This window comes from Cheilinus undulatus, linkage group 9, assembly GCF_018320785.1.
Source record: "Cheilinus undulatus linkage group 9, ASM1832078v1, whole genome shotgun sequence".
In the NCBI taxonomy this organism is placed as follows: domain Eukaryota; kingdom Metazoa; phylum Chordata; class Actinopteri; order Labriformes; family Labridae; genus Cheilinus; species Cheilinus undulatus.
In genome coordinates, this window is record NC_054873.1 from 37000177 (window position 1) to 37288534 (window position 288358).

Genomic DNA, 288358 nt, shown 5'->3' on the forward strand with positions numbered 1-288358 from the left:
TAAAAATAGAAAAATAAACTTATGACTGAATGAAAAGTCAATTAAAATATCTATGGGTAATGGCAAAAAATTGAAATATTTGACATTCTCAGCTTATCTACAGCGTGCCTAAAACCAAAATATAGCGTACCACTGAAAAGATAAAAAAATATTAATGTGTTAATTTCAGACTTTAATATCATTGTGATTAAGTCAACACTGCTGGCAGCCTTATTTACAGAGACTATATAATCTCTTTAAATTGCAATTACCAATAACATAATCTGTTTTTAAACCTATGAATAAGATACAGATTCAGGTCATGTCAACTGCAGCATGATATGAATAGCTGCATGTTTAGATGTCATTTCTTGTAACTGTGATCATAAAAAGCCTAATTTTGAGTTTCTGATTGGTCCCAGATAAAACTGTTGGTATTCTTTTAATTAACATTTTGATACTTTAAGAAATTGAACATGACAGACTCTCCATCGGCTTTGTTTGACTGTACGCTCTGTATATTTGTTTCATAAAATAATTCATGATTAAAATCATTCATGAATAAAATGTTTACCCTTTGATATTTATTATAATTTAATATTGACAGCTGCAAACAGTTTCTACAAACTGTACACTCTATGAATGAATAAATGATTCACTAGAAAGTAGGAACTGAAACAGCAAAAACATCTTGTATAATTATGGATTAGGCATTTTGCCCATTCTTTAATACAATTTTAAAGACTTTGGTTATTAAAAATCAGTAGCTCATGCTGTTTTAAATTTATTTACTTTCTTACTTTGTCCATTCATTTTAAGTCAATAAGAATCACTTAACTAATCTGATTGCTTATACATTTTTGACTAAGTTCATACCCACTTCTCCTATCATGTAGATTTGAAATTGAAAGTAAGTCAATGCACAAGGCAGCAACATTTACAGTCACTGAGGCAGACTTTATGAATATTTGTTTTATCCCTAGAGTTGTAATTGCTGATTATTAAACTCCAATACTGAGAAAACTGCAATGCCATAATTCATATTGCAAATAATAATAATTATGTAATGATTTAATAAATTGTTAGTATGTAGGTGCAACAATCCACCACATGAGGGAGCTATGCACATTCTTTAACAGCTTCCTCCACGTACAACTATAGCACTGTTTAATAGAAGTGGATTAAACCTTTCTCACTTTGAATACAAACTGCAGGGATTTTACTTTTTATTTGACTGTTTGGTTACAAACATGCAGAAGCCTGTAGTATCTGTTCTCATTTATTAAAGTATCAAAACAGTTTCCCTCACTATGCCTCAGTCGGCTGTGCCTTGAATAATGTCTCTGATTCTCTGTGTGTCCGCCTGCAGTGTTTCATTGTGAGGGTTGATCATCAGTGCAGCTTGATAATCCTGCAGCCCTGAAAAACATGTGACAGATAGATCAGCTGGCAGCACAGAGAAGATGTAGATATTCTAACTCTGTATAACACACAAGGCAAAAAGTGTTAACTCTCTACTGACATGTCTTATCTTTAAAATCCATATTTAGTATCGCAATCTACTGCTGTTCTGACCTTCTGTATAGAGCTGCAGCTGGCAGAAAGCAGACCCTCTGCGGACATGAGCTCTGGCTCTGGCTGCTGCGTTGGCAGCAACAGGTGGACTCAACAGATCCAGGGCCTGCAGAAACACAGGGTGTGTATTTATCATTTATAAAGAAGAAGAAACTGTGAAACAGATACCTCCAGAATTAAATATTAAAGGGAAATATGTAGAGTTTTCAAAATAAAATGTCCACATTAATCCAAAATGACAGCCTCTGAGCTACATAGTACAGTGCTGGGAAAAGCTCCCTTTCTGATTCCTGAGTTTTTTGCACATTTATCACACTTAAATGTTTCAGATCATCAAACCAAGAAAACCCAAGTAAGAAGAGTGTTTGAATGATTATTTAATTTTTTAAGGGGGGAAACATCCAAACCTATCTGGCCCTGTGTGAAGAACATATCCTGTCAAAGACTGATATATAATGGAGGATAAACTGCTGCTGCAAGTGCCTAAGTAAGTTGCTGTGTAATCAGGAAGACAACTTTTAACAGCTTTTCTTCCTCATAAAATGAAATTCATCCATGGAACAATAATGGACGTCTACAGTTTACATCTTAAGGGGTGCAGTTCTTTATTTAACAGAGTCCTCGATTCAAAACAAGAAATAAGAAGCGGAGGAGGGCAGAACTGAGCATTGCATCTCTAATTGTCTTCTTTTGTTCTTGTTTTGATTGAGAATTTACAGTCTGTGTGTTTAACAGTTTATTCTGCAAATGTTTCTACATTAGAAGCTAAATGGATCTAAAGTGATATCGTGATAGTGTAGGGTGTAGCTTTATTTAAACAGCAGCATGCACAGTCATGCAGATGACCACAGACAGAGTGAATCTACAGACCTGAGAAGAGTCCTCAATGGCTTTGTGAAGGTTCCTTAACTTGAGATGACATGCAGCTCTGTTTGAATACAGTGCTGAGATCTTTCTGTTGAGCCTGATAGCCAAGCTGTAGGCATTTACTGCCCCCAGGTAGTCTCCAGCTGCAAAACATTTGCTGTAACAAAAAGTCTGTGTATTTATGTCCTGGCTCAGGAAAATTAAAGCACTGATAAATAAATGTGAGAGCAGACTTACTTACTCTCCTTTTTCCTTTAACCAGGCAGGGTTCCTCTGCTCTTCCTTCAGATCCTTCAGCTCTTCTACATCTGCATTCACTGCTCGCCTCGCTTCAGCTTGTCTTTGGAGCCACTGGTTGGTTCAAAGATGAGACAAAAAGTCCATGTGAGGGCTGATTTATTTACAAAGCACATGATGACAGCCCTTTGTTTAGTGAAATGCTATTTTTGGAGAATGCTGTATATTTGGAAAACGTCTTCACCATCCTTTCATGTAGTAAAGCTACAAGCATAACTCCCCTGTGTATTTCTCAGAGAATAAAGACCAGCAGAATCAGTACCCTATCTCATCATAATTCATTAATTTGAATAGGTACTGATGTCACTTGACTCTGGCATCAGGTTGTTAGGTTTTAACAAATCAAAATATGAGAAGTGCATTGCAACACTTAGACCTCAGATATAAACACTAAAAGTGTTGCTGGATATCCATCCATACAGTCTCGCCCCATATCTGTGTCTCTGTCCTCAGCTGCTAACATAGAAAGTCTAGTTATTGAACTTATTGAAAAAAATGGACAAATGATTCACACAGACTCTTCTCATTTTGATTAAACATGAAATGCTTTTAAAAGCAGCTGATACATCACTCCCTTCAAAGCCACCAGGCTACACAGACAAACTGCATTTATTCTTCCTTACAAAACAGTTGCTTTGATTAGTGAGTTAGTCATGTGGTTTGTTTGTTACTGCAACAACCCTCATGTTAAACCAACTCATAGACTGCAGTTTAACCTTGACACGCATGATGGATTGGCCAGATTCCATGTCTGTCATCAGGCAGATCCATCTTGCAAAGTTCCAGTCTAAAACGATTGTGCCAGGTCTGGAAAGGGACCTAACCAATCAGCATCATTTGAGGAGAATGAGGCATAGCTACAGGTGGGGTTTAGCTGTACTAAAAGCAGATAGCGACAGCTGCTGCAGGTGTAGTGTTAGCCTGGATGTAGCTATAGTGGCATCAGTTTAATGAAAACTGGACCACATTTCTTCAATAAAGAAAGGGCAAAGAAAAGCACTGATAGATTATAATGCCGTAAAAGATCTTTTCGCTCTTCTCTTAAACTGCTTTGACATGAGTTTGTGTTAGTCAAGGGCCCGGTTTAGCTGTACTGTAAGCTGTTATACAATGACTGCTGATGGTGCAATGATAAGCTTGAATGTAGAAACAGGATGGCTAGATAAGACTTTCCACTACTGTAGATATGTAAACATCAACAAAGCAAAGTTCTGGCTGTGACTTTCCCTATTTTAGAAATTCAGAGAGTCCAAGGTGCTTGAAAATGGTCCAAAGTGAGAAAAACTCACAGTTCAAATCAATACCTATGTTTTTAGGTGGTGTATTCATGCATTGTTTTGAAAAGATGGAGAATAATATAAGCACTGTGATGTCTCCAGAGGTTTACAATACAGCCCATTTCGTGGCTGCTGACTGATGCAATCTTGAATAATTCTGAAACTTTTTCTTCCTGTTAGACATATTATAAAAATGTGGCAGAGGTTTAAAAATGACTGAAGGAGCCACAGGTCAACAGAGCTTTCAGCATTCATTCTTTTTGCTGTTCAATAATTTCATTTGTTTTCTTTTAAACCCCAGGGTCCTAGAAGTGAAAATTAAGAGTTAACCAATGGACTGTACAAGATCAAACCTATATGTCCTTTTAATGATATGCTAATTGTGTAGCTTCAAGATATGAGCTTGCAGATTGCAGAGAACCCTCTCACCTCTTCCTCTTCTTGCTGCCTCGACTCTCTGAGGGCTGTTGGGAAAACTCGAGGAGTGAACCTGACTTGAATGTTTCCAGCACTTCTTGGAGCAGGCAGGTCTACTTGTTTTTTCTTGCTGTTCCCCATTTTTTTATCTGTTGGATCTAAATGCAGAACATGTTCATTAATGTCCTCAAGTCTAAGAAAGGCATAAGAGGAAACTTGAACATGTTTGAAATTACTTACTCTGTTTGGCCTTTCCTCTACTTGAGCATCCCTTTCCCTGCTTGTTTGTCACAGCTGGCCCTTTGTTTTGATTTTCTCTCTGATTTTGAAGTTTTAGGCGGGCTTCTTCTTCTTCTTCTAACTTTTGTTTCTGTCTCAGCTGCCATGCTGCCAGCTCAGCTGTGGTTTTCTCTCGCTCCATCTCTTTCATTTTCTCAATACTTTCTCTTTCCTCCTTTTCAAGCTGAAAACAAATGAAACATTCTTCATTAAAGTCCTTGTAGATCTGATAGCAGACTTATAAGGTTAATTTTGGAATGGGTGCTGAGATTCATCAAATGTAAGTGGTACCACTATGTTACCGTCATCATTGTCTGCAGTGTATATTTTTTCTCTGCATTCTTCTGTTCAGCCTTGGATTTGGACTCTGAGGAAAGCTTTTGCTGGTATTTCAACAGAGCTCTTTCTCTTATCTCCTTCTTTGTTTCCTTATTATCTGAAAAACAATGATTTATTATGGTAGATTGGTACGACACAAAGGTTAAGGATACTTAATCATTTATAATAATCATTTAATCATTTATAATAGACTGGAAGTGCAGTCATAAAACAAGTTCAAAAGCTTGACAACATAACAGATGCTACCTTGCTTTTAGCTGAAATTACAATGATGATTTAAAAAACAATGAAATCTCCGAAGGTGACACCACCAAAAAGACAACTAAAGTTCATTTAAAATGGACTGAGGCTACAAATTCTTTTTGGAAACCAAGGATGCCTTGCCCTGCAGACTAAAGAGGAGAGGGACCATCCAGCTTGTCATCAACACACAGTTCAGAAGCCTGCATCTCTAATGGTATGGCTGTACTAGTGCCTGTGATGTGGGCAGCTTACACATCTGGAAAGGTACTATCAATGCTGAGAAGTTCATAGGTTTTAGAGCAACATATGCTCCCATTCAGACAACGTCTCTTTCAAGGGAAGGCCTTTCATATTTCAGCAAGACAATGCTAAACCATGTCTGAATCCATAAAAACAGTGAAGCTTTGCAGTAGAAGAGTCCGGGTGCTGAACTGGCCTGTCTGCAGTCCAGACCTTTCACAAATACAAAACATTTGCAGCATCATAAAACAAAATTATCAGCAAAGAAGAGCCAGGACAGACTGCTGTTAAAAGATGAGGGTATCCAATGGTAAACATGGCCCTGTCCCTACTTTTTTGAGATACACTGCTGCCAGCAAATTCAACATGAGCTAATATTTTTCATTGAATGGTAAAATGCTTCATTGTTTTGTTTATGTTATAATGTAAATGCATATATGGTTTATGAGATTTAGAAATCAGTGCACTCTGATTTTATTTACATTTTATACATAGTGGTGGCCCAATTTTGGGGGAAATTGGGGTTTTATTTACCCCTCGTTACACCACATAAGGTGTGTGAAATGAGTTCCTTACACTTCTGGTCACAAGTTGGGGTACTTTTGTCCAGTTTGAAGGAGAGAGTGGCGGCACTCATGGAGGTATTACTGTTTCTTTAAAGATCGGCCTTTCCCATTTACCACCATTCATTTTAGATGAAATGTTTTTACCCAGAAAAGAGGGAGGGGGATGGCATTGTTTGGCCAAAGTACCCAGGTGGGTTAGTCTTATAAATGCTCATATCAGTTCTTTAACTGCCAATGAGACAATTTATGTGTTTTTTGTTTCTAAATGTATTGCTCTGAAAGATAAGCCATATTTAAGATATGGTTTAAAACTTCTTTTTTTTTTTGATTATGTGGCTCAGATTAATTTTCCAATTATTTATATGTAAATGCTTATATTTGTTTTATATGGGCTACAGGCAGTAAAAAACAGCAATTCTCACTTAAGCAGTTATTCATATTGCTGTATTAATGTATATGCACTGTACATGGCCTGAACTGCCCTAGAACATGAAAAAAAGATGTTCATAGACACGGTCAACAAATAAGACAATAACATGGTCAGCTGGATGCTTTTACCTGTAACTATCATCAGATCCTCCCACACTTTATGGGTTTTCTTTGGCAAACTGATCACTGCTGCTCCATTTCCAACCTTTGCTGTGCTTCTACCTTCATCCACAGGTTCAAAAAGGAAGGCCTCAAATAAATAAGGTGGGTAATGCACCTGCAAGACAGGAAAAGTGGGTAACAAGGGCAAAGGAAGAACAATAGTTGCATGTTAGTTTTTGTATCATTTCTTTTTTAAATTCTATTTGCAAGTTCTTTGAGTTTATAAAGAACTACGGCTTTGGGACAGACAGCCTTTCAGGGGTGGCTTTAACCAAAAGGGTCCCTCATAAGCCCTGGTTCTCCTTTGGCTGCTCACAAACAGGATGCTTTGAACACGAACTAATGCTGCAGCCCACAAAAGTGAGGGTGTCTACTTTATCTTGGTAGTTCCTCTCCAGCATTCAGACCAATTTCCAGACAAAGGCCAATCTAGACTTGAGCCAGCAACCCTCCAGTTCCAGACATAAACCTTACTGCTGCCCCTGTTTCCTTAACTATCACTACTGATTTTCTGTTCTACCTTTAACTGGCATTTTAATGTTTAAATTGGGGTTTATAGTAATTCTATTCATTTCTTATTATTATGACTTTCTCATTGCTATCTCAATTTAATTAACAACGAATTATTATTATTTTTTTAAGCATTTGTATCTAATTCTATGGTTAAAAAAAACGTATTTTTATTTTACTTTAACATTGCTTATTTAATTTTATTATATGTGTCTTGATTCACATTTTTACGTTAGCATATTTCGCTGATTGTCCCTTATATTATTATTTAACCAATATCTATAATGATATATTGTTAAATTCATATTAGTGTACGTTATAGTCTTGAATCCTGATTTAATAGTCTGTCTTATCGTCTAACACGCTTTTCATTGACGTGTTACTGACAACACACACCAAAACGTGTGGACTGAATATGCTGGCATTTGTCTTTGCTGGCTTATCACACCGAAATAAGAAAAATACCAAACCCCACACAAAAATCATGTAGGCTACTTCATCTTGTTAAAAGCAGCATATTGTAGATTAACAAAAAGGTGACGTAAAGGCCAAAGCAATGCTGAAAGTACGTCCGGGTTACTTTTATTATGACGTTTAAGTCCGTAGTATCCATTAAACTGACCTTTATATACTCGTCTGTAGAAAAGATGTCCACCTTGCTGAGTGTAGCTCCTTTTAAAGGCACACTGATGTAAACCATCGTCTCTGTCTGAGTCCAGGAATAGTCTGTCACTAACAAAGGCATCTTCGTCACAGCTAACCAGCTTTAGCTAACCTGCTTTCACTAACAGTTGTGCTAACTGCTATTCTGAAAAAGTGGTTCAAACTTCACTTTCTACTACTTCCTTCTAAGTATCGATATATTCGGGATAAAAACAAACTTGTCATAAAAAGGGTGGACGAAAAATGGCGTCCTGGAGCATGGCGTCTTGTTGCTATGGTGACCACACAGCTTCAGTGCTGCCTTCAGGCGTTATGGGAAAATAGACTTCCAGTGTTGTGTTTAATGACGTTGTAATAGGGAGGGGATGGAAAGAAACTTTTAAAATTTACTCAAGTTATTATAATTAAGTAGCTTTTTGTGCACTTGAACTTTTTGAGTATTTTTCAAAATAAGTAATTTTACTTTACGATGCGCTCAGTTTTTTTGTAATGCTGCTGCCTGATGCTACAGTTGAAAACATTTAATTGTCATTATTCTACATTCAGTACCCATAACAACGTGAAAACTAGAAATTTCTGAAAATATATTGAAAATAGAAAGCTGAAATATCACACTGACAAGTATTCAGACCCTTAAAATGCACTTGAAATGTAGCAGGTTCCTCCTATTTCTCTTGATCTTTGCTGAGATGTTTCTACACTTTGATGTAGTCCACCTGTGGTAAATCAAACTGATTGGACATGATTTGAAAAGGCACACACCTCACTATAGAAGACCTCACAGCTGACAATGCAGAGCAAAAAAAACATGCCATGAAGTCAAACTGCCTGCAGAGCTCCCAGACAGGATTGCTGACAGGCACAGATCTGAGGAAGTCTACAAAATTGTTTTTGCTGCTCTGAAGGCTCCCACGAGCACAGTGGCCACCATTATTTCTCCAGTGGAAGAAGTTTGGCACAACCAGGACTCTTCCAAGAGTTAGTTGCCTGGCCTAACTGAGCAATCAGGGGTGAAGGAGAGGTCAAGAACCTGATGATCACTGAGCTCCAGAGATCCTGTATGGAGATGGAACAAAGTTGCAGAAGAACAACCAGCACTGCAGCTCTCCACTGATATGGGCTTAAGGAAAAAAATCAAGACACTTTTTTCTGAGGTTGAACCAGCTTCCTTTGATAATGCAGTTTGACAAAAAATAATTGCAGTGCAGGATTTATTGATAGGATTGTAGGGATTATAATAAATTTGCAAGCAAACACAGATTTGCAATAAATAAAGAGTGTGCAAATAAAACTGACCAGAAAGAGAAATTAAATCACATGATGCCTGAATACAACAATGAAAAACAGGGAAAACTGTGGGGTTGCAGTCTTCATACATTAGTGCCTCCACATTTATGTAGGCTTTCGGAATATTATCACCAGTTGTACACACCGTATAATTCAAGCTTTGTTAAGTCAAAATGATCTTAAACACTCTCCATTTTAAATTAATACTTAACTCAACTGAACTACACATTTCATTGCTCAACTTCTGTACAATGAATGCCTTCTTTCATCCTGGCTTTGACCTGACAATTGAAGTCAGAGTTACCTTTATCAGAGTATGACAAAGATAACAGCAAGGCCACTGATGGTAACATAATAGCCATGATTGCTGTAAAACCTTTCTATTCTCACTCACTGGCTGGATTCTACTGTCGACTCTGGTTTTATATCCTTAACAACAGCCTGTAAAAGTATGAAAACCCTTTGAAGTGTCTGACATGTTGTTCTTTCTAAGGCTTTTAGCAACATAGTTTATCTCACAGGAGAGTTTGTCATGTGAGATAAACCTTTAAACTTAGCCAGCACTGTAACTACTTTTCATAGCAGAAGAGCAGCATGTTTTAACACGAGAACATAATTTTATGGTCTTTCAAAGCCTGAATGAGTCAATAAACTGAAGCGGACTCCACTGTGTTCCTGATTTTTACCACAGCCGGCTGTATCAGTGAACACCAATGAAACACAGAAGCTGTGAATTTTAGTCTCTCTCACTTATTTGGGGTAAGCTGACAATACAGCAAAACCAGAAATAGTGTCAGTCATTGAGAGAGGGATGGTGGATTCATTTTTCTTCTCATTTTGCTGATGGACCACAAGGACTTGTAAAAGCCAAGCATAGAAAAAGCCCCCCCTCCTGAAAGTTCTGAATTTCTTGGAAATTTCCTTTCCAAAATCCACTGAGATTCTGTAAAATTTCAAAGAAATTACCTAGAATTTCTTTGAAATTCTTTATTCATATTTTTTAAAGTGTTTCATAAAAAGTACTTCAAAATTTCCACAAATATTCCTGAATGTTTCAGTAAAACTTTATCATTAAAGCCGAAACACCCCAATAAAAAATTCTCCAAAATATCAATGAAAAAAAATGACCTAACATTTCTATGAAAATTCTTGGATTTACTTTTAAAGTATTTCATACAATTTTCCCCAGAAGAATCCATTTTAATTTTTCTAAAATTCTCAAGCAAATTCCCCATATTTTGAAGCAAATTCCCACTATATCACAACTACATTTCCCCATATTCTTTGAAAATTTTGAAGAGTTCCTCCAAACATCTTAAAAAATTCCCTGACATTTCCATAAAAATCTAGAAAATTTCCAATATTTTTCAAATAATTTCCCCCAAATTTCAAGTTAAATAATAAAAATGTAAAAGTAAATTACCCCCAAACACCACAAATCAATTCAATATCAATATTTACAAACTTCCCTTGCAAATGCCTGTTAATTTCCAAAATCCCCCAGGTATCCAAACCAATTTTACAGAATCCCATCAAACTGCCAAAAAATTAAAAATAAATAAATAAATAAATAAAAATAAAGCAAATTTTCCCCCCATCTTCTGATCAAACTCTCCAAAATGTGCTAACATTCCCCCAAAATTCCATTGAAAAGGCAGGGCATTTTTTTTTAACAATTTTTTATTATTTTCAAAAAAAGTTCATAATAAGGATATACTTAGTGTTGTGTCCCATTAGAAGACAGTATACCGTACACATACAGCAATATTGAACCAAGGGTAAATGAGTAACAGGCCAAAATAAAGCATGGAAAATCGAGATAAGTCTGTCCCTCTGTTCTCAATCATTACAACATAAGTACACATAGAAGAAAGATAAAATACAATACACCCCATCCAACCCATACCCACCCACCCCACCCCAAGGACCGCCAAGGACCCCAAGGACCCCAAGGATGGACCAAAAAAAGTAATAAAGCTGTTCATAGTAAGGCCTTAAGAGTCCTTATAGTATCAAACTAAAATGTTACATTATCAGGTTTAGCATGGTGCATTTCTGCTGCCCAGCATTCCATGTTTGCAATATCAATAAAATCCAACAACCATTTCTGCACCGATAATAAATGGGGGGTTTCCATCTACATGCTATAAGTCTTTTGGCAGTGGTGAGGCCAGCTAAAAGGACACGCTTCTGTTTAATTGAAAGCTCTAAGCTAGAGCTGTCATTAAGCAGAAGAACATCTGGTGAGAATGGAACGTGTTTGGCCAAAATACGTGATAGAATATCACAAACTCCCTTCCAGAAATCTGCAACCCCTGGGCACTCCCAAACCATATGTAGAAAGGTGCCAATAGATTTAGGGCTTTTGTTTTATAGAGAGTGCGAGGAGTATAATATGTGCGATGGATAAAGTTAAAATGAATAACTTGGTGGTTAGGATTTCTGGAAGATAGGGTGGTGTTTTGCCCGATTGAATTCCAGTTACAAACAGTAGATGGTAGGTCCTTCATCCATGCATTGTAAAGAGATAGGAGATTAGCAGTAGCTCCCAGTAAAGTAGCATAAAAGGAAGAAACTATGCTGTTGGGTTTAGGCAGCATAAGTGAAAAGGATGGGCAGTCAGTGAGCTGTCCCAGGGAACACCATCGGTGTGCATTGCTGTGCGCAGCTGAAGGTAGAAAAAGAAAGAAGTTCCTGGTAGATTAAAGAGATTCTGAATTTCTTGGAATGAACGTAAGCCCCCGACCCCGAAAATATCACACAGAGTATACACCCCCGTCTTGCTCCAAGTGGGGAATGAAACTGGGTGTCCTCTTCCTTTTAGAGAATAGTTATGGAACGTGGGCGAATAAAGAAACCATTTTGATGTAATATTGCACAAAGTATTTGTATGCTGCCAAACAGAGAGAAGCTCAGTAATGATGCTGCCAAACTTAGCTCTTGCTTGATTAAGAGAAATGTTGGAATATATTAAGTCCTGCAGTGTATGTGGATGGAAGATGTTTTGCTCAGTTGGGCGCCAACAAACTAAAACAGAAGGGTCCAACCACTTAGAGAGAGGGCGTAAAAGGCACGACATTTTAAAGAAAATTCCCCATAATATCCAAACAAATTCCTCAACATTTCAATGAAAATTTCAAATAAAATTCTGCCATTTCAAGCGAATTATTAGCACTTAGATTGACATTCTGTACAATCCTCTATAGAATTCTGATAGCAGAAATTATTATATGTTTTGGGAAGCTAAAATGTAATGTCCTCATATGTACATGCAGGGTCTTAGGAGGATATTGGAACATTAAAAAGTGTTTAAAAAGGTTTTCAAACTCCTGAAATGTTGCTGTCTGTTGAAGAGTTTTAGTCTGTTCTCTGTATATGGCTGGATGGTGAGACAGAATATTCAGATATCATGAATGACTCTCTTCAAATTGTCTGCAGCCACTGCAAATAGAAAAACACCTCATGATCTTTGGTGTATATTCCACTGAGACACTTCAGAATTACACCTAAATTGGTAATTAAAGACACCTGTCGCCTCTGTTATTCTTTGGTGTCTATTTAAAGGTTCATTATGTCTTTCTATTTTTTTCATTGTTAAACTATCTGTTTGGTTATTGAGGCACTAAAATCACTTGTTCCAGTCATGAAAAATGTCATGTTCACATCAAAGTTTCACGTGAGATTTATAAGATCTCCATGGGCAAAGTCCAACATTGTGTAACCCGTCCAATGACATCCATAATAAGTGGATTTTATCAGTCTTCCAGCTGCATCACATGACTTCCCAGTAACAGACTAGGATCATAAAAGGCCCTTACATTTGCAGACTGGGCCTGGAGGTCTGCAAAAGCTGGAGTGGTCTTAACAAGGATTCTATGTAACTGGAAAGGAGCTACAACATGTTATGGTGCCATAAATGAAAGATTCAGCTCAAACAGGCAGGTCAGACAGACAAGTTTGACCAAAAAGTTAGCTTTCTTAGGGCCAGTTTATACTTACACAACCATTTAATTAAAACATGTATGTAAGTACTGCACAGTCACAGTGATTTAATGGTTACTTGATCAGTAATTTTTGCACTACACCACTACACACCATCAGCCTACATAGCATTCTTTATTTCCTTCTTTTGTTGCCCCTCACTTGGATTATTTAGTACTCTGAATCTTTTTCTTTTTTCCATTTAATTTGTGATGCAGTGTAGATGTCAGATTCGGTCCTGCCTTTCAACTTTGACCTTTTCCACTCTCACTACCACAAGTGGATGATGGGAGAACATATTTTTGCTAAAACAAGTTTGGTCTGAAAGGTTTTGCCTTTAAATTAATCTAATTTAATTTAATTTGATTTAATAATTTAATTTAACCAGGTTAGTCCCATTACTATCAACATTTTGGCAGCAACACATAATTTCAATGACACATGCACTCAAACTCATACAATATAATTTTTTAAACAAAAAATCACTGAATAATAGTAGTTTGGGAATTTTTATTCTTTTTTTTCCAAGTTTTTTTTTTTAAATAAGTGGAACAGTGAATCATTCTGAGTGGATATACTGCCCATAGTTGGGCAGCATTTGTGGCATTTTTTTCAAACTCCAGATGGCCAGCCTGTCTCTGGACTCCCCACATGCTGGATGACTTAATGTGGCTCAGGATGTGACCTTAAGTTACCTTCTTTATTCAGTACAGTGAAGTTGACGTGGTCTGAAAGCCAATATCTGATGAAGTATGAACATTGAAATCTATCAGCCTGAATAAAAGCCATTTTGGACGAAGCGTATAGATTCAACATAGACAGGGGAAGTTTGTCCTTTTTTCAAATTTCTGACTCATGCAGACAGTCATTAGAGTGATAGTTTTATAATCAGTCATGTTGTTATCGTAACTTAGATTTATAATGATCTCTACGTCTGATCTTGCGTAACTTAAAACAAGAGTAAAGGTCCTGAATTGTTTCCTGGAACCAATCACATTTTTAATTCCTCAGTCTGGACATACAGCATACAACTGTCATTGTGACTAAATATGAACTTAGGGGTTAAAAAATGACTGGGTCACACTAAACCAGTTCTTATAGCAAGTCAGAGTGTTTTGAATACCAGGAAGTCATTTGCACCGTATTTCCATTCAAATCCGCTGTATCATCTCCCTTGGACTGCTGTCAAAGTGCAAGATAACGTGAAACTCCTTCTGTCTGAGAGTGGGGGCAGAGAGGAGGAGCAGGATTGATATAGAGATAAGAAGATGAAGAAACCGTCAGGGTTAAGGGCTGCAGATGGATTTAATCTTTGATGACTCCTCTCTCCTCCAGTTCATGATGATTGTGCTTTACTGCTGAGTGATCATAAAATCACACTCATAAGACTGTAGGATTATGGAAAACTGCCCCTCTGTTAATGTTTAACTCGGATGGAACATCAGATAAATCATTGTGAAGATAAGGCAACAGCAATACTGTGATCAATAAAGAGATGCAACTCAAGCAAACAGATTAAGCTCAGTAATGAAGATTTATTCAGACAGCCTCTAGTTTTTGCTTTCATTTGGGACAATTTTAAACAGAGCTGTACAAAATGTTTATGCAAGTTTCTTCTTTTCTTGTTTTACAACCAACACTGTTGCTGCCAATAAAAGCGAATGTAAATAGTAAGTCTCTTTGTGTGAGTTCATATGAGCTCAAATAAAGAATATATTTCAGTGACAGGCACTTTTCTCAAACAAACAAAATCATTTTAATGTAAATCTGGTAGAAGATAGGAGCTGTGTTCTCCCGCTGATCATCTGTTTGGTCATATGTTCAAGTGGCGCTTACCACTGGCAGCTTGTACTCTGGGTGTATTTAGTTTCACACAGCCTTTACAAACAGAGATGGACACAGTCACATTTCACACCATTCTGGGGACCATTGTTACTGTTCAGGTTGACCAATCATTTATCAATCCATCCAAGCATCTGTCAAGCATCCATCCATCCATCTATTCAATCATCCATCCATCCATCCATCCATCCATCCATCCATCCATCCATCAGTCCATCCATCCATCATCCATCCATCCATCCATCCATCCATCAGTCCATCCATCCATCATCCATCCATCCATCTATCCGTCCATCCATCCATCCATCCATCCATCCATCCATCCGTCCATCCATCCATCCATCCATCCATCTATCCGTCCATCCATGCATCCATCCATCCATCCATCTATCCGTCCATCCATCCATCCATCCATCCATCCATCCATCCATCCATCCATCCATCTATCCGTCCATCCATCCATCCATCCATCCGTCCATCCATCCATCCATCCATCCATCCATCCATCCATCCATCCACCCATCCAACATCCATCCATCCATCCATCCATCCATCCATCCGTCTATCCAAGCATCCATGCATCCATCCATCCGTCCATCCATCCCACATCCATCCATCCATCCATCCATCCAAGCATCCATCCATCCATCCATCCATCCATCCATCCATCCATCTGTCTATCCAAGCATCCATGCATCCGTCCATCCGTCCATCCATTTATCCACCATCCATCCATCCATCCATCCATCCATCCATCTATCCATTCATCCATCCATCCATCCATCCATCCATCCATCCATCCATCCATCCATCCATCTATCCATCCATCCATCCATCCGTTCATCCATCCATCCATCCATCCATCTATCCATCCATCCAAGCATCCATCCATCCAGATGGGAAACTTTTTCAGGTTTGTTGTGAGGGGAGACTGGAAATACATTTAGGGTTTCACCAGTTAAAACAAAACTTCCTCCTGAAAAGACAAGGTTAGAAAAGCTTGAAGAAGCACTCACATTCTAGTCACGAGTAACAGCTCCAGACATTTTAAGTTTTAGGCAGTTGACAGCCCCAGACTGATTCAACCTCTGGTTATATTAATCATAGCAACAGCAAAGCCATATTTACAGACCTTATTTACAAAATATTTTCTCTGCAAATGACTGCATAACAGCTCATAACAGCAGCGTCATTAGGAGTGCATCTTTAGACTATAAACACAGAATTGTCTATAGTACTGAGAGTCAGCGGACCATGATGCACCTGCTGCACTTGTTCATGAATGACAACCTGATATTATCTCTACTGTCAACAATCAGATCAAAGCTTTGAATGCTACAGTTGTGGATATACATAAACATGGACTACTAAGAATCACTCCTACTGTGGATTATTTAAGCAGCTTTTACTGCAACAGGCTACAAACTTCATTGCAAATTTGCACTCGTGGCCTCTAAAGTTTTTTTGTAATAAACAGAGCTGTAAGAGACATGCATTTAGCAGAGAGGAGGAACAGATGTGCAGGGATTTCTGACGTTCACATCATTTTATATGAGATAGCATCAGTTTGTCATCAGAGAGTCCGCAGTGTTGTTCTCACACTTTACAGGTTCACTGAATTACAAAAGCACAGATGCATTTTTTTCACTGCAATGCTGTGCATAATAGACTTCCCAATTCTCTATCATCGATATAAGCTCATCGTCTGGAGAGATGTCAGAATGATGGCCTTGCTGCTCTCACTGAAGCGCTGGCTTGAGCTGTTGGGGGTTCAGTACCTTGCTCAAGGGCACTTCAACAGTACTCAGGAAGTGACCTGGTACCTCTCCAGCTAGCAGGACAGTCCAGGTATGGTCTGACTGGGACTTGAACCGGCGACCCTCCGATTCCCAGCATAAGTCCTTACACACTACATGCGCCACTGCCTCCCCTTTCCATGTTAATCTGTCTGACAGGATGATCAGACATCGTTGACTTCTTTTGTGTTGAAAACATTTCAAATGCCAAAACACTTCAGTGTGTGTGGGTGTGTGCAACAATGGAGTTGTTTCTCACTGAAGAAAGTTAACAAGACAACTAGTGAGTGGGCAAATAATTACATCTCATCAATGAACTTCATCCATCTATCAGCCATAAGAATTCAGTTTGCTTGCTTCAGTTTATTTACAGACATGGGGTTGTCCTAGTTTTGTTAAATTCAGGAGTGAGCTTATGATTTTGTGAACACTGATAGGACATATCTTCATTAAACACTTGCTTATATGAATAACCTATGAAACTCTTTGACATCTGAGGTCATTAAACCAAACCCTAAAGGCTGTAAACAAAGATGATGCTGTAAACAAAGATGATGACTCAAGAAAATGAGTGCTGGTAAAATATTGATATGTAAAACTTTATCTATAAAGCAAACAGATTCTATTGCAGTTCAAATTGCTTTACAGTAGAGTACAAAAGTGACTGACTAAAAGGTAAAATGGTGAAAGGATTAGAGACTACTGCACACTAACATTAATTTAATAAAATAATTCAAAAGATGAATGATCGAAAAAGTGACAATTAAAATAAAAACAGAGATAAAGGACAAAGCAATAAACAAAATAATTATTAAAATAAGAAACATTAAAATGAAAAAAAAAAAACAATATAATAAAATTTAAATAAAAAAGGATAAAAGACTAAAAGAATCCTAAATAATTTAAAGCCTGTTAAATTGGAGATCAAAAGAGTGGATGACCATAACTAGTCAAAAACATAATCCAAAAAACTAAATTAAATTTAAAATTAAATTGCAAAAACAGCAAGAAATAGAATAGAAAATAACAATGACTGTGATATTACTAATACTCACATAAAAAAAAAAAATTCTAGCCTCCGTTTAAAAATCTTGAGAAAAAATAATCTAAAAAAGTACACTTCTGAGGAATTACAGAAAGGAAATTACTCAGATGACTATAATAATAATAAAAACCTAGGGTCTCATTCTGAAGAAGTTCCATTTCCCCATTTTAACAGATTCAGTTTTGTTTCCCCCAGGTGGACCACTGTTAACAATCTCACTGTTAATGTGTCACCTGCTCAGTAAGTGGGTGGAGAAGTGGCCACATATAGACAGTCACCTTCCACCCTCCTGCACTCTGTCTCAGTGTGGGTCTCTTACCAGGCAGACAACATGGGAAAAGGGGGGTTCTTTATCAGCAAAGCTACTGGGGTAGTTTGCATCATCCTGGGTATTGGGGCTGTGTCTACCATCATTGCTCTGGCTGTCGTTTACTCCCAGGAAAAAGCTAAAAATAATGAAGTCTCACCAACTAACGAAGGAACCACATCCAAGCCCCCTGTCACTACACCTACTCCGTCCAATGAGCCCTGGGACAAATATCGTCTACCCAAGAGCCTGGTGCCCGATCACTATAACCTCACCCTGTGGCCACGACTCACACCTGACAAGATATCTGGACTCTACATCTTTACTGGTAAGATCTCATATGTCATATACTCTAATATCTTCTTGTATGCATAGACCAGGTACTGGGTGCAAAATCCTGTCATTCTTGTTGAACATTAATTACAGGCAGCAGGACTTCAGAGGCACAGCACTGAGAGGGATGGAGATAGAGAGTGATATGGTTGATGAATAACGGCTTCAGCTGTAAATTATAAAACAATCTCTACAAACAAACAACAAAATGTGTGCAATGACTGAATATCTCACTCATCAAGGAGAAAGTGGACGAATCCCAGTCTGTCTACACTTGGACACATTTGAAGAGTTTAACATTTAATGGTCAAAGTATGCAGGAGCTTCAGATTTGTCTGTATACCCTCAAAATAAAAGAGAATTAGCTTAAGGGTGCTTCAAACCATCTTTATTCTTCAATGAAGGGGAAAGAATTCTGTTAATCTTAATATCTTATTTTGCATACAAGAGAGATTAAATCTTGAAAGTTTGAACCTTAGGTAATATGACGCAGATCCTGACTGTCCTTTTCTGAAATCACTTTGAGCTAACGTAGCACACTTGAAGGTTTTTTTTTTTTTTTTTTTTTTTTTTGGTAAATTTGGTTCACTTTAAAAAGGCTGCAATAAACAGTATGTGAAAAATGTCATTGTCAACAAACTTTGTAAAACACCTGTTTTCAAACAGTTGAAAGTTTTAAAAAATAATTGTACACAAATTATTTGAGAATGGAGTTAAGTTAACCCAACATAAATAATGGTAAAAAAAAAAAGTGTAAGTACCTTCAACTTAACAAGTACCTTTTTACAGTTGCATAAACTTTTGATGTAATCAGTTGCCTCTGATTGTTTTAGTTCTATCAACTCGTAGGGAATTACAGAGTCTCTTTAACATTTTAAGTCAAGTCTACTCCAAAAAACTGAGTTTTCCACCTTTCAAAAACTTTGATATAATCTTTTTAAACTAAGAAAATAGAGGATTTTCAATTTGTTTGTTTTTACAGTGGGTCTTGATATGTTTAATTCTGTTGTTTGTAAGGTTAAATAATCAAAATATCTTTTTCAGTGAATCAGAGTGTAAATATACTTTAGCTTACTGTCTTGTTGTGCTGTTGAACTCAGGTGACCTTGTTTGAATTTGAATAGCACCAGCCTCGCCTTGGGTGGGGTGATAGATGGTTCACACACATGTGCCCCGTGGTTGATTGTCCAGTAAAAACAGCTTTTTCATGATGTCCGAATAAACTTTTTCTTATGTTATATAACCTAGACTAGCTGGGAGATTTTATATGTTTTAGTTCAATCAAATACAAGTTAGCAGCAGAAGTTGTGTTGATTAGCGTGGTAGTTTAAACTTAAAAATGATGTTCTTTGCAAAAACAAGAGGTATTGGAGCAATGACACAACCAAAAGGAGACTTTTAAGTCATCTTTACCACAATTTAATCATGAATTATTGTCCAAAAGTTCTTAAAGTTCAAGTTTTTTGGCAAAATGTGTATCAGCTTTAATATGAAAGTTACACTCACTGTTGCAAACATTGAATCCTGCAGCCCTGCACATGCAAATAGAAATGATTCAATTGCAAATTTGAGGAGAAGGATTTCTGACCAAGCTCTTTAAATTTATGAGTTATCATTTCAAAAGATTAAATTTCCTCTTATTTTAATTTCATCATTTTGCTCTTGGCAAAATAATTTGAGTGTGTAAGTCTTAATTTTTATCACTCTGCGAGTCTTTGCAATGGAAATAGGAGGGCCTGTTTTTCCAGGATACTGTAAATCACCTCATATGACATCTACCTGCCATAGATATATAAACGCATGAAAAGAGAAACAGTAAATCTAGTCAATAATGGTTTTGTATTCTTTCAAAGGAAATAAAGAAGCATCAATAAAAAATTTCCCTCTGCTTCATGATTAATCGTGGAGTCTTACATGGACTTTAAATCTTGCTTTGTTTCACCTGGCCACAAGGCTCAATTTTTAGGAGCTTACATCTTTGTTTTTGTGATTGCTCTTAGAATGAGTTCTGTTCTGGTGTTTCAGGTGAATCAAGTGTGGAGTTCAGGTGCGTTGAGGACACTGACCTTATTCTCATCCACTCCAACAAGCTGAACTACACCGAACTCTCAAATGGCTTCTTCGCAACTCTCAAATCAGTCAGCGGAGGCCCAGCCCCCTCAATCAAGTCTACCTGGGTCAAGGCTGAGACACAGTACCTTGTCGTACAGCTGGATGGTAAACTGAAAAAGGACCACTCGTACCAACTCTACACTGAATTCACAGGAGAGCTGGCCGATGACCTGGGAGGTTTCTACAGGAGTGAATATTGGGAGAATGGAGTGAAAAAGTACGTATAAGAGTCACTTTGGAAAATGACTACACATTTCTATGGTGAAAAAAGTATGAGAAAGATGTGTCAGAACCTCTGAAACCCAATGCCAATAGAAGCTGAAGGTTGGAGAAGAAGAAAGCTCTGCCAAGTGTAGTTAATGAAATAATTATCCTTTGGTTAAAGCAACCAAAAACAAAAATCAGAAAAAGGACAAACACAGGTTCTTATATACATGAAATAATCATTTAATGCATTTCAAATGCAAACACACATGAGAACTTGTAAAAGTCAAACAATAAGGAAATCTTAATTGACTTGAAGTCTCACAAAGAACTTTTAACTTCATCTGCTGGCTTAAAGTTCTGCTATGTTTACATTTTTATGCCCAACACGTATGCACTAGGAAAACATTTGGTCTAGGCATAGAGTAGAAAATGGATACACACTGGCATTAAATTTAAAAAATATTGTGGTACTGTCATGTAATTCTAACACACCTCATATCCAATTGAATGGAGAATATGGTAACGGAAGACTGAGGTCTCATGCTGTTGAGTTAAACATTGGATCTTTTCTTTTATTGAGCTTTCTGACTTTTCTGGATGTGTAATATGTAAAAAAAAAAAAAAACTAGCAGGTCTGTCTCACCTTTGCACAAAGTTTTCCCTTTAGCAAAAATCTTTGCTCCATTATTTTGTCTTTAATAGAACCTCCTGAGACCTGAGCTTTTGTTTAGAATACAGTTGTAGTTTCGCTCTCTTGTTTAAGATAAAAACGACCTGATCAGTTTAAATCTTCAGTCTTGTCTTTAAACAGGAAGTAAGTCTTTTACCTTAAAGCCCACTCATCTCCTAAAGGCCCTGTTTCTGCAGAAAATACAACACAGCCACAAAAAGTGTCAGTCAGAAAAGAGAGGGACGATGGAGTTGTTTCTTTCTTGACATTTACCACTAGGACTTGTTAAGGCCAAACAAGAACAATATTTCCATTGAAAGTTCTGAATTTCTTTGGAATTTTCCTTTCCACAATCCACACAAGTTCTCCAAAATTAAAAAAAAACAATCACTAAATTTTTTGTGAAAGTTCTTTAATATTGTTTTAAAGCATTCCTTAGTACCATTTTATAAATATTCCAATAAGTTTCAGTGAAACTTTATAGTAAAAGCCTTGATATTCCAATAAGAATTTCCCTGACACATCAATATCAATTCCTGAAAAATTTTAAGCAAACTCTTCCATTTTTCCAAAGAAAATTCTCAATAGTTTACAAATACATTACCCAAAATTCCATAAAAATAGTGGGAAAATTCCTACAAACACTTTAAAGCAAGTTCCCCCTTAAACTTAAGTCAAATAAAAAACTCACATGCAAATGCCTGAAAAATTCCTAACAAATTCCCCCAGTATACCAAACAAATTTTCTGAATTGCCATTAAAATGCCAAAAAAAGAAAATTCCCCCCCTCAATTCCAATAAACCCCCCCCCCCAAAATATACAAACATATCCCCAAAATTTCCATGAAAATTCCTGAAAATTTCAAAGACATTCAGTAGACATTCTCACAATTATCTCAAAAATTCTAATAAGAAAAAGCATTGCTATGTTGTAGGAAAACCAAAATGTGATCGTATGTTCATGCAGGGTCCTAGGAGGTTTAACAACATAAAGTACTAACACTGAGAGAATCCAAGCATTTAAAACACATCGGTTAGAAATCTGCATACATTTACTAATGGAGCTACATATGGACATCCTTTCAGGGTTGTTGCTACGACTCAGATGCAGCCAACAGATGCCAGGAAAGCTTTCCCGTGCTTCGATGAGCCGGCTATGAAAGCTATTTTCCACATCACTCTGCGCCACGACCCGAGCACTGTAGCTCTGTCCAACGGGGAGGAAAAAGGTAAGAGTTATTAAATCAACCAGGCAGCTTCACTTTACTGAAGAATTTTAAATGGATTTTGAATGAGATTAAAGTGAACAGAGGGTGGGATAAAGTGACCAAAAATCACACTGGAATCTGGGATAAAACATTTTTTAAACTTGTTGAAAGGTACAGAGTTGCAAATCTTTTTCTACAGAATCAACCAGCGAGACCATCAATGATGTGGAAGTGAAGAAGACAGCCTTTGAGCCAACTGAGAAGATGTCCACCTACCTGTTAGCGTTCATCGTCAGTGACTTTGACTTCATTAATGAGACCATAGATGGAGTCTTGGTAAGTGGCTCCACCGCCATCTGCCTGAGCCATCAGGCTTTCTCAGATTTATTGCACTTTAAGTGAGAAGAGCTGAAGAACTGTGAGTTTATTGCAGTAGGGACATATTGACATTAACGTCAACAGGCTTATAGACTTCAGAGCCCAACAATTATTAACCACGTTGTTTCAGTTAAATGAGCAAGCTACACTTCCTAAACTGAATACTGCTCAATCTGTCACAATACAGCCTCTTTAGAAAACGTGTAAATAAGCACGTATTTTTTAACAACAAAGCTTTGCTGCATTGATTTGACTGATGACATAACCTGATATCAAAATGCCACATAGCGCTCATCTCTCACATTTGAAGGCTTTTTTCCTGCCCCAAAATTTTGTGCAGAATACACTCTGATCAGAGAGGGAATGGGACAGCAAGCTGGTTTAAGACACCTTGAAAATCCTATTTCAGAAGCTGCTGATCTTCTGGGATTTTCATGCACAACCATCTCTAGATTTTTCAGAGAATGGTCTGAAGGGAGAAAATATCAAGTTAGCATCAGTTAGAGATCAGAGGAGAATGACCAGATTGGTTCTAGCTGATGGAAAGTCTAAAAACCTGCAGAATGCAGAAGATCATATTTGATTATGAAACCTTGAAGCACATGGAGTCCTCTCCTGTAAGCTAAAACCAGGAAACTGAGGCTACAACTTACACAGACTCACCAAAATTGGACAATAAGATTGGAAAATATCACCTGGTCTGATAAGTCTTGATTTCTGCTGCGACATAAGATAGTAGGATCAGAATTTGGTAACAAAAATGCCATGAAAACCAACAACCAACAACAAATCACCAAAAACCCTGGCCTGTTCAAAGTCTATTTAAATCCCCTTTTTCTCCATTCTGAATATCAGTTTGAACTTCTTTACTGTGGTTAGAGGTCTAAATGCATTGGTGATCTGCTGATTCAATTTGTCGTTTAACAGGTGTACCCAATAAAGTGATCATTAAGTGTACAATGTCATACAAGTGATGCCATGAATTTATCGAGCGCTGTTTGGCAGGAGTGATGTACTGAAAGTATAACTAACATCATGTTTGTATTGCTTTTTTAGATCCGTATCTTTGCCCGCAAGCCTGCAATCGCCGCTGGTCAAGGACAGTACGCCCTCAACAAAACTGGACCCATCCTGAAGTTCTTTGAGAACTATTACAGCTCCAAATACCCTCTGCCAAAGTCTGGTAAGTCTACTTTACGATATGTAGTTTATGTAGTAAGTTTAAGTGCTTACCTCAACTTAAACTGATGTGAGGTTTTGTTCTCATTTGGCTATTTGACACTATAAGAGGCTGAAAAACCTTTAACCTGTCTGCGCAATAGACCCTTTAACACAATACAATGTTGTTTTGTCTCTGATGTAGTGCTTTATTTCCCCTTCCCTTTTCAGAACATCCTTTTTGAAACTAAAGTTCTGTTCTCAGTTTGAACTCAATGTGACAAAACTCATCTGATTTGACAGTCCCCATCCAGCTCTCATTGGCTGTGGCCTTTATTCGTGCTCTAAGATCAAACCCAGCCATAAAAAATTATGTAGACTTCAGTAAGACACTGACAGCCACTCCTATGGAAACATCCACCTCAGCCATTTTGAACGTTGTACAAATTGCTCACCCTTCCTCCTGTTTGATGGGTTTATAGATAGAAGGCTTATCTGAGAATCACATGAATGCTGTTTTATATTTTATCATGGCTTTTTGAGAACAGGATCTGAGAAGACCTACTGGACTAACAATAATTAACAAATACAACTTGATGACAGGACTGATATAAGACAAACAAGACAGGGAAATTTAACAACAGTGCCTTTAAAGATTCACATATTCCTAAACCAAATCTCCTGGACCACATGCTATAATACGATTGTAGAATTTGCGTTATGGATGGATTTTAATTTTAATTTTAAAGTCAAAGTTTGGATTTTTTTTGTACTCAATAAAATGAACAAATAAGTGAGATATTTATGATAATGATCTCCTAATAGCCTGACTGAAACATGAGGCTGACAAAGACGTCTGATATTTTTGATGGAGGTAAAAACATTTTTGAAAAAATTGAAGTCCAAGTTAATTTCACAGAGGTATCATTATCTCTATGAAGCAGCCTCAAAACACAGGAAAACAATAATTGTGGAGAAATAAAAGGAACACATTAGCATTGCATCAGTAATGTACAATCATGGAATTCTGCCAACAGAAAAGTATCAGGAAACTTTTGCAGCTAAAATGCTGGTTTTCTAAACAGACTATTAGAGAAACTTCAGCTGATTTGAGGAGTTAAAACAAAGATCCTTGCATGAACACATTATTAAAGACCGGTTCCGTCATCAATTATGGGAAAAAAAAATGCATGAAGCCACCCAGAATGGCAGCTGAGAGAACTATTTAGCATTTGACACCCCATACTCTTCTCGGTCTTCACCAACTGGTCCAAACAGTTTTGACTACAGAAGCCAAAATGGCAGCATAGTCAAGGCCTCAAAACACAAGTCCACAAAGTAATGGCTAATGTCATGGTGGCTACATTCTTTCCATATGTACAGCTTATGTTTGAAACTGGTGCAGAATTAGGACAGTAAATGTAAGTCAAGAGTTTTAAACTCAGATAATGTGTCTTCTTGTGCAGATCAGATTGCTCTACCTGATTTCAATGCCGGAGCCATGGAGAACTGGGGTCTGATCACATACAGGGAGACAGCGCTGCTCTATGATGAAGAGTTCTCATCTAACTCCAACAAGGAGAGGATCGCCACCATCATCGCTCATGAACTGGCTCACATGGTGAGGCTTTAGCAGTGCAAACCTAATCACATCACAATGTTGATTTTATTGTGTCAACTTTTTAAACTCCAGCTAGATCCTTTTTTGGTTTAAAACATGAAAAAAGACACTTGGAGATGATCCTGTATAACACTGAAGAAAAAGCATGTTAAGCTGTGTTTTATGGACCAAAAGATCATAAAGGTTTTAAGTATGTCTTTAAGACAAATCTTTAAAGGCAGGTCAGTGTCAGCGCTTGTAAAAGCAGAGCCTCATCAATAAACCAATCATATCCTGTTCATATAGAGTTCTAAGTTAAAGGTCAAGCCCTAAATAGAAAATTCCTGTCAGATCTCATTACATTTGGCATCAACTACAATCATAGAGTAGTCGAGTCACTTATCTCTCAAAACCAAATTTATGTCAGTTTGGACATTTTTAAGGTTCTGCTCCACTTGGCATTGGTTTAGCTGAATCAAAACATCTTTAAAATCTGTGACACGGATTCCTGTGAATGTCTAAGACAGAAAACTGCTGTAGTTCTTTTGAAATTGAGGGGAAAGTAACTGAACTCTCAGTACTTTCAGCTCAATGACATTTAAAGCTACAATATGTTACTTTTTTTTACTCAAATGTCTATGAAAAAGACTACTCCTATGTAATTTATATATTTTGAGTTCTTAATTTCTCTCATTTATAAGTAACTGTTTTCATAAACTGAGAAATTCATACTTTTATAACTATAAAGGGACATGTCTTTTTACAGAGGCTGCCACTGATTGTGAGTTCAGTAGCCAAAGCTCAGTGCCTTCTGTTTTGATTGAGAGCCCCCTGGTGGCAGAATTTTACATAATGAGCATTTAAAAAGAAGTCACTAATATAAAAGGTTTTTGAATATACCTTTACTGAATCTTGTTGCAGCGCACTCAAAGCATTGCCTTAATTGTGGTTTATGTTGTGATTCTGCAGGTTTTTAACCTAAAAAGTTATTTTATCTTCTAATACAATCAACATTCTTTTTCTCTGCACCATTCCTCCTAGTGGTTTGGTAACCTGGTGACCCTGAGGTGGTGGAACGACCTGTGGCTGAATGAAGGCTTTGCATCCTACGTCGAGTACCTTGGAGCAGATGAAGCTGAACCTGACTGGAACGTGGTAAGGCTTTCTCTCTCACCTTATGGCCTTGATAAGGAGTGATATAAAGGGTGATCATAGAAGGAAAGCTCTAATGTTGTTTTATTTGTATCTGACAGAAAGACCTCATCGTACTCAATGACGTCCACAGGGTGTTTGCCGTTGATGCCCTAGCGTCCTCCCACCCTCTGTCCTCAAAAGAAGAGGACATCCAGAAACCAGAACAGATCAGTGAGCTTTTCGATGCCATCTCATACAGCAAGGTAACCAAATCTTCTCTTGGCTTAAAAGCATTTGATCGCTTTCCCCAACTTGGATCCAAACATGAATCCTTCCCTCATTTACAGGGAGCGTCTGTCCTGAGGATGCTGTCTGATTTCCTGACAGAAGAAGTCTTCACAACGGGACTTAAGGTAGGACTGGCTGCATGAAATCATTAGATGTGAAATATCCCCTTTAACTGTTAAAAGCGCTGAACTTTGTCAGTCTCTTTGTCAGGTTTGAGTTATTATGTATTAACTAGCAGTCCAATCACTCCATTTCCAGGCTCAATTTTTCAAAAGTTTCCTCTGAATCAGCTATGCTCAATTTAGTCTACTCTTGACTCAGTTATTTTGTGCATATTGTTTTTTTTCTTTCATGAGTAGAACAAGAGAGCTAAGTTTGTCAGTTGCACCCATGAAAAATGTGCAGAACCTTCTCTGCCAATGCCAAACAGTGTATTCTGCCATTGGCTCTTGTCTTGAGCTCCTGCTACCCCTGGCTGCATGATTGTTATGTTCAGCCATGAGTCCATATTCTGCCTGTGGCAATTGGATTGTTGGGTCAAAGTGTGGAGAAGATGCAGAGGAAGCTATAGAGTGCTGCACTAATAGAGTAAGATCTTCTGGTGGAGACGGTGTGATGTGTGGGGCAGCATCTCCCTGATGGGAAAAATAAGGTTTCATCATTGGAGGCAATCTTAATGCAGAAAGATATCAAGAATAGATTTAGCAACCAGTAGCAATCCCATATCTCCACAGTCTGGGGCTGAACTCTATCCTCCAAGATGACAACGCTCACCCCCAGAGCGGTTTATCAGAGACTACCGCTACAATTTGGTAATTGAGAGGCAGGAATGGCCTGCCAGCAGTCCTGACCTCAACCCCACTGAACACTTGTGGGATCCGCTTGAGCATGCTGTTCGTGCCAGAGTGACCAACATAATCAAATTGGTCGACTTGTGACAAATGCTGGTTGAAAAATGGGATGCCATCCCACAGCAGTGTGTGACCAGGCTGGTGACCAGCATGAGTAGGAGGTGCCATGCTGTTGTGACTATGCATGGTTCTTCCACACGCTACTGAGGCTCCTATTTGTTAGATAGATACAGTCTTAGATTGCCAATATGTCTTGTTTCTTCAGACTTCAATCATCCAATCCACCAAACACCAAACAAGAGTCAATGGCAGAATAAGCTGTTCGGCATTGGCAGAGGAGATCTGGCAAATTTTTCATGGGTGCACCCCACTTTGTCAGCTTTGCTGCTCATCCCACAAATACATGACCCAACAAATGTGGCACCATTTAAAAGTGAAAGTAACAGGATTTCCAATGGAAGCATAGTTACAACAAAGAAATGATCTACCAAACACAAATTTTCTTACTTTTTGTGCTAAGTTTATATAACTATAGCTCACTACCTTGCAACCTCTCATCTTGATAATTCGGCTTTGGTTGCAGTTTGAAGTACGTCTAGCTAAATATTGTACTACTAGAAGTCTGTATTCACAATAATTTTAAGAAAAACATCATGAGCTGTTTAGTCCTAAACCATATGAAGGTACACATGATGGGTGGCTGCAACAGTTTGCAGCTCTGTATTGTGAGCTGTAGAGTCCTTTGTCTGGCTGGGGCTTGGATAAATCCTTAAAAACCCAGTCATTGTGTTTAACAGGCTAGTGGGAGCTGTTGTTTTCTTTTATATAAAAAACTTGGAAAAAAATCACAGAGGTCAACAATTTTATTACAAACAGTTGACCTCAAACTGATATCTTTTGTTTGTTTGTCTACCTGTAGAGCTACCTGGCTGAGTTTCAGTTTGGGAATGCAGTCTACACAGATCTTTGGGACCATCTGCAAAAGGTATGGCTCTCTCTTGACATCCATCAGATGTGCACCGATGTTTTTCTCTAAAATAGTGCCTCAAGAGCCTCAACCATCTTCTTAATGAAATATCCTTTCCCAAATTTCAGACATTTTTCAGCCCCTCAAATTCTGAAATAATGTTGTAGTTTGAAGATTAGATGGAACAAAGTTTGAACAACAAAGAGAGAGGAATGTTTAAAAAAACCCTCATCATTACAGAAGATCTATGAGGACATGCATGCATTCATGTTAAAAGAGTGGTTGTTTACTAGAAATCTTAAAAATCTATATATTGTCATGGGAAAGTCAGCGCTGTTACAGTATACCAGAAAAACAAGATAAAGATGTTGAGATTTTGGGAAAACAAAATTTTCTCATTATTCTGACTTAATGGAATACATCAAATGTACACCTATGCCCCCTTAGCACTTACATCTTACACTTTTTGCCAAAAATTCGTTACCCCATTACAGTGTGGAAATTTTATAGCTTTTAAAATGGATTTAGATTGTTATGGGACAAGCAACTTTGTTATCCTGAGAGAATGAGAATATTGAGTCAAAATTTTGGAAAAACTCCTAAATTTACTTGTTATCATGAGAAAATTGACAACACATAAAATGTGTAGATGAACTTAGGGCTTCTGGCACAGTTATGACCCAGTGAAAACAGCTCCATGACTCACTCATGGGTCTCGCCTCACCACTTGAGAACCACTGATCGAAAGGATTTTCCGTATTTTCCAGCCAATTGTGACTGTTTTTACTTTTTCTCTGCACCCATAGGCTGTAGTTGCCAGCAGTGTTTCACTTCCTAGCACCGTCCATGAAATCATGAACACCTGGGTGCTGCAGATGGGCTTCCCTGTGGTTACCATAAATACCACCACTGGATCTGTAACCCAGAAGCACTTCCTCTTGGATCCAGACTCCACGGTCACCACTCCATCTATCTACAAGTATGCACTATTCTCTAGAAAAACCTCTAATCATGATTATTTCTCTCTTTTTTTAAGCTGGTCTCTAGTTTTACAGCTTCTGTTTATTATTCTAAAAAGCCTCTTCTTTTACTAAAATGATGCATTTGAAAGTCTATGACTGATACACACAAAAAATACAAAGACTAAACTTAATATAGATTTAAGAATGAATTCATTTATCCCACAGCTATGAATGGATTGTTCCAATCAAGTGGATGAAGACTGGAGCTCACCAGGAACCCATATGGCTCGAAGAGAAAACACGTAAGATAAACAAAAAATATGGGAACTTTTTTAAATTATGAATGCAATCTATTGATACAGTGTCATTGATTGGTACTTTGGGGGGCAACACAAAGTTGTTTATGACCAAACATGATGATCAGGACAAGACAAATTATTTTACTTTAAGAACGTTCTTTGTTTACATTTTCTATAAATCATTCTTGTCTTAAGTTAAGGTGACACTATGTAACTTTATCACCTTAAAACAGCCCTTTGAAAGTCAATCTAATGGTACAAGAACAGAACACACCTGCATACAGCTCCGTTGGCCTGTTATAGAGACAATGATATCAAGATCTTTGAGATGAACACATTATACTCATAGATCTTCAATACAAGTCATGCAAACAAAATGAATGCAAACCAGCTGCTCAGCACTTGGAGTCTAAGACAAACTTCCCTAAGCCATATAGTGTGTTATATCTTGTTGTGTCTTTTGTTTTCAGCTTGTATAGACTTCAATCTTAACACATCTTAAAAGGTTTTGAACTGGAAAAACCACTTTGACTCTAAAATACAATTCTTGTTTGCACTGAGAGGTCTCGTCAAAAAAAAAAAAAAAAGCAAAAACTGAGTTAATTTTATAAATCTAAAACTTAACTAAGAAAAATAATAAAGTTTAAATAGCTTAAATCATACATCTTAATAACTTTTAACCTTTTTACTATGTGTTTTAATGAATAACTTTTCTTCTGTAGAGACATTTGAAGATATGAAAGTGACAGAATCAGACTGGGTGCTTGCAAACCACAACGTGTCTGGTTACTACAGAGTCAACTATGATGAAGACAACTGGGAAAGGCTCCTCGCAAGTCTGAGCAACGGCCATGAGGTGAGGCACAGCTGTCCGATTCTTGCATAGACCTTGATGATCTCTGCTTTCCTATGAAAAAAAGTCATACTTGTTTAAGTCATGGTAACAGTGATGTTTTTGTTTATTTTAGATTTTTCCAGTGATCAACAGAGCTCAGTTGATTGATGATGCTTTTAACTTGGCCAGGTGAGCTTCACAGTACAGTGCATATAAAATCTACAGAAATCACCTTTAAATTCTTTTCGTACATTAAAACCTATTAGATTTCCTTTGACCAACAAACATAGCAGTTGTTTTTATTCTTAATGACAGCTACTCAACATGTTTGGACAACATATGCTAAAAGTGTTATTCAGAACATACTAAAATTAGAGATTTGATCCAATCTATGAGTGAAATATTAGCAGTTTACTTAAACTATTTGGCCTTGAGTTTCCTGATGTGTAGAAAAAAATACGGGTGCACTTACACTTGGTAATCTGTTCTGTGCTTGAGCCCCAAGGCCAGTTAGCTTTACCAGTGTGAGTGCTCCCTACAGTGCTCAGGCACGGTACATGTCCCTGGCCCCAGCATGGACAGAGGTAGTGGTCTTTGGCATGGTACCATTGACATGTTATTGATATGAATGTCAGAGTAGCCCATTATAGAGAGCCAGGAGTCTGTACATGACCAAAATGACTGAAAATGAGTCGCAGAGTGATTAAGCTGCTCTCATGATGTCTGTGTGTTTCTCCATTGTGCTAACTTCAACTTACCTGGGCCAAGAGTGAGTGAGCCCTGTGCCAACTAGAATTTAAGCTTCAGTCAAACTTAATTTAAGTTGTTGTAGGCAGCTATGGTATATCTTTTACATTGAAAAACAGGTTTAAAATTAAACAGGATTATAAAATCATTGTTATCATATGGTGCTTGTAGCATTATGTAGATGCTGTCTAGTCATTTAACCTCTAACTTTCAGAAATTCAAGAACTGTTTTTTCCCCTTGTTAATTTATCAGTGATGATGTTTGTGTAAAACAGTATTAATTTTGGCAGGTGTTTTATCTTCAATCTTAGTCTAAACCTTTAAAGCTTTATTTAAGTGTAGTCACATTTTAGTTGTGTTTAACATTTATAACTAAAACATAGTTTTAGTCAAGTCAAATTCAAAACTCTTTGTCCAGTCTAAGCCAATAAAAGTCCTCTTATTTCAAGAGAGTCTGCCTGCAGACCACAGATCTTAGACACCCCCTCTTGCAGACCAATAATGTGAGACTCTGCTTCTGTCAGAATGAAAAAATGCTAAAACTTTCAAAATAAAATCAGATTAAACTTCCTGTTTGGGTTGATTTAAGGATTAAGGTAAGGGTTGAGATACCAAAAGTTAAAAACCTTACCTGCACTTTAACGCAGGTAATGTCATGAAGCTAATGAAGCTATGTTAGCTATGTAAGCTAAGTAAGGTACGAAAGTAATGTAGCAAAGTAGCTACCATAGCTAAAGGTAAAGCTAACAAAGCTATGCTAGCTTATTCTACATTTGCTAAAGCCAGACCCGTTTTAGCAGAAGTAATGCAAACAGTGGCTGGTTTTAGCTTAGTTAGCTCTAGCTAAAGCTAATATAGCTACATTGACTTATGTAGTAGTGTTAACTACATAGCTAGTGTAGCTACATAAACCTTAGCTTAAGCTAGAGAAGCTAAAGCAAGCCACCATTTGTATACCTAAAATTTACACAAGTCGATACATAATTTAATGTTGCAGTAGATGTCTAAACTTTTTTTTCTGTTTTCTGTTATAAATTGTGCCTAGTCTGTAATGTTTTCAATGTTTTTATTTCATGATTGTAACTGCCAGTCTTTGTTTATGAAGAAAGATGAGTTAAAAAGAAAATTCTAAAATGTTGTACCAGCAAATTACATCACCTCTGTTCTGACATCTAACAGTGGTCTGCAAAAGTCTGAGATTCACAGCCAGACTCTTCTGTTACATTTTAGTCTTTACTTTTATTTCCTTTTAACTAATCAAATGATCTTAATGATAAAATGTGTAAAAAATAAAATAGGGGCTCATATTCATGCACTATCAGTACTTGAAGTGACCTATACGCTGATGAAAATACTGTCATACTTTACGGGCACAGCGGAGAAATATCTTGAATTTTGAAAGTCCAGCATTCCAGCAGTAACATGTTAGTCTTGTTTTAGTCCAATTGATGAAAATTAAACTACGTTTTGTCAGAGTTTTAAATAATCAAATATCAATTTTAAACAATTTTAGTCATAGTTTTAATGGACAAAATCAACACTGGTGTAAAACATTTAGAATACACCTTAATTCTCCTATTTTTTTAATTCCAAAGGGCAAAGATCATTCCTACAGTGCTGGCCCTCAGAACCACAAAGTACCTGATCTATGAGAGGGAATACATGCCATGGGACTCTGCTCTGGACAACCTGGACTTCTTCTACCTCATGTTTGACCGCAGTGAGGTTTATGGTGTCATGCAGGTGTGTAATCATCAAAAGAGCCAAAACATACATAGTTTCATTATTTTAGTCTCCTTGGGATTTTTACATTTCCTCATCTCTGTCGTTGTTATTTTTCAGGAATATCTGAAGAAACAGGTCGCTCCTCTGTTTAACTACTATAAGATCCAGACTGAGAACTGGAAAGAAGTCCCTGAGGGACACATGGACCAGTGAGTAGACCTGACTTCTCATATTCTCAAACTTTTAGTGTCAGTGCAGCCAGATTTCATCAATTTTGTAGCCCTATTAGGATTTTTAAGTCAATGCTCATGGTTGATACATGTTGAGTCTTTGTAAATATGATGAAGAGTCTGGTCTAAACCTGCTCTATTTGTAAAGTGTCTCATGATGACATTGATTATGAATTGGCGCTCACCAAGGGAAAATGGTTGACTGACTGAGAGTAACACTATATTATTGTTAGAGCACTGATCTGGTAAAAATCAATGCCTAGTTTAAAATATTTTTATGCTTAGCATAGCTAGACATAGCTGCTTTGTGAGCTAAACTTTAGCTCCATTAACTATTGCAAGTTAGCTTTAGCATTGTGGGCTTTAGCAAACATAGCTAACTACGCTGCTAGTCACGCAGATAATGAAGACATGTAGCTTATGTAGCTGCTTAGTGAGCTTATCTTTAGCTCTGTACGCTATGTATCTTTGTTATCTACGTAGCTTATGCAGCTGACGGAGCTACATAAGCAGTGCTGGCTGCATTAGAATGTTTTTATTGGGGACAAGCTCTTTCCTGTAAGCAGACTGTTTGATTGGCTCTTAAAGTTTTATAGTTAGGTTTACCCTTACCTTTAGCCTTAGTTTAGCACATATTTCTGTGCTGGGATATACAGCGTCTCACATTTATACGGTCTGTGTGAGCAGCCATCAGAAATGAACAGTCTGCAGCCAGACAGTCTGCAAAATGTTCTGCAAATCATAAATTTCAACCCTTTTGGAAGTGACAGAAGTCACATTTGCCTTCACGACATAATGTAGCCTAATACAAAGCAAATCCCATGAAAACATCAAACCATTTTTTAACATGACTTAAGAATGTGTGCAAGATTTACTCTGTAATAAATAAATAGAACTGCTGATGAACTATTTTTGTCAATAGGGTGGAGAAGAAAGCAGATCTGAATCACATTCATTGTTAAAGATCCAACAGAAATGTCTCAAAGATCTATCAGTAGATCATGATCTACAGAACCTCTGCTGTACAACAAAAGCACTGTTCGAACAGCCCTTCATTGGCCCTCTTTTAACACTCATTTGTCCTGTTTCCCTTTGTCAAGGTATAACGAGGTGAATGCTATCAGCCTGGCTTGCAGGTCAGGTCTCGGGGAATGCCAGACTCTTACCAAGACATGGTTCAAGCAATGGATGGACACAGGGATCAACCCGTGAGTGTATACAGCAGTCCAACTAAATGTATTCACATGGTGGCAGATAGTCTGTGATGAAGTGCTTAGGATAGGAAGTTTCACTGCTCTTTCAAAGTCCTATTGTGTTTGAATGTTATCTAAAGGTTAGGGATCTGATAAAACACAAGGACACCGCTTGATTTATGGTATGGATTATGGATGAGTATCTCAAGCTGCTTAGTTTTAGCAGAAATCAGCTGATAATTCATGTTAATAACACATATTAAGTTTCCCAATTACTGGCCGTCACAAGCATTATAACAGCGAGGCTTTTTATTGGTAAAATCATTACTAGCTGGAGTTTCGCCAAGGTTTAATTCCAAGCTAGAAGTTATTTCAAGAAGTGAGTGGTTTAATGCCGAGTGTCTCTTTTTACATAAAATTGCATTTGCAAGTGCTGATCAGTCAGGAGGCAGAGAAATTACTTAGCATAAGCTTAGCATTACTTTACATTAGAAGAAAGGAAAATGACCACCATGTAAATAATGTCAGTGTTTACTTTTCCACTATTTTGATTATTTTTCTTTTCCATCATGATTTTGTTGACTATATGTTGTTGTTCTTCAGGATCCACCCCAACCTGCGTTCCACTGTGTACTGTAATGCCATTGCAGCAGGTGGTGCTGCAGAGTGGGAGTTTGCTTGGAAACAGTTTAAGGACGTTAGTATTGCTATTGAAGCTGACAAACTCCGCTATGCCCTGTCGTGCACAAAGCAGCCCTGGCTTCTTACTAGGTCTGTTGATACCACAGTGTAGTACAAAAATGACTGATAACTACTCACCAGTAAATGCTCACATACTACTTCTGATGTTCTTTCAGGTATCTGGAGTACACTCTGGATCCCAACAAGATCCGAAAGCAGGATGCCACTTCCACAATTGTCTACATTGCTGGTAATGTGATTGGCCAGCCTCTGGCGTGGGACTTTGTCAGGGCTCACTGGACATATATTTTCACACAGTGAGTATGATCTGAAGCATTAACTACTGCTAATTCCCCATTACATGTAAGGAGAGGCATGAGAAAAATCGTTATTCAGGCTTTTTAAAGTGAACAAAGTCTACTTTGCATCATGATTTAATGACCACATTACGAGAGTTCATGAGGATATTAAACTTTTGTGATCAAAAGTTACATGCTGTTTTACGTAACATCTCTCTTAGACCTTTGATTTTCACATGATGAGAAGTTACGTAAGAATGCCATAAAATCCCATAATGGCAGGCAGTTTTACAGTCAAGCCTTTTATCAGTGACAGCTTTTATTGACATAGCACTCCAGACCCTTGGCCTTACACTGATAAACTCTGACAGACAGATCATGACATGAGGTCATGGGTATAAATACAGCTGAATATAGCTGTAAAATCAGGTAAAAGTAACAAGTGGATGGATGGGTGGATTAAAGGATGGATGCAGGCCCGCTCCGCAGAGAGACTCATCTCCTGGGGAAGGCGTAATTGTAACAAAGAATTGCTTCTTTTATATGCAACTATCTTGGGCTAAATTACAGATACAGATATATTGTATTTATTTAGGAAACAGGAAATAATGTGAGAGATGAGGTACTGAATAGTAAAAACATTGGCCAAACTACCAAGGTCCAGAGTAGTTTTCATGAGAGATCCCCAGATTAAACTCAATCTTTTATAAAGGCTAACAATCCATTGAAACAAAAGGTGTTCTGCCTTAAGGCTCATTTATGTTTGATCTAATAAATATGGAGCCAGTCTGTACTATGTGTTCACTTCCCCATTATTTTGCAGGCTTTCTCAAAGCTTAAAGATATGAATAAAACATTGCAACACCACTGGCAATCATGGGGGCAGTGTTAAGTCGTGTAACTAACGTCAAATCACAGCAGCAAACACAACACAGAAGAATACTTTGTCTAAACTTTATGTGGAAACATATTAATGCTTTCAATATTTACAACCAAAAATCCTGTTTTGTGTGTGAGCACTGAGGACAGCCGAGCAGACACGAGCAAACTTGTGACACAATATGGAGAAATAGCTAATCAAAGGAGGAAGTAATAAAACAACACAGACATGGCAACAAAAGGAAACGGCAGCGCTGGCAAACCATGTAAACTGAGTGTTTAACAACATGCACTGTAAAACAGACCACAGATAAATGGACCGAAATGGCAACTGTACTTAGCATGTAGCTAACGGCTAACTGCAGTGACTTCTACAATCTAAAGTCACATTTGACATTTGACATTTGACAGATTTGACATTTTGAGTGAGGAGACTAGGCCGAGATTCTGATAGTTGATGAACAGAATCTGTTAGTGTGGGGTGTGCTGAGTTGATCCTCTGGGTCTACACCATACACTGTACAAAGAAAAGGGGAAAATCAGTCATTGTTTGTAACCATGTATGGGGTCTCACCTTGAAAAAATCAGTTAAGATTTTAGAAATCTTTATGTGTGTAGCAGGCGTTAGAACAGCTGGGCAGAGTTCAGGTGAAGCAGCAGACAAGGAGAGATGGAGGTTATTTTGAGAGCCCCATCCGTGCACATATGCATGTCAATATCCACACCGACGTAACTAATGCGATGTATTAATAGTGACTGTTGTATTGTTTAAAAGATGCAGATCTGTATTTTTATGTAAAGGGAGCATTATTGAACCTTCAGCTGATCTATTTATCATGAAAATTGTCCTAATGTGTGCTATCCTTTACTTACAGATACGGTGGTGGATCATTCTCTTTCTCCAACCTCATTAACGGAGTCACAGAGCGCTTTTCAACTGAGTTTGAACTTCAACAGGTATGAGTTTTTTCCAGAATTTATTTTAGAATTCTTTATGTGTATCAAGTTTTACCCCCCGAGGATGTCATACATTTACTTAAGCTGGCATTTATTTGTATTTTAGGACAGTCTGTCAAGATTTGGTTAATTTTCTTATGCTACACACAAGGATGTCACAAGGATTTCTGGGCCCCATGAAAATATATAACTCTACTGCACTTTAAATGTAACAAAAACAAAATATGTTAAACTTTGTGAAGTGGTGCCTGCAGAAGTGCATATACTCAGCTGATTTAATGTCCTTCTGCAACCTCCATTTGCATTGCTAGATATCCCATAGAACCACAGAATGTGACCCACACTATTCTACATCTGATTGGCTTATCCTTATATTCTTACCAAACCAGTTAGCAACAGACAGAGGAAGGTGGGCCATGCCTTTTCCATCCTGTGCCAAAAAATCTACGTCTGAATGATGTCATCAGCAGATCATTACCATTGACTACCTGTAAAAAAACCACAGGTTTCCCATAAACATTTCTTTATGGAACCTTTGGCAATAAATCCTCCTATAAATGTTTGCAGGATAACTCAAGCAATTCTCAAGATGTTTTTAACCGATTGCTTTAATACAGCTTCACATAAATTTGACTTAAAGAATCCACTTATTTGTCTTGAGTACATTTACAACATGGGTTCATCTGAAACACTTTCCTAGTCTTTGTTCACTGGATAGCCTGGGCATTTAGCCATTTTTAAACACAGCATTTTTTACAGAAAGTAATAAGGATGAGTTTTTTACTGTCCATGTATATCAGGGGTGTCAAACTCATGGCCCAAGGGCCAAATCCAGCCCATGGTACAGTTAAACATGGCTCGCACAATCATATCATGTTTTTAATTTAACTGGCCTTATCATGAGGTCTGCAGATTTCCTGTATATAAAAATGTAAACTTAACCTTGATGATTAAAATATCCTTGTCAAGTCATACAAAGTTGAAAAAGCGAAGTTAAAATTAAAAAGATTAGAGTCAAGAATTTGGGAAAATATGTTAATTTCAGTTCATAATTTCAATTTTACATCTCACAGTTATGATCTAAACTTGTTATTTGGGCATTTTTTCATATTTTTGACCTTTGAAATGAACAGTTTTGACTTTTTTCCCATATTTTGACCCTTTAGATTCACAATTTTACATTTGAAGTCTGGTTTTGACATTTAAAAATCATGATATTATTATTACATCTCACATTTTTACCTTTTCAACCACTAACTTTGAATTTGTTCCCATATTATGACTTTTTAAATTTAAAATTTGAACTGATGATTTTGACCTTTATCTATTTATAAAATATACTTTTTATTTCGTATTTGCCTTTTAAAAAGATTATTTTGACTTTTAATTTTGTGTTTTGACCTTATGAACGAACAAGTTGGACTTCTTACCTCAGATTTTAAGCCTTTTATCTTTTTATTTTTAGTTCTTTTTAATCTCAACCATTTCTCATTGGTGATAAATAGTTTTTTATTTAAATAATGCATTAATGGTGAAAAAGAGGTTGACAGTTAATGGTTAAATGTTGACCCCATTAGGATCTCAGGTTAGACCTAGATTCAGAATCTGGCCCCCTTGAGTTTGACACCCCTGCTGTATATAAAGCAGTCTCAGGTGTTTTATATTCCTAAAGTTAATATACTCTACTCCTAGGTAATGTAAAATTTAAAATCTTCTTGGGCCATCCTGTGACCACTGCCTTTTTTTGTTCTGACAGCTTCAGCAGTTCAAAGAGGATCATGCAGAAACTGGTTTCGGCTCAGGGACCCTGGCAGTGGACCAGTCCATCGAGAGAACCACTGCCAACATAAAATGGATCAAAGAGAACAAAGACAGCGTAATGAAGTGGTTCGAGGATGAAGTTAAACCCTGATGATGCCATACATGACTGCAGCTCTGTAATTTCTTGTATGTAACATAATTTCAGATAATTGTTTTTTTTTAACACAAAAAGTGTGTTTTTTTTAGGGGGAAATGGAAAATTGCACTGAGTAAAAGTTTCTTACATAATTTCATTAACAGTGGCCCAAAATGGTAATCTTAACACTAATACCTATAAAGATGCATCTAAGCTTCTTACATAGAAAATGTTGATATTTAAGATTAAATGGCCATAGAGAACAGATGAAGCTTGTTTATTTTTGTTTATCCCAGTTTATGTACAAACTTTCTCCTCTGTAATCATCAACTATATTTGTCCTGTTTATGAAAAAAATTCAATCCAAATGACCTTGTTATTAAGTTGTCAAACCACGATCATAATCACTCTGGGTAGACAATAACACTCATGCCCTTTTGCCTTTCATATAAATAAGAAAACATTCCAATCCACATCATTTATCTACCTTACTTTATATGCTCACCCAGTGGTAATTTGTGTTTAAAACCAAAAAAATTCATGGTTTATCTATATTGTTAATAAATGTATATTTTATTTATTGCTCAGATTCACCAAAAAGTTATATTTGTCATGTTATGAATTCTGCCTATTATGGGCGTGCCAATTCTGTCAGGATCCTCCAGGTAAATTAATCTTTGGCCTTATCTTCTGAAGTATTGATTTGTAGTTTATATATATGTGCAATGTTCAACATTTCTTCAACTATGTCAACAGGACATTTAGCCCATTTGAAAATACAGCTTTAAGTCATTATACTCTATTCTGTGAACAAAATAAACATACCGGTTAAAAATGTTGTCTAAAGGTTTGTCTGAATTTATGTTATCTTTTCTGCAGGATGGAGGTTAACATCACACCGTCTGAACACAGTCCCAGATTTTAAATATTATTCCTGCACCAAATGACTTTTCAGTAGATCTTAGAAATGTTGAAGTCCCTATAAAGTGCTAAAAAAAAACATCTTTATTTTAGGTTTTTGTATGACAGGTCACTGTGTTATGAACCACCAGACCAAATTTCAGTCATGAAAAAACATCTCTTAGTTTACAAAATTAAACTTCAAAATCATGAAAAATAAGGCAGTCAAATCTGCTCTAGAATGGTGTTGGCATGTGTTGAATGAGTTGAAGCCACGCCCACTCACAAGAAATAAGATCCTCTCCTATTTAGAATAAATATTCTGATAGGAGTAGCTGCCTGGCTCTGTGTTAAAGTGGAGAGACAGACGCTGAGGATAAAAATATTTGTTTTCCGGCACAAATCTCTCCGTTACGATACTCTAAATGAGCCATGGTTAGAAAGTGCCGCTCTGTTTCCACTTCCTGTTGGCTGCAGCAGGTGCTCAGTCTTTAGGGATCCAGCTTCATGAGCTCCAAATATATTCATATGTCCCTTATTTGGCATAAAAAGTTTGCAGCCCTAGCCAGAGGTCCACCAAAGATGCTCCAGCATCCCAGTTGAGAAAAGCTGTCCTATGTGAATATAATGTGAAATAATGATTTATCAAAAAGTAAGGGAATGAGTGTTTGTTTTAAGCCCTGTGTTTATGGGATTATGGTTCCTATGTTATGCATAGAGACAAAGGGGAACTGCAGAGCTTTTGCTTTGCTCTGAAAATTGGCTTTGAGTCTCATAGTAGGCCTTCGGCATATATAACAAAAAACAAATATTCTGCCCTTCACCTGTCTTTTGTAAAATGCTGTATGCCTCACAACATTTATAGTCTCTGGGTGTACAGTGCTGCATCATGGGGCCACAAAAAGAAATTTAAAAACACATGAAAAACAGTCGTTGACATCTATCAGTTTGGAAAGGGTTACAAAGCCATTTTAAGGCTGTGAGACTCCACTGAAACATGATGAGAGCCATAATCCATAAGCGGAGAAAACTTGCAACAGTGGTGACCATCCACAGGAGCAGCCAGCCTAGTAAAATTACTCCAAGAGTGCATCAACGACTCAGCCAGGAGGTCACAAAAAAACCACAGAACAACATCTAAAGGCCTGCAGACCTTACCTGACTCAGTGCTCATGATTCAACAATAATGACTGGAGACTGGGCAAAAATGGCATCCATGGGAGAGTTCCAAGGCCAAAACCACTGCTGACCAACAAGAACAAAAGACTCGTTTCACATTTGACTAAACACATCTTGATGATCCTCAAGGCTTTTGAGGAAATATTATCTAGACTGAGACAAAAGTTGAACTTTTTGGAGGGTTAAATCTGGTGTAAAACTAACAAAGCGTTTTCTAAAATACCCAAAAACTCTCCAATGTGGTTAAATAAAAACATTATGCAAAGAAGAGTGGGCACTGATGTGAATGATACAGTGTCAGTTTTTTTTTCAAATGCTTTCTTGCAACTGTTGCCACCAAGGGTGTCCCAACCAACTAGGTAGCCATTTGTCATGTTCCAGGTTTTGATTTATTATGTCCATTGATCCACTTTCTATACCGCTTATGTCGTTGGGGGTCGCAGGGGGGCTGGAGCCTATCCCAGCAGTCACTGGGTGAGAGGTGGGGTACACCCCTTACTGGTCGCCAGCCAATCACAGGGCTGACATATAGAGACAGACAACTGGGCACACTCACATTCACACCCACAGTCAATTTTAGAGTCACCAATTAACCTGATGAGTTTTTGGTGGTGGGAGGAAGTCGGAGTACCCAGAGAGAACCCACACGTGCACGGGGAGAACATGCAAAATCCGCATGGAAAGGTATTAATGAGTGTTGGCATTTGTTCCTTTTCCCCTGTGTTTCATGTCTAGTTTAACTACCTGTGTTTGTATTTGTTTCCCTGCTCCCCTCCTAGTGTTACTTATGTTTTGGATATCTTCCACTTTCTCTAGTGTTCTTGTGCATTGTGAAGTTTCCTGTTTTATTTTGTAGTTTCATTCCCTTGTGTGTGTGTGTGTGTGTGTGATTCTAGTTTTCTTCCTGCCTGAGTTTCCCTCCATGTTGTTTACCCTCACTAGTTTCGTCCCGTTAGTCACACCTGTCTCTGTCTGCAATCACTCCCTGTGTATTTAGGTTCAGTGTTTCTCCCTGTGTTGTGTCAGTTCATTGTTTGTTGTCTGCATTGCTGTTAGTCCTCCTTGTGTTTTCTGAGACCTTTGTTACCTGCTTTATTTTTTGTGTAAAGTAAGTTTTGTCAAAGATTTTCCTGGATTTTTGTTAATTTTTCTGAATTTGGGTCCTCGTTTGGAGTTTTTCACCACACCTGACACCATAATTATATATAGCCTTAAATTTTTATATATGGGACAGTTAGGTTTGGTGGCCCTTTTCTCCCTAAAATAATTTAAATCATCATTTAAAAACTGCATTTTTTATTTAATCATTATCTTTATTTATTTCCAAAATTAGTTTTATGATCTGAAACATTTTAATATGGCGAATATGAAAGAAAGAAATCAAGAAGAAAAATACTTTTTTATGGCACTCTATGTCATCAAACACTAGTGTAGATTTGCAGAGTAGCACTTGTTTAGACTAAAACGATTGCATGTAAACATCAACTGCGATTCAGAGCAATGTACAATCACTTCTTTCAGTGTAGAAGCCTTTCCACGGAAGAGTATTAGGGCCACTGAAAAAAAAAATTGAGACAAATTTTTTTTTCACTTGTGAGAAAAAAGTCAGAATTCTTAGGTTAAAGTCAGAATTCTGAAAAAAATAAAAATAAAGACAGAATTCTGAGAAAAAGGTCAGAATTCTGAGATTAAAGTCAGAATTCTGAGTTTAAAGTCAGAATTCTGAGATTAAAGTCAGAATTCTGAGAAAAAGGTCAGAATTTTGAGAAAAAAGTCAGAATTCTGAGAAAAGTCAGAATTCTGAGATTGAAGTCAGAATTCTGAGTTTAAAGTCAGAATTCTGAGAAAAAAGTCAGAATTCTGAGATTGAAGTCAGAATTCTGAGAAAAGTCAGAATTCTGAGTTTAAAGTCAGAATTCTGAGAAAAGTCAGAATTCTGAGATTGAAGTCAGAATTCTGAGTTTAAAGTCAGAATTCTGAGATTAAAGTCAGAATTCTGAGACGTGTCAGAATTCTGAGATTAAAGTCAGAATTCTGAGATTAAAGTCAGAATTCTAAGAAAAGTCAGAATTCTGAGATTGAAGTCAGAATTCTGAGTTTAAAGTCAGAATTCTGAGATTAAAGTCAGAATTCTGAGAAAAAAAGTCAGAATTCTGACTTTTTTCTTCAAATGAAAAAAAAAAAGTCTCAATTTTTTTTTCAGAATTCTGACTTTTTTCTCAAAATTCGGACCTTTTTCTCAGAATCCTGACCTTTTTCTCAGAATTCTGACTTTAATCTCAGAATTCTGACTTTAAACTCAGAATTCTGACTTTAATCTCAGAATTCTGACCTTTTTCTCAGAATTCTGACTTTAATTTTTTTTTTCAGAATTCTGACTTTAATCTCAGATCTCTGACTTTAAACTCAGAATTCTGACTTTAATCTCAGAATTCTGACTTTTTTTCTCAGAATTCTGACTTTAAACTCAGAATTCTGACTTTAATCTCAGCATTCTGACTTTTTTCTCAGAATTCTGACTTTAATCTCAGCATTCTGACTTTAAACTCAGAATTCTGACTTTAATCTCAGAATTCTGACTTTTTTTCTCAGAATTCTGACTTTAAACTCAGAATTCTGACTTTAATCTCAGCATTCTGACTTTTTTCTTAAAATTCTGACCTTAATCTCAGAATTCTGACTTTTTTCTTCAAATGAAAAAAAAAAAGTCTCAATTTTTTTTTCAGAATTCTGACTTTTTTCTCAAAATTCGGACCTTTTTCTCAGAATCCTGACCTTTTTCTCAGAATTCTGACTTTAATCTCAGAATTCTGACTTTAAACTCAGAATTCTGACTTTAATCTCAGAATTCTGACCTTTTTCTCAGAATTCTGACTTTAATTTTTTTTTTCAGAATTCTGACTTTAATCTCAGATCTCTGACTTTAAACTCAGAATTCTGACTTTAATCTCAGAATTCTGACTTTTTTTCTCAGAATTCTGACTTTAAACTCAGAATTCTGACTTTAATCTCAGCATTCTGACTTTTTTCTCAGAATTCTGACTTTAATCTCAGCATTCTGACTTTAAACTCAGAATTCTGACTTTAATCTCAGAATTCTGACTTTTTTTCTCAGAATTCTGACTTTAAACTCAGAATTCTGACTTTAATCTCAGAATTCTGACCTTTTTCTCAGAATTCTGACTTTAATTTTTTTTTTCAGAATTCTGACTTTAATCTCAGATCTCTGACTTTAAACTCAGAATTCTGACTTTAATCTCAGAATTCTGACTTTTTTTCTCAGAATTCTGACTTTAAACTCAGAATTCTGACTTTAATCTCAGCATTCTGACTTTTTTCTCAGAATTCTGACTTTAATCTCAGCATTCTGACTTTAAACTCAGAATTCTGACTTTAATCTCAGAATTCTGACTTTTTTTCTCAGAATTCTGACTTTAAACTCAGAATTCTGACTTTAATCTCAGCATTCTGACTTTTTTCTTAAAATTCTGACCTTAATCTCAGAATTCTGACTTTTTTCTTCAAATGAAAAAAAAAAAGTCTCAATTTTTTTTTCAGAATTCTGACTTTTTTCTCAAAATTCGGACCTTTTTCTCAGAATCCTGACCTTTTTCTCAGAATTCTGACTTTAATCTCAGAATTCTGACTTTAAACTCAGAATTCTGACTTTAATCTCAGAATTCTGACCTTTTTCTCAGAATTCTGACTTTAATTTTTTTTTTCAGAATTCTGACTTTAATCTCAGATCTCTGACTTTAAACTCAGAATTCTGACTTTAATCTCAGAATTCTGACTTTTTTTCTCAGAATTCTGACTTTAAACTCAGAATTCTGACTTTAATCTCAGCATTCTGACTTTTTTCTCAGAATTCTGACTTTAATCTCAGCATTCTGACTTTAAACTCAGAATTCTGACTTTAATCTCAGAATTCTGACTTTTTTTCTCAGAATTCTGACTTTAAACTCAGAATTCTGACTTTAATCTCAGCATTCTGACTTTTTTCTCAGAATTCTGACTTTAATCTCAGCATTCTGACTTTTTTCTTAAAATTCTGACCTTAATCTCAGAATTCTGACTTTTTTCTCACAAGTGAAAAAAAAAAATTTTCGTCTCAATTTTTTTTTTTCAGTGGCCCCAATACTCTTCCGTACTTTCCATTAGTCTGGGAAGGGAAGAAAAGATTTACTCGTGAACACCGAGACAAAGACAATAAAATCTTTCCGTCATAGTCCAGTGAATACTGCAACATACAACACTTTATAACAGTTATGAAAACATTCACTAAATCTTGAGTAAATAATCCATCAGTTTATTGACTCAGATGGTTATCAACGATTCCCAGCCACGCCGTTCTCATGACAGCTCTTCCGCCTTAATATATCATCCATTTTTTCTACCAGTGAGAGGACTCCTATACTGGACAAGTATTTATAGGCTGGAAATCCCCCTGTCTGTTTTGATACTTGAGAAGACTTGAGAAGACTCTCAGCACAGAGCCACTATTAGTGTAGTCATGGCGCTAAAATGCATAGTCAGCAAGCTGTGTATTCTGGGTATAATATTAGCCATAGCCTCGGTTGTAACAATCGTCACGTTGTGGACTCTTGCCCTGACAAAACGAGACAAGGACCCTTGGGACAGGTAGGACACTATTTAAGTGCTGGGCACTTTTGCAGCTTTGTAGAATGATGACATATAAACTATGGTGTGGTGAAAATTGCAACCGGGGGGCTAAGTGGTATGAGTGAGTTCCAGGAGGTTATTCTTTGTAAAAAGTGGAACTGATGGAGAGGAATATGTCACTCTCTCTCTTTTCAAACATGTTATCAATGGCACTTAAAATCCTTACACTCTGTGTTTTTTAAGGGTTTCATCATGAACTTCACATGTAAAATGAACTTGTTGTGGATTGAATGGGAAAGTAAAGGAACAATAAACATGCCCAGAATTGATAACAAAGGGGGCAGATGACTCCTGACTTGTCCACTGAGCTGTCTGTGAGTGTTTTTAAGGTGAAATGACACATAAGGAGCAGTGGTGTGGCTGCTGGGGATGTTGCAGTTTCTTAATCAAGTGTGCTGAAAGGGAGAATAAAGCATGCAGTTAATGAGTTTTAAGACATGAATGGAATACCTGTGGATCTTAATAGGATTCATTACTGACTAATGCATTAATGCCGACAACTTTTGTAAAAACATATATACAAGTTATGTGCAACTCTATAACTCTGACCTGGGAACAGTAAATATGAAATGAATTATTATGTCACAAATAAGTCATAAATACTACTACAGCTCCCTGTGTTTTCCAACTAAAGTTACTTTCACTTGAAATAAATCAAAAACTGGATGAAAATGAAAATGAAAAAGCATTAGCAAAGATGTTCAGACATAAAATTTATATTTATGATGTTTCAGGGAGAATTTAATTATAGTTAAAATGATTAACAAAGTCAGAAAGTTTCCTTTTAGTTTGAAGTACTTCATTTTTTTTTTAATTACAGGATTCTTCTTGTTTCTTGTATATTTATTTTTAGATAAACACAAATACAGTGCTCTATCACACACCATAAACACAGTGAATTTTACCATAGATTTCATCAAAATGGGGCTGCACGGTGGCGCAAGGGTTAGCGCTGTTGCCTCACAGCAAGAGGATTCCTGGTTTGCTTCGTGGTCAGGGCCTTTCTGTGTGGAGTTTGCATGTTCTCCCTATGCATGTGTGAGTTCTCTCTGGGTACTCTGGCTTCCCCCACTGCCAAAGACATGATTGTTAGGTTAACTGGTTAATCACCCAAAATTAGCTGTAGATGTGAGCATGCCTGGTTGTCTGTCTCTATATGGCAACCCTGTGATTGACTGGTGACCAGTCCAGGGTGGATCCCGCCTCTCACCAATTGCCAGTTGGAAGAGGCTACAAGCTCTAAAGAGCATGGATTATACCGCTTGAATTTACATTCATTCACGTTGCCACATTATTAGGTACACCTGTTCAATTGCTTATAGATAGATAGATAGATAGATAGATAGATTAAAAACAAGTCAGCCAATCACATGGATCATATGGCAGCAACTCAATGCATTAAGGAATGTTGATGTGGTCAAAATGACTTGCTGAAGTTCAAACTGAGCATCAGAATGGAGAAGAAAAGGAGATTTAAATTACTTTGAGAGTGCAACAAAGATTTAAGGCAGTTCTGAAGGCAAAAGGGGTCTTAACAAGGTGTACCTAATAAAGTGGCCAGTGAGTGTATGTCTATGACTAGTCATAATGTAGCACATTTGTTTCAATATACAAATACAGTTTAATTATGATGAAATCTTTAATGGGGCCCTGGTTTGACTGACAATCCCTGAGGGTATTCTGAAACTTAAAAAAGTCGTTTTTCTTCTTTGTCTACAAGGGACACAACATTTTTAGAGCAAATTGATTTTGCATAAATGGCTTTGTAGAACGGTGTTACTTTGCTTCTACTCTGCTTCTCCTATAAATATATGAATATTGAAGGTCTTGAATAAACAAACTCAACTCATGATTATATTTAGTTATTTATCTTTGTGTTTATTCTCCTCAGTTATCGTCTTCCTGCTGATTTGGTCCCTGACTCCTACAACATCACCTTGTGGCCTCGTCTAAGCCCTGACCCAATTACCGGCCTTTATATTTTTACAGGTGAACAGACTTCTCCTTCATCACATCTGCACAGTAGCTGCAGTCTTTTTTTATGCATCTCAGACTTCTTCAAAGTCACAGGTGATGACCACTCGACAGGACTTAAAAACAAAAGGCAGCTACAATAAGGGAATAAATTCTGTAGAAATCAAGCATGTCAATTTGTTTTTTAACACATTTTTATAACAACAATTCATCCAAAGCCTTACCAATCATTGAAAAAGGTCAGCTCCCTTCAGGTCCAGTTCAGAAGCCTTAAGAGCAGTCGGAACAAAACTTTTAAAATACTGAATTATGCCACAAGATGGCGCTACTACAAGCTTGAGTGCAGCCAAGTTTGCAGTCACTCAGGACAGAGGGTCATAGTTTTACTGAACATGGACTGATTGAAAAAACCTTTCATGATGGTAAGTAGATGATAACTTTTAGATGAAACACTGAAATGTTTATGGGTTTTAGTTTTGGCATGATTACGGTCAAAATAAGAACCTCCATGTTTTTCACATTATTCATGTATTAAAGGGTTAAGGCATGGATAAACATTTTCTTCAGTCATGAGCGTAGGACCTCCAAGACTAGTTTAAGAGTCACTAGCTTATGACTAACACTGAACTCTCAAGCAATTGTTACTCAGTTTTTCAAAGATTGGTGAACCTCTGCCTACTTTGAATTCTGAGAGACCCTGCCTTTCAAAAATGCTCCTTTTACACCCAGTCATGTTACTGACCTGCCAACTGAGCTTGATAGTTGAAAAATCTTGTTCTTGATAGTTCCACTTTTATTCCAGCCCTTTGTTGCCCCTACCCTTTTTTGAGATGTGTTTGTATCATCTATTTCAAAATGAGTATAGATTTTTCTTGAAAAGGTAAAATGTCTCAGTTTCAACATCTGGTATGTTGTTCATGTTCTACCATGAATAAAATAACTAATTTATTTATGAAATTTGCAAATCCTTCCATTCTGTATTCATATAGAGATTACAAAATGCTCTAACTTTTTTTGGAATTGGGGATGTAATTACTTTCACGGTTTTTACTTTCACTGGGACTATAAATCCATTTCAAATGTGGCTGTCATGGTTGGCAATTAAGTAGATTTCTTTTTTTTCTTTTTTACTAAATGCTGCCAAGTGCTTTACTCATGGATGGATGGGTGGATGGACAAACGGATGGGTGATTGAATGGATGGATGATAGATGGATGGCTGACTGAATGGATGGATGGATGACTGAATAGATGGATGGATGAATGGATTGATGGATGGATGGAAAGATGAAAGGATGAATGGATGGATGGAAAGATGGATAATTGAATAGATGGATAGATGAATGGATGGTTAGATGGATAGATGATTAAATGGTTGATTGATTGAATGGATGGATGGATGGATGGATGGTTGGGTGGATGGATGGATGATTTGATGGATGGATGGATGGATGACTGGATGGATGACTGAATGGATGGATGGATGACTGAATAGATGGATGGATGACTGGATGGATGACTGGATGGATAGATGGATGACTGAATAGATGGATGGATGACTGGATGGATGACTGAATGGATGGATGGATGACTGAATAGATGGATGGATGGATGACTGGATGGATGACTGAATGGATGGATGGATGATTGAATAGATGGATGGATAGATGACTGAATAGATGGATGGATGGATGACTGAATAGATGGATGGATGGATGACTGAATAGATGGATGGATGGATGACTGAATAGATGGATGGATGGATGGATGGATGATTGAATGGATGGATGAAAGGATGCATGGATGGATGATAGATGGATGGATGGCTGGTTGGATGGATGGATGGATGGATATACATTTTCTAGTCTTCATGTCCTTTCAATCTGTGTTTTTTTCAGGCCATTCCACTGTGAACTTTCAGTGTGTGGATGCGACAGATCTGATCCTGATTCACTCCAACAAACTCAACTACACAAAGCTGGAGAACAAATACATCGCCAGGCTCAATGCTGCAGGTACAGAAGACATAGAAGACATGCTTAAACTAGACAATGAAACCCTTCTTACAAATTGATAGTATTTTTTATTTTTTGTCCCCTTTTCTTTTCATTTTCATTTGTTTTAGTTGTCCTGAGAAATTTGGTAACTACAGATGTGGTATTGTTTTTCAAATGAAACTCAGACATTGCAATCGTATGGGTTGTCGAGTCCTCTCTGATATTTTTAACATTTGTAATTGCTAATTATTTTCATTTAACTTTCTTGTTCAATTCAATTTCAAAGAAATCCTAAATGGGCTTATCTTAACATAGTTGCTGAAAACAATATTTTTTTAATATAATGTGGATGTGTTACTTTTGAATTGAACCAATCTCCACAAAAACACCAATAATTTTGATTATTAGTTCAACTAAAATGATCATATGTAAGACAAACCCTCACACTGCAGCAGCATTTGATGATTCAGACGTGCTGTTGGATGTCAAACACCAGCATCTGAAAGCAACTGAAACTAAAATGTCAAAGGTTATTGTGTACCTTTTCTGTGCAATCTTTCGAACCAATGTTTCTTCCCTAGATGGAGGATCTGCTCCCACCATTGAGAAGACCCGGCTGCAGCCTGAGACCCAGTTTCTGGTGATCCACCTGAGTGATAAATTAACTCCAAACCAGACGTACGAGCTGTACACAGAGTTCACTGGAGAGCTAGCAGATGATCTGGCAGGTTTTTACCGGAGCGAATATGAGGAAGATGGAGTCCGAAAGTACATTCTCTGTTAACCTTTTTCTTAAACTTTTCTTTAAATTTGTCCTTCAAGAGTATTATTTGGATTTATTTAAAGTATTTAATTTGTTTTCAGGGTTGTTGCTACCTCTCAGATGCATCCAACTCATGCCAGAAAAACATTCCCTTGTTTCGATGAGCCGGCGATGAAAGCAGTTTTCCACATAACTCTCATCCACCCTGTTGGCACTGTGGCCCTGTCAAATGGCATGGAAATAAGTGGGTACAAACAAAATTGAGCTTATATAAGGTGTTGTCATACAATGCACAAAACTGCCCAAAAAAATCCACTGAAAACCCAAAGCAGAGTATGTGTGAATGCAAGATCATGGGTTGAATTAACATTTAAACTCTGCAAGAAATAATTAGGAAGAATTACCTGGGCTCAATCCTTGCAGACTCAGGCATAGTACAGTACATAACCTGACACACCAGATAGACTCTCAATTATCCATATATTTCACATTCATCTTGGAAACCTCGATACAAGCATTTGGGAAGGGCAGGACTTTTCAAAAAATTATCAAAAGTGATTGGACGAATGTTCTGTCCGTCACATTCATTCAAGACCATTCTGGGACAAAACAAATTGAAGTGGTAGGCATGTGCAGCTCTGGTAGAAACCTGAGTTTATGAATGGTGCTGCTTATTGTAAAACTTATGAGCCAAAACAACTTTCAGTGTGGCTCTAAGCTCTTGTTTTAATAAAGAAATGTGGCCCAGTTCTGAATATACTGCCACTATACAACCCAAGTGGTTGCCGTAGTTGCCCCTTCTCTTTCTTTAACTTTAAACCAGTTATACTCATACTTCCAGCTACTGCATTGGACTGAGTACATGAGCAAATTTGCTCTAGCATGGCATGATTTTACAGTTCAGGCCTTAGATTAGTGCGGACTTTCTCCCACAGCACAGCAAATTTCCATCCCGTATCTACCTGCATCTCTCAGTTGTTACCAGCCTTTTACTGACTAGACAGACCTAAAATTCTGCCTTCTATGAATTTTCACTCCCTCAAGAGACAAACTCTACTGCTGCCCTCTCTTTCTCATCACATCCTGCATTCACCTGCCACCTCCTGCTTTCTGCTTTTGGATTTTATTGCCTAAAAATGATTGGCTTTGAATAAACTAGCTTTTAAATGACAGCACTATTATAGAGCAGCGATCACAATACACACAACAACCTACAATAAAACTCAGAAGAAAGACAGCTTTGAATCCATAGTTCTGTTAAAACGTTGCTGATGACATGCAAAGGACTTGTTTATTTTGGTATCTCTGTGCTGAATAAGAAAACTAATAAAAAAATATATATATTTGCTAACTCTAAAAAGTCTTATATGTTGATCTGAAACTAGAATGGCTTTACAGTCATATGATTTCAGATAAATTAGCAACATGTTATATGCTCAAAAATTTCATACTGCTTTGATTTGTGAATAAAACAAATACTTTCTGTGATCAAGGATATAAATGCAAGTCACAGAAAAATAATACAGTATCAAACTTCCACAAAATAAAGTGCTTTCAAAATGTCTGTTAAAATAGTTGTTATAGTTAAATTGACATCAGGTGTATTTATCTGTATATTTGTTCCTCTCAGGTATTGTTAACACCACTATAGATGGAGGAGCAGTGACACAGACAACATTTGAGCCCACAGAGAAAATGTCCAGCTATCTGCTAGCCATCATCGTCTCTGACTACATGCACATCAACGATACACAAGGAGACACTCTGGTAACTATCTTAGCACTGATAGCACTGATATTTAATTTAGATTACATTTATACAGTAGTGCCCAAAGTCTCTAGAGAACATGTTTTTATGTTAATCCAAATATAATGTACTACCACATTTAACTGAAAACAAACATACAGACTGAAGAAACTTTTTGTAGGAGCATTCCTTCAGAATGTCAAAAATGCCATCCTAGAGCTGTAGGCAGTCACTTAAATCTAAAGTGAAAGACAGGAGATGTTCTCTGGTTCAATAAAGGGTTTAAAGACAAAAAATAAAATATACACCATGACATAGTATGTGCTCCCCTGCTGCAAGCAGCTCTCGCTCTCATCTCTACATCCAAGCCTGTGATGTCACTCAGTCTTAAAGGGAACACGCCACTTGAAACCTACATATTCTCAACATTCGTACGAATACTCCCAAGCAACTCTCTGTAAAACTTAAGAACGACAAAATTTAAACGCTTAATAAATTTGGCCTTAGGTTGTGGCTCTTACACTTTTTTCAGGTAACAAAGCCAAAACACTACAGAACTCAGCCAAAGCTGAATAAAGTTCATGTAAAAATGGTTTACCCCCTGGGACGTGTTACCCTTTTACTGATTTATAAAACAATCCTGGTCAATATAATGTGACTATGTTGACAAAATAACACATAAAAATGTGTAAATGTCAAAGTGATAACAGATTTCTTAAACTTAAGTATGCAATGTAAAGGCTTATAAGGGACTTCATGGTCAAGTGGAAGAAAGTTCTTTGGTCTAATGAGACCAAAATTGTACATCAGACAAGATGTTATGTTTGGCTAAGACCAAACACTGCACGTCACCACAAACACACCATCCCTACTGTGAAGCACCATGGTGGCAGCATCATACTGTGGGGATGCTTCTCAGCAGCTGACCCTGGAAGGCTTGTAAAAGTAGGGGGTTAATGTGGCAAAATATAGGGAAATCCTGGAAAATAATCTTATTCAATCTGCAAAAGAAGAACAGCTTGGGAGAAGATTTATTTTCCAGCAAGCTAATGACCTAAGCATACAGGGAAAGCTACACAGAAATAATAACTTTATAATAATAACTTTATTTGTATAGCACTTTTAAAAACATGGGTTTACAAAGTGCTTTGACAAGTGCAGAATATGCATGAATATGGATAAGATAATAATTCATCAAGATCAATATACATCAAAACCTAGACGTCATGTGATGCCATGCAAACTAAGACATCACAGATATCAATCAGAGTGCAGACATGAAGCCATTCTACACAACTAAGACATCATGAACATCTTCAGGATGCAGGCAAGACACAGACACCAAGTACCATAAAAAAATAGGAACCCAGGCAATGCAGGAACCCAGCTACACAGGCTGAGACAGAGAGGACCAGAATTAAAACATGAGAAATTAAAAGAGAAACAAGGAGGAATAAAAACAAAACAGGAGATGAATGAGAAAAAGCAGTAAAATGTAAATAAGAGGGCAAAAACAGACAGTAAAGCAAGGTAAAACCAGCTGTAAAACTGTAAAAGCAGTAAAATTGATACATATTATAACAGAGCCTGACAACACGGCCTGACTATGTTTCAAGGACTACAAGGTGAATGTCCTGGAGTGGCTTAGTGAAAGCCCTGATCTCAATCCAGAAGAGAAGTTTTAGTTGGACTTGAAAAGGGTTGTTCACGCCCGACCCCTGTGCAACCTGACAGAGCTTGAGCAGTCTTACAAAGATGAATGAATTAAAACTGCAGTCTCCAGATGTGAAAGCCTGATTGAAACCCAACCATGCATACTCAGTGCTGTGATTGGATCCAAATGTGGATCTACTGAATACTGACTTGATGGGTGTGAATATTTATGCACTCACCTATTTAACATTACTTTTTTATTGGATTGGCATTACTTTGTAGACTTCTGGTTTCACACTAATGCATGTTATTGTAAGAAAATATTACTGTCCAGAAAGCTAAATTATACTGACCATGATTGATTTATGAAATCAATAAAAGAGTAAAATATCTAAGGGGGTGAATACTTGTTAATGGCATCTTAAGTACTCAAATACTCAGCAGAACCTGCTCATCACCTCCTAGAAATACAGAAATAAAAAAAACCCTGAATGCATGATACTCAATGGTTTTTGCTGTTTTCAATTCAGATCCGTATCTGGGCTCGCAGGACGGCCATCGAGCAGGGGCAGGGGGACTACGCCCTCAATGTGACTGGACCCATACTGGACTTTTTCCAGTCGTACTATAACATCTCCTATCCACTCAAAAAGTCAGGTGAGCTGCTCCTGTCATCATTAGGGATCTCTTTAACCTGACATGCCAGATGGATGTGTGTCACACATGTGTTTCACACATCCATCTGGGAAAAGCTTCTGGGAAAAGCTTCTGGGAAAGCTTCAATAGGAAACGTCTGAGAAAAGGTAGAGGCTTTAAAAAAAAAAACCCGGAGTGTGATTGGACGAACGTTCTGTCTGTCACATCTCGGGCCAGTCAGAGCAACAAAACACGTGACATAGCCACTATCTAGCTGCTTGTGCGCAACTACTGAGGAATAACGCAAAACATGGCGTCTATAGACATGTAAGTATTCAACTTTTGTCATTTTTGAAAAGAAAACAACTCTGTTGCTGTTCGTTGTTCTCCTTTTAATGAAGAAATGTCAAGTTCTGATAAAACTGGCGCTTTAGCAGCATCCATGCTAATTTCTTCCTCCATAACTGCACCAGCTCTTGCTGCTGCTTGTTTACGTCATGACTCTGCTGCGCCTGAAAGTACTGCCCCTTGTCGCTGATTGGTCCTTTCAATTTGTAACCGGGCCTGAACGGTTCAGATGGGAGCTTTGCAAGATGGATTTGCCAGTGAGAAACAAGGAAACAGGCGTATCCAACTGCTTTGCAAGGTTAGGATCTCTTCAGATGTTGCACGGATATGATGCTCTAGCTTGTGCTGCTAATAATTTGTGTTGTGCCGATGTCACAGTTTTTTGTACACAGAGGCTGTTACTGTTCAAATACCTGCATAAAATCAAGGAAACTGCACTGCACAAACTCACCTTTAAGCAAGTTTCTGTTGTTGATTTATAAGGCCTGCATTGCAAGTAATCTGCCATTGTGGCAAGCAGAATGTACTTTTTGGGTATCTTTTAATATTAGGTGATACATACACTATATTGCCAAAAGTATTCACTCACTCATCCAAATAATTGAAGTCAGGTGTTCCAATCACTTCCATGGCCACAGGTGTATAAAATCAAACACCTAGGCATGCAGACTGTTTCTACAAACATCTGTGAAAGAATGGGCCACTCTCAGGAGCTCAGTGAATTCCAGCGTGGTACTGTGATAGGATGCCACCTGTGCAACAAGTCCAGTTGTGAAATTTCCACGCTCCTAAATATTCCACAGTCAACTGTCAGTGGAAGTGGAAGCGATTGGGAATGACAGTGACTCAGCCACGAAGTGGTGGGCCACGTAAAAATTATGGAGCAGGGTCAGCAGATGCTGAGGCGCATAGTGCGCAGAGGTTGCCAACTTTCTGTCAGCAGACCTCCACACTTCATGTGGCCTTCATATTAGCTCAAGAACAGTGCATAGAGAGCTTCATGGAATGGGTTTCCATGGCCGAGCAGCTGCATCCAAGCCATATATCACCAAGTGCAATGCAAAGCATTGGATGCAGTGGTGTAAAGCGTAGAGCAGTGGAGAGGCGTTCTCTGGAGTGACAAATCGCGCTTCTCCATCTGGCAATCTGATGGATGAGTTGGGGTTTGGCGGTTGCCAGGAGAACGGTACTTGTCTGACTGCATTGTGCCAAGTGTAAAGTTTGGTGGAGGGGGGATTATGGTGTGGGCTTGTTTTTCAGGAGCTGGGCTTGGCCCCTTAGTTCCAGTGAAAGGAACTCTGAATGCTTCAGCATACCAAGAGATTTTGGACAATTCCATGCTCCCAGCTTTGTGGGAACAGTTTGGGGATGGTCCCTTCCTGTTCCAACATGACTGTGCACCAGTGCACAAAGCAAGGTCCATAAAGACATGGATGAGAGAGTTTGGTGTAGATGAACTTGACTGACCTGCACAGAGTCCTGGCCTCAACCTAATAGAAGAACACCTTTGGGGTGAATTAGAGTGGAGACTGAGAGCCAGGCCTTCTCGTCCAACATCAGTGTGGGACCTCACAAATGCGCTTCTGGAAGAGTGGTCAAAATTCCCATAAACACACTCCTAAACTGTGTGGAAAACCTTCCCAGAAAAGTTGAAGCTTTTATAGCTGCAACGGGTGGACCAACGTCATATTAAACCCTATGGATTAAGAGTGGGATGTCACTTTGACATCATATGCGAGTCAAGGCAGGTGAGCGAATACTTTTGGCAATATAGTGTATAATTTAAAGACATTTAGCAGTCAAATTTTGCGTACCCCCTGGATTACAGTATATCTCCACAGCTCGCCTGTTCCTGTGACATCCTGCTCAGGGTGGGACACTCAAAACTTGGGAACCTGTTGTCTGTTTTTTACAACTATTTTAAACATTGTTTCTCCTGTCCAAAATTGTCAACATTATTCTGTAATGAAGAACCTAGCAAAAATTGGAGTGGAAATCTCAAGGTTTAGCATTTCAGTTGATTTTAACTCCCAAAGCATAATTTTAACTCCTTTCAGAGTTTAAATTCTTCAATCTTGGAGTTATTTGACAATGTTGTTTCATTCAATGCTAGTCCAATTCGTAGAGAGTCAACTCAACCCACTGCCATTTTTATATCTGGGGGAATATGTGGGCAGCATTTCCCTATTGTGTTCTTGAGTAGAGAGTTTAGTTTCTGGAGGAATGTTGTTTTTGATGTTGAATGTGTTTGCACAATATGTGAAGTTATCTACTGAGATAGGGACTTCCTGCCTTTGGAAATACATGAGTTTCAGTTCAGGATGGTGGGATAACCCTTGTCAGAGAGTGTCCTATAGCCATAAATTCTGCTCTTGGCTTCTTACTTGCAGAGGACACCCTACCTTACAACAGATGTTAAACACAATGGGGCAATCTAATAGTGCCTATTTTGAAGCCATGAAAGAAATTGCACTGATGAGATGCAGACGCTTGAACGGCCAGGATTGTTGCAAGCCAAAAAATAATATCTTTTTTTTTTCCACAGGACAAGTAGCACATCAGAGACTGTGTGCTAAGATCACAACACCTCCATGATAGAGTGATAAAGAAAATACAATTTTCAGGCCCAGGACTCATTTGGGCAGAGACATGAGGCGAAATGCACATGATGATGATGATTTTGTGTGCATGTGAACTTTTCACATGCTCTGTGGATAAGACACTATCTATTCGTTGTTTTTACAGCTAAAAGCCATGCTAATACATTCCAAAGCCTTAATTTAACTCAGACCCAGTGAGAATTATATAAACTCAGAAAAAGTGTTAGATTTAACATTACGGGTTTTGAATTGACACAGATGATTTTCTGGCTACAAAAGGAAATTTCAAATTTCTATTGTAAGCCCCTTCAATATGTGGTAAACCTATTTTCTTCGTCACAGATCAAATTGCTTTGCCAGACTTCTATTTTGGTGCAATGGAGAACTGGGGTTTGGTGACATACAGAGAGACCCATCTTCTCTACAGCCCTGTGACTTCCTCCAACGGGAATAAAGAGACCACTGCCACTATTATTGCCCATGAACTCGCACACATGGTGAAATTATGATTAATTTTTTTTTCAAAACTCTTTCACCTACCTTTTAGTTACTTAGTCTTATAACCAATGGATTCTCTGTTGCAGTGGTTTGGTAACCTGGTGACCCTGCGCTGGTGGAACGAGGTGTGGCTGAACGAGGGCTTTGCTTCATATGTGTCCTACCTGGGAGCAGATTTTGCTGAGGAGAAATGGAACATAGTGAGAATTAACTTTTCTTTTCATTTGGGCTTAATACTGAAAACTTAAACCACATATTCGACATGCATAAGTTTTAGAGCTTCCCCTGTAGATTATTGCAGCCACATCTTCACTGATGCCACCATTCCAAGTTTGTCCACAAAAATAGCTTGTTTTTATTCCTCTAACAGGTTCACAGTGTTAGAAAAAAAAGAAAATAAATAAAATAGTCATTCATCAGAAGTGTGGAGCTGCTGGCCAACCTCTGCAAGGTTGTTGTTATGTTATTTAGGACTTGGGTGTTTCCATTAAGTTTCATGAAGGTATGGGAGCATATGCTGGTTTTACACTTCAGCACATCAAGCTTGGTCCTGTACTGCTCTGGCCTCTTGATGGCCATCATCCAGGCCTGCTCCAGACATATCCATGGTCTATCTCTCCAGGTACTGTCCCGGCTGCCCCCTCGTTGATGCATGCAGTCGCCATAGCATCTGGACCAGCCCAGTTGGTTTTATCCCGTACAGATGTTTTTCGCTGTGTTCCCTTGAAAAGCTGCTCAGCTAACAATGAGAACAACTTTTTTCATTTAGAAACAATGTAATATTATTATTATTATTATTATTATTATTATTATATCTATGACTGATGTTTTCATTAGACTGTGCCTGCTAGCTGCAAAAGAACCACTTTTAATGGACAAACTCAGATTTGGGACATTTTCCTGCCAAGGGTTCATTGCAGCTTCTACTACCAGTTTTGTAGCGGCTGGCTAAAGCTGCCTTCAAGAGCAGTTTGGTAATATTTCTGTTTGTCATGTAGGACCTAGAATGCTAGGATTTGGGTTAAAAAACTTTTAGATACAGCTGGTTTGTTGTGTCTGTGTTTTCTCCAGAAAGATTTGATAGTACTTGATGATGTACAAAAGGTGATGGCAGTGGACGCCTTGGCTTCCTCTCATCCTCTGTCCTCTAAAGAAGACAGCATCATCCTGCCAAACCAGATCACTGAACAGTTTGATACCATCTCATACAGCAAGGTAAACAACACCTACTAGTCTTACTATAGGATACATGACAGCAAACAAAGCATTGTTGAGTGATGGTTCATGTTGTAATAGATATAAAGTTAACGCTTTCCTTTCTATCTTTGGCGCAGGGTGCAGCAGTACTCAGGATGGTATCTGATTTCCTCTCAGAGCCTGTTTTTGTCCAAGGACTAAATGTGAGTTTTTAAACTCAGCTGTGTGCTTCCCCCATTGGCATGAAACATGTTTTGTTTTTATTCCAGAAGCAGCTTCTTAAACTGAGGATCTTTAAAATGCCTGCATGTCTGTTACAAATCAGTATTATAAATGAGCTACATTTTCAGAATTTCAAACTTTTTCACAAAATCCTGTGTTTATCAAACTGACACTTAAGTCTATATGGATCTTCATTTCATTAAGTGAATGACTGTATTTTGATTGTATTTCTATATGCAACTAAACCACCTTGTTGAGCTAGTGCCTGTTAAAAGTATTCTCCCCTTTGAATGTTTTACTTTCTTATTGATTTCATAAATCAATCATGATCAATATAATTGGACTTTTTTGACAGAAAAAAACGAATATGTTAAAGTGAAAAACAGATTTCTACAAAGTAATAGTAACTTGTCTCCACTTGATCATGGAGTCTCCCATATGCCTTTTGGTGAACTCTGTTAAGATCAGTGTTAATTTTGTCAACTAAAACTATGACTTACAAGGTTCATCAAGAGTCTTTTTTCAATAAGGAAGGCTAGACAATGACTAGTCAAAGGTAGATCTTCAATGACTAAAACTGACCAAGGGTAAGTTTAGTTTTCATCAAAACTAGACTAAGATGTAATTTAGTTTTTGTCGGACATTCAAAATCCATGATATTTCTTCACTGGGTAAATCTTTCAAAATACAATCATCTGTAGCTATTCTACCTCAGCTTTAGACGGCAGGGAGCCCAGGTTTGGAAGGGTTCATAGAACACACTAACATGACATGGTGCCAGATTCGGGCAAGAGAATAAATGTTTGTACAAAAAGTTAAGACTGAAATGTGAGGACTTTTTATGGACTTAAACTAGACTAAAATGTTTTTGAGTTTTCATCGACTAAAACTAAAGTAAAACTATGAAGGGTAGAAATGATGAAAATGAGACTAAAACTTAAATGTTTTTAATCTAAAGACTAAAACTGAGACTAAAATTTTAAAAAAGCTGTCAAAATTAACACTGGTTAAGATTTGATGAGCTTTCTCTCTTGACTAGTGAAAAACCCAGCAATTGCTTTTGTATGTAGGGTCTCTCCCACCTTAGCTTCTGAAACTTGTCAAACATTTCTCTGAGTTGCTTAAAGTGTTCCTTTGTCTTCATGGTGTAATGGTAGCCAGGAATATTGACTAACAAATGACTGGACCTTGCAGACACCGGTGTCTCTATACTACAGTCACTTCAGACACATTCACTGCACTCATGGGATCCATCTCAGTATTTATAATCGTGAGACTACTAGCTCTTATTGGCTGGACCTCTGCTGAATTAGGTCAATCGCTTTTGGGGGTGGGGGGGGGGGGTTATAATATGCAGTCACTTATTTACATGACATATTTTTTGATAAGTTTACATACATTTATAGAAATATGTTTTCACTTTGAGATTAGTAGATTTTTTTTTAATAAAAAGACAAATTATACAGACCATGATTAATTTATAAAATCAAAAAAGGGCAGCCATCCAAGGGGATGAATATTCTTCTTGGACACAGTAAATTACCATATTTCCTCTGGAAATGCTACTATGTTTTTGTTTTTGTCTTTAGAGTTACCTCAATCACTTTTCCTATGGTAACACTGTGGGGGATGACCTGTGGGACCATCTACAAAAGGTAAGATGAAGAAGGTCCTTTTTTCCACTTAAGTATTAAACTAAAGCTTACAGAGTGCATTGGTACAGCTCATCAATTAGTTATTAAACAGTAGCATGAAGAAATTGTCATTTTTAATCCAGATCCTCTTACTCAAGAGACATAGACTGGTAATAAGCAGGCCTAAGTAAATTTGTACCAACAGATTGAGCCTCTGCTTATGTTTTCTCCCAGTTCAATTAAACGCTGCATGTGCTAATATAAGTTAGTTTTTTTATTGAAGCTTCACTGTCTTATGTAACAAAATTCCAGACTCATGAGTATGAATAATTTTAGGTAGACTGAGTTATTTCTTTCTGTCACCCTGTCAACAGGCTGCTGAAGCCAATGATGTGTATCTTCCTTACACAGTCAATGAAATCATGAACCACTGGGTGCTCCAAATGGGCTACCCTGTGATTACCATAAATACTAGAACAGGGAGAGTAACTCAGCAGCACTTTCTGCTGGATCCAGAGTCCTCTGTCATGGTCGAATCACCTTACAAGTACGCAACACAAACCCATCCACAGGTGTTTTTATTTTGCTTCTCCTTCACTTACCAACATAATTCAATCAAGAATGATGACATTTCTCTCCTAGCTATGAGTGGCCCATTCCTGTAAGGACGATGAAGGCTGGTGTGGTCCAACAAAAAATCTGGTGGATGAGGTCAAAGGAAGGTAATATAATACTAAGACATCCTGGTGGTTTTTGGAAATGACTAGGATTTTGAATTTGTTTAGGCAACACTTCTGACCCCAGAGAAGTCATAATATCCCCACACATGGCACTTGATCACAATTATATTAATTATGAGAAGCACTGCATTACAGGTAGATATGCTGTTTCATCCTATTTGTAATTAGTTATAAATAGAAATTATATGTATATATGAAAAAATATTATCTTTATTTTTTGAAATGTGTAAGCTAGAAATAATCAAGTAGAAACAGGGTTTACCCATATACCTGCAATCCTTTTTCTGATTATTGATATTTATATTTAATTTTTTCAGACAAGATATATGTCCATCTTAAATTATGTGCCAGCAACACCAATAACAAAGCTGGGACAATAATAAAAGACTGGAAAAGTCATAAGATGCTAAAAGAAAACATATAATTTTGTCATGTCAAATACGGATTCAGTGACAGGGCCAATTATGGCACAGGTATTCTGACAGTATGATGGCCTATTACATGCCTAATGACTAGATATCCTTCTGTCATATATGATTCTGTTATCTTTGACTGGCACTTTCTCTGTTTTCTGTCTCAGCAACTAATAGTTTTATGAGTTCCATTCTTTCCTGGGTTTTGGCCAATGTTAATGTGACCGGTTATTACCGGGTAAACTATGATGCTGCTAACTGGGAAAGACTCTTCATCCAGCTTTGTAGAAACCACCAGGTAAACACTTACACTGGCTCTGACACTTTTCATATTTTACTTTCAAATCAGTGATTGCTTGGATGAATCAGTGTTATTTTGAAGGTTGCCTCTAAAGGCCAGCTCAGACTGCACAAATTCAGCCAGACTTTGGCCTGACTGCATCTTCACAGCTCATCATCAAAGTCCGGCCTGAAAATGTTCATCGGGAACGACAATTGTAGTGTGACGTAATCAACAACGTGTCCAATATGCCCCACAACCATGCCTCAACAAGACTGTGTTGTGCATGTCAAAATTTTTCTTGTATAATGGTTTAGCTCGACACCCTGACCTGACATGACCTGTGTTCTAACCCCTACCAAAAGGAGAGCAATCTCTCCCCATCTCTGTATCATCATTTACCAGTGAAACTGTATCTTTAAGCTTGGTTACTGGGCAATTTTTTTTAAGTTATCACATTCATACCTTAAATGATGTCCATACTGTCCATACAGTCCATACAGTAGCCAGTCCATACTGTCCATCTCTTGGTACATCCAGATAAGTCCATAATTGTTACCCATAATCCATTATCCAATCCATAGTTGTTTCTTGTTTGTTTTCTTCTTTCTGGGAAAAAGACCACTAGCATCACAAAACACTTTTCTGTTGTAGCTATGATTGACATTTTTTTTACCTGCTTACCTGTGAACTTGGAGACAATGATGACGTCACATAAGACGAGCAGGGATCGCAACTGTGGTGTGGCCAGGCTGTCAGCCAAGATGGGACAAGATTTCCGTTGCATAGTCTGACATGGTGCCATCAGCCATTAGCATCTTGCTCTCTTCCTTTACAGTCGTTCCTTTATTTAAAGTTTGCATGATTGTTTGTATGATACTGATTTATATACACACACATTGTCTTGTACAGGCTATACCAGTTTTAAACAGAGCACAGCTTCTGGATGATGCCTTCAGTTTGGCAAGGTATGTCAGTTTTGTTTTTCTATCATTTACATCCTTAGCATCATATATGTCAGTGTCAAAGAATGTTTTTAACATGCTCAACAGTTGATTTTTCTCCAGTTATTGTCTGAGTCAGATATGGATCAATAGCGTACAACAGGGAGTTTTGGTGCAATGTCAAATTTTCCTTTTTTATCTCCAAAAATGGCCACTCCACTTGATTCTTGATCAATTAATTCAGTTTTTTTAATTAAATTATATTTTATCCAAGGGTTAATGATATATTCAAGTCATTATCTAATGACTTGATTGACCCTTAATAAGCCAGTTGGTTTTTCATTTCGATGCAACAAACACACTGAAAAAAGTCCTAATCTCTTCCTCTGACCAAATATGGTCATGCTGCTTTCCCTGGCATAGTTTTGATCAAATTCACAGTGTTTTTTTTTTGTCTTTGTTAATTAAAGGTTCTTTAACAGATTTTTTAAATATTACTAAGACAAACTGTCCTCAGTTTGTCTTAGTAAAAGTGTCTCTCTGTTGGGCATCTAAAGAAAAAGCCTCACAGTGGGAGCTTCTTGCAGACAAACTTGAAACACTTGGCAAAAACATGAGGAACCTTGTGCAGCTTGAACCATGTCCATGTCCATGTGCGTATATGCACAGGCACGTGTAAATACATGCATTCAAGTACACACATATGCATCAGCTTGCACCAATATGACATAAAGGAGAATCAGATTTAAGAATCAGAGACATTCATCTTCATTTTAAGGGAGGTGAAATAAATGTTATTTCTTTGAAAGCAAGCATGTCAAATTTTGGTCAGAGGGGTGGAAACTGTTTGTTTTTCTCTCTTTTTTGTAGAAAGTTGTTGTAATTACAAAATTCCCCAGAAATCCAGTCTTTTATATATAAAAAGCTACCATAAAATGACCCATCTCTAGTTAATATAAAAGAACTTTAAAAATCAAAATAAGTGCTAAAAACTCAAATGGCCATAAGATGGTCAAGGAGGTAACATTGGTTTAAAAATTTAAAATGTGTTTTCCTCTCTGTAGGGCTCAACTGGTCTCTGTCATTCACCCTCTGAGGTTTATGGGTTATATAAATTTTGATGAGGTAGATTACATACCCTGGCAGACAACTCTAAATAATCTGCACTATTACTACTTAATGTTGGACCATACTGAAGTCTATCAGCCTTTGCAGGTAAACTGAATTATCGTTTGTTTTACAGCATCTTTAAGAATATCAGCTCTTAGCTCTTTAAAAGCTCACTTCTACTCTGTTGTTTTACAAAACCTTGGTTATTTTTATGCCCTGTGGTATCCTTGAGGAGGTGTATCCTTAACTCACCTCTGTAACACTTGTAGGACTACATTAAGAAGCCTGTAGCTAAGCTCTACATGTACTTCAAAGAGATGACATCCAGCTGGACCAATGTTCCTGAGGGACACACCGACCAGTAAGTGTAATGATTTGACAAGGCGGTCTTATCCTGAGACTTCGACAAACTCTACTGACATCAAAAACATGCCAATAAAAATATTTTCTTACACAAAATGAAATGCATAGCATTAAAATGTCTAAGGAAGTGCAACAACATAGCCTCAAACACACAATCATCAAATTCTCCTACACTGTAGGTTGTTTGCGGTCACATGGTCTCGATGATGTGCAAATGCCCGGTGTGGGGCAGGAAGTGAAGAACAATGGTTAGGAATGAATGGAAACAGAAGGAAATCAGTACATTAAAGCTTTAAAAGGACCTGCATGCTGCAGGTATAATGAGTAAGATCTAAACAATACAAAAAAGTGATTTTACCAAAGGTTTACTGTTACCCTGATGTGGAGGTAATCAATATTACAATGAAATTACTCCTGCAGACCTCCTCCTGGGGGGTGAGGTTGTGGACATGCAGCAGAGTCCAGATGAAAAACCTCCTCAGTTGCAAGCTTCACAGCTTGTAGGAGACAAGGTTCAACTCCCTAGTTTAACTTAGGCTATGCCAGAACCAGGCTCTGCTGCCATGGCGCAGTCACCACAACCTCATGTAAGCCCACCAGCTGAACTTCCAGTAATGGATTCAGTCCTAGGGAGTGAGGTTTGGAGGCAGCCAAGCTGAGAAGGCTCCAGTTTGTTACAAACTCCAGTACTGCCAACATCCCTGCCAGCTGGACTTGTCCTGAAGGGTCAAGGTGGTAAGGAAGTAGCCCAGCAGACCAGATCTTCAGATCTCCCATGCTGCAGTGCAGGCAGAGGTCCCACAGACTGTATGGGTACTTCAGGGGGCGTGGAAAAACAATCGTCTGTTGCTTCGAGTCTGCAAAACAAACATGAAAATTCAGCTGTACTGTTTCTGTCATTATTTTATAAAAATAATGTCTGGATCTCTCTTTGTCAAAATAACACAGTTATGGCTTCATTGCAGTTATTTGTTTTAGTCAATTTTCTCTTAAAATGCGAATGAATGAAACGATCAACAATCTCTTTAAGGATGTGGCATGTTGTTCATAAAGGTTTAACTTGAAGGTGAAGGGTTTTAGAAACAGATTTTCATGTACATATTCAAATTCAGAGAAAACATCTAAAAACATAAAATGGTTTCACTCTATCTGTTCTGAGGTACAAGCAAAGTTTTTTGTTTTTTTTTTAAATCAGACTCACCAATGTGTCTCTTCTTACAGGTATAACCAGGTGAACGCAATCCAAATGGCCTGCAAGACTGGTGTAACAGAATGCCATAATCTTACAACCACATGGTTCAAACAATGGATGGAAAACCCACAACACAATCCGTTAGTATATTTCATAGATCATCTTATTTCCTTTTCCCAGCTTCAAGTTTGTCAGTAAATTACCATCCCCTCTCCTCAGGATCCATCCAAACCTGCGGTCAGCAGTGTACTGCAGCGCCATGGCAGCAGGGGATGAGGAAGAATGGGAGTTTGCCTGGTCCCAGTTCAAGAAAGCTACGCTAGCCAGTGAGGCCAGCAAACTCATGTCTGCACTGGCTTGTACCAACAACACGAAACTGCTGGAAAGGTGTGTGTGAAGTTCTACTGTGTTGAGTGACATGATGAATATTTTAGCTTGTGCTGAATTTGAAACCAATACCTCTTGAAAATAAAGATGTATTATTTTATCATTTAAAAAGAGAGAACAGTTATGAATGGAGAGATATCGTTGCTTTTCCCTGTAGGTATCTATCTTACACCTTAAACCCAACCATGATACGAAAACAGGACGCCTCCTCTGTCATCACATCCGTGGCCAACAACAGAATGGGCCAGAGTCTGGCCTGGGACTTTGTCAGGGATCAGTGGGAATACATGTTCACACAGTAAGTAAGACACATTTATAAAGACATAAAAATATAGTGGTTGATCAGTGTTTGATGATTATTTTTTGATGTCAAGAGGAAACCCAGAGATTAAAAAAAGGACATATAAACAGGGGCACCCCCCCCAATATTCTGCCTGCTTTTGAGTTTGTCTAGTGCTGAAATAGGGTTTGTGTGATCGCCTTCACTAACTAACAAGGAGAGACAGAGCGGGACAGAGAGGTCATGTTTAAAGTGTAATTGGTGTATGCAAGTTTTACATTTGTATGACTGTGTGTAAAACAGGAGATATTCCATCCATCCATCCATCCATCCATCCATCCATCTTCTTCCACTTATCCAAGTTCAGGTCACGGGGGCAGCAGCCTAAGCAGGGAAGCCCAGACTTCCCTCTCCCCGGCCACTTTGTCCAGCTCTTCCCCAGGGATCCCAAGGCATTCCCAGCTGGCCAGCTGGGAGTCAAAGTCTCTCAAGCATGTCCTGGGTCTTCACCAGGCCCCCAGGCTGGTGGGACCTGCCCGAAATACCTCTCCAGGGAGGCGTCCTGGAGGCATCTGGACCAGATGCCCGAGCCACCGCATCTGGCTCCTTTTAATGTTGAGGAGCAGAGGCTCTACTCCAAGTCCCTCCCCGATGGCAGAGCTTCTCACTTTATCTCTAAGGGAGAGCCCAGACATCCTGCGGTGGAAGCTCATTTCAGCCGCCTGTATCCACGATCTTGTTCTTTCGGTCACTACCCACAGCTCACCACGACAGACCGATGCAGAGACTGCATTACTGCCAACGCCGCACCGATCCAGCTGTCGATCTCCTACTCCATTCTTCCTTCACTCATGAACAAGACCCCGAGATACTTGAACTCCTCCAATTGGGGCAGGATCTCATTCCCAACCTGGAGAGAGCATTCCACTCTTTTCAGACTGAGGGCCATGGCCTCAGATTTGGAGGTGCTGATTCTCATTCCAGCCACTTCACACTTGGTTGTTCAAATGAGAGCTGAAGGTTGCGGCCTGATGAAGCCAACAGAACCACATCATCTGCAAAAAGCTGATGAGACCCAATCCTGAGGCCACCAAACTGGCCCCCCTCAACGCCCTGGCTACGCCTAGAAATTCTGTCCATAAAAGTTATGAACAGAATCGGTGATAAAGGGCAGCCCCGGCTAAGTCCTACCCTCACTGGAAACGAGTCCAACTTACTTCCAGCAATGCAGACCAAGCTCTAACACCGGTGGTACAGGGATCAAACAGCTCTTATCAGGGGGTTTGGTAACCCATGCTCCCAGAGCACCCTCCACAGGATTCCGCAAGGGACACAGTCATATGCCTTCTCCAGGTCCACAAAGCACATGTAAACTGGTTGGGCAAACTCCCATGCACCCTCCAGGACCGCACCCAGAGTGAAGAGCTGGTCCACTGTTCTACGACCAGGATGAAAACCACATTGCTCCTCCTGAATCCGAGGTTTGACTATCCGACAGACCCTCCTCTGTTACATTTCTTCCTAAAGTGAAATACCTGCTTGTACGTTTGAGGGGCTGCCTCTCACTTGGCTTCTTCAAAAATGTTCCTCACACCATGCCATTGCATATCAGGACCTTCTCTTAAAAGGAACCCTGCTGTTTCAGACTGGCAGCCAGTGTTAGGTCTGCATCTCGGAGAGACTGCACGTCTCATGCACAGAGAATTTTAAAGTTTTAGGTCTCTTCTATTTTTTATTGGCACCATGAGCAGTTATCTGTCCATCTAGACAGGAAAATGCTAAATACAGAGCCATATTTACCTTCTTGCAGCAAATATTTACGTCCACGTTGGAAGAATATGTTTGAAATCTGTTTCTTGATGAACCAGATGAAGGCTACTACTGAGATGAACTTGTCTAATCATGCAGTGTTCCTTCTTAAGGGTCGCCTTTCGGTGTAAAGCTCATAGTCTAATCACAGTAATTTGGGGTATACGTACGTCCATCTATATTTTGTTCTCTGAACAGCACACAATCCAAGGATAAAAACCCAACACAGAGGTCAAAGAGGCTGGATTACAAGCCTCCTAATATTGCATTCCCCAATATTGTAACTAAGTAACACACAATGACACTGTTTAAAATATTCTGACCGAGATTTAAGTCATGGGACATTCCCACAACATATGAGATGATCATAATTCAGAGAAGTCGTGGTGAATATCTCAAAACTATATACAAAGTAAAACTTCATTTATCATAAATCTGTAGACAAACCAAAAGGATCAGCATGATCTATGTTGAATAATCTTCTGTGGGCTCAACATCAAATAGAGGTACGCTGTATACATGTATATTTACAGATTTTCTTATTTTCTTCCCTAGAATCCTCGGCTTTTTTTTCCCAAAATGCTTGTAATGACACTGGATAGCCTGTATAAATATCTGTCGGGTATATTGTCAGCTGTAGCATGAAGAGGTGTTTCAGTCAGGGCCATCCATTGCCCCCCTCCGATGATTTATTTTAAATGAACAACATTCATAATGTGACGCTCCGAGGCCTGATGGTAAATAGCTGCTCTAGTGAAGCTGCTGAGCAGTGCTGTATAGACTGCTATTCTGTGTACTCAAGCTTGTACCGAAAAGTAGATATGGCCAGCTAAACAACTTGTTCTGCTTCAGGCTCGCTGTCAACCACTCATAGCAATCAAAATATGCCACTGTTAAATGGCACACAAAGCATTTGTTAGCTTTGGTGTTGCTCAAGGTAAGCTAAGCTAAGATTAAGTTTAGTTAATCTAGTCCCTAGTTAATTTAGTCCCTTTTTCTGGCAAACAATTGCCTTGAAAAAGGCACCCAAAGCAGGTCTGCAACTGAATCAAATCCAGTGCCATTCCTATAATAACTGGCTCACAATGCGCCATCACGCTGCACCTGTTCATGGGCGAATCACCTCTGCTCGTTTGAATGGCAACACCAAGACCAGCACAATAAACACTGCTTGCCCTAAGGTGTTCTCTCAATAACACATAAAAATTTGATTGGCTGATGACACTAACCCCAATCGTAACACCCAGCTTAAATCCAAGGCTTGAAATGCAACTACCGCTGGACCAAGCAGGGGCCAGAAGCTGTGGGCTTAGGATGTAGAACATTTCTGTTTAGTGCCACAAAGTATAACCATTCATTTTCTGAATAGAGTTGCACACAAAAAAGTAACTGATTCCACACACATTTCAGAAAAACTTTTAAATGATGGAAAAAAAAATCATTTTCATTTTTTAACAGGGCTAGCAGTGCTAGCCTTGTAAATGTATGAATGTATCAAAAAAGCAACCCTCTGTTGCATTGGTATTGTACTGCATCCTGAATGTGGAACAAGTGTAGTGATGTCAATTCTTTAAATAGTAACAACACCTTACACTACAGACTTTAAGCTGTAAGGTGTTCTAAGACACAATGTTCTGTGTTCTCAGGATAGGAATGTGCTAGCGTTATGCCTTACCACTCCTTGGTTTCTACCAAATTTGTCACAGGGTGCTAATGGAAGGACAAGTTCATGTCTTTTTGCAGTAATTGCTTTGGGCATAAAAAGAAGACAGGCTGCAGACTGTACATCTCTGACAGCCACACTCAAAGACCAGTCATCTGAGCGCCCATGCAGTAAATCACTGGTACAACATTTCCAATTATTTCTCAATGAAACTTTTTTCATAAACAAAGTCTGGCAGTAACATTCAGGAAATAACATTTCAAACATACAGACCAAAAAAACATTAAAGAAATAAAACAGACAAAAGATCAGAGATCTAATCTGGGAGTAAATTAAAAACCCATTTTGAAAGTAGTAACATGGATGGGGGCTTGCTTTAACTTCCTTAGCTTTAGCTAAAGCTAACATAGCTATGCTAGTGACGTGCAAGTTCCTATATAAGCCAATGTAGCGAAATTAGCTTTAGCAACTTGAGCTTTAGTAAACATAGCTAAAACAAACTTGCTAGGTAGAGAATGTAGCTGCGTATCTTGCATTGCGTTCCAGATTCCACATGATTTTATCATATTTATTTTTTATTGCCCAGGTATGGTGTGGGATCTTTCTCCTTTGCCTCTATTATCAGTGGGGTCACAGCAAGGTTCTCCACACCAGCCGACCTTCAACAAGTATGTAATCCATACAACTCCTTTTCAGATTGTCAAACCTCAAATCTTGTCTGAAGTGTTCTCTTCTGTTCTCTCTGCTAGCTGGAGGAGTTTGTGGACGAGCACAGTGCAGTAGGGTTTGGCACCGCCACGCAGGCTGTGAAGCAGGCTTTAGAGACGACCAAAGCCAACATCAAGTGGCTGGAACGGAACAAAGGCCGTATCCTGGACTTTCTTACTGGGTTTTCTTCTCTCGCTTTACTAGACAGCTAAGCAGATCTTATCCATATAAAGACCCAAGAAACTGGAGTTGAGTTAAGGGCTTTAGTATGGAGTCTTCTTATCATTTTGTGTAAAACTGTGAAAAACATGAAAAAATGTCATTATAGATTGTTCATGCACATATACATGGTAAAATAACGCAATATACAGGTAGCTGTCACCTAGGAAAGTAAACATCCTTAAATAAGAGGCATACAGGCCTATTAAGCATCAAAGCTAGATTTGCATTGTTTATAAATGGAAAATGCTATTCCCGGTTAGCATCAATAACAATCCAGTATGAAGAGGACAAAATGAAGATTAACTTCACAAAATCTTCCAAGCAGTGAGGAGTAAGATGATATACACAAAGGTACTTATAGAAATTGATCTTTACATGAGAAAAGGTTGAAAAAGTAGTAGGCAACTGCAGCGTGTGCTCTCAGCAGAAAGTAAAACTTAATTGAACTGCCCACAGCAAGCATACAGAACTTAAGTGCAGTATATGTTTACACCACTAGGTTTCTCTAAATGACACACAAAGAATGTGGGGTAGAACACTAACTAAATAACCTGACACACCAGATGGATTTGTTTCACACATCCATCTGGGAAAGCTTCAATAGGAAACGTTTGAAAAAAGGCAGAGGCTTTGAAAAAAACTCTGAGTATGACTGGGTGAACGTTCCGTCTGTCACATCTCAACGGGCCAATCAGAGCAACAAAACACGTGACGTAGCCGCTATCAAGCTGCGCGTGCACAGCTACTGACGAATAATGCGAAACATGGCCACTATAGACACGTAAGCACTCGACTTTTGTCGTTTTTGAAAAGAAAACAACTCACTGTTGTTCTTTGTTCTACTTTTAATGAAGAAATGTCATCAAGTTCTGATAAAACTGGTGCTTTGGCAGCATACACGCTAATCTCTTCCTCCATAACTGCACCAGCTCTTGCTGCTGCTTGTTTATGTCACGACTCTGCTGCGCCTGAAAGTACTGCCCCTCGTCGCTGATTGGTCCTTTCACTTTCTAACTGGCCCGAACAGTTCAGATGGGAGCTTTGCAAGATGGATTCACCAGTGAAAAACAAGGAAATGGGCGTATTCATCTGCTTGTCAAGGTTACTAACTAAAGGCACTTGTTGCAATTTGAGGCACAAGGCAAACACAAACACTTCTGCATCTAGTACCATGACACTTGGCCCCTGTAGTTCTCTCATTCTCTTTAATTTCTATTTTTCTTTCCCTGTTTTCTCCTTCTATGTCTTGAGCAGATTTTGAGCTGACCACTTTTTTAAATTTTAACATATTGTAATAGTCTGAGGTCTTATTGATGCTTATTGTAAATGTTTTAAAATCTTTTTTTCCACATGTTCCATTTTAATGCTTTTATGCTGTCTTTTAATGCTCATAAAGTTATAAATATTCTCCGTGAGTCTGTTAAGCACTTTCACCTGCAGGATCAGTCAAAGGTTGTTACCTTGACAATGTTGCTAATTTTTCACTCTTCTTTTTTTCAGAAGCCCTTTGCTTCATTTTTACAGTCTCACAGCACCTCTGTCTCTTAACTCCTGGGTTTACATCTGAATCTGCTCCATAGAGGCACTCATGGATTAGTCCATAGGGCAGGGGTCATCAAGTACATTTGCACAAGGGCCAGATTTAGCCTCAGCAGAAACTCTGGGGGCCAGACTTTCAAATACACAAAAATTAAATAAATATTTTGGTCTGATTGAAATATTATTGTAGTAGTAATTGTATTTTCTTTCAAAACACAGGACATTTTTAGTCAGTGCCAGTCAGATCTATCCCTATTATCTATAATGCAGCAGGCCACAAGGAGAGAATGGGCCCTCCCCATTTTTCATTTAGCTCCAATATTAACCTTTTTTCCCCTTTTTGACTCTTAACCCAATTTTGCAAAATTTTAATCCCTTTGAACCACCTTTCCTGCATGTTTTATCCCCTTTGTGCCACTCATTTTTTCAAAGCGATCAGGAAGCTTTGGGGGGCCTGATGTGGCCCCCGGGCCGCCAGTTGATGGTCAGTGCCATAGGGGGTTAGATCTTGTCCCAGTAGTAAATATAATTATCTGATAATTTCTCAGGAAAAAGGTGTTAATTGCCTAGTAATAACTCAGTAACACCAAGAATTTACTTAGTAAGTACCGTACCTAGTAAGAGGTATAATTATCTAATAATGTCTCAAGATAAGCGAGTTATTACCTAGAAACAACTTAAAATTTTACCAAGTAATAACTGTAATATTCAGTAAGTATTTATGTGATAATAACACAGTATTTACCTGATAACGACCTAGTAATATTATAGTAATCATCTAAATATCTTATGATTTATCAAGAAAAGGGAGCAATAACTTTGAATTTTACCTATTATATATATATATATATATATATATATATATATATATATATATATATATATTATCAAGTAATTCCTCAATACCGTGGCAATTCCCTGTAATCAGGTGGTATTTCATCAAGTAATTTCTTAGAAATAAGATGATCATTTTCTATATGTTGCTTAATAATACACAGTTAATTTTTTATTTCTACCCACTAAATTAAAGTGAGTCCATCCTGAATAATTTTTAAGTAACTTTTAGGTCATTTCTGAATGCCGTCATTCATAATTTCATAATTCATGAGTAATTTTTAGTTTATTTCTGCAAAACAGCACACTAAATTGAAGTGAATCTTTCTTTTATAATTTTTAGGTAATTTTCCTATGCCCTCCTTCGAAATTGTAACACAAATTTTAGATCATTTTTTAATACTTTCCTTCATAATTCACAAGGTAATTTCTGAATATTAGCCCACTAAATCAAACTGGGCCCTTCCTCCATAATTCCAAGTAATCTATGTTATTTTAAATAGTGGCCTTGTGTTAAGTTTCATAAGGCACAAAACAGGGCTGTTTCTTTTGATTATATAGAAATTTCTTTGGAATTATTGAGGAAGGGTTCAAATTACTTTAGTGGGCCATGATAATGAAATTACCTGGGAATTATCAAGTAAATTATATTGAAAATTATCATCTTAATTCCAAGAAATTACTCGGTAAAATAGCACCAAATAACCAACTTTTTTTTGGTCCCTTTTTAACTCAAGCTTTCTAAATTAGGTGATGCATCTGTACGCATCTGTAGGGCTCCCAGGTGCTTCATGCTTAAAGGGGCAATGCTCACAAAAATCCCTAGAGGCCGCAGCCACCACCGTTTCCAGGTACCTCAAATGACCATCCTAGAAAATACTAAAATATTCCTCTCAGAAATGAATTATCAGTACAGCCAATATATCATTTGTACATATCCTCAGCTTGATAGAATAAATGGTGCAATGAAAAGAAAGCTACACAGACCTACCTCAGGTGTTTTACCTCTTTTACCATCCTTATTCCTTCACTTTAAAAGGACTGAACCAGATTATATTTTTAAAACTTGATAAGAATGTGTTTTTTATTTTATTTCAAGCCCTTTGTTGTGATTGTCTCACCCTGCAAGCTGTGTTTTAATAAGATGTCAGTTCTGGTTCAGGAAAGACTTGGTGTTTTCAACAGTAATGAAAAACTTGAAAAACTTGATTGATAGCTAAATGTGTTTGGAAGTATTGGTTATCTGCAAAAATTATTCATCAAGCATTATTAATGTAAACATCACCAGAGTGAAGTCTTGGTAGCACTTTGCTGTTTTAAGTGGTTCAAATAGAGTCTTTGAGCCGCGTAAGTGCCACAGGTACCCTAAAAACACCTGAATTTTAGCTCAGGTTCCTCGATTTCTCTTGATCCGTGATGAGATGTTTTACACCCGTGTTAAGTTTAACTGACTGGATATGATTTGTGAAGGCCCACACTTCCTAGGCCTACACTAGGCCTCACAGCTGACAATGCCTATCAGAGCAAAAACCAAGCCATGAGGTCAACAGAACTGCCTGCAGAGCTCAGAGACAGGACTGTTGTCAGGCACTGATCTGGGGAAAGCTACAAAAACAATTCTGCTGCACTGAAGGTTCCAAAGAGTACGATGGCTTCCATAATTCTAAAATAGAGGAAGTTTGTCACAACCAGGACTCTTCCAAGAGCTGGTCTACCTGCTGACCTTAGAGAAGGGCCAATGGTCACTGCCTGAGCTTCAGAGATCCATGAAAAATGATTTCTCACATCCACAAATACATACAGTAAGAAACCAGACATGTTTCAAACAATCATTTTACACAGAGCTTCTTGAACTTTGCCCAGTCTCCACACCAGTTTTCTGAAGTTTTTTTTTTTTTTTTTTTAATTTTTGCTCTGATGTGCATTGTCAGCTGTAAGGTCTTCTATAGAGAGGTGTGTGCCTCCCCAAATCATACATCCATTTCCTACACCTCTAATCCTGTTCAGGGTTGTGGGGATGTGTCTACCATACCTTAAAGGGGACATTTTATGCAAAAATCACTTTTTCAGGCTTTTCTAACGCGAATATGTGTCCCTGGCCTGTCCACAATCCCCTCAAGTACCAGAATCCCCCCCCCCCCCCCGATTCACTGCTGAAAAAAGCCGTTCTCAGATTTTACATCTAGTGACCTCATCAGGGGCCTAGGCACCCACCCCCAGGTTTGGTTGGCCCTCCCCCACTTGGAGGAAAGTTCTGCCCTCCTCTACTGATCCTCTCAGCTACCAGCTAAGATGCTGGATAGCTCAGTGGGTTACCCTGTCTGGGAGATTGACGGTTCAAAGCCCATTCTAAACTTTGGAGAAAAAAAAGTGTCTGTAAGCCACAGACACAGAAACAGCTTGTTCTGAGAAGGGCTAAAACAGAGGGGTTTTTAGACATGCAAAAATCCAATACTGGAGTGTTTTTTCAGCAATAAACTTCACAGGCATGTTTTGGAGACCTCTGAGAACAATATAAACTTGTCTTAAAAGAGTAAAATATGTCCCCTTTAATTTCAATCTGAAGGAGAGCCAGTCCATATCGTCCCACTCTTGATACATCTGTATGTTTTTTATCCATAATCCAATCCATAATGGTTTCTTGTTTGCTTTCTCTTTGATGATCAGAAGACCGCAATCATCACAATAGGAGCTTCTGTTGTCGAGTGACTGACTCTTTGACTAGCTTCCATGATGACCTGTGATATTTCAGTTTTTATTTTAAGTAAACTTGCAAAAAATTATGTTCGAAGTTTGTCAGGATGGTTTATTTAAGTGTAGATTAACGGGAAATATATATATATATATATATATATTCTTTTTACTGTAGCATGAGGTGGCAACAGGGCAAAATTGATAAAAGTGAAGGGGGTCTGATGAATTTCTGAATTCTGAAGAAGTTAATCTTAATGAGCATTCTGGTTAACTCATACTAAACAAATGTGTTGAACTGTCTAAAAAAAAATGTAGACAAGTTGGTGCATCGATGAGCTCATTTTATTCGTCTGATTTGTCACATCCACAAATACATACAGTAAGAAACCAAAATGGTATCAAACAGAAACATTTTGCACACAGAATTTTTCTCCATGAACCAAAGACAGATGATCATTTTAAAAAAGAACAACAGTATTTAAACAAAGAACAGAATATGGCTTTTGTTTCTGCTTTACAGCAGGGTCTGACACACATGACAGGTCTAAATAATAAAGATAAAGACTTAATGAAAAGACAAATGCTGCAATTTCATTGCTCTTATAAGAACCATGGTCATATATTACACGCATGGTTTCGTCTCTTTAGGCCTGCTGTTTGCATTAAAACCTCAGGTTAGATATCAGTGGTCAAACACTTCTGATGAATTATGGGAATTATGATTAACATATCATACAGGCAGTGGCTTAAATGACACTTTATATCATTAACTTTGATTAAAGGGACTTGCTGACATGCTTTAACTTGATACAGCTTTAAATTGTTATTTTGCATGTGTCGTAATAAATGTGTTTCAAATCTTCACTCTAACGGTGCTTCTGTGTTTGGAAAGAGAGCTAATGGCCATGCACAACAATGAAAGCTCCTCTGGACTGCACTGCTCTGCTTCTTCTAGCAGAGGGACCTCACTTTAATTCTTCCCACAGATAACTTTGTAGAAATAATGAGTATCTTATATCAACACTGCTGATATTTAAGTTTCTTTAGCCAACATTTGATCAAATCTAAAGAAACGACAACACAGAAGAGCAGAGATGATGACATGCCCCATCAGGCAGTAACAGAATATCCTTAGTTCAAACTTAAAAAGTTTTTGGAAGACCTTCCTCCAGCTTTACAGTGGTAACACAATATCCAACCTGTTAACCCAACCATTAGTACTTGAGTGTGTCAAAGTGCTGCAGTTTTTGTGATACAAAACACAATCAGACTACTTGAAACGTACACATTATGTTAGACACATAGAAACATAGCCAAGAAGAAAACATAAGACAAACATGCAGTCATTTACACAACCAATCGCAGCACAAAACCATCTGTAATACAGTAAATACATATTCAACATCGAACTGTGCAAGAAAAACAAATGAACACACCCTCCATGCAGAAACCATTATTTGCAGTAGCTGGTTAATTGTAGGAATTTGTGATTGTGTTATCTAGGATAAAGATTTAGTGTTGGAAATGACAAAAAATGAGTGAAACAATAAAAGCAGGATTGGTCAAACTTTACAGTCACAACAACATATGTAAGCCCTGGGAGGCAAGCCAGAAGAAAAAATGATTATTAATTTGAAAAACTGGGTTTAGACTGTTTTTGTCCTTAAAATTATTACTAAAGAATGGGTTGAAAAAAGATTTCCATCAAACAAATTTCAAGAAAGTCTTGTCTTCAATTTGCAAAGCAAAAAAACAAAACAAAAACAAAAAACAGCTGGCTTCTTTCAGACATTTCTTTGAACCATGCATGGATAAAAAGACATAAGAAGATAAGCAGGTCATTTATGATTTAAGCCTCAAGCTAGCTCAAGATTTATACAAAAATAACTATTTTCTTCACTCACATCATCATCCTGTGGTTAGATAATCCAGTGCTTCTTTAAAGACTAACACGTCCTTTAACAAAATAAAAAAAGAAATATCAGACAGATGTTCAACACCAACCTTTCGTCCTCCTATAATTGCCATTAACAGTGGAGACACAAACCCCTCTGAAACCTGTACAACATGAAAATGGTAAACATGAAAGAATTAGAGCAACATTAAACATTTACAGGTGTTGGTTATTTCCATTCTTGTCTTCTTTACAAATGCAGAGTAAAATTGAAATCCATTTTCAACTGGATCTGCTTTGGCCTCTCCCTCTGCTTATGAATCCAGCTCCTCCAATCTCAGAAACTTCACTGGAGGATTTTCTCCCGCGTGTCAGGGAGTTTGAGGGCCACCAGACCGCCGCACACCAGCGCACAGAAGGAGAGAAGGATTGGGATGGCTTTGGTGATACCAACAAAGCTGGCAAAGATGGAGCTGCCAAGCACCGCCGCTAGCTTACAGAGAGCATTCAGAACGCCAAAAGCTGTGGCCCTGAGAAACAGAGACAAGATATGGCTTTAGAAAAACAAACACAGACCTGTACTCCTTGTTTCCTGTTTGAGTTTTTATCATGAGCCTCAACATTTAAAAGTTAATCAGAGTTTCACAAAGCACTACTGTTGGACGGCTGTCTTTTACCTTATGTGTTTTAATTGAATAACACAACCATATATTTATTCATTCTAAGACATTTTTTCATGTTGTTTATTTTTTATGAAATTATCGCTAATTACATGCTTGCTGTAATAATGTAATACTATCTTCCTAAGATTTTTCTTAAATTTGTTTTTTAAGAACTTTCTAAGAGAAACCTACAGGATTCATAAAACACTCTTAATCTGCTGAATTGTCCTCACCTGTGTTCTTAAGTCCGTTAATGCCAGGTGCCCCTAAGCTCCTAATTAGCATAGTGAACCACCCTTTTTATACCCATTTAAGGAAATATAAGGTCCATGTGTAAAAACAGAAGGCACACAGTAAAAGAGAGGAGAGGAGAACTCCCCACCAGCCACTGAATGGCCAGGTGCTTGATACCAGAGCCTGCTCGGGGCTCTCCTGCTCAAGTAAGTCAAAAACATGTGCAGTGGAGTTTCACTATCAGCCCAGGCCTCCCACTCATTCTACACCTCGAACAAAAGATGGCGCTGAAATCCTTTTTGTCTGTGCTCTCAAATAGCTGCTACAGCAGCCGATGGACAAAACGGCTGTTCTCTCAGAAAAACACTCCCAACAGCTGCAGCCGGCTGTGCAGGAAATAGAGCAGTGGTGTAAAGTGCTGTGGCATGATGAGTCCATGCCAATCTAGCTGCCGCCAGTTTAGGTTTGTACATAGAAAAAAAATGGGGGTGATTGTTTTGACGAAAATGTGTTTTGGGCTTTACTAATGGTGCAATTCTTAGTGTCATGAGGGGACTTTTGCTTTCGATCTGACTTGGATTGACCTTTATGAGTGCAGTTTTGACATAGCCTTAACAAAAAGTACTCTACCTTTTTGAAGCAGGATACAGTTCCACAGTCACCACCTCGATGCCGTTCCATGCCGCTACACTGACGCCACAAAACAGACATTGCAAGGCGATGATGGCTGATTGGCTAAAGCTTAGAAACAGGAAGAAGGTACAGCCTGCTGAAATGAGCATGGAGCCACCTGAGGAGATAAAAAAAAAAAAACTTCTTTAATACTGAATATTTACTGAATACTTCTTTAATACTGAATATTTGAACTTATTGATCATGTAGATTCAACAAACAATAGAAATACTCCAGGTTTAAAGTATCTTACTGTCTTCTTTGCGTCATTCTAATAGATCTTAGCAACTACTATAGTCATTTTCTTTTTAACACTAAAAGTATTTAGACAAAATAATCATAGTAATAGAACTGTGCATGAGTTAAAACTTTAAGATTAAATTAATTTGTAAATATTGGCATATCGGATATTGGCAAAACGTATTAAAAATTTATTTTTAATAGATTGTTTTCAGCCCCATGGTTTTGCCTGAATGTTTACAGAGAAGAGAAAGTGAAGAGTTGAACCTATAACCCAGCATGATGAGAAATCCCTCTGTGTTTGGGGCATCTGCTCTACCAGCTGCCCCTTACCAAGTTCCATTCTTATTTTGGTGTGGTCTTATAATGGCTACATTTTCGATGAACAGCTGTGTAAACTCACAAAAGAAACTTCCTGACTAAATATTACAGTCTGCCCTGCTCAAAGTGTTTAACCAAATCAAACTGAATATTTTCTGTAATAAAATAAGCACAAAATCTCAGACGTTACCTATGATCTTGACCCTGCCAATCTTCTCCATGAAGAGGGCCGAGATGATGTTACCTGGCAGCACAGCCAGACTGCCCAGGAAGCTGACCAGGTAAATGAGGACATCGTTCTCCTCTACAGTGTCCAGGTGGCAGCCATGTTTGTTGTGCTCAAAGGTGGTGTTCTCCATCTTACAGTCAATAAATTTCTCCTCCCATAGGTCTAAAAAAACAAAAACACACAATGACATTAGAAGAAACATGTGGTAAAGCAGTAAACTCTTAATCCATAGACCAAAAAAGATCAATAATCCAGTGAAACCTCTGCCAGTGATATATATTTTTTGAACATCTTGGTGTCTGATGATGGTCCAATGTAGTACAAAAAATATGATACGGTGAATGATGTTTATTTAAAGAATACATATTCTTTCATTGTTATTCATGTTGATTTAAAAGCTGTAAGTTTGATGTCAGGTGTGGACCAATGACAGCTATTTGGGACTTTTAAAAGCTTAAAATAAGAGGATGGAAGTAGAGAAGAGTAACCACATACCTGATGTGACGAAGATATTACCTTATTGTGCCAAAGGATGTCAGAATAAGACTGGGACAAAACCATCATTACTGATAGGCTGTATTAGCTGAAGCATAGGTATACTTCTAGTTATTCGCATTTTTCTGCCATACCATACATAATTAATTAAATTATTGTCAAAAAATGATTAATACTAACTGAGCCATACAATGGATGTTCACCATCAGGATATGTTCTTTGACTTGTGTATGACATCCCACGCCTTGCAGAGCTTACGCTCTTGCTGGCTGGATGTTATGGTTTAAAGAGTGACTGAATAACTTGGGACTTTCAGCTGAATCTGTCCTTGGTAGTGGTTCTCGAACAAATATCTCTGTTGAGGTTTTCATTAAAGACATATCTGATGATTATTTATGATATGTTAATAAAATGGATACTGGAAACGTTCAACATCTGCTATAAGGATAAAAACAGACACATTCCAGTAAAAATCAGTATGTTGCTTCTCAATACACAAAAACAAATCTTAGTATTCAGTTTCCTGGACATGAGAGTAAAGTACAACATTACAAATAAATTGCCTAAATTGCCTAAACTAGGCTGTTGAATCACATGGAAAAGGCACCCAGATGGTCCATAACTTTCTAATATTTACTTATCTCAAGTTACACTATATGGACAAAAGTATTTGGCCACACCTGTTAACTATTGAACTGGTGTTTCAGTACAAGCTGTTGCCACAGTTGTATTAAATTAAGCACCTAGCCATATAGTGTCTATTTTCAAACACTTGAGGTACAAAAAAAGGTTACTCTGAAGAGGTCAGTGACTTAAAGTGTACTGTGATGGATGCCATCTTTGCAGTAAGACAGTTTATGAAATTTTATCTCTTCTGGATATTTGACAGTTTACTGTTAATTATATCATTAGAAAGTGGAGGTGTTTAGGAATAAAAGCAACTCAGCTACAAAGTGGAAGTCCACATAAAATCACAGAGCAGGGTCAATAACTGCTAAGGCCCATGGTGCATAAAAGTCACCAACACTCTGCTGATTCCATAGTTGAAGAGTTCTGAAATTCCACTCGCATTAATGTAAGCACAAAAACTGTGCAGCAGGAGGTTCCTGGAATGGGTTACCATGGACCAGGAGTTTTCAAAGTGTGGGTAAGTGAGCCTCCCCTAGGAGAAGATTGTTTATTCCATGGACCCCGAACCCCGTTAAAAAAAAAAAAAAAAAAAGGATTAAAAAAATTTTAAACTATATTTTCAAACATTCATCTCATCTGTAAAAATTTTTATTAACATTTAATACTGCTGATACTTTGGTTTGCATGTTTCTTTAAACATCCATTTTATCCTGACAATCAGGTATTTGGTTTCAGTAATGAACTTATTGCCTGTGCCAGCTCATTTTTATGCTCTGCGCTCTAATTTAGTGGTAACCATGAGTTTGCATAAGAGCAGATCATCCTTCACCTTCAGCTCTGCCTGATACTCACTTTTGATCATTATTGGTGCCAAAAACCTGCACCTGCAGAGGCTGTTTTAGTTTTTAAGGTGCTAAATGTCTCAGTTACCTCAAGTGACCAAAATTCCTTTTTACTTCCCATCAAAAAATTCCCCTGACTTAGCGCTTTGACTCAGTATGACCCCGGGGTTTACACAGCCTTATGCTGTCATTAGCTTGTAGATCTTTGCAAATTGAATGGCATCAATGTTGAGCATGATCAGGACCACTGCAGGAAAATTCTAACTTTTATAGTAGACTCTAGTATAGTCTTTGTAGTAATCTGTCCATTTTGCCCCACACACACAGCCTTTTTTTTTTTTTTTTGCTAACAAAGTTAGCATTTGCTCTACAAATGAATTGGCGCAGATTCACACAGAAACACTGTCATAGTGAGTGGAGGCTGCTATGGCTGCATAAGGGAGTATATGTATGTGAATACATCATTACAGTTCCTGTTGGTAGCGTTCAGGCAGTTGAATACTTTTGTCCATATAGCATACCACTGGCTTTTATTCTGCCACCAGTTAGGCTGACCCACAAAATACATCATCACTGTGCAGCAGACAAGAAAACTGATTTATAGTTGATGAAAGTTTGGCACTCTTGAAGAAAATATATATTGAGGAATTGTTTATATTCACCTGTGAATCCACAGAACATTTTCACATTACTTACAGACAAACTCCAACCTGCATTAACTCTCATGTTCCATACTTGTTCTAAATTGTTTGCTCCTCATTCTCCAGCTGAACCTACCTGTGTTATAGAAGAGAGTGGAACGGATGGTGCAGTTCTCAAACACCGTGTCTGTGGACTTGATGTCCTCAAAGTGACAGTCTTCAAACAGTGAGTCCTCAAACTTCACTGACTTCATCTCTATTTTGATGAACCTATGGGTATGGGATGGGCAGCACACACACAGACCAACAGTAACAAGACTCTCCCTTGTATTGTTGTGGCAGCACAGAATCAGAATGACCTGAATGGGTTTAAAACTCAAGATGGCCACCATTGATAATGATATTATAACTAGCAATATCATGTATTCAGTGGAAGCGCTATTCACATGAATATAGAGTTAAATCCCATTCTTTGTGTTATAATGCTGCAAAAGGCATCAAAGTTAAATAATATACAGTAATGTAACATACTGTATATCTGCACTGAACATTTACTCTTGCAGGAGTGAAGTGTCCTTGAAAATACGCCCCCTCATTTTGTTACAAAACCAAGAAGCAAACCCAAGTTCTTATTCAGCTGTAGTGATGCAACCCGAGTACAAAATCATGCAAAAGATAAGAGTGTGTGTTTCTTTCATCTAACTCTGACCCTTTCATATTATGGCTTAAATGTTTTAATGTTATTGACAGAGCATTAAAATGTCACAAAAAGTCGCAGCTTAAATTGACCTGAACCTTGAGCATAGCCTTGCCCTATAAAACAGGGTTGGCATGCAACTCCCAAGTCAAGCACTGTTGCGTGACATAATCTCCCTCTTTAGTGAAGAAAAGTTAATCTCAGCAATCTCAGTGACTCATCGGCCAGAACTGACAATACTGTATATGACTCTCCAGTTCACATAACTGTTCAGGGCTTCCAGTGCTGCCACCAGTGGTCAACAACTGAGGGCACTACGTATGCTTTCATGCAAGGACACCCATAATAAGGATAAAGGGGAGAGTCTTCTGGGGTCCAGCCAAATGGGGGGCCAGTGAAGGTCAGTAAAATCATGGTCCATTTTGAAGTTAAGCTGTGACAGCTATGTTAAGATTTTAACCTGAACAATTAAACACTCATAAAAAGTGTTTTTTTTTTCTGTAGTACAATATATCATTTTTTTCCCAAATATAAACCTTTAAAATGTTCATTTTAAAAAAGAAGAACCTTTTTGTAATATTATTAATGTGGATGGGCACATTAACTAAACCATTTGGAAAGTAATGCGAATCTTCATGGCTAAGATATGATTAGCACAAACATCAGGATGCCAGACATTAAAGCAGAAGGAACTGAAATCATTTTAAGGGGAAAAATTAAGAAAAAAATTCTGCAAAGAGACAAAAAAGTTAAAAAATGGCAAAAAATTGGAAGTAAAACAAAGAAAACTCCTGCCTACTGTCCAACTTGGAGTAGAAAGTTTATTTATTTGCAAGGTTTCTGTACTAGACAATCATCAGGAAACTGTTTGCATGATGAGAGTCTAGTATCAACACACTGTGATTAAAAAATTGGTGAAAAGCAGTTAAAAAGTGGCAAAATTGGGTTAAAGGTGTAAAAAATGGACAGAAAGTGGCAAAAATTGGCAATAAGTGGAAAAAGTAACAAAAATTGGTGGCTAAAGTAGTGAAAAGAGGTTGAAAAGCAACAAAAATGGGTCCAAAAATTTGGAATCAGGTCTGAAATGAGTTGACTATTAGCCATGAGACTAGCTTCTGCTCTAAAAACATGCATTGATGTCATCAATAAACCACAACTTGGGAGGCTCCATTCTCTGGGTTTTCCAGTGGTTCAGCTAATTCTGTGGGTAGACCTGCTCTCATGTTCAGCTAACTTTACAACACTGAGCTTAAAGGAACTTAAAGTTGCTCAAACAAAAGAAGGGGGTGTATCTTTACCAACTTCACATAAAAAATACATTCTCCTGTTCATGGTATCCAGCAGTAGAGATAAGTGAAACTGTGAAGCCTTCATAAACCTCTTTTAGGTTTACTGTCTTCACAGTGTACTTCAATGGTTTCTGATCTGTCCATTAGCATATGTAATAAAGTGATTACCTGCTGACATATAGCTAATGTTCATGAATACATCACATGCAAGAGAGCACAGCATGCTGAAGACAGTTTCTGATAACACCATAAGTGAGAATGAAATGATTGACAGCTGTTATATTCATGTTCCCTGGTTTATAGAGCCTGTCTTTCTAACAGTAAGTGGAAAATAGAGCAGTCTTAATAGAATTAGGCTGAAGTCCTATGGTCATACTGCTTACTACTTCTGATTAAAACATGTGGGTGCTATTTAGCATAAGGCTGAACATGTTTAAGCTTCTGGCATTACTTCAAGAGTTTATTCAATTCAAACTTAAGACCAGGAAACAGTACAAAGGGCAGAATTAAGCTCAGATGGACTTTTATCACCTTTACTGTGATGACTTACTTGTCACGGATGTACTCCCCTTCTTTATGGATCTGGTTCTCTAATGAAAAGTTGAAATGGAAGTTCTGTACTCTTTCTCTATGGAACACCTAAGCAGAGAAAACAATATGGTTTAGGTGTTTTTGAACCACAGCTCTTCAGACTGAATTTTTCTGCAGAGCTGGAGGAATAGTGGCTCTCCTTACCTTCACCTTGGATGCATACTCCTCATACTGGAGATGTTTGATCATGTCAGGGAACCAAACAGACAGGCCATAGTAACTGTGGCAAAATGCAGATTGAGAGAACGTATGTCAATAGAGATGCCAGTGCATAAAACAACAAAAATTAAGCTACAGGCGAGGTGTAATCACTAGATATTGCTCATCAAGATAGAGTGTAGACTGTGTCATTTTAATGCTTTAAGGCTCATCATCCATTGTACTAGCAAGCTGAGACATCCTCCATGTAAATCTTAGCATACATGGGTTAACAATGCCATACTTGTATTTAGTTTTAAATTCTTCAGTTCCCTGTTACATCTGTTTGATAGAGAAGACATTGATGTGTAAACAACAGCACTGGGAGCTCACCTGAAAGCCATGCAGAACCAGATGATGGCCATGAAGAGAGTAGCAAACCTCAGCTCTGCAGACAGAAGAGACGCCACATTCCTCAACACCTGAAAAACAACATGATAATATCAGATTACAAAATCTTTTAAGTCATTTTTCCATTCAAAGGTGTATATGAAGGCCAGCTTAGTGAACTGTCGGCCTCACAATTTGATCCGACTCGATGTATAGTGATCCCGTTACGATACTGGTGTCAATTATTTGACACCAAGATGCATCACGATGGGCTTCAATTTTCTTTATAACAACACATCACTACTCTGTTCAGAAATATAACTCAGTGAACAAGAAAATCAAGTATTGGCAGAATGACTCAGTGAGCACACTTCATCAACAGAATGACAACATTTGAATTCCTCTTGTGGTCTGTTAGTCTAGGAACTCTGGATGGAAACTGGCACACAAGAAAAGAAAACAAACCCACAGCCAGCCTCCTCTGAGGCCTCAGCCCTAACCACAGTTTCAACCACTGAACCCACTCGCTGCCAGCACCACTCTGCTCCTGTGTTTAGTGTGTTTACATACCAGTTTACTGAGTGTTAGTGAGCGCACTGCCCATCGCTGTACAGCCGTCCCTGTAGCAGCCTGAATCTCAATAAACTCATCCTCTGCCGTCTTAGGAGCCTTGATGTGAGTCACCTGCAAAATAAAACCAAAAAACAAACAAGCTGATCTTTGGGGGATTTCCTGGTGCATTAATCTTAAACAGCTCCATGTGTCATAGTGGTAGTACGGGAAATAGATACAGAATTCAGAGACATCTTTTGAAGCATCATCGTAGATGGATAATATCATAAGCTTTTCACTGAATGCTGTGTTGCTAAAATAAGCCAGAAAGGAGGACAGTGCTGGATAGTTTAGACTCTTTTTTTGTTGTTAGTGTAGTATTGCTATCTGGTCTTGTGGAGTTTTTTCGTAACCTGGCGTGCCAGATGGATTTGTTTCACACTTCCATCTGGAAAAACACTCACAGACAGCATTTGGGAAAGGGCAGAGCCTTTGAAAAAAAACTCGGAGGGTGATTGGATGAACGTTCTGTCATATCTTTATGGGCCAATCAGAGCAACAAAACACGTGACGTAGCCGGTAACAAGCTGCGCCTGCACCCCTACCAAAGGAACTAAAGAACTGCATAAAAAAACATGGTGCCTGTAGACATGTCAGTACATGACTTTGTCGTTTTTGAAAAGAAAACAACTCACTGCTGTTCTTTGTTCTTCTTTTAAAAAAGAAACATCGTCAAGTTCTGATAAAACTAGCGCTTTAGCAGCATCCACGCTAATGTCTTCTGTCATAATTGCACCGGCCACTTGTTGCTAATTGCTTACGTCATGACTCCACCGTGCCCAAAAGTACTGCCCCTGATGCTGATTGGTCCTGTCACTTTCTAACCGGGCCCAAATGGTTCAGCTGGGAGCTTTGCAAGATGGATTTGCCAGTGGAAAACACGTGAACGGGCGTATCCATCTGCTTTGCAAGGTTAGTTTTTTTCGTGCAAGTTTCTCTTTTCTTTGGACCTGAGGCTGGAGCTGTGGTCTGAGGCTCCTGCTGGCACACATCTGACCTCATATGGACCAGCTTATAGTTTACCTGTGTCTCCTGAAAGCTGTTGTGTGCCTTCGCTTTACAGTGGTGCTCAAATCTCTCCTGCTCATGACTTTTGCTTTTTCTCCTGTTTTTTCATCTTAAGATTAATTGTTGCTCTCAGTCTTTTATCCTCCAGTGCCTCCTACTTCCATCCTCATGTTGAACTACACTGTCTAGCCTTCTGCTCCACCTCTACCTGTAAGTAATAAACACCTTTATCATCACCAGCTTAGCCTGCTTTTAGCTCATCACTCAAGCATATCACAAGGGTACTATCAACAGTTTAGTAATACTATATTTTAATCTGACCTGAGTTGTCAATGTAACATTACACTGTAGATGGTGCTGTTGTGCTGATTATTAGTACTATTGTAGTTTTTACTTACTCACAGCTGCAGCTGTGCTGATACTCACTGTAACAGTACCATCCTAAACTTGTTATTGCTTTTATTGTATTTTCCTTAAACCCTTTATTAGCAAATTTGATACTACACGATAATTTTGTCTAAAAAAGATCATAAAATAAGTCATTTTCCACTTTCCTGCAACCTTGATGAAAAATGTCACAGAGGAAAGGAAAGGCGTTGAGAAGAGGAAGGACAGGAAAAGAGGATCACTATAAGAGAATCTGACTGCTCTCATTCTTTGCAGATCTTTCCTTGCAGATGTTTACAATGAAAAAACTACAAATTACTATTAAAGGACCACAAAATGTGCATCTATTGTGCAGTACATTCTTTGTGTTGTTTAATGCAGCAAATGAAAGATAAAACCTTGGTGATAAAAACAATGCATTCAGGGAGTATTCAGACCCTTTGCAAAAACACTTGAGCTCAGATTCCTCCCATTTCTCTCAATCTTTGCTGGCCTTACAGCTGACAATGCATATCAGAGCAAAAACCAAGGTCAAAGGAACCGCCAGCAGAGCTCAGGGACAGGATTGCCGCAAGGTACAGATCTGGGGAAGTCTACAAAAGAAATATGTTGCACAGGAAGTTCCCAAGATCATATTAGCCCCAATAATTCTCAAAAGGAAGAAGTTTGGCACAACCAGGACTCTTCCAAGGGCTGATTTCCTGGTCAAACCGAGCAATCAGGGCATAAGGGCCTTAGTAAGAGAGGTCACCAACAACCCAGTGGACACTGTGAATAAGCTCTAGAGATCCTGTGTGGAGATGGGACAAAACTCTAGAAGGACAAACATCACTGCAGACCTCCACAGATCTTGGGTGAGTGGCTGGACAGAATCCTCTCCTCAGTGCAAAACACACAAAAGGCTGCTTGGTTTTCACATTGATGTTTTTTTCAAACTCCAAGAGGAGTGTGTGCCTTTCCAAATCATGTCCAATCATTTTAATTTACCACTGGTGGACTCCAAGCAAAGTGTAGAAACATCTAACCCAAGACTGAGAGATATAGGAGGAACCTGAGCTAAAATTCTTGTTTTGTTGCAAAGGATTTCAATACTTATATCAGTGTGATATTTCAGGGTTTTTTTTAATATGTTTGCAAAAGTTTCTAAAATTCTGTTTTCACTTTGTGAATGGGGTACTGAGTGTAGGTTAATGAGAATAAAAAAATTCAACTGTAGCATCAGGCTGCAACATAAGATCACTGAAAAAGGCGAAGTGGTCTGAATACTACTTATTTTTTCTGTCAGTTTTAATTTTTCTACTGTCTTGAGCTAGGGGTAACTGACTGCCTGTTTCGTCAGAGACTTACCTTTATTGGTATATAAAAGATTTTAACATGAACATAAACCTGGAAAAAGGAACTTGTTAGGGATTGAAAATTTAATTAGGGAACGTTAAAAAGGTTCAAATGCACTGTCCGTACATTTTTTAAAGTAAAATTAGACGTTTAGGAGAAGTAGTGGACTTCTTTTACATCACTGAGGCTGCAGGGAGAGGCTGACATACCTTAACCAAAGTGTAATGAAAGGGACATTAAGAAATGCAAGAATCACCATTAAAAAGCATGAGGGGCACTCATTTTTGACTTTGATTAATCGTGATAAATTCGATTAATCTCGACGGCCCTACTTTCTATACTTTCTTTTAGTCCTCTGGTTTGTTCTCTGAGCTGTAAATTTTATTATAATCTGTAGGTTATTTATTATTCTTTAAGCTCATCAGCAATATGTTAGGCATATTAAACTGCATATAAACACTGCAATATTACAGATAGATATTTTCTATATTGTATTTTTATTAAATGTTGTGGAAACTAGCTTATGATAACGTTTTAGCTAAAATATCTAACAGATCACACTTCAAAATGTCAGTGATTAAACTTTTGTCACAATAACATTTAATATCTCAACAAGCAACACAAATACAGTTTGGTTTATTGACTGATTGATTAGTTAAAGGTTAGGATTAGATTTTAGAAAAGGAACCTACATTATATGTGAGGGGGTATATACTGTAGTTGTCATAGAATAGCCCTTTCCATCCATGAATCATTAGTTGAATTGAATATAAAAAAACCTTTTCAGTCAGTGAGGATCCACTAGTCATGTTGATTTCTTGTTTTAGGTAAAGGTTGAGATGTGTTTTGCTTTGAATTAAGCTTACATGATGAATTGTAGGTTGTTTTTTCTTCTCTCCTTTTGTAAAGGATGGTCCATTGTATCCTGTGCTGAAGGGGCTAATAAAGGGAGCTAATTTCCTTATCTTTACGAGTGTATGAACATCTTTTATCATGGCTGACGCTTAAACACCTCCATGTCATACCAGTCAGTTTGGAACCTTCTTAACCAAAGGGGACTATTTAAATGGACCTTGCTTCTATCTTGAGAATCTAAAAGGCAGTGCATGTCATCCTATCCATGTACCTTTCTAATGTGAGCTTGATGTAAAGTAGATGGTAAAACAAAAATGTGGGCGCTGCCTTTATGTTAATGGATACTTCAGACTGAAGTGTGAACACTGCCTACACTAAAATGTTCACTGTTAATTTGAAAGCCTTGTATCTTCTCTGCTCCGTGTGTTTTAGACAGCCTCCTGCACTTACAGTAAAAACTTTCTCCGGCTGGCCCTTTGCTCTCCAGTTGGTGTCATGGACCTGCTTCAGGATCATCCACGCCTCATCATGTTTGGCATTCTGTTCAACACACCCACACAGACACGGCATCATTTGTGTTTATATAAGACAGTTCAGGTTTAATGAGCCCTCTGCATGCTCCTTACTGCATCCACACAGTCAGGATGGTTAAACATCCCTGCAGTCTCACCTCCAGGAGGAAGCGTGGACTCTCAGGCATGAAGGTTAGTCCAACCAGGGAGGCGATCGCAGGAAGAGCCGCCACAAGGACGAACACCCTCCAGCTGTGGAACTGGAACTCAGTGCCCATACTGAAGCCCCATCCTGTGGATGAAAACACAGACATATTTTCATTTTTGATAACTTACAGTCCTTTAACGTTTAAATACATTCAGTTTTTTGGGCATTTTTGTGCCTTTACTTGATAGAGGAGGATAGTGGATAGAATCAGTAACAGGGACGAGAGCGGGGGGGAGAGACATGTGATGAAGGGCCTCAGGCCGGATTTGAACCCCAGCCGTCCGCATGCATGGGGCGCGCCTTAAACCACTCGGCCACCTGCGCCCCAATACATTTAGTTTTTGCACTCAGATGTCTAAATTATTGAAGAAAGACTATGTAATATTTATTCATGTTTTTAGGTGAGCACTTGAAATATTTCTAAAAGTTTTCAAAGCCAGAGAAATCCTTCAGTTTTATTGTTGTAATGGGACTTCTCTTGTTACGTTGGCTGTCATGCCTGAGCTGGCTCAAAAGAAACAACATGGTTATCATTGCCCAGCTGGATGACATACTGCATCTTAGGGAAGCAGGAACTGTGACCCAAGCTGCCATTCTTTTGCTGTATCTCATTTATGTTTCATGCTGCTGGCCTATGACAGACCACGATTATTATCAGCCGTTTCGTTGCCTAAACCTACCCTGTAACATACAATTTCATCCTCTCATCCCTGCTTACAGAGTGGCCCCACTAGACCTTTCCAGCTAAGCCCCGTCCCCCAACCTCATGGACCAATCAGATTTCTTCCAGCTATGTAATACACTCAGATATTCCATTGCAGAACTCCACAGAAAAGCATGAGAAATTTTGATATTCCTGCAATTTTGTTTAAATTAATCTGGTTATAACTTAGAAAAATAATCAAACAATATGCATGGGGTAAAGCCAACACTGATACAAGGTATCCTGAGAGGATATGCCAATTACCAAATAAATAAATAATGAATTCAAATATTATTTACATATAAATGTACCTAGAGATGTGTTCTCAAAGGGGGTTTTTAATTATAGGTGCTGTGCTACTCTGCTGAGGGTTGCCCACATTAAGCTAATGCCTAATTTACATAAACACCAAGTATCAGCAGCTGAGATAAAGAGGTGGGGTTTAGGCCTAGCAGAAAGTTGCAGTGGACTTGAGGACTGGGAAAATGTACCTATGGGTAAATCTTAGATATAGTAGACCTGTATTCAGCACAGAATTATGCTTTACATAAAGACATGGATCTTCTGAATTAGTGGTGCAGGCACCATCCCAGTTAGCTAAGGCTTGGTGTGGTGCTTGGGACAATGTTGCTAATACAGCACAAGGCAGCAGCAGTGAACATAACTTCAGCTGCAGGGAAGAAAATCAGACAAGAGGAGGACAGCACTTAACATTTGAAAGTGAACGCTTTTCTTCAACTACTCAAAATAAACCATAACGGTTGGATTTCATAGTTCTATGTTAACAGTAGTTACAGTTGAGTTCATCAGTAAGACGAAGATGTGCTGTCTAACATTAAGAGGCTGGTGAGCCATCGCAATGACTTGATGGTGCCTTTGTTTTGTTGCTGGTGATGTCTGTCTTTTGTGGACGATGTTATTTGGCTTTTGTAAGATGCCAATTATGCTAGTGGCTAATATGCAAATAGGCTAACTGAGAGCCAATGTGAAGCTAAGTGTTGTTGTAGTTTATGTGTTAAACATAGCCAGGGTCGGTCTGTAAGCTGTAAAGGAGCTGTAAACAACTGCAATGACATCTTAAAGGTAAAACAAATTAGACTGTCAATTTCTCTGCTTTACCCAGCACCCCTCTCTCCCTCTCACCCTCTCTCTCTTTGCAGCCCCCTCACTCAATCTCCTGGTGCCCAATCACCCAATGAGGCATCATAGTTCAGACCCTGGCTAAAGAGTTGTACCATTTTAGAGCTTTTCAACATGTAGCAATGGAAGTGGAAGTGGAAGTCTATATCCAGGAATTCAGAGTATCTTCTAACTATATCCAAAGCCCCCCCTCCCAAATCTACAGAATTTATTATATACTGTCTGTAGTCTTCTTTGTACATTTTGCAGCAGAACAGTTTCACCTCATGAAAAGTCTTCTGTTCTTTCACCTCCTGACTCTGTTGGCAAAAGTAAAACAATCCCAGTATTTCACCTACAGCAGAGGAACTCTTTGGGGATTTACATTCTCACTGCCTCCTTTTGTTATTGTCTTGTTTTGCTGCTAGCAATCTCTTTAAGGTAGTGTGGAGGTGTCAAGGTGTAACATCAAGTGTTGTTTCATAAGTAGGATGTTTGAGCTTTTGTAGTTGTGTTTTCAGATAATGGTGGTTAGTGTTTTGATTATTTTGTACTGTAACACAGAGACTTATCTGTCAAATTTACCCTCACAGCACACGGTACATACCCTGTATGTGTAAAATGGTAAGGTCCCTGGTTCGCTTTCCAGTGAGTGGGGAGTTTGCATGCTCATTAAGTTAAATGGTGACTCTAAAATTGACTATGGATGTGAGCGTGCCTGGTTGTCTGTTTCTATATATAAGCCCTGCGACCAGTAAAGGGTGTACCCTGCCTCTCGCCCAATGACAGCTGGGATAGGCTCCAGCCCCCCTGTGACCCCAAATGGGATAAGATGTAGAAAATGGATGGACGTTGACTTTATGGGACTGCACAGAGAAGCTTATTCATGTCTACTACTGTTTGTTACTGACAGCCACTGAGCAGTGGTCATCAGATTTCTCTCAATATTGTTAGTGTAGAAGTTATATTATATATTATATTTCAGATATTTCAGATACTGTCATTCTACGCATTGTTTGGTGTATTAAAATCTGACCATTTCTGTCAAAAGTCTTTAAAAAATTCTATATGGCACTAGAAAGTGTCAGAAAAAAATCAACAGATCTCTCCAGTCTGCCAAGTGAAACTCCTTAAGGAAATGAATAAAGAAAAAGTCAGTATCAGATGGAGGGTTGTTATTAATTGGGATATGCTTTTAACCTCAGGTACAAAAAATATTTCAAGCATGCCGTAAAATCTAGTTTGTTGATCATGTTATTTTCTGACTTTCTTACCGTATCTGGGAATGATTCCCCAGGCAGTGAAAGATGCATAAATCCCACCAATCATCCAGAACATACAGAGCCAGGACAGATGCTCTCCTCTTTTATCCATCTGAAGAAACTCTGAGAAGTAGGAGTACACAATTGGCACTGTGCCTCCGATACTGACAGCGGAGAGAAATAAAACACAAAGACAGAGAAACAGAACAAGGTATTAACAGAAGCTCAAGCCACAATTTCATAAATACAGCCTCAAACAGTTGTTCATAACAAAGAAATTTGTTGAAATAAATGTAAGAAAAGGGGGGAGTCAGCTGCATTGAGTTGTTTCTCACCAACCACAGAAGAGAAAAAAAATGGTTTTATTCAAAAACATCTCTACTGGATCCTTTCTTCTGCAGATTTTCAAGGGGAGCTAAAAGTCATGTTGCAGGGAAATAAGCAGCATACCTATTTAAACAGATTTAGGTTCTATCTAATCAAAGTTTTGTAATTGCTGCGGTAAACTGCATCAGATAAAGGTTGTAAAACAAGCTGCAATTGCTAAAAGTAGCTCTTCAGGGGAAAAGACTATTATTTCTGATGTTTGTTTTGTCTGAATGAGAGATGTCATCCACTTTAGGCTTTTGTAGAATATATTTAATATCTACTTCTGGCATTGAAATAAAATCAAATGGGCCTTTTTGGTTTCATTTTAGCACTTTACAACCAACTACCTAGAATCCAGTGTGAATTTGTTTTTTGGTATTGAATTTAAATATTACCGATATCTCACTACTTCTCTTCTCGCTCCTGTGCAGCTTCTGTGTCTGCACGCAGCCCTGCAGTCTCATGCCCTTACATGGGCATAAAAGGAGAATTTTTTTTTAGCACACACTCTATAAGGAAAATAAGGTATAAGGAAATAAGGAAAAACATACACAAGCTTCCCGCTTACAAGCAGATGGCATTAATCGGTTTAAAAACAAGTTGAGTCTGACCTACTGTAGAAACTTTCTGAAGAACAAATTTAAAACAAATTTAAAGAAGATACTGGTGAATGAGAGAGAATCTCATTTTTGAAGCATTAGGCATTTTCACAATCTCTGACCTTGTGTGAATAGCAGAGATGGAAAGTAACTTATTACATTTTCTCAGAGTACTGTAATTGAGTAGCTTTTTGAGTATATTTTGGCATCAGTTATTTTACTTCTACTAAAGTGAGTTTGAACCAGAGTAACTGTACTTTCACTTCAGTACTTCTGTACTTTTTCACCTCTGTTGACTACACAGTAAGACGTTGATGTGGGACAACACCAGAGTACCCGGAGAGAACACACCCATACACGGGGAGAACATGCAAACTCTGCACAGAAAGGACCTGACCAGGAAGTGAAGCATGGACCTTCTTGCGGAGCAACAGGACTAACCCCTGTGCCACCGTGCAGCCCTACTTTTACTGTACTTCAGTAAATTTTAACCCTGGTAACTGTACTTTAACTTGAATACACTAGTTGTGTACTATTTCCACCTCTCAGGAAAATAGAAAGTTAACTCGATTGTGCACTGGTTAACAAAAAAGTGGTTTAGACACACCTTAGGTCACCAAGTGTCATAAACCATGTGCCATGGACTATTAAATTTCTTTTTTTTTTTTAACCTGATTGTCAGACAGCATGGAAAAGGGGATCATTTTTACATTTCTTTGAAACAGAAACCAACATTTTGATTGATCTCTTGAAATTCATCATGGTCCATTTACAGGAAAAAAAATGATTAACACAGCTGTCTTTGATGCTACTGATGCTTTGTTGGGATAGTTAGTATTCCTGCATTGACACTGGCATTTAATGATCACATTTTGTAAAACACAGCATGACATAAGAAAAAAGTAAGTGGTAGACAAGCAATTAATTTGCTATTCAATATAAATTTACAATTTTGGAAAATGTAGTCCTGTAGATGTGAGGAGAGTGATGTTATGGCTTAATTTTATTAAAAAGATTCACTCTTTTGAAATATGACCTCTTTTGAGGAATCTCCTCTGTAAGTGTTCATCGATATTAAAACAACAATCTGAGTGTGCCAACAGAAAAAGCACTTCACTTTAAGTGGATCTACTTTGAATGGGTGCAGTTATTTTTCAAAGATTATGCTGTAGTTAGGCAGTGAGTTTCAGTGCTGCTGGAGAAATCAATCCACTTGAGCAGATTTAAGACTAGTGTTTAATGATATGCTCTAAAAATACCAGAATTCCACCTAATGATATTTTAATGGGATGATATGTCTTTGTTGTTGTCAAGGGTGATAAAGGCTTTCATCACTGAGACCTGACGGACTACACACGTTTGTTTCTACATGTGACACAGATGTGTATGACACAGCACAGAGAGTGTGTGATAAATTATCTCCTTATTAGGTGAACAGTTTTGTGATGCAAACTGTGTTTCACTTCCACTGTGCTGTGCTCAGTCTGTGACCTGGTTTCTGAGTCAGCGAGGCTCCCAAGGGACCACAGTTATTCTGAGAAGGAACACTTTGCTGTATCATTGCGATGAAACACAAACAACACTCTGGATGTGCTAAGTAGGATCTGTTGGATGATTTCCATTTTGAAATGCGGCATTAATGGCTGAAAATATAGTAGGATACTTGTGAAGAGTTGAAGCAGCTGCCAATGGAAATATTAAACACAATAATGCCAGTAGAAAAAAAAAAAAAAAAAAAGCTTAATTAAACTTTAGAGTCAAGAAATCCCTATTACAGCAGGTGTGGGAGAAATGTGGGGATTTCATTGTGTAAACCAGGGATGTTTTGACTTATGGCTGATGGAGGAGAGCATCTTACGCTCTGCCCCTCCAGTTGGGAGGTTGACTCAACCGCTATAAAGGCCTATATATGATTTTCTCTTATGATAAAAGTGTTTGTGATAATGTGTGCCAAAATGTTATACTTTCATCAGCATTACCCAATGCCAGAGAGCAGTCTGAAGAAGAGGAAGAAGCCATAGCCCTGAGCGAACGATGACAGGAAGGCAAAGACACAGTTTATGGCTAATGCCACAATCAGACAGTGCCGACGACCCACTTTGTCTGCCAGACCGCCCCACAAGAACGCTCCCACCATCATGCTGAGAAAGACTACCAGACCTGCAGAGGGACAAAAAGAACAAACTTGGGTTTGCATCAGTCACATTAAATCACAAAATGATGAAACATTCATACAAACACTTCTATTGTTTATTAAAACTTTCAACATTTTGGGTGACTTAAATAAAATGATTTATTAATATCAATGATAATCAGCAGTTTTCATGCATTAACTTCATTTATAAGCCATGAACAGTGCCCTGAAATGTATTTTCCCCCTCCCTGATTTCTTATTTTTGCATATTTGTCACACTTAAATGTTTCAGATCATCAAACAAATTTTTATATTAGACAAAGATAATCTGAGTAAATACAAAATGCTGTTTTTAAGTGATAATTTACCATTCAAACCTTCCTGGCCTGAGTAAAAAAGCAATAGCCTGCCCATGTTAAATCATGAATTAACTGTGATTAACCACATGTTTTGTAAAGCAGAGTACAATTTCACTACTCACACCCAGGCTTGATTACTGCCAGATACTGGATAAAGAAATCACAAGTGACGTTGGATGAAAGATCTCAAAAAGCAACAATGCTGCCATCTAAATAAAGTTAAGAACAAAGTCTTTGACATCTATCAGAATGGAAAGGGTTATTTTGAAGGCGCTGGGACTCTTGCGAGCTATGAAACAGCTGTTATCCACAAATGGAGAAAACTTGGAGCAGAGGTGAAACTTCCCAGGAGTGCCTGACCTACAAAAATTACACCAAGGGCGCAATAACGACTAAGCCAGGAGGTCAAAAATAACCCAGATCAACAGCTAAAGACCTGCAGGCATCACCTGACTCAGTTAAGGTCAGTGTTCATGATTCAACGAGGAAGAGACTGGTGGAAAAAATGGCAAAAGGATTATCTCATAGTTCCTAAAAACCATCTTGCTGATCCCTGAGACTTTTAGGAAATATTCTGTGGACTGATGAGACAAAAGTTGAACTTTTCATATCCCATTACATCTGGCATAAGATGAGTGCAGCATTTCATCTAAAAAACATTATACCAAACAGTCAAACATCAGGATGTGGGCAAATACTTTTTCACAGCACTGTAGGTTCTTCTGTGGTTTGATTTTAATCCTTTATCTAAATAGGACAATTGACAGAGTGGGAAACTTGGGAGAGGGTTGGGAATGCAGGATAGAAGGCTTTAAAACCTGGGCGTTCCTTTTCAAGGACCAGCCTCTGTTAATGGTGTGCATAAACTAACCACTAGGCTACTGGCACCCCATGAGTTCACACTTGATCCACAACAAAGTCTGTTGCTGTGACAGGACTTTGTGGACCCAGCTTTCCCTTTGTTTTGCCCTTTTTTTAACAGCCAGGATAACTTTCCTCGGTCGCTGACAGAACACACTGCTTGTTTTTTTTTTTTACCTTGAAATTTTAAGACCTTGATGAGGATTATGTTTCTGCCCACGCCAAGTGTAACCCCAGCTGGTGCCAGCGAGTGGCCTGCTGGCACTGCTACAGTTCAGTATGCAGATGGCCATGCAACAGGGGAGAGCTGACTGTGCAACTCATCATACTGACTACTTAGAAAACGCAAGATATTCAGAGTTAACAGAACACGCACATCATTTTAAACAAATGTGCACGTGCACTTTTATTATGAAGATTTAGTCTTATAACTATGACGTGTCTATTTTTAATCTCTCTTCTCTGAAATGCTGCTCAGCTCTTTCCAAGGTCAGAGAATCGATCACTCTGACTCTGTCTGCTGACTCAGAGCACAAACAAAGGAACACAGTGTTGGAGGAATCACGGCTCTGAAACAAAGCGAGGACAGGTGGGAGAGCTGAGGAGGTGTGAGGAGAAGAGGAATGAGAGGAGAGAAACAAACTCCAGAAGAACTTCAGCTGGTTGTAAATGTGCTCACTGTTATATCAGAGGATCTGTTTGTACTGTTCATACTGTATCTGAACCTCTGTGATGTAAAGCCTCAGGCTGCTCTCTTCTTCACTCAGATTTTTTTCAAACACACCAGCTGCATTGCTCTTAACTAATTAATTGAAAATGGAATTCCTTAAAAAAAAAAAAGTTAAGGTACTTCTTATGCACTTAAATGTTTATGTTTGTTTTTCCCCTGAAAATGGTCATTACTATAACCAGTGTTAGGTAAGGTGAGGTAACTTTATTTGTGGTGCATTCATGAAGTATTCTCATCAATCTACACTCGGTATCTCATCATTGATTGGACGTGATTTTGAAAAGCACACAACTCTCTATAGAAGGCCTTACAAAAATAAAAAATAAAAATAAAAAATAAAGCTCAGAGACAGGGTTGTTGCAAGGCACAGACCTGGGAAGACTACAAATTATTTCTGTGGCACTGTAGTTGCCAAGAGCCCAGTGGTCTCCTTTATTCTCAAATGATGAAGTTTGGTGCACCCAGGACTTTAGTAAGAGAGGTAACCAAGAAACCAATGGCCACTCTGACTGAGCTCCTGAGATCCTGTGTGGAAAGGGGGCAAAGCTCCGGAAGGACAAAAATCTCTGCAGCCTCCCATCCATCTGGGTTTTTGGCAGAGTGACTAAGACGGAAGCCTCTTCTCAATGCAAAACTCCAAGTGGGCTGTCATGCATTTTGCACTGAGGACAGGCTTCTGTCTGTGGGGCAGATCCAGAGCTCATTGGAGGGAGTTTATCCCATCTGGGAACGCCTCAGAATTCACAAAAACGTCACAGCCTTGCCAATATTGACAAGAAATTACAGTATTTACAGTAGCTCTAAAACCTTCTGGAAGAGATACCTGAGTAGCTCTTATTAGACTCACTTGGCGGCAGACGTAATTGTTTGGAAACAAATTGGATAACAGCGTAGAGATGACTGCAATGGGAAGGCCTGTTTAAGTATGATTATGTATACTTTTCTTTTTTTTTTTTTTTTTTTTCTTTTAAACAGAACAGTTTTTCTCAGAAAATTGGTCACAAGTTAAAACAGATTTTTTTTTTCTGTATTTTGTCATTTTTGTATATTTTTTCTTCCTGACCAAACATGTAGTAAAATTCTGTATGGCTCAATCGTCTCAGTAATCTTCAGTGATTGGAAGTTTTCCTTTTTCTGCTCTCCTTTAGTCTTCAATGAGCTCCTTCAGTTTGTCTTACATTCATGAGAAAGTTGTTCTCCTGACAACAGAGTGAATTTTTTTCATCATTGTCATCTCAGCGTCATCAGATCCATCAGCACTGTGTCCTCAGCAAACATAAAGATGTAACATGAGCTGGGCTGGGCCACACTGTAGTCTGTGTATGAGGAGCACAGAGGAGAGCTGAGGATGATGCACAGGGAACCTCTGCTCAGGGAGGCAGAGCAGTCGTAACACCTGAAGTAGACTGCTGTGTCTGTTTGACTTAACATGCTGTAAAAAGATGATGTTCACGGCATCATTTCACGCTGTTTGTACAGATCTTTGATCATTATAATGGAAGCTAATTAAAGTAAGGCTAATTTAACTTGTGAAATATGTTAGTGGAACTGTGTGAATAAAGACAGGCTATCAACTGGAGTTTTAAAATGATGTGATTTAACTGCTGTTGTTTAATTAACTAACATATGAAAAATAAAGAAAGCATAAAGACCTTTTAGTGTTATATCACCAGTGTAGTCAATGTAGTTATTTTTTATAAGTTGACTTACACAGGATCCTCTTTTATGTCCAACCTACTCCACTTCTACACTGCCTCTACCAGTCATGTGTATACTGCATCTTACATCTGAATTGCATTAAATTTTTGAGCATCAAATGGACACAGGGGAAGCCATGATGCATATTCATGTGTAAATGCATTTGTGTAGTTAACAGCAAGTATATCTCTACCATCAGTTAAGCATCAAATATATATCCTGGCAAATATAGCAGACAGGTTTACTCATGCCTTGACATTCAATTTGGTTTGTGAATCCCTGAAAGCTATAAATCAAAAGAAATACAGAATAAATATGATGTAAATATGAAATAAAGGTAGTTTTTTAGTAAAGATACACAACTAGCTGGTGTGGATTTCTGTTTCATTCTGCAGTTTAGGACAGTTAATTCAGTGTTTCCAGTTGATTTTGAATAAAAGTTTAACTCAACATCTGGCACTACCTTTACAGTGAAATCACATTCTCCACTTTATGTGGCTCACACATTGCTGAGTAAATGACCATGTCTGCTTTCTACTTGATGTGTTTCATCTTCATACTGTCAGAAGAAAAAAGAATCAGGTTGGTTTTTGTCTTCAGGCAGCTTTATACCAACCGCAGAGAATCATCACATCCAGAACACAAGTTCTAAACTGCTGACTGTAGCACAAAACATAAAACACTCCTCACAAAGAGTCAGTAAGCTACAATAAATCATTAAAGCCCTTACCCAACATTCCCTTTTCTGCGTTGGACAGACATAGATCTTTTTCTGCAGACGGCAGAACAAAGGCGACCACGAAACATTCAACACCGTCAGCCATCAGAGCGAGACCAAGCACCATGAAGAGCGTCCACTGGAACCTGCCGTGTCCACAGTCCTCCATGATGTCCTCATACTGTTCAGATAACTCTGCAAGGTCAGAGGCTGCACTGCCGGCCGTTTGACTTTTAGTTCTTAAAGACAGAGACGGGAAAATGACCATTCACAGACATGTTAACGTGGATGCTAGGATAAAATGTGTCATCCATATCTGTGACTGAAAGAATTTAGGCTCTTCAGTTTTTATAACAGAGGGATTACATCCTCCTAACTAAAAGGTGATTTGTTTTGTCTGAGTGGGAGAAAATGGGATCTGACTGGCTAAACATCTTACAAAGTCCTTGTGCTAAGCAGGTCAGCTACTGCATTGACCTAAACTGAGCTCCCTCAACTCTGAAAATATAAGAATAATGTTGTCACTGGTACCTTTCAATGGAAAAAATGACATCTGGTGCAACTCTAAAATCATTTGAAGTTCTTGGGAGTTGAGGCAGAAATTAGCTAAACTTTTATCTAATTGGATCGTTTCTGGTGACCCCTGTGGACAAAGCTCCTGAGATCTCATGATCAAGGTTCTTATCATTTGGATATTTTGGCTCAAAGAATAGATAATTTATGTGATCAAATAAATAAAATAGAGTGTTTAGGATGGAACTTTTTCATCTTTTAGGTAGTAATGACCCTCACTGGGCTGTGAAATGCAGCTTTGATAAAAAATGTACCCTCAGTAAACATTTTATGAACAATATACACAGGATGGAGCTAAAATCAACAGCACACTAGAGTTAAATGTAGTCCTTTGACTTAAATTCATCCATGTGCATTCATGATTTTAAGTCATGTGACTGGCATGGAGGCCTGGAGTGCAAAAAGCTTTGAACAGTGGCAGCTAGCATGGACCACTATGTGGAGTATGCCAGTCCGGATTTTATAAATAACAGAGTGCAATGATTTGCAAATCTTAACCCATATTTTAAACACAATAGAACATAAACAACACATCAAATGTTGAAAGTGAGAAATTTTACCATTTCATGAAAAATATTAGCTCATTCTGAATTTGTTGGCACAGCACATCAAAAAAGTAGGGACAGGACCAAGTTTACCATTGCTTAATGTCCCATCTTCTTTTAACAACAGTCTGTAAACATCAGGGAAGTGAGGAGACCAGTTGCTGGAGTTATGGGTGAGGAATGTTGTCCCATTCTTGTCAGATTTAGGGCTATCAGTGGTCCTGGTTCTTATTTGATTGTTTTTTTGTTTTATGATTTGCAAAATGTTTTCTATTGGTGAAAGATCTGGACTGGATGAAGGCCAGTTCAGCACCTGGACACTTTGACTGTGAAGCCATGTTGTTGTGATTAATGCTGTATGCTGTATGTAATCAGGTCAGCCCTGAAAAAAGATGCAGTTTGGATGGGGACATATGTTGCTCTAAAATCTCTACATACTCTTTGGCACTGGTAGTGCCTTTCCACATGTGTAAGCTGTCCACACCATAGGCACTGGTGGAACTCCCTTCCATCAGAGAGGCTTTTGAACTGTGCGTTGATAACAAGCTGGATGGTCTCTCTCTCCTCTTTCGTTCACAGGAAACAGTGTCTGTGGCTTCCAAAAAGAATCTCAAATTTTGCTTCATCTAACCACAGAACAGTTTTCCATTTTGCCTCACTCCATTCTAAATGAGCTTTTGGAGTTTCTGGCTATTATTCACAAACAGTATTACTGCTTTTTTTTGAATGATACAGCTTAAACGTCATTTGTTGATGGGACAGTGGACTGTGTCAACAGACAGTGATTATTTGAAGTATTACTGAAACCACACAATGATTTCCAGTACAGAATCGTGCCTATTTTTAATGCAGTGCCGGCTGATGGCCCAAAGATCCCAAGCATCACATTTTGACCTTCAGCCTTGTACCTTGCACTCAGAGATTGACAATATTATGTACTAGATCATTGGTTCCCAACCTGGGGTCTAGGACCCCCCAAGGGGGGTGCAAGGCTTTATCTGCTCTGGGGCTGCTAAAATTAGATTTGCAAATACTGACTAAAATCATGATAAAGCAGTTATTAATTATTTTATACAAAGGTCTTTTGGTAAGAAAAGCATGCAAAGGCCTTTTTATGATATTAAGGAAAAATGGTTGGGAAACACTGTACTAGATGATAGGATATTCAAACTCTTTGCAATTTTATGTTGAGGAGCTTTTTTCTGAAATTGTTTCAAATTTTCAGATTCTCAAATTCTGCCTGTTTTTACTTCTGCAAGACTCTGATTCTCTAAAACGCTCCTTTTATCATACCTCACCATGTTTAATGACCTGTTGCCAGTTAACCTTTTGTAAGATGCACCTCCAGCTGTTTTCATCTCTACCACATATTTCCCAGCCTTTTGTTGCCCTGTATCTACTTTTTTGAGATGTGTTGCTGCTAACCTTTTCATGAAATGGTAAAATATCTCAGTTTCAACATCTAATAAGTTGTATATGTTCTATTATGAATCAAATATGGGTTTATGAGATTTGCATGCAAGTTTTGTCTTTTTTATTCTGTTTATATTTTCAACTAATTCCAACTTTTTTGTAATTAGCATTGTATTGAAAGCCTCTGTTTAAAGCCTTGACATGCTCAGGGTTATTGTATTCCTTCATCTGGCAAGATGTGTAGTAGGAGATCTGCAGGACTAAGCCTTTTGTGATCTCGATTGCCTCAGTGCAAGACAACTCAGTTAACCTGTTGGAAATTAACCCCTCTGTAGTGTTGGTATCATTCTCAGAGGATGTAGAAATCTCTGATAATAACTGCTGCGTGCAGATCCAGATCAAATAATGTTTAAAATGACACATGTAATGTGAATGTACTTTAAATCCGCCCAAGGAATTCTAATCAAAACTGAATAAAATCAACAGAGCTCATTTCCATCATCAAATACTACAATTCCAAAAGTTTGGATTTACAGAGACTGTTTGAATGCTCAGCCTCTGTGCTGTCTATATCAGGGTTCAGACTGCTGTCAGTACCCTCATAGTCAAAAGAACAGAGAAAAAACTTTTTTATTGAAGTGCTCAAAAAGGTTCAAAAAGGTTCAAAATCATGCATTAGGTGGGATTTCTCAGTTTGTGACATATTTACAAAAGAAAATATTCTTTAATGAACAGTATATTCTGCTTGATAGTCTTTTCTGTGTCTCACCGTGCAGCTCTCTGTGCAGCCTTCACGTCATCCGGATGTGGGATGCCCTGATACTCTCCTTCATACATCTGATCCTCTTCATCGTGTCCTTCAGTCGCATCACTAGCAGCATCCTCCTCCTGTGGAGGGTAGTCAGCCTGGTAACCGTATCCGTCATGGCCTCCGCCTTCTCCGTACGTCCCATAGCCGTCACCCCCTCCTTGATGGTATATGTTGTTCTGATAGGGGTCAGCCATCTTGGCTAACAAGGCCTGCTAGACTAACAGCTTTTCTCAGCAAGTGTTTAGTCTGTTGTTGTAGATAAATCTGAAAACTGATCCTGAACTTCTACAGGCTTTTAGTGGCAATATTTAATGATAGTGTCAACATCAGCTTCCTCTGTGCAGTATGTCTTCTTTCAGTTGCACTTTCCTAGATGAGAAAATCTGTCTCAAGCATGAGTTAGCTTCTCTGTGTCTTTAATCTTTGTCTGACTCAGTTCCTGGTCTGATTGTTGTCTGATTTGGCTGGTGGAGTCAGATCTCAGTCTTCAGATCTTTGATGTTCACGCCTGCAAAAAAAAAAAAAAAAAAAAAAAAAAAAGGCAGAATAGGGAAAAATGTAGTTAGTAAACTCTCCAAAAGAAATAGAATAGATAGTTCAGTCAGTCAGCAAAAGTTTCTAAATGTTTTTGCATCAGCAAATCACAGTTTGTGTTTAGTGGCTGGGATCAAACCTCATCAATCCTGGCAAATTAATTTTACTTGCAGAACTGAGCAATGATGAGAACCCTGAGTAAGTAGTGCTCAGACCAGGCCCAAGAAATCAACCGAACTCAAGCCTGCTCACGTTCTCTCCTTTATTGGACATATTGGCTGCACTCGATTTAAACCCAACAGTTTTAATAAATTGCCTTTTAGTTTTCAGGTTTGAAAACACAATTTTGTGTGGTTTAAATGACAGAAATCTTTCTTTGCACAGACTACAGCCTGCCTTGTTGTTCACATTGGTAAACTGAGTTGCACTAGAACAGATTATCAGCTTAGACTGAATCTTTTCCTTTTACCTTTGTGCATCATTCCTCATATCAACATGTATCCATAGAGTTGAAAGGTAGCACCACTTCTTAACAGCTTTTCTCTCTCATAATGTTGAAACATGCATATGTAAAAAAAATGTGATATGATGTGTAATAAACAAATCATTTTGAGAGCAGTTTTTTATTGAAAAGACTTATTTATTTAAGAAACCTGAGCAGCAGAGCTGGGCAGTTTGCACTGTCTGATGTTGTTCTGAAGTTAAGACAAGCAAAATATTCTAAGATTCAAAATCTAGGACAAAATAGAGTTGTGCTATCATGTCTGACAGTATAATCATGTATGTTTGACAGATGTCTGAGCGGGGATCTTGGCCCAACCCAGCTCAGTACCATGGGCTGGGTTGGGGTGGTCTCAGCCTCAGGCAGAAAACCCTCTAATGCTCTGTTTACGTTTTGCATTAATGATGCTTTTCTGGCTTTCAGATACCAGGTGATTGCACCAGAGTCCACTTTACCACATCATCAAAACTTCTTAAGGGATCACAGATTTAGCTAAGTCTGATATGAGACTAACTTGGCCATCTGTTATGCTAACAACACCCTCTGCATCATCCCCTGGCTCCTTTGCTGTGACGTGGTACCCCTCCATACTGTGTGCAGTGAAGCCACTGTAACTCCAACCAATAGGGGTGGATTAGCTAGACTTTCCAACATCATTTTTGTCTTCCCAATAATGGTTCCAATACCAGAGCACTGGGTATCAGCAGATATAGAGTACCAATCCAATACTGGTGTAAACTTTCTGGACTGGCAAAAACTGGCACAAACAAAGTTGTTTTTCCTGATAATTATTGTGTTTTACTGCAAAACACCCACATCAACACAACTCACATTCTGTCTTCCTCTCCATTATACTCTGTTAAGTTTATCTCCATAGTGATCTGCGTGTAAGCATGTACAGTTTGACACAGCATGACATGAGGATGAAACAGCCTGCCATTGGTTGACAGCCCCTCACAATGCTTTCTGAAAAAAAAAAGAAAAAAACTATATGGCTGTTAGCATTCAAGCCAGTGGCAATGCATGACCAAAAATTGATTTAAAATGGATATAAAGCCCCAAAAGTAACCCCAGTTCAAGACTTGTGAGAAATGCTTCTGTAAGGGCTAGATCTCATGGATAGCATCAAGGGAGCAGTGCAATGGCTAGCCTCAAGAGGAGAAAAGTAAGAGTCTATAATCTACGGTCAAAAATATTTAACTTTAATAATCTGTGCCACTTCTTGTGGTATACAACAACAAATTTGTGCAGAAACGCGTGTACTTGCCAATACCAATGCCCATGTTTTCAGCTGTATTGGACATATTTCAAATTCAGGAATCAGAACAAGCAGTGCTTCTTTAACAGCTTTTCTCCCTCATAATTTCATAAGTATGCTTAACAACAAAGTGCTGTACTATTTAACAAACAAATCTTGTGGTGTACTGGTTGTATTGAAATGACAACTCAATCAAAGACGACAAGTTAGGGAATTCAAGGACGAGCCTGCTTGATTAATTTGGTCTTTTATAATTATGCGGCCAGCTCCTAACCTCGCAGAGCAGATGGATACGCCCGTTTCCTTGTTTCTTACCAGCAAATCCATCTTGCAAAGCTCCCATCTGAACCGTTTGGGCCCAGTTAGAAAGTGACAGGACCAATCAGTGACAAGGGGCAGTACTTTCGGCGGAGTCATGATGTAAACAAGCAGCAACAAGAGGCTGGTGCAATTATGTCAGAAGACATTAGCGTGGATGCTGCTAAAGCACCAGTTTTATCAGAACTTGATGACATTTCTTTGTTAAAGGAAGAACGAAGAACAGCAGTGAGTTGTTTTCCTTTCAAAAACGACAAAAGTCGTGTACTGACATGTCTACAGTCGCCATGGTTCGCATTGTGCAGTTCTGTAGGGAGTTTTCTTCTTTGCTAGGGGCACAGCTCGGTAGCGGCTACATCATGTGTTTTGTTGCTCTGATTGGCCCGTAAAGATGTGACAGAGCGTTCATTTAATAACCCTCTGAGTTTTTTTCAAAGGCTCTGCCCCCCTAACACTGAGGTGCCAGGTTAGCCAGCTCCCATTTGGGAAGTTGTTTCCCTTTTCTTTGTTTTTGTTGATATTTCAAGATATAGAGAAGGCAAATCAGTACCAAGAGCCTTTTGGGAGCTGAAGGATCAGCTCTCAGCCAATTAATGGGGATCTCTGAAAGAGCAACAATTCCCATCACTCACAGTGAGGCTGGAGATACAAATAAAGCTTAGCCTAACTAGCAGAATACAGCAGATCATTTCAGTTGAAGGGACGATCTTTAAATGCGTGCCAGTATGCACTGTCTACGCAGGCAATCTGGGTAAAGGCATGTCAGATCCCTCTGGTCTGCAGTCTGAGCTATCAGATATCAAACTGTTTTCAGTACACGTTTATGTTTGTCCATACAAAGCATAAAGGGTTACCACTTGGTATTCAAATGCCCAAACTAGAAATAAACCGTTATAACTGCAAGTCAGGGCATTCAGGTGGATGCTGGGGTGTAAGGAAATAGTAGAGTACTGATGCTGGCCAGAGCTGGCAATGACAGCAGAGGGAGAGACCTTGCCGGTTGAATTGACTGCCACCTGAAAAGATATATTTGTGGGTTGTTTGTGGATAATGATGCATGTCAGTGAGTAGCTTGGATTGTCTGCCTCAGCTTGTAGACATCATTTCATTTGTGTGCAAACAGTCTGACAATTATTTTATAAATAATACATATATATATCTAATATATGGTGTATGCTTTTTCTGTCTTTTTGTACTTTCACAAGGTCACACATTTCTGTGTTTATGCAGCAATTCACAGGTAGAAAGGACATTTGTACCTTTGCTTGATCAGAAGTAAACAGACAATGAAAATCTTAATGTCTGCCTTTCACCTTGTTGGACTTGTATCAGGATCAAATGTATTATTTATTTAAAAGGCAGATTTTCCCATAGAAGAAATTTCTTGTTATGTGTAATGGTCAAAGCATCTTTCATAAGAGGAAGGAGTTGCTGTTTTACTTTGAAAATCCCTTAAGAGCCGTGCTTGCAATTTGGACTGAGCAAATTGGAGTTTTTAATTTTTTTTTGAGGAAATTAATTTCATAAGTTTAAAGATTAATCAATAGGTGCTAGAAAAACAGAAAATTAATAAAAGCAATCACCAGTTGAAGGCTTTCTCTGCAGTGCAATGCCTTACATGTAGTGTTAAAGTCTAGAAACATGGACTGGGTCCATGGGGAATTTTTATGCCAACTTTGTACTTCTGTTTTATAAGACTCTATACATGCACTCATCTCAGATCAAACGAAAACAAGGGCTTTAGTTTGAAGCACATAAATAAGAAGGGAGAAAAACTGGACATCAATAAAGCCAGGCCTTCATGCCCCATTATTTTATTCATGTTTTTTTTTCTGTTTCCCACAGCACTGCTACAAAGCAGTGTGTCTGGTGCCAATACAAGCTGAGCAGCATTTGTATGCTCTCACAGTTCTGAGTCATTACAGCAAACAAATAAAGATCTGAGGGCCAGTTTGCTTTAAAAGCCCCCTGGTAGCTTTATGGAGCTGTGATTCTAGTTTACACTCACACAAACTCACAGAGAGTAGAAATATTGTCCTGCTTTCTTTTTCAATACGCCAACTGTCCAGTTCATGGAGGTGGTGTGGTGTTTGTAGTTCTTTCTTTTTCTCATAATGTGCTGCAACATTTGCACTTAACCTAACAGCTATGAAAGCCTCTGTTCATTGTTCATGCTGGTGAAGTTTTCATTGGGCAGCTGTAAGAAAGGAGAGGCAGTTAGAAAGTGCATCACTGTTTCCACCTTAATGGCTGCAGCTGGTGCTTAGTCTTTCTTCACTTAGATCCAGCTTTGTCTTATCTCACTTTTTGTTTGCACTGTTTTGTTTGATGTTCTTGGTATTTTTCTAAATTCCTTTTTAAAAAGACAGTTTTAAACCTTTCAATGAAATTAGTGAATTTAGTGAATCTTAGGGCACTTGCCTGCAAAATCAGAAGAGTGTTGGGGTAAGGGCAGAGGGAAAAGCGATGTGTGTCCAAAGACAGCGGTTGTTTTGGTCTAAAATCTGCTCTGAATCTTGCAGTGTACGTCTTCAAGCAAACTTACATTTCTGCCAGAGAGGTGAAGTTGGTACAAGTTTTGGAAACACTTAAAAAAGTTCAGATGTGTGAGGATACAGTCCAACAATAACATTACCACAGAAGGACACACAGGTGCACACACCCACACTGTGCATACCCATGCTGTTAGAAAAATACATTATTGTGTTAGTCTGAATAAAATGGACTAAAAATGCACGTAAACATGTCAGTCTGTCTGAAATCATGCTGAACTGAAGTTCTCAGTGTTGCAGTTAGTGCAGCTGGAGGTCTCTCTGTTTGCTCAGAAGAGTCGGGTCTGCCACTGTGGCTCTTCATTTGGTCTAGTTTGGTTTCATTAAATCAGCCTGGTCTTTGCAGTTTTTAACCAGTGGGTTATACTAGGTTTGATTGAATTTTACTGTACTCTCGAATGGGAGTTCGCTCCTATTGTTAACGTAAAAGCGTCAGCACAAAGAGCATTCGCAAACAACGCATCACGACTGCATGCAGGTTTTGACTTGGAAGGTGAACAACACAAATGTTAAACATAGCATTATGTGACACACAGAAATGTGTGATTATAATTTTTGTAATTTATTTTCTGTGTTGAATTTTATGCAAAAATCTGTGAATGGTAGCATTTTTACTGTAATTTTTGTACATAGCCTGTTTTGGATGTAGTTCCTGATTATACCACTAGGGTGCTCAACCTTCCAAGGAGGCAGCTAGTGTGCTCAGCTGCCTTCGTCTTCAGATTGACAGAAGCGAGGGAAGAAAACACTACTTGTTGTCCGGCTCACTCTTTTTCCTGTTTTTCACAGGTTAGTTCACATCATAAAACACACATCAGGTCAAAATAACTTTAATAGTTGGTAAAGGTTTAAATATTGTCGATGTGTAATTTGTTCATTGTAATATCCTTGCTGCAAGATGCTAATAAGTATTAGCCTAGCATGCTACTCTTAGTTGTGAGCAGCATGGTATGACCTCTGTACCTTGTTTTAGCACTCCCTTTGTGTTCTGTGAATCTTGTAAGACTCCTTTGACATTCCTTAAAACCAGCAGAGGTCAGTATTTACCATTTGTTTTCTTTATTGGGTATCTATTTTGTGTTAAGATGGTTTATGTCAACCTAACCAGCATTCCCAGTACTTTTACGGGGTTTCCCATTATCTTAGTTGTTAGCTGATGTTAGAGATTTTTATTTTTATTGTTGCAAAACTGCATGGGAAACTTTGCATACACAATAGTACAAAATTTGGTTTCGAGAAGAAGAATACGGAAAGTTTTTGAAGAAGAGCGATAACAAAGATGCATTTTAAGTTTAACAGGAATACATTTATATGTAAGAGAAATAAAAAGACCCCACCTATGGGGCCTGTTACAATTAGTTGCACAGTTGTCTTCCTTCAGATGTCACCATAAGTCGTAGGGTGTTTATCTCATTGTACCACATGAAAAGTGAAACCTATGTACTAAAATCCACAGTATTGTTATGTTAGTTCATTTTTGCCTGTTCCCCTGGTCGGTCAAAGGTGACAAAATTTCTTTTCTGCCATTTCTTGGTTCTTTCGAATTGTCTTACTGTCACAGAAGGGTTTAAGCAGAGATAATCTAGATCTTGGCTCATCTTAATTTTGTTCAGGTGAGAAGACTTATATATATCATTCATTTTTATTTTGATAGGGGTCAATGAACTAATATCTGCCAGCCTTGCTCCTTCATTGTTCTATGTACTGACACTCAGCAAATGAACCAAAATGCAAATTGGACAGACAAAATAGGGCTACAATAATGGAAGAAAATTCTGACTAAAACCACACAACAAAAGGTGAGACTTTCAGACATAACCAGCAAACAAGCCTTTTAAATTGAGATCACATAAAAACAGATGGTGCAAAGGTCACCAAACTAGAGTAGTCAAAAAAACATATGTGCTCAGGCCTCTGACTGCTTCATGTCTGTCACAGAGGTCACTGCTCAGTCTCCACCATCTGGAAGCTTTCTTGGTGAGGGAGCAATTCGGTGTTACTGCCAAGTCATACCCAAAGATTTTATCTCCGTCTGTTACTGTATACGATAGGGGAGGATCAAAAAGGGTTCTGGACTCTGTGGTAAAAAGGTCTGACATTATATACAAAAACCTGGTGTGGTCACCTTTCTATTTCAAAGTGCATAAAAAAGCTGAATAAATATTGGTCAGCCCTTTAGAGAAAGCAGAGTAGATGGGTCATTTCTCTTTAGCAACAAGACAAGCACATTCACTTATGCAAATACTGACATACTGCTCATATACCACTCTGTTAAAATAAAGACAATGCCATGATCCCCACATAGATTTACCTTCAGCCCATTTTGACAGAGAATCCTGTGGCTGTGTCTCCCATCCCATAACTACTGAACAGACAATCTGAAGTCCTGGTAATGTAAAGGTGTACATGCAGCTGTGAACTGGAATCACTCTATGGAAGAGGGACTGAGGAAAGCACACACCCGACTGTGGCAACCCAAGGACTGCCTTCAAATGTGACCTCCAACCTCCAATTTTCACATACAGCAAATGCGCTGCAAACCGGCGGTCCCTCTCTAGTCTATCAGAGCATTTCCACAGCTGGCGCTCAAAACCAGCAGCAGTGTGTGCCTGGACCGACACTTTGTCGGCCTGCTGCAATTTTCAAATCCCAGAGGGTGCAATAACCTGAAAGTTGTGTCAAAATACTATTTTAAAACTTTTTTTTGCAGCAGAGACGTTTTGCATGCATATCATACAATCATCTATATTTTTAGAATAGTGCACAAAAAAATCATATTTTCTTCATTTTTGTATGTTTTTCTCACTGAATATTAAAATTATATTAAGATTATCATTCCTTTAATTCAACAGTACATATTCAATTTGTAAAATGAGTCAAAATCATCACAGTTTGATATTTCTTTTCAAAATTTTCCAGCCCTAGTTCAATCTATTATTGTGTTGGTTATAGTATAGAATGAACTATTGCTAATTTTTGTTGGAAACTGCATGAGATTAAGAACTTCAGATATAATTGCATATTAAATCACAATCGCAATATTGGGTAAAAAAATCGCAATAAGATTATTTTCCCAAATCATTCAGCCCTACTCTGCAGGTCAATTTTCAGTGCCGGCCGCTGTCAAACTGCATCAATGCCCATCGATCAGAAAGCTCCAGAAGAACCACTAGTTTAGACTGATGGGAAAGGGTCTAAGTTAGAAATGGGACTGAGACTTGTCAGCACTTTTCCAAGGAAAATGAAGTAGGCCATGTGGCGCAGATAGCCCAGCAGTCAGGTCCCCATGCACAAGCAGTTCTCCAAGAGGCCTTCCTGCTTGTCCTTCCTCCCTCCCTCTCTCTCTAAATACCCGCTCTAACCAGTCAGATCACAGAAACAAAGACGTAAAGCCCCAAAAGAACTCTTATAAAAAGCAGTGAGCCACACTGATGAGAGTTTCCCAGCATGCAATTCACCCCTTGCCTATCAAACACAAATATATTTCTGTCAGACACACTTTCATTATGTGTCTCATTGTCAAGCAAATGAACGGCCTTTTCCATATTTTTTGTGAACAGAATTTGATAGCTTACTTTTCCTTTAATTTTCACCACTAAAACATGGAGGTGACCAAAAAAGCTCACCTCAACGATTCAAAAGGCAGATGAATGGCCCTCCAGTGGCTTTATTCATGACTAAAACTCAAACTTTAGCCAGTTTTCAGTTCAGCCAGTTTGTCTTTGGTCCTGATGTAATACATCATCAGTTGTACATATGGGCCGAGTAGTTAAGAGTCTGAAGCATGGCATCAATAATGTACTTAAGAGTTTAATGGTGTGAGAGCAACAGTTAGACTGTAATCCCTCATTCACTGCTGTTACTGGATAGACAGACTGTATCTTTGTATCAGTACATAATTCAATCATCTACCTCATGATAAGACATCACAATGAAGGATTCTTGTCTTGTCTATATTACATATAGTTAAACAGATCACTGTGATACAGAAGAAGGTGCTCTGTTGTTCTGTCTGGTCTGCTGTGTGGTTTCTTCTTCCTCTCAGGCTTTAATAAGGGCAGATCATGACTCCATCGGGTAAACAGCAGCACAGTGTTAGTGGTTTGGGCGATGGCCGCTGGTTTTATTGCTCCATTATGTTCAATTCCAACTTACAGCTTTGTACTGCTGGTTAAGCTGCCCTGATGCCCTAATCCCCTCTGATGAACTCTGCTCAACTTTGTTGTAATATCACTCTGAGAGTTCAGAAACAGCTCAACACAAGTCAATAAAACATTATCATTGATCAAATCACTGGAATTATGTCATAAATGACAACATCATCTTGCCTCATACACACAACAAAAGACATTTCTGATTGCTGGAACATGAACTTTTTTTCCAAGTCTTTCTTTATCTGCTAAAAAACTTAAATGTACTCGTTGGTAATCCTTGTTTACAGTGATCATGTCTACAAATATCTTGCAATGCATTTACTTCTAAAATCAGTACAGACTGATTGTGTGTCTTTATGTGACTATACTATTTACTGTTGGCCCAGGCAAAGCTTATTAAAGGATCAACAAACCTACAAAAATAAACTGAGAGCTGAACCATTAGCTTTCCACAGCAAATAAATAAATAGATACATAAATGAAACAACAAGGACCCAAGATTAGTAAAATAGTTGCATGGAGACAATTAACTGCAGTTCTCAATGGGCTCATGTTTGACCTAAAAATAACTGCTACACAATGGCAGTCATAAATGTATATTATTGCTGGGCAGTGAGAGTGGTGGGTACAGAAGGACTGGGGTGTTTTCTGTGGTATAGTGTGATTATAGAAATCTTATTTCATTTAATGGTGCAGGTGCATAACCTGACATGCCAGATGGATTTGTGTCACACATCCATCTGGTAACCCTTACATAGATGGCAATTGGGAAAGGGCAAAGCCTTTGAAAAAAAAAACTCGTAGGATGACTGATGAACGCTCCGTCTGTCACATCTTTACGGGCCAATCAGAGCAACAAAACACGTGACGTCATAGCCCCAAAGGTGCGCCCCTACCAAGGAATAAACTCCATAGTGAGCTGCATAATGTGAACCATGGCAACTGTAGACATGTCAGTACACAACTTTTGTTGTTTTTGAAAACAAAACTCAACCCAATGCTGTTCTTTGTTCTTCTTTTAACAAAGAAATGTCTTCATGTTCTGATAAAACTTACGCTTTAGCAGCATCCATGCTAATGTCTTCTGCCATCATTGCACTGGCCTCTTCCCACCGCTTCCTTACGTCACGACTCTTTCACACCCGAAAGTGCTACCCCTGATTGGTCCTGTCACTTTCTAACCGGGCCCAAACAGTTCAGATGGGAGCTTTGCAAGATGGATTTGCCAGTAAGAAACATGAAAATGGGCAAATCCATCTGCTTTACAAGGTTAGCAGATGCTCATTTTGTATTAAAAAACAATTTTAGTTACAGAGCTGCTATGGGGATCAAATTGATGCATGAAACGATCTTTGCCCTTTAAAATCTAATAAGCTAAAGTGTAGATTTGTGCCTGATTTGACAAAAATTCCTTGATGGAATCCTGAAACATTTTGGTCACAGTAAGTTTTGGCTTGTGCTTCCAAAATCCAAGCAGTTCATCAATGAGCCATAGTGGACAACTTTACTAAGTTTGTAGAAAATTCCTTCAAGCCCTCTTGAGATATCGTGTTCACAAGTAAGCCCTAGTGACCTTGACTGATGACCTCAAAAATTCAAAAATATTCATCAAAGAGTTAACCTTGCGAAGCAGATGGTTTAGCCAGACTCTATGTCTGTCATCAGGCAGGTCCATCTGGCAAATCTTCAATCTGAAAAGAATGATGAAATGATACCCAGTCTAAAAACAGATCTGACCAATCAGCATCATTCGAGGAGAATGAGAGAGCAGCAACAAGTGGGGTTTTGTTATACTGAAAGAGTAGCATTTGCTGCAGCCAGTGATTAGGTTGGATGTAGCTATAGAGTAGCCACAGTTTTGTCAGAACTGGATCACATTTCTTCAGAACTGCTTCATTCTGAGTGTGTGATAGTTATTGGTGGAAGATTTGTCCTGTAAACCGGTATATATAGGACCACTGCCAGTGTAGCGATTAGCTTGGATGTAGCTTGAGCGTATGTGCAGTTTAATCAAAACTGGTACACATTTCTGTTTTTTAAACAATAGCAAAGAGCCACACTGGGAACTTCTCTCGGCAGAGAAGACGCTTTCACTCTCCTCACAACTAACCTTGGCATGAGTTACATCCATCAACAAACTCCATGTTTATAAACTACGAAAGCGCATGTCTACTGCCTCATTATGTCTTGTGTTTCTGATCGGCCCGTAATGAATGTGAGGGTGCATTTGTCCAATCATTGTCAATAAAGTAAGTTAAGTTTATGAAAATGTTTTGGATATTTAATATGTAGGTAACACAATCACATTTCAAAGTGCATTTATTTGTAAAACATAAAGTTTATCAGATTTTAAAACTTTAAAATGTCAGTTTATGAGAGAATACTATGCCAACTTCAAATATGATTCCAGTAACACATCCCAACACACCACATCTTAACTTTTTTGAAAGAGAGTTGTCAAAGAACTCTTGAAGATTTGCTAAACTGCAGCATTAGTCACGTGTAATCTGAATTTTTCTAATCAAATGTGGGTCACTTTCAATATGGCTGAAGATCACGTTGTTCTCTGCTGGCTGTTCATCATCAGTTCTGCTCATCATGAAATAATCTCTCCTCGCACCATGCTGTATCGCCTTTGTTGTGTTATTTTTACACATGTGGGTCAGTTCAGGACAGTGACCTGTTAACACTGGCGTCTGGTACAGGCCATAGTTAAACAGAAATGTGAACAGACAAAAAAAATCTGACTGACTGTGTGAATCCAGCCTATAACACTCTCATAATTTCTACTGGCAGAAGGTAACTCCACCTTTTTATGAAATTTAATGAATGTCGTATTAGATTTATCCCCTTTGTCATTATTTTGCTGAGGACAGTAGGGCTACAAATGCTACTGCCAGGTCTTTTATGTAACAGCATGAGGAATATTTTTAAATTAGAAAGTCCTTCGAAAGTAAAATATGTAGATAACAAAACAGGTATAAGTCAGCATTAGTGTATCAAAGATGCAGTCAACAAAACAAATGTTGGTGCTTTTGGCTCACAGTGGTCACATCCACTTCTTTTATGAGGTCTATGTATGATTTTTATTCTAGAAAACTCTTCTAACATTCATGAACTGCACCACAGCTACACAGATAACAGTTCTTATCTCAAATCTAGGGGAACAGAGCAGCAAATAAATAAACAAAGATCATCACTACCACAAGACACTAAAAATGTTGTGTTTGCATTTTGGTTGTTTCCATCTCTTCCAATACTTTTTCTTATATTTTGCCACTCTTTTGTTCTGTCTTTTCAAATTAATCCAAGAAAAATTGAATCTCTACTGAAAGTGATGAAACAAGAAAGGAAAAAAAGCAAATGAAGGCTAAAAGATGAACCTGATATGACTCAGCACTGTCTTGGTAGTGACTGATGGCTGAACAGCAATGAGAGCGATCCAGGGATAGGTTGTTTTGTTTGATAGCTGCCCAACAGGAAATTAGAATCTGGACAGTGTTGGGCGTCAGTCCATCTCCGTCTCATGACTGACTCAGCTTGGTCAGTCTCTTCTCTAATAAAGAGTCAGCAGGGTGTCTGCAGCTTTCAGCACATTTCTTTTCTTTCTTTTGCTAACCTGGAGGACTCTAGAGTTCATTTACAAAATGAACTGAACACATTCAACTCTTATTTTGTATATTTATGATGCTTAAAAGAGAACACTGATGTTCAAAGCAGAAAGTCACCAAGACATAAAAAAAAAAAAAAAATTTTAAATAAGACAAGGGCAGACTGTCACTGATCAGATAGATAGAGAGAGAGACTAGTTATATTCCTTTTATTCTGCGTTCAGAGGAGCTACTTAAGGTCAGCAATGGTTTTCTAAATGGCAAATGGATGCACTTATGCAGTGGCTTTCTAGTCTTCAACCACTCAAAATACTTTAAACTGAATGCAGTCCTCTTCATACTCACAGATGGCTGTGCCTTTGGGAGCCATTTGGGGTTCAGTAACTTTCCCAAGGACACTTTAACATGTGGACTGGTGTATCCAAGATTCAATAAATGCAAGAACTGCCCTCCCCCTGAGCCAGAGCTGCCCCAGAAGTGAAATATTTAGGTCTGTTCTGTTAATAACTAGAAGTGCATGTGCTGATGTACACACCAAGACATAACACTCTGGATATTTCTGCATCATGATCAGCTTCTGGTATCTGCTGATCTCTGATCTTATGGTTGTCTTTGTTGGTTCTCAGTTATGGGAATTCAAGCCTTCATCCAAACAATGACTGGACTTAGTTAAAGGTCTTAAAGAGGTGTCCCCTCTCCTCTCCTCTAAGGCATCTTTAGTTCTAAACTGGCTGCTTCTGTGTTTGAAGGAGTTAGAAATATAAGTTGAATTATTATTAATAGTACACCAGTGATCAATGCAGTCCAATAACTGTTGACCCTGTGAGAATCTGGCTCAGCTCAAACACAGAATAAACAGTAGCTTTATTCCAGCACGCTTTAGCAATGTAAGCCTGCAAAATAAGCTGATTTACTTGTGACAAATTGTCTTATGGTGTGCTGAAGAAAAATAACATTATTGTGTAGATTTGTTTAAAAAAACAGAATCTCTTGTTATTTGTTTGATACCTCTATGAAATTGCAATAGTGGCACTAAGAAGAAGAAGGGTGGGGTTGCGTTCTGTGGTACAAATGTTACAAGCAGTAGCTGACCTAATGGCCTTTGCCTTTGGATTTTAAATTCCAAAATCTAATCTGTACTATGGAGACTAAACATTTGCAAAGTTTGAATAAAATCCTTCACAGTTTTCTTGCGCTATCATGTTCACAAACAAAGGATGTACACAAGCCCCATGACCTTGATCTTTGACCTGTAGCCTCTGAAAAGTATTCAGTTAACCCTTGAGTCAGGATGAACATTTGTGAAATGTTTGAAGAAAACCCTTAAAGCATTCTAAAGATATCTAATGCACAAGAACTGCCTGCTAAGCAGGGACTGAAGATAAGGCCCATCAACAATGACCTCCAAAATCTTATTAGTTCAGTCTAGGTCCAGGGTTAGCATTCATGCACAGTTTGATGAAAAAATCTGCTAAAGTAGTTCCCAAGTAGTTCTTGAGAAATTGCATTACAATGGATGGACAGATGGATGGACTAAAGCCTGAGAACAGGTAGTCAGGGAATCCAAATCATACAGAAAAGCTTGCTGATATGTGACTGATCAGCACAGTACAAACAGAGACTACAACACTCCCATGCAAAAAAATCCAAGATCCCACAGTACAGATTCTACATTTTATCTGTAAATTGATCAGTTTGGAGAATAAGTCATGACTACACCACAGCAAGTGGAGAGAAACCTGAAGAAGCAGTTTGTATAGATAAAGGCATTGATCTACCATACATTAAACAATATGCTAAGTAACAGAGTCAATACAAACCCTACAATACAAGTACAGTTTGTGGTCAGTATTTGTTTGACTCATTAATAATAACTTATTTCTTGTATATTTATGCCTTTGGCAGTGGCTAGGCTCTACATTGGTCAAGGAATCCTCACCCAGTTGGAAAAGGTTGGCTTGTCATTGTTGGACAAGTTGTCATTTCTTGCCAAATTGTTAAATTAAAGGAGAAAGCATCCAGATGGCCCATAATCTTCTGATGTGATATGACTGCAAACTACTGCCAGCAAACGTTTTACCACTAGCTTGGTCCCGCCCACAAAACATGTCGACACTGTGCAGACACAAAATTGGTCAACAGAGATTACCCAAAGGCACAAGTATGTGTGTATTTATGTATATAAGCTACAGTATATTACTGTCTACCCTGTAATCATCATCAGTCATCAGTGTCTATCATTGCCTTGACAACATTGATATTAATTTTATTCACAACACAAACCATGCCTTATTTGGTCTTATTTGATCTTATTTCCATGAATCCATTCTCCACTTTTTCACTTGACTCTAAAGGCCTTTGTATACTGCATCCTTTTTTGGTCTGTAAATGCAGTTTGTAAAAAAAATTAGAGAACAAACAATTTATATTGCCTTAATCATGTTTGCAGACTGGCTCCAAGACTTTTGTCCATCATTGTTGTTGTTGTTGTTGTTGTTTTCGAAACAGGTTTTGTTTATTGCATTTTTATGCATCTGTCCAAGTCATTAAAAATGGGCAACTGACTATTCAGAGAAGCATGTGCAGCTTCTTTCTCTCCTGGTGTTTAAACCTCACCTTAAGCACTGTGCTTGTCCCATGTATCATATGGATATCATATTAACCATGGAATACAATAGATAAAAGCCACAAATTTGTACTCACAGCCATATTAAAAAGGCGAAATAGAAAATTTGCATGATCACCAACTTTGCACAGCGATGTGAAGCACAAGCTCAAGCTAAATAGCCATAAGAAGATCTTTATTTGGAAGGATGAACCCAGTGTTTGTAGTACGAAACCATTAGCCTTGACCTGTGAATCTTTGCATATATAGAACTAATCAGTGCTCACTCAGTGTGCAAGATATAATGTTTTTATAGGATTACAAAAATGAATAATATATCCAAAAATAGCAGCTTTAGTGACACTGTGTCACTGGTTCATGATTTTGTCATGTTATTTCACGAAAAAAGGATTGAAAATCGTTGACGTGCACTGGAACGGCAGAAAATTCAAGTTTAAAATAAAATAAACACGGAGACACTGGGACTGGCTGCTAAAAAATCTCCACTAGCCTGGACCCTCTTATGTCTGTTCAACTGTGGTCAAACCGAGTCTTCTGTTACCTCTAACATCAAGAAAGAGCGAGACATTCTTTTGTATTTAAACTCTGCTGTACAAGGATTCTTTGCCACATTACCTGTGAAATGTAGTCCTGGCCTCAGTTACATGATCTTTCTGTGAGAAACACTGATGAATTTAAACTTGTGACTGGATGGCTGACGAGTAATCTCACATATTACATCTGTTCATAGTACACTGTTATGTCGCTCATGCCCTGTCTGATTTCCTTTGAAGTTTTAAATTCCACTCTAAAAAACACAAGCCCACTTTTATTTGCTATTTCAGTCTATAAGGTAATCTCTGACTTCATTTCTGTAAAAAGGATTGAGCTCGTCAATGGTGGGTTTTTACAGCAAATAATGCTAATATGGAATCATGTCAATGATTTTTAATAGAGTTTAGTTTGAAAGAGGTATGCTTACAGGTAACAATAGGAGAGAAAATCTTAAAGGCGTACACTAGACAGATGGGACCAGTGTCTCCATTTCCAGTGACGTTCATTGACCTACATGTTTACAGCTAACAGTCTGATCGAGTGTAGAACATGTGAGAATTCTGATTCTTCTTCATTTCTCAATCATTACTGATGTCTGTGAAATTAAGAGCATTTTTTTTTGTCGCAACAACAACAGCATAATAACAGATATGCTGATGCAGACACTGAAGAGGAAGGAGGAAGGATTTGGTTACACACACACACACACAGGCTAAAATGCCTGGTTATAAATGTTTCAGTCTCATCAATATTACATAAAACTGGTTTCCTCCAGGCTAGAAGCTCTCTGCTGTTCAACCACTGCTGCCTTTAGTCTGCTGTTACATCAGGCTGCAAAAATTACAAAGAGATCAAACTCTATCAAAGCAGCTCATGAAAATATCAGTGTGAACGTTTGATCATCTCCACTGTTTCGCTGTTATTCAGGTCAGGGTGACTACTACACCCAAGAACCATCTGAAAATCCTACATCTGTCAGAGAGTGTCGTTGATTTACCTCCCCAGGTCAGCCCTGACGACTTCTGAGTCATTTCACCACATCCAGAAACACAGCGCCTAACGGGTAACACCAACAAATCCCAGCTCCAGGATCAAGACTGGGGCAGCTGCAGAAGTCATGGTTTGATAATGGTCTATGTTGGTTTGATACTGGTCTATGTTGGTTTGATACTGGTCTATGCTGGTTTGATACTGGTCTATGTTGGTTTGATACTGGTCTATGTTGGTTTGATACTGGTCTATGCTGGTTCTATACTGGTTCATGTTGGTTTGATTCTGGTCTATGTTGGTTTGATTCTTTACTTTGTTGGTTTGATACTGGTCTACACTGGTTTGATACTTGTCTATGTTTGTTTGATACTGTCCTTTTCTGATTTGCTGCTGGCCTATGTTGGTTTTATGCTGGTCTATGTTTGATTTATTCTGGTCGATGAAAATTCAAAGCATGATTTTAGATTATGAAATGTTCACCTTTAACTAATAATTAGCCTATAAACCAGATTTCCATAACCCATTCATGCTTTTAAAAATTCCAAAAGCCTCCTATTGGCAATCATAAAAAAAACAGGCAACATTATCAGTCAGGTTGATTCAGGGTGTGATGGCTCAGCTCAGACAGCAGCAACTTTCCCCAGTGACATTCTTAAATTTTTGTTTCATTATGACTCTTAATCTGAAGTGATATTTACACACAGTTCCATTACAGCTTCGGTCATTAGCCAGTTTTATTTGTGCTGCTCAATCCCTGTTGTCATGTTCTCAAACATGTATGCACATTGTAGTTGAGGGTGAAATAGTGTGTTTTTGAAGATTTTGTGGAAGGAAGAGTATGTCCATGTCATTATTCATATAGGTACACTTGTAAAAACATGATTATTATTTCATTTACTGCAGTATTGTTGCTCTGACATGATCATAGATAGAAACACTGCAGAATGTGAAAACTAAAGGTCCCACAGCCAAGCACAAACATTTCAACACATCTGTCCTGATGCTGGATCCACAGATGAACATCATGGAGGCTGTATTGTACATTCCTGCTTTACTTCTGCTGCTCCTATCCACAGAACTGGTGTATTATTCAAGAAGTCATCCGTCTACCATGAATCATTTGTTAGAACCAACGTGAGCTTTAAGACATTAGCAGCTGCGTTACATCATTCCAACCTATGATGCTACAATGGCAATTTCAAGAAACACAACCCCTAATAACACATCCAGCCCACTCACTCACCAGCCCCCAAAATAAAGCCTAAAGTCACTTAGTTTGTAGCCAGACTAAATCTTTCTCTTAAGTCTGATTTGGTTAGCTTTAGCTTGTAGTGGTGGCTAACTATGAAATGTAGTGAACAAACTAAAGGGATGAATTGCCTCAGAGGGTTATTGTATAAAGGTTTCTAATGAAATACTTATTGCTGACTGTTGACTTCACAACCCATGGAAAGAATATGTTTTACTGTGCTGACAGCATATTGTCACTTTTCCATAGATCCCACAAAGGAAAAAAAAAATCACTCCATCACACTCCATCGAGACGGTACACATACAAAAACCCCTTCCCTAAGCCAGGCATACACTGTATGATTACATGCTGATTTTGACCTGATTTTTGAGTTGCATGACTTATTTTGAAGCCAGGCCGTATTTAAGCTCAACATGAGGGCATAAGAGGCAATCATGGCCCAGTCAGATAGATTTCTGTGTGAAAGAGAAGTCTATAGTAGAGCCTTCTGCAGCTGAGACTGCAAATCTGAGCATCTGTGATGTTACATATGATCTTCACTGTTATGGATTAAGAGAGTTTTTGTTATCATGAATCAAAACTTGGTGGATTAATGTCTCATTGTTTAATTTTGGGTGGACATCTTTGCAACCTTAAATTTGTATGTCATATTTATTATTCACAAACAGAGGATTTAAACTTGCTTTGCAAAATCTCATCTGATAGCTGCAGATATGTTTCCTTATTTTGGTAGAAAAAAAATAATTTTGTGGGCATAACATTTTATTTAAACCAGGTAGAATGCCATTGCAATACAGGAAGAAAAGAATCAGGAAAACATTTCTTAGTGATAACTCAAGCAAATGATTTGGACTTTTATCCTTTTGTTGTGCATCATTTTACACAAAGCATTGCAGAAACAGCAGCTTGGCAGCCTGTTTACTCCCTTGCTCTTCAGAATTACCCTTCATCACTGAGGTTTAAGGGGTTCATACCATTTTCTCCTGTCCAAAATATGTTGATTGAAAACAGGCAATACACTGAAAAGCAGCGTATGTTAAAAATCTTACAAAGCAGAAAGCTGAACTTCTGCTGACATTTGAAATAATTCATTTCATTCCAGGGAGTGCAAAAATGCAAAATTTTTCAAATAATTTGATACTGAATGGTCATAGTCAGTATCATTTTGACACCTTTTCTTGCTTCAGAATTGACTAAAAACTTCTGACAGATGTAAAGAGTGACTAATAGCACTGATTTAAGTCAACAATGCTGACTGGTGGGCAGCAAAGAGCCAATACTTCGTCAGAGTTGTCAAGTGAAAACCCCCACTGACCTGTGTTTTTTAGTTAGTCCAACAACATTGCAGAGGACTTAACAGAGAGCACAAGCATCCAAGAGCCACCCTACTTTAAGCTATGTCTGATAACATGCCAGCATGCAGCCCAAACAGCATCACCATCTTCAACAGACTCAGGCCCTATTTATTCAAACTCCAGGTAGTGACAATGCAGATACTACTCTAGCCTATGGCCCCTTATTGCCACCACAAACCAGTTCAGTTGTGTAGGATTTATTTGTACTGTTAGCAAGCATATACAATAGCTGCTGCCAGTGTAGTGCTGAGCTTGGATATAGTTATAGTGTAGTGGCAGTTTTATTTCAAGATAGTCTGGCTGCAGGCTACAGATGTCAGATGCAGGCTCTTGCAGACAAAAATGTCTGAAACCTGACCTGCAAAACATATATACAAAACATTTAATAAAGCAGGGATAACAGTCTGCTTAACACTAATGCAGCTAAAACAGCCAAGGTTAGAGCTGACAAAGCTTCATCATCTATACTGTGTAGCTAATGCAGCTACAAAGCTAAAACAGCTGCGTTTAAAGCTTGCAAAGCTATCAAAGCCATGTTAACCACCAAAGCTGCGTAGGTAACATACATAACTAAAACTGAAGCAAACAAAGTTGCATTAGCTACATTAGACTAGCTATGCTAAAGCTAGACCCATTTTAGAGGTAGGTATGTAAAAGGTGTCACTTCATCTTCGTTGGCTTTAGCTAAAGCTAGCATTGCTACATTGGCTTAGGTAGTAACGTTTACTACAATATCAGCTAGTGAAGCTATGTTAGCTTTAGCTGAAGCTAAAAAAGCTTTAGTGAGCCACTATTTGCTCAACTACTTCTAAAACTGGTCTAGCTATAGATAGTTTAATCCCAGATTAGAAATCAAAACTTTTTTTCTTTTTAATCAGTAAAATGTTGCTTAGTCTGTAATATTAGCAGTCTGGTTATTTCAAAAGGGAACTGCCAGACTTTGTTTATATATATATCATAATCCAATAATGTTGGATAAAAATCATTAAAAAACCCTCTTAAACCTTGTATCAGCAAACTACGTCACTTATGTCCTGACAGGAGCGTCTAATGGTAGAGGTCCGAGAGAGGGGACATCTGAGATCTTTATTCTACAGCCAAACCCTTCTAGTTTAATCAGAACTAGTCTGTTGCTTTATTGAAACAAGAGTATATAGCCAAACTGAAAGTTTCTCTTGGAAGAGAAGATGATTCTGCACTTCTCCTGACTGGCCTCGACATGAGTTCTATCCACCAACAAGCTCCACTGTTTATACAGCAGATTCTGTGTGTTAGGTTACTACCAGAGAAAGATAGAAAGATCGATAGATAGAGCCGGGCATGCATACTACCTCATTTTATCTTGTAGTTCTGAAGGGCTGATAATGAGTGTGACAGACAGAACATTAGTCAAATCACCTTCCAGAATATTTTGAAAACTCCTGCCCTTCCAAAATGCTTTCTATGGTAGGTTTCCCAGGTGAATGTGAAAGATATCCAATGCTTTGGATATTTGAAACAGTCCATCTGGCATGTCAGGTTAAGGGTTTCAACATAACCAAAATCTACAGATATTACCCTCTCCAACATTAACTCAAAATTTTCAATAGAATTTGTGAGAAGTTGAATTCAGCTGGATAATGTTAAAAATCTGTTTGTTTTTATCATCCTTGAAGGGGCTTATGCATGTGGCTCATAGCTCAGCTGCTGCTAGCTTTCGCTCAGTTTGTTTTTATGATAATTTAATATCCAGACATCTGATGACCCAAATCATTCATACAGCCTTAGAAATAGAACAAAGGGCACAATTCATGGCTACATTCCCCCTGCCTGTGAACAGACACATCAGAGCAAATACTAGTGCTACACTCCTCTCCTAATGGAAGTGCAGATGCTTTTTATACTCCAACAGAGAGGCTCCATGTCCTATTTAGCAGAGAGTCTGTTTTCATGACAACCTTCTCAACCTATTGATGTTTCTTATAAACTGATGTGATAAACTGTGTGAGCGTAATGACAATAATATTCCTGCTCTGACACGTGAGAGATGTGAGGACAGGAAGCTGCAGAGAAACCTACAGAGTCATTTGGACAGGATTAATAATTTATCATGTTCCTATCTACAGCAGGAAGAGACCACACATACACAGGGTTCTCAACAGTGTTCTGTGTCCAACTGGAGCAGATGTAAGCTGCACTATGTGCTACAGCAGCAGCATTATATATGAGCTAGCAGGTGAAAAGAAGAGGCGGCTGTATTATCTTCAGAACTTATGTTATTATCATTATCATTATTGACCAATTTAGGGCAGAGGTCATGAGTAAATTAAAGAAGTTGCTCATGAAGACTTTTGAAAGAAAGACAGCAAAAAGATAGAGAGAAATACAGAGACGCGGGTCAGGGACTAGTGTTAGAGTAAAAAATGTCTTACTCTGCTGTAGGATATCAGAATAGGGACATGAAAGACATTTCTATAAAACACAACATAATAAATATAAATAATATAATTTATTAAATTTAACACAAAGTTAATACCTATCCAGCCATTCATGTGCAGGTCACATGTACTTTAAGTTGTTTATGTTAGCTCATGTCTTGTAAAGCTGTCTTATGTCCTTTCTGTTGGTTTGGTGTTATGGTTTAAAGAGTGACCGTGTTCACTGGTGACCTTCTCCAGAACCCAGCAATGATTGGCGTAGATTGCGTTGCATTTAGCTCAGTAGTCCAATATGTGAGCAGGGAAATATCATCAAACTCAAGACCGCTTTCCAGTTACTATGAGTTGGTAACGTTGGGCACTAAACGCTCCAGAATTTCCAAGTTGGAATTCTGATTTTAGGGTTCATTGGGGATGACTGGGGATTGAATAAAATTTTACTTTCTTTAGATTTTCATTAAAGACATTTCTGAAGTGATCAGATAGTCTGTTTCATATATCCATTGTATGGATATATTTATTATTAATCTGGAAATAATCCCTTAGAAAGGGTTTTGGAAGGAAGTTTTAAATAAATCTTAGAAGGTGATTGGATGAATACTCTGTCTGTCACATTCATTACGGGCCAGTCAGTACAACAAGACAAAATAAGACTGTAGATTTTGCGGCTCTGGTAGGCACCTGAGCTTGCCATGTCTATGAAGAGTGGATCTTGTTGGTGGATAAAACTCATGCCGCTGACAGTAGGGAGAAATGCCAAAAACATCTCCTAAGAAAATCTTTCTGCCTAGCTATATACTGGTATTATTCTGGCTTACAGTTCAACCAAACCCCATCAGAAACTATCACAAATGTTTGTGATATCACAAACATTTGCCAAAGAAGGTCAGGGGGATAGTCAAAACATCTTTCTTTCATGAAAAGCCTTTAGTGCTGTTCTTTGCTTTATTCAATTAAGAAATGTGGCCCAACTCTGGTAAACCTGCTGCTATACTATAGCTACATCTGAGCTACACAGGCGGTAGCCAGTGCTTCTGGATTCTAGTACAACTGAACCCTGCACTCAGCCACCGCCTTGCTCACCCCCCATGACGCTGATCTGGTCCATTTTCAGACTGAAGCTTTGCAAGATGGTTTTGCCTGATTACAGACATGAAATCTGTCCAATCATCTTCTTTATTACTATATTATATTATTATAGTAACAATAATCACCACGGACAGTGGCTGATCAACACAGACACTCTTTTAACCTTAACATCTGGCAGTATGCCTGTCCTTAATACACAAATTCCATCAAACAGATGTCTGTAGTAAATATCCTGGACATGACCACAAAATGAAGAGAGATTTTTATGCCTTGAGTTTTGATAATATAGACACTCGGTTTCTTCAAGCAAAGATGTGATTGATGATTTTCTTCATCATAAAAGGCCATGACAAAGAGTAAGGTCTAGACCTGCCCTTTTTGCAAAGTATCTTGAGTTAACTTCAGTGAATTGGTGATATTGTATAATTTATTGATTATGATGTCCTGTACACAGTAACTTTATCCATTTAGTTGAAATGTTTACCTGCCGAGCCAAGAGCACAGCACAAGAAAACTTCAGCCCATTGCTAACGTTTAGCCTATCACAGTAAACCCCAAAAAGAAAACCTGTCTTCTGCATCCAAACTCCTAATAACTGTAGAGGGCGTCCAGATGGCCCATCACTGTCTAATGTGAGCTGTGTTGAACACCTGGACACAAACAGGGATTTTCATGTGTGCAGGGGTTTAAAAGTAAACTTATCTCTTCACTGAAAACACACAAACTCAAGTACATGACCTTGGTGTCGCAGCATCTTTGCAGACATCTGGGTTTACTCAATGACATGCTTCACACTCACCCAAACACGCACAATAAAATATGGCACCCTGAAAATATTCTGAGCTCTTGTAAAGTAAATATTAAAGCAGGATACAGGTGGTTAGACTACTGACTTCTTCAAGACTTCATGACAGTTGTGGCACTTTGAAGACTGTCAAATCTGGTGCAATCTTCAATATAATGTGACTTATTTTCACTCAAAGAAGACTGTGCAATGTTGACACTCGTTTTTACATCTTTTTTTAGCAACATTTATGCATAGTTTTGTCCCTTTTGCTCACCTGAAAATACACAAAAACAAGCATATCAGCTCAGCATGGCAGCATGCTGACAGACATCTCGGTCTACTGAATGTCTCATGCCAAATTGTGAAGAAGACCGCTCAGCAACCCTCAAAGTGCCTGTGTGAAGTTAATCACAAACATACCTACTAAAACCCTATAGGTGCCCTTATACAAGAATATATAGCATGTTATGACTGAACAGGATAAAGAAAATAATCAGAATAAAACATGAAAGTGTAAGTTCCTTGAGTCCATAAACGCACTCAAATCTTCACACATTCACAAGCTACTGCTAACTTGCAACATTTTAGGCTCCATTCATAAACCACATTATCAAACACAAAACTTGTCTGTTAGTAATTGTAGCAGACATGTTTTATTGTATGTCAGGTGTTTAGGAGGTGCCTCAGGCTAAAATTGATATTTGCATAACAAATGAGGTAACATAAGACAGGAATGTCTATCCAATCAGCCAATCAGTGTTTTTCTTTTTTGAGTCGATAAAGTCATATTTGGAGATTTCTACGGAGTAGCTTTACAGAGTTGCAAAGCCTGAAACCGCTGAAGACATTTCATCAGAGTTTTGTTTGGTGTCTATAGCAGGAGCAACTAAAATGACATGATGAGGTTATGAATATAAAGACATTTAAATCAAACTATTTTTGAACATAGCATATGAAAATAATTCAGACTGGTATTTAGCTATTCTTTTCCTGCTTATGATTTAACAGTGTGTGATTCAGTATAACAGTTACCTCTTAGTCCAAGATCACATGTATCAGTTTCTGTTTCCATGTGTTCACTTTAATCATCCTTCCTATAACATTATTTTGACCACTTAACCTCTTTTCTCGTACCTTTTCTCTCTTCTTTACCTGTTTATGACATTCTCCATCACTAAATCTTCATACATTTTTCATGCCACATCATGAACATGATTTCAGATGGTAGACCTAAAATAACTGCAAACATCCTGCTGATTGATTTCATCAGTTACGGCATGTCACTCATTGATTCAGCATCTGTGACATGACCCTTTACAGATGAAACCTATCACCATCAACTCGACTTGTGTTCATGAAATCAATATGACTCACTGCTGTGCTACTTGCTCTTGTGCAGCCAGAGTTGGCATTTGATGATGCTATTGCTGCTAATTTAAGGAATCCTAGCAATGCCGCAGGCAGTGATAGCCCTCACCAGTGAGTGTATGTGTGCCTGCTCACACTGGCACATGCATGCCAGTATGCTATGATGTTTTTGGTGATGTAAAATGGCATGAAAATTTGTTCTGAAACAAAGAGCCCTCACAGTTACTAGTGCATGACTGTTTGTTTGGATTGAAAAGAATGCAACACAGCTCCTTACAGGCTCTAAAATCACTCTTTCACTACTGCAGCTCCTTACTGGCAGGCCTCTGTGCATGCACATTCAGACCTTTGAAAATAATTCAGAATGAAGCAGCATGATTGGTCTTCAACCAAACCAAAACAGCACTGGAGACTCCACTGTTCGCCTCCCTCATCTGGCTTCAAATTCAAAAACCTGTTGCTTGCCAACCAAGAGCAACAAAAACAGCTCCTCCTGAACCTAAGTTGAGAACTAGACTCATATCCTTTGTAGTCCCCTGGTACTGGACCGATACCAAATGCTAACTGATCTTCAGAATCCTTGAGAGACTTTAAGGCAAGGCTCAAGACTCGTGAAGATCTACAATCAATGCTCTTGATGCTACTGATGTGTTGGAGATGTTACTGAAGACGATGATGATGATGATGATGATGTAAATGACGATGACGCCGGGGATAATGTTGATGTGGCTTGGAACAGCTGTTCTGAACTGATGGATCAGAGCCAATCATTGGGTCCTGGGGCATTTTTTTTGGTTTAATGTTAACCAGATGTTTTTTATCATTACATTTAATGGGTTATCTTTTCTCTTAATTGTTTTAGGTCATATTCTCATTCATCACTTTAATTCATTTTCTTTTTTTGCAGACAGTCTTTTATCACAATTTATTTTTTCTTGATTTTTCAGCACTTTGGCCAATGTACTTTTTTTTAAGTTACAAAATTGTGAAAAAGTGGACTCGTCATGTCATGGCACATTTTAACTCCATGATGTATGGAACCAGACAAACATCTATATACATATATATACATATATTCTTCAGTTTTGCAGTGATAACAAGTTCATTTTGGTTGTTTTATCAATATCTTGACTTATTATCACATTATCACGTAATAACAAAGCTTATTTTCCCATGATTAATTGCTCAGTTGTCAAGAACTCTAAAAATAAACCAAAATGTGCATCACTGAAAATAGTGTAAAAAAAATGCTTCCATTTCTTTCAGGGCTTCTGTGATGCTAAATGTTTGATGTTTGTTTTGTCCTGTCTCTTTTTCAGTGACATGCTTTGTTCCACTACAGTTTATTTCATGGCATACATTTAAGTGGTTAACATTTTTTGGATGTAGGGGTTGTAATTTCTCATTAGGAGGGTGGCAGTGGGTCCTAGGTGTGAACCACTGGTGTAAAATATTCATGCTGATAACATCAGCTGGTCACTTCTGATGATGTTGATGATGACTGTAGAAAAAACTTTGCTTATACCCAGTAAGTTTGCCCCTATACCAACATTTTTGTCTAATAGGACTTGAAGCTGCTTGTTGTGACGTGAAGTTGTTTCTTCCCCTCTGGATCATTTCTGCTTCTCTTGTTTGACAATTTTTCTTTAAAACAATCAAAATGGAATTATTATAATAATAATAATAATAATTATTATTATTATTATTATTATTATTATTAAAATGTCTCTTAGAGAAGTCGTTCTTAACAGGTCTAGCCTAAGGAACCATCCACACATCCTCAATTGAAATCATGTCTCAGATCTCCCAAAAGTGTCAACCACTTCATCACTGAAACAAAAATGTTGAGGTTTGAACCTTAGATGGAAAAAATATTGAACAAAAGCAAACATGTTTAAAAAGTGCATATTTGTCACTCCTAAATGTTTCAAACCTACCTGTCCTATGTGGAAAAAATTATTACCTCATGAATCTAATGACTGGTCATGCCAGCCTTGACAGAAACAAACTACAAGCAAGTGTTTGTGATGATTGGCAGTAAGTCTTTCACCTCACTGTGGAGGACTTTTTGGTCCATTCTTCTTTGCAGAATTGTTTTAGTTCGGCCACACTGGAGGGTTTTCAAGCATGAATGGCCTGTTTAAGGTCATGCTACAACATCTCACTACATAATCTTTTTTTTTTTCTTTTAAGCCATTCAGAGGTGGTCTTGCTGGTACGTTTTAAACCATTGTCCTGCCGCTTCACTCAAGTGTGCTTGAGCTTGAGGTCATGGACTGATGGCTGGACGTTCTCCTGCAGGATTGTTTGGTAAAGAGCAGAATTCATGGGTCCATCAGTTACAGCAAATCGTTCAGGTCTTTATCAGAAAAGTAGCCCCAGACCACCAAACTACCCCCATGAGCTCACCTATGGATGCTATTTTTTCCCAGTCTCTTTCTTATTGTTGAATCATGAACACTGACCTTAACTGAGTCAAGTGAGGCCTGCTGGTCTTTAGATGATGTTCTGAACTCTTTTGTGACTGTTATGTTGTCGCGTCATGCTTTGTCAAACTGAGCATGTCTTTTATTTTATTTTATTTAGCCTTTATTTAACCAGGTTAGTCCCATTGAAATCTCTTTTTTGTCTTAACACTTAAATCTTGGTGGAGACGGCCTGAATAGCTCATAATGGAGAAAAGGAGACTCTGATCTGTCCTTCTGGATCTCTGGAGAGATGAACTGCTATGACTTATGGAATAAATAGAGCCAATACTAAGAAGCACAAGGAATTTTTTTGTAAATAGGTGAATAATTTCATGAATTTTTGACATAGAATGTTCTTTTCCCTTTTTGGTCCCAAGAGATGGGAGAACAAGTTATACAAAAAGTCTTAGTCATTATTGTTTACTGTGTGTCACACATAAAAATCTTTGAGTTTTAATTTCTGTTCAGTTTTTTTCTTCGGGTTTTATAGTCCCATAACTTTTTTTTTTAAATTCCAGTGACATTACAGTGGCACACATATTCTTAAAGCCCAGCTTGTCCTTAAAACAAAACGATGTTTAGAGCTTGACTGTGCACCACAGGGCTGATGTTTAACAAGCAAGACAAAAAGTCCAGGCAAAACAACATGGCTAAAAAATAGCTGAGAGCTCAGAGGGTCTAAAAAAAAGCGTAAAACTGATAAGGAGGTAAGATATCAATGTCATACACTCAACTTCAGAGATTTACACCCACTGCTGCACAAGCAGCTTTGCCACCGCTCAGAAATGGACAGAAAAGAGCCTGCAGACACGACAGCCTGGTTTGATCTGCTGCTGAACAATCACCTTTTGACATAAGCTTCATGTTACACAGCAGATGAGTCAACAGTAGCAGAAAAAGTCTTCAACCCTTTGTTTGAGCACTTGCGCTATTAAATGGAGTATACATATGGCCAGAGAAAGAAGTGTAACATGAGATGTGTGTCTGTGTGCATCAGTTTGTGTGCATTGCTTACATAATGCCTTTGGCGAGCAATCCCTGCTGAAAAGAGAGCTTTCGTGCATCATGCTTGTTATTAATAGATTCATGTCCCAATTCACTTTGCACCTTGCTCTTGACTCTGTACTTCCTCTTTGAGGACTAGAGTGTGAGTTTTATGGTGTGTGAAATACCGTACAGTGTGTTTAAATACAACTGTGATTAACTCCTACAGTAAAAGTTCTGATGTCTGCTCTGCTTGACTTCAGATAGAAAATGTGCCACATTCATCCTTCTATGTCTAAAACTACACTCAGAAGTACCTTTGTTGTTGTATTATTCATAAGTAGTTTACTTATCTAAGCCATAGAAGAAAAGACAAACTCTGTGTAAATGTAACATATCCAAAATCTTGCAAATGCAATCAAATAGAAGGGTAGTACTGCAGCAAAGAAATGCTATTTATGCAAAGAGTCATTTACTTTCAATGCACACCACAGATTTTTCAATGTCAAATACATAAAAAAAACAACTATAACAGTATAACAAAAACCTCCTCTTACCAAAACTGGTCCAAACTGAAATTTACATCCAATTAATGGTGTCCCAGCTTCACAAAAAAAATCCCTAAATTTTTCTCCGAAGTTCCTCCGAGTGCATGCAGACACAGAACAAGAGAGAGGGAGAGAGGGAGAAAGACAGGACTGAGGGATTAGAAGAGAAAAGGAAAGTGCCAGCCTCCCCTCTCTCTCTCTGCAGCACCCCTCCCTGCTGCCACCCACCCACCCACCACATGCACATTGGTACAGCCCGCCTCTGTACTGCAGTATGTGTAAGAACGTGCCATTCTGCTGACTGACGGGGGAGAGAGAACGTGTTGGGGCAGGGACGGGGGAGATGGGGGGATGAAAGAGACATATGGGTAGCCAATGGGAGGGGGATGGATGGGTGGAAGGAGGCAGAAAGGGAGGGAGGGATGGAGAGAGGAGGAGGTGGAGCAGGGGAGTGACAGATGTGTTGACTTAGAGAGCAGAGATGCTTGATGAGATGCTTTCTGTACAGTCCTGCAGCTTCAAACACTTATTGTGTAATGTTGACCCTCTGCATGCATCCTTTCTTTCTTTCTTTCTTTCTTTCTTTCTTTCTTTCTTTCTTTCTTTTGAAACATTTAATGTTATTCAACAGATTTATGCACTGATGAGGAAGAAAAAGCAAACAGGAGAAAGAAAGCCAGAGCTCATTGTCACCTCCTTGCTTATTTCTCTTCATAAACATCTCCCATATTTCATCAAATCTGGTCAGATTTTTGTTATAGAGGCCCTTTTGCAGAGCTAAGACCAAAAATAAACTTTAAACAAAGTGAATAATGAAAGATCAAGGATCAGATGATCCTTTGGCTTATATTCTACTGGCAAATATCTACCATAATTTAAACCCCCAAACCAGGCCCCAGAATTTTACAAACTAATAATGCAATGTGCTTCTGTACAAGGCCGCACACAAGTGGGGTGTAAAGCTTTCTAGGGCCAGCAGGAAGGCCCACTTAATCAATCTGAGTATATCTACAGCACGCACTGCAGTCAGTCTCTGGCTCTTGCCAGAAGAACTCCACCCTAATCAACTTGAGATACATGCTGAGTTTATTTTCAGCTGAGCCCACTTCAGAATGCATCAGACTCAAAAAACCAGACTGACCAAAACAGGAAGTCAAACACAGAAAGTCTCTAGTCAATTTCAGAATAAAACCCTATAGGTAAAGATTATCATTTGTTTTTCCTATCACATTATCAAATGATACAAAACAGGAAGCAAATGAGCAACAAATAAACCCCACACAGGCAGAGTAACATGTTGTGATCTCATGATTCAGCTGCTTTTGGCTGCATTTTACTAGCCTTTGCTTTGTTGTGAAACAAATCCAGAGGGCAAGAGTGGTCCACGGGCCTTTCTTAACCTTTTTTCTGTCTGGGCACTCCTAAAAACGTTGAAGTATCTTATGTCACTCGTGCAAGACAGTCTGGCTTCAGACCGTACATCTCTGACAGCCATGATCACAGACCATTCATCTGAGCCTCTGTATACCTCAGTGATAGTTTTTATTCTAATGAAATCATCACAGCTGTTGTTGTCTCTGTGGTTGGAATGTGCAGTGCTTTTCATTGACCATTGAGAAGCATCAAGTTTCCACTATGCCTGTTCTCATTGACCAATGAAAATTGTTTTTAGAGTTGTTGCCCCTTGGATGCTCGGTACCAGTGCCCTGTTCCTTATGTTTAAATTTAAAAAATGGGAGTTGGCAATCCTAAGGGTAAGAGTTTAGGTAATGGTTAGGATACCAAAAGTCAAAAAAGAAAAAAAAAGTTCAAACCTGGCCTGAAAACCCTGATTACTAAATGTTTAATGAAGCTGAGTAAACAGTCTTCTTATAATGTTAACAAAGCTAACATAACTACATAGCTAACGTAGCCAATACTAAGCTCACAAAGCAACTTTATAAGCTACGTAGATATGTTATCCACATAGCTATATGAGCTTTTAGCATTACTAAAGCTAATTTAGCTACATTGGCTTATGTAGTAATGTTACGTATGTAGCTATGTCAGCTTTAGCAAATGCTAAAGAAGTTAAAACAAGCCACAGCTTGTGTAACTACTTCTAAAACAAGTCTATACATACTTTAATCCTGGATTAGACCTGCAGTAATAGAATGAATAAAATAAATCTCAAAAGCGCTCTTGTAAATCTGTTTAAATACCTTGGATGAGAATGCACCGTGGTCGTGTGGACCTTAAAATCATGTGTGTCTCACTACGTTAATTTTTGTGCAGGGATGGCTGATCATCTGCGTGCTTATGATAATTCTTGGTTTGATAATGCTTTTAAGGTACCCCTGATAATGCCAGAAGGCTCCTCAGTTTGCCACTGCACCCCTGTTGTGAAAGGCTGGGTCAGACCACTGACAGAAAGTGCAGACACAGACTTTACAGTAAGTGCCAGAAAGTGATCTGTTTCAAGTTTGGCAAATCAGCTGACAGTCCTGGCAATCCTCATAAACAACCGCACAGGTCAGATTCATAAAGCTGTCTATAAGTGTTGTATGGTCTTGTGTTTTTTCAGGAAAAACTTAAATGTGTTCAGGCTGCAATTATCAATAACTGAGGGCATCACTGTAAGCTCATGTATGACTCCAGTAGCTTCTTATTTTTGCTAGTGTCTGATCCACTAGCTACTAGATTTTTTTATGGTAAATCCAAGATAACAACTAAAATGTAGGTCAATATCACAACTTCATTACAAGAAATGTAAATTAATGTAATGGGAATTATGTTTTTTTTTATTTTAGCCATTTCATAAATGAAAAGGCCAACAAATGATATGATGGGATTTGGTGGATTTTTTATGGTTGCCATTTTTCTGGTCAGCTGGGATATTCAGCCGGTCTTTCATTATGGATAGATCTTTTGTTTAGTGCAGACTGCTAAAGTTGGGCTAAATGAAGCACCTTTGTGTACTCATTAGTGTTATATGCTTAGAGGAATATGCACTCATAAACACAGACACGCTCACACGCAGATGTTTCCTGATGTTTCTGGTGTTAACTGAGCCTCAGGCCCAAAGAGGAAAATGAAGAATTATTTATAAGTCAATAGTGAATCATGTTTAGTGTCAGCTGTATTGTTGAGATAGGAAGAACAAAAACAAATCGTATTTCAATGGTTCATATTTTCCAGGGTTTCTGGCTTAATTAAAGTATAGTATATTAAGATACTGAAAAAAAGTTGTTCACCTTTTTTTTTAACTATGACAGAAAGAAGAACAAATGTATTTTTTACCATCCCCAGAGAGAGAACTGCAAACATGAACTACAAAAACACTCGGAGAGCGCAGACCTCCACCATTAGCCCTATCTCCCAAAAGTAACAAATCGTTTAAAAAAATTCCTGGATCCAGACGGTGATCAGGATCACTCCCAAAATTTAATCACTTATTCCTTATGCCATTTCTGACATTTCCTGAAAATTTCATCAAAATCCATCCATAACTATTTGAGTTATGTTGCTAACAAACAAATAAACTAACTAACTAACTAACTAACAAACAAACGAACAAACCCTGCTGATCACATAACCTCCTTGGTGGAGGTAATTAAGGGATTTGTAGTCATCACTGCCAAACAAGTTTTCAGTCTGGCAGCACTGACTGGGCAGGTATGCTAATATATTTTAGTGTTGCTGAAGTCAGCCTGACTAAGGGTCTTTTGCTTTATTAACAACATATATTTGGAGCCATGCTCTCATTCTGCATAGACCTAGACAAAGCCTTTGACTGTATCAGTCCACACTTAAACAAAGAGAAAAATAGAAGTAATTATGCAAAAGTTGATTAATGATTTATATAGTCAATTGTTGCATGTTTACCAGTGTTTTCAAAACGGGGTTCCTGACCCCCCATGGGGTCACCACCCTGGCACCCTCTGGTGACCGGGGTACCAGAGGGTGCCAGGGTGGTGATGGAAACTTGGAAGGAAAATGGTACAACAACTGATAATATTATTTGTGACAAAGTATTCTAAACATGTTCATAGATTATATTTCTCACTGCATATAACACTCTGCAGTCTATCTGCCAGTCCTTCAATTCAAGATCAGCCAATCAGAATCAGGCAGCTGCTATGACTGAAAGGAGCTCTACCACTGGAAACTAGCTGTCTAACTACCCCTGCTACTCCTTTAAATGCAAACAAGTCTAAGAAGAAAAAGACCATCAGGAGGCTGGACTGAGCATGTCTCAGCTGCAAAAGAAGAACAACCACAAAATGAGCATGCAAATAGAAAGTCTGGCTTTACTGCAGAGTGTAAGAATGGCTGTGGTGTGACATGTTGACCTTGATAAACGAACAAGAGGTATAAATTCTAAACAAATACTGTCGCTGTTACTTTTGATTGTTGTTAGGACAGATTCATATCTCTCTGGTTCCACTCAGTTCATACAACTCAAATCATTCAAATCCCTCCCTTTCCCAGTCTCTACTTGCATTCCCCAGGGTTCAGTCCTAGGCCACCTACTATTCATTACCTATCTACTTCCTCTTGGTCATATCTTCCATAAATTCATTAAAAAATATGTCAGACATCCATCACTACTTGGTCAAAGACCACCCCCACCAACAAAGGCACATGGTTCAAACCCGCTGACCTTAATCCCCCCGTCCACCAGAGACTCCAGTTGGTTTGATGTGTGGGTGATCCGCAGTCAGTAGATCAGGAGTAGAAAGACATACACGTCCACCCTCACACACACACACGCACACACACACATTTATAGGATAGGAAAGATGCTTAATCCCGGTGGCACACTTTGGCAGCGCAGCACAAATCTGATGGCAGAGGATTACATCAAACATGATCAGCCCGTCAGTCCACAGGCAGGAGGAACACTCTTCCCTACACTCATCCACACCACATAAAAATATCACAGCTCATTATCTCTTAACGTCTCACAGTGGCAAAAATATTATTCTAGGTTTTTAAAACGCCTGAACATGTTGACTCCACTCACTTGGAACCATTTCCTGTTGGCATGAAGGCTGATCTGTTTCTGGTTGAATGTTTGTTCAGACATCAGTCAGTGTTATCAGTGATATGAAATCATGTTTCTGGCTATAGCAGTGTTTTAAAAAAGACCATGTTTAAACTGATTGAAATGTTCTAATATCTGACACATGTAATCTTTCAGAGGCTGATAGCTCAGACCTCATTTATCATGTCATCATGTTTTATGTCCATGGATTACGTGGCTATTTTATATAATGTGCATTGTGACGACGCATGGGTATCTTCAGTGTGGCTAAGGGGATTGTTGATTCCATAATCCTTTTTGAACTGATCTAAAATTAAAAACTTGATAGCAGGAGCATATTTTTTGAAGAGCAGAAAATATTTTAAAAAGTAAAAATGCAAACATATGCACTGAAGAGATGTTTCTACTGCTCCATTGGTTTGGAGGACATGGGATGTCCAGCACAAACTTGTAAAGCAAAGGTTCCTTCAAGACAGATGTTTTTATGCACCCCAAATTTGTGATATTGGAGATTACTGTTGGGAGCTACAATTTCAAACAACTTAGACCCAAATACTTTATGTGGTTAAATGATAAAAAATTATCATATGACAGGGGAAAAAAGGATTTCAGTTACAATTTTTTTTTTCAGTTGAAAGCCAAGACTTTAAAAAACTCGAATAAAAACATCCATCTCTACAATAAACAACAAACTAACCTAAAATACCAGACTGTTTCATATCCATGGCATGTATTTCCCAGTATTTCATATCTGTTTGCACAAAAGCTCATAGACTTTCTTTGGACAGAACCTTTGAAAAGTAAAAAAAAAAAAAAAGTAACTGGGTGATGAATATTTGAGAAGGGTCCGCCTGCAAACTGCACATCTCTGACATCCTCTCCCATGATCATCATCTGAGACGCCGTATGTCTCAGAATGGAAATAAACGCTGAAACTTTCTGAATAAAGTCAGGTTAAACTTTTGTTTAGGGTTATGGTAAGGGTTAGGATGCCAAAAGCTCAAAGTTTAGAACCACAGTTCTGTTGTTGGGAGTGTATTTGCTATGTATCATATGTACCTCTGCTATAAGATGAAACACATCATCATCAGCTTATGTCTTTCTGTCAGCTACAATTTCAATATGGCCTACCTAAAAACATTTTTTCGGTTCCTACAGATGCGTCACTTTGTTAATGAACAGAGTCTTCCAAGCCTCGATACCCCTACACTAAGTCCTCTAGAGTCCTTTCTAATGAACTGTAAGAGCTCCTCTCATTTTATCTCCTCTTTCTACTGTCTTTTACATTTGCCCTACTAGTCTATATAATATTCACCACAAATGGGAAAGGGAATTTGACAGTGAATACATAGATGACGACTGGCAAGAAGCTGTTGACTGCATCAAAACTGTTTTTCCTGTAACAGAATGAGAGAAATTCAATTCAAAATCCACCATCGGTTACATACAACACTGAATATCTGAAACAAGATGGATCCAAGTTTATCTCCTTTGTGTTTGAAATTTGAAAGAAAAACAGGGGACTACATCCATCTTTTCTGGCACTCTAAATACATTTCACAGTTTTGAAACTGTGTAACTAAAGAACTTAATGGCATTTTCAAAACTGAAATAAAGAAAAACTCTGGGCTCTTCTTGTTTGGTCTTCCCTCTAAAGATCTGTAACTTCCCTCTCTTAAATTCAAACTACTGGACAAACTACTGCTTTTGGCAAGAAAATGTATTTTGTTGAAATGGATCAAAGATAGACCTCCTACTGTTACAATGTGGTGCAAAGAGAGATCTTTGAGAAGCATGTTTGTTTGTTTGTTTGTTTGTTTGTTTGTTTGTTTTGTCTTGTTTTTTTCTTGTTCTTTCTGTTATAATTCCTTTTTTTTACTATTTTCCCCCTTTTTCTCTTTTTTTTTTTCTAAGTTATTGTTACCTTTTTTTAAACTGCCTGTTTTATGTTGGCTGCTTGCTAATTGTCAGTGGGTATGTGTAACTGCTTGATACTTTGCTTTGTAAAACCTAATTTTATATATATATATATATATATATGTATGTATAAAATAAAAAAAAAAAACTCAGTGAGCAGATCTTCAACAGACTATGCTGAGTATTTCTCCCTCCATTCTCCTTAAGAAACTTCTGTCAACATTTATGGTGTAAATTTCTTTATATGGATAAAATCAAGCTAATTTTTATTTTATTCAGCTGAAATCTCCTGGACTCCTGTTACTAATTTATCTGTTACAGCCTCATATCCATCTGTCTCTGCTTCTTGCTGCCTACATGAACCGTATTTCAAGTTTTAATGTTCCTATCGTCTTTTATGTCCGTTCATGATCAATAAGCGGCAACGCAGAGATTCCAGCATTAATATACTCCCCATACACATATGATATTAAGGGAATATTAACCAAATAGCATTTTAACATTGTGTATTCTCGCGGGCCGCACAGACACACACAGCTGGAGCGCACACACAAACAGCGCTGACGCTGATCCTCCATGGTCAGACAGGAGCTTTAATGAAGGAGAAAAGAGTTTAGGTATTCTGAAACGTTTGCCCTCAAAAGACTGAAGCTTGAAGTCTGTACTACCAACATGTTAGTGTGCGCTTCAGAGTAGGTGTGTGTGAGCGTCCCGTTTGTGTGTCACCGTTAAGCAGCATGAAAGAAGACAAGGTAGAGAGGAGAGCAGTCATTGGTGCTGCGTAATAGAAGCACGAACTGTCAAACGGAAGAGGAGGAAAGGGGCAAAAAATAACAGGGGACAAGAGATCATGATGGAAAAATTAAAACCAAAGCCTGTCCAAAATCAAGAGTCCAAGTCAAGTCTCAAGTCACTGATGTGTGCGACTTAAGTGAAACTCGAGTCCAAGTTGTGGACTCAAGTCCCCATCTCTGGCCTGTAGTCTTGAAATCTCCTCTATATACCAATACTTTGAACCTGATGGCTTTATTAACCACAATAAACACTTCGATTAATGATTTGTTTGATTAAGAAATAATAATTTTTATTTACAAGGAATTGATTCAAGTATCTCAGTAAATCTCCCCTTATTTTCCTTTATTCCCTTCATAGTCCATGCAGGAGGAAACAGGAACATCTGAGTGTCCTGAGGGAGATACAGTCTGCAGATGTGCAGCAGGAGCTGAACCAGGCATTTTCAAGAGAATGACATAGAAGATGTAACTAACTGTGACCTTACACTTGTAAATTTGTAACTGCATTGTACTGGAAAAGTCACGTTGTTATAATTAACCTCTCCATGTCTCCTGCAAAGCTTGGTCCATTAAAAGATTGGCTTTACAAACAAGAGGACTGTTAGACTCTTCTTAGCTCTGATATAAATGTATGTTTCACTCTGTTAGGTGTGTCAGTGAAGCATTGCACAAGTTCAGTCAGAAAGACACCACAAAATGCCACTACTGTAACATAGTACCTCATACGACACAACTTCAACAATCCCAAAATATCCCTTTATTAACTATTAATGTTAATTAAAAGTAAAAATAGGTATTGAAAGGCAATTGAATCATAATCAAAAACTTTGACAATGATTTGTATACCAGTAATTTGACTTAAAGGACTTTTGGAGCATGCATAGCCCTTTTCTGGTTAGCCCAAAACTCAAAGCACTTTTTGGTGTCTTGCCCAAGGTCACATTGACATGTATATGGTAAGATGCTAAATGGTCTTGTATAGCACTTTTCCAGTCATCCGACAACTCAAAGCACTTTTACGCTGCAGGTCACACCTACCAGTTCACATCCATTCAGTACACATTCAGACAGTGATAGCAGAGGGCGCTGGAGAGAGGCCATCAGTATTAACTAATCCCATTCATATTCATTTACCACTGATACAGCAATGGGAGGAAATTTGGGGTAAATGTTTTGTCTACGGACTTGTGACTGAAGGCACTGGGGATTGAACTCATAATTTCTGGTTGTGAGACAACTCTACCTACTAAACCACATTCACCATGAACTTGAAGGATTGTCCCATTTTGTAGGTGAAGATTTCACCACTACCTCTTTTTACTATTCAAGGCTGGAAAACGATGGGCAGGGGCATAAGTTCAAGATGATTTAAAGAATCAAAGCAGCCCTGTATGTTGTTGACCTGCCTTTATTTTGAAATAGCCGTATCTGGAAACTGGTTATTTTTGAGTGTAGCAACTTAAAACTTAGCAACACGTGACTGTGGGAGAAGGAAACCAAGTTCTGGCCTTCTGTTTGACAATGACACCAACTGATCCACAACCACTCCAGACATGAAACAAATCGACTTGAGGTGTAAGGTCATACTACAGTACCTGGTCTTGATTTTCCGGTTTTGAAAAGTTAAGAACAAGGCCCGGATGAAATCAGGTTTCGATCTAAAACCCTATCAGCGTCCAGACTCCATCAAATCCAGCCCACAGCCTTAGAACCCTTTTATATGAAGACGTCAGAATGTGCTCTGGTTACCAAACATGTTTCATATTCTACATTCTTTTTTTTTAACTTTTAAAATGAATGTTTGTTAACTGTAGAGTATCTCCTGAAAGCAGTTATCTCCTTAGCCTTGCCTTTTTTCCATCAAATAATTATTCAGACCAACATGTATCTATAAATCCCTTTAGATATTGGTTATTTTCTTATATCTATAACAGTCCTTTAAAAGCCACTCAAAGCTTTAGTCATGAAAAACTGATGAAACTGATATTGTTTTTCAACCTGGTTGATCAGCTCGAGCCTGCAGAGGAAACACAGATTCTATTATCACGCTTTGTCTAGCTGGAGCTAAAAATGTTTGGAGACTTTTTCCTCATCAAAGAAAAGGCTCTAGATGGATGACTCTGCAGTAACTATCAAACATGGATCCAAAAGGGTTGGCATTTTGGAGACTGATCTGCCTGATCTGGCACAACACTGTAAACTAGATTGGATTAGATTGAGCAGGGCTGCCAAATTTTAGTGCCTGCCCCCTCCACAGCCTGAGTACACTGAAGGAAATACTAATTACTGAAAAAGCATTTTGACCAATTTATGACCCCGCCGGGGCTCTGCAGCTTTTCTGCATCTCATCAAACACACATAGACCTGATTTCCTTGGGACTGTCGACCTAGCTTGTTACCCTAAGACTTCAATAATGCTAATTTTATTTTGACTTCAGCAACTTTTTCTTACTTTAGAGGATTACGAGAGTGTTTCTGTCGGTTTATTTCTTTTCAGTTAGTTTAACCTTGTAAATACATTTGAGTTTAGTGAAATAGGAATAAAGTCTTTTCCTAACTTTATTTTTCATACTTGTGCTATCTGTCACATTTTATTGTACTGAATCATGGTCTGATTTTCTGGTTTCCCATTTATACCTGATAATTGTCTGCTTCGTAATGTTTTGTGAGCTGTTATCCCTCCTCAACCATGTCCACAAGACTGAAGCATTATTTATAAGCAGAAACCTGCTGGGATTTATGTGGTCAAAAGAAACCAGGATGTTGGATTTTCTCTCTGTCAGACAACAACAACCAATCAGATCTCATACTTTGGTGTCAAACAAAAGTGCATGAATATCAGCGTCACTGCAACTCATCTGTGAGCCTCAGCATCCTCCATGAGAAATTACTGATTCATGAGGTTGTGGGTCTGTGGGGAGTGAGGAGGGTAGAGGAGGAGCAGCCTGTCTCCTTCCCTCCCTTCTGCTCCTCAGTGGAGACAGGAATAGACACTGTTTCGTCAGAGAAGGAGACACCTCTCTTAAAGGAGAATTCCTGCATTTATATATCAAATTATCATTTGAGGCAAATGCATTGAGATTGTTCCTCTTCCTCTTCCTCTAATTGTTCTATTTCCACCTGACAGGTGTTGTTTGAATTGTTTAAGCCACAAGAAAATAAAATGGATCCCTTTACAGTATACTTGTCAAGTAAGGAGAAAGATTCCCTAAATAAAAGCTAAGTTAATGCTTGATTAGGAAATTAATTTGACTACTGTCCTTGTCCTAAAATACAAGCGCAAGGGAAAATCCATTTAGACTGTATGTCTTACTCCTCTGTGCTATGTGGCAGCGTGGCCCTTTCAGCTAATTAGGATGGATCCTGTTCCTGTGGACTGGATTTATTTTACAGCTCTGTCCTCTGATGTAATTTTGCCAGATATGACCGATGCTGTTTTACGTTGATATCATAACCATCGAACAATAACAATTTTGAATCACAATCTCACAATTCCCATAGTTAATCACAATTTACTTCTTTTTTTGTCTGACATTAAAATTCCTCTGTTTTGCATTTAAAACTGTTCTCATTTTGTATCGTCTTATACCTCATTCCATTTATCTTGAAGTCGGACATCAGAGGTGGGGATGACCCAAGTTGAATGCATTACAATTGCAACAAGTTGGTCACTCAGGGTATCAGGTCTGATATTTACATTATTTTTTATATCAGACATGAGACTGACGGTGCCAATCCACAACACTTATTCAAATTACGATGTTTTTGCTGGCATGTGAATGCACCGCAGTGTAGCATGCATTGTGCTGTAAACAATGCTGCTGCTAGTATAGCAGAGTGCTGTGTGATAGACAACAACTCAGTCGTCATATTTTACTCCGACATTCAAAGTAGTCAGCAGTCAGATACCAATCCAAATGCCACACGTTTGCTGACTTTGAGCGGCCTATCTGGAGAACTAGGAGAATCCCTGGTGGGCCTGGGCTGGTTTTTGGGCCAGTAGGGGCCGGTGGTAAATAGATTCTATAGGCTGCGCTCTCTCTCTTTCTCCCTTTTTCTATTCCTGTATCCCCCATCTCAGTCCGATGGCCAACCTGTGTGCTTCCGTCTGATCGGAAACACTACCATGACATATTTCTGCGTGCACCTTGTCAATGGTTAATCCCCCCATCCCAAAACGCTCAAGGTGATAATCAAGAGAGAAAGATGGATAATGACTAGAGTGGTGAAATACTGTAGCTAGATTAACAAAACTTTTCATCTACTGTCCAAGTTTATGAAAGAAATAAATGAGCTATATGGTGTCCCCGCCTATAAAACAACTTGTAAGTATACAATACAAACAGCTAAGCTCTTTGCAAATATCAGATATGTTACAAAAATTAAGTGTAAAATATCGCCATGTGTCAGTTTGCTGCTGACTGAGTGAGGAAGAGTCACCACCACTTACAAGCCATGAGAGTGGGCAGGTAGGATTCAGTCAATGTTAATGTTAAAAAGTGTGCATTATAGACCTGTTATTAATGAAAATAATTCTTAAAGATGTTTAACTTGATTTTTGTGCCAGTAGCCATCACCAGGCTCCAGTCTTGAGCTCATTGTTCAGTGTGGGAACAATTGCATATGCGGAAACTGGTTCTAGTGCCATGACTGTTTATAGATGAATGCCACAAGTAACCTTTTATGCCTTTAATGAATATATTAATAGTTAGATGTTATTATAATGAATGTACTAAATCCACAATTATAAATCCTCAGTAAACAGTTGTGAACTAAAATGGACTTGTCTGAGTCATGAAAATGAGTCCCACCGCCTGTCTGTGTCATGTGATAAATGTGAAGCACAGTAATTAGGGAAAGGTTGTATTCTCTTCTCTAATTTTAATGTTTGTTTTAACAGCAACATGAAGCAAGTGAACTCTGGCAGCCAAAAAGTCACAACAGGTGTCTGTTTTTTTTTTTCTTCAAGTGCTTTTGTTGTGTACGCCCACATCAGGAAATGTAATGCAGCATGCTTACTAAATATATTTCTTGATTAAAAACTTGACATCTATTGGATCCTGCTGCAATAGTCCCTAGATATGTCTTGTTTTGTTTAACTATTTTTTTCCTTATTTGAAGAGTTTTGTTTTCATTTTTGTAGATATTTAATTTCTATATTTTTACTATACAGTAATACTCTTTTATTCTAAATATTCAGTTTACTCTGCTGCAGTTGCTCTGTGCTTCTGTTGGTTGTTTGCAGCTGTTGCTGCTGTTTTTACAGTGCACTGCAGATTCAGATATTTAGCTTGAAAACATTCGATTTGTTGCTGCTAGCTGCTTTTGAAGCCGCAACAAAGTTTTAGTACATCTATTGGGAATAATATTAAGTTTGCATGCATTTTAAAACACTTTTGGTCTTTGAATAAGAAATGATGTTTCAAGTTACTAGAGTTGTGTGACGTTATTCATAATACCACCAAAATCAATGAAGCCATTGATTAGGATTTTTGTTTTATATCGGAATTCATATGGGGTGTCTGTACATCTGTGTTGGAATCATATCGGAACAGAAAAAAAAGAGATTGACTTGAATGCACCATTAAATTAAGGGTCATTTACTTGCTGTTGAGCTACAGAGCTGCTTTTATTTTGAAGGAAAACAAGTGAATGAGTAGCACCATTCACAGAACAAGGTCACAAAGTACTTGACAATAGTTAAAATAAATGACAACAAATCAATAATAAAGCATAAAATATGAAACAACACGGAAAAAAAACTACAAATTATCAAATCAGTGCTTTAGATGCTCAAAAGCTAATCTGAAAAGATATCTTGAGCTCAATTTTAAAAGCAACTGCCAAAGCAGCTGAGCGTTACTGAAGTGGATGAGAGTTCGGTGTCACAAATTCAAAAGCATGGTTACCTTTAATTCTTAAACAAACCTGAGGGACCCGAACCCTTCCACAAGAAAACCCTGGTCAGAACACGATCTACAGGGGATGTGGAGATGGAGGAGGTTCCTCCCTACATTTGAGTGCCTGTCCATGCAGAGATTTATAAACAAAAAGAAGGATTTCAAAATTCATTCGGACATTGGTTGGAAGCCAATGTAAGGAATATAAAATGGGAGTGATGTGATTTGTCCTGCTGGATCTAGTTAGCAATCTTGCTGCGGCATCTTGAACAAACTGTAAACGATAAAGGGAGCAGATAAAACAGGAATAATCAAGCCGGGAAGAAATAAAAACATGAATCAGCAATTCCAACTCTGCTTGAGACACAATAGGAAAACTTCAGTTAGATTGATGACTGTAATATTAATTTAAACATGGAAAAAGGAACTTGTCATGGATTGAAAAGGAAAATTAGGTGCAGATAGCGTCTGACTTGCTGCTGCAGCTGTGTGAGTTTTTAAAGTGAGACAAGACATAAGACATAAGACATAAGAATGCATTATGGACCTTAATCTCATTGTAATTAAGACATTAATGCTGTTATCATAGCTGACAGACAAAAGCAGACAACAGCGTTACTTCTCTAATGCTTAGCAATTGTGCTGTTTGACTTCTGAGAATAAGTGCAGAATGTCTACTCCAGTTTTGGGTCCAAATTAGTATACACCCAAGAGTAAGTTGATCTCCAACCATATCAGTGTGCCTAATGGACTTAGAGAAATTCTGATTTAATAAGACAAATGTGTTTTCATGAATTTTTGAAAGTTAATTTTTCTAAGTCCAGCAAAATAATGTGACATTTTCTAACTGAAAGTTAATATTCTGAGTGTCTTCGAAGCAAGCAGGCAACATTTCCAAATCAGAAATTCAACACTGGAGAACACAGGAGTTGTTTGTCTGCTGCTGCCTCAGTAGACCACATCCTAACCATGGCCATGTTCCAGTCACATTCTGCTCATAATGGAGGGAAGCTCAAAAAGAGTTACAATGGAGTACTGTTGTACAGTTTTCCATGTTTTACGTCATGAGACACAGCTAATGTAAGGACCTACTTTATGACCAATTGCTGAAATTTTGCAGCCATTTCAGCCTCTCATAACCTGTTAGAGCAATCTTGACCTATATTAGGACATTTTCTTTGAGCCATGTGGAAACAGAAAAAGAGTCCAGGTTTAAAAAAATCCAATCTTTCCTCTTAAGTTCATATGTTTGCATCTCAAAGACTATTATAAGTATCACTGTGGTTGTAAAATACCCAACAACATTACATTTCTCTTTGCTAAACAAACACCAGTCAGCCACCTTAAAGCCCATTCAACATTTACATTCATGCAGCCTCAGTCTCCTTCGGTGTTCCAGGATTTGCAGTCTTCTTTTTTCCTTCATCCCTTCACTTTCCCTCTCCCTCTCTCTCACCTCTCCATCTTTTTCAATTATGCTCCCTGCCTGCTTTCTTCCCTGCATTATAAATCCTCACATAGCACTCTGCCTCATTCCCTCCACCTCTTCTTCTCTGCTGCAGTCTGTCGTCTTGTCAGCTTGTTTAAGTTCACTTTAATTAATAATTCAGAGATTAATGAGGGAGCTCTGTGACTCAGTGGAAAATCTCTGGATCCATTGTAGAAATGAGTTTGAAGCATTCCTCAAGATGATTTATGATATCTAATCTGGTTCAATGGTTTTTGGTTTTGGTTTTTGTTCTTTTTTCCCCCCTTAAAGCATTAAGGCTGTGTGGCTGTCATGTAATCCAGGAGTGTCTCAACAATCTAACCACCTTCACAAAACCAAATCCAAAAGTAATTCAGCACATGAAAATCATCCAAAAGGAAATACCTTTCCAAGGGAAACCAATGAGAAAAGATCACAAAAACTGTGAAATCCATAGTGTGCTTTCCATATGGAGCTGTAATAGTTGCAACATTTTTGCAAATGCATAATCCACAAACATGTAAATACAAACTGCGAATGTTTACAGTTTTACAAATGCATGTAAAGAATGCAAATATGCTGTTAGTGATATCTGTTCATATATTTTTGTACTGATTGGATCATGAGCACAATTTGTATATTTGTTTAGTTATTATTTATTCATTTGTACATGCAATTTTTATATAAATATATACATGTCAATATACTGGGTTAATCACGTTTGTAATGTAAAAATGACAAAAGAATCAACAACAAAAGAAACCAAACAATATCAACAAATCCCCTTTACTGAAGAACCCATAAAACCTGACCAATGATAAGAAGTGAGCATTATTAGACATCATATGAATCCATAAGAACCCAGGTGGCACAGAAATCAGCTACATAAGCCACGACCAAGAGGACAAACTGAACGCAGTGGCCTTGATGCCCACATATTCATTACAATGATTTTTGAAGGTATCATAAAGAAATACACAACATAGAGGTATGAGAGTGAATTCAGGTAAATTAGGACACTTTCCAAATCTCTGTCCTCTATACACACTCTTACCACAAGTTTAAAGAAAAGGTTCAACAAATGATGCCTTTCTGTGACACTGGAAATCTCGGCTATCTACTTCAGGAGAGATGAAGGTTGAATTATGTTCCCAGGGGAATAAACAATGCTCTTTGTGGAAACTGGTCTGAATCTGGTGGTGGCAGCTGGATGTGTGCAACACCTTTTCTTGGACTCCAAGACAAATTTCCCCAAGAGGACAATTAAGTTTATTGTATCGTATCATATCGCTACATATTGTTATGGTGTAGTATAGTATAGTATAGTACAGTATCTTATCGTAGGGTATCGTACCGTACCATATCATATAGATTAGTACCTTAATGCATTGTATCGCATTGTATTGTATCTTATCCTGTCATATTGTATCATATAGTGCTGTATTGTAATGTATAGTATTGTATGATATGATATTCTATTGTAACTCATTGTATCATATTGTATCTTTCGTATAGTTATATATTATAGTATAGAATAGTATAATATAGCATAGTATAGTATAGTATAGTATAGTATCATATCTCATCATATTGTATTGACAGTCAGTTATTAAGGGCATTTGTTTTTCATGCATCTGCTTAAATTCAGTTCATTCAGTTCTTGAAACACAAATTTAATTGAGAATATGTTGTTGGGGTAAAACCAGGTTACTGTATTAGCTTACATACAGCAACAAGGCCAAAGCGAGAATTTCTGAAAATATGTTTGCAGTTTATAGGAGTCTGAACATAATACGAGGTTTGGAAACACTTATTTTGAGCATGCAGAACATGCATGAAGTTTTTATACAGCAAGGCTGGTCATTTTCTCCGTATTATAACCCTTTGAGCACTGCCCCGATCATCCAAAAATTCTCATCCACCTGGGACAGCATGACAACCCAATTACAATGACATAATACATAATATGGAAAACCTTTTTTTCCTGGTTTTGTTGCAGAGGGGAAGAAATATTAAGTATGCATCAAAGCATAAAGAAATTGATCTGTTTAGACACACGTATGACCTCAAAATGCGAATGAGTAAATCATAATCCACACCTCATGAGTTACCTGATCTATATCTTGGTGGATGCTTGCCCTTCCCACCTATGTGATCTGGCATCTTCAGCTCATTTCTTATGTCTTTTTTATCGTTATTATTCAGAGCATTAGAGTTGTTAAAATTTGTACATGTTGGTTGTCTTTAATTTTTGAACTTTATTGGAGAAACTTTGTTGGTCTTGTACTTTTTTGAAATCTCAACATAATTCTGTCCAAATTGTCACATGTATCCCATAAATGAATAACATTATTCTATGTAAAAAGCTGTTAAAGTGGCCCTGGTGGAGGAGGTCAGCGGTAGCAGGCAGTGGTATTATGGGTGAACCCAGCCCAAATGTTTAGTATTCTGCTTCAGTACACAGGCAAGCATATTATGTAACAGCCGGGATCAGATGGGAAAACCACTCATTTACACCATATGTCACTCACGTGACTCATTATTCAGCATTTCAGGGAAAAACGTTTGCTTTTTCCCTCTATCATGTTTGAAATTTTAACACAAAAATTAACAGGATATTATCTGATACTGCAGTGCTATTTTTCAATGCTTCAAAGCACTTTAATTTCCTGAAATGAGCAGCAATAAGCAACTGATCAATCAATTTCTCTAAGTATCTTCCTCCAGCTGAGATGCATACTGTAAGGATGAATGTTATTTGTAATGATTTTTGGTGAAAGTATGATGAGGCAGGAAATAAATGAGAGGGTTTTTACTCACCTTATCTTCTTCAGATCAGGGAAGACGGGCGGTGGGATATCCCTCTGCTCTCTCTCTTTCCTTTCTGGATGCTGGAGCACCGATGCAGAGAGGGAAAGGTAGTGGGTGGGTTGGGGTGATGCAGTCTAGACAAGGTTTGAATACTTATCAGCTCTGTGTGTTTGTGGGTCTGTTCGTGTGCATGAGCAATACCCAAGTAGGAAGTGCATACCCACCTCCCTTCACAGTACTCACAGATGTCCCTCAGGTTTACGGGCTCAACTGGCACAAAGAATAGCTGTCTGCTACTCTATTTTAAAGAAGTGGAAACATATGGGCTGAAAAGGACATCACTGGGTTGTTGTCCAACAGTTTTACCTGTGTGAGCTATAAACAGAAGCTTTAACAATGCCCGGGAATGATAGAAATCAGACATTTACGCATTTTTTGCACATGTGTTGTGGATGACTCAAGCAAAAATGACATTTATGTGTCAAAATGTATCCAACTTTAAAGTTCATTATGGAAATATGTTGAATTTAGACATTACAGTAATTAGAAGTCAAAACCTGTTGTACAGACCAGAACCTGGTTGCACCAGATAAGTTCACATCATGTTTGAATGCAGCTTTCAAAGATTAACAGTTTAAATCTCACACCTGTAGGTGTAATGTCCTCATAAAAATCAGTTATTGTGGTGGATTGTTTGAAAGGTGGGATTATTTTGAGGATGAGGGGGAGCAAAAGTTATTACTAACTGTAGTACAACCTCAGTCCCCAAAAAGTTGGGGTGATGTGTAAAATGTAAATAAAAACAGAATGCAGTGATTTTCAAACCTTAAAAACTCATATTTTATTCAGAATTGTAGATAAAAAACACATCAGATGTTGAAACTTAGACATTAACCAGGAAAAGAATAAGCTCATTTTAAATTTAATCATCCACAAAGCTGAAGCAAGGAAGATGGCATATGTGAACACAATCCAGAAATGCCAAAAGCTCATTGAAAATGGATTGAGGCAAAATGGAAAACTGCTGTGTGGTCAGATAAATCAAAATTTCTAATCCTTTTGGAAACCAAGGACACTGTATTCTGCTGACTAAAGAGGAGAGGGACCCCCCAGTTTGTCCCCCGTTTTCACATCTGGAAAGGTAATATCAAAAAGTCTGAAAAGTATATAGAGGTTTTAGAGTGACATAATATGCTCTCATCCAGACAATATGCTCCCATCTTTTAGGGAAGGCGTTGCATATTCCAAAAAGACAGTGCTAAACCACAAACTAAATCCATCACAACAGTAAGACTTCTCATTGGATGAGTCTGGATGCTGAATTGGCCTGCCTTTCACCAATAGAAAACATTTGTTGAATTGTAATATGATAAATTTGGCAAAGAAGACCCAGGACTGTTGAACAGCCAAATCCAACATCAGGCAATAATGAGACAGCATTCCTTTCCCTAAAATCCACCAAATGCTTTTCTCACCTCCCAGACATTTTCTGACCGTTGCTTAAAGAAGAAAGGGTAATAAACATTGGTAAACAGGGCCCTGTCCCTTCTTTTTTGAGATGTATTGCTGCCATCAAACACAAAATGAGCTAGTTTTTTTCATGAAATGGTAAAATGTCTCAAGTTCAGCATTGATATGTTGTTTATGTTCTATTGTGAATGAAATATGGGTTTTTCGAGATTTGAAAGTCATTACATTTTGTTTATTTACATTTTACATGGCACCTCAACTTTAAGGGAAATGGGGCTGGAGGTAGATTTTCAGAAATGTACCATAAATTGTGGTCACACATTCATTTTCCATTGGCAGAACTTATTTTATCCATCCGGTATCAGTGTAGCGTACTATTGTTTACCTTTTGCTGTCATAGAAAACTCTACCATGAGATGTCACTGTTGTTTCTTCACGCTGCTGTGGGTTTGGTTATTATTATTATTTTCCATCACCAAAACATGATGCTGAGTCATAATTTAACCAACATTTATGTCACTGAAAAAGAAATAACAGAAGTTCCTTCAGCCATTAGTCTGTTCAGATACGAATACGCAGTGTAATGAACACTTCTTTAAGAGTGTGCTTGTTACTGACTGGTCACATGAAGTTCAACAGGATTTGTGTGACAATAATTTGGTTAGTTCATGCTCTACTGGTGAACCTAACATTTCTGTGGTGCAAACAATGATTTTGATGCGTCTGTATGTGTGTGTGTGTGTGTGTGTGTGTGTGTGTGTGTGTGTGTGGGGGGGGGGGGGGGTAGGTTAGGAGAAGGCATGCACCTAACATGCACAAAGACTGGGAATCAATCCCTCAACCATTGCATTGAGGACCACATCCTCTGCCCAAGGGTGCCTGCTCTGCCCACCGAGCTACACTGGCGCCCAGGTACAATCTGACTGGTGATATCAAAAGGTTTAGTGTTCATTTCACACCCCAACTTAAAACAGAATGGACAGAGGAGTTAAAATAGCAAAATAAAATACAAATCAAAGCCAGAACAACACAAAGCTTTTAGCTGAAGGCCACAAAGTCGCTTCTACTTAACAGAGAGTGGACACATCTATCTGAAGAATAATATAATGCTTGCAAGCCAAATGTATCTCTATATTTTCTAAAGGAGAAAATCTCTGTAGGCTGAATTCACGACAACAAAAATAAATATATTTGCTAACAAGGGACATTTATGTTGTTACAACAAAATGGAAACTGGAGAGCCACCACCAGCACATAAAGGGATCTTTAATAAAGTTGGAAATGAAGTCCTGTGTGCCCTATAGTCAGGTGAATCTTTGGTTTTACCCCTGTAACTTTATCAATAACACAACCAGAGATTTTATATTAGAGATATATTGATCAGAATAAAACAGTCAGAGGTCTGAGGAAACACCAGACGGAAGACAAATTCACCACAGAGCACACCAATTTAATTATGATTATCGACTCGTGGCAAAAGAGCTTCTTTGAGGAGTTGTTTGCTGGTTATAGAATAGACTGAAATTAATACTAGTGCCTCAGTATGACCCTCAAAAGCAAAATATAAGAACATTACTGAGAAGCCTGGCAATGAAGTTATCTATAATGTCTTTAATAAATATGGCAGCTGTCAAACAAGGCAACCATGCCATAACAACCTTTTTGTACATTTTCTATATGCCTTTAGGGGGCATGTGATAACTGTGCTGTCACTGATTACTGATAGTGAAGTACTGCTGTTGACATACTTTTCTTTACAGTCGACTTTTACTTTTGAGGTGTATTTTTCACAAATGTCAGTGAATCTGTCAGATTAGCTGAGTCGCCTTGGGGACGTTCAAACTCAGAGAAACTTGTGAAGACAAGACTGAAATAAAAAGCATTTCTCTATATTAAGGCAGTGATCTTAAAAGGCACAAAATCCCCGATGCCCACATAGCTATCAGCATGAATGCCTCTTAGTTTAGTTTTTTATTAAAATGTTAAATTATGCTCATCAGATTACACAAAAAGTCATTCCTGATTACTTTTCTGATGTAAACATCTTGTTTGGTTGAACATCACCAGTAAACAGAGTCTAAAGTCTACAAACTGACTATTGTCAATCAAGACCCTCTACAATGGGAATGAGTGAGATGCTGAACATTTAGAGAGAAACACTGACATCTGTTGATAGTATTTGGCAAGTGCATCATGGAGGAGCCATAACACAGCAAGGTGTGAAAAGGCTGTCTTTAAACATCCTGACATTGTCAGGATCCATTAGACTTGGCTCATGTGTGGTTGTGCTTTCTGTTAGTCTGTAGGAACAATATTTTCATAAGTGTCTTTTAATTTTTAAGGTGAGAATCTTCTTAACAACATACATCAGCAGCTTACTGACATATTTCATCTTTGTTTTCCTTTTTTTTTGTCTTTAAATTTCTCTAAATTTTAGTGATTGCTCAACACGATGACAATAATTGCAACAAGAAAAGAAAATGAATTCAGTTGCAGTATTGTGATCAGGAGAGAAGTGCATCAGTAAAAGAAATATTAAGAGCTGTTGATAAAGTTATTTCTTAAATTGTACAAGTCGTCAACAAGTATCTAAAACACAATAACAGGTATGTCCCACTGAAGAGGCTTTAGCTTAGTTTGCATTTAAATGGCCAGCTAGGTCACAGCAGAGCATTTGAGCTTGTCTCATTTCAAAGGCTGCTGCAAATGCAGCAGACAATGTGGCCATCTTACTCTGTCCAGCATGAAATCCATTCAATGGATCCTCCATAACCCAACATATCTCAGGATTCAGGGCATTCTATTTTTTCCTGTTGTTTAATAAAGGTGTATCTATATTCGGAGTCTCATATTATAATAAATTTTAACTTAGATAGGAAAAACTGATATATTATCCTGAATGGACATGTCTGCATAGGGTCTCCATGCATCATAGACCTTTTCCACATTTTTATTCAGGCCTCTTGTGGCCCACTAAAAAGGGCTCCACTTCTGGGTCTCCACCCATCAGCTGTGAACCACCAGCCTACAGTATATCTTTGTAAATCACAGAAAGGTTTGGTTTCAGTTTTTCTTAAAATTTGTAAGACCATCCATAGGGATTAAGAACAGTGATCTATTCTCCATAAATCTACATTTATGGATGTTGTTTTTTTAAACAGATTTTTAAAGAAATGTTTGAGAATCAGGGGAATTGTAAATCAGTCTTTTGGTGCAACTGTTGAGGTTGCTGGACATAAAAAGCATTGGTTAAAAATTTAACAGTAAGGGCAGAGACGACTGGTGACTCAAACAGCGAATCCTCCAGGGGCCAGATTGTCTCATTTAAGTTTGATCTGAACAGTATACCCAGCCTCCAGAGGCTGGGCCCACTGGAGGCTGGGTCCTTTGATAGCTGTAGCCTTTATATTGAGACACACTCACTTTGAAAATTTCTCTCCAGCACACATCTGTGTATGCATACAGAGAGGCATCTATGTAGCTCTGTGTGTGCTCCAGTTGTGTCCGTGGCAAGTGATATAGTGGCTAAGATCCAGTTTACTACAATGCTATTAAATGCAACAGCTGTTTATGGACGGGATGTGGAATTATTCTAATAATAATGTAATTAAACCAAATTATTGGCCAGCTTTTTAAAAAACTGCTCAAAAAAGTAAAAGTATAAAAAACACTACTCAGTTCCAGTAATGTTTAATGAGCATACTCTACATGCAAATAGAATGCAAACAACAGACCGAATATGGAGTTCACTTTGCCCTCAACTCAATTTTATGAAAACTGAAAATATTACTGTAAGTCACCCTGCAGGTGAGGCATAACACAGGTGGGCTCCAAAGCACACCAAACCTAATCCTTCCTGACAGTTCCTGTAAAGTGAAATCCAAACCTTGTGTCTTAACACACCAGATACTGTGTGTTGGAATATGGTTGCTGTAAATGTGAAAACACAGAGATCTACATATGACTGAATTTTGGATTAAGAGCATTAGAAAGTTGATGGTTTTATTTGAGCAGGGAAGATATACAGGAGCCCATGACATCACCAGTATGGGGGATTACCCCGCCTCCCTAACACTACGATATAAAATCACCGAGCAGTTCATCTCAGTACAGTCTGCTGTTAGCTGATGTCACTGCCTTTGTCTAAAGTTAACAGCCGGCTCCATGCTGTGTTTTTGTTCAATGTGAGGTAAATATCCCAAATCTATCAGCAACACTGACTTATGCTACAGGTCATTAAAAGTATCATAACAGAGAGATTTGTACCAGAAAACAGTAAATTTAATCCCCAAACCTCTGTCTCTCTGATCTGGCCCAGAGTCAGGTAGCTGCTCTGATCAGAAGCTTTTTTTTATTATTATTATTTTTAGAAGATCGTATTTCTCATAAGTGTTTTTGGTTGGCTCATTCGGCTGACACATGCACACATAGAGCAGATGTCACTGCGACATTTTTCATGATTCTAGAGCTTAATTGTATAAATGTAGAGATGTTTGTCATGACTGAAATTTGTCCTGGTGGTTCATAATACAGTTGCCTGTCATACAACAAACCTAAAACAAATTTTTTTTAGAACTTTATAAGGGCTTTAATATTGCTTTAATGTGATACAGTGGTGTGAAAAAAGTATTTGCCCCCTTTCTGATTCCTGATTTTTTTCACATATTTATCACACTTCAATGTTTTGTATCATCAAACCAATTTTTTTATTTCACATAGACAGCCCAAGTAAATAGAAAATGCAGTGTTTGAATGATCATTTTATTTTCTAATGGGGGAAAAATCCAAACCTATCTGGCCTTATGTGAAAAAGTAATTGCCCCCTGAATCTAATAACTGGTTGTGTCACCCTTGGCAGCAAAAACTGAAATCAAGCATTTGCAATAACTGGGGATAAGTCTTTTGCATTGCTGTGGAGGAATTTTGTCCCACTCTTCTTCACAGAATTGTTTAAACTCAGCCATATTGGAGGGTTTTCCAGCATGAACTGCCCGTTTAAAGTCACACCACAGCATCTCAATTGAATTGAAGCCCGGACTTTGACTTGGCCACTCCAAAACCTTAATTTTGTTTTTCTTGAGCCTTTCAGAGGTGGACTTGCTGGTATATTTTGGGTTGTTGTCCTGCTGCATAACCCAAGAGAGCTTGAGCTTGGGGGTATGAGCTGATGGCCGGATGTTCACCTTCAGGATTTTCTGGTAGTCAGCAGAATTCATTGTTCCATCAATCACAGCAAGTGGCCCACATCCTGAAGCAGCCCCAGACCATCACACTGCCACCACCATGTTTGAGTGTTGGCATGATGTTCTTTTTATCAAATGCTGTGTTATTTTTACTTCAGATGTAACAGGCCACACACCCTCTAAAAAGCTCAACTTTTGTCTCGTCAGTCCACAGAATATTTCTCCAAAAGTCTTGGGGATCACCAAGATGTTTCTTGGCAAATGTGAGTTGAGCCTTTGTGTTCTTTTTGTCAGCAGTGGTTTTGGCCTTGGAACTCTCCCATGATGTCATTGTTGCCCAGTATCTTTCTTTATGGTTGAGTCATGAACTCTGACCTTAACCGAGGCCAGTGAGGCCTGCAGTTCTTTGTTGTTTTGGGTTGATTTGTGACCTCCTGGATGTGTCGTCGTTCACTCTTGGAGTCATTTTGATTGACCAACCGCTCCTGAGAAGGTTCACCACTGTTCCCAGTTTTCTCCATTACTGGATTAACAGCTCTGACCGTGGTTTGCTGGAGTCCCAAAGCCTTGGAAATAGCTTTGTAATCTTTTCCAGACTGATAGATTTCAATCGAGTTGTTTCTCATTTGTTCTTGAATTTCTTTGGATCGTGGCATGATGCTTTTCTTTTTGAGATCTTGTAGCCTACTTCACTTTGTCTGGCATGTTCTAGGTGATTTCTTGATTCAACAAATCTGGTGGTAATCAGGCCTGGGTGTGGACAGTCAAATTGAAGTCAGCTTTCCAAGAACTGTGGTTAATCACAGTTAACTCATGATTTAACAAGAGGGGGCAATTACTTTTTCACATAGGACCGCATAGGTTTGGATTTCTCCTTAAAAAATTAAATATTCAATCAGACACTGCATTTTCTATTTACTTGGGCTGTCTTTGTGAAATATAAAAATTGGTTTGATGACCCGAAACATTGAAGTGTGATAAATATGCAACAACATCAGGAATCAGAAAGTGGGCAAATACTTTTTCACGGCACTGTACTTTTTACCATCATTACTTCCTCTCCAGTTAAGATCCAGTATGAAACAATAAAATGTGTGATTACTGTGCCAAATGCATTAGCGGTTATAATGGAACTTTAGACAGTTCCTAAAGACAGTGAGCAATCTTTTTTACAATTTATAAAGTTTGATTGAATATTTTTAATGGCCCACTTCAACCATAGGGCATAAGTTGATTATGTTTGATATATCATGAAGAGAGTTTCTAGAATGTAGCTGTACGTTTAACTACAATGAAAACCACACATATATATCTTGTTTAATAAGTAGATAATGGAGATTAACCAGCATAACTTACCGAAACAAAACTCAGAACCACGGACAGAGTCAGCACTACAAACAACAGTGCAGCACAGAGATTCAGCACCCTGGACAGCGGCAGATAATATCATTAGTCTCACTGACACTTTCAGTCAGGGCCAAACAATTAGAGATACAATATGTGGAATTTATTTAAAAACCCACCATTTCTATAGCATCTGTATGTTTATATAAATACATGATTTTCAAGAACAACCCTCGGAGGATGAAATGGGTTTGCACCACATAAGCATGATCCATTTCCCACATCCTGTGCCCAAGTCCATATTAATTGTGCCCTAGACCACCTCTTGGTCTTAGTTCGTGTTGACACCAACCAAATGGAACTGAAGTTTAGGGTCAAGTGTAGTCTACTTGGATCTATGCCCAGATCCCTAATGTGAAACACCATTTAATGCCTTCTTGGATGACCCATTTGTCAAACTTACTAATTTTCCTCTTCTGATGGCGATGGTTATTGTAGCCTAATTGTGCAGTGTTGCCTTGTAATGTTGTGGTGGGGCCCATTGTGATACCTTTCCACTTGGCCCATCATTTTTAACGACGCCCCTGGACTCGATAACGTGAATCATGCAGCGGGTGAGAGGCGGAGGAGAGGTGGGGGCAGTGTGCAGAGATTGTGTGAGAAAGAGAGGGAGAAAGGTGTTGTAGCGCGGTGGAGACAGACAGATAAAGGCGGTATTAGACCTGTTTTTGTTCCCGTTACACCTGCGTTAGCCATGCGAATATGAACGTCACGATTTCCAACACACGGCTTTAAATATTCGGGTTGTCATGTCCTCCTCCTCACAGCGGAGACCACAGACTGACGAGCATCGGTGGAGCTCCCGGTAACAGAAGGCTATCATCATGTCTCCTCCTCAGTCAACCCGCCGCCTCCTGCTGACGGCAACGACACTAAAAAGAGGTAAATAAACGCGGAGTAAGGCCCGGAGGAGGTGTCGGTGTCTCCGGTGTTCAGTAGTCCGGTAGATGTGGAGGCAGTCACGGCATGTTGATAACGAGCTGTGTCGTGTTAACGTAGCTAATATTAGGGGCATTGTCAGGGGAGAGATAATAGACTAACATCATGAAAACAAGGGCTAGCTTCTGTGCTGGAGTGGGCTACTGAGGTAGCCTTGTCTGTGGAATATTCCAGATAAAAGGTGATACAGTGACAGAAAGCCATGTGTGTTAGCCTAATGTACCTATTTTATCAAAATATCTAAGGCAGTGGCTCTAGAGTCAAAGAGATTCGCTTCAATGACATTAAATAAAATCTGTTAAAATCTGTTGCACAGTTGAACTAAGACAAAATATCAGGTACATAAAAAACAAAGAGGACGTTTTTTTCTCACATTTGAGAGGAAAAGTCAAATTTGATGTTTTCTTTTTAAATAACTTGTTAATGTTATTTTATCATAAATAATATTAGTAAAAGTAGAATAGCTTAGCTAATTGTGGAAGATTATGCCAGACTCTAATTAAATGATAATAATAAACTTAAATGCATGTGTATAACAGCTATTTTTCTCATTTCAGTCAGCCATTTATTGAAGCTTATTCATTTGAATAAACAGTAAAAATGATAATGGATAATTAGGAAATTTCCACTATAATATTCATTTTGAAAGAATAATCTTGAGTACCTTGGAAAACCTGGTTTTATACCAGGATCCAGATTCACACAAAGAGCTGCTGCCTCAATCTAGATGACTTTATTGTTGCTTCAAGCCTACTTCAGGGCTGACCAAATTCCCTGCTTGGTGATGGGTTAGCACAGATTGGTGCCAGGTTTGCTTGGACAGACACCAACATCACAACCCTCTATTTCAGCTGCTAAGTGTCTTACCATCTGTCTCAAACGAGTGGCAGTTTCACTGAATCTATCGAGCCAAACGTTTGCTGGAATCTGGCTAGCCACTCTTATATGAACACAAAATGGACAGAGTTTCTGTGATTTATTCAGTAAAGATAATGAGACACCAAAATAACTCAGTGCATATCTTTAAAAAGCAAAGGTTTATGCTTTAAAAGGTCTGTGCTTGAAAAGAGGCCTACAGTGAGGGATTTATATTACAACATCGGGACTACAAGAAAATCTTCAATGTAAACAAGTTAAACAGTTTTAAATAGTGAAAATCAATTTCTGTCTATACTCAAGTTACAATATTAAATATAAAATTTACACTACAATCCCCAATGAGTTATAAGATCTCTTAGCCATTTAAATGTATTTCAACCAAATTTTACTCTTAAATTTTAGTTGAGCTTAAAACTTAACAGTTTTCAGTTCAATTACTGTGGAAAATTTTCAATACTTCAATATTTGTTTATGTCATACTCAAAATAACATGTTTCTGTATTTTTCATAAAGCTACATGTTCAGCACTCAGAAAACCCTGTATGCTCAGAATACCATCCACTACAAACTATGATCGCTCACTGCAGGCGGGACTTGTCTAACTGAGTCGGTTACTTCTCTCATGGTGCAGAAGTGTCTAATGCCCAAGGGCATTCTGGGAAAACTGCAGATTAAGGAATGATTGTCAAATAGTTTGAGTGCAACAACTAAGAAATACCCAAAGCTGACTGATTTCTGTTTACTTTACGATGATTTTAAAAAAAACAACAACCTGCAACTGTTCGGTCTAAAGCCCAGTTTAGACCAAAGATTTGTCATCCGTCATAATTTGTAACAGCATGCTGAATCCCCCTGGCTCCCACTGCTGCAACTGATGATGCATCATTTCCATGGCAATGACTCACAGCAGCAACCTATTATAGGCCTACTTTAAAATGATTTATTTCTGAAATTACTGTACAATAAATCTGTCTCTACAAGGTCAGTACTGCACGTTCACTGTTTTCATGTGTTTTTGTCATCATGATCATACCTAAAACTTAAAAAGTAATCACAGCAGCAAATATTTCACGGCACATTAAAACAAAAATCCTTTGCTAGCTCAGTCTTGTCATACCGAAGATATCTGCTGAGAATAACTATATTTCCACGGACAGATTCAGCTCCTACAGCCTTGAATTTCTTATGTATTATCTCATAGTGCCACATACTGTCCGTGCACTGCTGGAAAAACAAGAGCTTTACAATGTAATCTATTTCACCTTTTTTAAGTTATTTGCCTAAGTTTTACTCAGGAACCTCAGCCTATCAGCCGTGCAATTAAGCCTGATGTGCAGCTGATGGAGGAGACAGGAGTTTATGGGCCGAACTGTTGTAGCATGGCAGCGAAATTTCACAACACATATAAACACAAAAATGCTTTGCTATATTATTAATGTTATAACGAAGACATCAGCGGAGAACAATTTATTTTCCGTTGACAAAAGTAGCCCCTACAGCCTGGAATTTTTCATGGATTATCTCATAAAGTGCAGTGCGCCTTGCTTATTTATTTATGTCATTTTATTTATTTGTGTTTGCACAAGAAGGAATTACAATTGATATACACAGATTTCCAAAGTAAAGTACATGAGTGAATTTGTGCAGGTGAAGGAAGGTAACCTGAGAAGGGATAATAATTAAACCTCATTAGTCATGCATTAATCGTTACATAGTAATGATAGAAAACTTAAAGCAAACAAGTACACAGTAGCGAGAAAGACAAAATATCAGGTATGTAGGAAAGGGAAATTGGGCAAAGTACAAGCCATTAGATTTTTTTTCCCCAGCACTGCTTACAAACAAAGCTGGATAAGGAAAAAGATATTTTTATTTCTCCTATTCACTTAGCCTATATCTACATATATTATATGTATATTGGATATTATTGTATTTATTTTTTTTATTTTTCAGTTTTTATACGTTAACCCCAGTCCGTCCGCTCTCCTGTCCCCTCCATCAGTTGTGTTCAAGCATGATGGAGGACACAGGAGTTTGATGGGCTTAAATTTCCATGTGAAAAATTTAAAATGATAGATGTAATATTAATAATTATAATATCTTGGATTTAAATAGCACCTTTTAAGGAACCCAAGGACATTTTACAAGAACACATAACAGACATGGACAGACTCTGTGAGGGATAGGATGAGTGTAAGGGTTGGTTTAGTAAAGACTGTAGGCTGTGGTGAACAGGTGGTGATGTTTTTTTTTGAAAATGTCCAAAGATGGGGCGCTACTGATGTCTGCAGGCAGAGTGTTCCAGAGGGTGGGAGCTGCAGTGCTGAAGGCTGTCACCATAGGTTTGGAGTTTTGTTTTGGGAATGGAAAGCAGGCTAGTGTTTGAGGACCAGAGGTTCCATTTCCATGAAACAGATAAATGTGAAAAAGGGAATAAAGTAGAAATATAGTTTTGAAAAGACTCTCCTTTTTCCAGCTGTGCCTGCAAGCAGGACGTGCTGTATGTGATAGTACATGAGAAATTAGAAGCTGTAAAAGCTAAATTTATCAGTAGAAAACTAATCATTCTTAGCCGATATCTTCGTTATAACAAGACTGATCCAGCAAAGCATTTTCTTGTTTAGTCTATATGAAATCACTGCCACACTTTAATGTTGATGACAAGTGATTGTCTTGATGATAAAAAAAAAAGATATCATAATTTCCCAGATTAATTGCATGACTTTATCTAAAAAGAAATGGCATTTATAGCCCTCAAAATGAGATTTATATTTCCTCTTTTCACATTTATGTGCTTGTAACTTTCTAAAATCTGCTGTCTGCAACTTGTCAAGTTGAATAGCTGGCGATTGCATAAGATGGTTTGATTCTGCTGCAACTCTCGCCAGTGATGTTCCTAAACCGTCTCGTTGCAAATCTTTGATCTAAACTGGACAGTAAAAGACTGAAAGGAACACTTTGCCCAGAAAGTCTTTTTCCACAGAGTTTATTTGCTTTTTCTTGTGATGTCAAGGATTTGCCCAACAGTCAGGACTTTTCTAAGTGAGTTTATAACTTCATTCAAGGGTCAAAAGTGTCTAATGCCCAAAGGCAGTCTTGGAAAACTACAGATTAAGGGATTATTGTCAAATAGTTTGAGTAAAATGTCAAAAATATATTTAAAATGACTGAATAATGTTTCTTTAAACTAAACTAAATATATTAATTCAACCCAGAAAAATAGAGTAGCTGTTCTGGATTTCTCTGTCAACACAATTAGAACCTTCTACTGTTTGATCTTACAGTCTAGATGTTTATAGGCTTTACCATTCTGGCTTGTGTTAAAGACATATCTCTTTCAAATGTGACAAAAATGGACCAGATTCTGCTTTTTACTCATTTGGTACCATGAAATGGAGCAGAACTTTTTGTCTAAACACACCCAAAGACTGAGCTGAAATCAGTTGAGAAAATAACACCATATCTCCAGGTCTGTTCCTCTCCTAGCCTCTGTCTGTCTTTGACCTCTGCAGACTCTGCTGTGCCATCCTGATGCATCAGTCCAGCCACCATGCAGTGCTCCTGGAAGTCCATAATGCTGCTAGCATTAGCATCCATCGCCATCCAGTATACAGCTATCCGCACCTTTTCCACCAAGCCTCTGAGCCTGCTGTATTCTGTCGGTCTGGCGACTACGAGCCATGCAGTCAACTGCAGCCTCAAAAATCCCACTAAACTCGTGCGACTCCGACAGACACCAGAGGGTTCAGACCAAGGCTGTAATGAGACCAGGACACCTTCCTCCTCTTCCTCTTCCTCTTCCTCCTCTGACTCCAAAAATGCCAAGAAGAGGACACACATACTCATTTTGGCAACAACACGGAGTGGATCCTCCTTTGTGGGCCAGCTATTCAACCAACACCCTGAGGTAAGAATGATTTTTTTCATATCACGTCATTATTTTTAATCAAATAAATACATATTTGAAATAACATCAGGAATAAAGTTTGGCATTTTGATATTACTGAACTTGATCAAGACTTTTTCTGTTACTTGTCAGTAACTTCAGCATTAATTAACATTCAAGTATGTGTGAGGATGCATTGCTTTGACTTCCACAGTAATCATTACTGATTTTCTCTAACACTCTGAGATCAAATCGTTAAGATTTAATGTCTAAATGTAGAATGGAATCTGCTGAAGCCATGTGATTCCCTTGACAAAACAGACTTTGCTTTATTGTGATGATGTACAGAATATCAGTGCTAAATATAATCTTCACAATTGTCACTGGCAGAAATGTTCAAGCACGTTGTTTGAGATTTATTCATTAGCAGCTATTGAGCCAGATAGACAGTTTTAGACCACTAAATCATTTGGACAATGCAAGGTTACACTAATGTGGTTTAATTTTTTTTTTCACATACATCTGAACTTTGAGCATTAATTTACTTATGGTATTTAAAAGTTCAGCATTGTAAATGACGTACCTGGGTTCAGGTTTGTGCTGTTGCCTCATTGCAAGAGGGCTTTTTTTACTCAGTTTTTGACATGAAATTATTACTTTTTCAGAGATTAATTGTTTCAATTTGTTTGTGAATTGTTCTCCTTAATTGTTTTTTAAATATTTTTCCTGTCCCAGGTATTTTACCTATTCGAGCCTCTGTACCATGTCCAGTTGGCTCTGCTTCCTCGACTCTCACAGAGCAAGAACCTTGCTGAGAGGAGGGTGATGCTGGGTGCAGCGAGAGAGCTGCTGAGGTCTCTGTACCACTGTCACCTCAGCAGTCTGGAGAGTTACATACGACCTCGTCCCACAAACCACTCAACTGACAAGCTGTTCAGACGAGGAGCCAGTATGTGGCACATCTTTAATACACATTATGATATTTATACTGCAGAGGTTTGGGTGTTGAGTAGATGTATTACATCTTTATATTCTGTGTCTTGCTTTAAGGCCGGTCTCTGTGTTCCCCCCCTGTATGTGAGGCTCACCTGAGCCAGGAGGCTCAGAGTTTGGTGCTTGCTGATGAGGGGGAGTGTGTGAGGAGGTGTGGACCACTCAACCTGTCACTGGCTGCTGAAGTCTGTAGCACAAAGCGCCACGCAGCCATCAAGACCGTCAGGATTCCCCAAATCAGTGACCTCAGAGCACTGATCCAAGACCCTAGACTCAACCTGAAGGTAGAAATCAAAAGTGATATTTTTATTACATTCATTCAAGAGTTAACTTAAGTTTCCCACTAGTGCTGCATGATTTGGTAATAATGAGGGATTGCGATTATTCCGGACAATATTGCGATTTGCAACTGCAATTACAGTATAGCACATAAATGAGTCTGTTTGACCCCCAATGGGGTATGTGGTATAGAAGATGGGTGGATGGATGAGTCAAGAAAATGCAGAGGATAATGATAGTTTTTGAAATGTGTTTTTCTCAACTCAAAACATAGTAAGTAGTATAAATGATACAAAGCCTTAAGTTTTTAAAGTACTGCTTTTCAAAATAACTCAGTATTTTCCAAAATGTATATACAGTTGTATTTGAGAAGGCTCCCCTCTAAAGATGCTCCCTAGGCTAGTCAAGCAGCATGAGTTGACTTTCTAGGCAGTGCATGGCTAGAAAACCCCATATGAACAGATACATTTATGACAATGAGTATTGAACACAAAAAAATGAGTTCAAAAGCAATGCAGGTGCAACATGCTTTATGCTATAAAGGAGGAGGCTGGGGTGGAGGAGGTGGAGCTTTGCCAAGAGCAGTAGCATGATGCATCAGCTTTAATACAAGTAGGGATTAGTGAGAAATACGCAGTGTTGGGGGTAACGCGTTACAAAGTAACTCGTCAGAGTACTCAAATTACTTTTTTGTTGTAATAAGTAATGTAAAGCGTTAGTTTTACAATGCAAGTAATCCCATTATTAGCTACATTTTCATAAAAGTAATCCGTTACTGAAAGAAAAATCCCAAATTTCCTCTCTCTTCCGTGGCTTCAAAAAGAGAGAAAGAAGAAAGGAAGCTCCTTGAAGCATCTGCTGTGTTTGTCCTTCTTTCTTCCTGTAGTCACGTTGGCATGTAGTGCCATGTCAGCGGAAGGTAAACATTCTGTGCCATTTCGCGCACATTGTTAGCTTGTTGAACAAGCGAGATGACAGAGAGGACAGCAGGCCACTGTGGAATCATCACCATTATGATAGATTTTTGGATAGAAGAGACAAAAACAGCATCCTGGTGAAACATACGTTTAAAAGCTCTGTTTGCTTTCATCATCAAATTACTTTTCTCAGTATGTAACGCAGTAATCTAACGAGTTAGTTTCAAAAGTAACGCTCCCCAACACTGGAAATACGTCACATTTAATTACACCAGTGTGTTGACAGAAAAAGCTGGGATTGGTTGTAGGAGCTAGAAGCAAATTAGGATGAGCTGACCGTCAGCTGATCACAGCTGGATATATGACTCTTGCATGGAGTAACGCTAATCTTCATTTTTTTTGTTTGAAGAAATTAAAAGTAAGTGCAATCGTGGCACCAATGTTAACTTTTTCTGTAAGTATTTTTGTCTACCTTTCAAGTTCAAAATACAAAATACAAAAATAATCGCAGCCTTTCATTGCATTATGTAATAGCACAGCCTGACATGGTGATTGTGATTGTGATTAGCTAAATTGTGCAGCAATATTTCCCACTCTTGCATTGGGGACAAGGGAGCAGACTTAAGATTTTGGTTACTCAATAAGGGGGAAAAAACTCATTCTTTGTGTGTTTCTTGTTTTATGTTTGGCTTTCATACAAAGCTTTGAGTGTTTCCTTGCATTTTGGTTTAGCATTGCATCTTAGTGTCACTGTCAGCCACCAGGAATTTTGTGTTCTCTGCAGAGGACTTAAGGTTATCAATTTTTTAAATGTATTAAAAAGACATTTCTATCTGTGAGACAAGTGATTGACAAGAATATTGACTAAATAAATAATAGATTATATGGCTTGACAGAAAATCTTTGGTGCCACGGGTCTATAGGGAGATTCCGTGATTGACAGTTTTCTGCCTTTGTGGCAGCAGGATGAATCCTCCTGTGGAGTTCAGGCACTGGTGATGGTGATGATGACCAGAGTGATGCTGGGAACAGTTAGATGAAGATTTTGTGAAGACTGGGCATTGACAGGGAGGTAGAGGTAACAGCAGCAGCATGATGGAACTACAAAGACCAGCTGATGAGACAGCGAGCTGTCTGATTACAGCCTCAGACAATGACAGCGGGGAGTGTGAGTTAGCATGCAGGAAGGAAGGAGTGAAAATAATTAACAACTGTGAATGCAAACTATTGTCTTTCTGACTGAAATTATTGTAGAGCTTCATTGTTTTATTATCAGACATCCAATTCCTCTGTGTTTCATGTCGTCAAGCCATTGCTTTATGTACTGAACTAAACTGGATGAAGGAGTGCACTAAAGGAAGTAGCAGCTGGAAGCCCTGACTGAGGGTGTCAAAGAGACATAATTTTTGAATGTTAAACTGCTTTATCTGTTGTGTTTCAGCCTGTCTTTTTAGATTTATTTTGGGGCTTTTTTAAGTATTTTATTTGAGATACAGGACAGTGAATATGGTAGGAAAATAGGAGAAAGACTGGCAAAAGACGTAGGAAAGGAGCTGAGGGTCAAAGTTGAAACTGATGCTCAACCTTATCACCGGGCCAAACAACACCCAAATCTTTCTGCTTTTCAATACAAGTTTTTTGCTTGTTTGTTTGTTTTTTGAAGAGGATGAGACCTCTACAGATGATTCAGCTACTAATGGTGGGTGTATCAGTACTGCAGATTACTTTACAAAGTGCTATTTTTGTATCAAGTACATGCACAACATATGGATACTAAATGAGTAATTTAAATGAACACCTATCAATGCTCCTCTTACAGTCATTTCTGCCATTATTGTGTCAAAACAGTGCTGCACTGTTTCAATGTCAGATATAAAAAAAACAGGCACACAGCAACACCCACGAGTGCACACAAACAGACTCACAACACCCCCAGTCCTCAGTTCTGTGCCAAATTACAGTGAGAATGACAACACACTGCTGTGTGGTGTTTGTTCCCACAAAAAAACCAAGACAAGTAAACATTTCTAACATGTTTCAACTTCTCATGTTAAAGCTAAAAGAAGATTTATACAGTATGATGTTGTTACAAACAAGTCTAACCTACACCACTCTGTCTTTGTCTGTTACAGGAGAGTTTAGTTAACTGTGATACACTTTTTTTAAAGCTTAGTTTAATTTCACTAGCCACACCCAAGCTCGAATATATCCAGACCTGCTGAGTTTCACTGTTAAAGTGGGCCACAAATCAACACATAAAATAAACACATCATACTGCAATCTAAAGAAATTCAAGAACAGATGAGAAACAAAGTCAATGACATCTGTCAGACTGGAAAGGGTTACGAAGCCATTTCTAAGGCTTCGGGACTCACGCTAACCCTGGTGAGAGCCAATATTCATAAATAGAGAAGACTTTCAACCCTGGTGGTGAACCTTCTCAGGACTGGCCGGCCTACCAAAATGACTCCAATGACTGCACTGATGACTCATTCAGGAGGTCTCCAAAGAACCCAGAACAACATCTAAAGACCTGCAGGACTCACTTGACTCAGTGGAGGTCAGTGTTAATAATTCAGAATGAGACAGAAACTGGGCAAAAATGGCATCTGTGGGAGAGTTCCAAGGCTAAAACCACTGCTGAGCTAAAAGAAGACACCATTTGCCAAAAAACATCTTGATGATCCCCAAGACTTTTGGAATATGTTTTGTGGACTGATGAGACAAAGGTTTAACTTGCTGGAGGGTGTGCACCCCGTTACATCTGGCGGAAAACTAACCCAACATTTTATAAAGAGGACCTCATACCAACAGGTTACCATTATGGTGGTAGTGGGATGGTCTAGGGCTGTTTTGCAGCTTCATGTCCTGGACAAGTTACAGATGGAACCATGAATTCTGCTGTCTACCAGAAAATCCTGAAGGTGAATTTTCAGCCAACATGCCGGCTTATCCATCCAATGGATAAAAAAATGAATGTTTTGGAGTGGCCTCATCAAAGTCTGGTCTTAAATTTGTTTGAGATGCTGTGGAATGACTTTAAACAGGCCATTCATGGCCATTTCCTGGCTAATTAAGATAATTCAGCAAAGAAGACTGGGCCAAAATTCCTCCACAGCAATGTGGAAGACCCATTGCCAACTGCTTGCAGTTGTTGCCACCAAGTGGCACAACCGGTTGTTAGGTTAAGAGGGAAATTACTTTTTCACTTAGGGCCAGGTACGTTCGGATGGCTCTTTCACCTTGATAAAAAAAAAACTGCTCTTTGTATTTACTTGGGTTTCCTTTTCTTTGTCTATTAAATTTGATGATCTGAAACATGTAAGTGTGACAAATATGCAAAAAAAAAAAAAAAAGGCTGGCAGAAAATACTTTAAAACAGCACTGAAATTATGGTTTCAAGTCCTTTGAATTTACCTGAGGTTTTCTTTCTTTTTTTTTTTTTTTTTCTTCTTTTTGAATGGGTTCCACATTATTTTGGTGGTAAGTGCTTTTTGTGCTGCTTTAAACACTCATTTGACTGCCTTTTATTATAACTGATTTTTCTTTCAGCTTTTCTCAACTCAAATGTTAATTGAAAGCAGTAGATAGATTAATGCAATAATTGAACTGAAGAAATCATTAGTTACAGTGTATAAAATAAATCAAAGTAATTTCCACATTATTACTAAATTACAAGCCTGCTGTCAAATAATACATTAAGAGCTAGTGAAATGATGAAATAAGATGAAATGGCAAAACAAGCATTTTTTTTTTTTTTTTACTTTTAACATGAATGAAACTTAAATAAACCTTAATTAATAGTTGAAAGTAAATATCCCAGTGTCATTTATTAGTCATGGAAATGTGCTAACAGTAGATATATAATCATTGCACACAGCTCTCTACTATGAAAGTACTGTACATAAACTGCTTTTCAAAGTTAAAAGTATTGGTATTTGTACCTGAGACACAGGCCCTGTATTTACATGGTATTGGATCAAGACAAAATTTTGCAACATTGCACACCACTCTATCAAGTGCTGTTTAATTTTGGCCTTCGTTACTGTTGCTCAAGTTGATGCTCCCTTAACTCTGTCTTTAGTTACAAACCTGTTTGGATCTTCTTGAGCGGGGGCTACATTGATTAAGTTTTAGCAGGCTACAGTTTTCTGTCTTTATTACATGTTTGCAAAAACATGTATGCCGACAGTGGATGTGGAAGCAGTGAAAATTTTGGGGGAGGGGCAGTCATGCAGATGTAGAGTTTAGTTAAATTTCACAAACATATTACGTATTTATATAAATCAGGTCCAACATTGAAATATTATCATAATTTCTCTGTAAATGTACTCCTTCAATAACAGCTCTTGTTTAGTTTTTGGCACTACAGATACATTCAGGCATGATAACCAGATACAGTGAGCAGCATATTATTTCAGAGTGACTGGTTATTGTATTGACAGATCAGTGTGGAGTCAGGTGGTCGTATTTGACAGCTCACCAGTCGCTGAGCTCATGGTGGACTGGATGATGAATGGTTGGACGAACAATCAATAGGGTTTTAAATTGATGTTGACTGAGCATGCAATGAACTCGGTCCCTTTAGGGATACTATGAACACATGTTCAGACACATGGGTGCATAATCCAACCAACACATCTTTGCAGAGCTGTGTTGTGTCTGTAGCCTCTGATAGGTGTGATTGCATTAGTCAGGCCACGCTGTGCAGCATGGTATATACAGCACAGAGAGCATTTTACAGACACATTTGACAGGATAAAGGATAACCTGATATTTCTCTTCAACATTGCATTTTGCTTCACATAGCCATAAACAAACTCATTGCAAACCTTTGGGACATGGACACAGTGGGTTGCAGATGACAGAAATGTTTATAGGAAGCTAAAATATAAGAATCTGTAGCACTGATGTTAAAACAAATATAAGATCTTTCTGGAAATGTTCAGTCTTAGAAAAAACTAGGATAATTGCGGCCCAGAATGTCTGCTTTTTAATCAATAAACCTCTCACCTCACTGCCAACTCAGCCAGTCAATCATCAATCACACCTTTTATACTCAATTTAGATACTTCATTCTATACCCTCTTCAAAACTATTTATTTCACTTCAGTGAAGGTTGTTCAAAGTTTAGTCACTGTGTATTTAAAGCTTGGAGAGTGGTAACAGGAAAGAGCACATATTGAAAGATTCATTTCTGCAGTTAATTTTACACTCTGTGACTTCCCTTAAATTACAAAATGCTGAGAATATATTTAAAAAGATTTGTCTGACTCAGTTGTTTGATTTTCTTAATAATAAGCTTTGTGGAAACTCAAAGCTATCTGGAAACAATGGTAATTTAAATGATTCATTTTAAACTTGATAAACTCCATCTGTTAAATTCTAGATAACAAATCAACTTTATGGAAACTAATTTTCCAAATGAACATGGTTTTATTTCAATTAATTACTCAGTAAATTCGAGCCTTCCTCTTGGTTCAGAAGCTGTATAGCTATGATTCGGCTGCACAAAATTCTCATCCTGCACTAGAGAGGCTAGTTTGACCTCTCCAGGAGTTGTGGCTGGATTATATGTAAAAACTATAATACAGGGCCTTTTAAACAGAGGCTTAGCAGATATAACATATATCCTAACCACAACTAGCACTGATGAATGACTTTCTAAAACTCAAGTAAAGTCAAACTACCTCTTGGTTTGTTCTTCACAGCTCTGTGTTCACATTGATGGAATGGCAGTTCTTTCGGCTTGTTCATACTTGATTTTTTTCCCACATGAACCCCTCTCTCTAGTTAAACCTGGTTCATACTTCTGTATCAAATCTAAGCTGTTGCCATGCTGTAGTACCTTTGTAAGAACCACAAACTTGTCAGTTGGTGTGTATGAATCATTCTGCAATCCCCCGCTGAAATGCTTCCTGGCAGGGTGATTTTTATGCTTGTTTGTGTTACAAAACATGGCAACTAAAACTGAGGGTTGCAAGCAGTTGGAGAAATGTAATGCAGTAGTTGATCTTACTGCAATTATTGCACAGAATAAAAGAGAGGAGACATCGTAGGGAGATGGAAGCTCCAGCCACTGAATCAGCTGAGGCAAAGGATGGGGGATTTTTTTGCACTTGTTTGGCCAGTGAATGAGACATGAATGAGGACATGCAATTTTGACTAGTTGTATTGCCATTTGCAGCCATTTATCTCACCTTAGAGTACACACAGTATTCCTGCAGACCTTAGACACTGGCACTCACACAGTGCTACCCAGCGGACCAATCACAAGGCTTGCAATCTCTATCGATTCAATGTATTTTTGAGGAGCAGGTGTATGTCAGCTACCTGCATAGGCCCCTGTATAGAGTTCAGGGACACACAGACCTGCGGCATATGCCATGGTATATACTATGACATATGGTACAGCAAAGCTTATAAGATGAAGTGAAAATCAGGCTTTAGCCCTGCCAAGGTTAGAAATTTGCACCAAACTGATACAAATCTGGATTTTATGGCTTTTAATTAGCTCAAACTGACATCTGCCTTGAAAAATCTTTTCTGAAAAGGTGGGGCATATGTGACGTAGAAACAGACCATCAGTAGGTTTCTATGTCACAAACTCCATATAAAAGGTAGAGCGTTACCGCCTCTAACTGACTTTACCATTCAAAGACCACTCCCATCCTCTCCTGCCTGCACCTGCACTATCTCGGCTCCAAGAGCTCCGGCTATCATAACGCCGCTGCTGGAGCTAATGGACTGAACAGGTAGTGCACAGAACCACCACGGTCCACCACAACACTATACCCTGCATCTGGGGGGACTCTAGAGGGGAAAACTCCTCCACTTTAAAAGATCGCTATGAAGCAGCAGTGCTGTCTGTATCTCTCTCTGACAAGGGGACGTCACTGTCACTCCCGCTTCATCTGGAAAGCCCCGTCCTTTTCCCCTCCCTCCTCTCAGAACCAAACTGTTCACTTACTGTGCATTTTTTGAATTACAGAGGTGGGCGAAGTTGGCTCTGAGCTGGGGGTTCACTTACACTTTAATGCTCAGATTCAAGCGTAGTTTAATGCTGAAAATACTTAACCAATGAGCCGCTTTGTTAAAAGTCAGAACCCATACTTTTTTGATCTGTTTGCAAGGCAAGTAAAGCAAACAATTTTTCAAGTGCTTGTTTTCAATTGAAGTTGGGGATGTATTACCATCAGGAAATTCTTAATAGGCTTTTGCTACACTGCCATTCAACAATCTTGCACCATCATATTTTTTAACATTTGAATTAAAAATTCAAAATTTTGCTTGAAACAACACCTTCACATCCATTCTGTACCTGCCATATTACTGCTACAGATATCACTGCAGCAATAATTCTAATGTTTTCCATCAGTAGTGCTGTTAGTTCTGGTGAAATATTTACACTTATGGAGGTGTTTAAAGAATTTAAGAGACATCTGCACTGATGCTGATATTTTGAAAACCCTAACTTATTGCTGAATATATTTTATTTTTCTTTATTATCATCAGGTGGTGCAGCTCGTCCGTGATCCACGTGGCATCCTCGCATCACGTATCGAAACATTTCGAGATACTTACCGTCTGTGGCGTCTGTGGAGAGCAACCGGACATAGACCTCACAATCTGGACCTTGGACAGATCAACTCAGTGTGCGAGGACTTCCTAAGGTCTGTGTCCACAGGGCTGTCTCACCCGGCCTGGCTCAGAGGGAGGTACATGCTGCTGAGGTGAGAACAGCAGGGATCATCTTTGAAAGCGGTTTGCTTTTGCAGGTTTAGTCCAAGATCTCACTTCTGATGTATAGTGTCATGATGAAGTGATTATGGGTACCATTTAGAAAACAAACCAAACTATTAACGGGGAAGGAAAGGCGAGTTGAATAGCGGAATTTTGAACTTAAACTGAAAGACACTTTATCATCAGTTCTAATTGCAGGCATTTTACTGTAAAGGGATGCAGATCCTAATAGGAAGAACTAATGATTGGAGGCTCTCAAATCAATGAAGTGTGTAGTACTTCCATGGTAGAATATCAAGATAGGATAGAGATATTGAATAATGCTTAATAAAATTAATCCTTATTCTGTGAAAGAGAGATATGAGATATCTTCCATTCTGAAATGCAGCAGCAGTAAAATCCTTCTGATAGTTTTTGATTGACTGAAAGCAAAAAGCATAGAGCTATGACATTTTGCTACACTGAGGGACTCGCTGATACTGTATGTGAGGATTCAGCAAGACAGTGGAGGGCAAAGTAAAAAAAATTATGTCAAATATACAGACGACAGCAAGTTTAACTACAGGCACTGCAGCTTCTAACACAAGCAAACAATGTGTCCTAGATTTTGTAGGCTTTACTCTAAATGTAAGATAGCTAATCAGTAATCATGTTAAAGACACAGATCTGGAGGACAATTTCTTTGATTTGCTAAACTTTAGTGGACATGTTTGTGAAACACACTTCCCTCCTCATGACACACAGACACTATCTGATCTGCAGTGCAATTTGCAAAAAAATCTAACCCTCTATGCATTCATTGTGAATTAAATGGTTTTGCTGTCTCATTTGCACAGATTTAGTATTATGCAAAACATGTGTAATCTTGTTGAGAAATCTGGCCATGAATGTTGTTCAAATACAGAAAAATATTGTTCCAAGAGATTCATCTACTGTTTATGAGAATATGCCATTCTTTACTGTTTTCCAAATCTCATTACAAACTTTCCTGCCACTGTCTTTTGCCCTTCTGTTAATATTCAGCACATAATGTCACCAATTATCTTGTACATAAATATGTGTTTTTTATACTTTTTTCTACCTTTGTATATTATTTATATATCTTTCTAATTTTCTACCTCTGTACTTAGCTAAGCTAAGAACTATTTGCCTATTTCCTTGTTTTGTTACCTACCCTTGTTGTGAATGTATGTTATAGAACAGCTGAAACTTGAATTTCCTTTGGGATCAATAAAGTGTCAGTTAGGGTTGTTACGATTCCAATACCAGTATCGGAAATACGTCCTATACTGTTTAAAATACAGGTATTGGTATCAGCTAGTACACAAGTTTATGCCCCGACCCAATACCATTTGGTTTAGCTTTATATTTTGCTTTGTTTAGCCGTGCTAAATGTTAGTGCTATAAACTGGAAATCAGTTCTTCTTTGCTGATGGAAAGCACGTCATGCACGGGCTACTGTTTTCAGAGCAGTGTAGAATAACCAGAGGACACACTGCAGCAGAAAAGATTAGTGGCTTTGTGACAGTTTTTCTCTGAATGTGACTGTTACAACACCTTCCAGACCGGTGCTATCACACACAACAAAAAGTGACACAGTTTATCAAAATTCAAATAACTTTTGAACCATAAATAGTTGCTTCTTACTTGTTTTTCTTCTTTAGGCTGGCCGTTGTGTCGTCCCTTTGATGCTGTTGATGCCTTTGAATCCCTTTGGTAGCATTTTCAGATGTTGTGTGACTTTTGGGGACTTTAATGATTAAATCCACACCAGTAAACCCGATATTGAACGTCTTTTTATCCACTTTAATTGAATTACGATCATTTATTACCTCTAGCCCGAATCCTAACTGTCTGGGTCTGTCAGCCAGTTGCAGGCTGTTCCGTAATCATGCCATGGTGCCTGAGTAGAGCATAAGAGAGAGAGAGAGAGAGAGAGAGAACCTGTGATGCAGCCCCCTGTATTGTTATTTTAATATTTAGGCGTAAAACTCAATAATCAGCAAAAAAAAAAAAAAAAAAACAACTTCAGGGTCACAGAGATGCTGTACATTATGATTTGATTTGTTGAGCCATGCTCTGAGTCAAATGTAGATCTAAAATAATTTGCTAGTCTGAACAGTCAGTCCAGAAAGTTCACAACAGTATCGGATCAGTACTCGGTATTGGCTGATATCCAAACACCTCGGTATTGGTATCGTATCAGGCAGGAAAAATGGTATCAGAACATCCCTAGTGTCTATCTAATCTAATCTAATCTAACCTAAAAATGTTCATCAGTCATGGGGTTAAGGAGGTTCCACAGCTTCAAATGGATAGCAGACTATCAAATGTCTTTTTAATAACAATAAAGGTGAGGCTCTAGGATGTCTGCTGAAAAAAACTCAATTAACAGATGTCTGCTAATCATGTGAATCAATTGTGATAGAAACAGGGTTAATGTAAGGCACAAATCCCTAGTTCTGGCTTAGTGGGGCGATTAGACACACCACTTACCTGTGACGGCAGCACCATCATACAGTCTATGCTGTTTTTGTAGATTATATTACTAGTCATTGCATATTTGCTTGCTATGCTTCCTGTGTGCTTCAGCTCTGGGTTGCACCAGCAGTGTGTAAATTCAAACGTAGCCTAGTGTGAACCTAAGTTCTTACTTAAGACAGAGTTTACGCTCTACTAGCGTTAAAGGTGTTGCACCAGCTGATAGTTTCAACAGAGGCTTAAGGTATAACTTCAGTCTTACTCCCCTCCTACTAGGTGTAAAGCACTTTGCAAAACATGGCTGTGATATTTTGGTGTCAGGAGTGTGTTCTCCATGGTCAGTAACACCATTGTTTTCAAGTAGCTGAGGTAATTTCCACTGACCACGTTAAATTATCCTGCATTATTAGTGACAGGACAGGTGTTGAAAATTAACACTTTGCAATAAACACTTAACAGCAGTGCATTTGGGTCCTGTGCATGGTTAAATGCAATGGCATCAGTGTTACTGTGTGTCCATGTTAAATAAATATTTAATATAATAACAAAGTACACCAGGACCCTGTGTTCCCAATTTATAAAAGCATGTCCTATTGTCTTATTTTTGGGAGACAGGAGAAGGAGAGCTAGAAAGACACTGCTCCCCACTGCCACCTTCTTTGCTCTGCTCCACATTTCTTTTGTTTTAATCTATAATTAATGAACTCATTCACAATTCAATTCATGCTTGTTTATTCAAACTTTGATGTAAATAGGTTAACTATATATTTGCAGCTACTCCATGTTCCCTACTGCCACTGGCTTTGAGTCAGCCCTGACATATGGAGGCTCATCTGGGAAATCAGGTAGTGGAGCCTGCTTTGGTTTGGGATTAGAGACACCTTGCCCAGGTGTATTCAGTCCATGATGACAGCCACAACTGGCACCTGAAACACAGAAACACAACGGGCTATTACACAACCAGCAGGGTTGTCACAGCTAAAACTAAACTAAGTTAGTATGTTATCAGTAGTTTATATAGCTTATATAGCGTGAGACAGTGACGTATCTAATTGGCTGCTATTATTGAAGTTAACAGCTTTGTTTTTACTACAGAGGATTTGAAAGGGGAAGTCGTCTTCTGAAACCACATGCGATGAGGTAACTAAAGCTGGCACCATTTAAGTTACTGGCCTCCAGATCAGCCAATAGAAAATATCAAATGCAGTAGCAAGGTTTCAACCTGTAGAGGGCAGTCACAACGCTTAATCTAACATAACGTATAGTTAAAATACCTAGTGTTTTAATCTTAATTGGCAACTATTTAACCCAGTACTAAATACCCATATACAAAGTTTAATGTACCTGGATGTTTGTAGGTTCCAAGTAATGTTATGTAAATGTTCTTTGACCCCTCCTTGTCCTTGTTCAGGTACGAAGACCTGGCTAGGTTTCCTCTCCAGAAGACCCGAGAGCTCTACAGCTTCCTGGGCCTGGATTTGGACCACAGTGTTGAGGACTGGATCATCAACAACACCCGGGGGAGCAGCGACCTGTCATCACGGCAGAAGTTCACCACAGTTCGGGACTCTGCTGCTAATGCAGAGAACTGGAGGGTGAAGCTGTCCTTCGACATGGTCGTATACACTCAGACCGCCTGTCAGCCTCTGCTGGAGCGCCTCGGATACAAGAGAGTGTTCCACCCCAGAGAACTGAGAAACCTCTCGCACTCTTTGGTGGAGGACAGGACGTTCTTTCCATATCTTTAAACAACTGATGATTTACATACATCCAGGACAGGCTTTAGAAAACCATCCATCAAGACAGTATTATAATTTGTGAAGCACAGATTACATAATCAGAGCTGTCTCACTGGCTGATCTGGATATTCTCACTATGGCTGTGTTAAAGAAGACCTGTGACCATCCATCTGTTTAAAACCTACAGTTCTGTAAGATAATCTGATATTATTATCATTTCACTGTTATTTCATCAATCTATCTATCTATCTATCTATCTATCTATCTATCTATCTATCTATCTATCTATCTATCTATCTATCTATCTATCTATCTATCTATCTATCTATCTCCTTTTCCACATATAATTTCTCATATATAAACAACATAATGGCAGTGCATAAATAGAACCTAGTACATTAAGATTTCACTATATTACTATCAACTTCATCAGATGGTTTCCTTTATTTTTAAAACAATGGGTTTCATATTTTGGGATTTGCTGTAAGTAACCAAGACATTTTTGAATAATTCCAGCCTGCAGAGGCAGAGCACGCTGTGATGGCAGCAGTGTAATTTTGTAGGGTAAAGGCATAAAATTGCCACCAACAAGTTCAAGTTATGGATTCATTAGGTTTCCAACCTGTAGAGAAACAATCACAATAGAGATTTATCACTTTGTTAAAGATGATGATGCAGAACTCTCTTCAAGGTCACCAGACTCGATTAACAAAAGTTTTCCCAGATCACAGGAGTTGGTGTTCTCTTTGAGCCTTTACTTTGTGGGTGTTTTTAGGATATACTGGCTCAAACTTACTATTGTATTTATTTAGCAAAGTCATCTCCTAACAGAAACAGTGTAACTCATTGCAGAGGTAGACCAGAAGCAAATGCCAGTTATGATTACAGCAAAGACCTGTGCAGCTTGCTGATATAATTTTTCAATCATTTTCACAGGGTCTGGGTTTTACAGATTCCACTAGTGCTTAAGTCCTGCTGAACAATACATATAAACTGCTACATAGGTGTAATGATAAGAGAATAGCAGGACCAGAGGATTTTTTTAATCCATTAACTCAAATGAATTACACATAACGAAACTTAATTTCAACTGCAGCTTGTACATATTTATTTACATAATGTTTTACTTGTGAATACAAAGTGAAGATGGTCATTATATGTTTTTGTCCAGATGCAAAACTGCAAGAAAACCACATGCAGAGAGTTGACATTTTAAGAGTATGTATATATATGTCTTTGCTCACAGTCTGAAACTACATGAATTTATGACTATTTGTTACTTAAACTCAATCTCATCCTTGGTAGACAATAAACATTATAAAGTCAAATCATGTTAACTTGTCATTTTTTTCAGACTTATGTTTGAGCTATTAATACATCTGCAACTTCTTTCCTTAAATATTTCAGACATTAGGTCTTAAAAAGACTAGACACAGAGAAGGCAGCTCTTTAAAATTATTCCACATAATAGATGCAGCAACACTAAAATCAGTAGAAGCCCATTCAGTCCTAAACCTTGGTGATTTTAAAATGATCAAGTTTTGAGATCTGGTTGTGTGGAGAGAGGTCAAGTAAGGGGGACGTTTGCTAATGAGTGCCCGAAACAAAATGCTGTGCTGCTTCCTGCATTGCCCCAAAGAGGGCCAGTCAACAGAACAACACAAGTACAAAATCTATTGCCAGAGCACTGTGATAAGTAGCATCCTGTGGCTTTAAGACAGAAGCTAACCTTTCAAAGCAGATGGATTCGCCTGTTTCCAAGTTTCTTACTGGCAAATCCATCTCGCAAAGCTCCCATCTGAACCGTTTGGGCCCTGTTAGAAAGTGACAGGACCAATCGGCATCGAGGGGCAGTGCTTTCGGGCACAGCAGAGTCATGACGTATGCAAGCAACAAGAAGAGGCCACAAGTTTGGCGGAAGACAAGCTGTCTTTAGCTGTATCCATTAGCATGGATGCAGCTAAAGCGTCAGTTTTATCAGAACTTGACGACATTTCTTTGTTAAAAGAAAAACAAAGAACAGCATCGAGTTGTTCTCTTTTCAAAAATGACAAAAGTCTTGTTCTAACATGTCTACAGTCGCCATGGTTCGCATTATGTAGCTATCTATGGAGTTCATTCGTTGATAGCGGCGCACCTCGGTTTGGGGCTATGACATCATGTTTTATTGCTCTGATTGGCCCGTAAAGATCTGACAGACAAAACGTTCATCCAACCACTATCCGAGTTTTTTTTCAAAGGCTCTGCCCTTTCCTAAATGCCATCTATCGAAGGTTTTCAATTTCCACATGGCTGTGTGAAACAAATCTATCTGGCATGTCAGGTTAACAGAAGCAGTTGCATGAGAATAAATTGTCTCCATTGTCTTAAACAGGTGAAATAGTTGCTGGACAATCTTTTTCTGTTTCTCACTTTTAGGCATGACTCCTACTTCTTTTCCTGTGAAGAAAACCAAGCGGAGGTCTTATTTACCTAAATAAATTTTAAAGGTGACCTAAAAGACAAATCCTGATCTAACCAGATACCCAGGTATTTAACCGTTTAATGCTAACATCTAATGTGATCAACACAGTGTCAATGTTTTGTCAAAGTAGTATAATAATAATAATAATAATAATGATAACAATAATAATATTAGTTAGATGACCAAAACATTTCTTGTTTTTGCATCATTTTAATGGCCAGTGCCACTAAGAATTAAAGTTTTGTTGTTGTTTGAGCTTTATTGTGAGAAAGGCTACATGCTTATCATGATAATTATAAATTGCAATTTTAACCTTTTAAAGGGGATACAGGAACATTTATGTCATGTTCAAACCAGTGCTGAACCATTTGTGAAAATAATCTAATTGCACCCCCCCCCAAATATAGCGATTAAATATGGGATTACTTTTAGGTTTGTCATCTTATATATTTTTCAACAAACAAGAAATACATCATTCAATATAGAACACAGAATAAACTTAAGCTGGACAATTTATGAAAAGTATATTGAACTGTGATTATTTTGGCTCAGATTACAAACTTGATATAAACTGCTATACTGACAGGATGATAATTTATATGTCATTCTCATTTTGATTAAATAAAATATACATTAAAAAGAAAAGCAAAATTTTTGTACACCAATTTCAAAGAAAGACACTTGAATACTTGCATATAAGCTTAAAATCTCTGCTGCGAACAAATGCATTAAACTGGTATTTTTACACATTTCAGGTTAAAGAAAAATTGCAACTTCTGCGATTTGTAAATTGCAGCAGGAAATATTGCGATTTAATCTAAATTTGCGATTAATTTTCTAGTCCTAGTTCAAACTCCTAACCCTAGTCAGGAGTAAAGGGCTGACCAAAAAATGCTAGGGCTAGATTTTCTTCCCAGTCTAGCACTTTCAGAACCTCATGGATCAACTATCAATCACACACAGAGAAATCTAAAGCTTTTCTGTTAAGTTTTCACCAATAAAGGCAGTGAAAAAGACTGCTGACATCTAATGCAATAGGCTACATACTGTATAATGTTTCCATAGATTGGTTATATTCTGTATACTTTATGCAGACCTAGAACACTTGGCAGACTTCAAGCCAGGCTTCCCAGGGTTAGTGTATTTTAACTGAACACTTTAAAAATAACATATAATTCAAAACAGAACTCAAAGTTGACCCTATTTTAAAAGTTTTTTGGGGCTTTTATTTAAATAAGGCAGCTGAAGGGAGACAGGAAATGTGGGGAGAGGGCGCGGGGAAGGCATGCACCAAACCGCATCCAGGCCAGGAATCAATAAGCTGACACAAAGATAAAAAAATGATGTTCATTTCAAAAATCGTATCAAAGTTCATGATTTTGCAGATATCTTCAAACGTGCTATTAATCTAAATCTCCATAACTACTGAATAAACAGACTTGTGCATTTGCAGTCTATCATCACACCAACCTTTCTGTCAGTAAAAATCAAACAGAAAACATCTCCTAAGAACATAAATGCAAACAAAGATTTGTTAATCAACTCTGAGGACTTTTCAAGGACTGAATTTCACGCTTTTAAGATATTTTAAGACTTATTGAATGGTGTAAACAAAACAGTGGTATTAAAAACAGTCACTTTAGTTTGTTTGCAAAAGTACTCACAGAAATCCTTAAATGGGAAGTGTTATTAAGTGATTCTAAGAAGTGAGTACTCCTCTCTGTCACCCTCCCCCATTAGTCTTCCTACCTCTTCCAATGTTAACAAAACCTGAGCGAAAATGGCAGAAGCACAGCTCTAAGTGTAACTACACAGAATGGAAACTACACTTGCTTACATAGAAACACCATGTGAACATAGATGCATAAAATTTGACGGACTTAAGCATCACTGAAAAACCGCAGAAAACAAAATAACGCAATCTTTCCTCTTTCAGATGGTTGTAAATTATCTCATGCATTGCTTTGAGACCAGACCTTAAACACTGCTTTGACCTTTCTTTTTTTCCCCTAATGAAATAGCTTATTCTGCAAAGAGACTGAACAAAACAAAATACTAACAACACATCTCAGCATAGAGATGACTCACTTCATCTCATTGTGTCCACACACCTTCTTGGACAAACCAAGGAGATCTTTAGCGTACTTCTCTTCGATTGATTCCCTGACAGAAACCACCAGAGGAAATTACTCAAATTAATACATTTTCACAGAAAAAGCAGCTACACTATGTGGACAAAGATTTTGGCCATACATGCTAATAGCCATATGCAAACATTTGTCAGCTGAAGGTGATATTATGACATAGTTGAAGCGTTTAGGAACAACAGCAACTCAGTCACGAAGAGGGCGACCTCAAATATCATAGAGTGGGGTTGATGATTTCTAAGTGCGTAAAAGTCTAGGGCCCTATGAAATCCGTTTTATTTTTTTCCCAAATTCCATTTTTTTTTTTTTTCAAATTCTGTTTTTTCCATTTAAATGTTTTTGGAATTCCGTTTTTTAACATTTCCACTAATTTTACCATAAAAAGAGTGTCATGTTTGTGTAGATGAATAAAATGTTCACTAATTAAATAGAAATCACCTTAAACTTAATGAAAAAGGGCCACAGTTGGCCCAGGAGCCATTGTTTGGATAACCCTGATATACCCTGATATAAAATAATGTAACAGTCAGATGTTTTCAGCATCTCTCCTCATCTCCCTCCATACATTGCTGTATGTCCGTCTGCCTCATATCAGACCGCTACGTTAATGTAGACATGTATTGGCTCGTTAAGCAACCAAAGGGAACTACAGTATTTACGGGAGAAATTATTAAGCTAATTGATACTCGAATGTAATATCATTGACAACGGGACTTCATAAAATCACGAGTCTGTCTGACTCAAGTTTGAAGCCTTCGAGAGCAGGTGAGCAGGTATCCAAGTTATGGCTTCACTGTGTGCCTCGCGCACAGACACCCCTCATTCTCTCCATGACTCTCTGGTGTGGTGAAGTAAAGTTACTTGAAGCATGGATGAGTTTTAGTGAAGGTGCAACATTATGTCACACGGTACTGCCCGTGTTGAGCTATGTGATGTTTGCCGGTGTTTGGTGCAGCTACTTTGACATGCTGTTATTGTTTAGGAGGGGGCGGGGTGAGTGTTTGTGAAGTGAGGCATAAGTTGTGCCAACCTTTAGTGATCCCCCAGAACAAATTCCCCAGATAAATGTTCCTCTTTCTAAAAACACAGCATTTTAGTCAAATTCATTTAATTTCTGCGATTTCCATGTTAAATAGTAGGTTCCGTTTTTATTTGCCAATTCCACGATTCCGTCCATGATTCCGTTAACATGGAAATCATAGGGCCCTAGTAGCCTACTCCCTTAGATGTAGTGGTTACTGGTGGTCAACCAATCTACTTTGATTTTCAGCAGAGGATGCAACCTGCTGAAAATAATTTCCTTGTCTGGTATCTGTGCTGTCTCGCGTTTGTTCATACTGCTCTCCTGAACAACTTCCTCCCAAATCCACGGACACACCTTGGTTATATCCAAACTACTCTTAACCTAATAAAACCTTACACTTACTTTTATTATGTCTCTGCAAAGTTTGCAGATCATGTTCCTTAATATTTACCTTTTATTTCATGTAAACTGTGTATCTGCCTATCACCTACAACCTATTTTAAATACTGCAATACAAACAAAGTTCATTTGTGTCTGTTATCAAAATGAAGAAAGCCACAAGAGCTTAAAAGCTGAACTTTGCTACTATATCTCTCTAGCCCTAAACTACACTGTGCTGACAGATCTTTGTAGTTCATAGATGACAACAACTACCATAAAGGGAACATAACAGATCTAATGCGCAAATCAACTTAAATTCAAACAACTTTACAAAGCCCACTAGGGCCAGATGATCTGTGTTGTGTCGTGTTTCTAGAATATAATATTAAGGTTGTCAGCTGTTCAGTCATTTGATATTTTTTATAACGGATGTTTTAAAATGATCAAATCACTGTTATTTTATTGATTAATAGAAGTGAAGGGTACAAAAGGCACAAAAGCTTCAAAAACAGAAAACTACAATATTTTCATAAAACTGGTGGGTTGGACGAGAATAAATAAATCAAAAATTGAAAAAGAAAACCATCTTTCACGCTAAATTGTTCAAATATGTTGATGTCATTTGGGTTTTCTTGCATTTTTTTTAATCAAAACTAACAAATAACATAATATTGAGTGTCTAGGACATTTTTTCCTTTGCTTTTGTAGTCAAACACTTTCATTCTCATTAGAATCAGATCTAGGTTCAACAGTCTTGCATTATGTTACCTTGTTTTCATGAATTCCTCCACCTCCTTGTACGTCCTCCTGCCATCATTGAGATACTGAATGATAGCATCATAGCCACCAGTGCTGGTCAGGTCATTTAGAGGCGCCAGTAGCCAAGTGGATGCTCCATGCACAAAGGCTGTTGTCCTTGAAGCAGGCAGTGCAGGTTCAGAACTAACCTGAGGCTCCTGTCTCATATGTAATTCCCCACTGTCTCTCTCCCCATAGTTTCCAACTCTATCAACTGTCATTATTTGTAAAAAGACATAAAAGCCCTAAAAAAAAAAAATTACAAATGCGGCCTGGAGATAAAGTACCTCACCCCTTTGGATATTTTAACCTTTTATTGATTTTCTAAATCAATCACTACCTCTTGTATGTCAAAGTGAAAACAGATTTCTACAAAGTAATGTCAATTAATTAAAAAGTATGTAAAATAAGTTACTTTATAAATATTCATCTCCTTCAAGTCAGTATTTAGATGCACCTTTGGCTGCAATCACAGCACTGAGTCTGTAGGAATAGGTCTCAATCAGGTTTACACATCTGGACACTGCGATTTCACTCCATTCTTCTTTGTAAAACTACTCGTTGCCACTATCCAATAAAACACTGGCCAGAGAAAAACCCAGGTATCAGTTGTTGTATGCAGAGTCTCTCGCATCTCAGCTGCTAAAGCTTGTAACTCCTTCAGAGTAATCATAGGTGTCTTGGTGGCCTCTTTCACTAGTCTCCTCCTTGCATGGTCACTCGGTTTGTGAGGACGGCCTGATCTAAGCAGATTTACACATGTGCCATATTCCTTTCATGTCTTGATGATAGATTTGACTGAACTCCAGGAATGTGCAGTGCCTTGGAAATTTTTGTATCCATCCCCTGACCTATACTTTTCAATAAGCTTTTCTTTGAGTGTTCTTTCGTCTTCATGGTATAACGGTAGCCAGAGTTACTGCTAAATCAGTGACTGGACCTTCCAGACACAGGTGTTTATACTACACTGAGACCCATTTACTGCCCTCAGGTGATCCACATTTCACTTTTTTTCAGGACTACTAGCACTAATTGGCTGGACCTCTATTGAATTAGGTCAGTCACTTTAAAGGGGGTGAATATTTATGCAGTCACTTATTTTAGATTATATATTTTAATTAATTGACATCACTTTGTAGGAATCAGTTTTCACTTTGACTTCTTTAGTCAAAAAAGCCTAATTCAATTGATCATGCATGGTTGATTTATGAAGTCATTAAAAGGGTAAACCTCCAAGGTTTAAGTACGTTTTATATGTACTATACATGATCTTTGATACAAATAATACCATTGCAAGACTGCGACCTGACAGACATCAGTTAAACTTTAATACCACTTTTCTAACACCCAGTCTTTTACTAAAAGCCAAGTGGTCTCTGTTTTAATTTGTGTTACCCTCAGTTCACACTTCAAATTTCTAAATCAGCCATATGCACTAATACATAACCATACACTTTGACATTAGCATGGTAAACATGGAGTGTAATTGATGGTTGCACATAACTTCTCCATAATTAAGGTAAGCACTGTAGAAAAACAAATAATCACCTTAACCATGTAGATGTTGAAATCAGCAGGTAAAAAATGTTGTACTCCTTAAAGTACTGTCATTCTATTCTTGTTTTTTTGGGTCTGTAGTACATTTACTGAATTTCATAGCTTGTCGTGTTATGGTACTGGACAACTGTGAAAGTAGGCTATTGCACTAAAACAATTACAGTTGGTTAACTCGATTATCAGTCAGCTTTAGTCTCATTTCTTTAGAAAAGACTTAGAAAACTATTAAAAAAACATGTGAATCTACTGCTGTGGTTCATAGTATGAGTTGAGTGTATTACACCCCTACATTTTATGCTACTTTAAACTTCTACATCACTACATTTAAAGGGGATATTATACCTTTACTCTCATACATTGATTTTGTACATTTTTTTTTTAGTTACTTTGCATTACCTGAGATTCTGTGCCAAAATAAGTTTTAAGTTTTAACATTGAGTAATGTTTAATTTCGATCCCACAGCGAGATGGAGCATCTAACTTGGCAAAACACAACCTCCTTACAACAGAATCTGTAAGACAGAAATCTTTTTTTTCTTTTTACAAAATTGAGGGGAGAAATGATTTTATCTCTCTGAAAACAGGAGTTGAAACTTACCCAGAAGAAATCCTTGAAATGAAGATTTTTCATAGTTAAAGTCAATGGTGAAGTAAACAATGTTAAATAGGTCTGTCGGCTGACTGACAATGACTGAAGTTGACCGTTAAACTCCGTGCATGTTGAAGTCACAGCTTCAGCTGAGCTCAGCAAGTGGGAGGTCACGTCATCAGCGCTCACGTTCAGGTTGAGGGTGCGTTGCTACCCCCTAGTGCTCATTGGTAGTACCAGGGTTTGATATTAACTTTTTTGCTCACCAGCCATGATGGCTAGTGGTTCTGCAAACTTACTAGCCACTCAGTATTTCTACTAGCCACAACTTTGGTGTTTGGTAACTCTGAGCTATATGCCAAATTTGGTACAAAGGGTATGATATGACACACCTGCTCTACTTTCCCTCACCAATATGATAAATATCAGCTCTCCTCTTAATAAAGCACTGCTCCCTGTACATATGAAACAGCACACTACTGAGATATGGGTCAGACTGTTAGAGACAGTCATCTAAGAGTCAAAACTCTCAGATTTTTATTTTCTTAATCGGTGTCAAGTTTATGCTAAAATTAAAATACTGTTAACTGGCTGTTTATTAGAAAAAGCTACAGCGGATTACAAGAACATCTCTAATTTTCACTCTGACAAATCTTCACCAGAGAATATTAAGTGTCCAACTTCTCCTGTCCTCTGCTCTATACTGTATGGAGGAAATGTTTTCGTATATGTGTCTAATACTAATTAAAATATCTCTTCAAATAATAGATGACTTACATTTGGTGGTGAAGCTCACATTTGGAGAACATTAAACGACGGATGTATAAGAAGAAAAAAAAAATCACTGTTTAGTTGAATTCTCTTGGACTCCTAAGTGATCAGTTACAGATGGGTGTCAATGTCAAGCCCTGGGTAGTACCCGCGTCATAATTATGTTTAAGTTGTGGCCCACCTTTATCAGACTGGAGTGTTATCATCAGGATCCAGAAATGTGAATGGCCCAGTTTTAATTTGGAGGGATCAGATTCCAAGTGAAATGAGCCATTTAAACTGTCTTAACATAAAAAACAGGCCTCTTTGGCCTGTAGTGAGAATGCATTCTATTTTCTTCATCCAGATAGTGATATATTAAAAAAAAAAAATAATAATAATAATAAAAAAAAAAAAAAGCGTTTTGTATCTGGCCCTATCAGAATTATAAGAGGTCATTAAGGTATATTTGCTATTCATCAAAATAGGAGCTGAATTATATACTGTTCCTCCATCAAATGATCAGGGTACTAAAGTATAATTAGTTTTTCTGTCAAAACCAATCAACAAAAAAACGAAAAATGGCACCCTTTTTCCTTTTCAACCAAAAATGAAAAAAAAAATTTTTTCTATCTGAACAAAAAACAAAAAACCAAAAAAAACAAAATCCTACTTTTTGTTTTTCTTTATGTTTAATAGAGGGTCCAGAGGAAAGAAAAAGACATCTGAGGCGTACAGCAAATGTAGAATGATTTTATTTTCTAATAAAAAATGCGGGTTTATTTAAACATTCCATTTACAAAATTCGCACAAATGCAAACAGAGTTTGGTCGTCAATTCATCACATTATAAGGGACAGGATAGTCACCTACATTTATGCTATAATAAACTGTTTACAGACCTTTTTGCACCTTTTTGTAGCTTGTGTCAAATCAAAGATGCATTAGCTATTACCAGAGGGCAGAGAGAGTCCATCAAATACTTTTTTTTTTTTTTTGTATTTTTTCATCTAATCAAGACACTGTGGCTGTATAAACAAACTACACACTGAAAAAGAGACACATCAGCATCCCAGTGAAGTGTTTAAAGACAGCCAACAAAGATCAGTTTAATACTGAGTCAACTTAAAGAGAAAAAGTAACACTTTAATTCAGAGGCTGATCAATTTGTAAGAGACTTTTAACTCTCAGAACTGTGTTTATGAGAAACTACTCCAACAGGGAAATCTACAAAATGTTTTACCCAAAACTACAGAAAACAATAAATCAAGGTATAAAACAGAAAGTCTTACTATGATCAAAAGCAAAAATAATTACTCATGCTAGTTTAACTCAAGATCTTTTGTTTCATTTTATTGGTTGAACAATCCTCATTAAAGATTTATTAGAACTATTGAACTAAACTGTTGCTATGTGGGGTTGCTAAATTCATACTGTAGGGTTGCCAGTTTGTTGGGCTCATTCAGCAAAATATGTGAAAATAAATCACTGATCTCAATTTTATCTGGCAATCCCACCGATTTAGTGTTTCACTGAATTTGCCATTCTCAACAGCCAATAATTAACCCTCTTACGACCAGCAGTAAAGCCAGAGAAACTAGTGTAAATATGCAGGAGTGCACAGAGAAACCAAACAGAATAAACAGCCAGCCCTTCCCAGTGTAAATTTCACTCTGCCTTTGCCAGCATGAAAATAATTTCACACTGAGACATGCAAAACTCAGGATGCATGTTTTCACAGCATTCTTTTTCGCTCTCTCTTCTGGACAGATTTCTGCAAAAACATAGTAAGAATGATGAACACATGTGATTTTACCAGAATGAAAAGTAAACTGTAATGCAGTTCACTTACTGTCATTAACAAAGAGATATTTAGCAGATAATCCATAATTCTTGTTAAATGGGTTGATGGTTGTTTTCAAACCTTTGATGCTCTAAAGATAAAAGGTTTTGGTTTTACTGCGCAAGCAGAAACATTTTTTGCACAAGAAGAACATGCTTTTTTGTGTTTGTGTGTACACTTGCTCATAATCATGAACCACTGATTGCAGGAGACATACAGTAGCCACTTGGTTTCAGAAGTGAGGCAAACACAGACATATTCTCTTTCTAATGCTCAGCAGACAAGGACTATTCACTTTAGTCATCTCAGGTAACATTTTATAAGTGACTTTAACCTCCGAAGACCCTGCATGTACATATGAGGACTTTATTTCCAACAGTAAAGTAATAACTTCTGCAATTACAAGTTTTTGGATAATTGTCAGGAATGTCCACTGAAGTTTGAGTAATTTGCTTATAATATTGGGAGAATTTGCTTGGAAATTTTCATGAAAATTTTTAAGGGGTGTATTTGAATATCTGAGGGAATCGCTAGGAAATTTTCAAATATTTTCATGGAATTTTTGGGGATATTATTGTACATTATGTAGAGTTTTATTCTAAAGCTGGGGTTTAATTTGCTAAAAAAAAAAAAAATACAATTTTTAATGGGAATTTAGAGATTTTGTTTGGATTTGGGGGGGGATTTGTTTGGAAACTGTTAGCCATCTGAGTGTAAATTTAGGAAATGCAATTGTAATTGTTGGGAATTAAATAGGGAATTCTGGAGTGGGGGTGTACTGCAATCTTTTGACATTTCAGGGAATTTGTTTGGATGTTTTGGGGAATTTTCCATCATTTACAAGGAGTTTGGTGGACTGTGTATCTTAACCCCTTAAAGCCTGTTGTATCATATTTGATACACACTTTTATGATACCTCTATCCAATCAATATGACCAACAAATTACTAAAAAAAAAATCTGAATACAATCTGATAAATGATAAAAAATGCCCTCAAGTGGATCATCAGTTACCAAAAACACCTAATGTATCAAATGAGATACAAATAGATATATATATAATTATTATTATTATTATTATTATATATATTATTTATAAATGAATACGATATTTGGTAAAGACAACTTCCAAGAAATTCTGAATTTTTACAGGAAATTTTGTTCATGCTTCATCTAAACAAGTCCTTGTGGTCATCATCAAAATAACAAGAAACATGACTACACTCTTCCTCTCTCAATGACTGCCACCATTTCTTCCTGACTGAAATCACCCAGCTACTGATCACTTGGCCGAAACAGCTAACACAGATGCTCAAAAACTTATCCAGTGGTCTATTTTCTGCAGAAACAGGACCTTCAGTAGATTTGCAGACATCATTTGTGGACAAACCATATACCTATTCTAAGACAAGCTGCGGTTTTTAACTTATCAAGTCTTACTAATCCTAAGTGAGATAAACTAAAAATGCCGTCTAAACAAAAGCTCATGCCTCAGCAGGTTAATATAGGGATGTACCTATACATCAGTTTAACATCAGGATCAGGCAGATATCTGCCCTGTTAACAATCATCGGCCATCAGTAAATAATGTGGCATGAAGAAATATCAGTAGCCTTATTTATCAGTTGTCTCACCTCAATTTAATGCTAGCATCTAACACACCTAACTGCTCACTGCTGATTTTTTGTTAGGAAGAAGAAGTGTGTTCTGGTTTTGTGGTCAAACACGAGAGAGCATGTTGGCACACTGGAAGTCTTAGATTTAAAGGTGTAATGAAAAAACATTAATATCTACAATCGGCTTAATTTTTTCTTTTCAATATTAACATCAGCCCTAATTTTCACAAATGTTCCCCTTTTTATTTAAGGTCACAGTCACTAGTTTCAAGTCATCTTAAGCACAGCATGATGTTTATTTTAAAGTTATAATCCCAAGCAATAGAGAAAGGTTTGCTGTGGGAAATGGCTACCTTTCTGGTATACAGCTACGTACTAATGCTACTTTTGGAAAGGGGTAGAAGCACAACAATTTGGATTAACCCTCATTTACAAACAGTCATTTCTGGATCTGCATATCCAGGGTGGAAACAATGAAATTGCCAACCTTTAAACAACTGAGTGACATCACAGTGACTTCCTGCCCTTCCTATGGGAAGTATATGAAGAGATTTTTTGGTTGCTTAAAGGTCACATATTTTACCCCTTTAAGACAAGTTTATATTGGTCTCAGAGGTCCCCAAAACATGCCTGTGAAGTTTGTTGCTGAAGAAACACTCCAGTATTAGATGTTTGTATGTCTAAAAACCCCTCTGTTTCAGCCCTGCTCAGAACAAGTTGTTTCTGTGTGTGTGTGGCTTTAAATGTTACTGAGCTGTCTGACTCCACGCCTGACTCCATCCCTCTTAGAAAATGGATGTGGCTTAATACAGTGGTTCCCAGCCTGGGGTCCGGGCACCCCTAGGGGGGCGCCAAAGATCTCGGGGGGGGGGGGCGTTACCCTGTCTGCTCTGACGTTGTCAAAATTAGATGTACATACATACATTTTTTTTTAAACCATGATTAGAAACAATGTATTAAGGCCAACCTAAAAGTTGAAAAAATGAAGAGAATCTGTCAATTTTTGTGCGGAAACATCAACATTTTGGAAAAAAAAAAAACCCTCAGTTTTAGAGATTATAAAGTCGCATATTTACAGGAAATAAAACCACATTCTGCTGGTAAAAACTTTTGCTACAACTCGTAAAATATCCCTAAATCATCTTAAATTTCACTTGTTTTCTTTCAGTCTGTTCTGGAGCTTACAGGTAGTGGATTCAGTTTAACTGATCGACACATGAACAAGGGAGGAGAGGAGTGATGTTATTATACAGTCAAATATAGCATACAGTAACTTGTTCAAAATATAATAAAAATAAGTTTACATTATTAAACTTCCAATTAGACATGCTTCTTCTTCTCATCATGTCTTCTAAATATTCACATCTTTTGCTTTTTGAAGACATATTTTCCTCATAAATAATACATTTTTAGATGAAATTTCAGTGGAAATGACGAAAAATTACAAAATGTTTTTGAATTGCCTCTGAGGATTATTCCAGATTGTAATGGACCTCAATGGAAAAATAAAAGTTTAACTGAAGGTGTTAACTGGAAACAGCTTTCTCTCTTTTAAGCCACCAGACTCCAATTACAAAAATTTCACCCTGCAAAACAGGAGATGCTGGTTTGCCTCAATTATTTTTTTGTACATGTGTTAATTTGCAGCTTTGGTAGTCTACAAGGTTTATTCAGGACCTACAAATTATTTTTGTAACACTAAATGACTAAAAGTCAGAGGTTTACAGCAAAAATGCTCCCTGATTCGATAAATAATTGGGGTTTTTGTGTCTGGTATCTTCATACTTTCATCTATAACTCTCCTAAGACCAATCAGCATCAAACTGTGTTCAATTAGGCATTTAGTTTTACTTCAAGTTTTAATATACGCAGCTATTTTTGTAAATTGTCTTAACTTTTACATCTTAAGGAACTGAAGACAACATCTCAGAGTTACGGATGAGCAGACACCTGCAGCTACCCGTTAAACCTCCACTTTTCAAACAAGCTTAAATTGATATTTTAGAATTTAAATATTCAGCTTTAATGTGCCTACGCCCTGTTCTTGCATTAATGCTGTAATGTTGCATCATCATCAGCCATGCCCCTTCAGTAGCAGATTTCCACTGACATCTCCCTGCTTTTGTGTCTTTGCTGCTGCATGAGAGTGCGCCGCTTCAGTCTGAAGATCTGTGATGAAAATCCGTTCTGAGCTTTCAAGACATTTTGCTCTTGTTTGCATCACTCACACACCCACACAAACACACTCACACAAACAATCCCACTGTCCATCAGTCGGCTTTGTCTTTCTTCCTCGGTGTGACTTTACTCGCCACCGCAGATCCTACAGCTCCAACGCCTCCTGTTACCATGGAGACGCTTCCTTTGACCAATCCTGCACTGGCTGCTGGAACGCTGGTAACAGCTGTCTTGGTGAGCTCGAAACTTTTTGTTCCTACCCATGCGACGCCCCCCAGGGTTGCACCAACGACGTTTCGAGTCATGCTGAACAGGCCGCCGCCCATTCTCCACATGACTCCTGCTTCTTGGACGGGGTGATCTTTATTTGTGTCTGAGGAAGGCAGAGTTTAAGACAGAGAGTTTAAAGGTCTATTACGTTTAACTCCAGTTCCAAAAAAGTTAGGGCGCTGTGTAAGATGTAAATAAAAGCAGAATGCAATGATTTTACCATTTCATGAAAAATATTTGTTCATTTTGAATTTTAAGGCACATATGGCTTATTCTCTACATGATACAGCTTTTACTTGCATTAATGGATGGCACAGAGGACTGTGTTGTTAGACAATGATTTCTTGAAGTGTTCCTGAGCCCATACAGTGATTTCCAGTGCAGAATCTGTTTTTACTGCAGTGCCTCTTGATGGTAGAAAGATCATGAGCATCCAATATTGACCTTTGGCCTGGTCCCTTGAGCACAAAGATTTCTCCACATTCTCTCAATCTCTGATAATATCATGTACTGCAGAAGATGGGATATTTAAAGTCTTTGCAATTTTATGTTGAGGAGTTTTTCTGAAATAGTTCCACAGTTTAAACACTTTTTTTTTTGCAGACTGGTGAACCTCTGTCCATCTTTACCTCTGCCTCCCTAAAATGCTCCTTTTAAGCAGTCATGTTTGTGACCTGTTGCCAGTCATAACCTGCACAATGCTCCTGCAGTGGTTTTCCAATAGTACCACTTGTTTTTTCCAACCATTTCGCTGCCCTGTCCTTTCTTGTTGAGATGTGTTGCTGCTATCAAAATCAAATGAGCCAATATTTTTCATGATATGGTAAAATGTCCCAGTTTCATCATCTGATATCTTGTTCATGTGTAATTGTGAATAAATTATGGGTTGATGAGATCTCACAATCATTGCATTCTTTTTTTAATCTAAATTTTACACAGAACCCCAACTTTTTTGGGATAGGAGTTGTACAATTTTGCACTGAAATGTCTACATTAACTCAAAACCTGAGAAATTTCATGTTTTTCCATTCAATCACCAAAATGATTCCAACAGTAAACCAGGAGAATTCTTAATTTTCATACTTGAAACTTGGCCGCCACCATGACAGAGCTGCCATGACAGATACTACATGCTTATTATTGACATCCAACTTATTCTTAGCCCCAATAGTACTTCCAGTGCCTTTTGTCAATCAGGTGTTTTCCATTGTAACGAGACATTAAACCTTATTATTAAAGCAATTCAGAGATAAACATGTATTTACACCCTCTGTTACACCTCTAACCAGATAATGTCATTCTTATTCTACTATTTTCAATTGAGAAATGAGAGGAAAATATGGAGAAAGTACCTCAGATAACCTACACAGGTACCATCAGTTAAATTCATTGGCTTAAAATCAGTATTTATGAGGACTGAACAAGTTGAGAAAATAATCTAACTGCGATAACTCATTCTATATTTTAACCAAAACAATAATATAAATAAATAGATAATAGATAAATTAAACTAGGGATGAAAGATTTGAAAAATTATCTAATTGGGATTTTTAGCTCATATAGCAACTTTGATATCGATTGCTATACTGAAGGAATAGTACATTTTTGAATGTTATTCTCATTTTGATTGAGAAAATCATATTCATGATCAGGAAAAGTTGAAATTTAGGAAACTATTTTGAAAAAAAAGAAACTTTTATGTATGCATAATGTGTAGAACATGAAATCTCTGCTGCAAAAATGGTATCAAAATTGGTATTTTGACACACACATTTCAGGATAAAAAATTATATATTGCACTGTCTGCGATTTGAAAACTGCACCAGGCCATATTGCGATTTAATCTAATTTGTGATCAGCCCTAGTATTTGCTTTGTAATAAGGGCGATTGCTATTTGTTAAAGTGCATGAGACACAGCCTTAGATAAAGCAGATATAAAGCTCTGTCAGAGCCTTATCATTTCTCTCTTTAGTTTGTTGATGCTCTGAAACTCTTTTCACAAACTAGTCCCTCTTTCAATATGCGTTTTTACCAATGTCCATGATTTATGTGGTCTCTTTAGGTTGGTAAATCTGAAATTCTGTATTAATTTATGTAGAGTCACATTCCTGATGCATTTAGTCTTTGAAGAGCATGTTTAAAACACTGCAGCTGTTAAAGACACAAATTTAGTTTAATCTTATTATTAGTACAACCATGAAGACAGCAACAGCTACCAAACCATGGACATTTCAGAAGATATAACTTGCATATTACAGCTTATAACATTAAGCTTTATGTTTGATTTAGAAAATGAAGGCGTATTTACAAAATTGAGGGTGAATCCCTTTAAAACAACAGCATTTGGTGGTTAGCCACTGAGAGACATGTCTGTTTTATCACCTGAAGTTCCACCCATAATCATATTTACAGTAGAGTGTCTATGAAAAGTGTTAAGAAGTCTCCTTCTGTTGTGTTACTATTAATGATTTCTGCTGCTTGCAGTATGTGTGAAAAAGATTTATTTTCTGAAATCAGTTCTTTGTTGTGTTGCTGAGCTCCCCTGTGATGCATAATTCCATTCCCCGACCCCTTCACAACGTGGCCCCATTAGACATGTCCTAGTTGAGTAGAGACAGGCTGTTCAGCTCCACCCATCTTCAATGTTTTTTTTTGTTTTGTTTTGTTTTTAAAGAGGAGTCTTTCAGCACAAACCACAATCATACAGAGTATTTATGAAATAGCCTGAGTAAAACTTAAATGTCTTATTTTCAAGGATAACCCTAACCCCCTAACCCTTCCATCATTCGCCTTTTAAAGAAACCAGTAGATTGTGCTGATGAGAAGACAAATATTTTAGATCACAAGGATATTTTTCATTTAATGGCACTAGCCACTCTAGCTGCTTTTGTCTCATTTATAAACACAAATCAGCAACACAATTATACACATACACACAACAAAGCCATAACTTAATATCTTAGCATCACTTCATCCTCTTGTCTAAACGTGATCAGTCAAACAACAGCTAAACAACTAAGCTTCATACTTAATAATGGTAGTGCATAAACATATGTGTTCTGTCTAGGGCTGACACCTTCCAGTCAGTTGGTGATTGAGCTCCTATCCCCCCAAAATGTTGTTGGTCAGAAATTTTCCCTGTTAATGTACCAGCAGTGTTAATTACTGTCACGTGAGAAGATTACATTTTTGTCTAATGTATCTCTGAGCCTTTTGCTCAACAGCAGCCTGCTAAGAGGTACAGTCACTATCAAACTATAGTGCCTTTTCAAGTGTTACTTTTCCAGACTCTCTTCCTCTCCAGTTCTCTTCCTTCAGAGTTGAAAGGGAGCTACTGTATAGCAGGGTCAGTTTATAATCCATGTGACTAAAGGCACCAATCCTATTAAATGCTTGGATTATCTTTAAGTCACAGTGATGGAAGTGAAACAGCTCTCCAAAGATGCAACTAAAATTCTTGAAGTCGGTTTTCACACAACTAGATGCTAGTACTATCAGATAGTGAGCATTCTGAAGAGCTGTACAGTGTACTGTGTCTTTTATTCCTGTTATAAGTTTGCAGAGCTTCAGATTTAAGAATCAATTGGTAGGGTTAATACATTCAAAGAAGGGCTGGGCAATATGGGTTAAAAATAAATCTCAGATTTTGCCACATTAAACCCAGTTTACAATTTTAATCAATTTCACTTCCTGCTCTAAAAGGAGAACAAAGACATGACTGTTGAATGAGTTTCATTCTGATGCTGTCTTTCCTGTAGTCAACCAAGCAAAGCCTGAGGGGAGAGGTGAAGGAAATCCAGAGAAGATACAGATTTTCATTTTTTAAAATCTAGATCATCCTCGATTAAACATGAAATTAATTATTATCAACAATCTAAAGGTAGGTGTAAAGAGGGATGCAACTGTCTGGACACTGACAAAAAAGAGTTAACATTTTTGGTAGAGCAAAAGACCTTACCATGTTGTTTTTCCCAGCATGTACTGCTGCAATGTAACACTTTGTTTTTATGGCAGTAATCATAGAGTAATGTAATTCTTTTAAAATAATGCTACACAACACTGATCTCATTTGGTTCCTCACCATTCGATTGTTCTTCCTGAAGGTCAGGAGGTATTTCCTCCTCTTCTCTGTTTTCACAGATGTGGTGGTTGTTACATTCAGCAGAAGGTGAGTTGCTCTCCTCCTCCATCTCCTGCTGTGAGGTCATCACCTGAAAGACAGCACAGGACCACTGAAATAACATTGAACATACATTTATACATAGAAAAGAATGGATCCAATTGACCTGGCAAAGTCAACGTGTGCTCAGATTTCTGGATAAGAACTGTAAGACGACTTAGTAAAGTACAACTGCACCGAAAAAAAAAACGAACCATCATTATCTCAGGAAGTATTCTCATTGTTATCGTCATCATGTTCAGGGCTATAAGCAGGAATGCTGTTAAGAAACAATGTTTTATGTGTTCTGGATACAAGCTTTAAATAATGGGAATATTTCAAATTTTGTTCAACCATTGAGCACTCAATCAGAAAATTAAAAAGCAATGGATGAATATACTGATGAAATTTAGGCATCAAGTAAAGAAAAAACATACAAGACAAAGAAAGACTCTTGTGGGCAGTCCTGTGTCAGTTTATTTTACCGTATTATAAATGTTAGACTCAGAATCGATTGGTCACTGAAAATCTACTGCCAACTGTCCTGTAAAGCATAGATTTTTTTGTTTGTTGTAAATCACTGTAAAGCTATCTGTGTTCTTGTTTTCTGTTCAAAGTGTTTTGAGTCTTGGTGAGGTTAATTGAAAAAGTGTTTTGAAAATGCAGCAGTGTGAGACTTCCTGGCCACTGTAGGTTTTAGGGAGTCAAACCAGGAACAACCTACAGGGCAAAAACTTTTCCAAGGACCCCCACATAACCCTCGCGCTGATTAAACATATGTTAACTGCCATTTTCTTTGCCTTGTCGTCAGAAAAAAATCTTTTGTTTAATCTTTAAACTCTGCATGCTTTGTGATCAGATGACACTTTAGCTTGGCGGGCTTCATGGCTTCATTTGCAAAAGCAGACACAAAAACACATTTTGGTCTTCCGCTCTTCGCTGTTCTCAATAAAACCAAACTCCAGATAGCTGTCATCATATTCTCTCAGTTTAGCTGGTTTGAGCCTAGCATCGCTCGATGAAGTGAGCACGCTTAAATATTTATCCATTGTTGCTAGCTGTACTAGCACAACAAATGTGTCCTGAGCAAAGTGACTGAAAGGCAAGGAGTGATATAGTTAGCCTAGGTAATATGTCACAATCATATCTGAGTTTTTATTGGCCCAAAGATGATGTGGAGTCATTGGTTCAGTATGGTTGTTTTATGGCGCTGTGGTCCCTATATGTATTTAATTGCTTTTTAATGACACGACATTTAATAATTTATTTTGAATTAATTCACAGACCCCCAAACTGTGGCTCGTGGACCCCCAGGGGTCCCTGGACCCCAGTTTGAGAACCACTGTCCTAAAGGAAATGCAACACTTTTTTAATCATTTGAAATGCATGTACAAAGTAGTAATCATTGTGACCTCAGTATCAATAAATTCATTCATGATTATGATTTTTGCCATAATCGAGCACCCCTACTATTCAACTGGTGAACAGATAAGCATTCTTCATCCCCTATCTTTATTGGTATCAGTATCAGACTTGCATGATACTGATAGCACTGATGACTGTACAGTAGTAATCATCCATGGTTAAAAATGATGATGTGTTATTTGCTGTATAGGTAGCATGAATAATTATAACTGATAGAGAAGAACAATATCATCAGCATATGTGCAGATACTGACTAATAAAGTAAATTATCAGAACTGGAAGATATGAAAAATTTCTGCAGATATTTACAACCAATACATCAGCTGTAAATGTGGACTGTCAGAATAAAGAGTTAGTGGACCAACAGCAGGTTGTTTTCTTAGTTCATCCTTAACATTAAAGTGTGTTCAAAGGACTGAAATTTGTTAAGATGTTCAATCTTAAACTTTAAATTGTGTGTTTTTAGAACTGAACTACATTTAAATATCGGTAGAGAATACTGATTAGTAAACATCAGCATATTGGATATTGGCAAAATCCAATATATTACTGTATATTATGCATCTCTAATAATTGATTATCTATTTCATTTAATGCTGAATCAACATAATTATAGCAAAATATGAAAACATAGAACTTCCTTCATAAAAAGTCCTTCCTATCCATTTGGGAAAAAAAGTGCTTAGGTCTCTGACAGTGTGTCTTAAGCATTTTAAAACTAGAAATAAAGGGTTGGTTATTCGAAAGTAGCTAAATCTTTTCAAAATAATTTGAATGAAGTAGCAAAGAAATAACGGGGACGATACAACTAAATTAAAAAGGTCCGATAACTCCCAGGGAAAGATGCGATCAATTCATCAATTGTTTGTCTTCCAATTATTTTATTAGCTATCTCAAAAAGAGGATAAATCATCCATATCACTGGCGTAGCTTCTGTCCGTCATTTTAGAAACCTGCCTTAAATTAATAAGGTTTATTAAAGCAAAAAAAGTGAAATCCTGTAGAATTTTCCAGTAATGGTGAGGTAGAATCTAATTGTCCATACGCAGGTCTGTGATGATGATAACGGTAGCTCGCTTTAGCCCATCAAACACACGTAAGCTAGGCTACACACAAACACAGACGTAAACAAAACGGCACCGATAAAACACGTGCACGGTTATGGAAAAGGGAAAAGTCTCTGACCTTCATCCTGTAAAAGTATCGACGTTAAAACTGCGTCTTTCTGGATGTTTTTATCGGTCCGTCTTTTGTTGTTTTGCTGTCAACCTCAAAGCGGAAGTGACGTCGTGTTGTTTACTGTGTGCCTGCGGCTGTAATGGCAGCGCGCGGCCGCACACTGTCAGCAGAGATGAAGTGGAGAGAGGAGTCCCGGAGGTATTCAGTTATTATAAGGAGTTCATCACGTTTATCGATAGATAATATTTATAACTGCGAGATTATGACACATTAAGCTTACTGGAAAAGTGAACTGCTGATTGATTCATCTCATACAATTTATGCTTTGGAATTTATAGACATTTAAATGTCTATAAATGAGAAAATTTTCTCATCGATTTAATGGTACCCATTTGTTATTGTCTCAGACATGGTATTTCATTCTAAATTTGAATCATTTTTTTTATTTCACCTCCTTATTTTAATCAATTATTTTTGCAAGAAAATGTGATTTTTAAAAAACCGCCCACAGGGTATGAGCCATTAAATCATCAGCCCTGGAAAATCAAGCCCATTCAGCTTTTGTCTTCTCTCTGTCTCATTATCTCTTTGGTCTAGATTTTGTTTGATTTTCTTTGTAATGGCTTCATGTCATTGAATATGACATTATGACATTTCCTCTGAAGATCTCCAAAAATAAAATTAATGATAAGATGGCCTTTAACGCTGCTATTTTGAGGTCATTTGGAATACAGCTGTTTCCTTCAGTATGTTTGAGGATGATTCTAATTAGTAGCCTACTTTTTACCTAAAGACATGGTTTAAACTAATTTAGCCAACAGAAAGACATTAAAAAGAGAACTTTGATAGCTGTGGAGAAACACTTTGAAAAGATTTTTAAAAGGCTCTCTGGGCCATACTGTACTTTCTATTATCTCACAATATGGTTTTATGCTTTCACAATGAAAATAGCTACATCATTTTAGAAAGGAATTTTTAAATGTTAAAAAATCATCTGAACAGCTGGCACAATTAGACTATAGTTTCATTAAAAATTCTTGTTTATTCCTATTTGTTCAATGTCAGTGATTAACTTTGGTCTAAAAAGATTTTCAAGAAACAAAAAAGGGGTTAATTCTTGTTGTTCAAAATAGAAAAAATAAACTTGAAATACTGAGTGATTTTATTTTTCGTGGTCAAAAACTAAAAGTTTGAAAGCGGTTTCATTTTAATTTTCCATTTGAAAAAAAAGGGAAACAAAAAAGGTCAGTGTGTCTATATTGTAAGACCAGATGTCACAGAAAGTGCTAAATGTGTGGGTGTCACAAACTTTTACTTTGAAAGTAATCAAATACAATCCATTTAGCATTCTTACCCCTTCAATGGCTCATATCTCCTTCACACAGCTGTAGGGTTGAAAAGTTTTTAAAGATAATTTACACAGTATTCATAGTGCATTTACCCATGATGCAGTGGATGCAGAAACCATATACATGCTCTCTTTTTACTTAAATGTTAATCTTGGAAAGTTGAGAGTGTATATTCAGAGTTATGTGATGCCTAAAGCAAATAAACAGCTCACACCATGTAGGACTCCAGTGTCCACCTATTAAATCCACTTAGGTCATGTTTCAAGCACAACTGTTCTTTCTGAGGCTATACCTGATGCACTGTGGGTGGGCACTGCACTTGACCCAGCATAAGCATCCACATAAAATCAAATGGCATTACTGTGTCATTTATTTTAATTGAGCAATTTTATACCAGGTACTGAGGCACCATTTGAGTTTTAAAATCATTTTTTGAAGATCTTTCTCCTGGCTATGAAGTCACATCATCGCATGTTAAAACACGGATTTTGCAGCAGGGATAAACATGATTACAGCCCCTGGTGTTGTGAGATTTGTGGTGGAGAACCCAGGATGCGGAGGCGGAGTAGCAGTTTTAACTGTTTTATTTGCACAGGTAAGCAATCAGGGAATGAGAGTCCAAGAGTCCGTAGTGAGAGAGTGCTGGAGCTGGCTGCAGTGAGCGGGGAGTGAGGCACTGGAAGAAAAAGGAGGAGGCACGTTAGAATAGGTCACCTAAACACAAGCACTGGAAATAACTCAAGAGATCTAACAATAAACGCTGAAGACTTCTCAGAAGGTTTCTCGAGAGAACGTGTGAGCCTGGAGCAGAGGTTTACCGCGAGGGAAGGTAGTCAAAACTCAGGCGCTGGTGGAGAGCTGCAGCCGGTCTTAAGTAGTCCCTCCTGATGAGAACTCGCTGCAGGTGTGATCTCTCCACAGCACCGGGGGGGGGGAGGGGTGATTGCCTCAGGGAACGCAAAGTGAAGTTATCAGCCAGCAGAAGTGACTCCGGAAACCGGAAGTTACCACAATAAATCAAAAAAGTACAAAATAAAACACCACAGTACCCCCCTCTCAATGGACACCTCCTGGCGTCCTGCCGGGTTTATCCGGATGCTCCCTATAGAAGTCGTCCAGGAGGCTGTGGTCCAGGATCAGACTCCTGGAGATCCATGACCGTTCTTCTGGATCGTACCCCTCCCAGTCCACCAGAAACTGGTACCCGCGACCCCGTGGTCGCACGTCCAGAATCTTGGAGACGGTGAAGGCCGGATGGTTGTCAATGATCCGGGGGGGTGGAGGGGTGACAGCTGGAGGGCTCAGATCACTGGAAGCAACAGGTTTCAACAGGGACACGTGGAATGTGGGATGGATCTTCATGGCCTCAGGGAGCTTAAGCCGGACGGCGGAGGGGTTGATGACCTTGGTGATCTTGAAGGGTCCCACGAAGCGAGGAGTCAGTTTCCGAGATTCCGTCTCAAGGGGTAGATCCTTGGAGGAAAGCCAGACTTTCTGACCAGGACGATATTCAGGGGCGGGGTTGCGATGAGTGTCAGCCAGACGTTTATTGCGCTCAGCCGTGCGTGAGAGCGCTGCTCGTGCCGTCCTCCAGACCTCTCTTACGCGCCTGAGATGCTCCTGCACAGACTGGACGGACACAGAGGCTTCCTGCTCTGGAAACAGGGGGGGCTGGTACCCAAAGCAGCACATGAACGGGGACATACCAGTGGCAGCGCAGGTAAGGGAGTTGTGTGCATACTCGACCCAGGGGAGATGCGAGCTCCAGGTGACCGGGTGATGAGCGGCCACGCAGCGCAGGGCCGCCTCCAGGCTCTGATTGGCCCGCTCAGTCTGGCCGTTGCTCTGAGGGTGGTAACCCGAAGACAGACTGACTGTTGCGCCGAGCTCCTTACAAAACTCCTTCCAAACACGTGAAACAAACTGGGGTCCTCTGTCTGAAACGAGGTCACAGGGGATACCATGGAGTCTGACAACATGAAGGACCAACAGATGAGCTGTTTCCAGGGCAGTGGGGAGTTTGGGGAGAGGGATATAATGGACGCTCTTGGAGAATCGATCGATTATGGTGAGGATGACTGTGTTTCCATGTGAAGGAGGTAAACCAGTGACGAAGTCCAAGGCTATATGGGACCAGGGACGGTTAGGGGTGGATAGGGGGCGCAACAAGCCAGCCGGAGGCTGATGGGATGATTTACCTCGGGCACAGACTGCGCAGGCCGCCACAAACTCACGGGTGTCCTTAGTCATGCCAGGCCACCAGAAGCTTTGCTGGAGAAAGCCGAGAGTTCTCTGAAAACCAGGATGGCAGGTGAGTTTGGAGGAGTGGGCCCACTGGAGCACAGGAGAGCGGACTGAGTCCGGGACGAAGAGGCGATTAGGAGGTCCGGTACCAGGGTCGGGCTGGAGTCTCTGAGAGTCTCTGATTGTCTGCTCGATTTCCTAAACAGCTACACCAACAATACATTCGGGGGAAAGAATCCGATCCGGTTCTGGAACATCACGAGAGGGAGACTCAACACGAGATAGGGCATCTGGCTTAGTGTTCCGGGAACCAGGGCGGTACGAGAGGGTGAAATGAAACCTGCTGAGGAACAAGGCCCACCGGGCCTGACGAGAGTTGAGGCGTCGAGCAGAGCGAAGATAGGCAAGGTTCTTGTGGTCGGTCCAGATAATGAAGGGGTGTTTCGTGCCCTCCAACCAGTGCCTCCACTCCTGTAGAGCCCACACTACAGCCAGCAACTTTCCCACGTCGTAATTTCTCTCAGCAGGAGACAAACGGCGAGAGAAAAAGGCACAGGGATGCAGCTTTTGGGTCTCCGGATCTCTCTGGGACAACACGGCTCCTGCACCTGTCTCGGATGCGTCCACCTCCACTACAAACTGAAGGGATGAGTCCGGATGTTTGAGGACAGGTGCAGAGGTAAAAAGAGTCTTGAGCCGTGTGAACGCTGCTGCCGCCTCTGGAGACCACCGGTAGGGGGAGTTAGGGGAGGTGAGCCTTGTGAGAGGGGCTGCTACCCTGCTATAATCACAAATGAACCTCCTGTAAAAGTTGGCAAAGCCCAGAAACCTCTGAAGCTCCTTGTGGTTGGTAGGGATGGACCAATCTGTCACTGCCTTGATTTTGGCGGGGTCTGGCTGTAACTGGCCCTGAGCGATGATGAACCCTAAGATGCTAACTGAGTCAGAGTGGAACTCACATTTTTCGGGTTTCACATACAAACTGTTTTCTAACAGTCTCTGGAGAACTAGGCGGACATGTTGCTGGTGTTGCTCAAGGGAGTGGGAAAAGATAAGTATATCATCAAGATACACAAATACAAACCTATTGATCATGTCCCTGAGCACATCGTTAATAAGGGCCTGGAAAACAGCTGGGGCATTAGTAAGACCAAAGGGCATGACCAAATACTCAAAATGTCCCATGGGGGTCTTGAAAGCTATCTTCCACTCGTCCCCCTCTCTGATCCTAACAAGGTGGTAAGCGTTCCTGAGATCTAGTTTGGAGAAAACTTTTGCGGAACAAAGAGGCTCAAAAGAAGGATCTATAAGGGGAAGCGGATACTTGTTCTTTATGGTGGTATCATTAAGTCCCCTGAAGTCTATACACGGGCGGAGTGTAGTGTCTTTCTTCTTGACAAAGAAGAACCCTGCCCCTAGTGGAGACGAGGAGGGACGAATGAGACCGGAGGCTAAGTAGTTGTGAATGTACGTCTCCATGGCTTCTTTCTCAGGGACGGAGAGGTTGTAGAGGCGGCTACTAGGTAGGGAGGCGCCAGGGATTAAATCAATCGCACAGTCGTACGGGCGGTGCGGAGGGAGAGAAACAGCTAGCTCCTTGCTGAAGACGGGAGCGAGATCGTGGTACTCAGAGGAACAATTAGTTAAATCCGGAGGAGAGGGAGTGACTGAGGGAGGGTGAACAGGAGGATTGGCGGAACGTAAGCAGTGGGAGTGATAATGAATGCTCCAGTTAGAGATGGTAGCAGTTTTCCAATTGATTTGGGGGTTATGGAGCTGTAACCATGGGAGACCTAATACCACCGGTGCGTGAGGGGATGGAATAACAAAAGGCTGAAGGCTTTCGCGATGATTACCGGAGATGATTAGGGTGATGGGAACAGTACGATGAGTAACCTTAGCGATAAGTCTGCCGTCAAGGGCCGTGGCGGTTTTGGGGACGGATAAGGGCTCTAAGGGGAGGTGAAGCTGCTGCGCGAGGCTGTCTTGAATAAAGTTGTCGTCTGCCCCTGAATCAATGAGGGCCTGAATGGGCACCGAGTCGTGTTCCCACAATAAGCTAGCTGGGACTGCTAAACGTAGGGGAGGGCCAGGAAGGGAATTGGTCTGGCTCACTTGTGTGCCCTGATTCACGAGTGAGCCCCAGTCTTTTAACAGTTCCGGACAGGAGGCGAGGAAATGACCAGCTAGACCACAATAAATGCAAAGCTTGAGACTAAATCTCCTCTGGCGTTCACCGGGGGTTAAACGGGCTCTACCAAGTTGCATGGGTTCTTCATGGGAGGACGAGGGGACATCTACAGGAGGTCTAGGTGTGACAGGAGGCTGATAAGCTGTCTGACCAGAGGGGGGAGCCGTGGTCCGTGATCTAAGGCTTCTAGCCTGGCTCTTCTCCCTGTGTCTTTCCCTCAAACGATTATCAATGCGTATAGCCAATGAAATGAGGCCCTCAAGAGAATCTGGTTCGTCTCTGGAAGCTAGTTCATCTTTTAATTCCTCTGAAAGGCTTCTGAGGAAGATCCCCTTGAGTTCAGTTTCCCCCCACCCGCTCTCAGAAGCTGCAATACGAAAATCCATAGAAAAATCTGCCACTGACCTAGAACCCTGTGAAAGGGAAAACAAACGCTTGGCTGCCTCTTGGCCCTGGAGGGGGTGATCAAATATGCGGCACAACTCACTGGAAAACTCAGAATATGATGCTAACACAGGGGATTCCCGCTCCCAAATAGCAGTGGCCCAACGGGAGGCTTGACCACGTAACAAATTTATCACAAACGCTATCTTAGCCCTGTCTGTGGGATAGCTAAGGGGTTGCTGATCAAAAACCAATGAGCAACGTAACAAAAATCCTTGAGCTTTTCCTATTTCTCCAGAAAAGAAATCTGGGTGGGGGACCTGAGGCTCTCTAAGGAGGTGGTGGGGGGGGGGGGGAGGTGTGGGATCAACTAAAGGTGGCTGATTGCTGTCAGGTGCAGGCTCTGGTGGTGAAGGCTGAGGCTGATTGGCAGTGAGTAATTGATTGGAGATACTGGAGACCTGGGTGCTGAGGGATTGTAATGATTGTATGATACCTTTTAACATGGTCTCATGTTGTCCGAGGCGTTGTCCTTGGTGAGATATTGCAGTCTTTATTGAGTCCGGGTCCGCTGGGTCCATTTCTGGCCTGAGTTTTTCTGTCGTGTGATTTGTGGTGGAGAACCCAGGATGCGGAGGCGGAGTAGCAGTTTTAACTGTTTTATTTGCACAGGTAAGCAATCAGGGAATGAGAGTCCAAGAATCCGGAGTGAGAGAGTGCTGGAGCTGGCTGCAGTGAGCGGGGAGTGAGGCACTGGAAGAAAAAGGAGGAGGCACATTAGAAAAGGTCACCAAAACACAAGCACTGGAAATAACTCAAGAGATCTAACAATAAACGCTGAAGACTTCTCAGAAGGTTTCTCGAGAGAACGTGTGAGCCTAGAGCAGAGGTTTACCGTGAGGAAAGGTAGTCAAAACTCAGGCACTGGTGGAGAGCTGCAGCCGGTCTTAAGTAGTCCCTCCTGATGAGAACTCGCTGCAGGTGTGATCTCTCCACAGCACCGGGGGGGGAGGGGTGATTGCCTCAGGGAACACAAAGTAAGGTTATCAGCCAGCAGAAGTGACTCCGGAAACTGGAAGTTACCACAATAAATCAAAAAAGTACAAAGTAAAACACCACACCTGGTACAAACTCTAGTTTATGTCACTGTAGATGGCTGAGTACGGGAAATAAATTCTAACTCATCTGTTAATGCTTTAAAAATGTGAAACCGGGGAATACAGTACCTATGAAAAGTATTCACCCCCTTTAATGTTTTACACTTTTAGGGATTTTATGGATCATGATTAATATAATTTGGTTATTTTGACACAAAAAAATACAGAAAATCTCTTTAATGTCAAAGTGAAAATGGATTTCTACTAAGTAATGTCAATTAAACAAAAATATGTAAGGAGAAATAAAAGACTGTATTTGTTCACCCCCTTTCCATCCATACATTTTCTATACTGCTTATCCCGTTGGGGGTCACGTGGGGGCTGGAGCCTCTCCCAGCTGTCATTGGGCGAGAGGCGGGGTACACCTTGGACTGGTCGCCAGTCAATCGCAGGGCTGCAAATAGAGACAGACAACCAGGCACGCTCACATTCACGCCTACAGCCAATTTAGAGTGATCAATCAACCTAATGAGGATGTTTTTGGTGGTGGGAGGAAGCCAGAGTACCCAGAGAGAACCCACACATGCATGGGGAGAACATGCAAACCCCACACAGAAAGGCCCAGACTGGGACACGAACCAGGGACCTTCTTGCTGTGGGGTAGCAGTGCTAATCCCTGTGCCGCTGTGCAGCCCCCCCACCTTTAAAGTGACTGACCTAATTCAACAGAGGTCCTGCCAATTGGTGCTAGTAGTCTCACAATTAGTGAAATGGGGATCACCTCGGTGCAGTGAATGTGTCTCAAGTGACTGTAGTATAAAGACCCCCATGTCAGGAAGGTTCAGTCACTGTTAATCAGTATTCCTGGCTACCATTACTCCAAGTACTTTTCACATAGGGCCAAATAGGTTTGGATTGTTTTTCCCTTAATACATAAAATCGTCATTTAGAAACTGCTTTTTTTTCTCCTCTTGTGTTGTCTTTGTGAGATATTAAAATTGGTTTGATGATCCGAAACATTTAAGTGTGATAAATATGCAAAAAAATTAGGCCTTAGAAAAGGGGGAAATACTTTTTCACAGCACTGTAGCTGTTTGTCAGGAGGCTAAAGAACTTCTCAGCTCCACCTCCTAGTTTGTTATTACATTGGCTTAATATCAAGCTATCAGTCTACAGAAATTTAGCCCACAAAGGCAATCAAATTTTTTACTTCTGATAATCTGTTTTTGACCATGACCATATTTCACTTTTTATTTAAAGGAAAACCTAATTATCAGTCATTTTTCAAATTCTAATGTGTTTCCAAAAAATTGATTTTCTAACCAATTACCCAAAGAGACACAGAATAAAAACATCTGGTTCTAACAGAGCTACACAGCTGCAAAGAAACTGCAGATCATGAACTTTGCTGAAAGGAAATGGAAAGCATCTTGCAAGAAGACAGTTCAAACTGTTTTCCCCTCTGGGAACCTTCAAAACAGACCTCGTTTCATTCACCAGTACAACTTCTATTCCAGATTTTACAGCTCAGCTTCATCAACAAGGGAATGAAAACTGACACAAACCAAAAGTACCTCAAAGAGCTTTGAAAAAAAGTTAGTACAGATTTAGCATTGCTATGTATCAGTACTTTCAGTCGACTTCATAACCAGCTAAAATTCTTCTCCACAGCTCTGAATTTGGTGAACTTAATTCTTTTAATGCATTTTCTTTTATGACTTTTAAACAGTTGCTTGTTTTCTGAATTGCAGTCCTTGCCACTTTTATTTCTGTGGCATCATAATTGTTCACATGCAGTTAAACAAAGGTTTAAAGAATGAATGAGTTATGTAAATCTGGTGAGGCTATTCCTTTCTCAAGCCAATATCTCAGTCTGCCAGCCTGAAACTCAACCTTATTAGTGACATAGTATTCAGGAAGAGATTTTCAGGAACATCTGTGGTGATCCGGCCAGTCAGCGTTAGGGTTACTTCCCTGTGAGGATAATAAAGTGGTCCAGATTACCTGTATTCACTAGTGTAAACTGAACATGACTTGTGTCCTCACAGTTTTGCGGTTGTTGTTGGAAAAGCTGAGTTACAGTATGTGAACACAAACACCACTTCCTTCTGTTTCCTGTGAGAACTGACCTTTGACCCATACATCTTGCTCCCAGCATCGAGCCCGACACATGGTCTCCCTTGGGAGCCCGACAGCATGTGCTCTACAAGGTCCCTGCTTTCCTTTGCTTGATTCTCTGTATATTTTTTAACTCTTAACGTCTAAAAATACACCAGAGTGCGGATGTTGCTGCTGTGTTACATAAGCTTGTGGGATTGAAGTGTCAGGAATAAGAGGTTGTACAGAAAGTTTCTGGATCTCAGTTCTCCCAGAGTAAACAATCATGGAAGAAAGGACAGTTTCCTGGAACGGCTTCACAGAGAAAAAAATCTACACAGAATTAACTTCAAGCTTTGTGTTTTGGCCACTTTTTAACTTGAGTAAAAATGTCACAGGTTTCCTGCTGTAAAAGCTGACAGCACTGATGTCTGCAAATCAAAGTCTATTTAGCCTTTATTCAGAAGGTGTCAAAGCAAGATGATCATTCCCACAGCATTAAAATCGTCTCTCTTTCCACACTTAAAACAAACACTAGACTATAGTAACATTAAAGGACAAAGTGTCTCTGTTATTCACATTCTTCTCAACTAATCTCAGGAATGTGAATACATTTCAACCGGCCAGCCGAAACTCAAGATAAGTGAGCCCAAGTTATTTATAAAGCAGTTTTCTCATACATAGACCAAAAGTTCTTCAAATGAATGAAGTTTAACAGAGAGAAGAGGTGGCTGACTGAACGGCAAAATATATACTACAAGTAGTATAACAGACAAGATATCACAGCCTCGCAGTTATTTGACTCTGCAAGGTGTAGGTATTTGGAATCTATCTGTATGTAAGGACTTCCAAAATTCAATGACCTCAAGTCCAAGTGTAGGTTCGTGCTAACCTTGAAAAGCAGATGGATTCACCTGTTTCCATGTTTCTCACCGGTGAATTCGTCTTGCAAAGCTCCCATCTGAACAGATCGCTCACTATAAGAAAGTGACAGGAGTAAGAGACAGTACTTTTGGGCAGTACTTTTGAGTCGTGACGTAAGCAAGCAACGAGAAGAGGCAATTATGCTGCTATGGCGTCAGTTTTATCAGAACTTGACGACATTTCTTTAAGAGAAGAACAAAGAACAGCAGTGAGTTGTTTTCTTTTCAAAAAAAGAAAAGTCGTGTTGACATGTCTACTGTGGTTAGCATTATGCAGTTCTATATGGAATTTACTCCTCGATAGCAGCACACACTTACAACGTCACATGTTTTGTTGCCCGTAAAGATGTGACAGACATCCACATCCAATCACCCTTCGAGTTTCTTTCAAAATGCTCTACCCTTGGGAGGTTTTTCCAGATGGATGTGTAAAACAAATCTGGTGTGTCTGGTTAGGTTTGTGCCATTTTTTTGAATAAGAATTGGACAAACCCTGTGTGATGTCAGCCTTCTGCTTACAATAGGCGGACTCAAACAGTTCTTGAAGCCAATCTGTGGCGGCTTCCATATTGAAATTGCCGTCTCAACCAAACTTTGGATCAACCTAACGGCCTGCCCACTATAATCTAAACCACTGTGCTACAAAAAAGTTCACCCCCATACAGTGAGAGCACAGTAAGACACAAGCTAATGAGATGTTTGTTTTTTTGAACTAGGCTGTAAAGCAGTTTATTTCTAGTGTTAAAATGGGCTTTTTAACAGGTGTTCAGATGGGACTTCCAGTCTTCCTGCAGCCAGCCTCAAGTGGACACTCGTGGTATTGCAATTTTTTGCACTTCTGCATTGGCTTCATTTTTCAGGTCCGGAGGCTGCCGCTTGCTTTGAAGACATCCCTCAAAGCAATTTTGAGCGACTGTATCAAGTTCACAAGCAAGGGATACACATGGGGCCTAATAGGGGTGATTCTTGAATCAACTTTAGGGTTGCTCAGCTCCTTAAGACACGGGGGCATGCAGACATTTTTGCAATTGTTCAAAACAGTGAAATCACAAGTGATATTTTCCTATTTGCATCATTTATCAAATTAACAATGTGGGTTTCACTACACAAAATCTGTACACTTATAATGAAATATGCAGTGGTTCATCATCATTATCATATATAATTAAAAAAATCTGGTTCAACGAAGGTCTAGTGCTGATACTTTTTGGGGTGCTGAGATTAAATCTACAGGTGCTTCAGCATCCCTAAAAGGGTTGAGAATTGCCTGTGGGGACAAATGACTTTCAAATTGAAACGGCTCCTTTCCATATAAGTTTGGATATTTCTGATTATTATATTTCTATTCCTGAGCATTCATATTCACAATGGGTCAGACATACTGAAGGACAACCTATGCCTCATACTGTCTCAGCCTCTGACTGTGCCAGTGCAAAGGCTTTATATCACTGAAATCCCAAAATCAGGTAGAAAAAAAATACAGTAAAATTCACAGAACAATGATTCCTGCATAAACAAACAGAAACATTCATAACAGTTTTTAAGATGAAACAACATCAAAAATTCCCCACCACAGACTGTATTTTAAAGATGGACAGAGAAATGTTTAGAGATATACCTGCTTACAGACTACAATGTAGCTGAGGTCATTAATGCTGCCTACTCCATGATAACAAATGGATTAAACTTTTCATTTAAGATTCACCTCAAATATATTCCTGTCAAACAACAATTCTGTCATCAAAGCTATTAATGATGAAATATGATATGGAGTGTATGCTTTAGGAGTAGTTTTGCTTTAATTGGTTGTTAAAAACCTTACCAATATTCCAACTTTATGGGGTTTGTTTTATCACGTACACATATGTCAAATGGTCCCACATGACTACAGCCCATGGGAGTCTTAATCCTGCTTCCGCTGCATTTCTGATCATTACTGCCTGCTCCCGCCATTGACCCTTGCCAGCACCCTCAACAGGTCTGTCCAGTCCTCTGAAAATCAATGTTAAATATGCAGAATAACAGACTGTGTGTTTAGTTAAAGGAATGTTAATAAGATAAGACAAGATATGATAAGGCTTTGAGGTCCCCAGAGGGGAAATTCTGGCATTGAAGCAACACAAGGGAATAGCAGTGATGTGACATGACATAATATAATGCAAAAGGAGCAACATGTTATAAAGATAATATATAGGTATGTGGACAAGGTAGTTTCAAATGGTCTTACGGATATTTTTTTTAGTAGTACAAGTAAAAGTAACATTAATGTGTTTACTTGTGCACCACCTTGACAAAGTTGGTGTGTTTTCCCCCCAAGTAACAACGTAATGGCTCAGCAGCTCTGCATGCCAGTGCATATTTGTGGTGATTGGCCTCCAACATAGAAAGAAAGCATTAAAGCTGGGCATTTAGACTTTTTTTTTTTTTTTTTTTTACAAAGTTTTTAAGCTCACACTTTATTGTGGAAATTTATCAAACCACTGTTTGGCTGAATGGAGACAGACACATATTCAAACATGTTAATGCAGCACCGCCACCCACAACCAGCAAATAACAGCAAATAAACCAGAATTTCTTACACCGATGTGTGACACATCTCCTGTATTCTCTTGTTTAATGTGAGCATAGAGAAGTGCTTTAAAGAAAGCTTACTTTGATCAGGGATTGTGGAGCAGGTGTTAAGGTTGTGGTGTGGTGGACCCAAAATGCAGACCAGATGAAAAAGGGTTAACAGATTTATTCAAATGTGCTCAGGAAGGAGGGGGGAATCCAGGAGTCTGGGTGAGTGAGGGTTTGAGAGCAGAGGTCACATTAACCGAATATTCTCCGTCATTGACAGATTTTTTTAATGGATGACGAAGAATTTTGGAGGCTGTCCGTCATTTTGATGGACTGGAATGATGAGATGAGCCTGCTTTTCACCGCACACACAGAGCCAGAGGCATAGACCTTTTCCATTTTGCACACATGGACTATCAAGGAGGTTATTTAATCTATTAAAAATTCTTGTAGCCAGTGGGCTCTATCACTGACCTCGACACTGTAGATAAGTGAAAGTGCGTCAGTTCTCCATGCTGACAGCGCACTAAAAGGCTACTGCAGGTGTCTCAGCCACGGAGGGATACAGGTCAGTGTGCAGAGTGTTAAGGCCTTTGCACAATGAGTCATTCCATGCTGTTCTAATCATGTCTGCACACTGATGCCTTCACTCTCTGTTTGAGAGTGAAGGCCGTCTCCTCTCCAGCACTGTGCTGGAGTGATTGTGCGTTCCATTTCATCTTGAACTCGGATATTCTGAGCTGCTAGTTGGACATGTCTTTAAAAATGCACCATGAACTTGCAGTTCTGACTTAGAAAGTTAGAATAACCCCAGTACCTCCAGTTATGAGGTTCTAGCAAATGGAAGGTGTTCAACTCAGGTAAGATGTCATTCCCAGCTCTGAAATCCAAGGTAAATGGAATGCAGCATGAGCGTATGCGTTGTACAGGGAAAGTGATGTAATGGGGTATGAGGTGATGATGGGGGAAACTGAAGCAAAAGGCAAAAGAATTTTGGACTTTATTGAAAACCTGTACATATTATTGATTTTTTTATGGCACCAGATTCAAATTGCAGCAATGGTGTGGCAGTAGTAAGCAGTCGTAGTTTATACACACATACAAACACCCATACCTCCACACACATACAAATACATAGCATAGTATAGAGGTAAGATACAGACACTCATTACAAAGCTTTCCTTAAAAATATTTTGACTGAGCGAAGTATTAGTGCAACACTGTCTCCTGGCAACAAGCAAACCTTATATTATGATGTCTCATGATTCAGGTGCTCTGTGACTGCAGTGAATTAAATATGCATGTTAAATCATACAGCTATACAGTCTGTGCTGAAGTTAAGAGTGGAGACATGACTCAGTCTGCATAATCCCATATTGAACTATATCTGAACTGAAGACCATGTTTTATGTCGTGATATTAAGAGGTGTCTTTGATACGATTACCTTGATAGTTATATTTAACAACCTCACAGAAAATACACTCTAAGTTTAGAGACAAACTCTTTTTGTCTGCTGACACTTCTCAGGTTTCAGAACTCGTCATTGAACCTGATGATCATTAGCACTTTTAATGCTAGAGACAAAAATGTAGGAGGGGGGTCCCGTTGACAAAAACAGGCTTAAAAATGTGTGCTACTTAGCTAGCAGTAAGTAAGAACATGCCAGCAGAAAACAATGTAAACAGACTGGTTTAATCCCACTCCCCAGGTCAGATTTAGTTCTTTGTGTGTTGTAGTACAAACTAGAGGCTAGGGGCTCTGGGTTGTTCAACAGCTATAACAAGGCTTCCTCTTGTGAACATTAAATACTAATCTTTAGTTTGACACATGAATCTTCCTGGACAGAAACCTCTGAAGGACTTTACCTGCAGTTTTAATAGAAACATTTTTTAGAGTCGAATATTGCTAATTACATGTTGATTGCAGCAGAATGTGACCCCTCATATGTCTAACATGTTGCAATGAGATCAACAGCAATGACAAAATGTTTTTTATAAGGTGATGCTGTTATGTTGTTAATGTATAAACCCTGATCTCTTGATGTGGAAGAAAAAAAAGTTGCTTTAAATTTTGACTGGGTCAAAAGCTACACTGCAAAAAAAATTTGGGGATTTGCTTTAAAAAATTTCTTCAACTCATTGCAACCAATTGATTTGTTTATTCAACTCAAGTTAATAATTTAAACTCAAGTTAACTTCATGCAACTTGCTTATTTAAGTTGAATAAATTTGAATCAATTACATTAAACAAATTGAAGAATTTTTTAAAAGAAGTTCCACAACTTTCTTTTTTCGGTGTAGTTAAATCACACAGGAACCCTTCAGTGAAGATACTGAAGGTTCGTGTGATGGTTTGAGATGCTGGGGGCCGTGACAAAAACAACAGATTTGACAGCAGGAATGCCAGCAGACTACTGAGGTCTGTTTTAAAAAAAGTGACATTTAAAGGGTCTGTAAGAGAGGCCATTTTAGATTAATTTCTGCTAAAACCATAGACTCTAAAAAGAATTGGACAAAGCCAGTGTGAGCTGTCTGATTACAATACTCAAACAGCTTTTGAAGCCAATCCGTGGCAGCCTCCATATTGAAATCGCTGTCTCAACCGAACTTTGGATCAACCTAATGGCAGACAGAGAGCCCACCCACTGAGCTCGACTTCCTGTCAGCTAAACTATAACTAAAGCTAGCCTTCTGGTTGACAGATAGTTAGCATCTGCCTGTCAAGATATCTGTCAATCAAATGAGACCCGCTAATCAGTACACAGCGAGTTTTTTCCCCAAATATATTCGAAATAATAAAAAAAATAACCATCTACATAATTGTTTACTGATAATCAAATGAGAGCAATAAGAAACTGCTAGATTAATTTGATCACTAACTTAAATCCAATGATTCCAATGTAATGCAACAACATCTGCACTTTTATGGAGTTCAGTTTAGCTGCTTTTTCTGTTTTCTTACAGGTTTTGATGTGTTAAACCCTCATTCCTCAGAAAATTGAAACATATAACAGCCTGGCCTGTATGACAGACTAAGGAATATTTAGACCAGAGTTGTCCTCTGTGCTCTCTGGCCTGCAGAGAGTTATCAGCTGTTTCGCAAGTTCTGTAGTGAAATTCTTGGATGTAGTTGAATCCAGTGATTTGCAGACTCTAGTATGGTGATCTGTTGACTTAAGTGAAGCAGCTGTCCACTGACATCAGTCTGACCAGCTGCACCTGTAGCTCGTACGTGGTGGCTCAAACTCTAAGGATGTATCTGGCAGAGTACATAGTGCTTCTTGTCAGCTAAGCCACCTTAGAGCTGTTTAAATTGAAATAGCTCATTTAAAGGCAAAGTGGTGATTATTTCTGTCACTGCAGCAGCAGGAAGTTGGCTGAACTACAGTGCACTAGAAGGAAAAAAAGGGAAGTGCGCACGAAGCGCTAAAAGTGAGAACAAGATAGGGCGTGATAATGACATGAAAAATTATATTGCAGCTTCAATCTAATCAGGATCAACACATTAACACGAACAGCCCTAATATAGCATTTGTTCAGTTCCTAAATACAACACCATGTACGAACTAGTGGTTATACAGTATATCCTTCATTCTATCAACACTGAGTCAGAACAGGCACTAAATGAACAATAATTCAACCTCAGAAAGTTGAAGTTAAATGTCTGTTTTCTTTATTTCTGGTCAAGCTGGTAAACTTTTGATCATGGTGCACACACATCCTGTGGTTGGTTAACCATAGGAAAGGGGGTCTCAGGAGAGGCCCACACAGACTTCTTCACATTATGTCAGATCCCTCCTCCACTTTATGATATTATTATAGGCATGTTTGATTGATCAATATAGGATATAAATGAAGAAAATTTTTATTGGTGTACAGTGTGCTCAGGATGAATTATGACTGATTATAATAATATGACTGTTTGAGAGCTGTCCAGGCTTCATTTACACACCTTGCCTAATTGAATTATTAAATGCATGCAGGTGACAAAGAAGAGCTTAAAGTGTGACAGTAATGTCCCCTTTCCAGAAAGTGACACAGTCCTGCAGAACTGCTGCCTCAGAGCGATCTTTTGTGGTGGAGGATTTTTCCTCCCCTGAAGCAGGCTGTAGTATGGTGGTGGACTGTGGTGGTACTGAGCACTACCTGTTTGGGCGGTTGGCTCCAGCATAGGTGTTACTAAAGTCTGAGCTCTTGGAGCCGAAGCAGAGCAGGAGTAACCTTGCAAAGCAGATGGATACGCCCGTGTCCTGGTTTTTCACTGGCGAATCCATCTTGCAAAGCTCCCATCTGAACCGTTTTGCCCGTAGAGATGTGACAGACTGAACGTTCATGCAATCACACTCCAAGTTTTTTCAAATCCTCTGCCTTTTCTGGAACATTTCCTATTGAAGCTTTCTCAGATGGATGTGTGAAACAAATCCATCTGTCGTGTCAGGTTAGAGCAGGAGAGGATGGGAGTGGTCTCTGAATGGTAAGGTGGTAACATTCTACCTTTTATATAAAGTTTGTGACGTAGAATCCTAAGCCACACCTGTTCAGAAAAGATTTTTTTAAAGCAAATTTCCACTTGAGCTAATTAAAAGTCATAAAATACAGATTCTTATCAGTTTTGTGCAAATGTCAGAAATAACACCAGTCAGATACTTAAGTGTACAGCTGAAAAAAATGTTTAAGTGTTCACTACTTCGTTAATGGTGAGAGGACAAAGATGAATAAGTTTGGAGCGTCTTGTAGCCAAGCGGCAACCTCTGGTCCTAAAAAAATGAAGCCAATGCGGAAGTGCAAAAAATTGCTATACCGCTGTCCACTTGAGGCTGGCTGCAGGAAAACCAGAAGTTCTATCAGCACACATGTTAAACAGCCGGTTTTGACACACAAAATAAACTGGTTTACAGCCTGGTTCAAAACACCAAACGTGTCTCATTAGGTAGTGTCTTTTTGTGCTCCCACTGTACGGGGGGTGAATTTTTTTGTACCATGATCGTTTTGATTATATTTAGGATAAACCTCACTTCATGGTGATTGGCTCGTCTCATTTGATTGACAGATACCTTGGCAGGCAGAGGCTCCGTTCCTGTCAACTGAAATGCTAGCTAGCAGGCTGCCAGGAAGTCACGCTTAGTGGGCGGGCCGTTAGGTTGATCAAAAGTTCAGTTGAGACCGCGATTTCAATACAGAAGTATCCACGGATTGGCTTCAAAAGCCGTTTTACTCCGCCTATTGTAACCAGACGACTGATGTCACACGGGGTTTGTCCAATTCTTTCTACAGTCTATGCTTATAGCACAGCAAATATATCAAAAATAAGCAGTTTCAAATGCTTCTATACAAATTGGCTTCAATTAATCACCTCAACTGTTGTCATGGTGTAGCAGCTGCACTCTTAGGCCGGCCACCCACTACACGATTTTTAAATCTGAAAGGATTTTAAAACCTTGTGAGACCACAGACTTCAGGACAATTTCAAAAGATTTTTCATCTTTGATCATCTGAACACACACACTAGATGACTCAGCCAGACTGTCAGATCACTGGAAACCACACACCTGCCGACCTGCCAACAATCACGGTGATCACGTGACTTCAGAAAAAGAAAAAAAACAAACACGGATGTCTGTCGATACCATCTTGCTGTCCCTCTACAACAGGCTGCCCTGGCATGTGTTACAGGTGAAGCAAAAATCATAAACAAGGGACAGACTCAGGATGAAATTCTGGCTGGAATTAAGTTAAAGTTGTGTTTATGGTTGTGAGCGGTGAAAGTACAAATTATCCGGCTGTGATGCTACCCCTTCTGCTCGCTCTCATTGGTTGTTGTGGGTACTTCATCAGAGGTACTACAACCTAGAATGTTTGATATTTACGATTCAGGATTTTAGAGGCTACAACGCAATTTGGAGCAGTAAAACAATCCTGTTGACACCACACACGAGGACTATTCAGGCAAACAGTCGTTTGCGACGAGGCTCCTCTCAGGATACACCCCCATGATCATCAGAGAAAGCAAATCTTGCCCCAAACTGGGCTTAAATTCCTGTAGTGTGTGGCCGGCCTTAATCTGATGAATTTCTCTGGCAGAAACCTTCCTCATTATGCCTTTATCTGCATGAACCCGTCTGTACTCTGAATCAGCCACAAATGTCTTCACAGTTTGATGATGCTGCTTAAGTTTTCCTGAAATATCTAAGTTTTTATACCTTGTCCAAGGCATTGCACTATTTGACGCTTTTCGGCAGCAGAGAGAGCCTTTATCTTTCCCGTATTGCTTGAAACCTGTGGCCTGTTTAATAATGTGGAACGTCCCTCTTCAGTTGTTTTCCTTTAATTGGACTCACCTGGCTAATAATCACAGATGTCTGAGATTGATTTTAGTGATCCAAAGAGCCCTGAGACACAATACAATCCATAAGTTTAATTGAATGTTCATGACACTAAAATCCAATTTGTATAATAATTTGGAATGCAGTGTAGATCACATGAATTGTGTCTATCTGTATTTCAACCACATGGAACAGGTGTCAAAATGTTCCAACCTTGCCAAGAACTACAATAATGGAAGATGACATGATTGCGTTCGTGCTGCAGAAGCTACTGATCTTAATACAGCTCTTAAAGCGAAATCTTCTGCTCTTCCACTACCACTGTGAGCAACGAATGGTTATGGAGAACAGAATACACAACAGGTTCTTAGGATCACCATGGAGTGCGACCAGAAGGGCAGCACGGAATAAAGTTTTGGGTATGAGAAAAGTCTTAGGTGAGCTTGCTCCACAATCTTCTTCTCTGGGTTTCTTGTATTTTGGTAGCGTTACAGTACCACTTACCGTACATGGCCTGGCATTTATACAGCAGTGTAAAAAAAATGCTTTTTATCATATGTTGTGTACATGGCTTTCTGGTGTTCCTGCAGCCAGTCTCCAGTGGACACTCAGCCTATTGCAATTTTTTGCACTTCCACATTGGCTTCATTTTTCAGGATTGAAGGTTGCCACTTGATTTATACATGCAGGAATTTTGTGTATGAGTAAAAGCGCTATATAAAAAATAAAATTAAATAAAAAATGTAGCATTAATTAGTTTAATAGTCATTGAGATCAACTGATCTCATGCAAGCCCTCATCAGCTGACAGCCAGCTGTTCACCCTAAGCACACTATTGGCTAATCACATTCATGCTGCCGGATTTAAACTGATCCAGCCTGGCCATGCTTTCCTGCTCCTTCTGCAACCTCTTCTTGCAATCATCCTCCACCCCAGCTCCTTCTGCATTCTGCTTCTGACTTAATCAGTGCCACTCTGTTGTCACTGATGCCTGCTCTGCTTTGGGGAGGGGGGGTTGCTGCTTTTCTCCCTGCTTCAGGCTTTCCTTATCAACATAGGAAGACTCACTCATTGTCCCATACATGACATACTGTGTAGAGGTGTGGGGAAACACTTATAAAACAAATACAAACTCTATTTTTCTGTTACAAAAAAAAAAGCCATATGTATTATAAGTAAAAAACCCTATCGTGAACCAACCAATCCCCTATTCTTGCAACTAAACATGCTAAAATTTCCAGACTTAGTCGAATATAATACAATACAAACAATGTATAAAGCTAAAACTGGACAATTACCAGAATGTATCCAGAAGTTGTTTATACTGAGAGACAGTCAATACAATCTGAGAGGAACATTTATTTTTCAGAAACCAAAGATACGCACAAATGTCAAATCTCACTGTCTGTCAGTTAGAGGGGTGAATTTGTGGAATTCTTCTTCAGATATTGTAAAAACATGCAGTACATTGGTAAGGCTGAAAAAACTGTATAAAGGTCAGTTGGTTTTGAAATACACAGTGAATAATGTAAGTTAATATGAATATGTCATTATGCCTTAATTGACTAATGAATGTACTAATGGATGTAAAGAACAACAATGCTTCTGCATTGTTCTTGCCATGCACTTATCTCTGTGATGGTTCTGTTGTTTGTAAAATAAGAGGGGTAGGCGTTAATAAGCTTTAGCTTCTTCCTACACCCTTTTGGTTTGCTCGGAAACTTAGATTTTGCACCTTGACCCCCGTGAACTGCTTTAGTTGTGCAAGTGAACCGAAATAAAATTTCTTTCATTCATTCATTCATTCAGAAGGAACATGTGCGGTCTCTGCTTGATGCCTTCCACATTGGCTTGTGGAAGGGCAGGGGGATCCCAAAACAGCCTCACCACCAAACATAAACAACAGCAATCAGTGCTTGTTAATAACCGCAAAAAATATAAATGTTTACAGCTGCAAATCATGTGTGTTTTTCTTGACAAAGTGGTCCTGACTGATATGTTCCTTCAGTTGAATCGTTGATGCTGTTTTATTCTGCTGTTTTATGAATGGTTACTGTAGCAGAAAGTCTGACACAAACGTCTACATTTACTAAAGGAAACATTTCTAACAATGTGTCAGTTGTTCCAGTTTCTCAAAAATTGTAGTTGGCTATCACTCAAGAATTTATGCTGAGAAAACACTCCTACACAAAATACTCAAACTGTAAAATGATTTAGAGATGACATTTATGGGCTTAGATGTCAAAGATTAACCTCACTGTGACATCAAAATGGCATGGTCATGACTCCTGTCTGGTCGTGTGGATACATCATCCGAGGAACCTCCATAAAATCCTTTAAACAGACCGAGTTTAAATGTGCTATAAAAATAAAACTGCCCTGCCCTCCCTTGCTCTCGTCCCTATGTGACCAGTGGAGATTTCACAGCCATCAGAGACTCCAGAGCCAAGTTCCTCCGATAAGGATAGTTTTCAAAACGTCATATTGGCGCCTCTGGTGTATGTACAGGATCATAGAGAGTGTTCAGAGCAGACCATTAATTAATTCAGTCCGCAGCCTGATATCATGTAGTGTACACACAGAATTAAACACACACATCCAGGCTTCTTCTGACACATGAGAATGCTGTTTGGAATGTTTTCAGTCCGTAAGCCGAGCTCTGTTGTCATTTCTTTGACATGCCTAATGCATCAACTTTGACCTTGCTCTGATCTGCGGCCTCTGGCAGAGCGAGGGCGGGAGAAAGCGGGAGAGAGAAATGTTGGGTGTGTATTGGGGTGGTTGATCTTGTAGTGATTACAGCGGCGTAGAGACAGACAGAGTAAGGGAGGGCACCTTGTGTTCATCAGAGTTTTATCGTTGTCTAAGTTTAGATCTTGGCTCACAGACGGCTTCTCAAGTAACAAGGCTGCAGGCTCACTTCAGCGACTCCACACGGAGACAGAAACACGCTGAGCTTTAAAGGGAGATGAGAAAAGGCACAAGACAGTGGCAAATCACAGGAAAATAAGACAAGAAGAAGAGAGGAAGGAGACACTGTCACATAATGAGGCATTTCAAACAGAAGACACAGATGTAGAGAGAGGAAGAGCGCACATCGGACTACTCTATCTGGAAGCAGTTCTTCACCTCATCAGTTTGTCTCTGCTGTTTTACCTGCTGGGACTGGACAATGACAGAGGAAACAGAGGTGGGAGTGGACCTCACTCCGACCTCGGAGCCTGAGCAACAGGCTCCTCATTTTCTGCAAGATGTCATCTTTCACGGCAAGTTTAAGGTGAGATTCCATGAAACACAGAAAAGACAGTATAATAGACAGAGCCAGTGACTAAAGTCTGGTTAGATAGAGTTGTAGACACAAGGGACTATCTGTGGATACCTGTTACAAGCAGTAGGAGAAATATACTGTGATCTGAGCAATGAATGTAGAGGAAGATTCACTTTGTCCAACACATGCATACAGCATGTTTGCAGTAGTACTACAAGTGACACACTGTTAATTTTGTCAGCTATTTATAATTTTAGTCTTAGTTTTAGTCTTCAAATTAAATGCATTTTAGTCTGAGTCATATCCTAGTCATTTCTACCCTTTTTAGTTTTAGTCTAGTTTTAGTTGACAATAACTCTAAACATTTTAGTCTAGTTTTAGTCCATAAAAAGTCCATACATTTTAGTCTTTACTTTCAGTTCACACATTCATTTTCTTGTCTAAATCTGGTACCAAATCACTGTAGTGTGTTCTCTGCACTCTGCTAAACCTGAGGTCTCTTCTTTCTACATCTAAGAGGCAGAATAGCTACAGATGCATTGTTTTTTGTCAGCTTTACCCACACTGGAGAAATATCATGGATTTTGAATGTCCGACTGAAACTACATTACATTTTAGTCTGGTTTTAGTCATCTTGATGAAAACTAAACATAGTTTTTGTCAGCTTTAGTCATCACAGATCTAATTTTGTTGGTTTTAGTCAAGTTGTTGTCATGGAAAAAAAGGCTGTCAATAAACATTTTTAGCCATAGTTTTAGTCGACAAAATTAACACTGGTGACACATTATTCAAGAGCCTCTTTAACCTTCCTTATACTAAATAAACTCGTGTGGTTTCATGTTTAAACTTACGTAAGCACTAAATAGACATTCATACATTTTATTATCCTCCAAATTCTGGTGAGAATGACCACATTTCAGATGTTTTCATGAGATCTTGAAATATTCATCTCAGGATAAAAATAACAGTTTTCCCATGATGACAAATTCATTTCTCAAGACAGTGAGAAAACGACTAAAATAACTCAGTCTCACTGGACAACAAGCATAGCTATCCTGATATTCCAATGAAAGAAGCTGGGATCTTAAGCAAACAATCAAATGTAGTTATTATCACAGTGAAACAGTAAAAAAAAATCTGTTTGGGGGATTGATGTCCTTTGTAGTCTTCCATACAGAGTAGTTTCTTTACAATGTAACAAGATTATCCTAAACATGTAAAGTGGATGTTTCCATTGGATGCCATCTTGCCCCAAACCACAACTACATAGTTTTACCTGAAAACAAAATAAAAATTGAGCACAAGATTACTGTATCTTTGATGTAAATGGTTGTAGGACAAAAACAAATCATTTGCTTCCTGAGAGAAGGAGTCTTAAAATACATTAAAGATAAACCCTAAGTTGAATAATGAAAATGGTCAATAAAACTGATTGACTTGTAGTGTGATGATGTCTTTCCTAAAACCATTATATTTTTTTAACATAAAAAATATGTTAAAAAAATATAATGTTAAAAGCTTGGCTTTTTAACAAGCCAAGCTAAAGGTAAGAAATGAAAAAATATATATATATGAAAACTTTTTCAAAAGCAAGCCCCAGATTTACAAAAATTGTTTTCAAACTCAGTAGTCTGGAGTCTCGGTCCGATTTGGGACTGAACTTGAGGCATTGTTGCACTTTACTGTGGTTTGTTTGGCTTTCCCATTGCATGTGTTCAGATGAATTAACCTTGCAAAGCAGATAGATTTGACAGCCTCTATTCTTTCATCAGGCAAGTCCATCTTGAAAAGCTCCAATCCACACCACTTGTGCAGAACCCAACACTGTTTGAACCAATCAGTTTCATTTCAGGAGAACAAGGCAGTAGCTAAGGGCGGGGTTTAGTTGGACTCAGATCCATTAGCTGCAGTGTCTTCTGCCACTGTGATTTCTTTATTAGAAAAGAGCAAATAACATCATTGAAGCTGTTCATGATGGAGGATATGTTTTGCGAGAGCCGGGGGGGGGGGTGTCTTTGGACTTTGTCTTTCTATACAATGGTGGAGTGATTAGCTTGGATTTAGCTCTCATATAGGGGCAGTTTTTATCAGAACTGGGTCACATTTCTATATTAAAACAAGAGCATAGAGCCACATTGAAAGTTCTTCATGACGGAAAAGATGTTTTCACTCTTCTCCTGACCTGCCTCAGCATGAGTTTGTGATTGTTAGGGGTTGGTGGAGTTGTACTGTAAGCCATTGTATACCACTGAAACAATTCGCTTAAAAGCAGCTGTGGAAAAGCGGCTGTTTCATTACATTATCTGTCTTGTTGCTGTGATTTGCCCATCAGTTATGTGACAGACAGAACATTCATCCAGCCACCTTCCAAGAATCTTTTGAGAAATCCTGCCCTTCCCAAATGCTGTCTATGAGAGCTTTCCCAGATGAATGTCTGTCAGGTTACTAATGAACCAAACTGTCTGGAAAATTTTGAGTCATTTAAACCCCGCTTGTTTGTTGCGCTGTCAGCTCAAATTAAAAAGCAATGAAGAAAAGAAGACGTAGAAGAATACAAAAACGGCAAATCTGTTGGCCAGAACAGAAAACCAGCATTCATCTCCTTTTGCTGATGTTTTCACCACATAAATAAAAACACCAAATTCATGCTGTCCTGGGATTACTGGTTTTGCTCAGGTGTAAGTATATCTGTGAATCACAAGAAGGTGCCCAATTTGAGCAGCAAGCAAGGCAGCGAGATGTCAAGAATGTTCTCTGCATCAGTTGAATGACCCGATACTGAGGAAAAAGGCCAGCCAAAATGAGAGTGGTTGCACAGACACCGCGGAAGGTATCGACATGTATTTCAATGTATTAAACCACATATATATCCATAAGTCATTACATTTTATACCAGTTCCTGCCTTTGGTTCACATGTTGGTCGGCTTTGCTTTCACACCTCAGACAAACTGCACCAGGGTTTGTTTAAAAGTGATTCGAGACCCATCGTTTTTAAGCAGACCAGAGTTCACTTGAGTGGTACACACCAGACTTTGAAATGAGCTTTCGAACCAAACCGGACTATCAGGGGAAATGGACCAGATTTAGTTTAAAGCAGACCATACCGTTCTGGTTTAGAAATGACCTGAGGACAGACGGATCAAACAGCCTCATTTAAGGAGAATTAGGTGGTATCTATGGGTGTAGTTTACCACAAGCCTGTTAACGATGGTGACCAGCAATTGGTTCATATGTTGCCAAAGTGGTAGTTATAATCAGAACTGCTTTTCTTTGTAGAAAATATATTTTTGCTCTTCTCCCAAACAACCCTGGTACAAGTTTGCAGTAGTTATGGGTGGAGTTTAGTTGGACTGCAAGCTGGTCAATACCGTGCCAATAGAGCGATTGGCTTGGATAGCATAACAGTGGCAGTTTTATCAGGGAGGGATTTCTTTATAAAAAGAAGAATAAAGAAAAACACCATAAGCTTTTATTGGTGGGAAAGATGTTTGTGCTCTTTGATTTACCTCTGATAGTGAACAATGATAACGGCTGCTTGTCAAGTGTACGTTGGGTAGTTTATTCTCCGAGGCTGAGAAATACCCATTATGACTTATGTTGTTGTGATTAGACTGAAATGAATGTGACAGAAGAGAATATGTTTTTTTATGTTATCATAATTTTTCTCATCCACCCATCATGAAGAGAGTTTTATATCAAATTTGTATCAATATTGTTTTGTTTTATTCATAAACATGTCCCAGCTGTGTTCATGTCAAAATAAGACAAAACAAAAACTATAGATCATTGTATTTTAGGTCTTGATCATTCATGATTAATATTTATTTTTATTTGATAATAAATCTGTTTGAAGAAGAATCTTTACCATAACTTTTCCCTTAAACACTGTTGACCTTTGACCATACTCCATTACAGCTCTCTAAATCAAGACCAAGATCACAACACAGTCAATTTAGCTCATTCACAGAGGAATTCACACTGTAGTAAATGCATGGCTCTTCTTTGGTGGTCTGGGAAGCTGAGAGCTCATAAAACAAGAGCTGCATTACAACAGGAAGGAAGAAAGGGACCCAAAGATGCTTTCATGAACATTCAAACAGATTTGATCCTTTGGACACCAAAAAAATAATGGATTCTTGAATAATTCATCAGTGTTTCCTAATTTCAAAGATACTTTTAATTTAGAACAGAATCTATGAGGAAATAGACCTTTGTGTAAATCAGGCATAACTATCAGGGCCGTACGAAACTCCCTGGCCAGTTTGTGTTTTAGCAGTCAGTGCAGTTGGTGTTAAAACAGTCAGTGACCAAAGAAGCTGATGTACACAGCTTATAGTAACAAAGATATGACTGTTTCAAACGGGAGCAGGCAAAAGACAGAGTTTAAAAAAGGAAGATTTAACTCAGTTACCTATGAAAAATTACTGCTATGCACCTTAGATATCTATATAATCTATATACAGTATGTATAAATACTGAGGCATAAAATGCTGTCAGGGGAAAGACCTAAACCATTTGCAGACACGTCACTATTATGGCATCAATCCCTCTTTGCTCATCAGACTATACAAAGTGTGGACTGTGAGGACTGTCTCTGTCTTTAACATCTGGTTCAGCTGGACAACACCAGTAAACAGAGTTCTGTTTGATACTGGTGTTTTCTAGATTAATTATTAGCCGATTCAGTAGTTCTGTCGTAAATGATATGTTGCTATGAAAATTTATTTGTCAGGTATCAGGTTTGTCACGCTTTATAAACTTTCTGTTTACAAAATGTGCACTACACAAAGTACCTCAGAGAAATTGTAAACAGGAGTGTTTATTTAACACTACCATCCAGTAAGTAACATACACCTTTTACTCACCAGGCTGGACAGATTGGAACATCACATGCAACAGTTCAGTCAGGAGAGACTTTATACAAGTTTAGAAATAAATAATTTTACACATTTTGATGAAAGAGTAATGTGCAACGTCTTTGGCATTTAGACTCCACCGTGATGTCTTCATGTACTTCTAGCAGTAGTGAAGCAAACGACTGGAGTAGGATACCCCCTGGAGTCTAGACGCTAGTCTTGGTGTTGATGAGGGATGCAGGATCAGATGAGGAGTACACCTTTGAGAAAGTGGACCAGTACACCAATGAGGTGGCTTGTGGGAGGAGATTGAGGTATGCAGGATGAGGCAAGCAGAGGACCTGTGAGGATCTGGACTAGATGCTGATGACCTGAATGGAGGTGGCTGGGGTGGAGGAGGGTTGCAGTGTCCACACTGAAACGACAGGTTGACTGTGAAAAAGAGGACAACAGATTAATAAAATGGCAGGTGTATGATGGTTGGACAATGAGATTGTGGCAGAATCTGATTAGCTTAGCACCTAAGAGAGCAAACACCCCAAATCAGCTGATCATCAGAGCAGGAAGAGACAAGGAAGAGAGAGATATGAGAGTGGTGATTAATGAATAAGTAGAAACAGTCTTCCTGCTTGAACTTTCGCTGAGTTCAATTTTTCATGTGACATTTTGCTGTCATGAAATTCATACTGAAATTGACAAGAACCTCATGGTTTGAATGGATGTATGAGTTTTTCTGTGGTTTTCAGGTGATGTAAATGTGGAGATGAAAAAATTGAAATGCCTTGTGCTGCAGCTCTACATAGTTGTCAATTATAGCCGCTACTGTCGTAAACTCTTTTTGCCCTCCAGGTTTCTGCATCAGTCATGTTACTGAAAACTGTAAATAATTACTATATCCTATTATTCAGACAATGCTTAGACATTTTGTTAGACTCTCACCGCTAGAGTGGTTGCTGATATTTTCACATCAGTCATATTCCTGTAACTTCACACTCAGTGTGGGAAGTGCAAATGTTATCACGTTGCACTGTTAAATTTCAGGTGGGTAGTCAGGTAAACTTTAAATTTCCAATTTTAAACTTACTGGTTAATGTTTATGTTAGATTATCATGTATTCAATAGAAAATATGTGTATCAGTAGAAGATAGATGTTAGATACAGTAGATATTAATTGATGTTTTATCCCAGGCTCAAATAAATATGTTAATGAATACAAAATGAGCCTTTTCTTTTATGTTTGGGATCATCAAATGTAAAAGGCACACAGGAAGTGTATTGCTGAATGCTAATATTGGCTTAGATATGATGATAGCTAAATAAGTAAACAAATATTTTAAGTTGAAATGTGCTCTGATCTCTCTGTATTTTCAGCATCCATTGTCATTGTGTCCCCTTTCAATCAGAAAATTTATAAAATCATAAAAAAGATCAAGGTTTTAACATTTCTTGAGTAGCCTGTAACATAACAGTGAGACATGATAATGTTATTTGAGTTTCGCCCTGAACATGAACATGATGTCACAGGAACATGAGGTAGGGAATGTGGTCTGTCAGAGCTCAGCAGGTAGCGTAATTTAGCAGCAAGCTTCAAAAGAGAACAGGCAACCTCTTTTCAAAATGTTTTTTTTTCTCATTTAGGCCTTTGACTTAAAAAAAAAAGCTTGAAAAAGAAAAAAAAGCTTCAGTATTTACGTTAAAATGATTAAGTCAGATAAATAGGCGAATATAGAGATTTTTCTGGGGCTGTGTTAAGTTAAGCCTCTACTAATGACATAGAAAAGCATGGCGTATGAACCCTGACCCATTCTAACCCCTTTGATTCCTTTGACTGTGGTATCTGGTATTTGCAGAGGAATCTCCTCCAGTAGCAGGTGTAACGTGTGAGTGTCTCCATGATCAGTTTCTTCTACTTGTGATCTTAGCACTGTGCCTGACAGCTGACAGATGTTATTAGGCTTCCCAAATAACATTTCTATTTTCACTTACAAACACGTGACATACACGTGGAATGGTTTCAGTGGTAAACACGGCACTTACAGAGGCCCAGATCCTTGTTTGTTGCATCTATTCTCTTTTTTTAATCCTGGTCCCTACTTGTCCCCTCCTCTGACCTTTAGCCATGAATGGCCCCTCTCATAATCTACTGTCATGTATTTACAACAAAACTGCCTCAGGGGACAGCCATTTTATCAGGTATATTGAGATAGCCTGAAGGTATTATGGTTATCAAAAATGAATAGGATGGTAAAAGTCCCTTTTCTGTGCCTTGTTTAAAGTCTAAAACTGCAGCTTGAAATGTAAAACAAGAGTTAAAGCATTAACAACCAGACTGTTACTTACTTACTTGGACATCTCTGTTTTTCTGGATGATTAAGTACTCAGTTATCAACATGTGATAGTTTACTGGATCTGTGACTGGGCAGCTGTGACTCAGTAGAGTCCATCTCCATCCGGAAGGTCAGGAGTTTGATCCCCAGCTCTTGTACTCATATGTTGATGAGTTCTTGGTAAGACACTTGACCCCTAGAGGCTCTACTGTAGCATCAGTGCTGTGTGAATGTATATGAGTGGGATGAGTCACTGCTGAGGGCCACTCTACATAGTAGCCTTCTCCATCAATGTGTTAATGAGGATTATAAGGGTAAGTGTGATTTGTGGTGTAAAAAAACACTTTGAGTAGTCACATGACTACAAAACAAGGTTTAATCTGTCTGTTTTGACTCCATTCAGACTGTGGTATTTCTGCATTCTGGAGTCAGTCTGTTTGTTTTTGATGGACACGTTGCCCCTTCTATGCATCTGCCATCTAACACAGATGTGCAAAGAATTTTTTTCGCTCTGAAACCCTAGACAAGAATTCAGAATTTATTAATTTTGGTAGGAAGCTTGATCTAGCAGCAGACACAGGCCATAGTGCCTGCTACTAAAACAATAACATCAAATACATCCAGTAAAAGTGTTATTTCATCACTGACGGGCTCAGACTGTTTCTTTTAAAGTTACAGAAAAGATCCCTGCAGAAGGTGACTTTTATTTCAGGTCAGATTTCAATTTCAAAATAAGATAAAGCATTTTCTTGTGCTCCCTTCAAAACCATCAGACTCTATTAACTAAAGAATGATTTTACACAGTGGTGTCAGGGAGCTGTTGCAGCCTCACATCAGAATGTTTTACAGTATTATGAGACTTGGGTGCTTGAATGGTCTCTTTGGAGCTAACACAGTGATAAATGAAATGTACTTCTATGTGTTTTGTTTTCTAACCACTCAAAGCACAAGAAGTCAAACTCATCCATTTCCACTATACTCATTCACTGAGCATCCATCATTAATGTATTATTCCATTCATACACCCTGTAGACCAAGGGTGTCAAACTCAATCACAGCAGGGCCTGGATTCTGAATTTAGGTCTAACCTGACAGCCAGGATCAACATCAAACCATAAACTGTGAACTTCATTTTCACCAGTGATACATTATTAAAAGTAAGTACTGATGATAAGTTTTTCTCAGAATAAAAAAAAGTCATAATGAAAAGTTAAAATGCTGAAAACCTGAGATAAGAAGTCAAACTTGTTAGTTCAAAAAGTCAAAACACAAAATTAAATGTCAAAATAATGTTTTTAAAGGGCAAATACTGTATATTAAATAGAAAGTCGCATTCATGCTTTAAAGGTCAAAATGTGGGATAAAATTATAAATCATGGATTTAAAAAATGTTTAAAACTTTAAATTGTGAGTCTAAAAGGTTAAAATTTGTAATTAAAAGTCAAAGTTTTGTATTAAAAAGGTAAAAAAAAGTGAGTTGAAATACAAAATAATGACCTTAAAAGGTCAAAATATGACAACCTAAAAGGTCAAAATGTGAAAAAAGTCCACATTATGAAGTAAAAAGATCAAAATAGCAGATTAAAAAGTCACAATCATAAGTAAGTCATAATTGTGAGATGCATATCCTAGCCGATATCCTCTTGCTGTCCCTCCACAACAGGCTGCCCTGGCATGTGTTACAGGTGAAGAAAAATCATAAAACATGGGAAAGACTCAGGATGAAATCCTGGCTGGAAGTAAGTTAAAGTCGTGTTTATGGTTGTGAGTGATGAAAGTACGTATGATCAGGCTGTGACGCTCTCATTGGTTGTTGGAGGTACTTCTTCAGAGACACTATGACCTAGAATTGCTTTCTGCGACAGAAAATGATGTTGTCACTCTTCTGCCACCACGCTTTGGTATGTGATAGTTACGGGGAAATGGTTAGCTGTTGTAAACAGCTAATGAGTTGTTGTGTCCCAGTTTATGACTCTAGCAGGCCTGTCATTAGCTTGCACTGAGCCAAAGCGTCACTCTTGTCTGAACCAGACGTGTCTAAATCCAAACAAGCACAGAGAGAATCACTGAACGCTTTCTGTGACAGAAAAAATGTTCTTGTCCTAATCCCAGTCTGTTATGGCATGGCTGTCCGATCATGGCGGTGGGCTTGTCCAGTATTGTCTGGTGTTAGCTGTTAGCTTGGGTGTTGCTGTAGGACCGCTGCTGTTTACTCCAAACTGGCCCGCTGTTCTTGCACTTGATTCGGACTCGTGATTTGAGACTCCTGCACAACCTTCGTTTTTTAGTTTTTCCATCATGATCTCCTGTCCCCCTGTCACTCTTTCTCCTATCATCCCTTTCTCTTTGACCATTTGTGCGTCTATGACGCTACAACATCAGCTGCTCCCCTCGCCTTCTTTCATGCTGTATAACAATGACACACAAACACGACGTTCATGCACACAGCTACACTGAAATGCACACTAACATGTAAGAAGTGTAGACTCAAGGCTTCTGTCTGTGGAGGGAAAAAATTTCAGAATATTTGAGGACTTGCTCCTCTAAAGCTCCTCTCTGACCACGGAGGACCAGCGCGTCAGCGCTGTCTGTGTGTGCTCCAGCTGTGTGTGTCTGTGTCACCCGCATGAGCCAGGGGTGTGTGTTATGTTAAAATATATTTGGAAAATATGGTCAATATAGGTAAATATTCCCTTAATACTATATGATTATGGGGAACAAATAAATGTTAAAATCTCTGCATTTGCGTCGTTAAGAGAACACTAATGAAACGTTTAGCATGTCTTTATTTGCAGGGAACATAATAAATGTGCTGTCTATAGATAATTGACGGATATAAAAACAATAGGAACACTAAAATAGAAATTCAGCTCAATGTTACACATATAAAGACCCTTACACACTCGTATTAGGAGAATTACAAATGTTCATGAAACCTGCTGTTTTTCTTTTTGTTATAATAAACAGTTCATTAGCAGTTAGTGTTTTATTGTTAGTATAAACTTTCTACTATTAAAGACTTATATCTGACAACAAAAACCTTAATCTCCAGTGACTCTGTCTCTGTAAGTGAAGTCTGACACATGTCTCAAGTGTTTCATATGTACACAGAGAAGAGCTTTATTAGGGGAGAGACAGAGAGAGAGAGGACAGCATGTAGCTATACGTTGAAGTTGCCACAATAAATCTGGCACACAAAAATAACGGTAATGACAAAATCACTCTGCCAGTCAGGCATTTCAACAGGCATCCCAGATAGTTGCGGTCAGCTATGTACTAGGTTTTTACCTAGTCTTGTTAATTCAGATCTGCATTCGCATTGGTTTGAAATGCACAGGTCACTGAAATCTGACCTTTTACAATCTAGATTTGGCCCGATTTTCCACTTTTGTATGATAATCAGTTGAGGTGAATGGAGCAGTCTGTTTCTACAATGCATCAGCAGAGTTTATACCTGTTTTGGGTTTTCAAATTCCAAGTGGTAATTTTTAGTTCTTTGTGTGGATGCACCTCAGTGCATTTTGAAAATGATTTGGTATCTGTTTGGTATCATAGTCAACAACAAAATAAGCTGTTTGGCATTAGCAGAGGAGAATTTTCTTGGATGCAACCAACTCAGCTCAACTCAGCAAAGGCATGTTCCTTACAAACATGGCACAATAGAGTGGTGCAGGAATGAGTCCTAAAACGCAGAAGTAAGTTAGCATTTTAGCACTTCTGGTTCCCTCATCTGAAAGTCTATGGGAATTTTGAATGTGTTTTCAGTTAAATGCCTAAAATAAGGTCTGTGATGAACACAAGCTTAAGAGGTTTTCATGTTTTATCCTACGACATAAAATACATCTGAAACGTGCCCCACCTTTGAATTGTGTATCTTTTCACATCTTAATAAAGGCAGTTGCTAAAAGATAGCTAACAAGGACTACATACGTCATCATCTGAAGAGCAGCAACTGAGCCGTTCAGTTGTATCTGTGTGTGATGACTGTGTTGTAGTTCAATATAACATGACATTAGCTTTTTACTTTCAACAGCTGGATTAACGAACCAGATATGATGCTTGTATTATCAGTTTATGGAAATTATCTCTATGAACAAAACGTGAAAGTTTCACAAACTTTTATTGGACACAGAGCTTATTTTCAGCAACAATCCAAAAACCCATTGAAAAATCGTATAGGCTCGGCACCAAGGGAACCCATGTAACGCTAACTTTCGGGTTTGCCTACAAAATTATGTCACGACTGCACCACTCTATTTGAAGCTTGAGTATATAACATTTGATGAGAGCCATGTAGAATCAAATCTACACCCCCTCCTGTTCTTCTCCCTGTTTGAGCTCTGTAGCTTTGCCCCCGTCTCACATACCTCCTCGCAGATGTGCACGTCCGCTGAATTGAATACTGACGGTGGCAAAGCTCTCGTGGAGGGATTTTGCTCTGCTTTTCCACTGAAATCAATGGCTGGATTACAGGCAAACACTTCATCTCAGCATGAACAAATTCTACATAGGACTGAACACCGCTGGTAACGTCGCCATTGTACCAACTTCTTACTGAGCTGAGAGGCAGAAGTGCCTACTCCCTCTGACCTGAGCCATGATTGGCTGCGAGTGCTAGCCTCCTCACTGGCTGAAGCTTTGTCTCTTGCTGGCTTTCCTCAAGTGAGAGTGCAGCTCAAGGAGGTGTTGCAAAAGTGTGTTATTCTGTTAGATGGCTTTAATAACAAGACCCTGACGGGTTGTGTTGTTTTTGTGGGCATACGACGCTAAAAATAAGTTGCTTAGTACAGCTTTAAGAGGGAAATAACAGGCTTTCGAATGGTTAAAGAGTTATTGCCAAGAAGCATTGTTACAAAAAGTACTCCGCCAAACACAAATTCCCTTACTTTTTGTGTTTGTATAGATGTTTGTGTGCCTCTACAGCCTATAGACTCTTCAACACAATTTTCCAGGCACACATTCATGACTTGAAACCAGCTCTAGATTTGTGACCTACTTCTGGGTCCCAACCCACCAGTCAAGAACCATTGACATGGACTAACCTGTCAAGTTTTTGTGAGCAACTTCTGTTTCCTGTGGCATTAAGTCATTGCTTTCTACTGCTTCTGCCAGTAGAGTCTAGCGACTTTAAAGAGAAACAACTTTTACTGATTCAAGGATGAGACTTTTTCCTTCTGTAGACTCCATCACATTCTTGCAGCAAAAACCCTGTCGGTCACTGGCCCAGATAAAAAGCACTTTCAGTGGACACATTTGATCAGACACAGGTCCTGCATGTGGTGTAACTATTACAGTCTGTATTAAAGACTGCTCGCTGAAGCAATGTATTTGAACAATTCAGTTTTTTAAACTTGTATCCATTGTCATTTTTTATTCCAAAACCATATAAAGGCCCAGTTTTGAAAACACCTGAGTTTTTCTTTAAGATCTGAACTTGTAGCCTTATTCAGGTGTTTTTCCTGAGAAATGGAACCAACATACACCCAGCTGTCCAAAAGCAACCCCACACATATCTAAGATAGGGGCTGTATCCCTTTAAACACTGGTGAGTGCTCTCTGTGTAGTTTGATCTGAAGACACCTTCTGTCTCATCTGCAGCCAGACTTTATGAATAGCCTCGGTGAGAAGAAACACTGTAATACGCTGCAGACATGACAGAACTCATAATTCACAGACTATTTATATCTTACAGAAATTACTCAGAAGCTTCACTGTGGGCGTAGCAGCTGCCACCTGTACTATGGCACCAAGCTGCCTGGGAGCTCCTGAAAACATTCATTCATTACACCTCCTCTAAAATACTGTCATGTTTAGGAAGTCTGGATGTAACAGACACCTAATCCAATTGCACAGTAACACCATGATTATTGGAGATGTTGACTGCAGGTTCAGATCAGATTTAGTTATCTCCTCTTGGCTTTAATTATTAATCAATAGAAGGATGTGATTTGAAGAACTAATATAATAGCAAGTTTAACCCCTTCACACCTCAGATTTTATCATCATTTCTCAGTGGTAGGGAAGTAAGACTGAATCCCCATTTTGGCTTTTGAACTCTGCAGAAATTTTACTTGGAAAAGAACTCATAACTCAAAGAAATATTGCAATTGCTAAAGATACACAAAGTAAAAAATAAAAACTGTAGTTCTGATGATGAAGGTAGCCACAATTTTCCTATTTTATTATGCATGAAACTAATATGTGAAGGTGAAATAATTTACCTGACAATTTGCAAAGGGGGTAAAAGTTTTGACTACTGTGAAAGGGCAGTGAAATGATCATCAAATTTAGATAAAAATCCATCGTTTCAGAAATCCCTAGACTTTAAAAGAAGTTACATTCTGTTCCAAAATCTAAGCCATACAATGTCAATCAGTCTTTTTTGCATAGCACAAATTCGTGATCAATATTTTCTCAAGACAGTTCACAAAGAGAGAACATTCAAAATTTCTGCTACAAATTGCATTTGACTAGATTAAACATATAAACAAATTTGGCCTATTCTCCTTTGCAAAATTGCTCAAGCTCTGTCAGGTTGCACAGGGATCAGCATGAACAGCCCTTTTCAAGTCTTGATGCTACCTCCGTCGTGTTTCACAGTGGGGATGGTGTGTTTATGGTGATGTGCAGTGTTTGGTGTCCACCAAAAATAGCGTCTTGTCCGATGGCTCAAATTCACAATTTTGGACTGATAAGGCCAAAGAACTTTCTTCCACTTAATCATGGAGTCTCCCACATGCCTTTTGGAAAACTCTAGTTGAAATTTAATATGAGTTTTCTTCAACAATGCCACTCTCAAAAAGCTTTGACTGGTGAAAAACCTGGGCAATATTTGCTGTGTGCAGTATCTTTCATATCTCAGCTGCTGAAGCTTGTAATGCCTTCAGAGTAGTCATAGGTGTCTATGTGGCATCTCTCACTATTCTCCTTCTTGCACAGTCACTCAGTTTGTGAGGATGGCCTTATCTAGGCAGATTTACACGTGCCTTACTCCTGCAGTTTCTTGATGATGGATTAAACTGAAGTCCAGGGGATGTTCATTGTCTTTGACTTTTTTGTGTCCATCCCTTGACTTATTAATTTCAATAACCTTTTCTCTAAGTTGCATAGAGTGTTGTTATTGTCTTCATAGTGTAATGGTAGCCAGGAATACCAACAAACCTGTTTCTGGTGGTGAAACCAATTGCCTGGACCTCTGTTGAATAAGGTCTGTCACTTATTTGACTTTTTATGTATTTGACATTACTTTGCAAAAGTCTGTTTTCATTCATTTGATGCACACTTATGATGACTATATGAGGCCACTTGGAGAACAAGACCCCAGGTAATTTATCTGTATGTGTCAATGCAGACTGTTCAACATCTAACCCTTCAACAGACTTGTGTCTGTCCCCTAGTTAAATGTCTGCTAAATGTTGGGATGAGAGGAAGTGTAAATGTTGCAGGTATTAGTTCAGCGGGTAAGGATGATGGTGTTTGTGTCATGTGATCCGTGCATGACTGACGGGATCTTTGAGCACGTAATGAAGCTGCTTTGCAAACTTTTCCTCTGGCCAACATGTTCTTTGCCACTCTTCCCTTGATGCAGTAAATATAGTCTATCACATATATGTAGGAAAAAATGGTCATCAAAGGCTTGTTCTTGGCTGCCTCATCCACTATCTTGATATGTTGTTTTTAATTTATTACTAAAGGATTTCCAAAGCCTTTATACAACATTTCCTGCCTCCGGGGACCCCTCCCTCTTTTTCAGGATGTGTAAAACAGCAACTCTGGAAAATGTCAGGGGCAGATTGCCCTGAATTTCTCAAAAAAAAAACAAAACAAAACAAAACAAAAAAAACAGAAGTGCATGCCTGAAAGGGCTTTAGTCGGACAGTGTACAGGAGGACCTGTCTGTCCTCCCTGTCCTCTTTCAAAATTACAATGAACATTTCATTGAAAAAGTGTTTTCTTTTTTAATGTGTGTATTTAAAAATATCTATTTTCCTTTTTGAAATACTCATTCAACCCACTGGTTAGGATATATTAAAATATTTATGCAGACAGAGCCTTGGTGCCAAGGAACAGGACCCAAAATGATGTTCATCTGCATGTTCTGAAAAGCAACAACCTTGATTAGAATAAAATGCTTTTAGAAAACTGTAAACCCAGAATAATGCCAGCCCCTGTTCTCTGTCTGTCCTCATGTGCTTCCAGCTGCTGAAGGCTCTGACCCCCGAGGAGAACACCCTCTGCCAGCACGGCCTCTTCTTCTCAGACGGTCAGCGGCGTGTCGATTACGTCCTCACGTACCCCGTGAAGAAGCCATGTGGGGGCCGCTCCATCCGACCAGCAACGCACCTTCTCACTGAGAATGCCGTGGCTCGCAGTCTGCGGCGTGGCCCTAAAAGCCGTGAGGAACGCCTCAAACGTCACCAAGCACAAAAGCCAAGAGACTCACCCGCAGTGGACGTGGAGACAGGCCTCCATGTAGAAAACCACAATGGCCAGGAGGAGAAGGCATTCAAGAGGGAAGAGTTTGAAGGGAAACTAAGAGACATAGGTCTGGATCTGGAGAAAGATGAAGACGTGAGTTTTATATCCTGGGTCATTTGTTCTCTGCAGACAGACTTCCAAATATTGTCTTTGTCCACTTCATGAACAAATAAGAGCATTCTGTTTGCAGTCAGTTAACCACATTTGCAACACAGCAGACTGAGCTCCAACAAGAATGAGAGATATTTTATTTACCAGATGCCACAAGAATGTTTAGATAAGACGAAAAAATGATGTGTTTTCCTGATTTGTCTTTAGAAAAATCAAAAGTCTAAAGAGCTCTACTTAACACCAGCTTGATAGGAATGTGGGTGCTTTTTGAGAGGCTTTTTCGAGGGTGCTTTTGCTGCCAGGGGTCCTCCCTGGAGATTTCTTTGGGTAAACCAAATCTATTTTGATGCTATTTTATTTCCTATTGGCCTCTTATGTACAACTGAAATACATAATCACGGAAAGAAATTGTAGACATATAACACGTGTTCTTATCCAACCCAGATGTTGATTCCCTGAGCTCTGGTACAGAAAACTCAGCTTTAGAACCAGTTACCCACCTAGATTGTTTCACCCAAATCAATCTTTAAGAACTCTGATCAATGATCTCTTCGTCTGAACCATCAACCTGTCTTTTAGACCCAATCCTAACCAAGCTGGTTTAAACAGTTTTATCTCTTGTTAGCACGACTATTCTGGACTATGGATGTTCATAAACGTCTATTTCCCTATTTGGCTAAATGCTTATTTAAATTTCATTTAACCTACTAGTCTAAAGAGTAGAAAATTCCTAGAAAACAGTCAAATTCCTCACAGGGTCATTGTGTCAGCGGGTTTGATGTTAGCCTGATATGTTCTCTACAGCATGGCTAACATTAGCAGCTAGCGCTGCCTGCCTTTGTTCCTCTTTGCAGATTAATATATTGCTCTGATATGTGGCCTGTTTTCTCGGCGGTTGAGTAGGTATATGTGAGTTCAGCCCTAGACAGCGTACAAACCACTTTATTTCCATTTACTGCTTTAAAAAAATGGTCATACCACGGTATTCCTACAACATGCCAACCGCTAAGCCACCACTGAGCTTCTCATATTTACATCAGGAAGGCAGTGGCCATTAACTGGCTACAGCAACATCTAGTGGCGGGAGGTACATCACAGTTTGAAAGAGCATTATAGACCGGGGTTTCAAGCCTGTGTCCATAAAAAATGAGAGTTAATTAGTTTAGCCGACTCGTAAATCCCACGCCGGCTAATTTGACAAATTTAACCGTCTTTCCAATTAACCGCGCATCCCTATTCTGGACATGATAAATATGTAATTAATGACAGGATATGTGCCACAGTCTTTGAAAGTACCTGTAATTAAATCTCTACTTAAAATGTCAATGCTTGATTTGGCACCTTAGCTAATTATAGGCCCATATCTAATCTTTCTTTGATTACTAAAATCTTTGAAAAAGTAGTGGCCAGTCAGCTGAGTGGCTTTCTTTAAAATAACACTCTATTTAAAGACTTTCAATCAGGATTTAGAGCCCACCATAGCACTGAAACTGCATTAGTTAAAGTGACTAATGATCTGCTGTTAGCTTCTGACAGAGGTCTTCTCTCTGTCCTTGTTTTATTCAATCTTAGTGCTTAGTGACCATCATATCCTGTTACAGACACTTGAAAAATTACTCAGAATTTCTGGAGCCACTTGAAGCTAATTTGAATCATATGTTTCAGATTGATCTCAGTTTGTAGTAAAGTCAAGGTTCTGTGCTTGGGCCAATTCTTTTCACCCTTTATATGCTTCCTCTAGGTGGCATTATGAGGAACCATGCCATAGACTTCCATTGCTATGCTGATGACACGCAACTGTATGTATCCATGAAGATGGATGATAAAATTCCGTTTTTTAATCTGGAAGCATGTCTTGGAGACATGGAAACGTGGATGACAAGAACTTTCCTGCCTCTTAACTCAGGCAAGACTGGGGTTATTGTGCTTGGCCCTAAACACCTCAGAGAGGCTTTTTGCAATAATGTAATGCCTTAAAAAGCATTAGCCTGACATCCAGCACCACTGTGAGAATCTAGGAGTTCTGATAATGTAAGTGTACTTGTATAGCACCTTTAAAAACAAGGGTTTACAAAGTGCTTTGGCATGAACAGAGGCCCTATTTTTATAGTGGTTTTGTCCAAATGGCCAGTATGCCCATAATATTTCTAGATTCCATTATATTTACCAGTGAAACAGCCTTAAATAAATTGAGTGCAATCTATCAGTGCACATAGTGACACGGAGAAACAGAAACAGTGCAGATTCTTCAGGGATTTTCTCTTCTTTCTGGCAGAGGCTGTTTTTCCTCAGGAGTCAGAGCCTCCAGCAGCTGGAAGCACAAGACTGAGCTAGCAAGGCATTTTTGAGTTTATATGTTCTGTGAAATTTTGCTGCCACATCATGTTGACAAAGGAACTAGTGATGATGATGAGAAAGGTACAGTCTAATGTCACGCATTATCAAAATGATAACCTCGTCTCCTCCAGGAGCAGCGTTGTAAACTCTGGTTTTCAGAATGTTGCAGTGCGGCCTGTCAGAAGCAGTTGCAAATCTTCTGTTTGAACTGACATATTAGATCACTCATTACAACAGAAATGTAACCTGAGAACTCTTAGGGGATTTCTTAGAATGCATTATACTCAACACTTTCAATAATCCCTACTGAAAGTGTTGAGTAAGACTTTCAGTAATGTTAGAAAATAAAATGGCAAACTGAGTCAGTCAGTCACTATGCTATGTATACTCAGCATGCTTCTTTTTATTCCCATCAGACACGCTGGAGGCATGCTGGGATATCGCGAGCCTCAGGACATACCCACACATGAATATCACTGGCAGTAACTGATCTGGTGTCTCAGTGGAGTTTTACACAGCTTCCTGTCTGACATGCACAGCTGACAGAGCATGTGCTAAAGTTAAAGGGATAGTTTGTATTGTTTGTGTGTTTTTTTTTATTGTTTTTTGTGAGGTTCTTGTCAATACTGAGTGTACTAACCACAAGAGATCCCAGTTAAATTGGCCTCATTACTGAGAAATCAGTCAGAGTGCCAGGCACTAGGCCATTCATTACATTGCCATCACATTTAGCTAGTTTTAACAAAAATCAACAAGGAATAATGAATTGTTAGTTCTTGACCTTTAGTTTGATTTGTTTAAATGTAAGTGTAAAACATAAAAACATTCTGTTACTGATATCAGGTTCACTTCCATTTGCTATCCTATTAACTCCATCCACAGCCATAGGAAGAGCTTCCAGCTGTTAAAAAACATCCTGCAGAAATGTTTATTGTGAAATTTTAACTCTGGGGTTTTAAAATGTTTATAAAGGTATTTAGGTGTGGATTCAGCTTTGTCTATGTTTAACTACCAGAAGTCTGGAGACATCCTCTTGTGAATTTCTTAGACATTTTAGGTCACAGTTACTTTCTTGTAAAACTATTTGCAGGGTTTGCAGTTTAGATATATCCAAGTATCATCCGCGTAAAAGTGTAAAGTGATATTTTGCCTATGTATAAGATGTCCTAATGCCAGCATATAAATAGTAAATTAGGAACAGCAATGACTTGCTGTGACTGACCTAAGATTGCCATCACCATGTAGAAGATTCCTGTTTTCCAGACCTGGGTGTAAGGACAAACACAAACATTACAGAGTTTGTGTCTATGACCTATTTGTGTGGTGATTTAGAGATTACAGGGGGGCGCAGTCTAAGCTAAGCCAGGTGCAATGTTTTGGAGAGGCCAGGGCTCAAGCCTTACTGATGACAAATCACATAATCTTCTCTCACACCTGGCATAAAACCAGCAGGCACATGAAACGGAGCAGAGGAGGTGAGCTCAATTTTCATGAATAGCGGGCGTAAACACGTGTGTAACTTCTTTGGCAAAGCACTGTGTAGCCAGCACATTTTAAAAATGTCAGTGACCACAGTGTATCAGGTGAACCTCAGCAGGATGTGCGAAAGGGAGTTTGGATTTTTCACATATTTCATTCTTTTATGCTTTTAAAGCATGTTCATGATAAAACGGTGGGGCTGTGGGTATTTTTTGTCTCTCAGGCAAAGATTCCAGGAGTCTGCTTTGTGAAGATCCACGCTCCATGGCATGTTCTCTGTCGAGAGGCAGAGTTAATGAAGCTAAAGATGCCCACAAAGAAGGTAGGACTGTCCGTTTGATTTGTAATGTTCTGGAGATTCTGCATCTTTTAACACATGCAGCTTGACTATGTTTCCAAGTATTACATTCAGCTCTTTTTAGAATCAGGTAAATGGAAACACAGTAAAACAAGTAGGTCAAAAACATAGTTAATGTGCTGTACCTAAGCAGGTCAAACTATAAACATCCTGATGAGGCAGGCGCCACTTTAGACATCATCTTCATGATAAAGAAAAGTGCAATTAAAGTAAGCAGTTGTTTTGGAACAACAAAGTGGAATAAAGTAATTGTTGCTGAAAACTAGCTTATGAAGCATTTGCACTGTTACTGTTTCTCTCCTTCCTGTTGCCACATAGCATTGTGCCAATAGAAGGTAAACACAGCTGTCATTGTGCTCACATAGTGTATATTCTATTGTATTACACACAGCCTGTGTGAAATACTGTATACCTCTGCAAAGCTCATTGTTAGACAGGTAGCATATTAAAAAACCTATAAAGGTTTTTGCCATTGTAAAAGCTGTTGTTAGACTGCAGATTTCCAGATCATGGGCAGCGAACTAGGCTTTAGAATGATGCTTGTCAACACAATCAAAAGATGTATAGTGATGTATAGTTATGCTGTTTTTACAACTTACATTTGGAATGAGTGGTTAAGGGCAGTGTATTTCAAATTTTCTTGCCAAAGCACACTTCAGATTAAGCCAGAATATTCAGCACAAATACAGCACATAATTTTATGTTTTAAAGAGTTACCTCAAATTTGTTTATTGTCTACAATATCTGTAATTTCTAAATCTACCTTTTGCTTGTGATTTTATGGCCTGCATGTTTTACATTTTTGTTTTATTATTGTTGTCCTTGTAAAGCATTTTTTTTAACTTTGATTTTAAAAAGTTCTCTATAAAGGAATGTTGTTGTATTATTTTATTAATATTCATGCAAAATGCCTTTTTGTGACAGCATTGTTAGTGGGTTTACAGCTGGAACAGTAATCTATGGTTGTGCAAATTGCCACAGCACACACAGTTACACTGCTGACTGCACAGTGCATTACAGTAAAACATTGTCCTTTAATTTATATTCACCTGGATGCTAATTGGATAAATCATAATTTTAAAGTTACCAGACATTACAGAACAAATAAATACATTTCTGAACTCCACCCCTCATGTAGGTCTTAACATGGCCTTGACCAAGAAAAGTAAAGTTAATGAAATACACAGCCTATTGTTTGTCTTTAATACAATATTAATGATGATTAACACTGGTCTATTATAATAGGCCACAACAGAGAGTACGGTCTACACCTGCCCTCTATGGAAAGTGTCTTAAAATAACAGAGATTGATTTATTGATTTATTGACATAATAAACAATGGTTTGATACTTCAGACATTACATCTGACAAAACTTTTTTGTTTGTAATTTTTTATCACAAAAAAATGTATTCAGATATGACTGTTAAAACTTACATTCTCAAATAAAAAACATGAAAGTGAAGGCTTCACAGTATTTCATAATGGCTTTTTTTGTGAAACTTGTAGGTGTATGAAGTGAAGCAGTCGGGCGGTGTCATGGAGAAGATCGGCTCTCTGGTCAGTAAAGTTGTGGAGCCTCTCCACCCTCTAGTTGAAGAACATCAACATAAAAACTTTAAACATCTGTCACACACTTTCTCCAGAGAAAAACAGCACCTGTGAGTATTCTCTTACACAAAATACTTGTTTAATGACTTCAGCATGTTCGCTTTCCAATGATGGCGAGTAAAAGAATATGTAAAGCTTCAGTATAAATAGAGTCTAACTCATAGCTGAGTAAGTTTGATTGTTTTTTTGTTGAAAAAACAGACTTTGGCAGACGTTAAAAAAAAGGGGCATTAATAATCATGGCTTTGTGTGTGTGTGTACGTACAGGTTTGACCTCTCAGACAAGGATTACTTCTTTGATAGCAGAACAAGGAGTTCAATAGTAAGTCCACTGAAGTTCCCTGTAATTTATCAACAAACATCAAATATTCAGATTCATTCCAAGTCATTTAAACACTTTTTGACAGAAATATCTAACCATCATCACCGTAGAGTAGAAAAATCAAGAGGCCAGACAGGAAAAATCAAGACATTTAGTTAAATATTGTGGCTGTTTATTACATAACTGAATTTAAGCTAAAAAAAAAAAAAAAAAAAAAGACAGCTAGAAAAAGGGGGGCAGGATCATGGGATAAATCTTTGATCTCACCCCTTTTCTTAAATTCTGCATAGAAATGCCATCATATACTGTTTTGATTTTCAGTCAAGGAAATATTTTAGCAATTCTCTTGTAAAGACAAGTCAGATAAGTTTCTACGTCACCATTGCTGTTGACAAAGCTGGTATCATAAGTCTGGTCCCTTCTTGATATTGATTGGCCGATGAAGTGGGAAGTGACATTTGTGAGCACAACGCTGTCCCAAAAGTTAAACTATTTTCAACTGAGAGCACAGTGACAAAAAACATTTGATATCAAGGGATGATTAGGATGCTGAGCTCTGAAAATGTTGCTCTGCATTGGTTTCATACTGAGCATTGACAGTGGAAGAAAATGGTAGCTGTGGCCTTTTTTCCATTTTTACAAGAGTAATCATCAAACAAGCCTGAGCAGAAACCAGATTCAGCTGAATTCTCTCACTCAGACTCCCTGCTCATTTGATGTCGGGACAAAGAACACAAGTAACAACATCTTGTCCAGGTAATCCTGATTTACAGTGTGCTTAAAAAGGTTCACTGTTGAGTAGTGCATTTCTTAGTCCTACACACGTAAATAGACTTTAATACAACTAGAAAACTTCATATTATGACCTCCAGATCTGTGGAGCTTAACTCTGAAGTTTTTTTCACTTCTGTGGTATGTACTGATTTATAACAATTGGCCTCTCACAGCAACCCAGTACACCGACCCAAGAAACCCCTCATCCACTCTTAGTCGCTCTCCACCTCCTCCCACTCTCCTGAAACACTCTAGCAGTTCTTAGAGCTGTCCTCTGCAATAGATTATGCTCTCTGACCTGCAGCACTTTTAAGGCACTTCTTCTCACTAGTCCTTCTAAAATCATTCAGTATAACTTCATCTCAGCATATATGATTAGCTTTTGAAGAGCACAGCTTTAACAAAATGCACTGACAGTTTAACCCTTTTACTGATTTTATAAATCAAACATGGTCAATGTCAAAGTGAAAATAAGATTTGTACAGAGTAATGACAATTGAATTAAAAAAACAGTTTGTCATACAACATAAGTGACTGCATACGTTTTTACCTGCTTCAAGTCTATATTTATTAGATGTACCTTTGGCTGCAATCACAGCACTGAGTCTGTTTGGATAGTTCTCAATCAGTCTTGTACATCTGGACACTGCAGTTTTACTTAATTCTTCTTTGCTAAACTGCTCAAGCTCTGTCAGGTTGCACGGGGATTCCAGCCTCAAATAAACCATTGGATTGAGGTCTGGGCTTTAATTTGGCCACACCAGATCATTTGCCTTGTTGTCTTTAAACCATTTCTGTGCAGCTTCGCCGTGTGCTTGGGGTCATTGTCTTGCTGGAAAATAAATGTTATAATATAATGTAATATAAAATAATTGGTGGTCTCTCTCACTAGTCTCCTTTTTTGCATGGTCACTCAGTTTGTGAGGACGGCCTGATCTAGGCAGATTTACTCATGTGCCATATTCCTTCCATTTCATGTTCCTTAAACTGAACTCCAGGGGATGTTCAGTGCCCTGGAAATGTTTTGTATCCATCCCCTGACATATACTTTTCAATAACTTTTTTTCTGAGTTGGTGTAATGGTAGCCAGGAATACTAATTAACTAGTGAGTGGACCTTCCAGACACAAGTGTCGTTATACTACAGTCACTTGAGACACATTCACTGCACTCAGGTGATCTCCATTTCAATAACTCTGAGACTACTAGCATGCATTGGCTGGACCTTTGTTAAATTAGGTCAGTCACTTTAAAGGAAGTGAATATTTATGCAACCACTTATTTTACATTACATTTTTTATTTATCTGACATTACTTTGTAGAAATCTGTTTTCACTTTGACATTAAAGAGCTTTTTTTTTTCTTTTGCATTTTTTGTCAAAAAAGCCCAATTTTACCGACCATGATGGATTTATAAAACCAATGAAAGGGTGAATCCAAGGGGGCGTATACTTTTCACAGGCACTGCATATGTTTAAACCAAGTTAAATGACGTTTAACTCAGTAATTGTCGTTCTTGGCACCAAGTGAAACTGATTTCTTCCAAAAGTATTGAGAGTATTATGTTGTATTAATTGTCAGTCCCACAAACACCATGTGCTGTCAGCTTTCAGGAGCAGCATGAACAAGCTTGAAAGAATCAACAATAAATCCCTTAAAGTCACTACTGCTATTGTAGTTTAAAGTGTAACCATGATTTCTATCTACACTGTATTACATTCAAATCTTCACGTTTTTCTCCCTTTCCAGGTTTATGAAATACTTAAAAGAACAAAATGCAAAGCCAGGTACAGCATGGGTAAGTCTTGATCTACTTTATGTCTTCATAGAAACATACAGCACACGTTTGCTTTAATTGTTGCTGTTTAAGTGTCTTATTTTTTATGATTAAAAAATAGTCACCAATCACCGTCATAAGAATATGCACAGAATCACCAAGCCCAAAAGGCTTCAATGATTTGGCCTGCAATAATGCACAATCAGTTGTTTCTGGAACCTTCATTATTGATGTATTTTTTATTATCTGTGCTTTTAAACGAGATCCAACAAGTCCACTTGAACACACAAAAGGTAATTGGTGTCACAGGAAAATGTGGACATGTTTGTTTTGTCTCTGCAGGAATAACCAGTCTGCTGGGAAGTGGAGTTTATACTGCAGCTTACCCTCTTCATGATGTGAGTAGGGCTAAAATTGACGCTGACACATTATTTTATTTTTTTCAGTCAAAAAGACATGAGCTTCAAAAAAACAACACATTTTCTTCAGTGGGTCAGTGCCAGATCATCGACCTGTGTACTGTCTCTAGTTCATTGTAAGCTGCTGAATTGCTGCTCTTTTTCAGGGGGAAATTAATGAAGAGAGTGCAGAGCCCAATGACAGAAAGGTGAGAGAGTTTTCCCAAATTTACTGAGACTAAAGTAAAAGTCAAAAAGACTGCTGGGAATGTCTTGTATCTGCACAGATGGTCTTTGCACAGTAGAATCCACACTGAGAGACATTGTTTCTGAAACATGAATTTTTGCAATGAGCCCATCATGTCTTTGTCTTTCTTAGCTTTTGTATGAAGAGTGGGCAAACTACAGTGTCTTCTACAAGTACCAGCCCATCGGACTTGTGAGGTAAGGAAATGTTTTACTTAGTTAGATTACATTTCTGCCTGTTATTTCTTTTAGTACTGTTCAGAAACCCATGTTCTTATGAAGACCCTTACATAACTTACATAGATACAGGTATCTCTTGCATCTTAGTGTGCAAAAGCTGGTAGAAAATAAGACACCACTGCTCCTTTGAAGGTCTCATTTCACTTAAAAGTAAACCCCCAGATGACTCGGTGGACAATTCAAAAGTGCTCTGTACCATTTCACTTTTTTACCATTACCTTTGAATATTTGCATTACTTTTAATTTTTTACAGTAATGGTTAAGCTACTGCTGTAAATGACTTAAAGTTCAGAATTTTCTTTCTTTTTTTCATTGTGTTTTTTCCAAACAGGAAGTAAAGCACTCTTGCCTTATAAAAGTAAAAATTACAAAATAAAAATATAAGAAAGCTCAGTTTCTTTAGAAAATCTCCCAGCTTTAATGTTGAGCCTAGCTTGGTAACTCACAAAGAGAAAGGAAACAAACTTAAACTCCTGAAAAAAGCAAAAGCCGTCACATTACCTGGGACCATTGGATTTCAGTGATTCATATTGTACATGTACACCACAAGTTCTTTGAAGACACTATATGTTCCTATATATGCAAAAAAGACTTAACTGCAATTATTTCCATTTAGCAATCAAAATGAATGCAAAATTGTGATTAAAAAAATCAGTTATTTCTCCTGGCATCTACCTAACTGTTTTGTATGAACAATAATTACACTATTAATTGTTGTGTGTGTTTCTAGGAAGTACTTTGGTGAGAAGATCGGGTTGTACTTTGCTTGGTTGGGTCTGTACACACAGATGCTGATTCCTGCCTCTCTAGTGGGTGTCATTGTCTTTCTGTATGGATGTGCCACAGTCGATGACAACATACCGAGGTAAACACTCACACACACAGATCATACAGATAGATACAGTCAGTCAGAAAGTATTCAGACCCCAGTCACTTTTTTCAGGTTTATTATGTTGCAGCCTGGCGCTACAGTTGAAATGCCTTCTATAGAGAGGTGTGTGCCTCTCCCAACCATGTTCAGTTAATTTAATTTACCACTGACGGACTTCAATCAAAGAGTAGAGACATCTCAGCAAAGATCCACAGAATTGGGAGGAGCCTGAGATAAATTTCAAGTGTTTTTGGAAAGGGTCTGAAAATGTATGTCAATGTGATATTTCTAGTTTTTATTCTTTTTATAAATTACACTTTGTCATTAAGGGCTACTGAGTGTAGATTACTGAGAATAGATTTTTTTTTTTTTTATTGTAGCATCGGGCTGCAACATGAAAAAATGGAGGAAAGTAGGTCTGAATACTTTCCAAATGCACTGTAGATAGACAGACAGACAGACAGATAGACAGATAGATAGATAGATAGATAGATAGATAGATAGATAGATAGATAGATAGATAGATAGACCTTTTAGTGCTGCTACAGTGTTTTTATTCATTTATATTTATAACAGATTACTAACAAAAGTCATGATGAGACAATAGTTTTGTAAAGTCATAAAAGTGAAGACAGTCAGAGTGGATGAAGAGAAAGAATGAACACTGAATGAGAAAGGAAGGAGTTTGATGAATGAGTTGTGAAGCTACGACCTCCTCTCCTTCCTCTACCTGTTTCTCATCATCCACAGGATATTATGACACATGCTGCCGGCACACAGCCGCACACAACGCAGACACACACCACGCACACTCAATAAAAGTGTTAATGTCAGACTCAGCCAGGCCCTTACATCGTGTTAAGACAAAGCAGGCCAGCTGCCTGACTGTATTAGCAGTGTTTAGTTTGATTGAAGTGACTGCATTTAAGGCACTGCCAGAAAGAAATCATTAGAAAGACACGAACACTTCTGGAGGAACTACAGCATATTGAGCTAATGATATTTTCAATACAAGTTTTGCTATTGGTTCTTAGAGCACATTACATTAGAGAGTGGCTGCAGCTCATTCACTAGTTTATCAGTCTTGTATGACCAGAATAAATGCTGTTTTGATAAGCATTTTTAGAGTATTAGGTTCTATGGTTGTGTCCATGCACACTGTGTGCTGAATCTGTTGTTCTCAAGATGGATGACCAACCTGTGGCATGACATTCTTGCTTTCCCCAGTTTCTATATCCACTGTCCTATCAATACAATAAAGGCATTTAAAGCCTAAAAAAATAGCATCATATTAGAAAATACATTGTCTCCCTCTGGTGTCTTCCCCTTAAACTGCAACAGTGAGTGACTGGCCGTGGCTATTAGCGACACACTTGCTATTCAGAAATACAGCCCTGTCTATTCATGTGAATGTAGGTTTGAATTTTAAAGTCTAGACCCTGTTTATAGGACAATCCATTTGGCTCAAAATAGTTATAATCATAGGGCACTGAGAATTCAAGTATAAAACAAGGAGACATCATATTCATAAATAAGTAACAAAGGGTTACAAGTTGATCACAGTTGATTATTCCTGAAGTCTGCCATCATTTCCATGGTTTCTATGCACCTCAGAGTCAAGGTTGTTATGACTGTATCATAAGGCCAGCTGTTAAACCACTCACTTTAATGTGGAGACATATAAATTAGCAGTGAAGACAAATAAAAGTGTTGTGGTGTTTTTGACATTGGCTTTGTACATCCAAAATGTTTCCAGTTCATGCTTGAATCAGGCTGGACATTTGTGCAAGTTTAAAGAAAATCCTTCAAAGCCTCCTTGAGATATCACATTCACAAGCGAAGGATGAACATGAAGCCCAACAACCTCGACCTACAGTGTCCAAAATATAATCCGCTAATCCTTAAATCAGATTGGATATCTGTGCTAAGTTTGATGAAAATCCCTCAAAGCGTTCTTGAGGCATCAGGTTCATACATAAATAAGTCTTCTTAACAAAAAAGTAAAGAACTTTATGCCTCTTACCCAGGCATGGAGGCATTGAAATATCAGCTGTCTTCATTTCTGTCATTACTTTGTGTTTAATGATCAACAGCCTCAGCTTATGGTGTTTATCACATTTTTCTCCATGTTGTTTTCCCAGCATGGAGATCTGTCACCCAAAGAACAACATCACCATGTGTCCCCTGTGTGACCGAGTGTGCAGCTACTGGAAACTCAGCACGGCCTGTGGGACCGCCCGGGCCAGTCACCTATTTGACAACCCAGCCACTGTTTTCTTTTCAATATTCATGGCTCTCTGGGGTGATTGAACGCACATCCTGACACTGATGCATACATTCATCTGATCACTTTCTTAACGGCCGATGTAGCTAAACTTTTTGATCTTTGTGTTGCCTGATTAGTGGCTGATCATCTCAGGAGACTGTGTTTTTTTCAGTTCTATTTCTAAACATTTCTTAAAAAACACCATGGACCAGGTCATCAGTTACAAAACATTTATCACTAAAGTTGGGTTTCTAAATACACATCAGTGTCAATTACTTATATAAGTACTTTCTTGTGTAATTGTTTAATTGTATGTCTTTGGTTTACAGCTGCCATGTTCATGGAGCACTGGAAGAGGAGGCAGATGAGACTGAACCATGAGTGGGACCTGACTGGGTTTGAAGATGAAGAGGTGAGTGATGACAGCAGGGTATCATGATAAATCATTTAAGTTGAAATATATCTAGAATTACTGTCATAGTAAATGTAAAATCTTATGTTCTTATCAATACGTAGGGGAGATTGGGGTGAGTTGTGCCAGTTTTTACTCAAAGTGACTTTAAAGTGAGGCAGTGACAGTAATGCCTCCAACTTAAGTATGTACATATATTTCAGGATGTGGTGCATCCATGGGAACAATAACTTTGGATCGGAAATAAACTGTTTAAGAAATATAGCTTTCAGAAAAAAAGTGGTCTCATGGCACAACTTGCCCCTGGTGCGGGGTAGGTTGTGCCGTTTGGGAGAATACGTTAGGGGAAAATTATGCCAGTGATTATTGGAGTAAAATAGAACATTTTAATCTCATAAACTGTAACGCTACATAAAAGCAAGACAAATTCAATACAAAATGACTCTTTTAAGGTTTATTTAGATATCGTCACCCTATTAAACTAATGGCATAAGTCATATTTTCTAGTTTTTGGGAAAACACAAAAAACCTACATACACATTATATATTTATTTATACATAGAACGCTGTCTGTCAATTATGTAACATATACGAATAAAGTGATTTAGGCCAATTTTCTGAACATCTCATTATGACTTAGGCTAAAAACATTTGTTGAGCTAAAATGTGCTTACCTCTCATACCATGTGTCTCCCTTTTATGCAGAATGAGTAAAATGGATAGCGCTTCAAAAATATGTGGTCACATGACCAAATTCTTCTATGGTTTTCTATAAACAAGGGGTGGCATTACTTCCCCTTTGGCACAAATCATCCCACCCTCCCCTATAAGCCTATTGCTATAGATAATATGTTGTGGATAATCAGGTTTATCCAAGAAGCTATATGACAAACCAATAGTGTTTTATACACATCACTTTAGCCATAACCTCTGTGACAACTAGAGATAAGTAACATGAGGTCACCTCTATATATGATCTTGAGAAAACAATATTTTCAGCATTCAAGCTAACTTTAGTTTAAATAATCTCTGTAACCATTGAATGTTTATTGTATTTTGAATTAATATCCCTGTCTCAACCCCCTCCCCTCTTTCCTTCTTGGTTTATTTTTCACAGGAAGCTCTAAAGGTTTGGATAAATTCCTATTACCTTAGAAACTCCTTCCTTGATTCTTTGTAGCTTTTCTGCTGCTTCTGCAGCGTGTTAACACATCGCACTGCTCCTCTGTCGCAACAGTGTGAATGTTTTAAAAGAGGAACGGGGTTTTTTCATCAGCGTAACTGTTGATCTAGTTTCACAAACTATCTATCCTGGTTGTGAAATTCAACCAGTCGGTTAATTTGGCAACACATCTTACCTGAAAGATGGCTCTGTGCTGATTGTATAAATGAAGTAGCAGAATTGTTTCTAAAATATTTAATGGATAAGTGATGAGTAGTTATTACATCCAATATCCAACGAGGACAAGCTTCGGTCTGATAACATGATAACAACGTAAAACTTGACAGCAGATTATGTTCATGAGCTCTCAGATGTTTCTTATTTAAGCGCCAGTAACCATGAATTTCAACCTACGTATATTTCGTTCCCACAAAACAAGAGCATTTTTCTTCAGACAGACAGTGTCTTCAAACAGCTAATGGAGTGATCATAGACTGTAGAAAGGGAAGATTTTGGCGGTACCATAGAATCTGGTCAGCATAAAGGGTTATGCAGTTTCTTTTGTCAGTCCTGTGACATTTATGTTTTCATAAATAGCTGTTCAAGGAAGCAAATGTGATGTGGAAAGTGGCCTTCCTCTTATGTGCCCTTGATTAAAGGGAAGTCATTGTTATGTTGTTCTTTTAGCAATGATCATGTCAGCTACTGATGAAGGGAAAATATGGTGCAGGTTTTATTTTTCTAAATGCAAAAATTAGGAAATAGTCTAGTTGACTATCGATTCCTTGTCCTGCTGAGCCTTTTACATTTGGTGCACTGATTTAGTCAGAAAGTTGGTCATCAGTATAAAAGTTTAGGAAGAGGTGACACCAATGACTGTTTTTGTGGTATCTCATCACCATCACTTATGAGGCGGTTGTATTTGTAAAGTTTTGCACCAGAAGCCAGTGTAATGTATAATCCAGCACAAATCCTGCTGTTTCTATACACCCAACTTAATGGTTTTGTGCCTAAATCCAACACTGGAGTTGCAGGGGTTTTTTGGAATGTTTGAGCACCAAAATCCTTAGTTATGTAAAGAAGAAACTAGTGTTTCAGTATTAATGTGGTACATTGGGATATCAAAAAAGAAAAAAAATAAATAAATAAATAAATATTTCAGTCACATAATGTGAAAAGAAAGATTTAAGTCCCTATAAAGTGATATTTTTTTTAATATTATTTTGACAGGCCACTGTCTTATGAACCTCCAGGCCAAATTTCGGTCATGACAAACATCTCTAAGTCTATAAAACTCAGCTTCGAAATCATAAAAAATGACATGACATGACAGTAATATCTGCTTTAGTATGGTGTAGGTGTGTTTGTTGAATGAGCTGAGGCCACGCCCACTCATGAGAAATACAATCCTCAATTTTAGAAAATGCTTCTATCAGAGCACAGCTGTCTGACTCTGAGCCAGAGCTGATGGACAGATGTAGGGGATTAAATTTACTGTTTTCTGGTGCAAATCTCTCATTTTTCATACTTTAATGACCTGTAGGCCACTGTGGCTGATCGATCTGGGAAATTTCCCTCACAGTAATCAAAAACACAGCATGTAAATGACTGTTAACATGCAATAAAGGCAGTGAAATCAGCTAACAACAGACTGTAGTGAGGTGAACTCCTTGGTGATATTAGGGTTAGGGGGGCGGGGTAATTCCCCATCAAGACTAGGGATGTCATGGGCTCACATATTTGCCCCGCTCAAATAAAACCCTACCAGGAAAGAAGTGAACAACTTTCCAACAGTCTGAATCCAAAGTTCAGTCAAAGACAGATCTCAGTGTTTTCACAGCAACTTTATTCCAACATTTCTAGTGTGTTAAGACACAAAGTTTTGAGTTCACTTTACAGGGAGTTTGAATGAATGAAGCTCACATCTGAAAACACTAATGCACTATGTTACACCATACTTACATTTCACGATCTCTTCACTCTTTATCACTGCTAATTTTTCCAATCACATTCACTGTAAAAGGAGTCTGGGATAGACATCAAAAGAATAGAAAATAAAATCTTTTGCAATCAGTATTTTTTCCTGTCAATTTAATAATCATCCATTAAATTCTAGCAACACTTTTTACAAAGATAAATACATACAGATGTCTATCCCAGGTTCTGTTAGTGCAGCCACTATAACTATCGGCATCACAATCTAAAATTTCTTCATTTCCTCTCCTCGAGGGGTGTCTTTTTTCCCTTGGTTTACCTGGAGCCTATGTTTGAAAAGTGCTTTTATAAGCCTTTCTAACTTCTTGCTAAGATGTGGTCCATGTAACCTCTCTTTACTGTTTATGTCTGTCATTTGTGTCCATGTCGCTGTCACAGGACCACCCCAGGGCTGAATATGAGTTCAGAGTCATGCAGAAGTCTTGCAGCAAAGATAGGAAATTTAGGAACAAGGTAATTAATGAAACTTTTGGCTCTACAAATGTGTCTCTAAAGTTGTTTGCACCTTTGATAGCTGTGGGGCAGCCTTCTTACTCTGTTTCTGTTGCTACTTCTCACAAAAATTCACGTGACATACGTTTCTACTTGAAGATATAATTGTTTTTCACATGACTGCTTCCAAACTGATATGTTTCTGCTATAGAAATCCTCAGCTTTCTATCAGCATCTACACTAAAATGGCACCTAAGTAAATGTTCATGATAGGGTTTTCTGTGATTGTGTTTTATTTATAGGAGGATAAGCTCACATGTCAAGACCGCTTCCCTGCCTACATGACAAACATCGTCATGATGTTGTTAATGGTAAGATATACTACATAGATGTTGTTTATCACAGTTTTTTTTAATTAAAAGATGACACACAGATTAATCCTTTTCATTTACATTACTCTGCAAACCTGTTCCACTGTGCAGATTGGTGTAACATTTGCCATTGTGTTCGGTGTAATCCTCTACCGAATCTCCACCAAAGCTGCCCTTCATATGAGCTCCAATCCAACCACACGGAACCATGTACAGCTGACGGTCAAAACCACGGCAGCCATCATCAACCTGGTGGTCATCCTGATTCTGGACGAGGTGTATGGAGCTGTGGCACGGTGGCTCACTGTGTTAGGTAGGTCAGGTCAACAACCAGCTCTGGATGTAGATCGTACAGTCTTCATTCTTGCCAAGTTTTGATAGTGTGAAATAACAAGTCCTGCCTTGTACACTGTGGGGTTCAGGAGCACTCTATCCCATCTTGGTTTAGTACAAAATTAAAAAAAAAACTGTAATACCTTGAGGCAATTAATATAAGTTCCTATACAAAGCCTTAACACTTGTAAATACTGAAAGTTAAAAAAGACTCAAACTGATCCAATAAGGTCCGAAATCTGACTTAGGCAATTTGGCAACACAACATCATTTAAACAGTTTAGTTTTGCTGTCCCAAAATTGCAAATCGCCTACTACTTCGCCTTTAAAGTGAACTTTTCCACCTCTATGTATAGTGATAGTTGGACAGAAACCACATGTACAGTTTCAAAGCTACTCAGACCATTTTTGTGCATGTTTATTTTATTTGATGCATTAAAAGTATTGCTGTTTCCAATTTAAATTCTTATAGTTGATAATAAAGTGTATAACAAAACCTTAGACTGTATTCAGTCTACTGCCTTTTCTGGCTTTTATGCCTTTTTAATTGATTGACCAATGGATAAATATAAAATCAGTGGGAGTAAGTGGGGAGTGACATGCAGGAAAGCAGCCACAGGTCAGACTTGAACCTGGGTTGTTCTATCGGAGGTCTAGAGTATCTGTGATTAGGCCGCAACGTATCCACAAAGCCTTCCACACCCCATCCACTAACTTCTTGTTCTTTTTTTAGAGGTTCCTAAAACTGACAAGAGTTTTGAAGAAAGACTCATCTTCAAGACTTTTATTCTCAAGTTTTTCAATGCGTTCACCCCCATCATCTACATTGCGTTCTTCAGGGGAAGGTGGGTAACTGCAGTATATTTAAGTTTTTATTTTGTTGGGGTCATAGTTGAAATGTGCCTTGTTCTAACAGCCTACAAATCACCCTAGATTATTTGGCTATGCTTGAAATTATTTACTATTAGATAACAGACTCTGCTACCAACTCATTCCCTATTTTCCCCCACAGGCTGGTGGGAAGACCAGGAAGCTACCTGTATGTTTTTGAATCCTACAGAATGGAGGAGGTAAGGATTAAGATGGCGACACAATAGACCATTCTAAATCTGATTTTGAGCTCAGTTTGACCACCAACCAGTTATTTTCCAAAAAAAAAAACATCCTAAGGTGCTTCTATAGTGTCGATAAAATCACTTTACTGATCTCAAGGTTGGTTTGGTATAACTGCATATTGTACTACCCCCAACAGAATACCCTCAGAAATCAGTGAGAGGAAGCAGACCAAGATCCGGATGTCACATACTTTTAAAGCTCACAAACATGGCAGTGCATATAAACACAACTTAATCGTCTTATCAGCCATGGTTTCATCCCATATTTTTTTACATTTTTGTATTTTTTGTGGTTTTTATTTTGGCTTTAAACCAGATTGCATGACAGGACAGCTTGCTTAGGATGTTGACGCTATTCCATATTAGTTTTTCTCCTGAAGTCACTTCTGATCCAGTGAATTTCTGTGGAATCACCACTGAAAAATGGTTTCAGCAAATGTGTGGTCTGGCTGAGTCATCTAGCCTGTGTGGTTGGAGGATTATAGTGCAAAAAATGAGTCAAAACGGTCCTTATGGCTCTGATCTCCAACAGTTAAAAAAAAAAATCACAGAGATTTGAAAATCTTGTAGTGGGAAGCAGCTTTACACTGATACCTTTTGACTAGAACCTTTTGTAGCAAAGCAATGGCATTAGAGTTGAGAGGGCATTTATGGGTTGTTGACTGCTGACATTAAAAAAGTGTTTTACATTGTCTACATGTATCATTATTGAGTATAGACATAACTTTTCATTTCATTATGATCTTGGTAAAATGTCCTTTTTGTCCCTGTTTGTCAGTGTGCTCATGGTGGCTGTCTGATGGAGCTGTGTATCCAGCTGAGTATCACTATGTTGGGGAAGCAGCTCATCCAGAACAATCTTTTTGAAATAGGGATACCGTGAGTATCAATAACTTTACTGACAAACATACATCACATTGTTACCACCTGAATTATTCAGCCTTTTTTATGAAACATAAACAAAAAGATCTGCCTCTTAAATTATGACTGTATCTAATCATAAGCTTTAAAGTAATTGATTAACAGATGTCAGTACATGTGTGCGATTCAATTCTGTGTTTGTGTGCTAATACGTGTTTGGGTGTGACTGTCCAACAGCAAGCTAAAGAAGCTGATCCGCTACATCCGATCAGCCAAAGGGGCTTTTCAAGAAGAGGAGAGACAGAAGAAGCTGCAAAGATATGAAACTGATCACTTCCTTGAGCCGTTTGCCGGATTAACACCTGAATACATGGAAATGAGTCAGTACCACAAATCTATACATACTCACTGCCTTGTTTTTCCAGTATAAGACAAAAAGTAAATGGGGAACTCTTCAATGGATTTGTTCATTTTTTTCTGTGTCCAGTCATCCAGTTTGGTTTTGTCACGTTGTTCGTGGCCTCTTTCCCTCTGGCTCCACTCTTTGCTCTGCTCAACAACATCATTGAAATACGACTGGATGCCAAGAAATTTGTAACTGAGTTGAGACGACCTGTAGCAGCGAGAGCCAAAGACATTGGTGGGTTGAATTTGACACTGGACTCATGTATTAAACACCCGATAGTACAGACAGCATCAGCATTCCTGTGAATACCTTACTGAAGTGTGATTATTACTTTTTTTTTTCACAAATCCAGCTGTTGATACATGTGTTTACGTCTGCAGGTATATGGTACAACATCCTCAGAGGGGTAGCAAAAGTGGCTGTCATCATAAATGTAAGTAAAACTTGAATAAAAACATGCTTGTGCTTTTCTGTCAGTAGGTATCCTGCTTCATTTGGCTTGATCTTCATCATGCTGGATTGACACAATGCAGTGGGCTGATTTTTTTCAAATATCTGAAGGGTAAAAAAAATAACAAAGAAAAAAAACAGTGTTGAGCAGTTATGGGGTTAATGTGCACTTTATATAGCACCCTCTGCTGGCAATCTTCCTCTTAATTTCTGCAGAGTTAATCATGTATAGTATCTTCACTGTCCAGTAAGATTGAAAGAACCTTTTTCAGTCCCTCTGAATAACAAGCCTCTATGAAATATGTATTTTATTTATTTATTTTTTACCTTCATATAAACACTCCTGATGGAATAAATGGCTCTTGGTCCACAAAGAGAGAAATGTCATGGGTCTGAACTTTCCCACTCAAAGGCAGGCAGATGTGTAAGACACAATGATACTGTCTTTACTCTCTCTGAGAAGAGGCTATATCCACAACTTTTAGCATAATAGAAATTGCTATACCAGAATTTTGCTTTTACTACAAGCATTAAAACAAGGACAGCAATGACCAGTAAAAACAGCCAAAAGGGTTATAAAATAAAAATGAGGCTAACAGTGAATAAATGCAAGTAAAAGAGTAAGAGGAATTGAAATAAGCTAAATTATTAAAGTTGGTGTAAATCTGTTTGAAGATAAAAATAAGAAGACAACATCACATAAAAGCAAATCTGTAAAAAGTAGTTTTATGAAGTGATTTAGAAGATGTATCTGACTCTGCACACCGTATCTCCTTGGGCAGGTCATTCCAAAGTTGAGGGGGCCTGATGGAAAATGTTCAGCCACCTTTGGTTTTAAGCCTCAACTTTAGAACGAGGAGGCCCCCAGATGGGGATCTAAGGCTGCAGCCTGTAAGACAGTCTTTCTTTTTTTGAGTCTCCCAAGAAAAGAAATGGTTTAAACTTTCCATTTCATTTAGGCCACAATGTGCAGTTTCTTTGCACATTTACTGGCTATGATATGGTAGTTGAGCTCTGAGTCTGTGATTGTTGTGAAACAGACTCACAGTTACTCTGCTCTCCTCTTTCTTTACCAGAGTATTTTCAGTCAAACCAGCATCCCATAAGCTTTATTAACTCAGCACTATACTTCTGTTTCTAAATGTAGGATTAATCGCCAATGAGGGGAAAAAGCGATTAAAGTCAGGCACCAACCCCCATCAGTCTGGTCTGTGTTATGTATTCCAGCACATTCAGAGCAGCAGTTTGCAATGAACTAGGTGAATTTCCAATCGAGTAAGGTCTCATGCAGTGTGTGACCATGTCAGTTGCACACACTTGTCATCATGACAGCGTGTATCCCAGCTCTTCATACTGATATATTGGTTACATCAGTGTTAAGGACACAGTCAACTTTTTAGATTAAAAATAGTCATTAAAAGTGTATCTTATATATTTCATTTTAGGGTCGTTCAAACTAAATTCCAATTGACTGCAGGTAAATCCTGAGAAACTGGTTTCTTTTCAATCTCATCACAGATGAACTGTACTCAAAAGTGTTAACATTGCAGACATGATTGTACATGGAAAAGGAAGCTCTTGCTTGGAAGCTGTGTTATGTTAACCACTGACTTCAGCAGAATTATAGAAGAAATAGCATCTATTCTCAGAAGGCATGTATTAGATGATGAAAGCTGATTGCTTATTGACTCTGCTTGACTCATAAAAATTGCATTCTTCATGGGCAGGGCTGTGTGACAGCCATGTTTTTTGGGCTACTTTAACCTCTGGTTCTAAACATGACCACTCACATTAAATACTCAAATACATTTCAGAAGAATTATACCGCTTGCATGAGTGATGAAACTCATTCAACCCAACCACCACAGACCACACTGCATTGTCTCATTTCAACTTGTGTGTTATTACATTCCACTCTTTCACACATGCAACATGAAATCTTAACATCTAACTGCCATTTCTGTCCCTAATCTTTGAACCTTCACCCCTCACAATACCTTCCCTGTCACATTCCCAGGCATTTGTCATTTCCTTCACCTCAGACTTCATCCCTCGGATGGTCTACCAGTACATGTACAGCCCTGATGGCTCCATGCATGGATTTGTCAACCATACGCTGTCCTATTTTAATGTCAGCCACTTCCAGGAGGGCAAAGAAACCATGGATCCATTGCACCTCGGGTATCCCGTAGAGATCTGCAGGTGGGAAATCCATACCAGCTCACAGCTGTCAGATTCATCAAAAATCATTTCCACTTTTTCCACTTTTCCTGTCTAACTGAAGTAAATTTCAACAAAATTATTTTTCATTGTTCAATAAATGTAAATTCATATATGTTCAGAATCCTCAGCTTACCATATGTAGGCATTAGACAAGGACCATCAAGACTTTTTCTTATTTAATTGTTAGAGATTAGCTGTTTGCCTCATCATTCCATACTAATACTCCTTAAAACTAAAGTCCAGCGATCTGCTCAGAAGTGTCTCAAAAGTGTTTAAGATTATCCACATTTATAACACTGTGTTGCTTTTTTCTTAACTTCACCCTGATTCCAGCTGTGATGTCCAAGCTTGTGATATCATCTTTATATTCATATGACCATTGCTGTTAGTCTACAGTTCATGCTGCAGCCACTTCTGTTAACAAAGCTTTACTTGTAGCCCGTTTCCTAGACACGTCTGTGTGTGGTGGCTCTACTGACTGCAGCCTCAGTCAGCTCTTTGAAAAGTTCTCCTAAGTTCTTGAATCAATCCTCTGAAGCATCCTTGTTGCTTGTGCTCCTTTTCTTATCTCACTTTTCCCTTCCAGTCAACTTCCAAGAATATGCTTTGATATGGTCTCTAAGAACAGCCTGCCCTTTCAGCACTGACCTTATACGGCTTGCTCTCTTTGTGGAGGGTGTCGATGATTGTCTTCTGGGCATTTGTCAAGTCAGCAGTCTTCCCAATGATTGTAGTTGTGTGTACTGAAGCACAGTTAGAGAATAAAGGCTCAGCAAACCCTTGCAATTTGGACTTTTCCACAACATTCCAATACTTTGAGACAGTGTTTTTATTATTATTATTATTATTAATATGAGAACTGTAAGCTGTAATCATAAAAATTAAAGCAAAAGCATCTTGAAATGTTTCACTTTGTATGAGATCAATCTAGAACATATGGAAGTTTAACTGTAAATAAAAAAATAAAAAAATATAAAATAATAATAATAAAAAAATGAACTTTTCGTGATATTCTAATTTTTTTTTTAGATACACCTGTAAGCTGAAGCTAGCATCCTGGCTGACACAGCCCACCATAACCATAGCCAGCAGTATTCCAGAGGTTTATTTAAGTGTTTTTGGGGTCTGTTTCCATTAACGCCATTCTTGTGCTTGCAACACTGACAAACCTCAGTTTCGGAGCACTTCTGACTGGCGCTTATAAGCGCTAAGTCACCAAGGTTAACACCAGCTTCCCTTTGGTAACAATAATAAAGTCTGTTTATAATAGCTCTGTCCTCAATGTTTGCTTTAATTCAATGAAATATCACAAAGAAAACAAAGTATTTTGTTGCACTCCTATGTCCTGATCACATGCTCGTTGCCAGCCTTTAACTGTTTACTCATTATTTTTAGGTCTGTCCAAGCTGTGTTGATAGTCGTTTAAACAGATTTACCTACTGTTTTATGAATTACATCAAAAGTCAAAATTGAAATCTAAAGGCTTTTACAGCTGAACAATTGAAAACCAAACAATCCAACAAAACAACAATGAAAACATCTGTATGTTCTTACAGGTATAAGGACTACAGAGAACCTCCTTGGTCCACCACTCCATACGAGATCTCCAAGGAATTCTGGGTAGTGCTGGCTGTCCGACTGGCCTTTGTCATTGTTTTCCAGGTAAGGCAAAATGTGGACATAAACTAACCAAGTTCCATGTACCAATCTCATGATTTGATAGACTTATTGTGAGGTTTCACTCTACTTCCTGCACATTTGACTACCATGGTATCTAAACACCTATCAGTGAAGTGAAATGCACACACTGACAGGGGTGGTAGAAATGTTTGTAAATGAAACACAATTTTATATATCTGAAAAAGTCTATGTGATCACTGTGACATCATCAGATACTTAAGAAGAAAGGCTTTTCCTGAAAACCTGCCAGCTGCAGGACAGAGACTGATATAGTTGATCAGAAATCTTTCTGGTACTTGGGGGGGATTGTGGACAGGCCAGGGGCAAATATTTCTGCTAGAAAACCCTGAAAAAGTGATTTTTGCATAATATGTCCCCTTTCAAATACTGTTCTCACAGGTAAGGGTTGAACATTAGGCCCACTGAGGTTAACATGGACCTTCAAAATCTATCAGTGCATCTTTGATTTGGAGTGGACAATTGTGCAAAGTTTAAAGAAATCCCTTTGAGTCATTTTTTAGATACTATTTTTAATAGTAAGGCACTGGTTCGCTCAGTGTCCTAACAAGGGGGTGTGGCAGGACAAGACTAAGCAACACCAGCTGATTACTGACATTGACGTCATCTAAGATTCAATGATAGGGTTGCAGCTCAAGTCCAAAACATTGTCTGCATTTGGGATTGGAGAGAAAAAGAGTACCACTGAAGTAAGGAATGAAAATGGGGCCCAGTGATGCCGAACTTTGACCTTTGAACTCTTGAAAATCTTATCAGTTATCCTTGAGCCAGAGTGGACATTAAGAAAAAGTCTGAAGAAAATCAATTCAGGTCTTTTTACAAATCACATTCATTAGTAAGGGATGAAAACAAGGCTTTATGACCTTGATTTTTGACTCTCAAAATCTATAGAGTTCAACTTCGGCTCTGAGCAGACACTATCCTGTGCCGAGGCATAAAAAATATGTTTTTTTTTTTTTACAATAACAAGCAGAGCCTTTTATTAGTATGCACAATGCATTGCAGTCACTTCATATAGCCTTTTGAGCTGATACATGATGTCTTCAATCCTCGTCCACAGAGGCTAATCTTTGTCTGAAATGCAATTTTAAGGCTGTGTATCAGTGTTTCCTTAGTTTACTAAATTCCATGTTTGTTAATGACTGTGACAATCTTCAGCCATATTGCGAAATAATATAATAATAATAATAATACTCTGGAATTAGGAAGTCTGCTGGAAAAGCAGAGGACAAGCACAGGAGTTGTTATGTGAAAATTTTATATCATTTTACAAAAAAACTATGACTCCTTTTTGTTCATCCAGAATGTCGTAATGCTGATGAGTGACATTGTGGACTGGATGATTCCGGACATCCCTAAAGACATAATCCTCCAAATCCACAAGGAGAAGATATTACTGGTGGATCTCTTCATGAAAGAAGAGCAAGGCAAGATCCAAAACCTGGAGAGAAAGGTCTCAACAGAGAGCAAGGAGAACTGTAGCAGTAGGAGCAACAACAACAACAACAGCACAGCGGCCCACCAACGCTCTGGACTGCACAACAACAGCACGAAAAGCCTCTAATGCCAAGAGTTCTTAGTTTGGTCTTAGGCTGGCCACACATTAGATGATTTTAAACACCATTTTAGGCCAGACTATCCTCCCTCAGTGATTGTGGGGATGTGACCTGATTTGAGGTTTGTTGCAAACAACTGTTTCCAAATAATCCTTACATGTGTTGGGTCAGTATGATTATATTGCTGCTCCCTATTACATCAGAGTATCAGAGGTTTGATATTCACGATTCTTGGTCTAACTGCTTCCAATTATCCACCATCTCAAAAACAATGAGAGCAAGCAGACAGGGTAGTGTCACAACCAGATGTTGCAAACTTTTACAGTGCAGACACATGAAAACAGTTTTACCTTCATAGCAAAGATTCACCCATTTCTTTTCATATTTTTTATATTCACTGCAACTATAATGTACACAAGAACAGCCAGCTGAGGATGACAATCATCCTCCATGTTGTTTTTTCTTCTGAAGTCTCGTTTTGGTTAAGGGGAGTTTCTGTGGGATCTTGTGTCAGTGAAATCTCTGCTGTGAAATTGTTACACCAGACAGTGGGTGTGCAGTCTCAAAGTATAGCACAAGGTGTAAGGTCAAAAATCGTTTTAACCTGTTCTAAGATCTGTAATCTCACACATTTAGATGCTGGTTAAAATATGTAAATGGTCTAGTGTGTAGCCAGCCGTAGTTAGCGTGTTAGACTTGTTTTTGTTCTTGTTCTGATCATTCCAACAAGTGGGAGAGCAGCTCTCTGTTATCATGTGATGAAAGTGAGAGTGAACGAGATTAAATACATTATTGCGTATGCAGCTTACTCTGGATACTCAATTCTACAAATGTGCACAGGAATCTTCGTGTGCATTAATGTATAAATGGGCACACATATTTCAGATAAGTACAAGAGTAATGCATGCTCAAATTTCGTATATGGATATGATTTGTACATTGTTTAAGAATCTGAAGATGTATACTTAAAAAGAAAACAACTGCAAATTGCCGTCTTTAAGGAAGTAAAAAGTGCAAAGGAATCATTTATGCTGATGTAATTTACAGCCAGGGGTTAAATTCTGAATTTCTTTGGGTTTTAGTCTACAAAAATCAGTGAGTGAGTGCTAGAGAAGTATTTTTTTCTGTTTCTGAACATTTTTTTTTTTTTTTTTTTTTTGTTGAAGGCAGTTTTGAAACTGGAAGTTTGTATGAGGCAATTATGTGAAACAGGGAGGTAAAGTCATACAGAATACCAGCTTGTTGTATCACTGCTTTTCTATGTTGTGTTCTGAGCAGAAAAACTCTGGTAAAGAAATAATATTCATCTTTAATATGTTTCTTTGTCTCTTATTACTCACTGTTTGGACCGAGCTGTATCATTTTGTTCCGTTTGGGAGCAGAAAAGGATGCAGATTAAGAATTAGCTCTCTGCAGCGGAGGGCAGCCTACAATGGGGATACAATTACACACATCACATTAGACCAATTATAATTTTGTTACTGAGTACTTCAGTAAATAAGAGCAAATCCAACTGCAATGTTAAAGCTTCTATGAGGAACCTAAGGATGTATAGCTTTGGTGCCCCCTATGGACGAAGCAGGGAAAAGGTATCTCTTTGCTCATCTTGTCCTGTAAATGTTACAGTTGTGTTTTCTCATAGCTCAACTCATAATGAATCTTCTGTCTTGAAAAAGCTGATTATGTTTCTTTCCAGGAGATCTGATAAGAATCATATTAATACATTCTGCTTCATTAGCAACTAAAAGCTACTCACAAGTACCAGAAATAAGGCTCCTAACAGTTATACGTGCGATCCTGCTGTTTTATTTGCTCTAGATTGAGTCTCACATGCTCATTCTGCCAGGCTGAACCTTTCAGACAGAGAAAAATAATGTCACTGGGTGCCACACAGGTGGAAAGAATGCAAGTCTACCACAGAAGTAAAAATACTAGTCTAAAAATCTATAATCTATAAATCCATTCAAGTAGAGGTAAAACATAGATCCCTCAAAGTTTACTCAAAGTACTGTGCGGCTACTTTTAATACCCAAGGAGCTTGTACAGTGAAAAATGATATTTCCTGAATGTTCAATAACAAGAGTTGTTTACGGCATGACTTAGAGTAAAATGAAACAGCTACTTAAGGATGAAATGTGGAATAATTTGATTTCAGTGTGCTACTGACCGTCATGTGTTGTCAAAGCCAAACAACCAGACAGTTTTGTGTTGTTGCCAGAAAGCTTGGATCTTCTCAGTGTGGCATTTAATACAGAATCTTTTACTCAGTATTTGATGCTTTAAGCTTTGAGCGATTGCAAGTGCTGTTGGCGACGTTTGTTCTGCCATCTGGTCCTTGATGCTGGGTCCCTCTAAGATCATATTCACCAGGGTAAGCAACAACAGTGGCACAGAGTCCTCTTGGCATCTTTCAGGGAAACCATTAAATGGTTTGGTGTCGCCAAATATCTAACGGTGGACAATTTGTGCAGCACATGTGATGTGCACAGCATCTTTGTCACTGTCTTGCTCATAGGCTTTGGCAAAAGCAGCACCAACATCTTCTTTAAAAGCCATCAGGACATCTCTTCCCTTCTTGGATGATTGCATATCAGGGAATTCAGCTAGAATTCTCTCCCTCAGACAAGTAGAGTTAATTCCGGTATCATCCTTTACTCAAAGCTGTTCCATTTGTGACTTGTAGAGCTGTGCAAGTTCAGCTAGCTTGAAGATTGGTGCTGTCTCCTCATCTTGCCCGGTCTCTTCTATGTAAAGGACCAGCTCAGCAAACACAATGGCGGAGACTAATGCTGCGTTTCCCTGGCAATTATCATCAAGACCTTCTAGGTTGGCCTTTCTGGCATGATTATAGAGACCTACTAGGCACTTGATGTGATACTTTGCTTCAATAGCCACCATATCCCCAGCACTAAGTTGCCGCAGTCTTGAAGTAAGGTTGCACAATGCCACACGTTGGTCCAACTGAAATGGTGTAGCTTCACGAAGGCCATCATGGCCAGCAGGTTCTCTGCAGAAAAAGCAGGTTTCTTGTCTCATTTCAGAAGTACTTGATAACTTGGATCTTGTGTACTTGTACTCTATCTGTGGGTCATGACTTACACTGCCTGTTCCCAGTCTTTTCTTTTGTGCTTTTTGCAGCATAGTTGTATTGTAGTTCAGCCTGCATTTTTTAGGATATTGAGCTTTGTTCGCAACCATGGCTGCTTCAACCTTGGCCCTCATCCAGTCTTTCAAGTGGGAGTGTTGAAGGGAGCTGGCCAAGTTCATTGAACTAAATCAGTTGCTCTGCAAGTGAACTGTATCCACTTCCCTTGTCTGTTCGCCTGGACTGCAAAGGACATGTCAATGCCCCTGCCTTGTCTTCTTGGCATATAATACAGAGCTTCCAGACAGTCTTAGCTATCCAAGAAGATGATGGTCTTTGACCATCAAGATGCACAAGTTTGAAGTTCTTTGACAATTTTATCAACATTGTCTAACAGTAAAGGCCGAAGGGTTATACTTTTACCACCAGAAACACACATTCAGGCATGGGATACAAAAACTGACCTACACCTAGCCTGATCGTCCATCCAGTGCCATTTAGTTCCTGTGCGATCTGTACACTACATGAAGTCATGTAAAGCCCCGTTACCCTTGGCTCGGCTCTCCCACGCTGACACATCCTGTCAATTCAGGTGCGGCTATCTAACTACATCTAAATATGCACAATATCAACTAGATGTGGGACTAACATTAGATAGCATTTAGGAAACTACCACTAAACTATCACTAAAAGGAGTAGATTGATACTGACTACAGAAATAATGACGTTAATGGCTAATGTATTTAGCTGACACTGATCCCCATGCTGAGTTTCATAGCAGTGGTGTCACCAGTGTGCCCTGGCTGTGCTTCAATATCCACTCTATTACACTGACTGTAACACATGACGAACGTCACAATAATTATTCTTCATTTTTTAAATTCTTCATCATGCTTTATCCCTGATAAGAAAATTGATGAGAAAACGGTTATCATTGGTGGCCATTTTGAAAAATGGCTGCCATGGACACCATGTTGAAATTTCAGGATGCCTCCATATCCAGTTTTCTTTGGAATGCCTTTGGCTATAACTGTACCAAATTTCATGCTTGTATCACAAAATGAACAATTGTTGTGGTTCCCCCACTATGTGGGAAGAAAAGGAGGCCCATGAATGACCATTCAAAACTTAAACTGGTAAACATAAAATGAAGGAACTGACTAAAGCATCACGACTGTGATGGCATGTTTTGATAATGTTAGACAAATTTATGATTTGTATTTGTTTCCTTTTAATCTTTCTTCCAATGTGCTCAAGGGTTTTTGTACAAAAAATGCAATCAGAATGATGGATACACTTTATGAAAAATAATTTTATTACATTTTGTATGGAAAGAATAAAGGCACCTTACACCTAGGTGAAAAAAAAAATGTAAATTATGCCCCTGTTTATGCACAAAGCGTGTTGACTTGATAGCAGCATCCTGATCACCTAATACTCTGAACAATAAGGAAGAACCAAAAGGCTACCGTAGATAATAAAACAGTACTATTGTGCTTGAAATGCTCTCAGACTGGACATACTAATGTTGCATTAAGAGAGAATGTTTCTTTGGATGGCACTGAATATACATTACATAAATTATATAAATTACATTTCCTCATGAGGAAATCCCCATTGCCATCTATTTGGCACCTATAGCAGTGAAAACACACATTAAAATAGATTTACTTCCTCGTTTGTTGGGACGATTTTTTTAGTCAGGCTTTCGACATAAAGTACTTATTGAAAACATGAACAGATGACTTCTTCAGACTGTCCAAGAACATCCTAATACTGATCAGGACACTGCGTTACTGATGAGTTACTCACAAATTCAGACCAACGGCGTGCAGCCCAGAGCAAGACAAGAGGCCAGAAGATCATGGGAAGAACTACAAGTTCACACAGGAATTGGGACCTCAGAATAAAATGTAAACAACAGCTTGGTTTGCCTTTATGAGGTTAATTGTTCAGTTTGATATTACTCTAATGTTATGTCCTCTACCATGAGTAAGTACATTAGAAAAATTAAAACGTTGTTTTCTTAGAAAGAGAGCATGATGTCAAATAAAATCCTTTGGTTTTCTTTCAAGTCCCTGTAATGTGAAATCCAAACTTTGTGTCTTAACACACTAGATATGTTGGAATAAGGCTACTGTAAAACTGAGACCTGCATAGAACTCAATTTTTTATTTAGACCATTGGAAAGTTGTTCACCTTTTTCTCTGGTTTTATTTGAGCAGGGCAAATAAATGAGCCAATGGCATAATCAGTCTTAATGGGGAATTACCCCATCCCCCTAACACTACAATGATATAAAATGAATCCATCTTAGTAATCTTGTTAGCCGATGTCACTAGCTTCATTGAAAGTTAACAGCCAGTTAAATGATGATTTTTTTTTTTTTATCATCATGATTTTTTTATCACACCATACTAGAGCAGATATTACTGCCTCATTTTTCATGATTCTGAAGCTTCATTTTATAAACTTACAGTTGTTTTTCGTGACTGAAATTTAGCATGGTGGTTCTTAACACACCTAAAATAAAGATTTGTTCATCACTTTACAGGGACTTTAAAGAATAACCTCTCTTCATCTATGGTGCTGTATTACCTCCAAAACCTTCCTGCCCACCTGTGACATAATGTTGACAAAGTTGTGAGATTTTCTTTCCCATGCATCATTGTTGTATTTTGTAATTGATAAGATGCTCTGTGTTCTCGTTTTTTGGTCAATCTGCTCGACATGGATGCAATGGATGCATGCCGGCAGCAGGATTTGCTGAAAATAGACTTGGCATGTGTATCGAGCCAAGCAGGACAGAGTGGCGCGATCATGGTGCATTCTGTGGAATTATGAAGACTGACTAGAAAGGGAGCAATTTGCTCTAGTGCATGGATCTTTGTGAGGATGAAATATGTGAAATTTGGGGAATACAGCTATCAATCACAGGAAACAATATAACATCATTAGAAGACGGCCTCTGCCTTAAAAACTTAACAAAATACTGTGCTGAAAAAGTCTTTAACCAGTGTGAGAAACAGACAATCAGAAAACTCAGAGTGAAAATGTTGAAGTAGACCTATTTATGGTTGGACTCCTTTCTTCTGCCAGAATAGTCGCACTCTGATGGCTTTAACTTTGAACAGTGAGCGACTACATCATTCTATTATTTAGCAGTAAGACAAGCAAACCAGTAGTCTTTGTGTCTCAGCTTTTAACAAAACATGACACAATGCCATTCAAGAACACACTGTCTTCTGTTCAAACTTGCAGGAGCATATCCTCATTAGTAAAGTGAAAATTATTATTCCACTGTGTATCTTGTGGTCAGTAAGACAGAGTGTAAAGTAATTAAGAGGTTGGTGCCTAAGGTGAGAAAGTCTTGAGTTTAATGGTACAATAGTCATTTCAGTCTCAGAATAATGTTTTCTTTTTTTTAACAGGCATGAGACATTTCAAGGGAAAAAATTCAGAATTTAAATTCTGGTTCCAAGTTAAGGTTTTTCTTCAGAAAATTAAGCCATTACTCTGAGATTAAAGACAAAAAATACTAATTTCCATTTAAACAAAGAGCTCAACTTAATGTGTTGCTCTGACTGTACACTAAAAAAAACAATAGCAATTTTCAGACGTACTTTATATCTTTGAGTATCCTATAACCACAGAAATCAACACAGTATTTAAATGCATCACTTTAAAATGACCCAATAAATACTTAAAAATGGGGCCCCTTGATGTGCGTTTTTTTTTTTTTTTTTATGCACAGAACTTCTTGTGGTCTTGAATATGTGTGTAACGGTTCGCAGAGGTCACAGTTCGGTTCGTACCTCGGTTTTGAGGTCACGGTTCAGTACGGGTGTACATCAGTGGACTTGAGACAGGCTCATGTAAACATAGGATAGGATGTTGAAACAGAGATTAAGCAGAGCTCTTAAAAACACATTTGTCCTCTGTGTTCTCTACTTCTACATATATCCTTATAAAGTCTTTAAAATGTATTAGCAGCGGTAATATCTTCAACCCTCTCTGCTTTCACACCTGGAGGCTTTTTTAAAAATGGTGTGGAAATGAGGAGAGGAAGAAGACTACAGGAGGTCTGCTGCTCTGCCTCTCTCATGCAGCAGGAGCCAAGAGCAAACACTTCTTCATGTGTTTTGATAGCAGTTAGCAAACACTTACCAGCATTTCTGCCACCAAGATTGGCGGTTAAATACTGTTACAAGTGTTTTCTTTTCTTTTTTTTTAGTGGTTCAGACATATTCGTCACGTGACTACGGGCACCTAACTGTGACTCTTAAACCTTGACTGTCCAAGCAAAAACACAAAAAACAAAAACATTACAACACTAGTCTTGAAACGTTTTACCAAAAATTTAAGTTAAAAATGAAGAAGAAAATGCTACTTGTTGCTGCTCGCACCAGCACACTTATGGCTTTTAAGTCGTGTCAACAAACTAAAGCTCCTTCCACAAACACTGCAGTTGTACGGTTTCTCTCCGGTATGAACTCGAATGTGTCTCGTCAGTGTTCCGTTCACACTAAAACTTTTCTCACAGAAGGGGCAGCTGAATGGTCTCTCTCCTGTGTGACTCCTCATGTGTACGACTAATGTCTTCCTCTGACTAAAACACCTGTCACACGTGGAGCAGCTGTATGGTCTCTCTCCTGTGTGACTTCTGATGTGAATTACTAAAGCCTTTTTCTGAGTGAAACTTTTGTCACACAGGTCACAGTGGAATTTCTTCTCCCTGATGAAACTTTGGCTGCTGGCTGCATCTTTGCACTCCTGAGTTTGCCTTTGATAAAGCTGTGAAGACTGAGATTCGTCCTCATCATCTTCACACTTAGAAGAAGCAGAAGTGGATGTAAACTCAGTGGTATGATCCTGCTCTGTGTCTTGAAGCTGCTCTTCCTCCTGACTGCTCCACAATTGCTTTTCTTCAGAATACGCTGGCTTCAGGTCCTCCTGATTGAGGCTGGTCTCCTCCTCATGCTGATCTTTTCTTTCTTTTTGGATACCTAAGGGTGAAACTGAAACACAAACATCTATTAATATAGATTATTTTGATATCTCTCACAAATAGAGAGAACATTACAAGAGTGAAACATCTTTCACAACATGAAAAGCTTTTAGGGTTGTTTTTATTCTTTATTTCTTACAGAGAGGTGGCCTAGTTCTAGCAAAAAGGACGCAATACTAAAGCTATATCTGAGGTATTTCTAGCAGTGGAGACAGCCATTAGAGGGCTTTCAGTACAAGCCAAGCGGCAACCTCCGGTCCTGAAAAATGAAGCCAATGCTGAAGTGCAAGTAAATACAATACCACGAGTGTCCACTTGAGGCTGGCTGCAGGAACACCCAACGTCACGTACACAACACATTAAAAAAAAAAAAAGTTTTTTACACTAAAAATAAACTGTTTTACAACCTGGTTCAAAATGTCTACACAGGGTGAATTTTTTTGTAACACAATCATTATGACTATATTTAGCAAAAACGTCCCTAGGCACTGATTGGCGCGTCTTATTTGATTGACAGAGCTTGACAGGCAGGCACTACCTATCTGTCAACCAGAACACAAGCTAGCTAGCTGACAGGAAGCCAAGCTCAGTGGGCAGGCTCTTCACTGCAGCTAGGTCGATCCAGAGTTTGGTTGAGACAGCGATTTTAATATGGAAGCTGCAGCGGATTGGCTTCAAAAGCTGTTTGAATCTGCTTATTGTAGTCACACAACTGACGTCACACTGGCTTAGTCCAATTCTTTTCATAGTCTATGGTACAAGACAAACCCAACTCTATATGGTATGACTCTGAAAGTGAAAGTGGCATCACTCACTCACTCACTCACTCACTCAGACACAAGCAGAGCCATCTAGGCTGACCTCAGCGGCCAGCCAAAAACCGCTGCTTGGTGCCGATATTATCCTGCACTTCTTCACACATTAACAGAGCACAAAGTGAAACATATCAGATGACAGTAATGGTATTTAAGCTTCTTTGTACAACATACTGACTTGGTGATTCTTTGGTGACTCGGACTCGACTTGGACTTGAACACTAGGGACTCGGGACTCGAGGTCTGATGACTTGACTACAACACTGGCTGATAAATACTCGTCAAAAGAGTAGTAATATACAAAAATCACAAAGTTAGATGGGATAAATTCCTCTGCTACCATACAAATATAGTGCCATTCTGTGGGAAACACTGTAATAGCGTATATAACTAGCAGAAATTAAATTCCTCTGTCGCTGAGCCACTCACTGCTTTCTTCAATTGCGATGATTTGTACTTCAGTCATGAAAGCCTACGCAGGTAAACTCCCCCCCTACTCTGCAAATCTGCAGCATGCAAAAGGCAATTCGAGCTCTCTGTTATTCAAGCCTTTCGAAACACAGCAGCATGAAAACATTTTCTCAAAGTTTAACCCGTCAGTTTTTTATGACAGTCAGTGTCGAAGCATGAACATACCTGCTCGATTTGTTGTAGTGTGGTTTTCAGGCTCAGAAACGACCTCCAGCAGTCTTCTCTGACGCTGTATTTCGTCCTCATAGTTTGTTATGGTAGTTTCTAGAAGCTCAAAGATCTCCTCTACAGCCGCAGTCAGCCGCTGGTTTACAAAAGCCCTCAGACTTTGTATCGTGGACATGTTCACACAATAACCGTGCAGAGATTCAGTGTTGTCGTTTCTCCTTCCTCGTGCTGCAGACAGGAGCCCCGCCTTCAAGCAGGTCTGCTCTTCTTCATTGGTTTTCAAGACAGCTTAGAACCATAGCGACACCTACTGTATCGGTGTATAACGTCATTGTCACAAGTCTACAAAGGTAGAAAGCAGTTTTACTGGAAAGCAGCGTTTCCCACATTTTTTATTACGATGCCCATTTGAACCCTGAAAATCTTCAAAACCTTTAATAAACCATACAGTGTGACTTTGAGTTTATTTCCTTATTTTCTATTTCATAAACAGAGGGTTTCAAAGCAAATGCCTTGTTTTTAGAGACATTAATGCCTCAGGAAAGCTTTCTTTTCTAATATTATTGTCTTAAAATCTATGTTGTGACTCCATAAAGCCTTTCCCTAAAACACTAAACATAGTTGAGTTTTTAATCGAGCATCATCAGATAATTCAGCACCAGTAAATCCTTGACACCTGTTCTGTGCATCAGACAAAATAAATGTTGAAAAGGTTACATGTAAGTTAAATCTTCTGGCTTTATTTTCTTACTTATTAACTTAAAAAAATGAATATTGAATCAAGTATATTATGATGAGTTAAAGATTGATTTTGATTTTAAAAATTATGTTTATGGCTTTTATAAGGTAAAATTGTGGCTTCTTGTGGCCCATCTGCAGTGGTCCCAGGTCACACCAGTGGACCCGGCCCACACTTTGGGCAGCACTGCTGTAGAGTTTGCTTTTATGATCTGGTTCCTGATCACATTCGAGACTTTTTCCTTTAACACTACAGGGGCAAGAAATACTCCGAGAGGTCATTTTGATGTTAGCCTATCTCTAATTAGAAACACCCTATATCAACATTTGCCTAATGCATTTATTGTGTTAGGCAGGTTTACTATTAAAACCCGTGGACGTCTACATACATATGAATGTATATTTTCTTCCTCTTTAGGGAGGAAAACATTATATCTGACATCTATAATATCTACTCAGTAATAAGACTGTATGCATTTAGATCCATCAAAATCAGCAGGAATAGTTGTGTCGCATCCTGTTCTCTGTTTTTGATACAGAGGTGAAAGCAGCCACAGGAAAATGACTCCAGGAATCCCTATAATGTGTAAATTTGTCAGTGTTTTTGAAAATCTTTCTGTTATTGCAAGTTACTTCACTGTTGTCTCCAACATGCAAATGTCAGAATACACTCACAGGGACAGGCAGAGAGCCATGTTAACAGCTCGGCAGTGGTGGTTTCCCTCATGCATGAGACCATCACACAACCCTCTATAGAACAGCCAGCTGTGTTAGACTAATGTGAGGGACAGACTGAAACTGACTGAAATCATCCATACAGTGATGCACATGTGAAAGAGTTTAAACTGACACACACACAGTTTTAACACATGTCTCACAATATTGTTTTTAAAATTATGCATCAAAGAGTTGACTCTAAAATCAGTGTGCCAACCAACCATGCTCAGTTTCGGTCCAGTTTTGCGATGAAGTCATGTTGCTCGTCCACCATCGTTCATCATAGAGTTTTAAATATTGCTCTTTTCTTGAGACATCAATAACAAATCATATTTAAAAAGTAGATTTCAAACTTATAAAACCGTTACATTTGATTGGTGATGTGAGGACATTAAGAGTGAGGGACAGGAGAAAAAAACACCTTCAGGGGTGTTCAGGAGATATTTGTTATTTAAAATAATATCTTAGGACCACTTCCACCAGCACTGTGTCAATTTGTTGACATGACACCCTGAACAACATCTGTGTGTTTTTAACGTGTTTCTGCATGAATCAGTGGATTATACTAAATTTCATTGGTGGGACAGAAAATGTCCTCAAATTTTGTAATGTCCCATGATTTGACCACCAGAGTGTGCTGTCTACTGTAAGATGGTTTTAGGGCAGTATCCTACCACTGCTTTTAAAACTGCCATGATTCCACTCTCAGGCGGTTTAACTATACGGCAAATGGAGGCAACTGTCATTAAATAGTATCAAAATAAATTTTAATCACCATAAAAAGTCCCTGGGGAGAAACCTGAACCCAACAGCAAAGATAAAATCCCTTTAAAAGCCTGAAATATCCTCATATCAAGCAAATTTTAGTTAGGTAGATCCTTATAGACATATTAAAACACTGAACTGATGGATCGTATGGTAAAACAGTATACAATAAACAAAAATATACACTGACATATGATATATTTTCTTTTTTAGTAGTTACACCTGACCAGGAGACATGTTGAAAATTATCTAGATATGTTGAGTTTGAATTTAAAGAGGTGATGAGTGACTACTGTAGGGTATTTATGTTTCAGGTTTGGGTATGTCCTGTAGTTCCCTTTGGGCACGTTGCTTGAAAAGAGGTGCTTCAATATATTTTCCTTTCTTACTATGATTGCTATCAGCTAAATAGGGGAGGGCCTTGTACTGGTTGTTGCATGGGACCTGCAAATCACTGAAACCACCCCTGAATTAAACAGGTAATGCTCATGGTACTCTGGGGTTAACCAGATGATTTATTTTGTATTTATAGAGCTCTGTTTCTAATGGCTTTACGCATAGGTTTTGTATCCAAGTAAAATACTAAGATTTCTTGTTATTTGTACTGTACCTTCTTTCTATCTCATGGCCTGTCTGGTTACCACAAGAGTTTTACAGATGCCCTGCACTTTTTATTCTCTTAAATGTAGCCCCTGACCCACCACATTAAGGATTGTGGCTCTCACTCAAAGGAGGAAGATTTGAGGAGCTGTGATTCACAAGAGCAGATCTTTCTAAACAAGTTTTTCTGTCAGACATACTCCCTTATTTGATACCACTTATTGACTGGACGCTGAAATATAATACAGTGAAGTAATCTCAAGACGATGAAACTCAAAATCTAACCTGACACACCAGATGGATTTGTTTCACACATCCATCTGGTAAACCTCTAATACACAATGTTTGGGAAAGGGCAGAGCCACTGAAAAAAAAAACTCAGAGTGTGGTTGGATGAATGTTTTGTCTTTCACATCTTTACAGGCCAATCAGAGCAATAAAACACATGACATAGCTGCTAGTGAGGTGCACCCCTATCGAGGAGTAAGCTCCATAGAGAACTGCATAACGCGAACCATGGCGACGATAGACATGTAAGTACACGACTTTGTCACTTTTGAAAGGAAAACGACTCACTGCTGTTCTTTGTTCTTCTTTAAACAAAGAAATGTCATCAAGTTCTTATAAAACTGGCGCTTTAGCAGCAGCCACACTAATGTCTTCCGCCATAATGACACTGGCGTCTTCTCACTGCTTGCTTACATCACGACTCCACCACGCCTGAAAGTACTGCCCCTTGTCGCTGATTGGTCCTGTTACTTTCTAACCGGGCCCAAATGATTCAAATTGGAGCTTTGCAAGATGGATTCGCCAGTGGGAACCACGGAAACAGGCGTATCCATCTGCTCTGCAAAGTTACTCAAAAATCATTTTGGTGTAGTTTTACTCAATAAAAAAACTCACAGTTTAGTCTTCACCTTTAGTCCAAGCATTTATTCTCTTGCCTAAATCAGGTACCAAATCATGCTAGTGTGTTTAACACACCCTGCCAAACCTGGAGCCCCTGCTTTCTACAGCTGAGAGGCAGAATGGGTACGAGCAAAACAGGCTACTGTCATGATAACCTCTCATACCAAATTATTTATGGTCTTAACCTTTTTCTGTGGGCAGAGCTAACAATCATATATAGCATAGTTTACATTACATTTACTTCAGTTTGTGATATTATGGCTGGTTAAGTTAAAATCCACTCACAGCAATAACCTCCAAAATAATCAACAAAAGGTCTTATTTTTATTAATCACTAAATAAATAACTAGTGTTATTTATAAAGCAGTAGAACATTTCTAATTGGAGGCCTATAAAATACACACTAAACTCAATTAAATTAATCATTAGTAACCATTCCTCTTACAGTTTTCTGCCCCACAGAGGCAGAGAGGAAATCATTCATATAAGTCTGAAAATGTATTTAATAAGAACAGCAGATTAAAGAGCTGATATTAAAGATGGGCCAGAAAATGGAATGATTAATAAAAAAAACACTACTGCAGCTGATGTAGACGCACATGATGATTCTGAATATTACTGCTGTTCTAGGAGTTTTTCTCAGCATAGGGGTTTAATGTAAACTACTTTTTGATGCCATAACACTTTTTGCCATCCATGTTCTTACTAATGGGAATGATGGGTACCTGTCAATCATCCCCATCCTACCTGTCAGCGGACGTCACTAAGTGCATGACAGTGGAGTTCCACCATATTGACCTAATTATGCCTCAAAAACACAAGTCACAGTTATCAATGCAGCTTAATATCCTACATTTATTTTTGAGCATATAAGGGATGAAGACAGGTAATTTTAATTCTCTTTAGATGAGGCTGAAACGGCCCTGTTCAGAAGCATTGTATTTTGACAGATTTACCCATAGTGGAGAAATATTATGGATTTTGAATGTCTGACGAAAACATAATTACATTTTAGTCTAGTTTTACCTTATCTGTTCTTGTCTTTTTTTATCTTATCTTATCTTATCTTATCATCCCTGATGACAGATGTGGAATTTGGCCAATCCATCTGCTTCACATGTCTAGACAAGATCATCTTACAGCAAACTGGAAAATTCTAGCTAGATCATTTTTAGAACCACCAGTTCATTGGGCCTCTGCTGACATCTACATAGGAAGGGGGAATCTGAAACCCAAACTCATTATGATTATCTAGAGATATTAAGTAACACCCTCCCTGACACAAGATAGCCATAATCTGCATGAAGTTCTTGGTTTTGTTCTCCCACATTAGACTATACTGTAGTTCTCAGTCTGCTGAACGTCTACCCACCAGGGATGTTCCTCAGGGAGAAAGGATTTCATTGGCTACTTCTCCTTTAAACAATAAAAAGTGACTTGGCAGAAGATTATGAAGGGTGTTCTGTGGTCCTGCAGCCTCTCTAATGGCTGACCAGCCAACAGAAGCAGTAAATTTCACTAATGACTTTCCAATGGTCTTTAATTCTCCATTTAGAAGGCGAGGAAATGTCAGGGCCGATGGAAAGGTTAATGTGACTTTCACCCACTAATAAACATGCCTTGATCAGAGAACAATGCAATTAAAAGCTTTCTTTTATTCACTGGACATACACCAACGCTCTCTCTCACACACATGCATACATGCACACACACTTACACACAGATATCACAAGGATTTGCCAATTAGATTTTTCAATTTTGAACTAAATTGAATAAGTTAATGAAATGGTCTTTTAGAAACAGACTGATTTTCAGAGCAAGAGAGGGTAATGAATTTACAGAGAGGAAATCATTCATATAAGTCTGAAAATGTATTTAATAAGAACAGCAGATTAAAGAGCTGATATTAAAGATGGGCCAGAAAATGGAATGATTAATAAAAAAAACACTACTGCAGCTGATGTAGACGCACATGATGATTCTGAATATTACTGCTGTTCTAGGAGTTTTTCTCAGCATAGGGGTTTAATGTAAACTACTTTTTAATGCCTTTGTGACAAAAAAACTCTGCATGTTAATATTTCTAGGATATCCATCTGAAAGATTAGCGTCATCTACTTATTCTTTTCAGTTTCTCTCTCTGTAACTGCATCCTATCACCAAATTATTGTATTTATGCATGTATTCTATAAAGTTCAACTTTTGTCAGGCGCCTTGTGCCCTTTTTAGTTGGCAGTGGTTTTGGCTTCAAAACTCTCCCAAGGATGCCATTTTTGTTCTGGCTCTTTCTTATTGTTGAATCATGAACACTTGAGCACTGACTTTAACTGGGTCAATAAGGCCTTTAGATGTTCTGGGTTCTTTTGCGACCCCCTGGATGAAGCTTTGATGATTTTAGAAGTAATTTTGGTTGGCCGGCCACTCCTTGGAAGGTTCAGCACTGTTCCAAGTTTTCTGCATTTGTAGATAATGTCTCTCACCATGGTTTGCTGGGGTCCCAAAGGCTTTGCTACCCTCTTCAGACTGACAGATGTCAGTGACTTTGTTTCCCATCTGTGCTTTAACTTATGTAGATCATGTTGATTTTCTGAGCTCTTCCAGCCTACTTCACTTTGTCAGACAGGTTCTATTAAAGGGGATTTTCTGATCCAACAGGTCTGACAGTAATCAGGCCTGGATTTGGCCAGTGAAACTGAATGCAGCTTTCCAAATAATTGGTTAAAATTACAGTTATATCGTGATTTGACAAGGGGGTGATTACTTTTCACACAGGACTTGGTAGGTTTGCATGGCTTTCTTCCCAAAATAATTGAAGTTATCATTTAAAAACTACATTTTGTATTTACTGGGGTTTAATATTAAAGATAATCTGACGATAATCTGATCCACAAGGCTTTGTCTGCTCTGAGGTTGGCATGAATTATATTTGTAAATATGAATTAAAATCACAGTAAAACACTAAAGAAAAAGTTTATACAAGGGAATATGGTAAGAAAGTTTGGCTTGACCTGTTTTCATCTTTTTTTAAAGAAACTCCAGGGAAAAAAGGTTAGGAAACACTTGTCCAGTGTGTGGGTCAAAAGAATTATCAAAATCAATTGAAACTGTTCTTATGTCTTTGGTAAAGTTTATAAAATCTCCAAAAACTTTTAAACATATCTTATAATGGATTTTCTCTGCCTCCATAATGGTTTTTCTTTGGTCTGGACCAAGCAAAGACAGGAGCAGAAGCTTTTTTTTTCCTGCTGACTACAGATAGATAAAGCTGCTGAGCTTTTCCTCATCAATTGAAGCATGTCATACACCCTCACAAAACACACACACACACACACACCCCACACATGCACGCACTGAACTCAAGCATTTCACTAAGAGAGAGACTTCTAGAGCAGCTGGAGACCCAGTGACCCTGAGAGAAGAGGACAACAGAGTCAGTGGAGGGATGCAGCATCACACTCTTGCTTTTGATGTTCTTTATCCAGGGAATTTATGCTAAAGAAACATGAATAATTGTTTCTTACGGTATATTTGCTCTTCATTTTATGTCTTTCTTTATCTGCATGTCAACCTGCAGCTGAGGTCCTCATTTAGTCGTAGGGCCACCCATAGCCAAACTGGGACCATGATCAGTTTGTGGTGACTGTGGCTCAATAAGTAGAGTTGGTCGTCTCACAATCAAAAGGGTTGTGGGTTCAATCCCAAACTCCTGCAGGCACATGTTGGTGTGTCCTTGGGCAAGATACTTAAACCCACTTAAATGGTGTAATTTGGTATGGATGTGTTTGAATGGGATTAGCTAGTACTGATGGCCAGTTCTCTGCCATCATCATGTGAATAGAGTGAGAAGTAGATACAAGTTTGTAATTTAAACTCAGATAAAAAAAAAAACAGGTTACGTAAAATAAGAAATCAGCAAAAATACGAACACCACAGACCCATGTATGTTTCAACAAAAGTAAGTTTCCAGTGGTTACTGCCACGTTCATGACTTCCAGGCCTCCAGACATGTGACTCAAAACTAAGAATATTTTTGATCATGGTAAGATGCTAAGGTACATTAACCTGACATGCCAGTCATCTGGGAAAGCTTCATTAGGAACAATTTGGGAAAAGGCAGAGGATTTGAAAAAAAACTCGGAGTGTGATTGGATGAACATTCTGTCTGTCACATCTCTACGGGCCAATAAGAGCTACAAACCATGTTACGTAGCCGCTATCGAGCTGCGCGTGCACAGCTACCAAGGAATAACGCGACTAAAGACATGTCAGTACATGACTTTGTCGTTTTTGAAAAGAAAACAACTCACTGCTGTTCTTTGTTCTTCTTTTAACAAAGAAATGTCATCAAGTTCTAATAAAACTGGCACTTTAGCAGCATCCACGCTAATCTCTTCCGCCACTTGCACCGGCTTCTTGCTGCTGCCTGTTTACGTCACGACTCCACCACGCCTGAAAGTACTGCCCCTCGTCGCTGATTGGTCCTGTCACTTTCTAACCGGGCCCAAACTGTTCAATGGGAGCTTTGCAGGATGGTTTCACCAGTGAGAACCACAGAAACAGGTGTATCCATCTGCTTTGCAAGGTTAAAGGTATATATGGTGGGGCTAAAATTCTGTTTGAAATCTCAATTTTTCGATTATGAGGAAAACCCCTGATATTTTCATAATGTTGTTCCTATCATTAATCGATATTTGTGGTTTCCTTCCATTAAATTAACAATAAATGATAATTAATAATTAACAATAAAGTTTTACACCACAAAATCTATTTATAGCATTTTGCATGCCATAATAAACATATAGCCCAGCTATCTTCATCAACAATTTCTTGAATATTGAAATAATATCAGAATACTATTCTCTAAGAGCCATCGTTATAATACTGTTGAGAGTATAAATCTGGTTTTAGTGTCTTGTAGCTGTGGGTGTGGTTGGTAGGTGGACTGATGTAGGGTCATGACTGATGTCACACAGTGGATGTTGGTTGTGACCAATCAACCTTTATGAAGTACATCTGCGGAGGTGTGGGAGGAGGCTGAGGAGTGATGGGCACCAAGCACGCCGAGCCACACTGCATGTCTAAAGAAACCTCTGTTTCAGCCCTGCTTAGAACAAGCTGTTTCTGTGTCTGTGGCTTTAAACGTTACGGAGCTGTCTGACTTCGCCCCAACCACTCTCTCCTGATCCTCCTCTCAGCTGCCAGCTCAGGAGAGGAGGGCGGAACTTTCTTCCAAGCAGGAAGGGCCAACCGAACATGGGGGGGACGGTGCTAACTCCCCACATGACATCATGAGGGGAAAATCTGATAACGGCTTATTTCAGCTGACATGTTCTGAAAGGTGGAGAAAGAGAAGGGGGTGGGGTGGATTTTTCTGGTACTTTAGGGGATTGTGGACAGGTCTGGGGTACATATCTTTATTAAAAATACCTGAAAAAGTGATTTTTGCATAATATGTCCCCTTTAAATGTCTTGTTTCCACTGTAAATATGTTGTCATTATTACTTCATTTTATCATCATGTAAAGCAGGACGGGTAAAAGTAGGGTCATATAATATAATAAAATTATATTGTTTGATTTTATTAATGATCAATAATTATATGATGATGTGATAGCTTATTAGACAGTGCAGTGTAAACCTTATTGAAGTTGTTGTTAGTACCCCTCCCATTTCGATTTCGGCCGCAGACGCATATATGGGCCCTTCCTATGATGTAATCACGCACTTGCTAGCCTGTTCTCAATGTGTGTTAAAGAGTTGCCAGGGATGACTCTGGCCTCGCCTCCAAGGGAACTGACTCGGGAGGATCCTTCCCACAGAGGAAGGATCCTGGACTTTGAGAAACAGGGTTGGGTTTTCTTCTGCACAAAACGGATTACAATAAGAGTGGCCTGGCCACAGGAGACTGGCAACATTAGCCAACCGGGAGCAATCTTGGTCACGGTATGCGTGGAACTTGAGGTGATAAGTCATCCACACATGCAAACCCCACAGATAGGGGGAGTTTTGCACTCACCAAGGGATATTTAGGTTACAAGTACACGTAAAATGCATCCCGTAGGGAAAAGCATTAGGTTACAGGCTCACTTCTCCTTGTGATAGTGGTAGCTGGGGTTAGCGTAGCAGCACACTATGAAGGCTCCTATCACTCCTAAGTAAATGATTTTACTGCCTTTTGTATTATTAACCTTTTGTTTTTTCTGCCCTTAATCAAAGAAAGAACTGATTTTCTTTGCATCCTGACATGGAATTTCGTGTGTGGCCTGTTATGAATCCTCTGCCAAGAGGTTCACACAGCTCTGTGCTCTCCTTATCAATATTAAACTTTATGAACAGCTAAGGAACATCAAGTAACCGAGCACAGAGTGCCACAAGGGAAGGCTACTATCTTTAGCCGGTACTCAGTGTTCAGCTTACAGTATTTAATGTTAACATATTTTAATGAGTCAATACTTTTAACTAAGAACTAATATTGTCCACAGGAACAAGAATTAACAGAATTTATTTGAATAAAAAACTCTGTTTTTAATTCTGATTTGTGAATATGATTGCCTTTAGAGAATTGAAACAGCCACACACACAAACGCTTACATCACACACAAAAAGGCATTCCACCCCGACTCTACACACAAACCAACCCACCCCAACACACACACACCCACACGTGGTTAATAGCTGCTAAGAAATCACATTTGGTAAATTGCATTGTGGCATTAACCTTTTCTCTAGTAATTAAATGAGTGAGGATAGGAGGCCTGCCTTAATCAAGTCAGCAATTTACTGTTTCACACACACACACACACCCACACACACACACACTGTAAACAGAATTTTAAAAAGGGACCAAATGTCTTTAATAAACAGCCATACTTGCTTTAATGTTGACTTTATTGCTGCAGGAGCATGTGTTAAAAATCAGGTTTGTAACTTCAGTTACATTATGCACCATCTACAAACACGGCCTCAACATCTTTCTCATGGAGTGTTGGCTCTCACTGTAAGATTATGACGTAGTTTTGCAGCCTTAACTTGTGGTTAGCTCTGGTTCAGCTTTGGGAAAAAGTGGTTTTGCTTTCGAAAAAGGTCCAAAAGTAAAATATTAAACAAAGAGTCTGTGTTGTGTTACCTACAGTTTGACTTAGGTCATGTTGGTTTGCACATGATTCACACTAAAGTTATTTAGATTACAGCCAGCGGCAGTTTTAGTTATTTGTATTCCCCAGGCAAAGACCACTATCAGGCCCTTCTCCGTGTTGCTTAAAGCAGTCATAGCTGCTATGTTACATGCTTTTAAGCATCTTTTTTCATTACTAACTCATTGCCATGGCAAAGACATGACTGAAACTCACACTTGAAAACAGTTTAGCATGTCTGCAGGTAAGGAGTAGCTTAAGACAATAATGATTTCACTACAGGTGTATAATCTGTTCTTCTGCCACAAATCATGATTTTTGGTACCACCGTTCCAGAGAGCCACTATTATTCTTAAATTTGATTCATCTATGTGTCTTAATTTGCTTGATATGATGATATAGAGAGGCATTTTAGGGATTTGAACAGCAGTAAGGGGGGCAGCTCCTGCAGTCACATATCAATGTGATCTTTGGCAAGACACTTAACCCTAATTTGCACCTACTGCTTTGTCTGGTGTTTCAATGCGTATGGATGGATATGAACAGGATTAGCAAATACAGATGGCCAATTCTCCTTACAAACTCTGCTGTCAGTGTGTGAATGTGGAATGAATGGGTAGGCGTGACCTGAGGCGTAAAAATGTTTCGAATGACCAGATGACTAGAAAAGTGTCATAGTAGATCAAGTCCATTTACCATTTTTGCCACACAAAATGCATGATTGCAACTTTTAATCCCCTTTTCACTATTTTTACCTGCCCATTTTGTCACTTGCCTTTGTTAACCAATTTTTGACGGTTTTA

General features: G+C 38.5%; 8 protein-coding genes and 1 long non-coding RNA gene across 14 annotated transcripts; 5 read left to right on the forward strand and 4 right to left on the reverse strand.

The window, feature by feature from the left end:
* Positions 1–151: 151 nt before the first annotated feature.
* dnaaf4 (dynein axonemal assembly factor 4) lies at positions 152–8070 on the reverse strand. The gene is made up of 9 exons (XM_041796055.1): positions 7803–8070; positions 6638–6785; positions 4994–5127; positions 4653–4875; positions 4425–4570; positions 2663–2772; positions 2425–2578; positions 1555–1660; positions 152–1398 (listed from the first exon to the last, which is right to left on the reverse strand). Exons 1-9 carry the CDS (start codon positions 7923–7925, stop codon positions 1295–1297), a joined length of 1248 nt encoding a protein of 415 aa, XP_041651989.1. The 5' UTR covers positions 7926–8070; the 3' UTR covers positions 152–1294.
* Positions 8071–18104: 10034 nt separating this feature from the next.
* Positions 18105–40550, forward strand: anpepb (alanyl (membrane) aminopeptidase b). Its single transcript, XM_041796320.1, has 21 exons — positions 18105–18429; positions 20460–20763; positions 22510–22652; positions 22831–22967; positions 24066–24192; positions 25634–25788; positions 26809–26922; positions 27021–27164; positions 27249–27314; positions 28960–29025; positions 29814–29986; positions 30195–30271; positions 30991–31124; positions 31237–31292; positions 33446–33593; positions 33693–33784; positions 34906–35013; positions 35602–35769; positions 35856–35996; positions 37733–37814; positions 39571–40550. Exons 1-21 carry the CDS (start codon positions 18126–18128, stop codon positions 39724–39726), a joined length of 2895 nt encoding a protein of 964 aa, XP_041652254.1. The 5' UTR covers positions 18105–18125; the 3' UTR covers positions 39727–40550.
* Positions 40551–42426: 1876 nt separating this feature from the next.
* LOC121514524 (aminopeptidase N-like) lies at positions 42427–72639 on the forward strand. Of its 3 annotated transcripts, none has more exons than XM_041794668.1 (23): positions 42427–42474; positions 48365–48543; positions 50345–50461; positions 51025–51211; positions 51308–51450; positions 52837–52973; positions 55136–55262; positions 58532–58686; positions 58774–58887; positions 59759–59902; positions 60022–60087; positions 61696–61761; positions 62115–62287; positions 62383–62462; positions 63061–63191; positions 64086–64141; positions 65182–65332; positions 65497–65588; positions 66812–66922; positions 67002–67169; positions 67327–67467; positions 71508–71589; positions 71671–72639. In XM_041794668.1, exons 1-23 carry the CDS (start codon positions 42467–42469, stop codon positions 71839–71841), a joined length of 2799 nt encoding a protein of 932 aa, XP_041650602.1. In that variant the 5' UTR covers positions 42427–42466; the 3' UTR covers positions 71842–72639. The 3 variants fall into 3 exon arrangements, with proteins under 3 accessions (XP_041650602.1, XP_041650600.1, XP_041650601.1); XM_041794666.1 differs by lacking the exon at positions 42427–42474 and adding an exon at positions 46274–46431; XM_041794667.1 differs by lacking the exon at positions 42427–42474 and adding an exon at positions 46274–46431 and having other exon boundaries at positions 48365–48462.
* A 4106-nt stretch (positions 72640–76745) lies between these two features.
* Positions 76746–153048, reverse strand: LOC121515723 (synaptic vesicle glycoprotein 2B-like). 2 transcript variants are annotated; one of them, XM_041796654.1, is made up of 15 exons: positions 152967–153048; positions 105653–106202; positions 102365–102591; positions 97832–98012; positions 94897–95048; positions 91751–91884; positions 91531–91620; positions 87454–87567; positions 86887–86975; positions 86500–86575; positions 86315–86403; positions 83915–84048; positions 81132–81332; positions 80339–80498; positions 76746–79342 (listed from the first exon to the last, which is right to left on the reverse strand). In XM_041796654.1, exons 2-15 carry the CDS (start codon positions 105886–105888, stop codon positions 79159–79161), a joined length of 2067 nt encoding a protein of 688 aa, XP_041652588.1. In that variant the 5' UTR covers positions 105889–106202; positions 152967–153048; the 3' UTR covers positions 76746–79158. The 2 variants fall into 2 exon arrangements, with proteins under 2 accessions (XP_041652588.1, XP_041652587.1); XM_041796653.1 differs by lacking the exon at positions 152967–153048 and adding an exon at positions 135051–135160.
* On the forward strand, positions 83918–97909 carry LOC121515724. The gene is made up of 3 exons (XR_005992387.1): positions 83918–84004; positions 96157–96348; positions 97826–97909. It is a non-coding gene; the product is annotated as an uncharacterized LOC121515724 (long non-coding RNA).
* Positions 153049–161646: 8598 nt separating the features above from the next.
* On the forward strand, positions 161647–182008 carry chst1 (carbohydrate (keratan sulfate Gal-6) sulfotransferase 1). The gene is made up of 6 exons (XM_041796175.1): positions 161647–161896; positions 166345–166739; positions 167454–167667; positions 167769–167995; positions 176423–176640; positions 180543–182008. The coding sequence occupies exons 2-6, from the start codon at positions 166383–166385 to the stop codon at positions 180877–180879; spliced, it is 1353 nt and encodes a 450-aa protein (XP_041652109.1). The 5' UTR covers positions 161647–161896; positions 166345–166382; the 3' UTR covers positions 180880–182008.
* A 9315-nt stretch (positions 182009–191323) lies between these two features.
* Positions 191324–203362, reverse strand: zgc:101566 (uncharacterized protein LOC449823 homolog). Its single transcript, XM_041795577.1, has 3 exons — positions 203256–203362; positions 200568–200697; positions 191324–196588 (listed from the first exon to the last, which is right to left on the reverse strand). The coding sequence occupies exons 1-3, from the start codon at positions 203259–203261 to the stop codon at positions 196308–196310; spliced, it is 417 nt and encodes a 138-aa protein (XP_041651511.1). The 5' UTR covers positions 203262–203362; the 3' UTR covers positions 191324–196307.
* A 21861-nt stretch (positions 203363–225223) lies between these two features.
* LOC121515030 (anoctamin-1-like) lies at positions 225224–268457 on the forward strand. Of its 3 annotated transcripts, none has more exons than XR_005992350.1 (25): positions 225224–225693; positions 241068–241439; positions 245497–245595; positions 247139–247290; positions 247508–247562; positions 250085–250133; positions 250455–250510; positions 250678–250719; positions 250890–250954; positions 251727–251861; positions 254009–254169; positions 254463–254545; positions 255663–255674; positions 258081–258155; positions 258437–258505; positions 258617–258818; positions 259572–259683; positions 259851–259908; positions 260732–260832; positions 261052–261194; positions 261302–261454; positions 261601–261653; positions 263713–263872; positions 265450–265555; positions 266895–266930. XR_005992350.1 is itself a non-coding variant. In XM_041795578.1 (25 exons), exons 1-25 carry the CDS (start codon positions 225589–225591, stop codon positions 267153–267155), a joined length of 2904 nt encoding a protein of 967 aa, XP_041651512.1. In that variant the 5' UTR covers positions 225224–225588; the 3' UTR covers positions 267156–268457. The 3 variants fall into 3 exon arrangements, 2 of the variants coding, with proteins under 2 accessions (XP_041651512.1, XP_041651513.1); XM_041795578.1 differs by having other exon boundaries at positions 263688–263872; positions 266895–268457; XM_041795579.1 differs by lacking the exon at positions 255663–255674 and having other exon boundaries at positions 263688–263872; positions 266895–268457.
* Positions 268458–271620: 3163 nt separating this feature from the next.
* Positions 271621–276917, reverse strand: LOC121514702 (zinc finger protein 2 homolog). The gene is made up of 2 exons (XM_041794932.1): positions 276692–276917; positions 271621–275250 (listed from the first exon to the last, which is right to left on the reverse strand). The coding sequence occupies exons 1-2, from the start codon at positions 276867–276869 to the stop codon at positions 274619–274621; spliced, it is 810 nt and encodes a 269-aa protein (XP_041650866.1). The 5' UTR covers positions 276870–276917; the 3' UTR covers positions 271621–274618.
* Positions 276918–288358: the final 11441 nt, after the last annotated feature.

Excerpts from the sequence above, each read along its gene's own strand:
- dnaaf4 (XM_041796055.1), bottom strand. The coding sequence starts at position 7,925 with ATGCCTTTGTTAGTGACAGACTATTCCTGGACTCAGACAGAGACGATG. Across the intron at positions 4,571-4,652 it reads TAGAGGAAAGGCCAAACAGA|ATCCAACAGATAAAAAAATG; the intron begins GTAAGTAATTTC and ends TTCTGCATTTAG. Across the intron at positions 2,579-2,662 it reads TGGTTAAAGGAAAAAGGAGA|CAAATGTTTTGCAGCTGGAG; the intron begins GTAAGTAAGTCT and ends TTTTTGTTACAG.
- anpepb (XM_041796320.1), top strand. The coding sequence starts at position 18,126 with ATGGGAAAAGGGGGGTTCTTTATCAGCAAAGCTACTGGGGTAGTTTGC. Across the intron at positions 30,272-30,990 it reads ATGGCTCGAAGAGAAAACAC|AGACATTTGAAGATATGAAA; the intron begins GTAAGATAAACA and ends TTTCTTCTGTAG. Across the intron at positions 37,815-39,570 it reads CTGAGTTTGAACTTCAACAG|CTTCAGCAGTTCAAAGAGGA; the intron begins GTATGAGTTTTT and ends TTGTTCTGACAG.
- LOC121514524 (XM_041794666.1), top strand. The coding sequence starts at position 46,304 with ATGGCGCTAAAATGCATAGTCAGCAAGCTGTGTATTCTGGGTATAATA. Across the intron at positions 62,288-62,382 it reads ATGGTCGAATCACCTTACAA|CTATGAGTGGCCCATTCCTG; the intron begins GTACGCAACACA and ends TTTCTCTCCTAG. Across the intron at positions 62,463-63,060 it reads GTGGATGAGGTCAAAGGAAG|CAACTAATAGTTTTATGAGT; the intron begins GTAATATAATAC and ends TTTCTGTCTCAG.
- LOC121515723 (XM_041796654.1), bottom strand. The coding sequence starts at position 105,888 with ATGGCTGACCCCTATCAGAACAACATATACCATCAAGGAGGGGGTGAC. Across the intron at positions 86,576-86,886 it reads TGGTTCTGCATGGCTTTCAG|TTACTATGGCCTGTCTGTTT; the intron begins GTGAGCTCCCAG and ends ATTTTGCCACAG. Across the intron at positions 81,333-83,914 it reads CACTCTCTTCTATAACACAG|ACCTATGGGAGGAGAAATTT; the intron begins GTAGGTTCAGCT and ends TTGTTTTTTTAG.
- chst1 (XM_041796175.1), top strand. The coding sequence starts at position 166,383 with ATGCAGTGCTCCTGGAAGTCCATAATGCTGCTAGCATTAGCATCCATC. Across the intron at positions 166,740-167,453 it reads TATTCAACCAACACCCTGAG|GTATTTTACCTATTCGAGCC; the intron begins GTAAGAATGATT and ends TTCCTGTCCCAG. Across the intron at positions 167,668-167,768 it reads GCTGTTCAGACGAGGAGCCA|GCCGGTCTCTGTGTTCCCCC; the intron begins GTATGTGGCACA and ends TCTTGCTTTAAG.
- zgc:101566 (XM_041795577.1), bottom strand. Across the intron at positions 196,589-200,567 it reads TCAGGAAGAACAATCGAATG|ACACAAATAAAGATCACCCC; the intron begins GTGAGGAACCAA and ends TGCCTTCCTCAG.
- LOC121515030 (XM_041795578.1), top strand. The coding sequence starts at position 225,589 with ATGACAGAGGAAACAGAGGTGGGAGTGGACCTCACTCCGACCTCGGAG. Across the intron at positions 225,694-241,067 it reads TCTTTCACGGCAAGTTTAAG|CTGCTGAAGGCTCTGACCCC; the intron begins GTGAGATTCCAT and ends ATGTGCTTCCAG. Across the intron at positions 245,596-247,138 it reads TAAAGATGCCCACAAAGAAG|GTGTATGAAGTGAAGCAGTC; the intron begins GTAGGACTGTCC and ends TGAAACTTGTAG.
- LOC121514702 (XM_041794932.1), bottom strand. The coding sequence starts at position 276,869 with ATGTCCACGATACAAAGTCTGAGGGCTTTTGTAAACCAGCGGCTGACT. Across the intron at positions 275,251-276,691 it reads CACTACAACAAATCGAGCAG|TTTCACCCTTAGGTATCCAA; the intron begins GTATGTTCATGC and ends TTTGTGTTTCAG.